This window comes from Camelus dromedarius, chromosome 18 (assembly GCF_036321535.1).
Source record: "Camelus dromedarius isolate mCamDro1 chromosome 18, mCamDro1.pat, whole genome shotgun sequence".
NCBI classification, from domain to species: domain Eukaryota; kingdom Metazoa; phylum Chordata; class Mammalia; order Artiodactyla; family Camelidae; genus Camelus; species Camelus dromedarius.
The window spans coordinates 22,491,823-22,778,608 of record NC_087453.1 but is presented as its reverse complement, the minus strand read 5'-3'; the positions used below and the strand labels follow the sequence as shown (position 1 = coordinate 22,778,608).

Genomic DNA, 286,786 nt, shown 5'->3' with positions numbered 1-286,786 from the left:
TGGCTGTTTCTTTCAACACCAAGACCTGTTCCTGGGGCAAGGCAGGTGAGGCCCCACCCCAGGGCCTTTGCACTTGCTGTCCCCTCCCCCACTCACCCCTGCACTATTCTTTCCCCTGACACGGCTCACTCCCTGGCTTCCTTCAAGTTCCCTCCGACAACCCCGTGTCAATCACAGCCACCCTCCTGGATCACCAGCTTCGCTTCCCTCCACAGCCCTTATCACTGCTGACTTGTTCCGTGTTTCTACTTTGCTGAGTGACTGTTTCTTCTCACACTTAACTGAGAGCAGAAACTGTGTCTAGCACACAGCAAGAACCCAATAAATACTGGGTAAATGAGTGAACAAGAACTGCAAGGTCACAATAGAAAAAAAGAAAACAGAGGCACTTTAAAAAAAAAATCCCTAACACGCTCTGAGCCACTCCTTAGCTCTCTGACAGGTAGTTCCCTCTGCCTAGGACATCTCCCCACTCACTGTCATTAATGGCTATGCACCTAGGTCCAGGAGCACACGGCACTTGGTGTGGCTGGCTGGGAGAAAGCCAAGACACGAGAGCCATAAAGGATGTGGGTCACACTGGGCCATGCCCCCATCGTGACTTTTACAGATGAGGAAGCAGAGACTTGCAGAGCCAAATCACTTCCCTCAAACTAGGCAGCTCTGGTGGCACCTGCATTAGGACCCAGAGAACTCAGCTCTGTCGGGGGTGGGGATTTAGGCTCTCAGTGCATGTGACCCATTGCACATAAATGAAATTCAAAATCCTTACCTCCCCTGTCTGCCTTCTTCTTCCCGTTAAGTCCAGGGCTCCAGCCATACTGGCCTAAGCTCATTCCTGCCCCTAGGACACTTGCACAAGCTGTTCCTTCTGCCTGTATGTTCTTTGTGGTATTTTTATGATTTTTTAAATTAATATTTAAGCATTTGATCCAGCAGAAATTGATTTTTTTCTTTTGGTGAGGTGAGGGACTGGGCAGGAGGGAAGAGGGGGATCCAGCTTTATCTATTTTCCCCAAATAACTACCCAGTAGAAGTCTTACTTTCTAATTCATTCTATGCAGGAAAGTTACATATTTGTAAATGTGTAACTGGCCACCTTGCTGAGCTCACAGTTTAATAGCTTTTCAGGTGATAAAGGTAACCATCTTCTGCAAATTCACCTCCTCCCTTTAATTACTTACTTATTCCTCCTTAATAGGCATATAATTTATTGCCCCCTCTATATCCTTGTTTATTTTATACCTTCTTCTGCTGTCAAGGCCTGGAACAGTGAGTCAACACCCCACCATTTACTGTGCTTCTCTCTGTTTCCCCCCGCAAGTCTGTGGTTTCTGGAGAATGCTATTCAGAACATAGATATTCACCACTGTTTTGACCACATTATGAATTAGTCTTTATCAATATGAAGTGAATCTGGATCTCAGTCCACAGTTTTTACTTTTGCCATAAAATTCCATATTGAGAGCTATCTCTCCCTTTTTTTCTCTCTCTCTGCACTTTTCTGGAAGACCTTTACCGCTAAATTTACTCCTAATTTTTCCTTTTGGTATCTCTTTAAGGAGTGTCTCAACAAATAATTTTGTTTGATTTTGGTCTTTGATCAGATCCTAACTGGGGCAGGACCTAAGTTTCTGAGTCAGGACATTAATAGTAAATGAGATAAATATATTCAGTTTCTGGTTACTATCACTGGTCAGTATACATCCTTGAACATTTATCTCTATACATTTGGCCAGTGTTTTGCTATTTATAAAATGAGATTGAAGATAACTTCAACAAGATAGAAGCTTATTTATAATTTAACAACATTAAATAAATAAACAAAATAGTCTAGTGGCAGGGAGAACAGGGCTGGTGTGGCGACTCTCTGTCACAAAGTCCTGAGGAGTCTGGTCTCCATCTAGTTCCCACGCCATCTGCCATAGTGCAGCATGGCTGCTGGTGTTCCTGCCATCACATCTGAGTTCTAGACAGCAGGATGGAGGAAGAGCAAAGGGGCACACTCCCTTTAAGGAGACTTCTCAAAGTCTCTTACAAACTCAATGGCCTGATCTTGATTGGATGTCCATATCCAGCTGCAACAGAGGTTGGGAAATGTAGTTCTTTAACCGGGTGGCCATTTGCCCAACCAAAAATCTGGTCTCAATAATAACTAAGGAAAAAGGGAAGAGTAGCTAGTGGGAAGCAGCTAGTAGACTTGACCTTGGGATATCATACAATGCTCTGCTTTTTCTTTCCTTCCGTATTGTTTCACCAGTCCGAGGCAGAACTCTACCTGAGTTGATGTGGGTTGGCTTTTTTTCAGTGGGATTCTGCCTGCTTTATACCGGATCCTGGTCTCAGGTGGGAGTGGGCAGCCAGCACCCGTTTCTGTGTCTTTTTGGACAGTACAATGGGCAGTCGAGAAGCTGCATGGAACTATCACCTTTGAAAAAGGTCCTCTCCTTCCTCCATTCCACTGATCCTCTGGAACGAGACTGCCACCGTTTTGCAGCCATTGAGTTACCTGCCTCGGCCAAGGTAAGGTGGGAAACCCTGCCTCTCCGTGCATTTCCAGCCGCTGCCCTCTGCCCTCCACCTGCAACTCCTCCTCTGCCTTAGCTGTGATGCATCTGGGGTCTGCAGCCCACACATCTCTTCCTCACACTGTTCTCTGGGGACAGCCCCTGTGGCTTTTCTGCTTGCATCCCTCACAGCACTGTGCACACAGTAGGTGCCTAATAATCCATGATTGATTGTTTAGGAGGAGGTGATGACAAAATTTTGCCATCAGGAATTATGTGTTGTGGTATCCAGAAGTATGTGCAGGATCATTGTATGTTTTCCAATGCAATTGATGTATCTATTGAAAGTCATCAGGATTGTTAACGTTTATTGAGCACTTACTATGTGTCAGGTGCCAGGCTAGCATTTTGCAAATTTATGGGCATAACAATCCTGATGTTGGTACTGGGAGCCTCTGCATTTTGCAGGAGAGTAATCACTCGCCAGAGGTTGTTATTTGTGCAGGGTTGAAGCCGGGATTTGAACCCAGGATTCTGCCTCCAGATGTTATTGCCAGAGAGAGCAGTAAGGTGGCTGGAGCTGAGAGAGAAGCCCAAGTCTGGATCCCAGCCCCTGCTTTGCCCCCAGCTAGTGAGGGATCCTGGGCACATTACACCCTCTCTCAAAAATAAGGGCTGGTCTTGATCAGTGCGTGCAGAGCCTGAAGGGCCCAGGCAGGTGCCCTAAGTTAAAGAGAGCCAAGGGTGATTGCTGCCTGGTGTGGTCTTCCAGAATACTCCTGAGAAGCCAGAAATCCTGCGTTTTGTATGCGCCTCCTTCCTGACTTGCGTATTTCAATAATTATTTACAACATGCAGCACATCAAAGTAACACATCTGCTGCCTGGCTGTCTGTGGCTAGTGAGTTACCAGTTTACAACTCTGGAGCTTGGTCCTCTGTCCTTGCCCAATTCCCAAGCAGTCCCTGCCCTCCAGGAGCTTCAGTCCCCCTGGGAGTGTACCAGCATTCACCCACACCAGGAAAACCTTAAATGGAGGAGCCAAGGGTCCAGGCTGGGTGACCAGAGAAGGTTTCCTGGGGGATGGGGTCCTGCAGAAAGCTGGGATGTAGCTGGGGAGGGAGGTGGTGCCCCAGGCAAGCAGCGCTGCACAGGCGAGGGCAGGGGCAGCACAGTGGGCGGAAGCTGCCTGGAGCTTGCCCTCTCTCCCGAGTCCCCTGGGCATGCCCAGGGCCAGGTCTGTCCTGGGCTGTTTGTTGGGCCAGTTTCACAGATGAGGAAACAGAGCTTAGGGCTCGCCTGAGGCCCCCCAGACAGGAGGCTGAAAGCAGGTCGGGCTGCATTCTGCTCCCACGCCTCCCGGAGAGGAAGGAGGATTAGGTTCCCTCAGAGGAGGAAGGAGGAAGGGAGTCTGGGATGTGAGAGTCAGTTCTGTGTCAGGGAACCTGGAGAGGAGCCACTGGGGTATGAGGAGTTTCCTGGGTGGGGCGTAGCCACAGGGGAAGCCCCTGTGTGTTCTAGAAGGGAGACAGGGAGATTAAGGCTGATATGTGAATAGAGCAGAACTGAGGGGTCCGCGCTCACAGGGAGGGGTGGGCAGAGCCAAGTGCTGGCGGGGACCGGCCCCAGATCCCATCACCAGCCTCAGGAGAGCTGCTCCACCCCTGCAGACCCCACCCTGTTTCCCAGTTGTAAAGGGAGATGATTGGCCCAATCAGCATTTCTCTCCAAAATAGTGCATGTAGCGTGAGGTCATGGGTTCAATCCCCAGAACCTCCTCTAAGAATAAGTAAACACTAAATAAACCTAATTACCTCTCCCCAACAAAATAAATAAGTTAATTAAATAAATAGACTTAAAAACAAAATAGTGCGTGTATCACCAGTGATTTCCAGTGGTACCAGGTGGGGAGATTTTTTTTCCTTTTTAAATTTGAATAGTCCAGTGTTAATTTTCATGCAAATTGGGAAAAAAATAACTATCACCAAATCTGGCATTGCCCCATAACCATAACAGCTCACCCTTAGCGAGTGCTTACTGTGCGCCAGGCCTTGCTGGCGACAACAGAAACTCATTAACATGTTGCATCTCATTATAAACCATGAGGCCTATGCTTTCATTGTCTTCTATTTGCAGAGCGGGAAATGAGGCACAGAGAGACAAACTCACTTGCCCTAAATCACTCAGTTAAGTGGCAGGGCTAGTTCAAGTCCAGGCAGCTGGCTCCAGAGTCGCACCCAAAGCTGTTAACAAAGAATGTTGCCCACTGGCCATTCCACTCCTACAAGGATCAGGTTGCAACCCCACAGCAGTCGACCCCCTGAGGGGAATTCAGGATGGAAAAACAGCATGAAGCATGCTACGTTTTGGACAGACAGCCCTTATATTGTTAAGATGCCTATCTAAAGAAGAATTTCAATGACCCCAGAATCTTACATCTTCCCAGACATAGAAGAGCACTAAAATCATTAGCCTGAGACAGCTGGGGTTTTTGTTTTTGTTTTTGTGATTAGCAGTAATCTTTTACCAAGATACATGCCCAACTACATGCCCAGCCAAAAAATTTATATACATACTGGCTCCTCCCCTACCTCGTCAAAGCTTCAGAGTTAACTGAGAGGCTGTCTCCCAGGCTATAGTCCTCAGTAATGTCCCAAATAAAACTGAAACTCACTGCTCTTATGTTGTGCCTTTTTTTTTTTTTTTCTGGTTGACAAAGTTTCTCCAATATTTTTGCTTAGACTGTGGGTAACAGCACAGGTGTATGACACAGGTAACCGGGAAGGTGGTCTACAGATCTCAGAATGGCTCCAGTTAGGTGGTTTCTCCAAGAGCCTGTCCAGCTCTCTCATTTCAGGAGAAAAACGCCGGACTGGAATTTTGTATCAGGCAACCAAATTGTAACATGGTTCACGAATCAAAACTGTATAAAAAGATCTACGCTGAGGTGCCTCACACACCCCAGCAGTTTCTATGTGTCCTTCAAGGGTTGCTTTGTGCAAATACAAAGAGAACATATTCCTCCTCCTTCTCCCCTGTGTCCAAAAGGCAGCGCACTGTCCAGCTGGATGTTCTTCGCTTATCAACTTCGCCTTGAGGCCAGGCCCTTTCTTATCAGCCAGTGAGCGAGCCTGCAGCCCTCCTTCCTTTTAGCAAATATATGGTATTCCAACAGGCAGCCATCCTTCTGTGGACAGGCGCTGGGGTCGTCTCCCATATTCTGCTACTGCCAACAAGGAATAATAGCCTCGTACATACGTCGTTTTGTCCAGGGCAGTAACCTTTAGCTTCGGGACAATCTTGCAGTGAGAAATGGCACCTTGCAGTCACTGTTAATTGATATTTCCCGTGGTGATTGAAGGTGGTAATCTTTTCATGTGTCTAAGGCTTCTTTGTGCTTTTTTCTCTGGACTGTTCATATCCTGTTTCTACTCCTCTATTGGGTCTTTTTATTCTTAACGTCTAAAAACTCTTTATATATTAGGAAGATGAACCCTTTGTCTGTGGTTTACATTGCAGTATTTTCCCCCAGGATGACATCTGTCTTTTGATCTTGTTGGTATTTTTTGTTACTTTTTTTTACTCTTAATTCTTATTTTTTATTGACATGTAGTCAATTTACAGTGTTAGTTTCAGGTGTACAACAAAGCAATTCAGTTATACATATACATACATATTTTTTTTTTCAGATTCTTTTTCATTACAATTCATCATGAGAAATTGAATATAGTTCCCCGTGCTATACAATAGGTCTTTTTTTGGGTCATTTTTTTGCAGAAGGTGTTTTGTTTGTTTTTGTGTGTTCTGACATCTATGTGGTTGAATGTATCAAAATTTTCTCTTGCAGTCTCTGGATATACGAGTCACAATTAGGAAAGCCTTCTGAACTGGAAGGCTAATTATAAAGGAATTTGTCCATGTTTTCTGCTAATAAAAAGCCAACTTGTTCACAAGGAGGAAAATGATAAGAGAAAACCCTAGGCCAGAAGCGTAAGCTTTGGCTAGACGGCGAACCTGACATTGCTCACCTGGTATTTTTCTCCATCAACCATACTGCAGGCTGACCTAGGGAGGCGGTAGCCTCAGGCCCAGGACAGGCATCATCACCATGGCCTTCTTGATACACCTGCTGGTCTGCACCTTCGGGATGGGCTCCTGGGTGGCCATCAACGGACTCTGGGTAGAGCTGCCCCTGCTGGTGACGGAACTGCCCGAGGGCTGGTACCTACCTTCCTACCTCACAGTGGTCATCCAGCTGGCCAACATTGGCCCCCTCCTGGTCACCCTCCTCCATCACTTCCAGCCTGGCTGTCTTTCCGAGGTGCCTGTCATCTTCACTGTGCTGAGCGTGGGGACCATCGCCTGCACCCTCTTCGCCTTCCTCTGGAACGTCACCTCCTGGGCCCTAGGTGGTCACCACAGCATTGCCTTCCTGGTCCTCACCTTCTTCCTGGCCCTAGTGGACTGCACCTCCTCTGTCACCTTCCTGCCTTTCATGAGCAGGCTGCCAACCCACTACCTCACCACTTTCTTTGTGGGTGAAGGACTCAGTGGCCTCCTGCCCGCCCTGGTAGCTCTCGCCCAGGGCTCCGGTCTCACCACCTGTGTTAACATCACTGAGACCTCAGACACCACCCCGAGCGCTGAGACCACCAGGAACATGGACATCCCACAGGTACCTGGCATTACCCAGAGCCACTGCACTCTGTCCTAGGTCACAAGCAAGATCACACAGAGGGCTCGTGTTTCCTAGATGTTGAGTAGATCAGGTTTCTTGACCTAGTTGAGCTACAGATCACCTGGGGGAGCTGAGGGCCCCCCACACAACCAGAGTGAAGCTTTTCTGAAATCCTTGGGGTCAGCTGTGTTTTGGAACCTGGACTTTCAGATTTTAGAACACGCTTACCCTAAGTGTGCGACAGAGTCTGTGACACAGCCGCCCCCACAGCCCAGAGGTGTTCATGTCCCATTCAAGTGTTCATGTGTTCCTGCCAACTGAGCCACGAAAACATTCTGACTTCCAGAGCTTGTTGGATTTCAGAACTGCAGATAAGGGATGGTGAACTTGTATTTATTGAAAATTCGCCAGGTGCCGCTACTGTACAGCCAAGGCTGGGAACCATAGTCTAGATGTTGCTTCAATATCTTGTGTTGTTACAACATCAAACGTCTCTCACTGGATACTGAACAATTTATATACATCTGGTAGTATCCAAAGCACGGAGTACAGCAGCGATTGCAAACCAGTGGCCCACATCACCAGCGCCTGCAAGCTCTTTTTTTTTTTTTTGAGAGAGTTTGAATTAGTTGATGGCATTTAATTTTTTTTGAAATTTCACATACATAAATCTAGGTGTATGGTGTCTCTTGGGGAGAGTGGATGGAGCGGCTCTCCCGCTGGGCAGTCTCCAGCCAATCCCTTCTCTGAGTATATTTGTGGTTGCCAGTCCTGGAGGCCCTTTCCCTCTACTAGTGGGAAAGGTGTAGCTTCTGAGTCAGAACCAAGCAGATTAGCTTCGCCACATACTCCCTGTGACCCTCGGGTAAGATACGTGGTTCTGACACTTTGGTTCCCTCTGAAGCCGGGGATAATGGTCCCCACTGCGTGGGGCTGTTAGAAGGAACACTGAGCCGACACAGGCAAAGGGCTGGTGCCCAGCGAGCCATCGCTCAATGGGAGCATTTATTATCATCACCTTAGTAGTTGTGCAGACATGATCCATCACTCATCTGTTAATAATAACGCCTGATATTTATTGTATACAGGCACACCTCAGAGATACTGTGGGTTCCGTTCCAGACGACCACAGTAAAGCAAATATCACGATAAAGAGTCGCAGGAATTTTTTGGTTTCCCAGAGCATATTCAAGTTATCTTTACACTAGACTGTAGTCTATTAGGTGCAAGATAACACTATGTCTAAAAAATTTTTTTTTGCTGGTGGAGGGTTTGAAATATTGGAAGAATTACTAAATTCTTGTGACACAGAGACACGAAGTGAGCAGACGCTGTTGGAAAAATGGTGCTGAGAGACTCGCTCGACGCAGAGTTGCCACTAACCCTCACCTTGTTTAAAAAAAAAAAAGCAGTATTTGTGAAGCAAGATAAAGCAAGATGTGCCTGTATTATCATTATTAATGATAATTATCACATTAAATAATTAATTATTTAATTTATTAATGATTAGTTATTAATAACCTATGTCCTGACATCACCCAGGGATCTGACGGACCCTTGTTTTGTCTTCCGGCAGGGAGCTAACAGTACTGTGATGCCCGACCTCGCTGGGACGGCATCTGCCCTGCTCCATCTGGAAAGCCGCTACCTCCCCGCCAACTTCTCGCCCTTGGTCTTCTTCCTCCTGCTCGCCTTCATGATGGCCTGCTGCCTCGTGGCTTTCTTTTTCCTCCAGCGTCAACCTAGGCACTGGGAAGCCTCCGTAGAAGACCTCCTGACCTCTCAGGTCACCCTCCACTCCATCCAGCCGCGGGAAGGGAAGGGCCTGGGCCTCCCAGGCCCCGAGGACAGCAGCCAGGACCAGGAGCATCTGAAGGAGAAGGCGGCCCCCCGCCACCCGGCCCACCTGACCTTCATCTACATCCTGGTGGCCTTTGTGAACGCGCTCACCAACGGCGTGCTACCCTCCGTGCAGACCTACTCCTGCCTGTCCTACGGGCCTGTGGCTTACCACCTGTCCGCCACCCTCAGCTCCATGGCCAACCCCCTCGCCTGCTTCCTCTCCATGTTTCTGCCAAACAGGTCAACCACCAGCTGGCCCTGGAGAGCACTGTTTGAGGGTGCACACACCTCATGTCAGAACCCCCAAATTCCACACCCGCCTATCAGGCTGGATGTGTAGTGGTTAAGAATGTGATTTCTGGCGCTCAGCTGCCTGGGTTCAAATCCTGGCTCTGCCACTGACTAGCTCTGTGTCACTGGACAAGTCACTCTACCTCTCTGTGCCTCAGGAATCTAATCTGGAAAATGAGGATAATGATAGTTCTTCTTCCTATGTTGTTAGGAGCATGAGACGAGCTAATTTGGGAAGGCATTTAGAGCTGTGAGTGCCTGGCACGTGTCTGCCATGGGCCTGTGAGAAGGAGCAAGCAGGCAGGAAGTGAGGTTCCCACTTACAAATGGAAACCCTGAGGCTCAGAGAAAGGGTTTGCTCTGGTCTAATTCCCAGGATTTCAGCCCTGCTCTTACAGCTGCAATTCTAGAATAATGGCTGTGGGGGTGGATAGAGCTCAGTGGTAGAGCACCTGCTTAGCATGTACAAGGTCCTGGGTTCAATCCCCAGTACCTCCATTTAAAAAAAAAAAATTTTAAAATAAATAGATAAACCTAATTACCTCCCCACCACACAAAAAGCAAAACAAAACAACAACAACAAAGAATGGCTGGGCAAATTGATATTAAGAAGACTGAGCCAGCCTAGATCTATTTCAGTAAGCAGCCTATGTGGTTCTGATGCAGGAGCTTCAGACCCCACAGAAGAACACCCACCTTGGGGTCATAAAACTTTAGGTCCCTCTGCTCCTCTGCCCTGCCTGTCCTCACTGCCTCTCAGCCCTGCCCACCCCCACCCACCAACACTCACCTCCACCTCCCCCAGGCCTGCCCACTCCCTCCCCCAGCCGGGGAAGAGCTGGACAGAAGATGTCAGTTTGCCAGAAAACTGAATGTTTCTCCCTTGGGGTTTAAAAACTGTGGAAGGAAGCTGGAGATTTCTAGGGAAACAAGACCAGAGGCCACAGATCTCTGGACTCTGAGATGCTCAGAATCTGAAATACAGAATCTTAAAGTCTCAGAATCCAAGAGGCTTGAGGAAGAAAGAGTCCTCAGAGGAGGGGCAGCTCCTCTGCTCTCACCCGGGAGGGCAGCCTGCCTTGGTGTTCTGAAGTGTGGACAAGGAGACCCCAGGGGCAATGGCCTCAAATGAAGGATGGTGTCCTCAGTGGTCAGACCTAGGGCCCACACGGAAGGCCACCAGCATAGTGTCTCCAAGCTGGCCACCAGGATCCCCAGATCATGTAAACCTCACATTATAGACAAGGGTAGCTGAGGCCAGAGGGGGAAGGGTCACCGAGGTCACATAGCATAGCCTGCAATGATCCAAGTGCCGTGATCCAAGCCTCCCTCTCATCAGCCCAGTTTCCTGGCTGAGGCTGGAGGTGTGGCAGGAGGAAATGGCAGCAGATGAGAGCAGGTGAGCCCACAGCCAGGGCCAGGCCCTGCACACCGTGCTCCTCCAGATTCTCCCAGCCCCACAGACTCATTTCGCAGGTGAGGAAACAGACTCAGGGACCAGTCTCACAGGTGGAACTGGGATTTGAACCAGGCTTGTGCAGCACCAGAATCTCTTCTGTTTCTCCTGCTGGGATGCTGGGTCCTGCTGTTAACACTCAGGGTGACTTACACCAGCCTTGACCCCCTGGAACCTCAATGGCCCACTTGTGTTGGGTGGCCTGGAAGTTTCCACATGGGTCTAACCTCTAATCCTGGAGATGCTGACTATTCCATGTGGCCCCCGGGGCTGGGGTGGGGTGGGTGAGTTGGGGCAGAAGTCAGGCTTTTCACCTCCTCCATTCACTTCCCCCACTCTGTCCTAGGTCTCTGCCATTCCTGGGGGTCCTTGCAGTGTTCGGGACTGGCTTTGGGGCCTACAACATGGCCATGGCCGTGATGAGCCCCTGCCCCCTCATGCAGGGCCACTGGGGTGGAGAAGTCCTCATCGTAAGTATCTGGCCTATGGAGCTGCTCTCCTTCCCACCCACCCCCCACCTAGCCAAGGCCTGGGAGACCTGGAGCCTAGCCCTTTCTACTGACCTAAGTCTTTGTGGTTACTCCTCAGGGAGCCCAAAGGGAGGCTGAGGAGAGTGGGGGGTGCTTCTCATTTGGGAATAGAGGCTTAAGAAGGTGAGGTGGCTGGTCCAAGGTGATGACAATCTAGCCTGAACGTCACACTCTTCCCACCATGTATATGTCAGCAGCGGCCTTCTCCCAGTTGCTTTTGACTTGATCATGGGGGACAAAAAAGCCATTGGATTCTCCTTGGTTCCTGGGGAGGCCAACTTATGAGGCCCCATTAGTTCAGTAGAGTCACCTTCAAAAGGCTCTCCTTAAACATAGAAGTTATTCCATGGGGTTCCCTTGTCCCTATTAGGTCATCCTCAAAGCGCCCTTAGCCCCCGGGTCTCGCCCTCAAAGTCGCCTTCACGCGGCATCTCTTCCAACCAATCCCCGCAGGTGGTTTCGTGGGTGCTGTTCATTGGCTGTCTGAGCTACGTCAAGGTGATGCTGGGAGTAATCCTGCGCGACCATAGCCGCAGCGCCCTCTTGTGGTGTGGGGCGGTGGTGCAGCTGGGCTCACTCCTCGGAGCGCTTCTCATGTTCCCGCTGGTCAACGTGTTGAGGCTCTTCTCATCCGCTGACTTCTGCAGTCTTCAGTGCTCTGCGTAGGCCAACTGAAGGCGCGCGGTCCATCGTACGCCCGCCCCACCTATTACTAACACCTGAAACCTGGGAACCCCACAAGGCAAGGCGTGTGCCCAAGGTCACAGCGCCAAGGATGAGGAGCTGGGAGGCAGAGCCTGAGTACTTGAACCATCAACACAGATTCTCCTCAGGAATGCTACAGGCCTTCCGCGGGACCTGGAAATGCAAAGCACAGCCCATCCCAACTCTGTGTCACAGTGCCTGCAATTCCAGCGTCTCAGAACTTCTTCCAGCTCTTGCCAGATGGCTGATTTGCGGCATCCAGCCGGCTCAAGGGTGTTAAAAGAGAAACAGCTGCGAGGGTGAGCTGGCCCTTATAAGCTGTGTGACCTGGGGGAAGTTACTTGATTTCTCTGTGCCTCTGTTTCTTCATCCATAAAGCGGGGATTATAAGAAATAGCACCTCCTTCTTAGGTTTGGTACAAGGATAAAAGGGAGAAGCATCCAGCACATAGCAAGTCCTCCTGGACCATTTCCTGATCTGATGTCCAACAGTAATAACAATCAGTGATTGTTTTTGTGACAATGAACACAGTCTAGAAGTGGCCAGATGGATTGAGAGGTGATCCCTTTTCCGTATCTCTTTTTCCCCTGGACCCACAGAGAAGCTTCTAGAAGACAGACGGCTAATGGTGGAATCTTGGGCATCTTGGCTTCCCAATTCCCAGTGTGGAGGGACACGGTACCCCATACACCCTTTCCTGTCACCTCTGCTGACCCAGGAAGGCCTACGCCTTGGAGAGTAAGCGACCTCCTAAGAGGCAGAACAAGAGGACGGAGGGATGGGAGGAGCCACCGCAAGCCTCTCAGAGCGAGTTCCCCCCACCCCACTCACTGGCTGAAACTGAACACGGAGGCCATTGGGAGGCAGATCTCTGAACTGGAGTTGGGGAGGGGAGTGGGGAGGAGTTAGCTACCTGATAGTTTTTTGGTTTTACTTTTTATTTTTCCTTTTTTAAATAAAGACATTTCCTGCTTTTACATGAAGATCAGCCTTCCATGAAAAGGTCCAACACGAACGCCAAAAACTGTATCAATATAATCAGTTTTCAGCTGGTTCCAGGTCAAGGCTGAGCTCAGAAATAAACAGAACCGAGTGCTTAGAGAATATCTGGTCCTGGGACTTCTTTTCCTTCAGGGTTTGTTTGTTTTCTCGCCACCACCCCTCCTTTTAAAATTGATTTTTGAATAGATAATGTAGTCATGAGTTTCAAAAATCAGAAAATATAAAACAATGTTCAGCAAAAAAATTCCATCCTTCTCCACACCTCTCTCTGCCCAGTTCCTCTTTACACACACATGAGCACTTTCATTAGGTCCTTATTTATTCTTCTGGAGATTATGCAGATATAAGCAAATACAAATATAGTCTTTTTACAGAAAAAGTTGTCAACTACTGTGTGCCTTGCACCTTCACTCCATAGTGAAATGCAGAGAGCGTTCTTGTTCTTTGTCATGCCTGCACAGTATTCCGCTGTGGGGAGGAGCCAGATTTGTTCAACCAGCCCTCTGTGCAAAGACATTTGTAGGCGCTGCAGACAAAATCTCTCACTAACCCCAAAAACCTCTCTCACAGTAGGAGAGAAAGAAAACAGTTATTATCAAACACATATTAAACCAGATCACAGTGCACATCACAGACTGTCTGCTAAAGAGGTTGCACAGGCAGAAAGAAACCCCACCCTTTTACATAGTCCAGCAGACACAGCCTGTTACATCCGGGTTCTCAAATGATAGCTTGTCCTCAAATGAGGGAACTAGATAGCGCCATTTGTCACATCCTGAACTCACCTGGTGATGGGGGTGGCTCTCTGTGTAAGCTAATTGTCCTTATCCACAGGAAAAAGGACTTCATATCTTTATGAGAGAGGTTGTTTTGCAACTTGGAGTCAAACCCTGAAGCTAAGCTCCTCCCCTCCCATAGAGATGGGGAGATAGGGATGCTGGCTTCCTGATATTTACATGGCAAACAGAGGGCTCCCCTGTCCTTGGGAAAAACATTCCTGGGTGGTAAACCTGGCAAGAGGCTTATTCAGCTTTTTTTTTAGACTCCCACTCACGTGAAAGAAGCAGAGAAAATTTACAAGCTTTCCAAGTAAATGCTCTAAGAAAAGGGAGTGGGGCTGTCGCTTTCTCTTCTTGGCACCAGGAAGAAATATTTTTATTTGTATTTGCCCTGACAAGGGCATTTGGGTTGTTTCCAATCGTTCTCTCCCAGAAAGGATACTGGAGTGGATAATGAGCAAGAAGACCGTCTCTCTGTACTGATGTGGGAAGATGCTCCAAGATTAATCACACACAGGCGAAGCAGAGGCTGAAGATCGCGTGGAGTGTGGTGCTAGCCGTGCTAATATGTTCTGTCAAGGACTAGATGAGAGGGTGGGTGACTTGGTATTTGGAAAAGGCACCCTCATTTGACAACCCTCTCTATTGCTTTCACTTTTGCCCACTGTCCTTGGACGTCGTTATGACCTTGACAACTTTTAAGTGACTGTGCACACTCTCCTTAGGTGTCGGCTCTCCTCAGTCTCCTCTTCTGTACAGTGAGGACAATAAAAGCCCCTCCCTTTCAGGGTTATTGTAAGGATTCATTAGCATCACACCTGCAAACAGTAGGTGCTTGATAATTGTTATTTAAAAGGTTCCACTTTACGAGGATACCTGCTCTGGACCCTGGACACCCCTTCACCCCACCCCTCCCCTCCCCTCCCCTCCCTGAACTTAAGTCTAGTGTTGAGTCTGACCCAAGTCACGTGATGTCCCTATGGTCGAAGCAAGGAAGTTTCCCTGAAGAATGAGATCAAGACTTTGAACTCTGCTTGGGGTTGGCAGCGGGGTGGCCATCTCTGAGGATGCCCCCTGACAAGCTGGTATCTCAGGATGATTGGCGGGAAGGAGGTAAAGCAGGAAGGAAGGTGCCTTCCAGGCAGCGGAAACTGCACTTGGCAAAAGCGGTGGGGTGGAGGCAGCAGGCTGCATTTGAACACCTGAAAGGAGGACAGGGTAGGGAGGCCAGAGGCAGGTACAGAGGCCAGGGCCTTAGAGGTCAAGGTTATGAAGGGATGGAGGATTGGGCTGGCCTGTGCGGGGTTTTTTAGTGGGGTGATAACATTGCAGGGGGCACAGCAGATACGAACAGTCTTGGCAACTACTGCCGCCATTCTGGGCACAGAGGGCCCTGCACCAGGGAAGCTGCACAGAGGCCCGCAGAAATTTTTCTGGAAGACTGACTGAGCAAAGGGACTTTATACCAAAATGTCAGAGCAACCCTCCTTCCACCCCAGGCCAAGTGGTTGGGGGCTGAAGGGTTCTGAGTATGGGGAGCAAGTCGAGTCTCAGCCTCCGACCTTAAAAAACCAGAGCAAGAGGGTCTGCTCTGGTTTAAAACTGGCCACCCAAACTTCCGAAGTAGTGGTCCCCAGGAGACATTCCCTCCCACCATTCTCCTGGTAGTATACTGAGAAACTCTTAGAACTATCTAGGAACCAGAGCCTGAAAAGTGAGGCCTGGGGCAGGGGTCTCACAGGTCCCAGTGTTCTGGAGAGACTGACCTGGTCAGACCTGCCCTAGGTCTCGTTGAGTCCAGCCAGCCTCTGCCCAAGTGTCCTGAGACCCGACCCAGCTTCGCCTCCACTCCCTATCCTTTTTTTTTTTTCTCATTTTTCAGTTTTATTAGGTAGAATTGTTAGTTTGACTGCACATATACAATACATTGCATGTAAATACATACACACAATACACTGCACATGTTTTGTTTAGTTTACACATATGTACTGATCATGGCTTCTAAGAACAGTTTAGAGCTTTAGCTTTTTTAATTCACCTAGGTATCAAAGGAATAAAGCCAACCACAAAATAAGAATCAAGAACGCAGTAATCCAATCATAAAGGACAGTCAATCATCACATTGCAAATGTGGAAATTGAGGTCCGGAGGGGGAACATCTAGCCAGAGTCCCCCAGAAGATGGGCCACAAAGTCAGGGCACAGACCCTGGCTCTGAATGCAGGGTTTTTTCTAGTGAGCTCTTGGCATCAATGCTGAGGTACCACACTTCATATTTCTTTTGGTGGAAGGTAGTCCCGGGAACTAAGAAGTAAAAATCAGGCCAGGACTGCTCTGAGCAGAGACGCACAAATGCATCTAAAGGGGAACTGGGAGGTATGACACCAACCTGCTTCCTCCTGGTTGCTCAGCACTGGGATCCCCGAAAAGGAAGCATCCACCATGTCCACCTTCACTGATGTCCACCATGGTGACCATTAATTTTATGGCTCTAGAGAGCCTTTGCGCTTCTGCCCTTCCTGGTGGGCTAGATGCCAGGGCATGGGCCCTTCCTGCAGTCATCAGCGGAGGGCCTCCACATGGCCTGGGCTCTTCCGGAGTTTTAAGTACTGAATTCTTACAGAAGCACTACAAAATACTTTCTATTGTTATCAGTCCTATTTTGCAAATGAAGAAACGGAGCCACAGAAAGGTTAAGTCTATTATCTAGGTCACACAGCCAGTGGGTGGCAGAACCAGGACTTGGACCCAGAATGCCTAGGCTCTGTATTACATGGTTTTTCTGTGTCAGAGACATGAATCTTAAAGCACATGAACTGGCCAAGGAAACCTTGGCTTCAAATGGGGAAACTGGGCCACAAAGAGATACAGAGCCGCTGGGGTTCATTGTCATCTGGTCTGAAATAGAAACAGAAAACTCCAGTCCATCCCCCTGGACTCAGTCTCATCACCCACCAACAGACACACACACACACACACACACACACACACACACAAACACACACACACACACACACTCACTTAAACTCCTCTGGAATTGCAAAGAAGGGGTGAGAAATGAGTGATTTGTAGGCAGGATGTGATTTACACATGCACAGACTAGTGGAATCCTTTTAAGGATGACTAGCAGAGGTGCTGGAACTTGCCAGAGTTTTGTCACACATGTGGCCTTGCAATTCTGATTTTGCAATGTCATGGTCTTTCCTGATTCTCTTCACGATGTTTACAGAGGTAAAACCTGGGGGAAGTCCCATGGCCAGTGTTGTTGCCAGGATTCTGCCCTTCATTTGGAAATTGCTGGATGAGCAGCTGGCTTCCTGATATGCCTTAAGAAAGAAAGCCTGCTCTATTACAACTTGCAATTTGGCCCAGACGGTGTCTTCTCTCAGGGCTCCAAGGTTAAAATGTAAGGTATGGAGCTTTCTCTCCTGATAGGAAAGATTATTAAGAGATTGAAGATAAGCAACAAACAGCATTGCTAGCTGCTACAGTGTCCACTCCCCAGTCTCTTTCATAGTCATAGACTCCCTGACTTTTAGCTGGGGAACCCAGAGTAAAGACCACATTTCCCAAGCTTCTTTGTGTCTAGGAATGGCCATATGACTAAGTTCAGACAAATGTTACCAAGAAAAATGCATATAACTTCTAGATGGTGGACTTCAAGAGTAGGGCAGGATTTCTACTTCCCATTCCTGCTGGCAGAAATACAGATGTGATGACTGGATCTCCAGTAGCTGTTTTAGACCATGAGGAGGCAGCCACAGGTTGAGAGTAATACAGCAAGGATATAGGAGGCTGAAACCATGATGATTGTGGAGCTACCATTCTGTCAGATTTAATGTGACAGAGAAATAAACTTCTTTGTTGCTTAAGTTTCTATAATGTGGAGGACATTTTGCTCCACAACAGCGGAATTCTCATATTTGTGTATGTATATTTCTCGATATGTATACATACATGAATATATAACACTCACACACATGCTCACAGTCACACAGAAAAAGGACTTGGAAAGATATATGCCAAAATGTTAGCCTAGTTAATTCTGGAGGAAGGGATTTCTGGTGACTTTTTTCTTCTTGACACTTTGCTATACTCTGAATTTTTCCTTTGAGCATGCATTATTTCAAAACTCAACAAAAATAAAGTCTAAAGAAAGGAAGCATCCTATAAACAGATCCTATTGTTTAAATCACCTTCATATGAGCCTTCATAGGTCACATACTCAAGGATTTAGATTTTATGGAATATTTGGCTTTGTTTCCTATGGATTATGGAACTTTTTTTCAGATGTTCTTTTGCTGAACAAAATGTCTTGGAGATCGTTCCATGTCCCTATGTATAGGGGGGCCTCGTTTCTTGTAACCAGCACAAAGCACTCCCTGGTTGGGTGTGCCAGGGTTTACTGAACAGCTCTGTTGATGGACACCTGCAGTTTCCAATTTTAAGCTACTGAAAACAACAACAGTGATGAAAGCCCTGAGACCTGTCTCTCTGTGCACTTGTGTGGGGCTTTGAAATCTAACAAACATGGGCTCTGATCTAGCTCCCCTGCTTATTTGCTGTGTGACCTCAGGCAACTTACCGTGCAGCTCTGAACCTCTGTCTTCTCACCTGTTAAATAGGGAAAATAATGAAGCTTGTCCCCATAACATAATTGTGAGGATAATAACATCTAAAATGTATCATATGCTTACTGCATGCCAGGCACTTTGCTAAGTGCTTCTCAAGAGTTAACTACTTTAATGCTCACAGCAGGAGGTAATGCTTAGATAGATGTCCTGAAAGTTTTCTAGAAGCTTCCAGCTTTCAGGCAACCAGCATGAAATCCTCTGGTTAAATCTTCACATGGAATCCTTCCACAGACTTCTTAGAATTGGTTGACAGAGAATATACTTGTATGATTTCAATCTTTTAAATTGTATTGGGATTCATTTTGTGCCCTAGCATACGGTCTAGCCTGGAGAATTTCCCACGTGCATTTGAGAAGAATGTATTCTATTGTTGTTGGGTGGCATGTTCGACAGATGTCTTTTAGGTCCAGTTGATTTATAGTGTTGTCCAAGTCTCCTATTTCCTTGTCGAGCTCCTGCCTAGCTGTTCTATCCATTAATGAAAGTAGAATACTAAAGTGTCCACCTATTATTATTGAATTATCTGTTTCTCTTTTTAGTTCTGTCCATTTTTGCTTCGTCTATTTTGGGGTTCTGTTGTTAGGTGCATATATGTTTATAGTTTTTAGATTATCCTGATGGATTGACCCTCTGATATTAATATGGGCAGTCCAGTTTTTTTATTATAGTTGTTTGCATGATATACCTTTTTCCATCCTTTGACTCTCAACCTTTCTGTATCTTTGAATCCAGAATGTGTCTCCCAAAAATAGCATATAGTTAGAGCTTGATATTTTTATCCTGTAAGAAAATCTCTGCCTTCTGATTGGACCTATTCATATTTAATGCCATTACTAATAGAATTAGATTTACATCTGCCATTTTACTTTATGTTTTCTACATGTCTCATGTCTTTTTTTCCTCTGTTGTTCCTAACTGCTTTCTTTTACATTAAATGAGTATTTTTTAGTGTAACATTTTAATTTCTTTAATAGTTTTTTCACTTTTTAAAAAAAACTGCTCTAGGTTTACTATATACATCTTATCGGAATCTATGTCAGATTGACACTAACAATTACAGTGAGATATAGAAATGTTATTCCTCTATTGTGCTATTTCCTTTTTTGCCTTTTTGTACTATTCTTGTTATATATATGTATTTGTTAAAATATATATATGTTAAAAATATATATATAAATGTTAACATATATATATATATGTTTAAAAAAAAAAACCACAACACTCCTCCTAGGAGTGTTCACTAGCAAGAAAGGAGGCAATGGGAGGGCAGAGGGAATCATTAGTTAGATCACCTGCTTTCCCCCAAATCTTTTGCAGACTCCAAAGCTAACGGCAGCCTTCCTTCTAAGCACTAGAGGAGGCTCCTTATCCCCCAGCTGCCATGCACATAATCATAAAGGCTCATAAAGATCTGGCCTGCTGGTGCCTCAAAACACCCTCCGTGAGGGCTGTTGGATGGCAGGAATATTGGGTAATATCCTCCAAACTGAGAAGAAACTTGGAGACCAAAAAACAAAGCAGGCAACTCCATAAAGTGCAACTATGAAGTTTATTGTGGGTAACACACACAAGCAGGACTGGGCAAACAACTGTCCAGAGGCTCTTGCATGGGGCACTCTGTATGCTCAAAGGGACACAGACGGACATAAGCGGCCAAAGCGAAAAATAGAATCTGACCACCAGGGGAGAAGTGCTTCACACTGACGGGAACCGGGGTTTTATCCTCCCCCTGGTGGTCTCACGACCATTATTCCTTGCAGACCGTTAACTATCTGTGTCAGCAAAAGGTATTCTTTCCATGTTCATATCAGATGAAGACAAGCGTAAAGTTGATAGGGAACTTCTCTGGCCTGGGCACACTCCTTGTGAGTAGGTTAAAGCTTAGTCAGACAGAAAGGGGAGGGGGTGGGATTGCAGGTCTAAGATGGAGCCGCCAAATGGAGTCAGTGTGGTTCAGCCACACAAGGGCCTCGACATCCGGAAAGATCCCTCTTTGACACTGCAAGTCCTATTCCCATCACTCCCTTTCCTAGGATGGGGAAACAAGAAAGTCCCTCCACCTCCTAGGCTGATGTATAATATTAATAAGTAACATTTATTGCTCAAAGAGAGCAATAATTATGGAGTAACACAGATGCTCTCATTAAACCCTTAATGAAATAGGTAATTATCTCATGGATGAGATTAATGAGGCTCAGAGAAGTTAAGTAACTGAACCAGATCACACAGCTGATAAGTAATAGAGTTGGAGTTTGAACCCAGGTAGTCAGGCTCCAGAACCAACAGGTGAGATCGTTCTACTGTGCTGCCCCCTGAAGGTGGTCATTAGAGAAGCCATTTCTCCCTGGCCATGGTAAATGTTTAACATCTCTAAAGGGAAACCCCCATTTGTACCATTGCCAATTTCCATGGTGTAAATATTCTCATTGTTGCTGATTTCAAGCTACAAATATAATGTTACTGAATGCAGCATTAGGATAAGATGCATAAAGTCAGCTTTCCCAGGCTGGTGCAGACTAAAAGCCCAAGGAGGGGGTGAACAGGAGGTGGGCAAGGGGGAATGGAGGATCTTTAAAGAGAGCTCTCCCACTGAAGAGCTTGTTGGAGTCCCCAGCAATCTGAAGTGCTGGCTCTTACTCCTGTCTTACAGATGAAGCAGCTCATGCCTTGCGCATTGGTTCAACGATTACTGCGCATACACTCTGTGTGGGCCCCAGATGAAAAGACTGGTACTGGGGATGACCCAGACCAGGTTCTACCCTGCATAACGGAGCTCGTGGGCTGACAACAGCCACATACACATGGCTCCCATGTGGCCTCTCCAAATGGGTAGCATGATGGTTAAGAGAGTGGGTTCTGGTCCCAGACTCCCAGTTTCAAGTCCAGGCTCTACCGTTCACTGGCTATATGATCTTAGGCTAGTTACTTAACCTCTCAGTTCCTCTGCTTACTCATCTGTGATAATGGTACCTACCTCATAGCATTGTTGGGAGGATGATATGAATTAATGCAGATAAAGGACTCAGAACAGTGCCTGCTGCACCATAAATGCTCAGTAAATGTTAGCTGGTTTTATATAACTTCAGCAATGCAAGTCTGTGTGCCCAGAAAGAGAGCGAGAAGAGAGAATGCATACACGGTGTGGGCGATTCTGCCTAGACATGAGCCCAGCTGTGAGCAAGATGCAGGGGGCGTGGACAGCATCCCGCACATCTGAGTGAGAGCTGAATCTAAAATTATAGTGTGCAAACCTTTGCAATGGCTACCACACACTGCCACCCTATGTATTCAGTGTATTTATTACTGCAAAGGACTATATTCAGAAAACTGCCAATACCTTATTTTACGATAGACAGAAAGGATTTGTCAAAGTTTTTAAAAGTGTATTTATTTTGATAATTTTATCCTCACATTAGAACCTACCACTCATGTTAAATGGTCTCCCCACAGTAACTTCTTTTTTTTTCCAAAATGATGAGTGTCAGAATAAACGGTGAGGACTTTCCAAAGGTTGTTCAGCTGGTGGTTGGGGCAGCTACAGCGAGACCTCGGCCTGAGGACTCACAGTGCAGTGCTCCTCCTTTTTTGATCTGGGCGCTGGGGAACAACCAAGACATTCTCCCAAGAACCCCTGACTTCAGCTTCTGGCTCCTTTCTGAGTGGAGGGGAGAGGCGGGTTTGCTTGCAGAACTTGAACTCACCCTAAAAGGGTGTTTGGAGTGAGAGGAAGGAGATATGGATTTGAATCCCAGCTTCACAACTGGCTCTATGTGACCTCCCTGAGGTTCCATCTCTATAGGTAGAGGTTAATATTTACGCTGACATGTGTATATATGTATATGTATATATGCAGATATACGTATATCACATACATCACACATACATGTGTATTCTGCATGTATATACATGCACATATGTTACGTACATGTGTGTGTGTGTTCTGCACATATATATATTGCACACAGCAGGGGCTCAAGTGCTTATTCCTTTCCCTCTGTGCAGGCGGTGGGCTCTGGATGCAATGTAGCTTTACGCCAGTAAGTGGCGCTGCAGCCCAAGAAGCAAGAAAAAGGAAAAGGGGTGCGCCTGTAGGGGTTGTTCAGCTGGGGTCCTGCAGATGAGGGAAGGGGTCATTCAGAGGGAAGGCGGGGGTCCAGACCCCACCAGTGGCTCCCATGCCCACATGAGCAGACACACCCAGCATCCCGCTTATGTGCATAATCAAGGACCAGCCTTACCTGGGAAGGAGGCCGTCCCATACAAGATTTGGAATCCTTACAACAGCCTTATGGGTAGTGCCAATGTGATCCCATTTTACAGATGAGGAAACAGCCCAGAGAGCCAAAGTGAACTGTGCTAGGTCACACTGGAAGTCCGTGGCTGGGTTGGGATTTGATATATGCCCATGAGAATACTAACAGCCAACCTTCCTGCTCCTGCTAATACTGTCCCTTCTGCACATATTAACTCATTAAATCCTCATAACAGCTCTGTGAAGTAGGTATTAGTATTTTTAGCTTCATGTTACAGAGGAGGAAATGGAGGCACTGAGAGTTTAGGTAAATTGTCCAAGGCCACACAGCCAGAGCACGAAACTGGGACTTTAACTCCAGGGTCTCTGCTTTAAATCACTGCGCTCCTGGCTTCCTGGGGCCCTACTGGGAAAAGGAATGCAGGGATGTAGGGACACACACACACACACACACACCCCTCATATTCACTTGCTCAGCCAGGCGGCTCCATACTTTACAGAGTGTGAGGTCCATGGGTGCTATGAAGTGAACCAGGCCACTCTGTGGGGGAGAGAAGAGACCTCCCCCTTGGAAAGACCTTGCTAAATGCTCCCATTTCCCCCAGGGAGCCTCCTCTTTGAAGTCTTCCTGCAGCCCCCCAGTGGACACGATGTCACTTCTCCTGTCACAGCCCCACTTTTGCAGTGAGGGCAGGAACTCTCTGGCTGCTAGGGTGGCACAGGCTGGAGAAGGAAGGGCAGGAGTGAAGCAGGGAGCCCAGCGAGGAGACCGTGGCAGTGACCCAGGTGAGCAAAGACAGTGGTGGCTGTGGCCCCAGGTGGTAGCTTTGGAAGTGGAAGGAATGATTTGGATTCTGGTGATGTTTTGAAGGATGAGCTAACAGAATTTGATTAATTTGATGTGTGGGCATGAGAGAGATTGTTATGATATGTAATAAAATATATTACCTACATTTTGTAATAAGGCATTCATTATCAAGGGCTGCATAACAAACTAACTCAAAACTTAGTGGCTTAAGATGATAATAAACATTTATACCTCAAACCATTTCTGGGAGCCAGGAATTGTGACATCTCTGATGATGGGCCTGTCTGAGGCCTCTTGCACTACCTGACCCTTCTGCCCTCACTCCCTCAAGATCTGAAGAGCACTCCCTGGAAAACCACCTGCATACAAATCTCCATCTCATCGTCTGTTTCCTGTGGACCCTGACCTTCAAGAAGGGCATGTGCTTGCCGGCTCCCCAAGGTCCCTGCCTAGCCCACCTGGCCCACCTGGAGTTTGAGTTCTCTACCCTTGCTTATGACCTGGCCTTCTCACAGTGCTGAGAAAAGAAAGAGCCAACACTTCCAATGCAGGGACCACGTGCTCATATGCTAGGCATTATTCTCAGCAATATATTCATTTAACCCTCACAATGACCTCATGATCCTTTGATCACACTGTACTTACTAAAAGGTGAAATTTAAACAAACAAACAACAAAAACAAATACCTGACAATGATAAGTGCTGATGAGAATGCAAAATGGTACCATCCCACTGGAAAACAGCCTGTCAGTATCTTATAGAATTATAAGTACACATAAAATATGACCCAGTAATTGTACTCCTAGGTATCTGCCTGAAAGAAATGACAGCTTATGTCCACACAAAGACCTGCATGCACATGTTCACAGTAGCTTTATTTATAATCACCCAAAATTGGAGCTGACCCAAATGCCTTTCAACTTGTGAATGGATAAATAAGTTGTGGTATATCCATACCATGAAATACTACTCGGCAATAAAAAGGGACAGAATTCTGACAAATGGAACCACGTGGATGAACCTCAAATGCATTATGCTGAGTGAAAGAAGCCAGACTCAAAGGCTACATCCTGTAGAACGTCATTTATCCCACACTCCTGCAAAGGCAAAACTATACAGAGAACAAGTCATAGTTGTCAGGTGTCTTCTAGTCCTAGGACTGCTGTAACAAAGTACCACAAACTGGGTGGCTTAAAAGAACAGAAATTTGTTCTCTCATAGTTCCAAGGCCAGAAGTCTGAAATGTGTCAGCAGGGCTGCACTCCCTCTGAAGGCTCCTGAGGACCTTGCCCCTTCCAGGTTCTGTGACCCCAGGCATTCCTTGGCTTGTGGCCACATCACTCCAATCTCTGCCTCCATGGTCACATCACCTCCTCCTTTGCATGTTTGCCTTTCTCATATTAGGACACTGGGGATGGCGTTTAGGGTCTGCCTGGATAATCCAGGGTGATCCTCAATTCAAAATCCTGAATTTAATCACTTCTGCCAAGGTCCTTTTTCCAAATAAGGTAACATTTACAAAATTCAGGATTAGAACTTGGTATCTTTGGGGGTACCTTATTCAACCTACTACACCAGGGATGGGGGAAAGAGACTGACTACAGAGGGCGTGAGGGAAATTTGGGGGCGATGGAAATGTTCTATATATCAATTGCGGTGGCAGTTGCATGACTTGGACATTTGTCGTGCCTCCCCCAAGGAGCCCCAGCTGTAAGTGGCAGAACTGGGGATGAATGAAGCAGACTCGACGCTGAGACCATTCTCAATGTAATCAACGCATTATTTATTATTTTGGAAGAAAGTGAGGTGAGTGGGGGTTCTGGGTTCCACTGCTAATAATTAAGCAAATAAGTTGGGAAAATGACAGGAATAGATGAGCTTCCTGAAAGCAGTGACATTTCACGATTCTCCCATTCTCTGGCTCTCAGACTCTGCTTCAGAATTCCGTGAGGCTGAAGATGCTCCCCACTTTGGAGGGTAGTTGTCTGGGAGGCGCTCGGTGGGCGGGGGAGAGGAGAGGATGCTGGGGATGGATGAAAATAATAGCAGGGGGGAGGGTTCTGACCCCTTTCCCTACAGAGCACTCATGCCCTTTCCCTGGGGACAAGGCCTCTGTCCCCTCCATTCACTCAACCCCAGCTGATGCCACACAGCCCCACCAGAGGCCTCCCCACCTCTTCTCATTGTCTGAAGGGCTCAGATGGAGGGGCAGCCCATTAACCCCTTCCTGGCCTCATTGCTTCACTCTGCAGCTGTCACACCCGCAGCCTCAGGCCCGGGCAGAGATGAGGACCCGGTAGTTAATCACAATTACCGTACAGTGTCAGCTGTGAGGCTGGCCTCCTCCATCGACTGCCAGCCGGCCCAGGCCAGGGGCGACCCGCACCAGCAATGCAGCAGATTCTAGGACCTGCAGAGGCAAAGAGAGGACAGTCCCTTCATGGTTCACTTCTGGGGACTTCCCCAAAGACCCCAGCAAGGTGTCCTCCATTGTCAGGGCTGCAGCCAGTAGTCTTCAAAACTGCCAAACCTGCCCCCTTGTCCCCAGCTCCTCTGCCTTATCCTCACAGTGGCAGAGTCCTCATCTTGAAACATCACCTCCTCCAAGAAGCCTTCCCTGACCACCCTGGCTGTCACTCTCTACCACAGGCCCTGGTTACATGTTGTTTTGTTTTATTTTTCCAAAGTCACTACCTAGAACTGTCTTAGACATTGACTGGTTCCTGTAAATATTAATTTTCCAGGGTTGAAGTAAGAAATGACCACAAATAGGATGGTTTAAGGCAACAGAAATTTATTCTCTCACAGTTCTGAAGGCTAGAAGTCTGATATCATGGTGTCAGCAAGGCCATGCTCTCTCCAAAAGCTCTAGGGAAGGACGCTTCCTCGCTTTTTCCCAGCTTTAGGGGGTTGCCCACAATCCCTGGTGTTCCTTGGCTTGTAGGCACATCACTCCAATCTCAGCCTCTGTCATCACATAGTCTTCTCCCTTCTTGTGTCTGTGTCTGTGCCAAATTTCTCTCTTCTTATAAGGACACTAGTCACTGAATGACCTCATACTTAATTACATCTGCACAGACCCTATTCCTAAAAAAGGTCATATTCACAGGTGCCAGGGGTCAGGACTTAAGATCACACAATCCCAAGAAGTATGTTTTCTCCATGTGTCCTAAGAGAGCAGGGCCCTGTTGGCTTTGTCGTGGGATGTGTTCTTTACGCAGCCATCAATTAATTTTAAAACAACACGTTTTATCAAGGCCTCTGCCCCAGGCCAGAGCTGGGCCTGGGGAGAAGGGACCCTGATGGAGTCTCTGGCAGGATAAGCCTGCTGCCTAGAGGGGAATAGACAGGGAAGTGGTTTGGTCCCCAGAGATGGCTCCCATCCATCTCTGGGAGCCCTGGGATCCAGTTCCCAGTGAGCACAGTGCACATGGTAGTCTGGACAGATGAGGAAGAGGGGAAGGCCAAGTATAGCAGGGCCATAGTGGCCAGAGGAACCCACGCAGACTGGAGATTGGTGAGAACTTCACCAAGCAGCTGAGCCTCAAAGGAAAAACTGGATGAGGAAACAGTGTAGGTACACAGGACTGAGCAAGCCAGGGCGCTGAGCTGTCTGCAGGTAGATGGCAAGTACCTGGAGCAGATGCTGCCTGATGCTGCCTGGATGGGGCTGGATAAAGCAGGAAGACCTCAGGGTCTAAACTTTGCCCTAAAATGATGCTGGGGAGCCACTAAAGGATTTAAGGCAGGGGCATGTCGATATCAAATTTGCATGTAACTGATCTCTTCATTTTTCGTTTGTATTTAGGTAGTACATTCACCTATACCATTTTAAAAATTATTTGTTTTTAAATTTTATTCTATTATTTGTTTTTTAATGGCGGTACTGGGGATTGAACCCAGGATCTCATGTAAGCTAGGCACGTGCTCTATAGCAAAAAGTCTCCCTCTTCCCCAGCCCCCAGCCACCCAGGTCCCCTCTTGTAGGCAACCACTGTTACCAGCCTCTCCCAGAGAGAATCTATGCAGATATAAGCAAAGTTCTTTTCCTTTTAAGCATAATTTACACATTGTTATGCACCTTGTTTTTTAAAACGTATTGATGTGAAATGCATACATGTAACCAACACCCAATCATGATCCAGGACATTTCCAGCACCCCAAGAATTCTTTCCTGCCCCTACCCAGTCAAACCCTCCACCCCCAGAGGAAGCCACCGATCTGGTTTCTATCACCATAGATTCATTTATTTCACCTGTTCTGGAATTCCTTACCAATGGCATCATTACAGCAGGTTACTTTTTGTGTCCAGTTTGGTTTTGCTCAGCATGCGTTGAGATTCTTCCAGGTTGTTGCATGTATCATTAGTTCACTCATGTGCACTGCAGTGTAGCATCCCACAATGTGGGTTAGCCAGTTTGCTTACCATTCCCTGGTTGACGGACACCAAGCTGCCCCAGTTATTGTCTGTTACAAATGAAACTGTCATGAACATTTGTGTGCAAGTCCTCGTGGGGACATGTATTTCTTTGTCTTTTGGGCAAAAATCTAAGGGTCATAGGGTGGGGGGAGGATGATAAGGCCTGAGCCCACATGTGACCAATTTAGGTGGAGACAGTCACATTCTCTCCAAACCTAAAGAAGAGAATGCTAAACTGGAAATGAAGGTACAGGTACTTCCACGACACCCTACCCACAGCCTACACTTTCATCTGATCCCAGCACGCGTCTCCACCCCATTGCTGATTCCACTCCCTTGCAGGGTAAGTTCCAGGCTTCTCCCCAACAAGCCGCTTTTCCCAGGTGTATCTTATTGATCTTACCACAACCCTTTGCACCTGCTGAACCCTTTTCCCGCAAAGCCTGCCTCCGCCACGTCCCTCACCTGGCTAATTTCCACTTGCCTCTCAGGTCTTATCTCAGGCTGGGTCTCCTCTGCCGAAAGGCCTCCGCTGGGCCCACGCCCTGATGCTGCCCTTCCTCTAGTATTTGCCAGCATGGGTTATTATTGTCAGTATAGAATTCGGCCTGCAGCACCAGAGAGCATTTCGCTGGTTAGAGGGTTACCCAGAAGGGCCCAGCCCAGGACGCGGCATTTAAAAAATGTGACCCACCAGCCAGGCCTTGTTCTCAGCACTTAAGCGGACTAACTCATGCAATGCTCCGCAAAGCAACACTGTAAATGGGCCAATGAGTGAACGAATGAACGAATGAATGAATGAAGTACCCACCAGGGGGCGGTGGCGCTTTGCCACGCAGCCCCGGCAGAGCCGCTTTCCCACCGCCCCTCCTCTTCGGGTCTCGCCACAGCACCCCCCTCTCCCCACCGCAACCCCAGCCCCACAAGGGAATCATCCGCCCCGCCCGCCCCCTCCCCGCCTCAGATAATTAACTCGAACCAATAAAACGCTGATTGCGGCGCCTTTGTACTCGCCGCCTCGGCATTGTCATGGAAAACGGGGTCCCCTCCCCATCCGGGCTGCCCGCCCCTCCCCGGTTCCCGCAGCTGGCCCGGAGTCGGACGGAGCCACCTGGACGGGACCGGGGGACCCCGAGCCGCCCGGCGCCCCGTCCATCTGCTCCTGGCCCCCACCCGCGCCCGCACCGTCAGCTGCGGACCCGGCCCAGCCCGGAGTCGGCGAGGGCTGCCTGCGAAGCCCGCACCTCTTCCCTCCGCTCCGCCCCGAGAGACCCGGGGGAGCGGGCGCCCGCGATGCCCGCCTGCAAGCCTGGGTCTGTCCTCAGAGGTGGCGGGGATGGAGGTGCGTTCATGGTCAGAAATAATAACAAGGATGAGAAGCCAAAGGGTTCAGAAGGGAACCATCGGTGGGAGAGGCCCCCCTCCCCATTTCTAGTTCCCCAAGAAGACCTTCTAACCTGTATACGTACATGCATGAATATACTTTAAAGAGGATACAAGCAACACGGGAAAACAGGTTGGAGGGAACCAATTTAGAGAACGCAGAGGGTTTCACAGAACTGTTCCCCCTTCATCCTCACCTCCCCAGTGACTGTCAGTTTGGGGGATATTTCTCCAGAGAGATGTCTCTGCATGCATCCTCAGATGTATCTGCATATGCACTCATGTATTACCCTACATGGAATCATGCACTTCCTATTATCTATGGGTGGCTTTATTTTACTTGACAAAAATGGCTAGAGATCTTTCCACGGCGGGGTTGTTTACAGAACAACACAACAGCAGGCCCCCTCGGTTGGCTCCCACCCTGACCCCATTTCAGTCTGGGTGTGGTCTGCTGCCCGGCCTGTGTGCTTTTCCCGAGCTCAAGTAGGGGAGAAGGGTCTGCCCTTGCATGAATGGGGGGTGGGGTGGGGTCTGTGTTTCTGGGCTTCTGGGAACCTAAGAGGTCTTTGAGCTGCCTTTCAGCAGAGAGGAGTGGACTAATAATATTAACAGCAGCAGCAGCAGCTGTAAAGCAAAAGTATCCAAAACATGGAAACAAGACAAAAGACTGAGTATCCTTTCAATGTCATCCTAAGCACTGTCTGATCAGCGGGCCAGGGTCACCTGATTCTCTAGGCAATACACCTTTGTTTGACTTCGCTGTTTATTATTGATCAGAGTCCCTATTCAGTGAAGTTACACCTTATCTTGTAAAAGATGCACAGTTGCAAATGATTTCTGTCCTATAGTAAAAATAATGCAAAAGCTTGTGGTTTTGTTGCCCTGTAAGATATTCATGGGGGAGGGGAGGGTATAGCTCAGCGTTAAGAGTGTGTGCCTGGAATGCAGAAGGTTCTGGGTTCAATCCCCAGTATGTCCATAAATAAACCTATTTACCTTCCCCCAAGAAAGAAAGTGGGTATATTATTTTTAAATGATTTTTTAAATAAAAGTAAATAAATAAACCTAATTACCCCCCCAAAAAAGAAAGAAAAAAAAGAAAGAGAATGTACTATTTAAAAAATGATTAAAGAAAGAAAAGACATTCCCCAGTTTTGTACCTAACATGGCCATCTTGTCCGCCATTGAACCAGTTCTACCATCCTGCTGGTTCCCTCATTAATGAGTTAAATAAGCCTTTGATGTGTGCTTACTATATATATTTGCACAAGATTTGTGTTTTCAGCTTTCTGGGAATAATACTTTGAACTGGTTAACTTTTTTTGAAGGCTTACTCTGTGCCAGGCGCAGTCCTCAGGGCTTCACTAGGAAGAAGGGGCTTACCAGGGCTGACTCTAGGGTGACAAATCTGGGTGCGGATTCCCCTTCAGCCACTCACCAGCTGTGAGATCTCAAGCAAGATTTTACTAGGCACCATCTCTGTGCCAGGCTCATCCACATTCTTATCTCTTATTCAACTCAGATCACATTACATCCCTGCAAGATGAGATTTGCTTTCACATTTTCCAGTTTTTTGTATGTCCTGTGCGTATCCCTTCCCTCAAGACTCAGGGTCTTCAACTGTGAGGCAAAGTTGGTGATAGCTCCCTCCCAGGATGATGTGAAGATACAGTGTGATAATGCCTAGAAAAGTAGCTCCATCAGTGCTGCATCTTGTTACTTGTGGTTCAGTAGCAGGAAGCTCAGAGAGGGGAAGTAACCTACCCAAAGTCACAAGGTCCCAAAGGCCATCACACCTGCTGCCTCAGTCATTTAATGGCTCAGAGCCTCCAATGTCACATCTGTAAAATGGGAATAACCAAACCACCAGGAGCTATTCCCAGATAAAAGCAGACTCTACCTGGCAGAGAGGTCAGCTGTTGTAGCAGCTGCAAACTTAGTTCTGTGGTTGTGTGAGAGCGGAAGTGTTTATGTCATACACCAGATCATCTGTTGCGATGCCTTTTGGCTCTTGCTTTTACAGCCAGCACCTGAGAGAAGAGGTATTTTTCTTTCTTCCACCCCAATAGGATGAGTGTTTGTGCCCTGAGCTCTAGGCTCTTGCTCCGGAGTCCTTGGCATCTTCTTTGTGTGTCTAGGGTTTTCTTTCCTGAAATGGACCCCACTCAGATTTGTGGTCAAAGGTGGCAGCTCCCAAGACCTCAGGCTTAGAAGCTGTATTCATTTTCTGGGGCTGCTATAAGAAAGTACCACGAGCTGAGAGGCTCAAAACAACAGAAATGTATTGTCTCCAGGTCTGGAGGCTAGAAGTCTGAGATCAAGGTATTAGGGCCATGTACCCTCTGGGGGCTCCCTTAAGATCTGTTCCATGCCTCTCTCCTGGCTTCTGGGGCTTGCCCACAGTCTGTGGCATCCCTTGGCTTGTAGACAAATCACTCTAGTGTCTGCCTCCATTATCACCTGGTGTTCTCTCTATATGTCTGTGTCTGTGTCAAAATTTCGCTCTTTCTATAAGGACACTGGGCATTGGATTAGGGTCAGCCCTACTCCACTGAGACCACATCTTAACTTGATTACATCTGCAAAGACCCTATTTCTAAGTAAGGTCACATTCTGAGGTTTTGGGTGGACACGAATTTAGGGGAAGGGGGGATGTTATTCAACCCAGTACAGACAGCAAGCATCTCCTTGGTGATCCTGAAAGGAAACAACCCTCCTCGCATATTTTGGATTACAAAAACCCCAGGATTCGGGCGAGACCCTCGGGATGGGCAGTATCGGGTGTCTGGTCATCCTATTAGCAGGGAGCTAGGAGTTGTATCTCCTCTGATTAGACAAATAAAACATGAGGTGCCAGTGAGGACCAGACAGTGCCCACCACTCATGTCTCTGCTCCAAACTGTGTGCACGAGTGCTGGGCTATGAGCTGCCAGCAGGCCAGCCTTCCTCTCTGGTCTGTACTTTCCTAATCTGTCAAATGGGCACAGTGAATTCAATTGCACTTGTATGAATTTTGAGACCAAGCAAAATTTATGGTGGAAAAATTAGAATAGTGGTTAACATGGGGGTTGGGCAGGAGAGAGCCTGTTGGGTGATGGAAATGTTCTATAACTTGATCTGGATGGTAGTCACACAGGTATTATGTAAGTACATGTGAACATTCATTTAATGGCATGCAATGTGTGCTCTCCGTACTTTAGTGTGTGCATTTTATACCTTACTAACAAGGTAGAAAGGAAGGAAAAAGGAAGGAAGGAAGGGAGGGACGAGAGAGAAGGGGAAGGGAGGGAAGAAAGATGAACACAATGATCCTTAGCCAGGCCTGGCTTCCAAGCCTTTCTGCAAATGGTGGGTGGAGGGGCACTGAGATCCAGCCTTGGCAGCAAAAATAGAATGGAGGGGCTGGTGTCGGGCATGGCCCTCTTTCTTTGTCCTCTCATCCCAGGCCTCCCCCCTCGAAGAGAGAAGGTGAGACTTCAGAGTCACACCTACTGGCTGTGTGACTTTGGGCATGTTGCTTGCCTTCTCTGGGCCTCAGGTGCCTCATCTGGAAAATAGGGACAATACTTTCAAAGAACTGTGGTAAGGGCTGAACTGTCCTGGCCCAGGCCCCAGCATGGAGAGGGAGTTGTGTCTGAGCTCCAGCTACCCTGTCCTGACAGCGGCTACAGGCAGGTGAGAAGCAGTGCTGGATTCCAGGGTTCAAGTCCTGATTTTTCCCACTCACCACCTGTGTGATGGTGGCTCAGTCACTCATCTTGGTCTCCCCCTTGGGAAAATGCCTTCCCTCCCAAGGTTGTCATTTCATTCACTGGTTCAACCTGGCCCAGTTTCCTACACATTTTTGTGGCTCAATCTGCTCATCTCTAAAATGGGGATGAGACAATCCCTATGGCATAGGGTTGCTGTGATGATGCAAGGAATCTGCATTTAGAACAGCAACTGGCCCAAAGCAAGGACTCCAGAAACCTTAGCTGGTGTCACTCTCTGTGCCTGCCCATTGATGGAACTCCTGCTGTGTGGTGGGCACCAGGCTGGACATCCAGAGTCCCAGTGGGGCTGGCAGTCCAGCAGGTGGATGACAAGGTTGCCTCGAAGCACCCAGCCTTCTGAGGCTGCTGCCTCCCAGGCTGAGCATTTCAGCTGTACCCAGGCCAGATGCACGGTTCTGCCAAGCGAGGCGCTTAGAGAGGCTGTCACCCTGCGGCACAAAGGCAGCTCCTCACGTCATGGGCGGGGCCAGGAAAGAGCTCCAACCACCTGGCTCTGCAACTGCTCCCAGGGCAGCCTGGCCCCAAGCCTGCGCTCCCTGCCTCTCTGAGCCGGAAAGGATGGGGCAGCTGCAAAGGCAGGGGCAGGAGGCACGTCCGAGATCCGGGCAGAGAAGGGGCAAGGGCAGAAGCACAGGGCCTGGAGGCCAGGGAAGAAGGGAGCCCGTGAACAGTGAGAAGAGGAGGGGAGGGAAGGAGATTAAGGGGAATCCCTGACCCTCACTGAGCACCCAGCGGACCAGGCTTTGGTCTCAGTTACTCCTCATAACAACCTCAAGAGTGATGCCCATTAATCAGCACCCCATTTAACAGTTCAGGAAACCAAAGCACAGAGAGATTAAGTAAGTTGCTTAAGGTCACACAGCCAGTATGTGGTAGAGCTGGGATCTGAACCTAAGGCAGCCAGAGTCCATGTTCTTCATCACCATGAAGATGAAGAGGAGGGAAGCTGGGAGGGAGGGGGAGGAGAAGAACGACTGGACAAAAGAAAGGCAGAAAGAAGGAGAGGAAAGAGAAAATGAGAAAAGGAAGGAAAGAGAAAGGTGCAAAGAGAGAGAAGGCGGAAGAAGAATAAAGTGGAAAGAGGTGAGGAGGAGGGAGAAGGAAACGTTCAGGAGAGCAGGAGGCCCCTCCTTGGGGGCCTGGGAGAGGGAGGCTGCCCTCTGCCCCGCCCCTCTTCCCCCCTCCCCCGCCCCTCTTCCCCCTGCCCTCCCCCCTCCCCCAACTCCCACCTCGACACCCCCCACTGCCTGGCATGGAGCTGCTTCCTGAATTGCACACCAGGCTCTTGGGATGGCCCTGACCACCACACCAGAAGACATTAGCTTCTTGGAAACAAACCAGAGAAGGGAGGTTGAGGGCAGAAGAACCAGAAGGCCTGCCAGGTGAGAAGCCCCCTGTGTGCCTGGCCTGAAGGGCTTGTTTCTACCCCACAGCCACCCTCAGGCGGACTTGTCCCCTGTCCAAAGGTGGAAAAGCCCAAGTCAGAAGGTGAAGTATGTCCCCCAGTGCACAGGGCTGGTAAAGCCCCGATGCGGGGCTGGAGCCCACAGTCCACCCCAGAGGCTGCTGCCTTCTGAGCCTCCACACTCTCCAGCCTCCATCCTCAGCCCAGTATCAGCATCAGCAGCAGGACCAGCCCCGCGGGAGAAGCCGGCTTGTACACAATCAAATGGGTATGTTCACCCTCTTCCTCTTAAACTGACCTACTTGGCAGCCCCAGGCCCATCAGCCTCTCTGAAGGGCAGCCGACAGAGGGCACAGATAGAGAGGAGGAGAAGCCAGCCCAGGCCACTTGCACTCATCCTGGACCAAGCCGACAGCCCACTGCAGTCAGCATGGGCTGCGTCATCCGCTTAAGCGAACATCAGCTCATTCCACTGGGAACTCTGGAGTCTGAGGGCCTAAGGTGCAGTTTTGGATGGCCTGGGATCCCTTTGAACATGCACCCCAATTTAATTCTGTGTGTAGCTGACCTTTTCTGGCCTTTGGTTTTCATCAGACTCTCAAAAGGGGTTAAATCTCCCAAAAGGTTAAGAGTCACTCAGAGACATTTGCCCAAACAACCTGTGAATTATTGCAGGTGAATTTAGAAAACCATAGTGGAAAAGGAGGCCTGAATCTTGGAACTCTGAGGACAGGGGCCTGGCCTATTGTAATCCTTATCTCCAGTGCTTGGTTCACAGTAGGTGTTCAGTAAGTATGAATGAATGAGTGAACAATTTACAGAAAGCTACCAGGGCAACAGAAGGAGCCAAGAAGGGGTGTGGAGAAGCCCTCATTATTTGATGCTGCATTACAAAACTCAGTAGCCCATAACAAGAACAGTAATTTAATAGGTTTCATGATTTCTCTGGTCAGGAGTTTGGGACAAATATGGCTGGCTGGTTCTGGGGCTGCTCTCATCTGAAGGCTTGACTGGGACTGGAAAATCCACTTCCAAAGTGGCTCATTCATATGACTGGCAAGATGGTGACAACTGAAGGTGGGACTTCAGTTCCTTTGCATGTGGGCCTTTCCACAGGCTGCTTGAGTGACTTCACAGCATGGCTGCTGGCTTCCCCAGAGTGACCAAGCCCAGAGACCAAGGCAGAAGCTGCAGCACATCTCATGACCTAGCCTTAGAAGTCACATTCCACCATTTCCACAGAATTCCTGTGTACTGGTTACACAGGTCAGCTTTTTTATAACTCAGAGTTGATGTGAATCTCAGGAGAAGAGGATCCTTGGGGGCCACCTTAGGGGCTGGAGGCCACAGGGTAGTCAGGGAGGTGAGAGGAAAATCTGGAGAATTCAGGGCCATGGAGAGCAGAGGTCTCCTGCAGAAAGTAGCCCTGCCCTGAACAGAGTTGGGGTTGTGTTTCAAGTCCAGAGCTTGACCACATTTCCCAGGCCAATCTTCCACTCTCCACCTCACTTCTGGCCATACCTTCCCCCAACTATGTCATCAGTCCAGACTTGCTGGGTTTTGATCAATTCTGTAAAAACAACACAATTCTCCTACCTCCAAGCCTTTATTTCTACTCTTTTCTCTGCCTCGAATGCCCTTCTCACTGCTCCCCTCAAGCTACTTCCTCCAGGAAGCCTCCCTAAATGCACCCTACATGCATCAGTCACCTCACTCAGTCCCTTGTACATCATCCATGGCCGCATAGACCCCCGTGTACCATGTCTGCCTCCTTCACCCAAGTGCCCTGGGTTGGAGGGCTGACCCACAGATGCCCAATGCTGTACACTGAATGCATGAATAATGGGTGGGTAGCACCCTACACACAACAGGCACAAAGAGGAACTGAGGCATAGCTGATTACCTCCCTGGGTCTCAGTGTCCCCACTGGTCAAATGTCAGGGAGGCCCCTTCCAACCCCAAGATTCTGCTATTATATCCTCCTGGAAGCACCCAAGGACAACACCTTGCAATGAGAATTGAGAAGTCAGGGCAGAATTCAAATTCCAGAGCCTCCACTTACTTCATCTGCAAGGTCGGGCAAGTCACTGACCTCTCCACACCTCAGATTCCCCAGCTGTAAAAGGTACTAATGTTCCTGTTAAACAGGGATAACTATATGTGAATTGTCAGATTGCTCCAGTTCTGAAACTGCACTCATCCAGGTAAATGCTCCGCCCAGAGCCTGGCGCATGGAGGACACCAGTGACAGCCATGGCAGGAGTGCCCAGTCCCCCTTCAAGAGAGAACTTGTCCTTCAGGTGCCAGGAGAGTGGTGAGCCTCCAGCCTCCAACTGCACCTTCAGGAACCTCCTCAACTTTTGAGCCGAGGCCAAGCTCTTCCAGGGCCAACCCAGCCAATGTCCGAGCCAGCAGGGGAAGCAGGGCCGGGTCACTTCTGCCCAGCGTGGGGCTCCCCTGATGGGCGCGCTCTCCTCTAGAGCTCCCCGTTGGATTGGCAGTGCCAGACCTGCTCTGTGGTCTCCAGCTCTCCCTCCAATTCTGCTCTGCCCGCCTTTGTCTTGCCCAGGCATCAGGCCCCCATAAACCTCTTACTCTCCTGGCTCCATCTCAGCATCTGCACCTGGGGGACCCAAACTGACAGGGCACTCACCAGAGCAGTGGTTCCCAGGACTGGCAGCAACAGCATCACCAGGGAACTTGTAAGACATGCCCATCCTCAGGGCCCGCCACTCCCCGGACCTCCACTATGAGACCTGCCGTCAGAGAGAGCTATTGTTCAGACATCATAGTGGCAGTGCGGTAGGGGCTGGGGGTGAGGGGGCGGTCTGTGGGAAGAGGAGAATGTTTTATCACCAGCTCAGCAATTCCCCACCTGCCAAGTTCCAAAAATCCAAGGGCTGAACCAACTAGCCCCTGTCCCCACCCCGTCTGGGGAAGGGTCCAGTCCAACCTCCAGCTGGAGACTTCGCAGGTCCCTGGGTTTGTGAGGCTGCACACAACACTGCCTTATTCCGTCCTGCTCCTTGCCCCTCCTTCTCCCTTGCCTCCCCAGGGGCACCCCAGCCCTGCCCGCCTGCCTCCTCTTTGTCTGCCAATCTGTCTCCATCCCAAGATGAGCCCCAGGCCTCCGCCAGCCAGTCTGCACTCCACCTGCAAGACCCAGAGAGAGGCCTCTATGCTCCCAACTGCTACTTACTTACCCTGGGGAAAGGTCCAGGGGAATGGTTCATACTCCCGGCCTCCCTGTCAGCCCAGGTTAACAATCACCCCCCTCCACCACCACCCCATCATTGGGAGCATCCTCTCCCATCTAAGGTGCTCAAAGTCTCTCCATGTGACAAGTGAGGAAATGGGGGACAGAGAGGCACAGAGGCTTGCACGAGGTCACAAAGCAAGAAACAGGAGCAGCCAGGATTTAGACTTGCTCTCTCTTCCCACCTCAGCCTCCCACTCCCAGGCTCCAGCAGGTAGCAGGTGACAATTTTGAGATGGTCACATGTGGCAGGGATATTGTTGGCCCTGAAAGATTCAAGGCCTTCATAGGCTCACAAAGCAGCCACAGCCTGTCCCTGGGGCATGCTGGTGCCGCCTTCTTCTTTCTCCATTAGGCATGATCCTCACTGATGCCACCACCCAGGAGATAAGGCTCAGAGACAGGCAGACACTGGCCAGGGGTCACACAGTTGCTTTTGCTTTTCTAAACTACAAGTAGGGTGATATTTTATGGGTGCCAATTCATCCTCTGTCCAGCCCCATCTCAGAGAACCCTGGACTGTCCAGGCCAGAATAACAGTGGCAGTAACGACAGGCACATTTACTGAGCACTCACTGTGTGGCAGGCATGGCTGACATGTGCTCCGAGACACTGTTGCAGGAAAATGGAGTGGGAGAGGATAGCCATGTCCCAGGTCCCAGGCAAGTCCCTGGGATGCACCCCAGCAAGTGAGGGTTCTTGGCTTTGCACAGGAAAAGAATTCAAGAGTGAGCCACAATAGAGTGAAAGTAGATTTATCCAGGGAGATAGATACACACTCCACAGACTGAGTGCAGGCAGTCTCTGAAGGCAACAGAGAGAGAGACCTGCAAGGTACGGGGTTGTTAGTTTTTATGGGCTCGGTACTTTCGTATGCTAACGAGTGGGGGGATTATTCCAACTATTTGGGGGAAGGGGCGGGGATTCCCAGGAATTGGGCCCTGCCCATTTTTGGACCTTTTATGGTCAGCCTAGAAACTGCCATGCCGCCTGTGGAGGTGCAACGGGGCTCAAGATCTACTGGAAGCGAATCTTCCGCCATCTTGGTTCTAACCTGTTAACCTATCCTCAGTTGCTGTGTCATTCTTTTAATGGCTGTGCCCTGTCCCCTTCCATCCTGTCTCAACTGTCTGATGTCATCCTCTTCAGGAGCCTGTGACAGACATGCAGTTAGCAGCCCCGGCCACACATACGGTCACTAGCCTCAGAGGGGCCAATACTTTAGCTCTAACTGCCCTAGACCTACCCTCCATTTTATAGATGGGGGATTTGAGGCCCAGAGAGGGGATTTCTTCAAGGACATGCAACTAGTTAGTGTCAGCACCAGCCTTTCCCAGGCAGTTTACCCAGTAAGAGTAATCCTAGTCTACTCTTACAGCACTTGACAGTTTGCTAACCTCTCATCTCCTCTCAGGAAGAAGGCAAGGGTTTCTTCTGTCTAATGGTTAACATTTGGGGATTTTTATACGATGTGCCACTATAATTCTAAAAACTTTATATTCACTCATTTAATGCTCACAAATACCCTACAAAGTGAGTACATTTATTATCCTGGTTTTGCAAATGAGACTGAGGCCAGAGTTTAAATCATCTGCCCAAGGTCACACAGCCAGGATTAGAAGTCAGGCAGCTGAGGTTTTAACCACTATGATGTCTTTCTTTACTGTGGAAAAATCTGAGGCTCTGCGAAAGGACAGGACTTGCCTGAGGCCACAGAGCTAGAGAGCGTGGGGTTGGGCTGGATGGCAGCTCGGACCTCCTGCCTCCAAGCCCAGGGCTGGTTCTTCTCCCTGGCAGTGCTTTTTCTCACTCAGTGTTTGTTGGTTAAGAGACACTCACTGGGAACCTTCTTTGCCAGAACAACCATCACAGCTTCCCTGCCCAAAAGGTGAGGCAGACAGGAAACAGACACCCACAACTTGAGGCATGAACGGGTTCCTGCAGGTTCCAGGGGCCGCAGGGGGAGTAACTGGTAGGACATTGACCCACCCTGGGAATAAAGGGAGGCTTCCAGAATTCTGGTCCTTGAGTCAAGTGGGAGCTTTTCCAGAAGGACAGGGTGGCATAAGACATCCCAAACTGAGGAAAGAACACATGCAAAGGCCAGCAGTGTGAGACAGTGTGAACTGCTGTGGAGAGTTCTGTTCAGCCCTGAGCAAGGGTGAAGACTGAAAAGGTTGAACAGGGAGGATCATGGAAGGCCCCTGAGGGAGTCAGGATACTGAAGCCCTGACCCAAATCTGTGCATATCTCACAGCATAACCTCAGTATTTCCATCCATAAAATGGGAGTAGGGGTAGAGAGTTGGTGTCTAAAGACCCTGTCAGCTCCAACTTTTGGTTGGTGGAGTCAGGATGGATTTGAACAGGAGGATAGTTTTAGTGTAAAGGCAGGAGGCAAGGGAAAGAAGGTCATGTTGGGAAGGGAAAAAAAGGTCCAGAGGAAAGAGAATGCAGAGTAGGTGTTGAAAGGAAAGTATATGGTTTCTATTCAGGGTCTCTGGGATGGTGTAGACAGAGGAGAGCACGTGAAAAGTTTGTATTAGTCCGGACTCTTCAGTTACAAGTGAAAGAAAGAAAAAAAATCACTGAAATTTATTAAAATTTCATAGAAATTTTTATAGAAAATTTTACAAAAATTTATAGAAATTTATAAAACGAGAAGTCCAGAGCACTGGCTTTAGGCATGGCTGGATCCAGGTGCTGACATGTTATTGTGAGGACCCTGTTTCTCTCTCCCATCTTGGCTTTGATTTCTTCATTGTTTTCACTCTCAGGGAGGTTCTAACCTCATGGAGGCAAAGGTGACCACCCATAGCTCCAGAATCCATCACATAAACTATTCTCCTCACGGAAAAAAGAGATTCTCAAACCCACCCAGGGCATTATCCTGGACCCTTTTCTTTCTCTCACATCTAACATTAGATCTATCCTCAAATCTTGTTGGATTTGCCTATAAAAGAGAGACAGAATTTCCCTACATCTCCCCACCTCCAATGATAACAGCCTGGTCCAAGTCACCCTCACTATTTACTCTACTTTCTAAATTGATGTATTACATTCATGTAGAGAGAACACAACTGGAGATGTACATCCAGCTCAACGAATCTTCACACAGTGAGCGCATGATGTAACGTCCACCCAGATCAAGACATAGAACACTGACAGCATCCCCAGAAGCCTCCCTCCCACCCCCTCCTAGTTAATACCCCTTAACAGTGTGTCCTCTTATGTGTCTGAGTCACCATCATCTCTCGCCTGATTTAGTGCATCAGTTCCTGGATTTCTCAAGCTTTCACTCTTGCCCCTTTCAGTTAATTTGGTCAATTCAGAGACCTTATAAAATGTAAATCAAAAGATGTTCCTCCTCTGTCAAACCCTCCCATAGCTCCCATCTCATTTGGTATAAAAGCCAAAGTTCTTATCGTGGCCTGGATGGTCCTAAACATGGGGCACCTCATCCACTCTCCTACCGCCTACCTCCTCTAGCAACCCCTGCTCCAGACATACTGGCTTCTTTCTGTTCCTCACTGAGGCACACTCTCAGGTACTCATGCACAGACCATTGTACTTGGCTGTTCCTACTACCTGGAATCCTATTCTTCCCCACCATCCCCATAGCCCCATGGTTCACTCCATCACCTCCTTTGAGTCTGTGTTCAAAGGTTCCCTTCTGATGTCTGCTCCCACCCAAGATGAAGTAATAGGAACTGAATTTACTCTCCCACTTGAAACAACTACAAAAAAAACAAAACAAACAAACAAACAAACAAACACCCAGGAAAAATACATGAAATGACAGTTTTCAAGACACTGGGCATCAGGCAATGAAGAGGAGTGATCCCTGAGCGATGAGAAGTAAGCAGTGTGAGCCCTCTCACTGCCCAGGTTTACTGCCTGGGAGGCATTTCCAGACCCTAGTACAGGGAGCGGGTGAAGCCCAGCAGACTCTGAGTTAACAAAATGCAGCTGAAGAATCTGGGAAGACCAAGGAGAGCAGAACTTGCGGGACAGAGTATCAGAGAGGAGAGAGCTAAGCAGAGAGAATTCCAGAGATCTGCAGAAATTACCCCTAGAGTATTAGGCTGAGCACTGGTTGGCAGTTTTGTGTGATAAAACTTCTCTGGGCCTGGTAAAAACATGGGTAAATATGAGAGCAGTGCCTAGCAGTCACACTGGACCAAATATAGTGCCAAATGGGAAAAAAAATTATAAGTCATGGGTCAATAGTTAGAGTATTTAGGAAAGTATACTTCACAGTATTGGTAAAAAATTAGCCCTAAACAGAGCACTGCTCTGCCACATTCAACAAATCATAAAAGCGAGATTTGAAAGGATCAAAGTGTTTCCGTAACCTAACTGAATCTCAGAGCAAAAGTCAAAGAGACTTATAGAAATACAAAAACATACAGCATCCAACAAAGGCAAAATTCACAACATCTGGCATCCAAAGATTACAGGCATGCAAAGAAGCAAGAAAGCATGGCTCAAAATGAGGAGAATAATGAATCAGTTGAAACCCAGAACTGACAAAGAAATAGTGGACAAGAACATAAACAATGATTAAAACTGTATTCTATATGCTCCAAAATTAAAGAGATACATGGAAGATATAAAGAGATCCAACTTAAACTTCTAGAAATGAAAACTACAATGTCTGAAATGAAAAATACGCTGGGATTAATGGCCCACTAAACACAGCAGAAGAAAAGATTAGCAAATTTGAAGACACAACAAAGAGAAACTATTCAAAATGGAACACACAAAGAGGAAAAAAATAATAAAATAAAAACAAAAGTATCAAGAGCTGTGGAACAACTTCAGACAGTCTAATATATGTGAAATTGAGGTCCCCAAAGGAAAGGAAATATTTGAAAAAGAATGGCTAAAGAATGGCTTAAAATGTTCCAAATATGACATAAACTAAAAACTAAAACACAGATACAAGAAGCTTAACAAACCTCAAGCACAAGAAACAGGAAGAAAATTACCCTTTATGATCAAATTGTTCAAAACCAGTGACGAAGAAGAAAATATTTAAAAAACAGTGAGAGAGAAAAGACATGTCTGTACAGAGGAACAAAGGTAAGGATAATGGCAAATTTCTTATTGGACACGACGGGAGTTAGAGATATATACTATAAATTCTAATGCAACCACTGAAATAACAACATGAGGAATTACAGCTAATAAACCAATAAAGGAGGTAAGATGGGAGGATGAAAAATGCTCAGTTAATCACAAATGAGGCAGAAAAAAAAGAAAAAGGAAACAAAGAGATACGGGACAAAAAGAAAACAAATAGCAAGATAATAGACTTAAATCTAACCATATCAATAACCACATTAAATGTAAATGGTCTAAACAGCCCCAATTAAAAAGCAGAGATGGTCAGATTGGATTTTTATAAAGATCCAAATACATGCCACCTACCAAAAAAAAAAAAAGCCTTTAAATATAAAGACACAAGTTAAAAGTACTAGAATGGAAAAAGATATTTCATACTAACACTAATCAAAAGGACATTAGAGTGGCTAGTTTCATATCAAGCAAAGTTTATTTCAGAGCAAAGAATCTTACCAGGGATAAGGTAAGGTCATTTCATAATGAGTAAGAGGCAGATTAATCAAGAACATATAACAGTTTTAAATGGTTTAATTTTAATGGCAGAGATCCAAAATACATAAAGCAAAAACTGATAGACCTGCAAGGAGAAATAAATCCACAATTATAGACTGAGTGAGATTTCAAATCTCGATAAACGAAAGAACAAATAGAAAATCAAATACTACCAGTGCATCTCACCTTGACCATCAATTTTAATTGCACTCCCTCACTCCCTACCCCTCTCTCCTGAACACTTTACCTTCTAACAAAATATTTATTTGTATACTTGTTTTTTTTTTTTAAGTTTATTTGTATAATCAAAGAACAGTGTCTGGCACTTAGAAGGTTCTCAAACCACCAACCAAAAAAACTTGTTGAATAAAAACATGATTGAAAGATTGTTAGTTGCTATTATTATGACTAGTACCTTGTGACTCTGCATATAGTCTTTATTGTTACTTCAATGAGTAGACCCCAACAAAATCAATATTGGAGACCCAGAATTCTCCAAGAGTAGAAATCCAGAACGCTCATGTAAGATGCACAGGATGTTAATATTCTAGAAAGTCAGAGTCTACAATGTTAGAATTCTGGGATGTTTAGAGCCGGAACATCAGAAGCAGGGACCAGAGTTGACAAGGGATCTAAACTTGGTGTGTATAGGTTCAGAGTCAAAACAGTGCTTTCTTTTATTCCACTTGCTGGTTCTAGGTGTCCCCTAACTTTAGTACCCATAAGGAGGTGTATATCCATCTCACTAACTCAGCTCAGCAAGGCAAAGAGACTGAGAAACGATCCACCCATGGCCTCAGGGGCTGTGGGAATGAGGAGAGTGAGAAGGGGGTAGAATGGGGGGGGGGGGGCTGTATTTCTTCATTTTAATTCAGTTCCTGCTCACGGGGCCCCTTCTGGACTATAAACCTGCGAGGCCTCTCAGTCATGCAAGACTGGAGACAGTCATTATCAGAGGGAACCACCACCACCACCTGCACAGAAATAAGGGGGAGGCTGCAGCAGCCTGAGGCCTGCTCATCATGGCAGGGACCCTGCCCCATGGCCACAAAACTGGCTGGGGAGGCTGGGTCCTAGGCAGTGGGGAGATAGACTGCATCAGGTCAGGGCTGTCTAGATCTCTAGGTCCAGAAGTGGAGCCCTCACTGCCCTGGCAATAGAGCACCCCAGCAGTGGTGGGGGTGTCCAGCAAGTGGGCTCCACATCAAATCAGTTGTTCTGCTTTGTTTTTATTTACAGCTCGTATCACCCACTGAACCTCATGACTTATGTGTTTATCTTCTTTCCCATCCAGCTCCCAAACTAGACTGTGAGTCGGTGAGGGCAACCAACAGCTCTGCTCTGCTTTTGCTGTCTTAGCACCTCCGGGTGTTCCTGTGACTCCGCATACACTGAGTGTTCGGTCAGCATTACTGGTGGCTCGCATGGATGAAGCTGCTTTTCCAGCCCTGTACACAGGGACTCTGTGCACACTGGGTTACACCCCTCTCGTGAGAAACAGTGAAGGCTGTGAATCCTCTACCCAAACAAAACTCACACCCCTCACACACTGGTACGGACACTTCCCAAGGAACATACACACCAGTCCCAAGCTCTGCACAGACCGCAAGTTTTGTGCCAGTGGTCAGGCACCACTCTCTATGCCACTGGCCCAGGCACAGAGGGAAACGCAAGGATCTGTTTCCAGCACCATCTTTCATCCATCAGATTCCAGCCCTGCCCCTGTGCCTGCCCAGGGAAAACCACAGAAAATACCAAGAACCAACACTCGTGAGCAGCGCATGCTGGGTGCCCAGCATTCAGCCCATCACCTCCACCACCCCTGGGCACAGAGCTGTTACTTGACACTTACACAACCTCACACAGTGAGTGAAGCGCACTTTCTGAACCCCTTTGAAAACCACCCTGCTATCAGCCTCTACAATATCCCCGCATTTACCCTCCATTTAGGATCCTGGTTCTCAATATTATAGGAATCACACGCTGTCTTTCTGAGGCTGGGTCAACTACTGGCAAAATCCCAGAAAAATGCAGAGGCAGGATTTATCAGGCAAATTCCCAGGGATTCTCCCTCCCCCGCCTACCCTCCACCTCAGCCATTGGAGCCTGTAGACCCTCAAGCCTGGAACCAGGCGTTACACACCTGGGGTACCGCATAGGTGGCCGGGTCCCCTCTTTTTGGACACTGCTGGAAGGCCCCTCCCCAATCCTTAGACTTCTTCTGTGCCTAGCACCCCCCCCCTTAATTACTACCGCGCTGCTTAATTGGGCGCTGTGTGTGTGTGTGTGTGTGTGTGTGTGTGTGTGTGTGTGTGTTTCGGGGGCTGGGGGGATCACTCCTCACACATAGGGCGGCCGGGTGGAGGGGGATGCTGGCTCCCTGCCCGAGAGAGACCCCTCCCCCCTCCCCGGCCGCTGGAGGATTGTGAAGCTCAAACAGATGGACCGAGATGGGGCGGGGGCGCGCTGACGGGGTGCGAGACGGCAGCGGCGGCCGCGCCTCCCTGCGCCCTGACAAAGGCGGGGGCCGGCGGCGCGGGCGCCTTATCAGCGCGAGCAGACCGGGCGGCCGGGCTAGCGCCCGCGGCCGGCGATCAGGCGCACAAAGGCCCGGCCGGGCGGGGGTGCGGGGGGCGCGAAGATTAATTGCCCAATCAAGTTGTCGGCGCGGGGCGGGGGCGGGGCCGCGGCCCCGGGGGACGCGGGGCGGCGCATAATGAAGTGTGCAAAAAGTTAATTTGCTCCGCGAGTCGCTGCTCGCCACAATCAAAGGCGGGTGACGGGAAGGGCGGGAGTAGGGAATGTGTCCCCCGCCCCAGCTTGCGATCCGGGGGACGCGGGGGGAAGGGACACAGGACACCCCAGGCGGGGGAGGGCGGGCAGAGGCTGCCAGACGTGCTTTCCACTGCCACTTCCGCCGCCGAGTGTTCCCTGGTAGGTCCCGTCCAGTCTCAGAGCGCCGCTCGCCTCTCCTGCACGCACAATGGTTGACATTTCTGGAGCGTTCACTCGGTGCCAGGCTTTGCGCCAAGCGTTTCCTGGCGTGATCTCCCATCTCAACCCGAGGAGGTAGGGCCGGTGAGCATTCTCTGCGGCAGAGAAGCCCAGGGCACAGAGATGCTCCAGGAAGTGATCCAAGGTCACACACCGGACCCTTAAAGGGCCTGGAGCCTTAGGTGGAAAGCGTCAAGGACAAAATACACCGGACAATAGGAGAGACGATTTTATTCAAGCTCTGGCAATAGGGGGAGAACCCACAATACCAAGATCACTGTGTCTAGGCATGGCTGGTTAGACTTTTATAGGGTGAAGAGAACAGGTTACAGGTGGGGGATTTAGAGTCAAGATTGCCTCACAATCAAGGGAAGTCACCTTAATCAGCAGAACAGGAAATGTTTATCTCTGTGTCTAAGTTTCAGATGGGACAGTTCTAATCTCAGCTAATCAACCATGAGACAAAGAATGGGAAGGGGAAGGTCTTTGTCTGGCCTTACCAGCAGATTCAGGCTGTAGGGGAAAGGTCACAAACAAGGGAGTCATCTGGAGTCTTATGGGAGCCATGAGAAAGATGGACAGAGTCTGATCTAAGTCTTATTGGGAAGGTCTTGGCTTTCAGTAAGCCATTTCCCGGAACACAAGAGAGTAGAAGGATTGCAGAAAACAAGGCTGGGGGAATTTCTTAACCATCCATGTTTCCTAGGAGCACAAGGTGCAGGTAAAGTTTAACCCTGTTAAAAGGTTGGCTGATGACGCAGGTAGAAGCTCTGGTTCCCTGCAGCTTTGCTGAGTGGCTTAGAGCCACTGCCTGGTAAGGGGCTCATCCCCAGTAAATATAAATGTCTCTTTAGTCATTTCTCTGAAGATGTAACCTTGGGCAAGTCATTTGATCTCTCCTCCATACAGTGGGAGCCATAATACTACTCACCTAAGAGGATACACAAGGGCATAAACAGCAAGCACAAAGCAAAGCACCTGGAACCTGGTAGGTGTGGAAATGCAATTACTGTTAGTTATGAGTACCCCTATTTTCTCAGAAAGCAGAGGTGTCCAGATTTGAATTCAAGCTACGTAGTTTCTGAACCTGCAAGCTGACCCAGGTACCCAGCCAGGTCTCTGTATATTGCTTCAGTCCTCCAACACCAACCACATCTGGAACCTGTGTCCCAGGTACTAGGCATCCTGATGGGAAAAGGACCAGGCCCTGCCCTTTGTGAGTGGCTCACCCTGTGAGGCTCGCTGGCCCAAAATGGACAGTTGCATGGAAGCCACAGTGGCCATGGGACCTCAGGGGACATGCCAAAACTGGGGTTAGGGACAGCTTTGCGGAGATCTGAGGGGCATGTCTCAGATGCCCACAAGCCAGTCGACACAGAGGAGTGGCTGGCCCTGGCCCCAAGCCCCATCCAACTCCCACCAAGACCCCCTCCTCCTCAAGAAGCAGCTTCCAGGACTGGCTCACCCTCTGGAGCTGACTGGTGGCTCTTGAGTCCGAGTTCTCTGACCCACTGCCCAGGCCTGTCCCTGGGCCCAGGCAGGAGCAGGAGACTGGGGAGGAGCCCTTGAGGGTGGACAAGAGCCAGGCTTGCAGGCGAGAAGGAGCAGGATCACAGCCAAACCAAGATTTATGGGCCCGATCATAATAATGAAAGAAAGAAAGAAAAAAAGGACGCGTGTTCGGCAATGCCCAGGGACCAGGACTGCTGCCCTATTACCAAAAATGTCGTCGCTCTCGCCTCTGCAAATTAGCATAAAACATGCTGTTTTGCATCCATTTGCATGCCATTTGCATGCTAATAACTTGACGCCACAATGCACCCAGGCCCCTAAGTGGCTTCTGGTCCTTGCTTTTCTCCCAGCACTTGCTCCTTGTCTTGCATTGAGAAAACTAGGAGATCTGAGTTCTAGGCTAGGCTAAGCCACCCACTCCCTGTGGGACCTGGGCTGATCCCTGCCCCTCTCTGAGTCTCAGTTTCCCTGACTGTAGGCTAAGAGAGACAGACTAAGCAGGAGTTTTCATATTATGTTCCAGTAGCCCCCTTGGGGGCTGCAGACACAGAGACGGGGGAGCAGGTGGGGCAGGCGCCCCCTCCTTCTAGCCCCTTGAACAGCTGGGGCTCTGAGTAAAATTTCTCTTGAGCAATGCAGAGCTTCTTGTTAAAAACAAAGACCAAAAAGTTTGCAAACAAATGACTCAGTTATCTCTCCTGAGTCTTTCCAGTACAAAGTTCTCTAAAGATTTGAATAATAACAACAATCAGAGTTAAACAGAGCACTTACCATGGTACAAGCACTGTTCTAAGCCCCAGGGACACATGACTCACTTAATCTTCCCACAACTCTTGAAATAGGTGCTATTATTATACCCCCATTTTATAGATGGGTAAACTGAGGCACTGAAAGTAATACAGCTAGGTTTGAACAGCCACTACATGGTAGAGTGAAGATTCACACAGCCTGGCTCTAGAGTCCACACCATGAGTTTTGCCAGGTCAACCCTTCCATTATACAGATGAGGATACTAAGGCCCAGAGAGGGAAAGACAGTTTCTAAGCATAACAGCTAAACTGGCTCTTGAAACTTGTTTCTTGCCCAAGCCCCAGGCTCTCTGCCATCCTGGGAAGGATGACCAGAGAAGGGAGGTCTGGGGTTTCAAAGATGCTCAGGACTACTCCTTTCTCGGTCCAATGGGCTTGCCGGGTTGAGGGATGCTTTCTCCCCTGGCCGCTCCCAGAGCCTGCTTCCTCCTCCTCAGCTTGCCTTGTTCCAGCTGGTGGACTTCAGGGAACAGGCCCCAAAAGCAGCCAGGATGAGCCCCTAAATCAGGACAGACAGCAGGCAAGTGAGAGCACCAGGTGTGCCCGTCAGAGCCAGCACACAAGGCCCTGCCTGGCTGTGCAGGTGGAGGAACTGCCCAGGGGGCTCCCCTGCAGGGGGCTGGGAGGCTTTATCTCTGCAGAGGCAGGCAGTGCCAGGCCAGCAGGTGCTTGGCCCCCACCCCTCGGGGGTCTGGCTGGGAAACCCCCAGATGTAGGGATGACCGGCCTCCCTGAACGGTGCCCCATGGGGGTCTAGTCAATCCCCTCTCTATTCAGTGCCCCTTGATGGCACCCTGGCCCTTCTCAAGCCCCCTCCCTCCTGCCAGCCTCCCCCTCTCCCCTGCTCCAGCCACCCTGGCTTTCTCTCAGCTCCTCCCACACCACACGCCCCAGCTCTGTCCTACCTCTGCACATTTGCACTCACCATGCCCTCCACCAGGAACAGCCTGCTTGGTTGCTTCACACCCCTGGGTCTCAGCTCAAGAGTCGCTTCCTCACTGGCTTCCTCAGAGAAGCCTTCACTGCGCACACCGTCTAAAGCGCTCACTACCTCCCCTCCCCCTCCCTCCCTAGCACTTAACCTTGATTTCGTCTCAGCCATTATTACAATCTGAATTTATCTTGTTTATTTATGTGTCTCCTCATTTAGTGCCCGTCTCCACCACTAGACTCTCACTCCAGGAGAGTCAGGACCGTGTCTGTCTTACAGAAATATAGTTCTCAATAAATATTTGTTGAAGGAAAGAAATAAAGAGGGAAGACAGGCTGCTGAAGATTTATTTGGTTGGCTTTGGTCTCCCCTCCCCCACTTTGCCCTAGAATGTCAGCTCCATGAGGAACAGGGATTTATGTCTGTTTCCTTTGTGATTCCCAGAGGCTAGCATGGTGCCTGGCACACAGTAGGTGCTCAATAAATATTTGTGCACGAATGACTAAGTGTGCAAGATCTCTTCACTGGAAATCAGGAGACCTGAGTCCCTTGCCAGCAGTGCCCCTGATGTTGTGTAGGACCTCAGGCAAGTTCCTTCCCTCTGGGGACTTCAGCCTCCTCATCTGAAGGCTGGACTTTGGAATCCCTGTCAGTTTCACCAGGACCATGAAGGGTAGAGCGTGGTCTTTCCTCATTCCTCCCCAGGGGAGGCACACAGGGTTGCTGCCAGGAGGCAAAGGGCAGGCAAACTGGTGTTCCAATCAGGACATGGCTACCACCTGGCTATGTGACTTTGAGGAAGTCACTGTCCCTCTCTGAGCCTCCATTTCCTCATTTGCAAAAGGGGCACAGTAGCTGTGAGGACTGCATGAGATGATGGAAGGGAAAGTGTTGTGCATACTATAAAGCACCACGCCCATTGATGTCATTTCTCTTCAGCAAAGCAGTGCAGCTAGGAGATCACAGAACAGCTCCACCCAGCGCATTTCTGTTTCTTTATTTAAAAGAAGGTCTTAATAGTACTGACCTCACAGGGATGTTGTGAACATGAAGATAAGAAAGTGTGTGTATGTAGCTGGCACATAGTAGGGGCTTCATAACCACAGCCCTTATAGTCACTAACTGCCTCTGTGGTTCATCCTGATTATGGATTTTCCAAATAATCAGAGCACAAAGGGTGCAGGTGGGCGTGGTTTGAGTTCAGTGTTGGAGATGGGTTGGGGAGGATGAGGCAACAGAGGTGGGTCAGGTTGAGATCAGGCAGCCCTGAGGGCTGGATAAGAAGTTAGCCTTTATTGTGGGAGAAGTGGGAGCTACAGGATGGTTTTAAGCTGGGAAATAAAAATGATCCAATCTGAGTTTCAAAACACTCTGGCTGCCAGGTTGCCAGGATGGCTGGCATTGCTAGACCTTCCCCATGTCCATTATCTCCCTTTCCCTTAGTATTAGAAACCCCAAAACATAGCTGGACACATGGACACGAGAATAGAGACCACACTTCCTGGCCTCTTGCAGTTAGGTGTGGCCATGCGTCCCCATCTTGGCCAAGAGGAGGTAAGTACAGTACTACATACAACTTCTCGGGGAGGTCCCTAAAGAGCGGGGAAACATTCTTTGCCTCTTCCTCCTTCCCTCTGGCTGGAATATAAACATGATGGCTGGAGAACAAGCAGCTATTTTGGGCCATGAGGTGTTGAGGAATGTAGCACAATATGATAGAAGGAGCGTGGGTCCCCCAGGATCAGGGAGCCATCTTGCTAGCCTAGGATTGCCTGCCTCCAGACTGATTATAAGAAAGATCACTGTCTCCTTTAAGTCATTCTTCTTTGGGAATCTCTGCCACTCATCGTCAACTCCAAAACAAACAGATGCAGTTGGCACAGGTGATCTTGGAGTGCTGTGGCCCATCTCGAGGCGTACAGGGCAGAGGACTTTCCTGGGTCTTTTTTTCTGCTCACACAGTCCCTGAAGCCCCTGGCCTCTGCTGCCCAGCTCTGCCTATCCCCAGGCACAGCCCAGGTCAGCCCATTTCTGGGCCAAGCTCTGACAGGTGCAGAGCTTGTGAGGGCCTGAGACCAGGGCTCCTACTGTGGTTTTCACAGCTCTGAGAGGCAGGGCAGAGAGAGGACAGTGGACCATGGCAGGATGGCATTGTCCATCCTGGTGGCCACCTCCAACCCCTTCTCACCCCACTCCACATGGCACCCAAGATAGCTTCTTGGTGCCCTCTTCTGATCTCACAAATCCCACCACAGTGCCCTCCTGTAGCCCCCAAGGCCCTCAGATTGATATCCAATATCCTCTTTGGCCCACCGGGTCCTGGAGGATGGGGCACAATTCTTCAGTGCATGGTTTCAAAGCTGACTCATGAGCACAAATCCTCGCTCCTATGGACTCTGTGACTTTGGGCAACTCATTGAAGCATCTTGGGTCTTAATTTCCTCCTCTAAGAAATGGAGATGACTATAATGACCGCTTCCTGAGTTGGTGCCGGGATTCTGGTTATTTACCATAGAGTAACAACCCACCCCAAACACAGTGTTGTTAACCAGGTTCTTATGCTCACAGATTCTTATGGGTCAAGAATTCAGACAGAGCACATTGGAGATGGTTTCCTTCCATTCTACAATATCTGGGGCCTCAGCTGGAAAAAGTTAAAGGCTGGGCACCGGAATCATCTGGATGTGTCTTCCCTTACATGTCTGGCAGCCAAGCCTAGCTCAGCTGAGGCTATTGGCCAGAACACCTATGTGTGGCCTCTTCTTGTGTCCTGGGCTTCCTCGCGGCATGGCGGCTGGGTTCCAAGAATGAGTGTCCTCTGAAACCCAAGCACAAGGGGTACGGCCACATCTAACTTAGCCTCAGAAGTCACACAGTATCATTTATGCCACACTTTATTTCCAGAAACAATCACAGGAGGGAACATAGACCCCCACCTCTTGACAAGAGGATTGTCAGGGAATTTGGAGTTATATTTTTAAATGCTTGAACAATGCATAGCTCATCATAAGCACTCATTAAATGTTAGCTGGGAGAATGGCAGTAGTATAATAGTAGCAGGATTTAATCTTATATGTGTTGAAACAGTCATATCATGTAACACTAGGCATAAAAGGTTAATGGAGGAGGCACAGGGACAGGTCCCTGGAACCCGACATCCCCACTAGGCTGAAAGATCAAGTTTGGATAATAAGAGCTAACAGATATTGGGTGCTTACTAGATGCCAGACACCAAGCCAAGCACTTTCCATGCATGATCTTATATAATCCACACAGCCATCCAAGAGGAAGGTCCTAGCATTATGTTCATTTATTGATGAGGAGCCAGAGGCTCAGAGAAGCAAAGGGTCTTGCCCAAGGCCACACAGCTAGGAAGAGGCACAGCCAGGATTTGAACCGAGACAGTGAGTTGTCAGAGCTGGTCCTCATTTCCCAAGACTAAGCTGGGCAATAGCCAGCCTGGCAGGTGGAACAGGCCATCCTGACTGTTTGGTGACAGACAGGGAGGGCTCGTGCTGCTGGATGGAGAGCCAGGACCAGGAGGTTTGTCAGCTGCGAGCCCACAGTCACAGGCTGGGGGAAGGGGGCCAAGACCTCCGTCTGGAGGGATGGAGGAGGGAGGGAGTGAAGAGAGACCAAAGAGCAAGGCAGAGCCCTCCTCGAGAGGCAGCAAAGCACGAAGGGATAAAGATAAAGCCTGGGTCAAGCAGAGCTGAGCCCCAAGATCACAATGGAGCCCTGACCTCTGCTCCCTGGAGCACCCACCAGGCAGTCACTGCTCCCCAGTCTGAATCAGGGCTCAGCCAGCCACGGGGGGCCTCAGCTGTAGTAGGAGAAGCAGGAGGATGGGGAGGGGAGCACCACTCCCTACAACAGCCAGGTGGGGACTCCCAACCGCTTTGGGTCCATAAGGGCAACCAGCGTACTGCCAGGGCGGGGGCCAGCTCTCCCCAGGCCCTCTGGCCTTGACTTGTCCTCTCTTCTCGCCTCCTCTCTTTCCCTTCCCTCCCTCCTGATTTCCGCCCATCCCTCCTTCCATTCTTCCTTCTTTCCTTCTACTCCTTCCTTCCATGCTTCCCTCTCTTCCTCCCTCCCTTCCTCCTTCCTTCTCTCCTTTCTTTCCTTCCTTCTGCATTATAAAATCTCATGAGGAGAAGGTGCATTCCCCAGAGGCAGCAGTCAGCCTGGTCTGAACATGGTTATGACCATGGACTTCTCCATAAAATGAAACCTGACTCCTGAGCCATCACAAAACTAAGGGTGTCATGAGTCTGTGATGAGCTCCTTTGACTCTCCAGAAATCAAATACAACAGGGGTGTCAACTCCTCTCTGCCCCCAAAGTCACAGAGCACTTTGTGTATCTCCCAGAGCACACGAGCACCCAACGTGTTACTAAGAGGCAGCTTCCTGGGGCACTAGATTACGAGCCAGAGCACCCCGCACTCATTGCTCAGCGCCTTTGAGCCCTGGTTTTTCTTGGCTGAAACCACTTCACAGGTTGAGAAGAGGGTGGGACAATACGATGCACAGTTGCACTCTGTCCCAGGAGTGCTTCTGCCTCACTGGGTCCCTTGCTGGCACAGGCCTCTGACCTTTCTCCCAGGCCCACGGGGCAGAGCCAACTCCCAGCCGATGTTGGCAAGCGGCTGGGAGGGTGGACCGGCAGGCTGTCAGGGCCGGCCTTGTGCCCAGAGAACCTTCTGTGCCACTGTTCCTCAGCCAGGGAGGCCCAGCCCACCGGCCACTTCCTGTGCTCCTGGCAGGACGGGGCTGGAAGCCCCTCCTCTCCTGCCTCCTGCTCAGCTGACCACGGTGGCCACCCTCCCCCACCCACACCCAGGCCCTGGAAACAGAAGTCTCCAATATAAATGCAAATTTGCTGCGGTCCCCAGTCGCAGGCTAGCAGCTCCAGCCCATAGTGCAGGCTGGGAACATGAGCAGACCCTGGCCCAGAGGAGATAAGGCCTTTCTGGGCCACCCCTGCCCCAGGCCCTGCCCACTCCTTAGCCTGTCAGCTCCACAAAAACCCCAGGGAGTCCCAGCCCTTCCTCTTCACTGCCCCTGAAGGCCCATGATAGGCCTGTGAAGGCCCCCCTCCCCCCTCGCCACCATCAAGGAGGGCTGCAGTCTTCAAACAGTGATGGTGCTCCGCCTGCTGCCCTCCCAGCCAGCAGGGACAAAGCCTGGAAGCAGGCGAGAGAGGTGCAGGCGACATGGGAGCTAATCTCTACCGTCATCACCCACCAGGCTGAGGCCCGCCACTGGCCCACAGCATTCCTTTGTGTGAATTAGAAATAGGCACCTATTTCTCTTGCTATGAGCCCCTCAGCAGGGTGCAAGGCAGCTGCTTGGCCCCAAGCTGGGCACCCCTGAGCCCGTCACTGGCACAACTTTAAGCCTCAGCTCTTGGCATGGCCCATCTCCTCTTTAGGACTTGGTTCCCCCTCTGGCCAGAGGGATCACCTAGAGAGACTTCCAGGTGCTGTACAAGCCCTCTGAGGCTGAGAACACAGAGCCCCTGGAACTGGACAGGGAAGCCCCATGGGTATGACCTCTTCTGACTCAGGTATCTTATCATCCTTCCATTCCTAGGTCCTAGACACTCCCATCCATCAGCCACAACTCCAGGACTCTTAACAAGGGAGCTAGGTGTCTCTGGCAGAAGCATTCTGTGATCCACATGAGCCAGAGGAGGCATAGGTTTGGGGTCACAAGAAAGGCTCTAGAATGACCCCGGTTCAAATCCAGTACATTACTGACTCCACTCCTAATGTCACCTCCTCAGAGAAGCCACCCCTGATGGCCTCATATGGAGTAATCCCTTCCCTACCTCCAGAGACCACATCATATTGCCCTGCTGGTTTTCTTCATAGCATTTATCATTATGTGAAATCATCTCATTCATTTATGTCTTTCCATGGTTATTTTCTGTCTCTCTTTCCCTTATTGGAATTCAAGTTTTGACAAGAGCAGGCACCATGAATTGATAACTTCTCCCTCGACACTTTCTGGGAGGTGACAGATCCCACGCCATAAGGTTAGTGTGAAGCCTTCATGGACACAGCCAAGGCTGCTTAGCAGAGAACCAGCACACAGCAGGTGGTCAATAAATGCTAATGGTTGTTGTTATGACTGTTATCATGAAAAGGCTGTGGGTGTCCTGGTCCTCATTCCCTCTGTAAAGAGATGGGGTAACCTCCTTATTGCCTGAAACTTCACAAAGTTGCTACAAGTGTTAAGTGGCATAAAGAGAAAACGCTTTTTAGTCCCTAAATATGGTATCATTTATATGTAGAATCTAAGAAGAAAAAAAGATACAAATGAGCTTATTTACAAAACAGAAACAGATTCATAGACATAGAAAACAAACCTACGGTTACCAGGGGCAAAAGGGAATGGGAAGGGACAAATTTGGAGTTTTAGATTTGCAGATACTAACTACTATATATAAAATAGATAAACAAGTTTCTACTGTATAACACAGGGAACTATATTCAATATCTTGTAGCAACCTATAATGAAAAAGAATATGAAAAGGAATATATATATATAGATGGAAACATTATACTGTGCACCAGAAACTGACACATTGTAAACTGACTATACTTCAACTAAAAAAAAAAAAAAAAACATAAAGAATGGCTCACCCCTCCCAATTGCCCAACTTCTGACTTCTGGAGCCTTCCAGAGCCCTCCTTTGAGTCCAGAGGCTGTTTTTCCCTGACCTAACCCTGCCATGTCTTAGACTTCTTCAGAGGAAAGGTTTTCCAGTAAGTCAGCGTTTCTCAAAGTTTCAACATTCTCATATAACTCCCACCAACTCCCATTTGCACTCTGCCTGTATTTTATAAAATTTGCTTACTATTTTTATTTAAATTGCCCTATTTTAAAAAATAAAGCCAATTCACGCTAATGGAAAACTTTATACCACCGCCATAAATGAAAATTAGTATCAATTACTATTTTTTTAAAAAAGATAGATGTTGATATTTGCTCAATTAAATGCTTAAGTATGAGAAGTTTGATACCCCCAGCTAGATGGGAGTCCAGATCTAAGGTTTTCAAGTTCTCAAGCTGAGAGCTCTCTGGGGGACTTTTTAAACTCAGTTCACTGGACAAACATTTCATGAGAAGTTTGCTTGCCCTGCCCCAGTGGCACGTAAATAACACCCTTTCCAGTCCTCAATGCACAGAGGGTCTTACTGAGGCAGTAACTTACACCATTCAAATGCAATTAGCAGAGAATCATCACCGGAGCTGGTCTCACTGGGCACTTCTTTGCTCTTTTCAGGCAACACCACCTAATAAGTCATCCTCCTTGGGGGATGGGGGTGAGAAGGAAGAGGTGGATAAAATCATCTGCCAGAGTGACGGTCTCCATGCATGCAACTGAACATGCCTGCCCCAAACACAGTCTCCAGGACCCCCTACCCAGTGCCATCCATCTACTTTGCCCATTCAAGACTCTTGGGAAGGGCAATTTAATACAATGTCATACTGTTTCTGGGAAAGGAATCAAAAGTGAGACCTCTGGCAAATTTGGTACAATGGCTCAGAAATCTCTAATTGGATGGGCAATTTCTCTCCTAGGACTTTATCTACAAGAAATCACCATGGATGTGGACCACAGTAGCTCCGGATGTTTTTGGCAACATTGATGGTAATGGCTGATAAAGTTGAAAACAACATAGATGTTCATCCATAGGGGATTCAGTAAATAGTATATTCCATACAATTGAAACTACGCAACCATTTACCAATGATGCTGTAGAATTTTAGACATGGAAAAATGTTCACACTATATTGTTAAGTAGAAAACTCACTGCAAAAAAGAACATACAGTATGTTTCATTTTTAATACATGTACATATGCATGTGGAAAGATTGGGATGGATCTGGGTTGGAGAAGATTTCTTAAACAAGAAGCAAAAAGTCTCAACCATGAAAGACAACTATTAATAAACTAATCTATATTTGAATTAAGACTTTGAACAAAGTTCACCATAAAAAACTGAAAAGATAAGCCACAAACTGGGAAATGTTTATAACAATCTGACAAAGGTTAGTATCCAAAACATACAGAGTTCCTACAAATCAGTAAGACAAACAATCAAAAAGAAAAACAGGCTGAAGATTTGAACATAGAAAACAGAAAACATGAACAGCCAATAAGCATATGAAAAGATGCTCAATCTCTCAGTCATTAGTGAAATCCAAATTAAAAGCTCATTTCACGTCCACTAGATTGGCAAAACTTAAAAAGCTGGACAAATGCATATATGATCACTTACATGGATAAGGAGAACTTCTTGACACTGGTTTTAGGGGGGTCAATTTGTATAATAATTTTGGAGAAAACGTGGTATTATTTTGCACTTCCTCTACAACCCAGCAATCCCATTCCTGGAGACATTGTAGAGAAACTTGGATGTGTGTACAGAAGAGGCGGCAACCGTGTTTAGATTGGCAGGACTGAACCCTCAGCCCCCTGCCCTTGGGCCCCTGTTAAACTTGTCTCCCTCTGCCCTGCCTTCTGACTTTCTTTGGACATTTGCCCCCCGGGGCTGGGGTCTTAACCCTTGTGTGTATGACTCTTACACACTTCTGGGTAGTGTAACTCAATCTTGTTGGGCAGCCACTGGGCAAACAGATCCTGCACTCATCATCTGAGTGGAAGAAGTGGGCTGAACTAGAGCTTCAGTGACCCTTGCAGGGCCCAGGGAGAGGCCAAGAGTGTTCAGGGTGTTGGGAGAATAAGTGGTCAGGTTGCAGGCAGAGGTAGTTCATAAACAGTGTTCATCCAAATGACAGACAGCCCAGCTGCTGTACAAAAGAATGGGTAGCTCCATATGAGCTCATCAGAAGAGTCTCTAAGACACGTTGCCAAGGGGAAGAAAGCAGGTAGATCAGCTCCTCTTGTAAAAAGGGGAGAAGTAAAGTGTTTATATCCATTTTCAAGTGTGTGTGTGTGTGTGCATAAAGTACCTCTGAGCCCAGGAAGTTCAATGGAATACTATTCAGCCATTAAAAAGCATAATACCATTTGCAGCAACATGGATGAATCTGGAGATTGTCATACTAAGTAAAGTAATCCAGAAAGAGAAAGAAAAATACCATATGATATCACTCATATGTGGAATCTGAAAAAAAAAAAAAAGGAAGACACTAATGAACTTACCCACAAAACAGAAACAGATTCACAGACATAGTAACAAACTTATGGTTACCAGGTGGAAGAGGGTGGGAAGGGATAAACTAGGAGTTTGAGATTTGCAAATACTAACTACTATATATAAAGTAGATTTAAAAGACCAAATTTCTTCTGTACAGCACAGGAAACTATATTCAATATCTTATAGTAATCTATAGTGAAAAAGAATATGAAAACATATGTATGTATATGTATGACTGAAATCATCTATTGAATCCTACCCCAGGGTTGCTCTTTGTTTCAAGTGAGTCAATGGGGAACTGACACAAACTCCCCCTTACTCAGGAGCAAAAATGCACAAGGTCACTTTCTGGACCTCAGTCTTCCATTGGGCTTTATGGTTTACATGTATCTCTCCACCTGAGATACTCTGCTCTCTCCTACCCCTGCTCCCCCGCCCCTGGCTTACTCTTTGGCCCCACTGGCTTCCTTGATTCTCAAACCCCTACCACGGTAGGAAGAATTCTAAGATGGTGCCCAAGATTTCCAGGCTCCCAGGTGTGCATGTCCAGCAGAATCCTCTGGACCGTGAGTACGATGGGGTTTACTCCAGTGATTAGGTTATGTTATATGGCACAGCTGACTGTGCCAGACTTCTGACTTACAGAACTGCAAGCTACATGGGTGCTGTTTTAAGCCACTAAGTTTGTGGTCATTTGTTACATGGTAATAGGAACTAATACACACACCAAGATGGCTCCATTCTGTGCTTCTTCTCTGGTGGGTTCTTCAGCTTGGAACGTGGTCCCCCCATATCCACAGGGCTCCCTCTCTCCCTTCACCCATGTCTTTGCTAAAAAGTCCCTTCCCAGAGAGGCCTGCTTGACCACACCATCTAGAATTGCATCAACCCTACGGTGCCATTCCCTGCCTACTTCATTTTTCTGTATATCACTAATCACGACTTGACATTGTATGGTTTCCATCTCATCTGAATGACTTTTTTAAAAAACGTTCTATTTTAAAATAATTTTAAACTTAGGGAAGAGTTGGAAATATTGTACAAAGAATTCCCATACATCCTTTACCCAGAATTTCCAAATGTTGGCAGTTAAACACACTTGCTTTTTTTAGTGTTTTTTTTTTTGTCCCAATAATAATCTGTTACAATAAAACAAAAAGATCCATCTAGAAATACTTATTGTATTTTGTTGTCATATCTCTTTCGTGTCCTTTCATCTGGAAGAGTCCCTCAGTTTTTCCTTGCCTCTTATTATCTTGACACTTACCAAGATTACAGGGCCACCTATTTTGTAGAATGTTCCTCAATTGGAGTTTATCCGATGGCTCCTTGTGATTAGATTTAGGTTTTGCATCTTTCGCAAGAACATCCCAGAAGTGATTTTGCACTCTTTGTGCATCCTACCAATTTGTCCCATAACAAATGATGCTGTAATGGAGCAGCAGGACCCTATGGGACCTTCCCAGAACAGACAGCAACCCCCGCCGCATTTCTCTGCCTGCCTCTTGTCTGTGGAAAAATTTTAGCCTAAGAATTAATTTAATCAGAGAAATGAGAAAGTGAAGAAGCAAAGGAAAATGGTCAAACAAGACAAAATAATAGTAATTCACCCATTAAACAAAGTGAAGGACTTTTAGTTACTTTTAGTTCTTCCTCAAGGGCTATAGATAATATTCTGAGCCATATCCTTTGAGCTGTTTTACAGATATGGAAGCCCTCACCAGATGGAAGAAGTTAACTACATGATGACCAGACTATAGCCATGACGTAAGCTGCTCTGTCTTGCACAACTCCAAGAAATGGCCTCAAGGAAATGGGAACAAACTGACTCTGGAGCTGAAGATTCACTGTACTTAAAACAATCAGGATGATGCTGATCAGACCCTTGCATGACAAATTTCAAGATAATTGTCAGAGCTGAGTGAGCTGTTGTGTACATAACCCCACCACCACCGCCTGTGTACCCCTGAAGCTTCCCTTTAAAGTTCTTTCCCCCAATCAGCAACCAGGAGTTGGTTCTTTGGGACACGAGTCCACCTTCTCCCCCAGGATTGCCAGCTTCCTCAAAAAAGATATCTTTCCTTTTACCCATCACTTTTCTCTCAGTATTGGAGTCTTGAGCCACAAGCAGCTGAACGTGAGTTCAGTAACAATGTTACCTTTGATCACTTGATTAAGGGAGTATTTGCCTTGTTTCTCCACTATAAATTTACTCTTCTTCCCCTTGTAATTAATACATTATCTTGGGGGGAGATACTTAAAGACTATGTAAATATCCTGTCCCCAACAACTTTTAACATAATGGTTTTCTTTTTACATCCAATAAGGATTCTTGCCAGAATCAAATATTACCATAATATTTCCATCCTTCCTTCTACATTTATTATTGGACATTTTACTGTAAGAAAGAGTTTTCTCTTCCTCCACACATGCTATGTATGTATGTATGTATGTGTATGTATATACACACACACATATATATATGTGTATGAATGATATCAGTGTAGATTCATGGAGTCCTGTTTTTATTCAATGCATTGTAATCTGTTACTGTCATCATTTATTTTGATGCTCAGATTGTCCCAGATTTGGCCAGCAGCTCCTAGGCTCTTTTGACATGTCCCCAGCATTACTTGAGCACTTCTACTTATTTTATAGCACAAGTAGAGGCTCCAGGCTCACTGTGTACTTTCTCTGTCCCAGCCTTCAAATGAGTCATTCTCCAAAGAACCCCTGGTTCCTTTCAGTGGAAGATGCTACATTTAGAAACCAAGATCTGGTGCTAGAAGTACTCATTGCTACATGGGTATTAGTGCTTATCTATCTATATATGTCAAAAGCCATGAGTGTACACTGATCCCTCCAACTCCATTCCAACACCACATGGCTCATGCTAGCCTTTCCCATTTCCCTATTTGTAATTCCCTTCTCTGACCTATCCTCACTCAGCTGCCTTCTCTGCTTGGTCCCACACCCCACCCGCCACCTCCAACAAATATTGGGAGACGGAAGGAGGAAAGAAAAAGCTGAATTTGTTTTAAAATTTTGAACTAGTAATACATTCACTTGGTACAAAAATTAAAACTATAGAAAACATGTAGTGAAAAATCTCCCTCCCACCCCTGGCTCTCATTCCAATCCTGCTCCCATCCACAGGTAACAAGTATGATTAGTTTCTTATATACATAAGCTTATACATAGTATTTTTTTATTTCTATCTATTTTACACAAAGTATTTCTCACCTCCCTTTTTTTTATTCATCAATACATCTTAGAGAGCTTTCTGTATCAGTACATAAAAAGTGACCTCACCCTTTTGGTGGCCATATAGTATTCCTTTGGCTATTCTATACTTTATTTAATCAGTTCATCTATAATAGATGTGTAGACTGCATCTGAGATTTTGTTAGGCCAAACAAGACTGCAATAAATAACCCTGAATGTATTCATTTCACATGTATCCAAACACATCCCTAGAATAAATTTTGAGAAGTGGGATCATTGGTGTGACCTTACATGTTTATGTGTTTAATGATTAATGGTCTAGCTCCCCTCTTAGAACATCAGCTCCAAGAGGAAAGGAACTCTGTTCTATTCACTGCTATTTTCCCAGCACCGGGACCTATTAGACTAAGTTAGGCACTCAATACATATGTGTTCAATAAATGAATGAATGACCCATGCCACCTGGTTGTGGACTTGACTGTCTCAAGCACCTATGAAGCACTCACCGTGTGCCAGGTGCTATGCATCATCTTGCCAAGCCTCCAGACTGTGAGGTAGGAACTGGTTGGACAGCCCCACTTTCCAGATGAGAGCCCTGAGGCCCAGAGAGGGAGCTAACTAGGCTGATGTCACACAGCTAGCCAATGACCAAGCCACAGTTCCCACCCAGCGAGGCAGACTCTGGAGCCACCGGCAACCTCCCCCACTGCTCTCAACCCATCTCTTCTCTTCCGAAAAACAGCTCCGGCTTCCAATCCCATGTGGCCCCTTCCTCTTGCCTCATCTACTTCCCTGGACCTAGCCACTTCTTCTCAGCCTCCTCGTCCCCAACCAAAGGTGCCACCTCCCTATTCTCAGCCAACACAGGACAGGACCAAGGTCATTTCCACACAGCTGTCCCCAGGAGCCGGGCCCTGCCCAAGTAACCCCCCTCCAAACTTTCCCTGAAAAAGCTGAATTGTCTTGGCCATTTGGGGGGCACCTCTCACACAGGCCGGGCTGCCTGGGCAGAGCCTGGCGGAGCTATTATCCTACATTATCTCACTCCCCTGCTCCTGAAAAGAACCAGTGACTGCTCGCCCCCCTCAGCCCTCCCCTGCCCGCTCCTGTCTTTTACACTTAATTACCTCACTCATTACCCCGCAGCCTGCAGAGGCCGGACCACAACTGGGGCGTGAGTAATCCCCGCATCACACACCCAGCCAGCCGGCCAGCAAGGAGCAAATTGCTCACACAGCCCATAAATAAAGGAATAGGGCCCACTCAGGCCTTCGGAGCAGAAGGACCTTCATGGTGGCTGCCGTGAGGGGCAGGCATCGGCCCTAGCTTCCCAGTTGGCCTTGGCCAGTGCTGGTGAGATGGTCCCTACCTCCCCCACCCCAGACGGTGACCTTGAACTTCCCCAGACCACTGAAGTCACAGCTCAGTGCCACTGACAGATGGGGCAGCAGGGGCCCCCGCCCTTTCCTCACCACAGCTGGGGAACTGTCCAAGCATGGCTCCAGGCTCCCTGTGTGACCCTTTCAGCCACCTCTCATCACCACCATCCCCCACACTGAATGCCTGGCAAGTCCCCTGGGTCCTCTTTCTTCTCCAGCCCTTTGCACATGCTGCTGCCCCCATTTCTTGAACACTCTCCCCGAGCACCCACAGGCATGGTTCATTTGCGCTCAGGTGAGAGGTCACCTCCTCCAGAGAGTCTTCCCTGATCCCTCTGGGCTGGGTGAGGGACCTTATGGACTTTCTCCCATCAAAACATCCAGCTTTTATGTTGTCTTTGTCTTTGCTTGTGTCTTGTCAAGGGAGGAATGAGTTTCCCACATGTCCCTTTGCCTAGTGCCTGGCACATCACCAGGCCACTGACTAAGTGCTAAGTAAACTCGAGTGAATGAATGAATGAATGAATGAATAAGGGAATGAGTGACGATGATCAGTAAGCTGCCTATGCCGGATGGAGGGGCTTGGGCCTTCTTTCCCCTGTAGCATGAGCCTCCTCCCTCCCAAGCCATAGGCTCCTGCATACGGCAGGATGACCTGGGACCTCTCTGGGGCTAAAACTTCCCTCCGGCCTCTAGAAGGTCAGGTTCAGACTCCTTCCCTCACCTCAGCTTAGGAAATACCCACTTCTCCCCTCTGTCATGAGAGAGCCCAGCCTTGGCCCAGTAGTTGCCTGTACAACCTCTTCACCTCCACTTCCCGCATCACCTCCTGCCACCTCTGCTGGTCCATCACCTCCCACAGCACCTCAGGGTGGCTGACACGGACCTGGCTATGTGGTTGGCTTCTCTCGGTCTGAAGGACTTCACCTCATCCTCCTGCTCCCTCCCAGATCCAGAGTAAGGGAGAGACTTGGGAAGGTGGTGGGCAGGGAGCTCCTAAAACCTGAGAGTCCAGAGTTCACAGAACCCTTTGATATCTGGTAAAAACTGTGGTCCCTTTCTCAGAATAATGTTTTCAAATTAATGAAATAAAATATATAGTATTACAAAGGAAACCAATTATACTGAAACATCAAAATATTAAAAACCAATCTGCATTACAGTAATACATGTGCTTCTTTATTACACAACACCAGATTTAGCAAATAACTGTTGTAATTCCCAAGTCATGATGAGCATAAATGATATTTCAAGATATCTGGAACATCTGTAACATGATAAGAAGGTATCTATGATTTCTATTGGTGACAAAGTTATGGGTCCTGCTAATACCACCATGGACTGTGGCCTACACGCATCACTGAAGGAATGATAAATTTCACACAGATGCTAGTGAAATTAAAGATGTAACACTTTTCCTATCCAAGTTAACGATGGGCCTTCTGAATCCCTTCTAGGGGCCCCAGGTTAGGAGCACCTATGATGGGGAATGACAAGCACATCCTGAATAAACTAGCACTTCCCTTCTCGTATCTTGGGAGACATCGTTAATCAATTTCAGCAGTCTTTCGCATTGAGCCCAAGCTCAGTTCCAGAATCTATCTCAATGCCATGCTCTGGGCAATGGCTACCAACAAATTAAAGTGGGCTCTTGAGCTGTAATCAATTTCTCATTCCTGGGGAGAAGGGGAGGAGGGCAATGCCATCGTGAGAATGAGATTAAGGGAGAAAGGGTAGTAAAATGAGGTTTAGCAACAGTACAGGGAGGGGGCATAAAAACACAACACTTGATCGTAGCTTAATGTAGGTCATCAGCGCAGTCAACCAAAAAGCTTATGAAATGTCTGGTCAAGTTATTAGAAGTCCAGTATCTAGAGTGAGGGAGGTGACAGTCCCTTTCTGCTCAGCTCTGCTCATATATTTCTGGGAGTTCTGTGTCCAGTTTTGGGCCCTACAATTTGAGAAAAACAACGAAAAACTGGAGCATGTTTCAGGGAAGCAACCAGGATGGGCAGATGTGTGGTAAACCACAGCCTGTGCCACGTATGTGTTCACACCACAAACATGGATTGAGACTTCCCCCTGTGCCACGTGGTGCTGGGGGTTGGGAACACCAACGTGAGCAGCCCCAGGCCCCTGCCCTTGAAGTGAGGACAGCGGAAAGAACTGGGTGTTTGCGTATCCCCGAGGGGCCATCCTGGACCAGAAGGATGGAATCTGCAGGATTCCACTCAATCTGAGAAATATACTACTGGAGGTTCCAGACAATGGCATGGGCTGCAGATCATCAAGGATCCACGGCAACAAACATGCTTAAAGAGGGTCAGCAACCAGAATGGAGGCTTCATATGCAAAACAAAACAAATTAGGTCAAAGGCCTGGCCTGAGGGAAACGTCCCTGCTAACAGCACGGGGCCCCAAGGCCAGAGCTCATGCTGCTGAGGCGAATGCTGGATGATGACATCCGGACCTTTGTTCCTGCTGTTTCTGGACACTCAGTGTAGAGGCTGCCACACTCCAGCCAGCATGGCATGGGGCTATCCTGGGCTACGTGACTTCCTCTGGCTGCAAAGGAAGTGGGGGAGGCCAGTATGGGAGGAGGGGATTCAGAAGGCCAGGGTGTTGGAAGGTTCTGGGCAATTAAAAGGAAGGAAACATGTCCACTCCAGCCACCAACAATCAGGTGCTTCTGCTGTGCCTGGCTCTGTGCTGAGCACTTCCCTTGGATTGTCTCTGTTAATCATCTCTGCTCTCCCAAGTGTGTGCTGTGTTTATCAATGCCCATTTTACAGATAAGAAAAGTGAGGCCCAGAGAATCTAAGTCATTTGCCCTGTTCTTTTCACTGCTTCACAGAGGTGGGCCAGCTGGGGCAGGGAGAATCACCATCTACTGTGAAGCTGACACAGGCAAGGGGTTTGTAGGCGCTACCAGTCCTGGGATCTCAAGGATTCCAGACTGCAGCTGCCACAGTAATGCTAGCTAGATTCCCCGTGTCCCTGCCAAGCACCTGCTGCATTCTGGACTCTAGGCAAAAGTCATCCCTGCAGAGAGGTCTTCCTTAACCACCCCATCTAAAACAGCCCCGCCCCATTCTATCTGCCCCACACCCTGTCTTCCTGGCTCTTTGTAGACTGGAAGCTGGCATAGCCACTTACTTGTTATTACCTGTCAGCACAGTGGGATGTGAGGGGCATGAGAGCAGGTCTCTGTCTTGTCCACTGCTGTGTTCCCAGCCCTGAGCACAGTGCCTGGCACACAGCAGGTATTCAGTAAATATCTGCAGACTTACTGGCTGTGAGACCTCAGGCAATTTCTTAACCTCTCTGTGCCCATGTGGTCCTTTATAAAATATGTATCAGTATACTCTCTACCTCCAAAAGTGCTCATGAAGATTCCATGAGTTCACGTATCACAGCCAAGCAGTCCCTACTGTGCACCAGGCCAGTGGGATTTTGCTGCAGGGCCTTGACTGTTGGAGCCACAGGAGTCAGAAAGGAGATGCTCCTTGGGGCTGAAAGGTCCAAGAAGTCAACTGGAAGAGCGTGGACTCTGGGTTTACAACAGCTGACGTCACTGAGCACCAACTGTGTGCACCCTAAACACCTCACTTATCCCCATCTGCTCTGGGAGGTAGAGACAATTAGTATCAACATCCCCATTTGACAGCGGAAGAAACTGAGGTACAAAGAGAAACTAACATGTCAGTAAGTAGCAGAGGAGGGATCTGAACCGAGGCCATCCATGCCTTTAACCCCTCTGCTCCCCTGCTGCTCACCAGCTGGGGTGAGACAGAGGGGAGGTGGATAAGGGGCACTGGGGGCGTGTGGACGTTCAGACTTTTTAGGAGTCTGTCCACTAGTTTGGGGTCAGGCACAGGTCAACATTGACAGCCCCCTGCCTCCACGCACCTGGGCCACCTCCTGGCTTTTTCCAGAAGCTGCTGGGTCCCAGCTGGTATATGAGCAGAGGTAGGGATAGGAGGCAGAGCTGGGGGTACGGAGAGGGGTTGATTCCTCTGTGCCAGGAGCCCTGGGAGCCCGGAAATGCCAACTCTGCAGTTTCAACATCCGCCTCAGCATCTGCCAGTGACAGTTCTCAGCTCGGCTGGTGGGGAAGAGAGGGAGGCAGCAGAGGCCACTGTGGGGTGAGGGAGCCAGCCCTGACCTGGTCAAATGGGGCTCGGGAGGGAATGATGCTGATATCCTGAAGGCCTTTCAAGTAAAGTTTCTGTTTATCAGGGGCTGACTGTGCTCCAGGCCTCACAGAGCCCTATTTAGTAGGTGCTATCATTGGCCTCGGTTTACACAGGTGCAACAGAGGCTCAGAGAGGTAAAGTGACCTGCCTAAAGTTACACAGATTGAAGAGGCAGAGCTGGGATGAAAACTTGGCTCAAGGTGACCCAGGCCCAAACTCTGAACCATCTCACTTGCTCATTGAACATGAGGCTCTTGTGAGGGGCCTTTTAGCCCCTCCATCCCTGACCCATGCTGGGAGCTTGTCCCAGGTCCCCCTGACTGGGCAGGGAGCCCAGTGATCAGGTTCCTGCAACCAGTCCTTTCTAGAGGTTTCAGGGAGCCGCTTAAGGTGTGACCCTTCCAGGGACAGGAGTTAGCATGTTCAGGAACGTCTCCAACTTTGAAAGAGAGACACTTTCATGGGGTAAGGTCAAAGTCTGTGGCAGGCAGGATAGGGTTTCAGGCATCCCCCACAGCAGAGGGAAACCTTGAGGGTTGACGAGTTAACCTGAACTCAGGTCAAAGGGGACCAAGGTGAGTGGGGTGGGGGTCACAAGAAGGTTTTCCACTCATTAATTTATTCATTCATTCAAGATATGTATTTATTGAGGACTAATATTTGCCCAGCACTGTGTAGGTGATGGAGTGTGGCAGTGAATAGAGCAGATGTGGGTGCCCACCCACAACTTAAGGAGGAGAAAGACCCCCTTTGGGCCTCTTAGAGAGAGGGATTCTTTTAAAATCAGGGTTTGAGTCCTGACACCTAGCTGGGTCTCCCTGGGCAATCACCTTGCCTCTCTGAGCCTTGGTTTCCTCATCTGTAAAATAGGGGTGGCAGCAGGCCCCACCTCAAAAGTTGTTGTGATGGTTACATGAGGTGATCGACATAAAGAGTCAGATTTGTCTCCTGGCACATAGTAAGTGCTCAGTAAATGTCAACGAGCATTATTGCCATCTGAGACTTTAAAACATGCTCCTTCCCACCACATACCATCTTGGTTCTGAGCTAGATCTTGGGGTCAAGCAGGGGAGCAATGGAAGGAGGGCTTACCTAGGCAAAGAGGGGAGAGAAGAGTGTTCTGGGCAGCAGGAACAGGATATGCACAGGCCTTGAGGTGAGAGGCTTTGAGGGAACAGGGCAAAATCTCCAGGAGGGTCTGGGACCCTGCCACACCCCTCAACTGCACCAGTCAGGCCCCTTTCTGGAGTCTATTGAGGCTCTGAGCTCCACAGTCAATGAGGAATGAAGATGGAAAGGTTCCCAGAAATCGCTGCCAGGGCCTCTGCAGTTGGAGAGGAGGCCTCATGGCAGAGCGGTGAGAGCACAGCCTCTAGAGCAGATTGTCTGGGCTGGACCTGGGGCTCACCACTCACTGGTTGTAAAACCTTGGACAAGTTACTGAACCTCTCTGGGCTCAGTTTCCTCTCTGGAAAATGGGGAGGAAACACATAATACTGTTTGTCTCAGAAGGCAAGTGTGAGGATTAACTAAGATGATATTTGTAAAGTGTGTAGATGTGTACCTGGCACACAGCCCAGAGCTGAAAGTGTTTATTAAATGAATAAAGAAAATCACGTGGCAGCTGTGAGGAGGTGCTTGCCACTCAGACCGCCGTCACTGAGAGCCTCTATTGGCAGCCCTCTCAATCTGCCAGCGTTTGAGCTGAGGCCACGCCCTTCCAGGATGCCCCGCTGATGACTGGGCACGGTGCGGAAACGGGGCCTGGACATTCTGCCCTGGAATCTCTGAACTGGAGCTCCCCATGGGGTCGGCCAGACCTCCTTCGAGCCACACCACTGCCTGGGGCTCCTCTAACCCAGTCTTGCTTTCCCCCACCTCTCCTTTCACAGGTGTCAGACATGCACCCTGGACTGAAGGCACACCTCTATTTCTTGCAGGTTCGTTATCCTCAAGAAATCTCCTGCAACCCCACCTCTGTTTTCAAATCTGCTTCCCAGAGGACCAAAGTGACCAGAGAGAGAACACAGCAGCTATCAAATTCTGGAGGAGCCCAGCATGGCCTTGGACAAATCATCTCTTAGTTTTGAGGTACAGAGCTGTGAAGAGGTCCAGTTTCAGGCTCCTCCTATCCTTTTTCCTTTGGCTCAGAAGAGGAGGGACTGGAGAAATACACTGGCGAAACAGGCAGAGTAAGTGAAGCTTACCAGAGAAAGAGCCCCATCAGTGTGAGGTGGATGCATTTGTGGCCACTCTCCTCCTTGGAATTCATACAGAATTCCATTATCGGCTCTGGACGGCAGCTCAGGGACCATCTTGTCCCATGCCCATTTGACAGACCAGAAAGCTGGAGCCCAGAAGGGGGAGCAGAGAGAGCAGAGGCGGGGCTAGAATCAGGCTCCTGGCTCCCAGAGCAGTGCTCCCTCCTCACATCATGGGGTGAAGCCTGCAAATGTGATGCCCCATCCCCTCTTTACAGATATGCAGAGTGAGCCTCAGGGCGGCTCTTCCAGCCACCTGGGGTTCCACAGCACTGAGAGTCACATCGAGACACTGGTAGCTACCCTCCTTCCTGACAGGCAGGGCAGGGTTGAAATCTGAAGGATACCAGAGCTGACTAAGCAGGGCAGGGAGGGCCAAGCCTGCAGCCCCCACTAGCTAGATCCGTTACGCCCAGCCTGGGACTCCTGGGGAGGTAGGCAGTGGGCCACATGGATGTGGGATCCTCCGCAGCTCCTCCGCACAGTAACCATATGTCCTTGAGCCAGTCCTTTCACCCTCATCTGTTGAACCGGCCAATAACAGAGCCTTCTCCCATGAGGCCATGGTGAGGCTTAGATGAGTGACGATATGTAAATAAAAACAGTCAACAATTCTCAAGTCAAGTTACTGTGTGCTCTAAGCACTTTACAGGTACAGTATCCTTTAATCATCACTGCAACACTGGAGACAGTCCCTGTTAATATCCTCATTTTACAGATGAGGAAACAGAGGCACAGAGAATCACAGAGCTGGGAAACAGCAGAGCATGGATTTGAACTGATTGCAAATCTCTTTATAGAAAGACCCTGGCAAGGCCAGCTTCTATGGAGGGTAAATGTCTAGAACGGGGCCAGGCATGTGGAGCTGCTAAGAAATGCCACTGTTGATATAATAATTATTGTTGTCGGGGAAATTTGCCATCGGCAATGCTATCTTCCCAATAGTCAGAAGAATGAATATCCTGACATGTTTCACGACACTTTATCATTTCTTCTCTTCAGAAGTAAGGGAGTAGTTAGCAAGTGCTCTAGATAAATGTTTCCTGAACTGAAACATTTTATAATCTTTTTGGAAAACACAAGAAGGTGGAGAAATACCTATAGTTCTACCACCCTTCTTTCACTTTCTTGTGCATGTTTATTTATTTATTTGGTTCATAGTTGCAGACGTGCTTTGATAGATTTTGAGATTCTGCATCCTTCACTTAACATAACTCCGTGAGGTCTTTCCCCCATATGATAATTTTTAATGGCTACAGAATATTCCATCTACTAGATGTCCTCTTCACAGCCCCTCCCCATTTTCTCCTGCTTGGGGGTTTTATTCCAGACTCTGACACAGCAGTAAGCATCCCTGGGAATAGAAGTCTTTCCTTATTTGATGTGACCTGGAGAAATGAATTCCTAACAGTGGACTTTCTGAAACCAGTAAGCTGGTGTTGGGGGAGGTTTGCAGGACTGAAGGCCCTCCGTGGTATCCTAGTGATGAAGCCATGCTAATGGTTGTGTATTGCATCCATGCTTAAGGGCACCCAGCCCCATAGGTATTTTTGAACCTCACCTTCTGGGCTGAAGGTTTCTTATCTGCTGAGGTGCCCACACCACCTTTCAGTCGGAGGTCAGAGACCTAGGATCTTATCGTCAACCTGACACTAGTGAGCCATGGGACCCTGGATATCCTGCCTCTGTGAGCTTCCATCTGTCAATTCAAGAGGAGATTGCCTCTCCACCCTGCCCACTGAGAAGACCTGATGAGGAAAAGTGACACCCCAGTTCTGTCCCTAGGTCACTGTGGACTCTCAGTGTCCTGTGAGGCTCTCTGGGCTCAGTTTTACCATCTCTTATATAAGAGGTGAGAATGGTAGAACCAGTGGGCCCACTGGACTTGGCACCCCTAGGGGACAGAGATCCTAGCACCCACTACAAACTCAAAAACATGACTACACCATGAATAACTATCAACAAATTCCTCTATGTGAACATCAAAAAGTTATTCTCCAACCAACAGGTCCACTTTTTAAGGCTGAATCTCACCCCTTAGTCACTCATTCATGATTTATTGAGCACCTTCTGGGTTCTGGTCCTGCCAACTTCCTGACCTCATCTCCTTTCACACCTTGTCATTCCTGAACTAGCCCAAGCTCATTTTTGCCTCAGAGCCTTTGAACTTGTGAAGCCTCTGCCTGGAGCACTCTTTCCCTGGCTCCTCCCATGGCTGGCTCCATCCCATCACTTAAATCTCTGCTTAGATGTCATCTCTTCCAGGAGACCCTTGCTGGCCACCCTTCTAGGTATCATCATTCTCCATCACTCACCCAGTTTTATGTCCCTTGAATGCCACCTCCAAAGACAGCAGGGACTAGGACTATCTAGGTAGGTCACCACCTATTCCACAGAAGCAAATAAACACATGTTAGGTGAATCCTGGGTGCTCCAGGCACAACTGCACATATAGAACCTACGTGGATTGGACACCTGCTATATGTCAGGCACCATTCCAAGCCCTTTCATATACAGCAGCTCTTGTAATGTTCCCAGCAACCCCTGAACGAGCAACAATTTTTATTCCCAGTTTATAAATGGGGAAACTGAGGCACAGAGCAATTGAATAGCTTGCCCAAGGTCCCCTGGCTAGTAAGTAGGGGAGCTGGAATACTGAGTATGATGAGCCAAACACAGGACAGAGTTCCTGTCCTCACAAAGCTCAGAGGATAACAGGCAAGCTGGCCCAACCTACCAGGTAGGAAGTCAGGGACCCTTCCAAGAGGAAGTGATGCATCAGCTATGCCTGAGGACAAGTAGGGGAATACTAGGGTGAAATGGAGGGACGGACAATCTGAATAGAGGAACCTGTGTGGAGGCCAAGAGAGAGCAGTAAGCCTGCAAAACTAGAAGTTGGCTTGTGTGGCTGGCGTAAGGAACACCTGGTGTGCCATGAGTCAAGGGGTGTGGTCACCTCAACCTTCTGTGACTGAAGTTAAAAAAAAGTCTCCAGGGGGCAAAATATGGGGCAATATGGCTAAGAAGATAGGCAGAGCCCCCCATATCATGCAAGGCTTTGGCAAGATCAGGGGCCCAAACTTAATCCTGAGGTTTCTAAGTGACACCTCAAAGACTGTGAGCCCTTGACTCAGAGGGCCCAAAGGCCAGGGAGAGGGGGGTAGTCTCTAGAAATTTCTGCTGACTCACTGGGGGACATTCTCTTAGTCTCCATGGGTCTGTCTCCCAACTAGTATTGGATGACCCCATCCCAAAAGTACATCCCCACTCCATCAGCTTGGCATTCCATAAACAGCATGCTGTTGACCAATGAGATCTTGGCATTCCTAGTCTGATTCTGGGACTCTTGTGCTTTGGCCATCCCATACTTGCTGAGGCCGGCCCACCACCAGGGCACTTTGCCAAGCAGCCTCTGGGCAGGAGGTTGAGTTCTCCTGCTCTTTGGACCTGCCAGGATATGGGAGCACGCTAGGTTTTGGCCGGATGGTGAGGGGGGTCCGCTCAGATACTCCTGGAGACAAAGGAGCTGACCTGCAAAGAGTTCCAGCGGGAGCCCCGCTCCCCCTCCCTTCCCCCCTCTCCCTTCCCAGTCCACGTGTCTCTATTGTCTGCTCCCCGCTTCAGGGAAAGACACAGCCTCGGATGTGTCAAAACCACCACCCCCCGGCAGCAGGGAAATTAATTACTGGACGATTTTCACTTCCTCTTGCAGCGCCCGCCTGAGCTAGGCACCGAAACAGAACCAGCTGAGTGGGGCTGGGCATTGGCATGGGGGACTGGCTCCCCCCATCAGTTCTGGGAGAAGAAAGTTGAACCTCAAACCCAACAGGGGGCTTCAGGGGGAGGCCAAGCTGGGGTCGGGGGATGACTTTCCCTAGTTAAAGCTGAGTGTCCAAACTGGCCACTTCAAAACTGGGGGATAGGGAGAGGACTGGGGGCGGAAGGATTGCCGCCGGCGAGCTCTTTTCTTTGCATACCCTTCCCTGTGTCCCTATGTGCCTGAACCCTGCCTGCTCAGACCACTCTCCCTTCTCTTCCCTCGGTTTCTCTCTCTGTCTTGCACTTTTCTTTCCCTTTCTTTGCATCCCTGGGGGGCTTTCTTTTTGTGTATCTGGATCTCTCTTTTTCTCCCGCGGGTGTGTGACTGTGTTGCTATTTCTCTCCATCTCTGCCTTTCTTCTCTCTCTGTTTCTCTCGTGTCTTTTTGTCCTTATCTTGGTCTCTCTGCTCCTATTTCTACCTCTTTCGGTGTGTGTCTCTCTCTTTTTCTGTATGTCTCTTTCTTTCTCTGTGTATCTCATCTCTTCTCTCTCCCCCACCCCTTCTCTCCCCCCTCCTTCCTCTTTCTCCGTCTCTCTCTATCTCTGCTCCTTTCTCGCCCTCACTTTCTCCCCTCCTGCCTGCCCGCTGCTCCCTGCGCCTGGCCTGCCCCCACCGCCGCCGGTTCAGGAGAACGTGTGCGGAGCGATTGTCCTGGGGGACATTTGATGGATTAGAGCGCTGAACAGTTCCATTGCTAGGGGACCACCTGATCTCCTCCAGCCTGCGTCCCATATAAAGCCGGCAGCCGGAGTGCTGAGCACAGCTCCAGTGATCGCCAGTCTGCGCGCCGCCGCCGCCAAGCCCGAGCGGTAGCCCGAGCCAGAGCCGGAGCCGCCGCCACCGGTGCCGGCTCCGCGCTGCCGCCCGCCCGCCCGCTGGGAGCTGTCCAGTGCTGAAACCCCGAGCAGACAGCCAATCGCGCCCTGCTGGCCGCCTCCCCTCACCGGGGCCCACGCAAGTGCCCCCGCCGAGTCCCCCGCCAGTCGCACCATGCCCCGTTCCTTCCTGGTAAAGAAGATCAAAGGGGACGGCTTCCAGTGCAGCGGGGTGCCGGCCCCCACCTACCACCCCTTGGAGACTGCCTACGTGCTGCCTGGCGCCCGGGGGCCGCCTGGGGACAACGGTGAGTGGGACCCAGTGGGGGGAGAAGAGGGGAAGGGAGTTCGGGCCCTCCCCAACTCGGGCCACGAGGAGGGGTGCGCGCGGCAGGGAACCCCGGGAGGAGATTTCCCTGTCTGTGTGTGCCTCCCGGGCTTCCCGAAGGCCGAGCGGGCGGGGCAAGGGCCAGGTCCGTACAAAGGGAAAGTCGCAGGGTCGGCCCATCCCGCCGCCACGCGCCAGATCGGACTTTGAAAGTTGTGACCCTAGATCGGGGCTGGAGTGAGGGTGGTGAGAGAATGGAGAGAGAAAGGTGCCCATGAAGGGTTAGTGCTGGGAGGCTAATGCACAAGGCAGACTGAGGGTCCCCTCTCCTTGGTTGAGGGAAGGAGGCTGGTTGCCCGAGTGTGCTCCCCTAATAAGGAAGGTAAACCTGTCTGGACTACCAATCCCTAGAGGAGATAGGGTTGGCTCCCGGTGAGTAGCTGGGGGCACCCTCTTCCCTTCAAGCCTGCTCCCCCTGTTGATGCCAGACAAGTGTTCTTAGGCCCCCTCTCTGAGCAACTCTTTTGTTACCCTCAGCCACATGCCTGCCAAAGGCTGGGCCTGTCCTGAGGACTGAGAGAAAGAGGGGATTTCTAGGAGGGGTTCCCCCAAAGTAGTTCCTGGTCTCCTGGGCTGCTCTCCCTCCCCCCTCCAGCTTTTCACTCCCCTCCAGAGCCAGCCCGGCTGTTCCTTGTCAGTCCCCCACCCCCAACACACTCCATCTCTTTTCAGAGCAAGTTCCTGCAGGGACAAGGGTTTGGGGGACAAGAGAGGTCATTCAGGCCCAGAAAAAGGTGATCTCTGGAGGGAGTGGAGAAGAGTCAGAGACTGCTTCTGTGGACCCCATCCCCCATCAAGGGGATTGCAAAGGGATTTTCCTATGATGGCCCCCACCAGGACAGGTGTCAGGAGAGGAGGCGCCCCTTTGGCAGTAAGAAATCTGACATCACATGTGGCATCAGCTTTGGGGTGTGTGTGTGAGAGAGAGAGAGAAGGGAAGAAGAGATGAAAGGAAAGGGAAGAAGAGGAGAGGAGAGAAAAAGGAGAGAAGAAAGGGTTGAGGATGAAGGGGGAGCTGAGACAGCAAAGGCAGGAGTCAGGCGAATGGGAGCTTCTGCCTCAGGGATTTCCAAGCACTTCACCCGCATTCCATCACTCTGCCAAGCCAGGTAGCAAGAGGGCACTGGGCAAAGGGCTCTGTGACCTCATCAAGGTCAAAGAAATTAGGGAGTAATCAGGGATACAGCTACAGCCCCTGGTCTCCCCCAGATCCTCAAGAGAACCAACCCCCTTTTTCTTTGCCCACATCTCTTATTCTACTGTCCTCTTTTCTTGACCCCAGGGCCTCTTGGGGTTGAGGACTGGAACCCAGGGATATGGCTGGGCTTGTCTGAGTGCTGGCAGGGCGCAGGGTAGACCTGGGGCCATGCCAGGGCTGGGGACCTCTGTAGAAATGGACATGCCTGCAAGCCTGGGATGAGGACCCCTTGGGGGACTGACACAAAGCCCTGGGCTCCCACCTGCTGAGGCCCCCTTGGTCCTATCCTCGGCCAGCTGAGGAAACCCAGAGAAGCCTGGAGAATTTCTCATGCACAGTGAAAACTGACTGTTCCTCAGGAGAGAGGCAGGCATGCCTTGCCCTTAATTCAGTCCAAAAAAGCTTTGAAAGGAGCCCCTGAGTGAATAGTGGGAACCAGGGTCAGGGCAAAGCTATCAGCAGGGATGTTCCTCTGGAGGTTCCACCAGGTTCAACACTCTAGAATCACCCCTGTCCTTGGCCCTTTCCCCAAAGGGCTCCAGACCAGTTCCAGGCCTCTGGGGAATCCTGAGGCTGTCTTGATAGTCTGATAGCTCTGGCCTGGAATTCTGGGAGGTCTGGGCTCTAGATCTCTGACTTGCTCTGTGACCTTGGGCAAGCGCCTTCCATTTTCTGGTCCTCCACTGTATCAGCAGTGAAAGAGTTTGGATGGCAAGAGCTAAGTATCCTTCCAACTTTGATAACCTCAGCTTCTGTGAAGGTCAAGTGTGAGATGGGAGGCACTGGCGATGAGTGGATGAGGGTCTAAAGGAATGCAAGGGGCCATTGTCAGGGTTTCTGTAGGGCTCCATTTAACCTCCGATGTCTGGCTAAGGGCAGCAGAGTTTCTGAGGCCAGGCGTTTTTCTTGGCTTCAGTCTCTGCAGGTTGCCCCATGCTGAGGACAGATACCCTGGCCTGGCTGCCTTGGCAGTGTCTGCAGTAGATGGTTAGTGCCAGAGACCAGGGGGTGACCCTTCAAGCCTGGGTATGGCTGGAAAACACGGTCTGCCTTGTCCTGTTATCAGGGGCCTCTTCCATCACTGGGGTGTGGCCAGACTGGGAAGTGAAAGCTCCCTCACTTCCCAGGTGGGTAGGGGTGCTGGGGGTCCTCAGAGAGCCTGCTGGCTCCTAGTGGTCCGTTGTCTCCACTCTGCCGGAAATAACCTTGCTGAGCGTTTGAGGGAAGTGTGAAAAATTGCTGAGCTGACGTTTTTCTCTCCCAGCGTGTGTAAGTGTGCTGGGTAAACAAGGAGAAAGAGAGGAGGGGGGAGGTGAGGAGAGGGAGGGAGGGAAGGGGGGGAGAAAGGAGGGAGGGAGGGGGGAGGGCCTGGGGCTGGAGATAGTTCCAGTTATTAGAAAGATCCTCTTACAAGCCATTCCTGCAGCAAAGGCTGCAGGGTCAGGATGAGATTGGTGGGAGGGGAATCTGGGGGGCGGGGGCAGAAAGGGAGCCTGCGAATGTGGAGGTCAGGGGAAACACAGGCTCCAAACTGATGAAGGCGCAGGACCCCAAATTAAAGAGTGTACCCCCAGCTCAGGGAATGCCTGGGAGTGCTGGAGAATTCCTGGAGGACTCCTCCTCCTACATGAGCAAGCGCGCGCATACACACGCGCACACACACACACAGAGGAGCAATATTCTTCTCTGCCTCCTTACTTCCTTCCTTTTCGGCCTCCGTGGGCTGGGCAGTGGGTGTGGCAGGTGCATCTGGGCTCCAGGCTCCCCCAGAATCCAGAGAACCGCTAAATAGGGAAGGAGAGGCCCTCAAATAGGGAAAGTTCCAGGTCTCTCTGCAGAGCTCCCCAAAGAAAGGAGACCAGATCTAATTTCACCATCGTCTCCAACATAATGCCTCTCTTCTCTCCCTCCTGCTCCTCTTGTTCCTCCACTGCCTTCTGCCTCTGTAGAGCCTTCCCTTCCCCTCCTCTCCCCTGGGTGATTCTGAGCACAGATCCAGTCTCTTGGTGAGACACCAACTCACATCCTCCTAACCTCAAAACCTCACCCTCCAACTTCATCAAGCCCACCCCTTCACAGGCTAGCGCCCCCATCCTGGAGAATGCTGGGGACTCAGCCCTCCCAGAGAAGGCTGCTACTATCCATCTGCACAGCAGTGGTCTCTGTGGACCCCAGCCGAGGACATCTTCACTGCCCTTGGAGTGTATATCTCCCCTCAAACCCTGACTCTGAACTCCAGCTGGGTGCTGGGTCCTCCTTCCTCTGCACCTCCTGCCCCATCCTGCCCCCATCCTCCTTCAGAGTGCATCTGACCCAGGCAGATGAGGGATCAATGCCAATCCAATAACGCAGTTGTCTGCCCTCCGCAGCTACATTAAGCCTCCCCAGCAGGCTGAGGAAGTGCTCCTACTTCTGCCCATGGGCTTATCTAGTTGACCACATTATACCAGCACCCGCTTCCGCTCACTCCCTCTGACGGCGCCAGGGAGTCGCTCCAGGCCAGGCCTGGGAACCTGGATGAAAGTCCCCAACTGCCACACATCCACCCCACACTTCAGAAAGCCCATCTCAGGAGCAAGGATGCAAAAGAGAGGCCCCAAGACCAGAGATGGCTGAGAGGTGCCCAAGGACACACAGCAGGCCCATATGAGTCATCTTTAACCACCACTGCCTCTGCGTCTTAGTCTTGGTCCAGATCCAAGGTCAAGGTTAGAGACATGTCAGAGGTCCAAGTTCAAAGCCCAGGTCCAACCTTAGGTCCAGGACCAGGTCTGAAGTCTAGGTCCAAGGTCAATGTCAGAGGTTATAGGTCCACTCCAAAATTCAGAACAAATCCATGTACAAGTTCAAGTTTCAGTGTCCAGGACCAGGTCCAGGTCAACTTTCAGGCTCCAGGATCCAAATCCAATTTCAGGTCCAAGGTCATGTCCAGGTCCATTCACAAGGCTGGCCAGTTCAAGTCTTAGAACCACTATTAGCTTTCCTGTCGCTTTGAACTAATATTCCCCTACCCAAGCCTCAGTTTCCTTTTCATGAAATCAAGCAATCGACTCGGAAATCTGATTTTCCTGAGAATTAGTCAGTGGGAGTTTGGAATAACAGGGCCCATGTAGGATATTGAATCTGGGGTCCATGGTCCCCCCTAAAGCCTGGAGTCACAGGGGCACATGAGGAGCCCAGGCTAAGTATCCACTCTTCAAATAGCCTCAGTTTGTGGCCCCTGAGAGAGGACAAGAGAGTCCATCAAAACCCCATGGCAGCACAGCAACTTATACATCCCTGAGACTCCCCCAACACACACACGCACGCACACAGACTGTGGGCAAAGGGCAGCAAGCACAGAGCGCGGGGGAAGGTTAGCTTCAACCTCCAAAGGCAAACCTGAGGCCAGAGAGGTGACTTGCCCGAGATGACAAGGGCATAAATGGCAGACCGCATCACACCTCCCTGGCAGGTGCTTCATCCACATGTTCTAGGGATCCCCACAGCCTGAAGGCCATCTGGGGAGCACGCAAGACACTGCTGAGAGCGATGAGGTCCCTAGAACTCTTGGCCTCATTCCCAGCTGTGGTCTCCCCTGGGGTGGACTGTTGGTTGCCAGCCTTTGGGTAGGAAGGGAGGTTGGAATCAGCCCTCTGCACCTTCTGGGGCCCAGAGAGGGTAGAGCAGAAAGTAGGGAGCCTGGAGAGACAGTGAGCATTATACAGCCCTGCCTCGAGGGAGCAGGAGGCTGTTCCATCAACCAGTGCTGGGCAACTCAAGACCCTCAGTCACCACGCCTTTCTCCACAGCCCCTTGAAAAAGCTTTCCTATTGATTCCCGCAGAGCTGTGGACCTCCCTGTGGGCCACGGGAATTGGGTCACAGTCAGGAAAAATCAGAATATGGGGAATTTCAGGAGGTAGGGATGGGGGGGAGGGGCCCTGGAATCCTCTAGAACTCTCTGGGTCTAAGTCAGTGGGAAACAGCCCCCTCCCTTACAACACTGGTCATGTTGGGCCAGACCTCACTCTGCCCCTCCCGGTTCATCTGGACTCAGGGACAGCACCCTCCCCCCACTCCAGTGGGCAGGTGTACCAGCTGCCAGGCCCTTGGAGGAGGTGGGTGTCATTTCTGGTCCAGTGCCCAGGGAACTGCTAACAAAGATGCTATAATAAGGGGAGGGGGAGGTACCAGCCCCTTTGCCCAGCTCTCTGAGCAGACAGGAGAAACTATTTTTATCCCACTTTGCTGCTGACAGACCTGGCTTTCTGCTCAGCTGGCTGGAGCTGATTCTCGAGGCCTGAGGCCCTGGCACAGCAAGACACAGCTCTAAATATACCCATGCAGCAGCCCCTCCAGCCCCCCCACCCTCACCAAGCAGGGCCCGGCCCTCCTCAGGAAAGTGGGCCACCTGGGAGGCTGGCCCACCACCAGGCCCCTCTCTCTTTCTGCTCATCTTGAGACGGGGAAGAGGGATTGGGGCTGGAAATTCCCTGCAGGAAGTTTGGGACCCTGGAATCTGGTAGAGACGGAGAGAAAGGGCACTGGACTGGGGAGCCTGGAGGCCAGCCTAGCTCTGGTGTGAACTTGCTTTGCAACCTGGTCAAGGCCCCTCTCAGGGCCTCAACTTCTGCAGAACTAGTGCACCAGAGCAAGTGATTACCATGTTCCCTTAGACACAAGCTTATGTGCATGAAGCACTGAGCAGGGACCTTGTACACAGTAAGTGCTCAGTAAGTGTTAGTCATTACTTTTATTAATTATTTACAAAGATTTACAAGGGACTGGTGTATTATCTAGAAGAATAGCTTCTCCCCACCTCCCCCAAGTACTCCATCATCCCATCAGATACAGGCCAGCTTGGTGATGGTATTTGAAGAAACCCACCACCCCTTCTGCCCACCAGTTGAAAACCTTCCCTCCCCCAGCATGCTCAGCAGTTCTAGAAAAAAACACACGCTCTGGAGGGTTTTGAGCCTTACTCCTCCTCCAGTGACCTTGGGCAGATCCTCTCCCCTCTCCGGGCCTCTGGGCTTGAGCAGTTCCCGCGACACAGCGAAGGACACAGGGGTAGTTGGAAGCAGTAGAAGTAGCAGTACATCTCAGAGATCTCCAACCCGCAACGCTCATCCCAAGGGGTCAAACAACTGGAAGAGACAATGTCTATGCAACACCCAGTGCTTGATTTTTCATAAAAATCGGGATTTTTATTCTGGACCTTCAGTCTAAAATCCCAAGACTCTCAAGCAGGGAAAACCACAGTCATTCTCTGGTGACATTTGCATGACATCTCCACTTCTCCTATGTGTTTCTGAGCCTTCCCTTTAGCCACTTGGCAGGAGTGGCTCTGGTCCCTATCCCTCAAATGGGACAGTCACCTGTAGGGCAGGCAGAGGAAGGCACCCCAAATCCATCTGAATTCCATGAACAGAACCAGCAGAGCTCTGCCTATAGCGTCCTAAAGGATTCTCCAGGGTTGAGGCCCCTAGGAGTGAGGTGGTTTGCCCAAGCTCACACAGCAGCCTGATATACCCATGTGTGTCTCCTTCTACCCTCTAGCAGATTAGAAAGATATCACTAGGAAATGTAAGGATAACAATAATGATAATAATAATAACAGCTTGAGAGGCTACTGTGCACTGTACTAAGCATTTTGCACCATTAATTCATTCAATCCTATTATGAGTTCTTTTATACAGATATGTTACAAAGAGATTAAATAACTTGCCCAATGTCACATAGCTAGGGAGAGGTCTGTGGATCTGAGGAGAACGAGGTGGAGTTAATGGGGGTTGGGGGTCAGGCACAGGACAATGGGCATCATTGAGGGATCTATTCAGCCACGATGCAGAAAGGGTCCTTAGAGCATCCCAGTCAACCTTCTTCTGGTAGAGACAGAGTCCAGAAAGGTTAAGCAACCTGGCCAAGGTCACAAAGCAAGTTAGAAGGACCTCTTCCACCAGGACCACATACACACTCTCATACAATCCCTCCACCTTACCCCCTGCCACAACCCATGCCGACCTCCACAGCTGCTAGCCATCAAGTCTAGCCCCACAATTCCTGTATGGAAGGCAATTCCACATCGGTCTCTAGGCAGAGGAGCAGCCTTTGTTTGAGGTGCCCCTATTTCTATATAGAGCCCTCCAGCGACAAGAGTATGGTGCTGCAGTACTGCAGGCAGCCACCAGAGGGCGCCATGGAAAGAGAGCCAGCTGGGGCGAGGATCCACTAAGCTCCTATCACCAGAAGTTTTCTCACCCGAACACGAGTCCCTGGATAGGCACTGAGGCAGAATTCTGGGGTAAGGAAACAGGTGGCCCAGGGAGGCACTACAAGATGTGTCCATGTGCACACCAAGAAAACTGCAGCACAGAGACCCATCTGAGGAGACTGTTATTATTATTCATAAATAACAACCAACACATATAGCGCCAGGTACTGGGCTGAAATCCTGGCTCTAAGTTACTAGCTGTGCAACCTTGGGCATGTTACTTAACTACCTGGTGCCTCAGTTTCCTCATGTGTGAGATGGTACCAACCTCAGAGTCATGAGGGTAGAACGCATTCTTGTGTGTAAAGCCTTAAATCATGTCTGACACCTAAGTGCTCCTGGAGTGTTGGTTATTATTCGTTCACTTTTCACTTATTGTTTGCTGATTCGTGAACTCCTTACTGTAAACTGTGAGTCCGGTACTTTTTATTATTCCCCCATTTTACACCTGGGGAAACAGAGGCATAGAGAGGTTAAAGTTTGTCCAAGATCACACAGCTGGGAGTAGTAAAGCTGGAATTCAATCCAGGCAGTCTGGCACCAAAATTGTGCTCTTAACCAATATGCTATCCTTCCTTAATCATTGAACATGCAAGGAACTGGTCACATGATAAGTGACCCCCTCCAAATGAATTCTTATACTATCCTCATATCCAGAGAAAGCAGCTGAGATGTAGAAAGAGGCACAACTTGCTCAAGGTCACCCAGCTAAAATCAATGTCAGGAATCAAGTCGTCCCAAGACCAGGCAGACAGAATGGTCTGTGGCAGACCCTGCTGGGCTGGGGACTGAGGCTGGCTTGGCAGATCTTTATGACCCATTTCACAAATACTTATTGAGTGACCACTAGCCCAGGCACTGGGGACAGGAGGTGAACAACCCAGCCACAGCCCCTTCCTCAGGGACCTCCCAGCATGTGGAAAACTAGGGGAGCAGTGCAGTGGGGTCCAGCCCTTGTTCCACCCCATGAGCAAGAACTACCAGCACTCTGCACTTCAGTTTCCTTATCTGTTAACACAGGTGTTTTTGTGATGATTCAACAGGGTGATGCTACTGAAGCACTTAGCATGGCGCCTAGCACTTAGTAAGTGCTCAGTAAATATCAGCTATTATTATCATTATCATCAGTAATTACAATGGGAAGAAATACAGGAAAAAGAGGGAGTCTGGGTATGCCCAACAGGTATTCAATTCAGTCTGAAACAATACTCCCCAAGTACCAGGTCTGATTCCTGGGGTGGGAGGTGGGGGAACCTCTAGATCAAAAGCAGACAGGAGTGGAAGAATGGGATGCTGAGAGGCTGAGCTCCCCATTATAAAACTGCCACCACTACTACCCTGTCTGCATCTGACCACAGTGCCCCTCCCTACTGAGTCCTCCATTCCTCCCAATCCCCAGCCATTTCTGTGAGCAGAGTCCCTGTGTGGGCAGCTGAAGGGACAGAGGAAAAAATAAGGGTACACCTTCACTTTCAGTGTTGAGGGACAGGCTGCACAGACTTCACCCTGTGACCATCCCAAATGCCAGATGTGAAGCGAAAGCACGAAGGCTGCATCAGGCAGGCAAACTCTGAATCCAGTTTGCCTCTTCCTCTTACAAAGCCCTCTTCCACCTGCTCACTTGAGTCGGGGAGGCTGGTGGTAGTGAAGGTACAGGTCGCAGGGATCAGAGGGAGAGGATCAAATCTCTGCTTTGCCACTTCCTGTAAAAGGGCCTAACCTCCATTGTTCTTCCAAATCAAAGGACAATGGAAACACTGGGTATCTTAGTGCCAGGTTGATAAGTTTGTGTGATGTCTACCAAAAACTCTCAAGGGAGCCCAGGCCCCAGGCTCCTCAGATAGGATGCTGGGACCACACGAGGCCCTGGGAGGCAGAGACCAATCAGGGTGGCCCCTGCCCTTGGAAAGCCCCCGTGGAATGCCTTTGGAGAGCCCCAGCCCACCCAACCACCAGTCACTCAATCCCAAACGAACAGGATTTCTGGTCCAACTCTAGAGAGGAGAGAGAAGGGAGGAGATGAATCTCACAGGGGGGTTCCAGAAGGCTTCTAGTGGAGCAGGGAGCCAAACAGGCTTGGGAACAAGTACAAGAAAGTTCCCTTCTTGGAGCATCAATTACATGCCACACACTTGACCTCTTTTAATACCCCAGCAATCCTGGAAAGTGAGTCTAACAGGATTGTGATTCGTTTATGCAACATCTATTCTTTGCACACCTCCTTTGAGCCAGGCACATGCTGGGCACACAGATCCTGCCCTGGGAAGCTCATAGTCTGGTGGGGGAGGCCGACAAGATTATTAAGTAATCTTCAGTGAAGTCGCTTTTTCCAACAAGTAAAAAGCATAATTATAATAGCTAACATTTATATAGCAATTACTGTGTGCTCCTCTCTCTCAATTTCCTTATACGTAAAATGGGGATTGTAACAGGAACTACTTCCTAGGGTCTGTGATGAGTAAGTGAGTTAACATGCATAAAGCATGAAGGCAGAGCTTGGCGCACAGCATGAGCTTAATAAATGGTTCTTTTCATCACTTCACTCAGTCCTTCCAAAAACCCTGGGAAGGAGTGTCCAGTCAGAAGCTCCATTTTGCAGACGAGGAAGCTGAGATTCAGAGAAATCACAGGACTGGAATGGTAGAATGTTGCTGGAATAAAGAAAGTCTGGGCTTTGGCTTCAGGCTGCCAAGGTTTGGATCCTGGCTCCATCAATTACTAGCTGTGAGCTTAGACTCTATAGGCCTCAGTTTCTTTATCTGTAAAGTGGGTGCAATAATAATACCTTTCCTGCGAGGCCGTGAGCACTTAAGAAGATAGTCAGCAAAAAGTCTGTAAAACTTGACTTCACCGTGCTTCATGAGGGTCGGGTGGGGTGATTTTTTATTGTGGCCCACGGAGAAAGGATCTGAACCCCGGGCGGCGTGACACTCAGAGCAGAGGTGCAGGACAGTGACTGCTGTTTCACAAACAGCCGTCATTTCCCAGGAGCGGCACGGGGACGCCTCCCGGCCACCTCACCTTCCCGGTCCCCATCTCGCCCCCTCCAGGTTACGCCCCGCACTGCCTGCCCCCCAGCAGCTACGATGCGGACCAGAAGCCGGGCCTGGAGCTGGCGCCGGCCGAGCCCGCGTACCCGCCGGCGGCGCCGGAGGAGTACAGCGACCCCGAGAGCCCGCAGTCCAGCCTGTCGGCGCGCTACTTTCGCGGGGAGGCGGCCGTGACCGACAGCTACTCCATGGACGCCTTCTTCATCTCGGACGGGCGCTCGCGGCGGCGCCGCGGCGGGGGCGGCGGGGACGCGGGCGGCCCGGGGGACGCCGGGAGCGGCGGGGGGCGCGCGGGGCGCGCGGGGGCGCCGGCAGGCGGCGGGCACCGGCACGCGTGCGCCGAGTGCGGCAAGACGTACGCCACGTCGTCGAACCTCAGCCGCCACAAGCAGACGCACCGCAGCCTGGACAGCCAGCTGGCGCGCAAGTGCCCGACGTGCGGCAAGGCGTATGTGTCCATGCCCGCGCTGGCCATGCACGTGCTCACGCACAACCTGCGCCACAAGTGCGGCGTGTGCGGCAAGGCCTTCTCGCGGCCCTGGCTGCTGCAGGGCCACATGCGCTCGCACACCGGCGAGAAGCCGTTCGGCTGCGCGCACTGCGGCAAGGCCTTCGCCGACCGCTCCAACCTGCGCGCGCACATGCAGACGCACTCGGCCTTCAAGCACTACCGCTGCCGCCAGTGCGACAAGAGCTTCGCGCTCAAGTCCTACCTCCACAAGCACTGCGAGGCCGCCTGCGTCAAGGGGGCCGAGCCGCCCCCGCCGCCCCCCGCCGGCCACGCCAGCTGAGCCTACCGCCGCGCCCCGGGCCCCCCACCTGCACCCTCAGCATCCTTCAGCAGCGCTCCCTTACCCGCGCCCCTCGTGGGGACCCGGCTATTAGCCCGGAACTTTTCTCTCCAACTCCCAAGCCCAGGACTCACTTCTGGCACTGTTTTCCCCAGTGCTTCCCGACCTGCATCATCATCCTTTCCGGCTACTAAGATTCAGACCTTGACCCCTGTCCACGCCCTCAAGGCTTCCAACTCAGGCACCAGGTCTGCACCTCTCCCAGGTAGCAGAGCCGGAATTTTCTCCCGCCCAGACCCTGCACCTCTCCCTTTCTAACTTGCAAACCTTTCCTCTAACTTCTCAGCTGAGACTCAAGACAGTTTCACTACTGGAACCCCCAATCTTAAGCCTAAAACTACCCTTGATTCTCATGCCTGCCATGGATTCCCCCATCCACACCAGGACGCAGGCCTTAGGGATCTTATCTTCACCCCTCTTGGAGTCCCCGGTCTGTCCCTTGTCCACTAATTACCCTGGCCTTAGGTCTAGCCACTCAAACACCACCACCCCCTTCGGTCCTCGGGGGCCTTCTCACCCTCTCCCACCACCTACTCTTTCCAGATCCCCTCATCCCACTAGCAGCTCTCACCCCTCTGAGTTCACCTGGCCTGGGGCAGACTTGAGGGGCAGTTCAAGGCCCTGCGCCCTAACGCAGCCCCTCTCTCACCCCAGGACAGCCCCTCCCTGGGCTTCCAGCCTCCCCCTAGATTCTCTGAGCACTTTCCCTACCCCCAAGACTACAGGTAACCTTCCTTGTTTGTTGGGGGAAGGTCTGGGGCACCTCACAAATGCCCTTCTCCCCATCCGGCTGGGCCTCTCCAGTTTATTTATGTGTGTATTTATTTATTTATCTATTTATTATTCTATTTAATCTCTTGGCCTCACCCAGGGATGGTCTGGCTTCCCCAGCTGGACTGGGAGGTCAGGGAGCCAGGCAAGGAGAGGGACAGCAAAGGCCATAGCGGGCTGTCCCCCCCTCCCCACAACATACCCTATTTGGGAGAGTGAGGGAGAAGCCCCACCCTCATCAGAGCCTGAACTTGCTGGGGAAGGGGGCAAGAGAATGGGCAGGATAGCCTGCTGACCCTCACCTGGTGGGTAGGGGGATATCAGGAGGTCCAGTCATGGGGCAGGTCCCCGCCCTCCTGAGCCTTCTATTCCCACTCCAAGGAGACCGAAGAGGAGCCTCCTCTATGCTTCCTGTTCATTCCTCTTCTCAAGAGACCCCAGGTTCCAGGGACCGACTGAGCCCCGGACCCACTGGGGCCTCTGGCCCACTCCGCTCCTTAGGGAGGAGCGCTCCCTCCCGGACACGTCTATGCAACTCTCCCGGGCAGAGGGGCCGGGGCTGCCAGCTGCCCCCACATTGGCCGCCACTACCTCCCCCGCCGCGCTTTTGCATGCCCGGGCGAGGACCGAAGCACACACCTCCACGCTCACGGCCCTGGCCCCCTCTGCTTTAAGCACACGCGTCTGCCCCACCTCTAGGCGCCCAGCTGAGGGCAGGAGTCCTGGACTCTCCGACCCTCCCCTTCTCCTCCCCTTAGCCACAAAGGAGGGTGGAGACTGGAGGGGCCCCTGGAGCAGGAGCACTTCTCTAGGGCTTCTCAGCCTCAGGCTCACCCAGGAAGGGAGGCAGCAGGGACCCGGGGAGGGAGAGGGGTTGCAGAAGCAATTACGGAGGGTGTTGACCCTGTAAATAGGAACTTCCGACAGCAATAATTTTCCATGCATGCTAAGCCTTTTGGCCATATTTTGTATGAGCGCTTGGCGCTCCCCCCTCCTTCCTCCTCCCCCATCTCCCACCCCAGACCCTCTTCCCTTCCTCACCTCCAGCAGTATTACTTGTAACGCAATTCAGGGATATTAAAGGGACTTTGGCCACTCACCATTGTCTCTCTTGTCTAGATCTTGTGATGGGAATGGGGCAGGGTGGGGGCAGAGGAGCATCTGAGAGGCAATCAGATTTTTTGCTACTCAATTTTCCCCCTGTAGCCTGACCAGCCTGTAGCCGCCACCAGTACTCACACAGCTCCAGGGGTCCCTTGACATCCATAAGGTCCCAGGCATCCTCAGTCCTAAATAGTCCTCAGATACTGGGGGTTGCAAGCTGAAAGACCCAGATTAATAGCATAGGTGAATGAAGCAGGTGCCCGAAGACATTAAGGGATGGTGGAGCCTGTGACTGACAGGAAAGAGCGTGTCTTGCCTTAAAGAATTGCCATTAAAATTAACTACACCTGCCAAACAGATACACCTGTGGGCCAGATTTGTCCCTCAACAGCCAGTTTACAGCCCCCATATTTTTTCCTACTTTATCCCCTGCTGCTCTGGCTGGGTCTCTGGCTAGCCCTACTGGTCATACATGCAGCAAGCACGTGCTTGCAAAAAGGCTGACTTTGGCTCAGCAGGCAACGTTGTCCCCAAACAGTGAGCTGCCCCTAGAGTCTGTGAGGCACCTGTTACCAAAAGTGTTCAGGAAGGCAGTGGACAACCAGTCCATCCTCCTTGCCAAGCTGCCTTGGTGATCTTTCAATACAAATCTGTCCCTGCCTGACTGTAAACTTCTCTGGGCACCACCAGCACCATGCCACTTAATTCCATTCCACAGCACAGACTTGCTGAGGTTGTGTGTGTGGGGAGGGGTGCCTTGTGCTTTGAGAGCAAGATGCCAGGCTCGGGGGTGAGGGCTGTAAGCTGGAACCCCATCTCCACTAGGGCGACCTTTCAGGTTTCCTCTGTTTGTAGGCAGTGAACTCAACTTTTAGCCCCTCACCCCATGCCTGTCCACCTTTCCTTTCACACACCTCTGGACAGGGGGGGCTGCACCCTGAGTTACGTGCTAGGTGTCTCTAGCAATGACAGCAGTGTAGAAATCCTCCACGAAATTTCCAAAAGGGGTTTGAGTGCCCCAGACACCTGATACTTTCCCTGGCCATCCACACCCAGTTCTCTGCAGCTGCACGCTGCTCCTGATTGGCTGTTGCATCAGTTAGCTTTGTTTCAGGTCCAGAGAACAGAACCCACTTTAGATCAGCATTTTATAAAATCCTATTCTCTGTATTAGATCCGTTTGAAACAAAGTATTTAACACTGGGGACTGACTGCCGACAAAATTGTTGGAAGGGGTAAGCCTGCAGCTGGACCTCCAGAACGTGGCCACAGAACTGGCCCATGGCGGGAGCCCTGTCTCCCAGGCAGGTGGGTGTCAAGAGGCTGCACTGGAACTACTGAGTTCAGGAACACAGCATTGTAAGTACGACCCAGGGATTAGAAGGCCTCTGCCACTGCCACTATACCTGTCTCCTGTCTTCCATTAGCTGGTCGCTGAACACTGTTACAGAAAAACTGAGTATTTCCATGACCATCTTGCAAGTAGCAAGAGGGAAGGCAATAAGAAAATGGCCCCTGTCCACCTCTGCCATCCAAACCCCATGGAAGTGCTAACTGGCAGAACCTCATTCACTTTCTGTATCTCAGCTGCAAGGAAGTCTAGGAAATAGTTTCTCTCTAATGTGCAATACAGAAGGCACCCTAGAGGGAGATGGGAATGGATGCTGGGTGCCCAGCTATAGTCCTGTCATCCATCCCACCTCTCCCTCCTTGACTGGCAACCATGCAATTTGAGGCCTGAACGTCAGCTTAAGGGGTGGTTCTTGACTAGTCTAAGAGTAATCCCATCCCCCGTGGGCTGAGAAGTGGGCATATGACTGACTTCTGGCCAATGAGACTCAAAGAGAGGTTCACTGGAAGCTTATGAGAAATTTTTCTTCTTTTTCTCTCTTAAGAGAAAGGAAGCCAAATCTCTCCCCTAAACATGAACAAGAAGTGTGTCATCTTAATGACCATCAAGGGGACCAGCCCTAGCGTGAAGCCCACCGCCCGTAGCAGAACAGAGAGAGGGGAAGGCCCATGTCTCTGTTACCTGCAGCCCAGAGCACCTCAGTTAGCAAATACCATCACAGTCCTCTCAAACGAAGACCACCACGATGCAGCTCCGGCTCTCCTCTTACCTCTCTGGCTGCTCCATCGAGCAACTCGGCAGACTCACCTTCCCATACCTGAGGGAGGAACCACTTCCTGTTCCTTCTTCTGTCCCATCACTTACCACCAATTTACCATCAATGTACACTTTTCCATTAATCAGTGCAATTATTTGGCTATTTCTCTGTCTCTCCCAGATTATAAGCTTCATGAGGAAGGGACTGACAGTGGGTTGGGTTTTTTGTTTTTTTTTTTTTTTTTTGCTTATCATTAAATTTCCTAGGTCTAGCGCAGTACCTAGCTAATAGCAGATGACCAGTAATTTTTTTAAATGAACTACATACATTTAATTCATCATCAATAATGGTGGCTTATGCTTAAAAAAAAAAGTCTCTGCCTCTCATGGCCATAGATGATTGGTTCAGATGTGGGCATCTGACTAGAACCCAGGAATTTCCTCCCTCTGAGTCATAAGACCTGTAACTTGAAAGCTGTGGCTCAGATTGCTAGCAACTTACCAAAATCCATCCTGTCCCTCCTTAGTAAGAGAACTCTGTTGTTAGCTGAGCACATTGTCACATTGAGTGAAGACTGCATATCCCAGCTGCCCTAGCAGCCACGTGACCAAGTTCTGGTCAATGGCATGCAAGGGAAAGTGTTACATGGAACTTCTGAGACAGCACCCTAAAAAGGAGGGGATCATATCTTTTTGCCTTTCCATCTCTCCACTGTCTTCCAGACTAGCACTTCAGTGGCAGTCTTGAACCAGGAGGTGACCCTGAGAATAAACACCCTACTCTAAAATGATGGAGTTAACAGACAGAAAGGGCTTGTGCTCCCAGTGACTGTGGAGCAGCCGTCCCAGCCCTGGACTTCCTACTTCCAGATTCTCTTTCATGACAGGAAACACGTTAGGGTGTTTTAAGCCTCTCTTGTTGGGCTTCTCTTACTAAAAGCCAAATATAATTCCTGCTGACAGCCACATTCTTGTCATGTGGAGGTAATTGCTCTGCCAAGTAAAAGAGAAAAAAACCTCTGAGCCCACGTTTCCCTGAGGCCCCAGTTCACCCCACAGCCAAGGGAGCAGCCAAGTGTTCCATTTTCATTAAGCTGATTCACGTTGGCTTTCTTTACTTGCAAACAAGAGTCTTGCTAATACATCGCAACTAGTCTGGAAGTGCAAACATAGAGAGACCTTCGAGATCTATTATTCATTTAAAATGTAATCAAACAGCTCGTGTCTGTTGAGCACTTACAATGTGTTGGGCACTGTTCTAAGGACTTTGCCTACATCATCTCTTTTCACTCTCCCAACAACTCTACAAATTAGGAGCCACTATGATGGCCATTTTGAGGTTAGGAAACCGAGGCACAGACAAGGGTCTGGCCCAAGGTCATACATCTAATAAGATCTGTGTAATTTTAAGCCAGACAAGGTGCAGAACTATTGGGGATGACCCTTGAAATTCCCCCTTTGCCTGAGTTTAGGCTCCCCAGTAGCAAAGTCTTGAGCGCAGGCAGTTTATGTGAGGAGTGATCCCAGGAAGGAGTGAGGGCGCAAGAAGAATGATACAGATGGTGTGTTAGTGAGGTCGTTGCTGTAGCAACAGGGTGGGATACTGCTATTCTTTGAGAAGGTCCAAATGGCCTAGAGTGCCTCTCATAATTGTCTACCTGTGACAGTGGAAGGCTGGCTTTTACTTACCAGCTCCTGTCCCCATCAGCAAACACTCCAACACCTCTGGGATGTGCCTGTGTATGGGTAAAGCTCCCACAGGGGTGGAAAATATGGAAGACTTTGCAAGCTTGGGCTGAGAAGCCAGCAGTGCTAGATGCTAGGTCTAGGTTTGCACAAAACGTCTCACCACAACTTCAACTGAAATCAAAGGTGGACAGAAGGGACGTGCCACTGACACCTAGGTCTTTGATCCACCCTCTCCTCGTCAACAAAGCTCACATCTATTCAGACGTCTACCCATCACTTAACCCATCCAGGGGGCTCAAAGGAGGCTGACCCCCGGGGTGTGGCTGATTGGTCTCCTCCAAGCCAATCACAGGCATCCCAGTAAGTGACAGGTTCCAGCACCCATCCTTGAGCAGCTCAGCACATGGTATATTCCTGGAGAATGTTATTAATACTGGGTAGTCATGTGACTCAAGCTAGCCCAATCAGACCGAAGAGAAAAGCTCTAATTCCATCTCACTGTGGGGGAGGTTCTCTCTCTCTTCTGGATGTGAACTGCTATAGACTGAATGTTTATGCCTCCCTAAAATTCATCTGTTGAAGCCTAATTCCCAAAGTGATGGTCTCTGGAGGTAGGGCTTTGGGGATGATTAGGTTATGAGGGTGGAGCTCTCACAAATAGGAGAGCCCTTATAAGAAGAGATCCCATCCCCCGGTTGAGTCACTTTATTTTGTTGGGCCTTTTTACTTTGGCTTCACTGTTGCCTTCCTGATTCTCCCCAGTTAGGAAAAGAAGAAGACGAAGAGGAAGAAGACCTAGAGAAGGAAACCCACACTCAAAGCACCCAGGACTGCCAAGACAGAAGGACCTTGGACAGAAAAAAAGGTAGCAGAGGCCACATTTGGTTGCCAGTGCTGAGATGGCCACACATAAAATTCTCCAGCTCCTTGGTTGAAAAGTCTGAAATGTAGAATAGATAAACAAGGTTATACTGTATAGCACAGGGAAATATATGCAAGATCTTATGGTAGCTCACAGAGAAAAAAATGTGACAATGAATGTATATATGTTCATGTATAACTGAAAAATTGTGCTCTACACTGGAATTTGACACAACATTGCAAAATGATTATAACTCAATAAAAAATGTTAAAAAAGAAAAAAAGAGAGAGAGAGAGAGATCCCAGAGAGCTCTCTCGCCCCTTCCCTTGCTGTGAGGACACAGTAAGAAGATGGGCATCTATGAACAAAGAAGTGGGCTCCCTCCAGACACCAAATTTGCCAGTACCTTGATCTCAGACTTCCAGCCTGTAGAACTGTGAGAAATAAATGTTTGTTGCTTAAGCACCCAGTCTAAGGTACTTTGTTTTAGCAGCCTGGGCTGAGTGACATGAACAGAGAAGGAGGCTGACCCATTGGCACTGGCAGTCTTCCTGTGACCACGAGGAGAAACAGTTTAAGAGAGAAGGTGCCTCAAAGCCCCAAGGAGATGCTAAGCAGGTACCAAAGCTGCAGAAGAGAAAGGCAAAGTTGCTGCATAAAATAGGAGCAGGAACTTAGTGGCTGGTAGAGGAGACAAAGAGGAGAAATGGGCAAGCCGTAGAAATGGACAAGAGCATTTTAGGGGCAGAGAAGTATAAGATTTAATGTTCCTTTTGTGGCACAGAAATCCTTTCCACTCTCCAAACACTCAGGAAAGTCCTATGCATACCTGAATGAGTGATGTACAAGATTCTTTGTCAAAAGTAAAAGGGAAGGGGAGGTGCAGGGGGCCCAGGAGCAGGATGAGGGGAGCAAGTAACTAGGGCCTTTGGCAGCAAACAACAAACATAGACTCTGGCTGTTTTGGACAGAAAAGAAATTTGTTAATGTCCTGCCCCTTATTCCCCTGGGCCACCTCTGCAGCAGGCAGCTTCATCCGCCGGGTCCTCGGACGTTTGCTCTGTTTGAGTACAGAGCAGCCCAGAAATGGCAGACTTACCATCCTCAAGCCACCTTCAACCAGTGAGGGACAGGAATCAGAGGGTAAATATGCAGTTCCTCCCAAACCCCATTCCTCAGAGGGATGATTTCTGATGCAAAATTCTTTCTCTCAGAGTCCCCAGTCCTTCCTGGGATCACCTCCTACAGCAAAGGAGACCTTCCAAAGATGGTCACAACAATATCTCCCTTGTGGGAACACGCTCTTCTAGAACCTTGCTACTCCTGTCAAGAGATGGAGTCTCTGTCCCTTCCCTTGGTCACTATGGGGGCTTGTGACCACTCCCACAAATAGAACGAACACAACAGAAATGATGCTATATGACTTCCAAAACTAGACTGGAAAAGGCCATGAAGCTTCTACCATGTTCTCTTGGGACACTCATTCTTGGAAGCCAGCCACCATGCTATGCGGAAGCCGAGGCAACGTGGAGGTGTTCTGGCTGACAGGCAGCATGGTCCACTGGATGGACATGAAGGTGAAGTCACCAGATGATTCCAGCCCCAGCCATCAAGTCACCCCCAGCTGTTGAGTTACCTCCCAGCTGATGGCCCAGACCCTACACAGAAGAGACAACCAGTCCGCACTCTGCTCTGTCTGAATTCTTGACCCACAGAATCTGTGAGGATCATAAAATGGTTGTCTCAGATCACTAAATTTTGGAGTGGTTTGTGTTACAGGGATAAATAGCTAGAACATCTCCCAAATAAAGTACCTGCACACAAGTCCTTGTCTCAGGATCCACTTCTGGGAGAATCTAAACTGAAACAAAAGGGGATTGTGTAAACCCCAGAATTTCTCCAGCCTCCAGTTCCAGGCTTAATGGAAGGTACCTCATCTCAGTCCCAACACGAGGCTTAAGTCTGCATCTCATTGGTTTAGGGACAGATGGGCCAATATAATTGCAACTGCTGACTGGGCAGGTCCTCTTCCCCCTCCGTCCTCCCCCTCCATGGGGTCTGCCCACCAACCACACAGGAAAACTAGGCTGCAGCACCAGGCCTTGCCAGCTGTTCCCCGTGCACATGACAACCAGGGTGAGAAGGAGAACCACGACAGCAGACGTGCCTGTCTTCGTCTAGGTCTGGGGCTGTGTCATCTACCTGCTTGTGCTCAAGCTGCTCTGTGGCTGGAATGTGCCTCCCACCTGCTTTGGATTCAGCACTTTCTATGTGCCAGAGACCTTTCTCAACACTTTATGTGTGTGTTTTTCTCATTTGCTCTCCCTGGCAATTGAGAGGAGAAACCAAGGCATAGAGAAGTTGAGTACCCCACCACATACACATACGCACACAAACAGAGGTCACACAGCTAGTAAATGGTGGAACCAGGATTTAAATCCATGCGATCCAAGTGATTTCAGAGCCTACACCCTAAACCAACACCTGTGCCTTCCCTCTTCCCTTCCAGGACCAAGCCATTCTTTCAATATGAATACCTGCCCTCCAGGGAGCCTCTCCTGGTTCTCTCAGTCAAAGACTCTCTCCTTCAGCACTGTGGGTGTTCGTGATGAAACAGTAGTCTTCCTTGGGTATCGCTATTGGAAGCACTGATACCCCCAGCTCCACTTTCCCTCTATCAGCCATTATCTCCGAGTGTCCTCTCAATCTCCCCACAACCATTTTACAGAAGAAAAGGTTAAGACTCAGAGAGGTTAAGCAACTTGCTTGAGACCACACAGCTAGGGAGTAGCCAGGTGGGATCTGAACCCAGGCAAATCTGTGCCAAATCCCTAATGTTGCCATAGATGCTGATAAACACCTGGGATCTAAACCCGAGCCTCTGCCTACCTCCCTCTGGCCCCAGAGGACACTGGGTGCTGAACCTAGGCTCAAGAGGGGATAGAGGGCTTTAAACAGGAGAGTGAGGACAGAGGTCCGCACGTTTGGACCTAAGTCATCACTACCACCTTTTGCAGCTGCAGTGTCCACATCTGTAAACAGGTGTCGGTGGCTAAGTGGCCTGGGACTCTGAGCTCAGATAACCTGAGTTTCATCGTCTGCCTTACCTCGGAGAAGCGCTTCAGCGACCACACCTGCTGTGAGGATGCAACGAGATAGTGACTATAGAACTTTAGGGCAGTGCCTACACATAGTCAGCAGGATCCCAGAAGGCTCCCTGTGACAGTTACTTTTGCTTACCCAAGGAGACCAGCGGTGGGTAGAGAGCGCACTCTGGAACCTGACTACCTAGATTTGAACCCTGGTTAAGGCACCTTACTACCTCAGTGACCTTGGGCAAATCACCTAAACCTGGCTCTGCCTCAGTTTCCTCGTCTGTAAAATGGGAATAATCATCACATCAGCTCATAGGGTTGTTTTGAGGCTCAAATAAGTTGACGTACGTGCAAAATGTTTAGAACAGTGCCTGACACAGCACCAGATTCGTCAGATTCGTAATATTACTGTTGTTGGTACTATCACCTCCACGGCTATTACTTCTAAGGCTCCAAAGTCCGAGCGGCCAAGCGGGGCAGGTTTTGCCGACTCACCCTCACTAAGCAGCTCCGGCCCTTTCCCCCTCGCGTCCCCGCCTCCCGCGGGCCTGAGTCACCCCGGACTGTGCGTCACTCGAGCCCCTCCCGTCCCACAACCTGCAGACTCACCCTGAGTCAGCCCGCCCGGGCTCTTCCACTCCCGGGACACCGCACGGCGGAGGGGAGGCGGCGAGGCGCCCCCCGGCGGAGAACCGGAGCCTCTCGCGTGTCGCTCAGCGCCGGGAGAGCGGAGCCGAAGTCCAGCGGGGGCGCGCGGGAATGGGCCGGACCATGCGGGGCGGGGGGAGAGAGGCGCTCTGCCGGGCCCCCCACCGCTCGCGCGGAATGGTACGGCCCGGCCGAGATTAAAGTCCGCGGGGAGGCGGCCTGTCCCGCGGCTGCAGCGGCGGTGACGGCGCGATGGGGCTGCGCGCGGGAGGAGCGCTGGGCAGGGCCGGGGCCGGGGCCGGGGAGGGCCGGGGGGTGCCCGAGGGATCCGGGCCAAGCGGCGGCGCGCAGGGCGGCAGCATCCACTCTGGCTGCATCGCCGCGGTGCACAACGTGCCGCTGAGTGTGATCATCCGGCCGCTGCCGTCTGTGCTGGACCCGGCCAAGGTGCAGAGCCTCGTGGACACGATCCGGGTGAGGCCCCGGGGAAGCCGGCCGCAGGGGGGGGGGCTTCGGAGGAGGGAGGTCACGCTGGACGCGAGACAGGACTGGTTCCACTCTCTGCCAGAACTCAGCATTTGCTGTGTGACCTTGAGCAAGTAGCTGGGCCTCTCTGGGCCTCTCTTTCCTCATTGAGCAAGGAGATTGGAGGAGATAACTAAAATAACGATCTCTGACTACTATAAAGATAGCACTTGAAGTGAGTGGCCTAAGAGCTGTTTTAAGTGCCTTATCTTCTTCATGCCAACCCAATGAGGTACACACTACCACTGTTCCTCTTCTACAGATGAGGCACTGTGGCAAGAGAGGATTCAAGCAACTTGTCCAAGGTTAGGCATTTTAGAAAGTGGCACCGCCTGGCCCCAGTGCCCAGCTGCATGGCCACCACATTATCCAGAGATAAGCTGTGCAGTCGCTCCTGGCTGTGGCAGCGGGACTGGGAGTGTCATGTCTGCTAGGAGTGCCTTGTTTGACCCGGAACTGGGCGTGGACAGGTCAGCCACATCACAGAGGGGTGCTCAAGAAAGTTTGAGTGATCCTGGCAGGATCTTGAGGGGAGGGAGGGGACATATGTGTCAGGTGGGGCCTGCCCAGCATCATGTCTGCCTCCCCAAGACCCTTGGAAGGTGACCATGTGAGACCTCGAGGCCCCACCAAAGACCTCTCCTGTTTACCCTACCTTCCCCCCAACCCAAGTGTCATTCTGTCCTAGAGTTTGCATTGCTGTTCACACTCCCTGGAACTGCTTCCCAAAGAGCCCCAGGGCCTGCTCCCTCGCTTGGGTCGGGTGTCCACCTCCCTGTCAGTCCTCCCCTCTGTAGCTTGCCCCTTAACCTCAGGTGTTTCTCCTTAAAGCACTTATGTCCACCAGAGTCATAGTATACATTTGTTTGTTTGTGTTTTATCGTCTGTCCTCCCCACCTCATGTGAACTCCACAGAAGCAGGGACTTTATCCTGTCTTGGCTGTTTCCATAACACGAGCAAGGTGCCTGGCTGTTTGTGCTGGACCTGGCTGTGCATGCTCTTTCTCGCCCCTGGGCCTTTGCACAGGCTTTTCCCCCTGCCCAAAAAACTCTTTCGTCTCTTCTTTACTGTTTCTAATGCTTTCTTGATCTTCCTGTCTCAGTGTCAGTGTCTTCCCTGACAGCCCTTACTGGGTTAGGGGCCTCCTGGGGGCCCTCAGCCACCTGCATGCCCACCAGCACAGCTCTGATCCTACTGGGTTGTAATGGCCTCAGACACCTGTCTTCCCCGCCAGAACCATATGCTCTGTGAGGGCACGAACCAAGACTATCTTTGTTTACCATATGTATTCGATTTCTATGGCGACTATAACAAATTACCAGAAACTTGGTGGCTTAAAACAAAGACAGATTTTATTATTTTATAGTTCTATGGTTCAGAAGTCCAAAATGGGTCTCACTGGACTACAATCAAGATATCAGCAGGGCTGCATGGTTTTCTGGAGTCTCTAGGGGAGAATCCTTTCCCAGCTTCTAAAGGCCACCCACGTTTTTTGGCTTCTGGCCTCTTTCCTCCATCTTCAAAGCCAGCAACATCAGACCTCCTCTGATTCCTCTCTCTTCCACGTTTAAGGTCCCTGGTGATTACATTTGGCCCATCTGGATAACCCAGGATAATCTCCCCATCTCAAGAGCCTTAACTGCGTCTACAAAGTCCCTCTTCCATGTAAGGAGAATACTCACAGGCTCCAGGGATTAGGAGTTGGACATCTTTGGGGGCCATTATGCTGCCCACCTGCCAGCAGGCCCCTGGGTGCCCAGCACAAGGCCCACCTGGCAGTTGCCCCTCGTTCCCACTCCACTGCCAGGCAGCCTGTGCTCCGAGCCTCACAGGCATCAGCTCCCTGACTTCAGCAGCAGCCCTATAGGGTGTCCATTCCCACTTTACAGATGAGGAACAATGCTCAGTGCTGAGACCACTTGCCTAGCCTCCCCCTCCCCCCCCACCCCCCACCGCTCTTTGGAGGAGCTGAGACTCAAACTTGGGTTTGCCTGGTTCAAGAGCCCAGCTCATGGGCCATACTGCTTAATAATCATCTCTGGGATAAATAGGTAAATGGATCCATCAAAGCAGCCTAAGAAGAGACCACCCATGGGCCAAGGGCAGGAGGCAGCTCACACTTCATTTGGTCTCCCCAGCAGGCCCTGCCCCCATCCCCATCCCACCCCACGCCAGGCTTTCTACACGTAGAGGATCACCATTCTCCATCTGGTGGCTTAGGCCCCGGGCAGGGAGTCAACTTAGACTCCTCCTCCCTTCTCTCACATTCATCCCTCCCGTCGAATCTGCCCCCTAAAATTGTCCCAAACCTGCCTACCTCTCCCTGTCCCTGCTGCACCCTCACCCAGGCCAGCATCTTTGGCTGAATACCTGCTGAGGCCTCTGTCCTCCCTGATCTCGCCGCTGTCCACTCCACTAAGCCTGCTCTCCCATGACAGCTTTCTAGGCTGTTCCTCAGATCATGTCACCTTCCCCTGTTTAAAACGCTCCAGGACCTAAGAGGTACAAACTTTCAGTTATAAAATAAAGGAGTCCCAGGTCAGAAATGTACAAGGTGGGGACTATAGTCAATAACTATGTAATATCTTTGTATAGTGACAGATGGGATGGTAACTAGACTTATCATAGTGATCATTTTGGAATGTATAGAAATATCGAATCATTATGTTGTATATCAGGAACTAATATAGTATCATAAGTCAATTCTATTTCAAAAACAAATAAACTAGTAGAAAAGAGATCAGATTTGTGGCCACCAGAGGTAGGGTTTGGGGGGAGTGATGAGGAGAGGGAGAGTTGTATGAAAAGTGGTCAAAAGGTACTAACTTCCAGCTATAAGATAAATAAGTGCTAGGGATGTAGTGTGCAACGTGATCAGTATAATTAACACTGCTGTACACTACATGTGAACGTGATTAAGAGAGTGAATCCTGAGTTCTCATCACAAGGAAAAATGATTGTTTCTATTTCTTTAATTTTGTATCTAGATGAGATGATGGATGTTCACTAAACTAATTGTGGTCATCACTGCATGATGGATGTAAGTCAGTACACCTTCACCTTCTCCAGTGCTGTATCTCCCTTCTGTCTCAATAAAACTAGAAGAAAAAATAAATAAAAGAAATAAATAAAATGCTCTAGGGCTGACCCCCTGCTACCTTTCTGACCTCTTCTACTCCTTGAGCCCCCTGAGTCCACTCTGGTCATACTGGGCCCCTTGCTGTGCCTCCAGTATCAGGAACGTGTTCTTTTTTTTTTTTTTTTTTTTTTTTTTTTTTTGCATTTGCTGTTTTCTGTGCCTAGAATACTCTTCCCACAGGTAATACACAGTGTGATTGCTGAGCACTTTCCACACACCCAGTGTCATTTGAACTAATTTATATCTACTAACTCATGACACCCGACAGTTCTAGGAGGTGGGGCTGTCATCTTCATCCCCACTTGATAGATGGGGCAACTGAGGCACAATTGTGAATTGCCCAAGGTCACAGAGCAGTTAAGTAGCAGGGCTGAGATTTGAACCTGGCAGGTGGGCTCTTTCTCTAAACGATTCCACCTCTCCGTCTTCCCCAGGGAACTTCTCTGTGTTCTGGTCTCTGTACTCCATTGTCACCCCAGAGAGGCCTCATGTCATCCCTGTCATGTCAACCTGTGTTATTGTCTTCATAGCATTTCTCACTCTAACATTGACTTTCTCATTCCATCTGCCCCCCTAGACAGAAGCCCCACGAAGGCAGGGGCTGTGTCTGCACCTTATTCCCAGTCTAGAATGGTGCCAGATAATATATGCAAATGGTATGATAAATGGTTAATAACCTAGTCTCTAGGGAGGGGAAAAAAGCCCTGATTTGTAGCATCTGCCCATTTCCCTGATGTAAACACTCTCACCATGGCTGACTTTCAAGCTCCCAAGGTGATGTCAACCAGTTCACAAAACTGACTGTTTCACAGCACGAGCCAGCGCAAGCACCCTGGAGGAGCTCAGCACAGGTGAACAAAATCTTCTTTGCAAACTGTGAGGCACTGTGCCACACTCACTCGCCCTCTTCTCTCCAGGAGGATCCAGACAGAGTGCCCCCCATCGATGTCCTCTGGATCAAAGGGGCCCAGGGTGGTAACTACTTCTACTCCTTTGGGGGCTGCCACCGTTATGCGGCCTACCAGCAGCTGCAGCGAGAGACCATCCCTGCCAAGCTTGTCCAGTCCACCCTCTCGGACCTCAGGGTGTACCTGGGTGCTTCCACGCCGGACTTGCAATAGCAGCCTCCTTGGAACTGGCCACCGCTCGCAAGAGCCCAGAAGACATGCCTGGCTTCCAGTGGGCTGGGCCAGGAAGAAGGTGTAGCAGGTGCATTCTTTTTGTGCCTGGGGAGCGGGTATGACTTGAAGCACCCTCTTTGCTAGCTGCAAGACCTTGGGCTCATGACTGAATCGTGCGGGAGCCCCACTTCCCACCTTGGTGAAAACAGGGTCGTGTGTTTACTCTCAAGGGATTATTGAGAGGGTGAAATGAGAAAGGAGATGGGTTTGGAGAGCCACCTGCTGCTGACTCCAGATTCCCAAGAACGAAGATCTTTCTACATCTCTGTCTTTATGTATCCTGTCATGTGGATACGTTCAGCTGCAAGTAAAGGAAAACCTCGGTTAGCGTGGCTTCAACAAAGAGAAGTTTATTTCTCCGTATGGCATGAATTCTGGAGACAGATGGCTAATAGTATTGGTTTCACAACTCAGCAAAGTTAGGGCACACATCTCTGTGATCCTTGTGGCCTTTCCCTCATTGTTTGTTATTTCATGGTCACAAGATGGCTGCTGTAGCTCCGGCAATCATGGCTGTATTCAAGGAAGAATCGAGTTAGGGAGGAGGAAGGGCCAAGCCAGCTGGATCTGTCAACTTCTATTATAAAGTGAAACCTTTCTCAGAGGTCTGTTTCCTGCTCTCTTCCCCTGTGTATTTCCACTTAGGTCTCGGTGACTCAAATCAGCTACAATTGCCACCCCTAGCTGTAGAGAAAGCTCAGGTGGCAGGAATAGAATTGTCACAACTGAGTAGACAAATCATATCCCATCTCCTGGGACTGGGATGCCACCTGAAATAAAATTGGAATCCCACTAGCAAGAAAGAAATGAGGAATTGGGGATCAGTTGGCCTTTGCTGTGCAACAATTCCAGAACTTAGCAGCTAAAAGCAAGTTGTTGATTTGCCTACAATCCTGGGGGTTGGCAATTTGGGCTGGGCTCGTCGGGCCAGTTCTGCTGATCTTACCCAGGGTTACTCATGGGGCTGCATGCAGTCACTTGTCACCCCAGATGGGGCTGGATGGCCTCGGATAGGCTTACTCACTTGTCTGGCAGTAGGGAGGCTGTTGCCTGGGTGACTTGGTTCTCCTCCATGTAGCCTCTCCAGCAGGTTAGCTCAGGCTTATTCGCCTGATCACCTCAGGGCTCAGAGAGAGAGAGAAGAAGCAGCTGCAAGGCTTTTTTGAGTTCTGGGTCAGAATTGGTGCAGCATCACTTCTGCTGAGTCCTTTTGGTCAGAGCAAATCAAAAGTTTGGCCCAGATTCAAGGGCTGGGAAAAACAGACTACACCTCTTGGAGAAACTACAAAGGATTTGTGGCATTTTTTTCCCATCAATCATGAGTGATTTTGTATAAGCAGATAATACTGCTTCTCTCTCACTCAGTCTCTCTCTCTCTTGCCAGGACCTTGCTCTGTCCAGGCTGAAGTCACTATGACACTGGGCTGGCCCTGCAGAGGGGAGGAGGTGAAGAGGCAGCAGGAGGATCTCTCCCAGGGCTGAGCTCACTCTGGGAGGGGGCATCTCTCACTGTCTGTACTGGTGGGTAGGCCAGGTGGGACACTGCAGAGGGGCTTCTGAAATCCTCAAGTCTTGGGGGAAAGGGAAGAGGTAGAGAAAGGGCTCAGAGTGAGGCAGGCCTTGCTCTCACTGCCCTGCTAAGAGAACTCAGTCCCTTGGAATTTTCAAACCTCAGTTTCCCAGCTCACTAATGAAGACAACAGCTTTCCCACCCATTCTCTGTCCCAGGGAAAGAAGATTGAGGTGACGAATGGAATTTAAAGGGATGTTGTCCTAAACAAGAGTGTGATTTCCTGGATTGGATCTTGGAACAACAACAAAAAAGAATATTCCTGGAAAAACTGGAAATCTGAATAAGGTCTGGATCTTAGTTAATACTAATGTTGACATTGGGGTAGGCTGGGTGCAGAGTATATGGGAACTGTGTATTCTGTTTGCAACTTTTCTGTAAATTGAAAATCATTCCCAAATAAAAGTATATTTAATAGAAAGGGAGGTGTAATTGCTTTAGGCCAGTGGTTCAGGTTTTCACATGGGTTTGCTAAAACACAGATGGCTGGCCCACCCACAGAGGTGCTGATTTGGAAGATCTGGGGTGGAGCCTGAGAATTTGCTTTTCTAACAAGTTCCCAGGTGATGCTGATGCTGCTATCCAGGGACCACAAGCTGAGAACCAATGATCCAGACTGGGTCAGTTATTTTCAAGTATGTTGACAGCCTCTTTACCCCCAGTGGAGAAGAAAGACCCTTGCACTGGGTCCTAGGAGATCCATGTTCTGAACCAGCTTGTGTACCCACTCACCACATGACATTGGACAAACCCTTCCCTGGGGCTTTTTCTAAGCTGGCCAATGGACTGTCTGCCCCTGAAGTCTGTAGTGAAAGGAGGAAGCTGAGGACATGCTTTGTAAACTGCTGTCATGAGGTGCCATTGTCTCATGTGAGTCATCATCTCCTGAGCCCACTGAGCTGGAGTGACAGAGTGGTTGCCCCTTCCTGAAAAGGCTTTATCTTCTTGCAGGCAAGGCCCAAGCGGGCAGCACTAGGGGTTCTGCTAGGCACTGGGAGGGGGCGGCGGAACAGACCTGAAGCGGGAGGGACTGATCATTCTTAAGGAAGAGGATTTGAGTTTTTGCAGGGTGAAACCTGCCGGTTGCTCTCAGTGGAGACTGAGAACTGCATTTCCCTCTTGGGCCGGCAGGTGGCGCTGCTTTCCAGCCTTCCTGAGCTGAGCCTGGCCTCCAGTCCGCGGAGCAACCGCTGTGGGAAGGGGATGGGTGGAGGGGTCTGACTATGAGGGAGCCCATCGGTTGCCCAGGGAAGCCAGGGACTCAGGCAGGAGGAGACTTGGCTGGGAGTTGGAGCTTCATGTTGTACTTATCCTGTCCGACCTTGCTCTGTGGCCTTGCGCACATCATGGCCTCTCTAGGCTGGCCTCTTAGTCCCTGTGCTGGGAGTTCTGGACCAGATAGGCTACAAGCTCAGCAAAGGTGGCACCTTCTCCAAGAAGCTTCCAGATCCTCCGAGCTGAGCCGCATGCCTCTTCTGGGCTCCCTGATCCAAAGATGTGTCCCCTCCCCCAAACAAACCATTGCCCCAGAAAACTTAGGTCCAGTAAAAGGCAGTGTTTAGGGACCCCTTGTTTCCCTCACTGCCCTGGGACCAACCCCTTTAACCATGGTAGATTTTTAAATTTTTTTTTTTATTTCACAAGTTATATGTGAGTATATTCACCTTTTAAACATGAATATAGCCAAATAAAGTAATGAAATACTGACAAAGTAAAATATTAGAGGCAAGCCCAAAGCCCACCATGAGTCCTCATCCTAATGGTCCCTTTGCCCTCCCTACTTTTGGGGTATTCACCTTCATGAATTTGGTGTATACCCTTCCAGACCTTTTTCTAACTTTGTAGTTAGTTGTGTGTGTGTGTGTGTTTGTGTAAGTAAGGAAGGTTTTCTTTTTTACTTTATTTTGCAGATCGCATTTCTTCCCAGCCATCCACCCCATTAGTGCCTTTGCTCTTCTCCAAGAGTCTCCCTCGTTCTGGTCACTTCCTCAGAGGGGCCTTCCTGACCATACTGTCTAAAGCAGCCCCCACCCTCCTTGTATCTCCTTACTCTCTTTTATTTTCTTCATGTCATTTATCACATTCCCTGAAATTATCTTCTATATCTGTTTGTGACCGTCTCCAGTTGGTGCTTCTGAACCTGTTTTGGGTCATGAACACAGTTGAGAATCCAAACAAAAGCCACAAGCTCTTTTTCCAGAAACACCCACACAAATCTTTTGGGCAATTTCTGGGGATCCCTGGATTTGATGAGGACCCTATATTGGATGTTTAGAAACCTAGTTGTCTCATTGTATGGACAGGAGTGCTGAGGCACACACAGATTGGGGTGTGAATGGATGAATAAATGGGATCTAGTTTTATGGGGGTAGAGGAAGGTGTTCAAACCCTGATCTGTCTCCAGTCACAAAAAACACCTATCTGGGGGTGGGGTGGGGGCATCCAGCCCTGCTCCACCCTGGACCAGGAGTCCCTGAGGATGAGCTCTAACGAGTCCGGACTGGGTCTGGGCAGCTCCACCTGTCAGCTCTGCAAAAGGTAAGCCAAGTCTGGCACCCAGGATCAAAAATGAGAACCCTGGGCCAGATGGGGGCTGCAAAGGGTCCCTCCCTGCCTCTATTTGCTTGTGTGTTGCCATGCAGCCTTTGGGGTTCGAATCCCAACTCTAGCTCATCCGTGGAACAGGAACTGAGGGAGTGCTCAGTACAGAACCACCATCATCATCGTCATCACTATCATCACCACCACCACCACCACCTTCATCATCATCACCTCCATATTTGATGCAGTAATCCCGAGAGGTGGACAGGGAGGAAATTATTTTCTCTGTTGGACAGATGGGTAAACTGAGGCCCATAGCAGAGGAGCGACCTGGTCGCAGAGCTCCGTGAGCGCAGCGGGGTTAATAGGCCGCACACACGGACCCCCCGCCGGCCCATCCGCCCCGCCCTCCCTAGCGGCCCCTTCCCCGGGCCTGACCCCCGGCGCTGCCTGACAGATGACCTCAGCTGCCGCCAATCCATTGGTTCCAGCTCCCGGGGGGAGCGCAGAACAAAGCGCGCTTTGTGGTGGGGCCGTCCCCCCACCCGGCGCGGCCGCTGCCGGGACCCCCTCCGGAACTCCGCGCGACGCCCCCCGGCCGACAGCCGTGTAATGTCTTCCAGGCCGCGCGGCTCCTTCCAGAGCCCCGGAGCCTCGCTCGCCTCCCCCGGGGGGCTCCCCAGGTGGCGGGATCGGGGGCGCCCCCAGCGGGAGGTTGTGCCGACCGCCAACTTGTCCCCGCGGAGGGAGCGAGAGGAAGGGAGAGACTGGCGCCAGTGGTCCTGGCCGTGGGCGCAGGGCAGGTGCTGCCACCTGACAACTTTAGAGCCACCGCAGGGGGTGGAAAATGCTATTAGCGTTGGTGATGGTGTCACGGTTATTGCTGTTATTGTTTTGCGGTTGGGGAGGGAAGGGTCATTTTGACAGACTTAGGTTTGAATCTTGGCTTTGCCACCTACGAGCCGTGGGACCTTGGTAAGTACGTTCACCACCAGTAACAGCAATAGTAGCCAACATTTCTTGAGCACCTACTGTGTACCGGACCCTACTAAGTGCTTAAAGGCTTTATTGAAATAATTTAACCCACACAACAACCTTACAAAGGAGAAGTTATTATCCCCCTTTTACAGAGGAGGGAACCAGGACTCCAGATGTCCTGGAGACAAAGTCACCTCTTGCGCCTCAGTTTCTTCATCTGTAAAATAGGCTCCCCAAGGGCTGTTCACTTTCACTGGTCTTACCTCCTTCCAGTTGAGGATACAGGGCTGGGAGCAGGTCCCTGGCTCTCCAAAGGGACCCGGCATGGGTCTGCCCCTTCAAAGATGCCCCGTGGAGGGTGCTGCACTTGTGGCCATGGCTGGCTCCTGCTGGGCTTGTAGGGGAGGGAGGAGTTGGAGGAGGGTCTGCCTGAAGCTGGAAACCTTTCCCCTGAGGGATAAACTTCACTGTCCTGTGTTTCCCTGGATGGTTGAGGGGTGAGGGCAGGAAGAGAGGGAAGCCATGCCCAGAGAGGAGACCAAGGGGCCACATAGGGGTCTGGAGGGGTCTGCCTCCCCACCCTTCACACACTCCCTTGGACATTCATTCTACCAGGTGCCTACTGTGCACCAGGCACTGTTCTAGGTGCTGAGGCCATCAGAGTACAAAACAGATAGAAACTCTTGTCCTCTTAAAGTCCACTCAGGAGAGATGAGCAAGAAACACACACAAAACATGTATAAAATGTGAAATACAGTATCTGATAGTGATAAGTGCTGTAAGGGGAAAGCAGGGGAAGAAGAAAGAATGAGATGGGGAATATCAAGTTTATTAAGGTAGCTGGGCCTCTCTGAGGAGGGGGCACTGACCAGAACAGAGAGGAAAGAAGCCTTGTGGATGTCAGAGGGAAGGGTTTCAGGCAGAAGGAACAGCATATGCAAAAGCCCTAAGGTGGGAGCCTGCAGGGAGTGTCCAAGAACCAGCAAGGCAGCCATTGTGGCAGGGGCAGCCTGGATGGGATAAGACTGGGCTGAGCAGGTGATGAGGTGGGAGAGGTGGGCACCGTCATCTGGGAACTTTGGCGGGGAACCATGTGAGAGCCGGGACCTAGTTGGGCTCCACCTGCTGAGTGGGACAGGGTTGGGGAAGGAGTGAAGGGGGAAGCTGCTGCTGTCACCAGGGCCCCAGGTGATGGTTGGTGATTGGATCAGGGAGGAGAGAAGTGATCCAAATCAGGATGTAATTTGAAGGTGGAGCCCCAGAATATTCAAATGGATAGAACTGGATCTGAGGGATGAGAGAGAGAGGGAGGACACTGGTGACCCCCAGATTTGAGAGTTCATCAGCCCCTTCCAGGATCTTCAGTTCAGGCCAGAATATAGGCAGAGTCCCTGGGGTGAATCCCACTCTGCCACTGGTGCCCCAAGGCGACTCAGCCAAGCACCGGACACACATTAGGGCCTCCTGTTCCCCAAGGGCACAATGAGAAGATGAGGTTAGAAAAATGTTTCTTAAAATCCTGTCAAAAGCCTCCTTCACAATTTGGGCCACTTGGGACAGGAGAGGTTGAGATCACCTTCAGCGATGACTGTTTTAGAATTGCTAAATCTATTTACTTTTCTTATACTTAAATCCAAAAAAAATTTTTTTCTTGGGAAACTTGAGATAGCCAGACTAAATGGAAAATCAATAGCATGTTACATAAATGTGGTTGTCAAAGTAAACAGTGTATGCATAACACTGTTACTGACTTCCTTCAGATCTGACTGAGGCTGCACAATCTCTCTCCCCCCACATCTCTCTCTCTGTAACAAGTGTTTGAGACCCCCACCCCACCCCCACCAATCCAGGACTCTCTTCTTGCAGGACTCAGGACTGAAAGAGACAGAAAAAGGATTAATTGTCTTGCTCCATGTCCTTACCTTTTTTTCATTTTATCTAACAAACAGAAAGCCCTTATGATGTTATGTAAATGCTTCCCAAATATAATGGCATTTGATCGTCACAACAACCCCATGAGGTGGGTACACTGATTATCCCCATTGTGCAGGTGAGGAAGCTGAGGCTCAGAGCCAGGATGAGGTCCATTGTCCATAGTCAAACAGCAGGGATGAGGTGGAGCCAAGATGCAAACCTCATCAGGCCCATTCTAGAGGCCACTCGTTGTCCCTGGAAGGCACATCATTATCACTTTGGAAGTGCCGAACGACTGGAACTAGAAGGGCCTTCCGTTCATTTTAATTCAGTCCATATTTATTGAGTGTGTACTAAAACATAAGTCATATCACCCTTTGCTTCAAAGTCCTCGCGGATTGAATTTAGAAAACAATTCCAGGCTCCTCACCATCAGTGCCCTGAATGACCTGCCCTTTCCCCACACATCCCACTCTAGTCAGGCTGGCTGCCTCACAGTTTCCAATCGCCTTCTGACCTCGGGGCCTTTGCACTTGCTCCTGCCTCTGTGTGGGATGCCATTTCTCTGATCCTTCTGGCTCCTTCACATCCTTCAGGACTCAGCACAAATGACAACTCCTTAGAGAGGCTCCCTTGCTTCATCTCCCCCCTCACCAAGTCGCCCCAATATTCTCACCCTCTTTTTTTCCCTTCATAGCTTGTAATCATTTTGTTTATTTGCCTGTGTACTTGTTGTTTGTCTCCCCTGCTGCCCTGCTATGATGTAAGCTCTGTGTCAGCTGAACCTAGTGGGCAGAGCAGCTAAGCATCTGGGGCCAAGAGCCCAGAGAAGAGCAGGCGGGGGAGGGGGCACTTGGGCTGTCCCCAGATAGGGGGGCAGATGTGTTTGTGGAGCCACAGAGGGCAGGGGGTCACCAGGAAGATCAACTTAATATGAGCAAAGGTCTTTCACACAGTCCTAGTGTTGGGACAATAGAAAGACCTGTGTCATAAGGTAATGAGCTCCCCCATCACAGGAGCTATGCAAGTTGAAATAGGACAACTTCTGATCAAGACCACCTGATATGTTGGGGCTGTGTAGAATGGACTCATTACCATAGGTGAGGTAAATATTCATTCACTTGCTCATTTACCCATTCATTCATTTATTCTGTCTCCTGTCTATCCATTTATTCATTGACTCCGTGTTTCCCAGACTGTGCTGAGTGAAGGACAATCTTTATGACTTGGCCACACCCATAGGGCATCTGTGCTTAACATCTTAAAATATATATATTATATACATAATATCTTCAGTCAGCCCCAAGCCCCAAATTTAAATATATATGTGTTTTTAAATCACCTTTATTGGGAGATAATTTGCACACAATAAAATACATCCACTTAAAGTAAACAGTGCAATGCATTTTGACAAATATACACACCCACGTAACCACCACCTCCATCAGCACAGAGAGTGTTTCCATCACCATCATGAGTTCCTTTCTGACATCAGGCCCCAAGCACCACGCTGGTCCCAGACCATTACTTTATCAGAAAGTGCCAACACTTCTCCAGAGTTTCCCCAGGGCCACTTTGCACTCCCAGCAGCAATATCCAAACATAAATGAAAAATCAGAATCCCTTACCACAAATAAGAAGGAACTGAAATGAGTAAAATGGAAACAAAACAATATTCTCAACTTCCAGCTGGATACCATTGCCTGCAGAAGTTCTGGGCCCAAGACCAGCTTCCCCTAGGTGAGAGAGAGAAAGAGTGAGTGAGAGAGCACACATGCACGCGAGCCCCAGGTGCTAGGAAGGTGTTACCAGCATCCCTGGAGACTTTCTCCTTAGCCTATTGGAAAATCTGGGAAATACTGAAAAAAGAATGACTTTCTCGCTGTGGCTCTGTTGTTATTTAATACCTTATGGCTGTTCACCCACATCATCTTTGGTCCACTCCCACCATCACTCACTGATGCAGGTTCCACATTTGAGAAACTTGGCAGCTCCTCATCTCCCCTTTCATCCGCTCACTCATTCATTTATTTACAAAACCCATGTTTATTACTAGCTATTCTGGGCCAGCTGCTGGGGCTACAGAGAAAAACTCTGAGTCTTGAGGGTAGCATAGGGCTCAGCACATAGTAGACTCTGAGCAAATATCTGTTGATTAGGTTGTTGTGGAATGAAAGACACAAATACTCATATCCTCCTTCATACTCTGAGCTGTTGCTCTAACCAAGTCTGCCTGGGGCAATCAAGGAAGGCTTCCCTGAGGAGGTGGACCTTGAGCAGAAACTTGACCCCTTCCTTCCACTCATTTTCATTCTAATCACTTGATAGAGCAGGAAGTGGAGGCACAGAGAAGTAAAGTGACTTTCTTAAGGTCACACAGGAAGAAGAGAGGAAATGAGAGATGGGCAGGACCTAGGACTCAGGGTGCCAGCCTACCATTTCTCCTAAGGCCAGGTCCCAGATTAACTGACAAGAGAGCAGGGCTGGGGAGGGGGCTCCTAGGCCCTGAGTCTGGAATCCATTTGCTCTTGCCCAGTGATGTTTTCCCAAGGAGAAGTAGGAGGCCCTGGCCCTGCCCCTCCTTGTCCCCCTCCCCGCCACCATCTGCTCCCTGTTTATTTATTTATACTTAAGTCTCACCTCCCAACCCTGCCGGGGGCACCAAACATACCGGCATCCCTGCAGAGAGGGGAATGAGGGGGAGAGAGGCACTGTCAGCCCCCACAGCCAGGGGAAGCCCAGGTCTGAGGGTTCCTCGGCCCCACTACCCCTGCAGGGACCAGCCAGGATGACTGGGTTCAAATCTTAGCTGTGGGGCCTCAGGGCTGTGTGACCTCTTGGTGCCTCTGTCTCCTCATCTGTAGAATGGGGTTAATAGTAATGACTACTATTTTCCCAACCTTTCATGGGGTTTGTAATGAGGATTCAGGAATGTGCTTTGCACAGTGTCTGGCATAGACACACTCACAAGTGTTTCTGTTCTACTGTGTGACCTTGAGCCACACACTACACCTCTCTGGTCCATTCCCTCATTTCTGCAATAGTGGCTAGTCACATAATCTATGCAGCTCCAAGTCTAATAATGTCCTAGGACTTGCGAGGGCCATAACGTGGCCCCCTCCCCAAGACCTACACCTCTGGCTCTGGCCAAGATGGATAATTTAATACCAGCCCCCTGCCTCCAGTGGACATGGCCCTCCAACGATCCCCTAATCTGCAGAGGAGGCAAAATGACACCTTCCCCAGCCCTGCACGAGGCCAGGGAAGCCCTTCCTGCGATCTTACCTCGGCTCCCTGAATTGTCACCCCCGGAAGGTTAGTCCCGGCTGCCATCCACCAAGGGGCTGCCGCACTGATTATCGCTGCAAATGCAAATCCCAGGAAAAGGGGCCCAGCTGCTCATTAAAGATAATTAGCTCAGGGTCTATGAGCTGGGAAGGAGCTGCGGGGGCCCAGGCTGCTCGCCGGGGCTTTGTTCTGGTGCCACCCTCCACAGGCACGGCCTCCTCCTCCCTGAGCTTCAGTGGACGTGAGCACCCACCCCTCCCCAAATCGATTCTCTCCTTTGTACCCCCATTCCCTTACCTGAGACTTCATCCTCTCCGGGCCCTATTCTCCTCTCTGAATCTACAACACCCCATCTGAGCCCCAACTCCCTCTGTTCTGCCAGCTTCCTCTCTGCCCCCAGCCTCTCTCTGAGTCCCTGTCACCCTCACTAAGTCCCCATCTATTTCACTAAATCCTTGTTCTTCTCTGTACTCACATCTCCTCTGAAGCCCTTCTTTTCTCAGTGAGCCCCACTCCTCTACCCCTATCCCTCCCTCTGAGCTCACTTCCTTCCCCAGCCTGCCCCCACCAGCCCTCCCATCCCCTTGCACACCACACTGCTCAGGTACCCACTTGGGATGCACATGCCATCTAAAGGCCTTTCAGGGGAGCGGGGGTGGTCACAGGCCACCTAGACAGAACCCCTCCATTCTGGGGACCACACTGCCCTGTGGTAGCCACAGGGGGGCAGATTTCTTCGAAGGAGCAGGGAGAACTCGCTGACAGGCAGGGCTGAGGGCCACCAAGTCAAGGAGTGAGCACTGACCACCCAAGCCTCAGGGGCAGAGACCGGCTGCATCTGACCTCCTTCCAGTGCGAAGACTCAGCGGCCCCAGGGGACTTGTGCCAGCAGGCCTCTTGGGTCAGCAGGCCCGACCCAGTTCCATGTTCTTTCTGGGGAGGGGAGGATGAGTCAGGGAAGATGGGTGGGGGCTTCCATAACCAGAGAGGGACGAGCCGTGGGAGTTTTAAGAGGCCATAGAGACAGTAACCTCCCCGCCTCACGGCCTGCTGGCCTGAGTGAAGCCCATTCTTTCCTCACTGCCCCAGGGAAACAGGCTCAGGAGGGCCTGAGCTGCGATCAGGGCCCACTCTGTGTCCACTTCTCTCCACTGCACCCAGGCATCCCAGGCCAGAGGGAGAGGATGTGGGTGAGCCCTGCCCCCGTCCGCCTGGAAGCCCTGCCTGGGGAGAGGAGGCTGGGGGAGCAGCAGCCCCAGGAGGGCAGGACGGTGGAGGAGGGAGGGAGGGTGGGAGGAGGCAGGTGTCTGTGGGATCCTCTCTTCTCGCCTCCTTAGTCGTCTCCCCCTCCAACTGGGCCCCTGACCCCCCCCACCCCATTCTCATCTGGCCTCCATGTGCTTGGCCTGCACCTGAATACACACTCCCCGATGATCTGTCTTGGGCTGTCAGAGGATCAATGGGGCTCCCAAGGCCCAGCGCAGCAGGGCGCTGCAGGGAAGTCCCTAACGAGAGGTAAGAAGAGGGACAGAGACTTGATCCTGGGGCTGGCATTTTGTTGGGGCAGCCCCTGGAAGGCCTGGCTCCCCAGTGGTGAGACCTGGCCAATCCCTTGTGCGGCATCCTAGTCTGGTTTCCAGGTCTGCTTCACCTTTTAACTTTGGGGACCTATTTCTACCCCACTCTGGCCCTCAGTTTCCTTATTTGTGAATGTGAAAAGATTGCCTTCTCAGGTGGAAATAAGGTTCTAAAATCAGCAAGTCATTTCTCTTTACATGCAAATATAAAATGGTCTCCAAAATGCTCCAAATGAAATAAAGCAAGATGCAGAGCAGCATGTGGATTCAGCCACCTTCTGTACGCTTATAACTCTAAAAGAGGGTGCGTGTGTCTATTAGCAGTGTGCTTGGAACACGTCTGGAAGGACACAAAAAACCCAGCAGGAATAGGGGTGGCTGGGGGAGAGGACCTGTGGGCTGGGGATGAGATAGGAGAGAGACTTGTCTTATACTTTTTTGTGCTGCTGAATTATTGGTCCACGTTCATGTGTTCCTTGGGCAAATAGTAACTACACTTAATGCAAAATAGATCATCCTGTTAGGATGTGTGTGGGTAGGAAGTATGAAGAGAAGCAGAATATCTACCTAGTCTCCACGTATCTCCCCACAGATATTTGTTAATGATGAAGAGAAAAATAATAACTCTACTGTGGGCAAAACTGGCAGACCCTGCCTTAACCAAGTGATCGAAGTGGACATGGCTAGGAAGGGAGCAAACTGACATCACCTACCCCCTGTTGAGGAAGTACGCAGCGGCACTTCCGTGTCTGCTTGCCTAGAGCACCTGATCCGAATCTAATAAGGAAAGGCAAAAAAAAAAAAAAAAAAATCCAAATGGAGAGACAGTTTACAAGACAAGGAGCCTACACACAGAAAATATCAAGGTCATAAAAGCCACAGAAAAATTGAGGAGTTGTCTCAGATAAAAAGAGACCAAACGGGCATAAAAACTAAATGCAACATATATTCTTAATGGGACATTGGATCAGAAACAAGTTTTTTTGTTTGTTTGCTCTAAAGGACTTTAGCAGAACAATTGGCAACATTTCAATAGGTCTAAATGTAGACAATTGGATTGTATCCATGTTAATGTCCTGATTTTTGCATCTGTACTGTGGTTTTGTATGAGAATGTCCTTATTTTTTAGAAAATATACATAAAATCATTTAGAGGTAAAGAGGCATCATATCTGCAGTTCACACAAAAATGTACGCAGAGAGGAATGATAAAGCAAGGAGAGTAAAATGTTAGCATTTGAGGGTGAAGGGCATACAGGAATTCTTTGTACTAGGTTTGCAAGCTTTCTGTAAGTCTCGAATTGTTTCAAAATAAAAAGTCAAGTACAGACTTGGCATAACCAATATTTAGTGGGCATACGTGGTGTCCAGGTGCTGTTCAGAATTCATCCTCATAACAACCCCATGAGAGAGGCATTCCTCTTTTGTGCAGATGAGGACACTGAGACACAGAGTGGTTAAGCAATTTTCCCAAGGTCACACAGCTGGAGGAAGTGATGCTGGGGACTCTCCTTCAGCAACATTCTATAGGTCTAGGAACAAAGGGTCTAAGATTCAGGATTTTAGGATATGAATTGAGGGCAGTGAATTGTTTTTTCTGCACTGAGATTTTGCTGCTATTGGAAAAGTAACCTTGATGTCCCTACCATCAAGTGTTCATTCATTCATTCATTCATTTATCTGTCCCACAACCTGTATCAAGCACATCCTCTCAGCCAGCCCCTGAAGCTATCAAGGTGAAATGGGATGATCCCTGCCCAAGGTGGGAGGGCGGTAATATGGGGTGGGGGTGGGGGTACAAACTATTGGGTGTTAGACAGGATACAAGGATGTGTTCTATGAAACAGGGAAAACAGTCAATATTTTATAATAATTATAAATGGAGTTAACCTTTAAAAATTGTATAAATTTTTTAAAATAAAGTCATAAAATAAAAAGTAAAAAGAATAAAATAAAGATTTTTACCTTCTCTTTCCTTCTTCTTCTTCTGCTTTCTCCTCTGCCACCACCTCCTCCTCTTCATTCCCCTCTTCTTTTTCCCTTTTTCTTTTCTTTTCTCCTTCTCCTTCCCCTCATCCGCCTCCCTCCCCCAACCCAGCTCCTCCTTCTCTTCCTCCTCCCCCGTCTACTTCTCCTCTCCTCCTTTTTAATATCAGGCACAGAGAGCTGAGTTAATTCCATTTCTCAAGTCACGGCTCATTGTCATCACATGCTTCACTGAATTTTTTTCCCCATTTTTATCCTCAATCCCCACTTCTCTTCCCCCTACCCTAAACCATGGTGAGCACCCACCCATATGGGGCTGGCACGTGATGATGAAGACAGCATGCCATGATGGTGTGGCACAAGGACTCTGGAGTTTGATTGCTGGATTCAAAGCCTGGGTCCACCTCTTACCAGCTCTGTAACCATAGGCAAGTCACTTAACCTCTCTGTGCCTCAGTTTTTTAATCTCTGTAAAATGGTCATAATAAAAATCTTACCTACCTCACAGGACAGTCATGAAGATTAAATGAGTTATTAATGGAGAAACACTTAGAATAGCATAGTATCAATCTAAGAAATAATCTCAAGCAGCCGGTGTACTTGGATGTACTTCTATCCTCGTAGAAAGTGCTCAGGTTGTAGCCTCTTCTTTTCTGTCTATTCCCTCCTGCTGTGTCCAGACCAGGTCTCACCTCTGAAGCGCTGCCTCCACATTTCCACAAGGATGTCTATCAGCATCCTAACCTGTCCCAAATCTGCTCATGCCAGCCTCCCCCAGCTCAGCCTCCTTCCCTTCCATCAGACCAAAAGCCTGAAGGTCATTCTGGACTTGTCTTCTGGAGTAGACCTATTAGCAAATTATGTTGGATCTACCCACAAAATCGATCCAGGATCCAGCCACTTTTCCCCACCATCACTCTCCACGTCTCCCTCATCTCCCCCGGGGATTGGTGCAGCGTCTGCTCTACTGGTCTCTTCTTCCACCCCTCCTCTTCTTCACTCAGTAGCCAGAAGGATTGTTTCAAAATCAAAATCTGATTGTGTTTCTGCTCAAAACCCTCAGTGAGTAAGTGCCATGGGGGGAAAATGCTAGAATAAATACCAGCTCCTGTTCAGTGACCACCAGGCCATCCAGGATCTGCTCCTCCACTCTCTCTCCCTTGGTCCCCCATCCACTCCACTGCAGCAATGCCTGCCTCTTTGCTGTGCCTCCATCACACCAGGCACCCTGCCACCTCAGGGCCTTTGCATGTGCCACTGCTCTTGCCTGGAGTTCTCTTCCTTCAAGTCTGTTCTCAATTGTCAACTTCCCAGTGATGCGTCTTCTGGCCACCCTACCCAAAAGTTGGTACCTTCTTCTCATCTTCATTTTCCTCCTGATTTATTTATTTTTCTTATTTGTCTGCTACAAAGAGAGTGCCCAAAGGTGGCAGGATATTTGTCAGTTTTGCTCATAGCTGTGTCCCCAGTGCCTAGAACAGTGCCCAGCAGACAGTAGGCCCTCAATAAAGATTTGTTGGATGAAAATCAGCACCTTGTACTTAACTCAGGAACATCAGAGGAAGGGAATATAGTGAATTTAAAAGGGCATCTCTCTGGTCAATAGGCACATGAAAAGATGCTGAATATCGCTAATTATCAGAGAAATGCAAATCAAAACTACAAGAGGTACCACCTCACACCAGTCAGAACAGCTATGTTACTAAAAAGTTTACAAACTATAAACCCTGGAGAGGATGTGGAGCAAAGGGAACCCTGCTACACTGTTACAGGGAATGTAATTTGGTACAGCCACTATGGTATACAGTATGGAGATTCCTTAAAGAACTAAAAAGAGACTTAGCATATGATCCAGCAATCCCACTCCTGGCCATCTGTCTGGAGGGAACTCTAACTCAAAACCATACATGCACCCCAGTGTTCATACAGAGAACAGACTCCAGACCTTAGCTTCTGGGGTTTAGTGTCCAAACACTACTCCTCAGTTCAGGGAAAGGACCAGAGAATTGGATGCTGACCAAGCACACGAGGTACTGGAAGGAAAAACAGAGACCAGCACTGGGGGACCCTATGGGGACAGAAAGCCTGACAGCTAGGAGGGAAGGTCGGCGAGTGACATTACAGTAGAGACTCTGAAGAACAAGAAGTTGACACGTGAAGAGGAGTGGAGGGTGACTGGATGTTACCAACACTGTTGTTTGTAATAGCAAAATCCAGAAAAGACCCAAATGTCCACCAACAATGGAGTTCTGGATGAAACAGTGTGGTATATTAATATAACAGAAATATTATATTAGTATTTATTAATATTGATTAATTATAAATATTAGCGGTTGCCACAAGGACCTGCAGCTGCCTGCCTCAACACAGACGGATCTCCAAAGCACACCGTGGAAGAAAAAGTCAAGTAGGGCAGGATACGTATTATAAGCACCAATGTGTGTATTAGGTCATGGGCATTTCTATACACTTTTGAGAATGAAATACAGTCCTATTTATCATATAAGGACTTATATAGAGGTAGTAAAAGTTAAAGCATTCCTGGGAATGATAAGTACAACAGAGTGGTTTCTTGGGGGTGGAGAGCCAGACTGTTTATTGGGAAGGAGTATCAGGGGCCGTCTGTATTAGCGATCTAGTCTGCATGACAAATAACCCCCCAACATGCTGTTTTAAAACAGCAGGAGTCATTTCTTATACCTCACAGCTTTTGCAGGTCAGGAATTCCGGAGTGACTTAGCTGCTGGTTCTGGTCATCAGGAGGTTGCATTCAGGTGTCAACAGGGGCCGCAGGCATCTGAAGGCCTGACTAGGGCAGGAGAACCTGCTGCCGAAGGGGTTCATTTGCTTGGCTGGCAAGGTGGTGCAAGTCTTTGGCTAGGGGCAGCGGGGCGAGGAGGAGAGAGGGACTCAGTTCCTTTCCATATGACTTGAGTGCCATCACAGCATGGTGACTGGACTCCAAAAGTGACCACAGACAGACAGACAGATATCTGAGCCGAAACTGTACCCTTTTTATGACCTAGCCTCAAACATTCCTTTCACAGAATTCTCTTCATCTGAAGCAAGTCACGAAGCCCAGCCCCCACTTAAAGGTGGGGGTGGGGGTTAGATGCTCTTTTTGAAGGAAGTCATTTCAAAGTCTCTGTGGACATATTTTAAAACCACTACACTCTCAGTTGTGTTTGACATTGTCTTCCTTAAACGGGGTGATGAGAAGGTGGGGTTTATTATATTATTCTCTGTATTTTTTTTTAAGTATAGTCAACTTACAATGTTGTGTTAATTTCTGGTGTACAGCATAGTGATTCATTTATACATATATATTCCTTTTCATATTCTTTTTCATCATATGCAAAATATTGAATATAGCTCCCTATGCTATACATCTATATTATCTTGCTCTTTATCTACTTCATATATAGTTAATATCTGCAAATCCTGAACTCCCAATTTATCCCTCCCCACACCCATTTCTCCCTGGGAATCATAAATTTGTTTTCTGTCTGTGAATCTCTCTGTTTCATATCTGTATTTCTTTGTGTGCTTAAAAACACAGTGGCATGTGGGGAGTGGGAAAGGGGAGCAGTGATGGGTGAGTGGTGTGTGAAGGCCAGGGAGGCAGCTGGTGAGGGCAGAGGGGTGGGCAGTGCCCCAACCACGTAGGGTTTCATCAGCTGAGGTCACGTCATAGGTGGGACAGAGTCAGGACCCCAAGCAGGTCAGGGTGGGCTCTGCTTCCCCTCTGAGCCCCAGCACCTGCTCGAATCTGCCTGGAGAAGATGGTTCCCGTGTGGGTAGTGATTCCTTCTCTGAACCCACCTCCTGGGTGCCTGTTCTTCTGAAGTCGCCCATCCACTTCTGTCCCCTGACACCTGGCTCTTTTCTCCAAAAGTATCCTCTTGTATTCATTTCTACGAGATTCTTCCACGGAGATACCACTTGTGTATAAACATATATGCAAATACATCTCCTTTTATTTCCTCCCAGATGGAGGCATGTCATACACACCCTCCTATAGCACATTGCCCCTTGTCAATACACTTTGGCGATTCTTACACATCAGCATATAGCGTCTCCATTCTTTCTCATGATTTTGTCATCATGTGAATGTGCTGTAATTTATTCAACCAACTCCTATTTATTTTGTTTTACCTTTATTATTATGTTTTAAGCTTCAAATATAGATAGTTGAGTTTTAAAAAAAAAAACACTCCTCAGTTCATGGCCAATTATTGATGTTGACCCCTGTGTGCCCCTCCTTTGTTTTATTTCTCTCTCTAGATCCCCTTTTATCCCATTTCCTCTTCCCATTTTCTGCACCTCCATAGACCCAGTCTGATGGGTTCCAAGTGTATTCTCTTGGGGTGTAAGTCTTCCTGTAGCACATAATGAGCACAATGTGCTGGTATGTGTATTGTTGCTTTCTGTGTGTATGTGTGTGTGTGTGTGTGTGCATTTTTAATTGATTTTTGCTCTTGTGTTCATTCCCTGTTTAATATCCAGCCAGCTTGTGCTTGATCAATGGCTTCTAATTGCTGACTAGGACTCCTTGGTTTGCATCCACCATGTTTTCCTCTCTGCTACCCCAGTGACGGGCACCTGGGTGGCCTCTAAGTCTCTACCATCACAGCAGCACTACCATGTCCTCAGATGGGCTGGTATGAGAATTCTGTCTGGACAACTAGTCAGGAAGGCAATTGCGGGGTCATAGGCTATATGTATTCTGGTTATCTTTTGCACCACAATAAACCACCCTCAACTTGGAGACCTGAAACAGCACTTTGTCTGTTTGTGATTTTGTGGGTCAGGAGTTCAGGAAGGGCTTGGCTAGGCAGCTCATCTCTGAACCGTGTGATATCAGCTGAGACAGCTGGGGCTGGAGGTTCCCTTCCAAGATGGCATCTTCACTCATCTGCAGCCTTGATGTGCCTGGCTGGTCTTTCTCTCTCTCTCCCCTGCTCTCTCTCCCCCTTGGCCTCTCATCCTAGAGGACACCTCTCCATCACTAGCTGGACTTCCTCACAGCATGGCAGTCTCCCAGTGGTTGGACTTCTTTCATGGCGGCTGACTTCTCCCCAGGCGATCACTCCAAGAAAGAGGAAACGGAAGCTGCTCGTCTTTTAAGATCTGGGCCTAGAAACTGACACAACATCACTTCTGCCACAGTCACTGGTCAGGCAGTCATGGGCCAACCCAGATTCAGAGAATGGGTGCAGAGACGTCACCTCTCTATGGTAGCAATGTCAAAGAATAGTGGTCAACTTTTACACCCTCTGATATATATATATTTAACATGACAGATTGCTCTCCAGATGACAGCTCCACCCTCCCTACCCCAGCACTATCGCCACATCCCTACCCACACTTGGCTCTAACCAGCCTGTTCAGTTCTCCCTTTATACATAGCTAACATTCTTGTATATGGGTCATTTCATGCATATGCAAGTATGAATGGAGGATAAAAGCCCCAGAAGCAGATATTCTAGTCAAAGGATGTGTGTGCTTGCAACCTTGATAGATATTGCCAACCCTTCTGTAAACCCTGAGTTCCATCTCTTCATAACAGATCTGCAATCTGAGCACTACTCACCACCTCTGTCCTCACCCATCTGGCACAAGTCACCCTCCTCCCTGGGCTCCCAGCTTTTGTCCCAGCCCTCACAGTCCATTCTCCACATGCAGCCAGGGGCATCCCCCTAGGACCTAAGTCAGATCCTGTCCCTCCTCTGCTCAGAAGCCTCTGATAATCTCCCATATTATTCGGAGCAAAACATTCTGGCACTGGCTCTAAAGCCCTGTGTGTCTGACCCCGTGACCTCTTTCACCTGGTTCCCTCCGCCGACTCCTTCTCTGCCCCACAGAGTTTTGAGCACGTTAGACAGGCTCCCATCCTGGGCTCCTGGCAGGAGCGTGAACCCCCCAGGCACGGGGCAAGGGAGTTACACTTAATGTTCCCTCTACCTGAAATGCTCTCTACCTGTCTCCATGGCTCATCCTTACTCCATCCGTGCCTCAGATCAAACACGTGCCCTCCGACTCCAGCTCTTCTCCTTACCCTACTTTTGTTTCTTCATAACATTCCCCCCGCCCCAGAACATGCGGCATAACAAGTTGTATGTTCGGTTATTGTCTGTTTCCTCTCCAGATCACAAGCGCAGGGCAGAGGCAAATCCTCGGCACCTGCTCAGCACCTGGCATTTAGTAAGAGCTCTACAAATATATCTTGGATATTCAAACACCCGCTAAAGAGATTTGTGTCAATTTGCACCCCCTGCTCCCAGCAATGTGTGGACCTCAGTAACTTGAATTAATCCAAATGCACTCCCAGATATATATTCTTTAAATTCATTCTTTCCCCACTCAAGAACCTTCAGGGACTCTCTATTACCCTACCTGGTACATCTCAAACTGGAACCCAAGACCTTTTAATACCAGGACTCAGTGTTTCCCCAGCTCTTTGAAAAGAAGTTCATGGATGGGATTTTCTCAAGGTGGACTTTTCCTCTTATTTATTTTTCTAATGTTGTTGGCATGGACTCCCCCTTAACTGAAAAAAATCCCTAGGGGATTAAAGGGGATATGTCATAAATAATGAGTTCACTGGTTGGAGCTTCTAATGTAATGAAGCTAATCCCAACTCGGCCCCAATAAACAGCACAACTGATAACTTGGATCAGTGCATTCTTCTGGCTGAGCCTCAGTTTACCCATTGGTAGGATGAACACAGTAACACTGTCCTGTATGGTCCGCTGGCTAAGTGTCAGCCACAGGGCCTGGTACTGGGCACATTTTAACTCACTCAATTCTCATGGCAACTGTAAGAGGCACTATGATTATTATTTCTCAGATGAGGAAACTGAGCCCTAGAGCAATTAAATAACATGTCTATGTTTCCATAGCTGGGGAGTGGTGGGGCCTGGATTTGAACTCTCCACACTCCACTCCCAGGTTGGACACAAAGTCACATGGCTAAAGCAGTGCTGTGTCAAGTCCACGGTCCTCTCTGGGCTGTGCACCAAGGCTTCTCTGTTCTCAAATGGCTTCTCGATGACATTCTATTCTCTATCATTATTAGACTAATTACCATTAATAACAGCTAATAACTATTGCATGTTTACCAAACGGCTTACAACTATAATATGTTTACTGGGTGCTAAGAATTTCCTCCACATTTTGAATCTCTCAACAACCCTAGAAGTTAGTGGCTCATTTAACCCCATTTTACAGGTGAGGAGACTGAGTTCAGTGGCGGAGCTGGGATTTGGTCCCTGAGCGTCTACCCACTAAATGGTCGGGGGAGCACCTCTGCTGACGTGGGACTTTCATACCATCATCTCATTCGACTTCACAGTCACACCTTGAATTCTATCCTCCTATCGTTTCCATTTTGCCGACAAGAAAATTGAGGGGCAGTGCCCTACTCAAGGCCACACACAGCTCCTGGCAACAGTTGGCCCCGCCTCACCTCCCCCAGCAGTGTCCAGGACATCACAGCTGGAAGGGACCCGATTTACAGCGCAGGAAGGAGCAAGTCAAGGTCTCTGGGGCGCTGGGCAGGCAGTTGCCCAGAGATCCTGTTTACCAGCAGGGCCGGAGGTACACCAGACCAGGAAGGAGGGAGGCCCGGGAGACGCCCCATGTTTGCATCTTCAAAGCCTTGACCAGGGCTCTCCCATCCTCAGGGCTCCCCAGACGGGCGGCGAGACAGGTGGCGAGCTGTCACTCCCGTGGATTGTCTTCCTGCCCTGACCACACTAGCTCAACCTGGCCTCTCGACTCCTGCTCTTTCCTGAGCTCCGTCTGTTTCCCCACCTGGAGAGCCCCATGTCGGGGGTCCTGCACCTCATTCATTCACTCAACAAATCACTATCACGTGGCAGCTACAATTTTAGTCACTGGGGATACATTCATGAATAAACAGATCCCTGCCCTAGAGTGTTGATAGTTTGGGGTGGCGAAAAGACAATAAATAAAAAACACACAAAGTAAAATGGATAGTATGTTTGCCAGTTAGAAGGACCATGGCCAAATAAAAAAGACAGCAAGGCCAGTGGTTTGGGAGTGGGGAAGGAAGGTTATGATATTAAATAGGGCAGGCCTCATGGAGAAGGTCACATCTAAGCAGAGATGTTGCACCAGGCAACACCTGGAGGAAGTGTTCCAGGTGGTGCAACCCTGTCCACAGCAAGTGCAGAGGTCCTGAGGTGGAGTGTCTGGTGTATGAAGAGTAGCAAGAGGACAGTGTGGCTGGAGAGGTGTCAGGGAGAGGAGAGGGTAGGAGGGAGGACAGACAGGTCAGAGAGTGAGGGAAGGGACAGATCACCTAGGGCCTGGGGCCATCGTATGGATTCTGAGTGAGCTGGGAGCCAAGGGAGGAGCCAAGCAGAGGAGGGACCATCTGATTTGTGCATTATAGGATTTCTCTGGCTGCTGTGTCAAGGGCGCACTGCAGAGGGGAGGGAGGAACCAGGGAGCCCTTGAGGAGAGCATTGCAATGATCCTGGCAAGAAACAAAGCTGACTTGCCCAACATGGTAGCACTGTTTCAGTGACCACTGCTGCAGAACTAACCGTCCCAGAACTCAGAGGCTTCAGGCAGCTACTATTTTATGATGCTCATGAATTCAGACCTGGCGTGGTGAGGACAGCTTGTCTCTGCTGCATGGTATCTTGAGCCTCAGCTGGGAAAACTCAAAGGCCAGAGAGGAATGAACAACTGAGGATTATGGAGATTCCTTTAAAAACTCACAATAGACTTACTCTATGATCCAGCAACTCCACTCTTGGGTATGTATCCTAAGGGAACTCTAATTCAAAAAGATACATGCACCCCAGTGTTCATAGCAGCACTATTTACAATAGCCAAGACATGGAAACAACCTAAACGTCCACTGACAGATGACTGGATAAAGAAGTTGTGGTATATATATATTCCAGTATATATATGGAATACCACTCGGCTATAAAAAAGAATGAAATAATGCCATTTGTAGCAATATAGATGGACCTAGAGATTATCACACTAAGTGAAGTAAACCAAACAGAGAAAGACAAATACCACATGATATCACTTCATGTGGAAGCTGAAAAAAAAAAGACACAAATGAACTCATTTACAAAACAGAAAGAGACTCACAGACATAGAAAACAAACTTATGGTTACCAAGAGGAAATGGGGGTGGGGAGGGATAAGTTGGAAGTTTGGAATTTGCAGATACAAACTACTATATATAGAATAGATAAACAACAAGGTCCTACTGTACAGCATAGGGAACTATATTCAGTATCTTGTAGTAACCTATAATATGAAAAAGAATGTATATATGTATAACTGAATCACTATGCTGTACACCAGAAAATAACATAACATTGTAAATTAACTATACTTCAACTAAAAATTTAAAAATTAAAACAATAATAAAACAAATGAGGGCTATTATCGTCTGGAGGTCCCTGGACTAGGATGACTTGAAGACTAGGACTGCCAGCAGGAACACCTGCCTGTGACCTCTCCATGTGGCCAGGGCTTCCTCATAGTGTGGTGGCCTCAGAGTATCTGACTTCTTACACAACAGCTCAGGGCCCCAAGAATGGGTGTTCCGGTGAACAAGCTGAAGCTACATCATCTTTTGTAACCCAGCCTTGAAAGTCACACAGAGTCACTTCTGCCATCCCTATTGGTTAAAGCAGTCACAAACCCACCTAGGCTCAGGTGGAAAAGATGTGGACTCCCACCTCTCAGTGGGGCCATATTCTAAAACCTCTACCAGCACTTAGCATCTCCAAGGCAAAATGGAAGTTCCTTGTGTTGGCTAATGCAGGAGGCACAGGGAGGAGCCACAGTAGAAATGGTTTTGCTCACCCAGGGCTCACAGCCCAGAGACCAAAACAGTTACCTCTCAGGGGTGTAGGCAGCCACAGAAGAGCCCAGCTTGGCTAATCAGGGTGGGCTTCCTGGAGGAGGTAATACATGAGCTGACTCTTAAAGAGTAAGGGGGTCAACCAAGAGAAATGGGAGAGTGCACACCAGGAGGAGAATTAGGAATGCTCATTTTGGGAGACAGGAGAGAGAGATGAGGTCTGGGTTTGAGTCTTGCTCTGCCACTCCTAGTGGGCGACACTGGGCAGGCCACCTTGCCTCTCTAAGCCTCAGTTTATTGTAAAATAGGAGTGATAATAAATGCACCACCTTCAGGGGAGGAAATGCATACAGGGCACCTACTAGATAGAAAGAACCTGAAACTGTCAGCTCTGACTGGGAAGTCACAGGTGATGGTCAGCTCGCTTAGACTCCCTGGGTGCTCAGACGAGGAACCGAGCAGAGATCCACCCAATGCCACCCGGCATCACAGGCGAGGACTGGGGTCACAACCTCTTGACCTGCCACAGCCTGACCTCTCCCAGTCTGCTCTTACTCCTCACACCACAAGTTAAACTTGGGGGAGGGGGTGTCACTCCTTGGATGGGGGATGGGCCCCATCCAAGTAATCTTGTGAGGCCTCCAGAGGGGGTCACCTGATCCAGAGAGAGGCTTGAAGATAAGGGTGGTCACTGCCCTGATAAGGGCTCCTCACAGCCTGCACTCTCCACATCCCCATTCAGCAGGAATTCCTCCGTCCAGCATGGAGTTCCGGTAGATTTTACGGGCCAGCCACAGCAGACAAATGGAGAAGAAAAACATCCCTCTGGAGCCCTGCTCAGCTCTCAAAATCTGATTTCCGCTCAGCCGGAAGGAGACCGGCTGCTTTAACCCTCTGTGGGAGGGGACCGCGGGGTCTGATTCAAGATCCTCCCAGCTGCCCGCCCTGCCTGCCCACCCCACAGACTCCCTTCCTTCCTCAACGGCTCCTAAGCTGACCCCTCCAGCCCCACCCCTGCCCCAGGGCTCAGCTTCCCCCCTCCATCTGCAGAACTGCGTCCAAAGCCCCAGACCCCATCAGCAGCAGAATGCCTACTTACTGAGAGCATACTACATGCCAGGCATCTTATAAACTTGCTCATAAGCAGTCTGCAGTAAGGTGGGAGAGAATGTGGACATGGGGCAGGGACAGAAACGGGTCTGACAACCAGCTATGCCTGTTCTAGTTTGCAAGATCTTGGGCAAAGTCCCTAAACCTTGCTGGGTCTGAGTCTCCTCATCTGTAAAATGGACTTCATAAAAGGATCCATCTCAGAGGATGGTTGTAAGGAGTCAGTGTGATCAGACACATCAAGGGTTCAGCATGTAGCCCTCAATAAACAGTAGTTGTTGTGGTTATTACTACCCGCCTTCCCTCCGCAAACCCAACAGGGTTTCATCATCACCCACATCTGACAAATGAGAAAAGCGAGGCTCTTGGGACTCGCCTTTCCCTGTTCCAGCCTCACTTTCTACAATTATTCATCAGGACTGCAAGCCCGGAACTTGTAAAATAATTGTTTGAAGATTCCATCTTTGTGAGTTCGCCTGCTCTGTACAATGTAATTGTAACCCCAAAACGAATACTCTCTGGAGGTCTCACGGTCACTCACGGATGTGTGCAGAGTGAAGAAGAATTCGGAGTCACACACACATTCCCAGCTGAGGTGGATCAAGATGACATGCTGCCTTTTCATTTCCACTCTCGTGCTGTAAAGAAGTGACCTGTTTGTGGTCTATTTAGTGCCATGCTTTGCACCTGTTTGGGCTTTTTGTTGGTGGCTTCACGGTTTAAAATGGCCCCGAGCATGGTGCTGAAGTGCTGTCCAGTGTTCCTGAGCTCAAGAAGGCTGTGATGGGTCTTATGGAGAAAACACATGTTTTAGATAAGCTTTGTTCAGGTGCGAGTTATAATGCTGTTGTCCATAATTTTCATGTGAAAGAATCAACAGTATATATTGAATAAGGTGTCCTTAAACAGAAACACATATAAAACGAGGTTATGTATTGATCAGCTGATGACAATATTGACTAGAGGCTGGCAGGAAACTAAGTATTCTTCCCTAGGAGCGATGTGTTCAGTATTTGCTAATTCAGTGTTGGTGGTAACTTTCCAGAATATAACAGCAAATAATAAAGAATCAATTTGATTTTCAGGGTTTTGGTACTTTCAGGTGTGAAGATAATATTTGGGGGACATTGCAGTGAGCTACAGTGACAATTAGCATTGCTGTGAGACAAATTACCCAACAAGTTGGTGTCTTAAAACAACCATTTTCTTATGCTCGAAGATTCTGGAGCTCAGGAGTAACAATGATGGGCCCAGCAGGGAACACTTGTCGCTGCTCCAGAATGTCTGAGGCTTCACCTGGGAAGACTCAAAAGTGGGGATGGAACCCTATGAAGACATCTTCACCCACACATATGTCTCCTGGGCTGGGAGCCTGAGAACAAAACTATCACCGATCAGAAGCACCTTCACGTGGCCTGGGACTCCTCACAGCATGGCGGTCTCAAGGCATCCGAACTTGGTACGTGGCAACTCTGAGCTCTCAGTGAGAAGGTTCCAGTGAGCAAGGCAGAGGCTACGTCACCTTTTCTGACCCTGCTTCAGAAGTCACAGAGGGTCACTTCCGTCAAATTTAACTGGTCAAAGCAGCCACAAACCTGTCTAGGCTCAAGGGGTGGGGACATAGACCCCAGTTCTTGATGAGAAGACTGGAGGGTCAGGTTTTCAAACCACCACAGCTACTAACACAGACTTAAGAAAATTAGAGACCCATGTCCAAATCTTGACTCTGCCCCTCTCCTAGCTGGGCAAGTGTGAACAAGTTTCTTAACTCCTCAGAGCCCTCATTTCTCTTTCTGTAACATGGTAGTAATTACAGGCCCCGCCTCCGAGGATAGTGAGGATGAAATGAGACGGTGGGTGTGAAGCTGCTGTTCAGTGCCTGGTACACAGAGCTGCACAGATGGTAATGGTATGAGCATCATTCATTATGAGATCCAGGTGTATTGATAACAGCTTGCATTTGGCTGCATGTAAAAGAAATCCAATATAGTTGCTTTACCAAACAGGATGTTTTTTTCAAGAGATTAAGGATTAGTGTGACTGCTCAAGGAAATTATCAAGGACCCAGCTACTTTGGCTTTTCACTTTGCCATCCTTAGCATGTGACCTTTGTCCTCATGGCACCAAGCTGGCTGCCATACCTCCAGGAATTGCATCTTTGTTCCAGGCAGGAAGTAAAGGGTAAAGGATAAAACCTTCTAGGAACACTCCCTCATTTCGAGGAAGCAGGCCCTCCCTAGGAACATTTCCCATCTTCATCTCATTGGCAAGAATGAGCCATATGGCCACCCATAACTACAATAAGGCCTGAGAAGGGGAGTATGAATCGGAGGGCCCATTGCTGCCCTAGACAAATAGAGGTTGCTAGGGAGGGAGTTGCTATTGCGTAAGCAGATAGGAGTCTGCATGCTAACCCAGGAGACAATCCACAAATGCACCTGTTGTGCCAGCATCACCATTGACAATTGAGGTTAGACTAAAACACAGTTTCATCATGGAACTCCCTTATTTAAAGTAGCTGAGACCCCCTAAACTTGATCCAGGCTACTTCCCTCAGGAAGCCTTTCCGGACTGCACTGGGTCTCTAATTTCACTCTTCTCTAATATCCTATTATTTGGGCCAGGCTACCAAACTCAGAACTGGGGGACCACGATCTGCCAATGTTAAATTTCTCTTGCCTACCCCAACAACTTGCACACCCACCCCCTCCACACACACACAAACAGCGTATAGCCAGCAGAGGGGAAGAGCATTGCCCACAGGCACAGTCAGCAGCTGAGCTGGGGATGGGTCCCCTGCCCCTGACACTCCACCTTAAGGATTTTCAACAGGACTCCTTGAATTTTCAAAGGACTCATTAAATGGTGGTTTCATTTAGCAAGTCTTGAACTTCCACAACATCCTGATGACTCTTTCTCACCTGATACTGGTATTAGGGCCAACTTGAGCCAGATGGGTACCTGGGCAAACTAAATTATTTAGGACTTCCTTCAACTTAATAGTCTTTAAACATCAGACCCATATTTCTTTAGAGGAATGAGGCTGAGGAGGCATAGCAGCAGCTGCCTCCACTCTATCAGTGAGCAATTCCACCCTGCCCCAAATTTGCATCCCTTGCTCCACAAAATCAGAACACTGAAATTAACAAGCCTACTCTCCCTGGGGTGGAGTTTTGTGAGCATCTGAGTTTAAACTACCTTGGAGACGGGCTCTTCCCTCCTCATCCCCATCATAAGCAACTTACCAAAGAATTCCTATCTACTCCCTAGCTGTGTGGCCATAGGCAAGCTACTTAACTTCTCTATTCCTTAGTCTACTCATCTGTTAAATGGGAATGTGAATAGTGCTTAGCTGATAGGGCTGCTCTGAGGATTAGATAAGAAAATACATGCAAGTGCTTAGAAGAGTGCCTGACATATAATAATCCCTCAATAATATTATTCTTTCTGTTTTCATTGTTCTTCCCCTGACGGAAGTGCCAAGGAAACACTGTATGTAACATGTTACATTTCTAATGATGTTTTCATGTCCTGTAGAGAGTGGGGCTCTGGAAAAATGCCTGGAAGCCCCCCTCTCAACCCACCTCTGCCTGGTAAGCAGTGCCCACCTGTTCACTTCCCCTCTCACTCCTCTCCAACGTGCTCTCAGGACAGAATGGGCTGCCCACTCCCACACCAAGGAGGATGTCACTGATAACAGCTGGAGAAATGTCTGCTAAACTGTATTCTCTACTGGGTGTCTGTGTGGGGTAGGGTGGTGTTGAGAGACTGTGCTCAAAGAAGCCTAGAAAATGCAGATTGAAATAAAGCCTAAGGAGTTTATTTGTGCAGGATTTCTCATAGCCTTTAATATGCTCATGTCTGCAACTCTAGAAGGCAGATGCAAAATGTAGCTTCCCAGACTCTTTCTTATCATGGAACTCTGGGCATCTTCCAGAAACAGAGTTTCCAGGAATTCACTCTTAAAAATGATGGTCTGGAGGGACCTTAGAGGGACTGAGCTCTCATGGTGGAATCGATGGCATGAGTTCCACACTGGATGAACCACATGGGGTCAATGGAGCTTTTTCATTAACCTGAACAGAACAGAACTAAACAAAACCTGGCATCTCTATGGAAGGATAGTTTAAATGTTTATTTAACACACTCATTCAACAGATGTTTCTGGATGCCGACTACATGCCAGGTACTGACCTGGGTCTTGATCTCACCCTCTAAGAATTTCAATGAGATGAGGCAAGTGGGCAAAATTGCTATCAGGCCAAATTCTGCTTCTATCACTTCCTGGTGGTGGGACCTTGAGACTCTTATAAGATTAAACGATGAAAACAGCTAACACTTAACACAGCACATACCAAGTGCCAAGACTATTAGAAACGCCACATATTTTGAGCCATTTAATGCTCACAATAACTCTCTACAGGGAGGCTCTATTATAACCCCAGTATTACAGATGAGGAAATCGAGGCACAGAGAAGTAAATTTTTCCAGATTACACGAATAGTAAGTGGCAGAGCTGAACACAGGCAGGCTCCTGAATCTCAAACTTAACCATGTGACACTGTATTATCTCCAGAGATAATACCCAGGGCAGGCATAACTGGTTGTTTTGGTATCTCTTCTTCCCTTCTTTACTAATAGAAACTCAGTATTCAGCAGGGTGTGAGGCCACCTGCAAGCAAAGACCACATTTCTTAGCCTCCTTTTAGGTAAAATGTGGTCAAGTGACAAAGTCAGGCTAACAGGATGTGAGTAGGAGGGAGGCTGTAACTCCCAGAAAAGTGTCTTCAACAAATGAAGCATGTCCATGCTTCTTCTGCCTTTTTCTCTCTTCACCAGTTGGAATTCAGAGAGAATGGTTCCAGTAGCCATACTGGTCCATGAAACAACCTAGGGAGTGGAAGCCACCTATGGTGGAGCAAAAAGACAGACAGAGCCTGGGTCCCTGACACCATCTGCTTTAGTTACTTAATGTTACATAACAAAATGCCCTAGACTTAGGGGCTTACTACACCAATGATTATTTCTTTTCTTTATCTTTCTTTCTCTGTTATTTTTCACAATTCCAGTGGGTCAGGAATCCAGGATCCACATCCAAGGAAGCTCACTCACATGGTTCCACGTTGGTACTGGCTATAGGCTGGGGGCTTCAGTTCCTCTCTGTGTGGGCCTTTCCACAGGACAACTTGAATGTCCCCAGTGTGGTGTTGGTGAAAGAATAGACAAATAGATCAATGGGAGAGAACTGACAGCCCAGAAACAGACCCACATAAATACAGTCAACTGACCTTTGACAAAAGAGCAAAGGCAATACAATGGAGCCAAAATCGTCTCGTCAACCAGTGGTGCTAGAACAAGTGGACATCCACATGCAAGAACATCAACCTCAACACAGAACTTACACCCTTCACAAAAACTAACTCAAAATAGATCCTAGGCCTAAATGTAAAACACAAAACAAAACAAAACAAAATCCTGGAAAACAACATAGAAGAAAACCTCGATGACATTGGGTATGGTAATGACTTTCTAGAAACACCACCAAAGACATGATCCATGAGAGAAATAATTGAGAAATTAGACTTTATTAAAATTATAAACTTCTGCTCTGCAAAAGACAATGTCAAGGAAATGAGAAGACAAGCCACAGACTGGGAGAGAACATTTGCAGAAGACACATCTGATGAAGGACTGTTACCCAAAATACATGAAGAACTCTTAAAGCTTAACAATGAGAAAACAACCCTATTAAAAAATGGGCCAAAGACCTTAAAAGACACCTCACTGAAGAAAGTACACACAGATGGCAAATGAGCATATGAATAGATGTTCCGCATCACAAGTCACCAGGGAAATGCAAATTAAAACAACGAGACCACTACACACCTATGAGAATGCCCAAAATCTGGAACACTGACAACACATCAAATGCTGATGAGAACGTGGAACCATAGGAACTCTCATCCATTGCTGGTGGGAATGTGAAATGGTACAACCACTGTGGAAGACAGTTTGGTGATTTCTTATAAAACTAAACATGCTCTTACCATACAATCCAGCAACTGCACTCTTTGCTATTTATCCAAAAGATTTGAAGACTTGGGTTCACACAAAAACCTGCACATTTTTTATGTTTATAGCAGCCTTATTCAGAATTGCAAAACCTGGAAGCAACCAAGATATCCTTCAGTAGGTAAATGGATAAATAAATTTTGGTACATATAGACAATGGAATATTATTCAGCACTAAAAAGAAATGAGCTTTCAAGCCATAAAAAGATAAGGAGGAAACTTAAATATATATTGCTAAGTGAAAGACGTCAGTCTGAAAAGGCTACATACTGTTTTATTCCAACAATATGGTATTCTGGAAAAGGCAAAAACTATGGAGACAAGAAAAAGATCAGTGGTTGCAGGGATGAGGGTGGAGGGTGTTCGATGAACAGGTAGAACACAGAGGAATTTTAGAGCAGTGAAAATATCCTGTATGATACTATATTGATGGATATACGTCAATACACATTTGTCTAAACCCATAGAATGTACAACTCACCAACAGTGAGCCTAAGGTAAACTACAGACGCTGGGGATAATGGTGTGTCAGCGTAGGTCATCAGCTGTAACACATGTACCACTCCGGTGGGAGGTGTTCATAACAGGGAGGCTATTCATATGTGGGGACAAGGGGTATAGGAGAAATCTCTATACTTCTTGATTTTGTTGTAAACCTAAAATTGCTCTTAAAAATTGTCTTTAAAAAATATGTTAGAGTGGGTGCCCTGTGCGAGGAGGGACATGGGAGTGGAGAATCAGGGAGAGAAGTCAGAACATTGTGTATCAACACAAGTCTTGCACCAAGGAGGGGGAGGAGAGACAAAGCAGCTCCACTGAGTGGGATGGGTATAGCTCAGTGGTAGAGTGCATGCTTAGTATGCACGAGGTCCTGGATTGAATCCCCAGTACCTCCATTAAAAAAAAAAATTTTTTTTTAACGGGCAGCTTTGCCGAGAAGCTACACTGAACTCTGGTGGAGGAGTGGGGTTGTCTGGTCAGATCTGAAGGGATGGGCACCCCAGGAGGGGTGGAAAGAGTGGACAAAGCTGGTGCCTCGGGGGAACTAAGTGTTTCAGTGGGACTGAAGGCCAGGATGTGCTGGTCAGGAAGGCAGGGGCCAGCTGCTGCTCTCTCAGCCTGTAAGACCCTCCTCCTCTTACCTGGGACTCCTACTCAGCCCTTATACCCCTCTGGGCTGCCTGAGAGGCTGCATGCCTGGGGAAAATGAGCTGAGCTGTGCATCTTTAGGCAAGTCACTTTCCCCTCTTGGAATCTCAGTTTCTTCATCTGTGAAATGGGAATAACAATGCCTACCTCATAAGGTTGTGATGAAGTGGAAGTGCAATGAACAAAATACAAAGTCCTTGCCCCGTGAAGCTTATATTCTAGTAGAGACAGACAGTCAGCAGACAAATAAATATGTACTATGTTCACTGCTTTATTCCCAGTACCCAGAACCATGCCTCGCACATAGTAGGTACTCAATTAACATTTGTAGGTAAATGAATAAATGAAAGAGTGAACACAATGATAAATACTGTGGAAAGAAGTAAAGCAGGGGACGGGGGAGAGGGAGAGACAGAAGGGTGCTGGGGTAGAAGGGGCCATTGCTATTTCAGTCCCAGTGGTCAGGGAAGACCTCCCTGAGGAGATGAGATTTTAGGGAAGATGGGAAGGAAGTGAGGGAATTCGCTATGTGGATATCTGGGGACAGTGGGTTCTAGGCAGAGAGGGGCTCCAGGGAGAGCAAGGATGAGGAACAGAGGATGGGAGGAGCTGAGGCTCTTGTGTGGGTAGGCTGAGCATGAGGCAGGAGCCCCCTCCCCACTCCCAGGGACAAGACCTAGGAGAGTCCAAGCGGCTGAGCCCCTTCCTAGGCAGGGTGCCCCTCAGCTGGGGCCAGCCCCTGACACCACAAACCCCAATGCCTCTCAGGTATTGAGCGCTCTGTGCACCAGGCCCTGGCTATATTGGCATAAACTCACGGAATCAACATCAATTCTAGAAATAAGTACTATTATCACCGGCCTATATTCAGAGCCGGAAGCTGAGACTCCAATAGACAGGAGACAGCTAACCTGGGGCCGGAACCACGTCTCTCTGATGCCAGGCCCTGGCTTGCTCCTACCACATTGTCCAGGATTTCTTTGTTTACAGCTCGCCTTCCCCTCTGGGCTGCAGAAGGCCCTGAGTCTCATTCATGGTTTTATTTTACTCCCAGGGTCCCCTGTGTCAAGACCTGCCCTAAGAGCTCGAGCGAATGAATGAACGCGCCTTGGGAGGGAGCCCCCTCCCCACCTTCCGGGCCCAGTTCACGCCCTATTTGGCTCCTCCAGGTCGGGCTGGAATGGGAGGGGGCTGGACAGAGGAATTTCAAGCTGCCTGAGGGTCGAGAGCAGAAGAGAGGGGGAGAAAGGGGGGTGGGTGGGGAAGCGAAAGTGAAGGGAGCGGGAGCCCCTGTGAGGAGGCGCAGACAGGGAAGGAAATCTCCCGGTAATAATTCATCGGCTCAGGAAGCAGCAGCCTGGCCTGGGGCTGTGTGTGGGGCTAGCTCTGCAGGGAGGGGGCCCGCGCAGACTCCTTCTCCTCCTCCCCAAAGCTCAGCCTGGCTGAGGTCACGGTCAAATAAGAGGGAGAGAGCCAGGTGTGGGAACAGACCCTCGAGCCAGCCCTAGGGCCTGAAGACTTCAGGGACCACTCTCCCCAAAGCCAAGGGAAACCCTCCAGCTCCCGGCCTTGCCCCTATTCTGGCCTTGGTCAGGGAAGCCAGGAAAGCACAGCCTGGCAGAGCTGGAAGGCATCGTCAAGGAAACTGACACCAGGAAGGAAGATGGAGCTGAAACGTACCTAGAAACCTTCCGACTTCGCTCCCTGTGCTCTCTCTGCCACACGGGCTGCCATTTGGGCTCAAGAGAAAGTTCTTTTCAAGACCAAGCGAATACAGGCTTGGCCAGTCCCCAGGATGAATCTGGGAAGGGAGCATGAGCAACACAGGGACCCCAGCAGCTATAATCAGCTCAGGACTTCTTCCCAGGGGCCTCTGAGGAAGAGGGTATGTCGGATGTCAGGCTGAACCAATCTAAGGTTTCCAGAAGGAAGGAGGGCAATGAGGGAGGATAGTCTCCCCACCCCTCTCAGTGTGTGTGTGTGTGTGTGTGTGTGTGTGTGTGTGTGTGTGTGTGTGTGTGTTTGGGGGCGGGGTTGGCATTTCAAGCTGAGGAAAGGGGAGGGCGTGGATTTGGAGCCAGGGAGGCTGCAGCGCTCCAGGATGGAATTGTGGGGAGTAAGGGAGAGAAACTTGCATTTTACTGCAGTGGAGACAGGACGGGGTGACAGTGAAGCCAAACAGGCTGGAGCCAGGGCTCTCACTCTAAGGCCAGAGCTCTCTTATCCCTAATCAGGGGTACTCCCCCACAATAGCAGTACTGAACAGGAAAGCACTCAGCAGTGTCTGGAACGACCATTTCGGTGGTAGGGCCTCAACCAAAATGTCAACTCTGTGAAGGCAGAGTTTGTTTTGTTTACGTCTCTATCCTCACCTAAAACCATGCCTTACATAGCAGGGACCCAGTAAATATTTGTTGAATGAATAAATGAATGAGTGGCACTACTAGTGTTTGTGGGGTTTGTTTTGGTTTTGCCTTTTTTTTTTTTAAGTTTGTCGTCAGAGATGTGACACCGTCAAGTCCATATTTGGAAAGATTATAGTGTTTCTCCAACTGGTCTCCATGGACACCGCCGCCTTGTACAAATGCAGGTTCCTGGGCCCCATTCCAGACCTGCTGAATCAGGATGGGGAGAATCGGGAATTTATCATGTCAGAAGGCCTCCTCTCCTAATTCTTCCACACACGAAAGGTACAAAACCACAGTATTAGAATTTGAGGGCCGAAAAACCCGAGCTAGTTTCTCCGTAACCCGAAGCCAAGAGAGGAGAAAGGACCTGTGGTACGGCTGAGGAAAAGGAGTCCGGATCTGGGCACAGCCCACCCCACCCACCGCGACTCCCGGTGTTTGCCCCGCTGACCCGCGGGAACCCGGAGCCTTCGGGGAGGGCCACCAGCTCGCGGGCCGCTTTCAACCTAAGGAACGGGGGCGGCGGGCGAGTCGCCATTGGCCGAGGCGCGGCGGGCGCCTCCCCATTGGCCAGGGCGGAGCCCCCCGCCCCGACCGGGGCGGCTTCGGGACTGGCCCCTCCCTCGGCTATAAGGCGGCGGCCGGCGGGGCCGTGGGAGCGCGCGGGAGCGCACGGCGGGGCGCGGCCAACGCTGGGACGCAGCGCACGGAGGGACGCGGCCCGGCGCCCATGGCGTTCGCGCTGCTGCGCCCCGTCGGCGCGCACGTGCTGTACCCGGACGTGCGGCTGCTGAGCGAGGACGAAGAGAACCGCAGCGAGAGCGACGCCTCTGACCAGTCGTTCGGCTGCTGCGAGGGCCTGGAGGCGGCGCGGCGCGGTCCCGGCCCCGGGGGCGGGCGACGGGCGAGCGGCAGTGCGGGCCCGGTGGTGGTGGTGCGACAACGACAGGCGGCCAACGCGCGGGAGCGGGACCGCACACAGAGCGTGAACACGGCCTTCACGGCGCTGCGCACGCTCATCCCCACCGAGCCGGTGGACCGCAAGCTGTCCAAGATCGAGACGCTGCGCCTGGCGTCCAGCTACATCGCGCACCTGGCCAACGTGCTACTTCTGGGCGACGCGGCCGACGACGGGCAGCCGTGCTTCCGTGCAGCTGGCAGTGCCAAGAGCGCGGTCCCCGCCACCCCCGACGGCGGTCGTCAGCCGCGCTCCATCTGCACCTTCTGCCTCAGCAATCAGCGCAAGGGGGTGAGTGCGTAGCTCTCCAGTACCGAGTCCTCTAGGTCAAGGGACGGGGCCTATTAGAGAGCAAAAGAGGGTCCGAGACCCCAGTGAAGAGAGGAGGAAGCGACGTGGAGTCGTTGGAGGAGTGGCCTTCCAAGCCCAGGGTTCTGTGCGGAACAGAACTGCTACTTAACGTCCCCCAGACAAGGGAGGTAGGGAAGCCCAGAGCTCAGGCGTGATTTAAAGGATGGAGATTGCTCGGGGGGACTAAAGGTGTGCGAGGAACAGCGCGTGAGGAAATCATAACAAAGGTTTTTATAGAGCTCTTCCTATGTGCCGGCGCGTTCCTCGCCCTCTTTCTTTGCACGTTTACAAGAACCCTGTCAGGCAGGTAATTCTGCCTATTTGCTCACTGGTGAGGATCTGGGGCCAGAGGAGTGCCCACACTTACTCAGCTGGGAGGCCAGAGAATGCATGCTCTGGCTTCGTTGGGCGTGTGTTGCCCTGAGCTGCCCTTTCCATAGTATAATTGCCCCACATCCTGAGACTGACCTAAAGGCAGGAGACTGAGAAGAAAAGGGGATGCCCACCGCAACCAAGAGCCTGGGGTACCCAGCTGATGAGCAGTAGGAGTGAGGGAGGGGGTCCCCTGAGGACACCCAGAACACCCAGTCCCAAAAGGGATGCACTGTCTGGAAAGGGCACCGTTGAGTCAGAGGGCAGAGCTGGAGGTAAGCTCCTGTGGTCTGTCCTGAGTAAGGAGGAGACCCAGGCTTGTAGAGGGTAGATGGGACTGGGTTGCTGGTGGGGGGAGGCGCCTCTGGCTGAAAACTGGTTTTCTCCTGCTTGGGCCCTAAGGAGCCTGCTTCACCTCCAGCCTTTCCCTCTTCTGGCCTGAGCTTTTCTTAGAGTAAGGAGGCTTGCCTGCATGAAAGCTTTGGATTACAGCAGCTACCATTTACAGCTGGTGAAACTGAGGCTGAGAGTCCCTGACTGGCCCATGGCCTTCTTGAAAATGAAGGGGCATGGGGGATTGGAGTCAGGCCTCTGGGGCTCCAGGTCTTTGATTCTCACAGCTGCCCTAGCTCCCCCAGTTCACTCTGTTCTGGGAAGTCTCTGTGTCCTGTCCTCAGACCACCCGCTTCTGGCTCATCAGACTTATGTTCTGGTCTCTCACCCCCACGGCCACCTCAGTTTCTCTGAGTCTGTCTTTTTAATTCAGATTTGAACTCTCTTGAGGGTCCCTGATGCTCCCAGGTGTGGGCCCTGGTCTATGCTCCAGGTTGGGCTGGGAAACCAGGGTGGGCCTTCAGGCACCCAGCCTGGGGTATGAGGGCTGACTGGGCCTCAGTAACAGTCCTTGACTGCCTTTCACCCATTCATTCAGCTTAGCACACCTCAACTACCCAACAGCCCCTTTTTGTAGACTCTGAGAATGTCCCCAGAGAAGCAGGTCGTGGTTGCCCATCCACCACAGTCAGGAACTCCCAGTGCAGGGCCAGGGTCTGGACCAGGAGGTGAAGACCGGGATAGTGCCGTCTGATGGAAAGGGAGGGGGCACAAAGGGACTGTCAGGGTCAGAAGAAGCCCCTGACTCAGGGGCTAAATTCTGACAGATGCTCGGGGATGCAAGCAGACAGATGAGGGGGTAGGGCACAGAGAGCCCTGGGGTCAGAAAACATGACCTAGAAAAGGAAAAGGGAAGACCCTGAAGGTGGCAGCACACAGAGGGGAGGCGAAGACTGGCCAGTCACAGCAGCGTCTGCACTGTGCTAAGTGCTCTCCACATGTTACCATTAAAACCCACCTAACTGGGGAAGGAGGTGCTCTGGTTATCCCCACCTGCTCAGAGATGCTGTCACTGGTTCAGAGACACTGTCCATGATGGAGGCAGGATTCAAACTCAGGCCTGCCTGATTGGGAAGTGAGAAAAGTTAGGGAGGGCCCTGTAAGGGCAGGCCTGGGGGAAGGGATGTGTCGATCACGTGCCCGCCCCCACAGCAGATAGGCTGCGGGACTTAGCTGGTCTTGAGATCTTAGGGCCTTGCCTGGGTTTGGCTGCTTCCCTGGAATCTGTCTGTGAGACCTAGAACTCAGCCAAATTTGGCCACAGAAGCCACACTTTCACCCCACAGGCTCCTGTGGGACTAGGCAAAAGGGGCGATCCTGGCCGGCTCTGGCCCCTCAAAGACTCGACTGGAAGAAAACTGGCGGTCTTGGGGAGCCTGTGGGGGGCTTTCTTCTGAGCTTTGGGGGTCGGAGAGCTCCAAGGCCCCAGACCCTACCCTTTCACTCTAAGCCACCACCTCCTTCCCAGCCAGCTGGTCTGGGGTTAGGGTCACCATGGAAACAGCTGCCTGTGGCATCTTCCTATTCAAGGACGGGTTAGGTGTGGCCCTCTGGTAGACATAGCACGGGGGTTGGGAATGGGGTTCTTGTCTCTGCCCTGTTTTCCCTTTTGTCGCTTTTGAGTTGGGGTGGGCGTTGAATAGGCTCATCTTGTAAGGCCCTCCCCACTTGGTATACCCAGCTGTGGGGCAGAAGTGGCACAGAGTGCGGTAGGGTAAGGAGGCGCCATCAGCAGACGATGCTGATGCTAATACTTGTGAACATTTATTGAATGCTTACTGTGTTCCTGACACTGTGCTAAGGGCTTTACCTGTGTTAACATGTGTAATCCTGACAGTAACTCCAGTTTACACACAAGGAAACCGAGGCTCAGCGAGCTGAAGTCACTTGCCCTCGCCCAAGGTCCAACAGGTAGTCCAAGGCAGAACAGGGACTGAAGCCCAGATCTCTCTCACTCTAGCCACCTAACCACAGTGCTTCCCAGAGCCCTTGGTGCAGAGTTTCGAAGGGACAAAGAAACCAAGGCCTAATCTGGGCCTCTTCTAAGCACTTTTGGCAGTTTACAGGCCTCTTTCACAGCTGCATTTGCATTCGACTGCACCCTGGGGTAGCGAGTAGAATCATTTCATCCCCATTTCACAGATGAAGAAAGTGAGGTTCAGGGAGGTGAACAGTCCCAGTGTTCTCAGGGGATCCAGGTCTTGCGATGACTGCCAGACTTGAGGTGGAGGTGGCTCTCCCTGACCCCTGACCCCGAAGACTTTGAATGAGAAGGTGGGAGGCCAGTTTTCTATCCTCTAACCTCGATGCTGCACCCCCCCACCCCCATCCGCCCTTCTCAGCCACTGTTGCCAGAGTTTGTTTGAGAAGCCCAGGCTCCAGGCTCTGCTGGGACTGTGGCCTCAGCCCTCAAAATAGCCCTGCCTGTGAATGAACACACTGTCCCTGGGCCCAGAGAGCCTCAAGGGAGGCTGGGCTCGCATCTGGATGGATCTGCCCCAACCTGGGCCCAGGAGTGGAGGGGGGCAGGGACCAGAGCTCCCAGATGGTCAGCTATTTCTCTAGATGGCTGAGAAAGATGCCTGTTCCGTCATCTCCTAGCCAGACTCGGGGGGTGAGCATTTACAGTGAGATTTCAGACACCATTGTGTCCTGGGGAAACAGGACAGACTGTTGGACACCTTGGATGTCTAGCCCAGCCTTTTCCCCACTCTGTGGGTACCTCTGAGCCAGCCGCGCAGTGCTGGAAGACCTCAAAAGAGAGGTTACTCTAATGTCTGTGACCTTGCTGGCTTCAGTGAGGATGAAACCCATGTGTCCGACCTCAGAACAGTGAGTAGAGATGGTCCCTGCAGCATGAGGGACAGGTGGCTTCAGTGGCTTCCACCATTAGCTTGTCTTCCAGTGGACACCCCGGATCCAAGCAGCATTGGTTGGCACCTGCCCCATGCCAGTCCCGGGACTGGAACTGGGGCCACAGAGTGAGATACTTTCGCGACCACTCCCTGAGGTCCCAGCCTGATGCAGGAACATGAGAGAGACCCCCATCTGGGTTTTATCCTTGTGGAACGTCCCCAGAAAGGCAAGAAATGCTAGGCAATTGTAGGAATAGAGAAGTCATCCCAGGACACGGCCAGAGAGCAGATTAGATTTCTGGCTGAGTGGACACCCTGAATGAAGGCAGGGAGGCCAGAATTCCAGAATGTATGCACTCTACCACTGAGCTATACCCACCCCCCTAAAATAGTATGATTTAAACTGTATTGGATTTTTTTTAAAGCAGCCAATTACATGGGGAAGAAATGAAAAAGGTAAAAAAGTATACAGAGTAAAAAAAAGCCCCCCTCATATCCTGTCTCCTCATCACATTCCTCTCCCACAAGGAAACCCATTAGCAGTTTCCCATGTGCCCTTCTCTCTGGACTTCTCAGCACACAGGAAGGTGCACTCAGTCCTTGCTTTTGTCCTTAAATGATGTTATCTCAACATCATCCCCTATCAGTCCATAAAGTTTCTTCTGCCTTCTGTTGCAAGAACTTGATTGTGTGACTAAATGTGACTTGTTTATCAAGTTCCCTATTGCTGGACACAGAGGTTAGTAGTTCCGGTGTTCATAGTGACCTGATCGAACCCCCTAATACCTCTCTCTCCCTTCCTGCAGGGTAGCCGTCGTGACCTAGGGGGCAGCTGCTTGAAGGTGAGGGGGGTGGCCCCACTTCGAGTGCCACGGAGATGAGCCTGGAACCCTGTGTCATTTGCTCCAAGCAGGACCCTGAGAAGGAGGCCAGAGGCCAGCCACTGGGTGAACAGGCGAGAAGACCCCAGGAGCCGAACCCAGGTCCCTTCTTTGTGCAGGGATCAGAGGACAATGGCCTGGGCCCATGACCCTCTGAGCAGGCCCCCTGGGACATCTCCACCCCACCCTGGAGAGCTGTGAGGACACGTCCAGCCAGCCCCAGCCCTGGCTGGTCAGAGACAAGGCAGAACTTTTGGAAAAACAAAGACAGTTGATGACAGAGGATGTGTGCTTGTCTGTGCATGAGTGTTGGGGTGTGTGTGTGAGAGAGAATTGATGGGTTTAAAATAAAAGGTATTTTTAAGTAAAAGATGTTCCCAACTGAAGACGGGAGGGGCCTGGGAACATCAGAGGTCAGAGGTCGCCCCTCTCCTGGACCTTGGAAGAGACGGATGTCACAGGTGCTGCCCTGTGTTCTGGAGGGAGTGAGGCGGCAGGGAGGTCGGGGACCCCTGCTCCAGAAGTCAGGATAACCAAACTTTCCTCACCATCTTCTTGAACAACTGTTGGGTGTCTGGTGTAGTTGATTTTAAAAACAAAATCTTAATTTTATTTATTTTTGAATAAGGAATATATTCATCCACATGGTCCAGAATTCAAAAGGTACAAGCAGATATGTGGTAAAAAGTCACCGTCCCCCCTGTTCTCTTGGCACAGTTCTCCCACTACAGGCAGGCTTAGCATTAGTTTTTTTTGTTTTGTTTTGACATCCCCGTTCCCTGTGAATAATCAAGCAAATACAGAAATATATGTATCTGTTTTCTTACACTCTTTACACAAACAGTAGCACATCATACCCGTTTTCTGCTTCTTGTATTTTTTTTTTCCTTAATCTAGCTTGGCTGTCATCCAAGTCATAACGGGAAAGGGTACCTTCATTCCTTTAGTAGCTGTTTATTCCATTTGGGAATGTACCGTACTTTAACCCACCCATTATCCATGTCTTTACAAACAGGGCTGGGCAGGCACATGGTTTTCCACATGTGCAAATGAGTGTGTGCTAATGGGATGCTCTTACCCCTGTTGTAGCTGAGATGATTTGAAGAAACAACGATACCCAAAGCCTCCTGGCTGGCACGTGGCAGGGTGACAACGTGAAGTCTGTCCAAATTTAAAGCCCAAAGTGAGCTCCTTCCTCTGCCCTGGAGATGCCCCAGATGGGGTGCCAGTTTTGTGACCCCAATCATTCTCCCAGTGGCCCTGGGAGTTGGGGGGAGGTGTCTCCCCATCTCACAGATCCAGCCTAGAGTGTAACAGGGACAGCTGGTCAGTGCAGCCAGGAGTTCTTGGCTCTCTCTGTGGGGCCAGGATCAGAGACGCTCAGGAGGCTGGAGGCAGGGAGAGGAGCCAGGAGAGGCAGCAGAGCCAGGCAGCCACCCTTTCCTCCAGGGACATTCATGTGCCTGTTTTTTAATTTATTTTTTTAACACTTTTATTTAGCGTTTGCCAACTGAAGCCTGGCTCCAGAGTCCGCGCTTCTATCCACTCTGCTCTGTCACCCCCTGCGTTTGATACCCAGACTCAGCTATGTGGGGCTGCCCATTTTGCAGATCAACAGACAGTTGCCTTTCAGGAACTAATTAGGAAAGCACATTGCACTCCCTGCATCTACCCAGGGCCAGGTCTAGGCAGCCCCTGGCAAAGCCACAGGAAAAGGACTGTGACATTGTCAATGGCAGGAAACCTGGGAATGGGGACAGAGCAGACACTTGGGTGCTCTGGGCTGGAGGCCCACTTCTGCCACCAGATTTCCTGGGTGACCCCCAAGAAGTTGTGTGACCCCTCTGGGCTTCCCTGACCCAATCCCTAACCAGCAGGAACAGCTGGAGCAGAATAATAATTAATTTGTTTTGCATTGGTATGTAGTCGTTCATAGATCATTTGCTCTTGGTAGATAATATAAGTTGTATCCAATAGTATGCAGGGAAAAGTCGTACCTCCCTCAGGCTCCGCCTCAAAGCCGACTGCTGTTAGCAGTTACCCGTGTGTCCTTCCAGAAATGCTCTATACTGATTACTGGTTCTAAAAAAGTATTTCTAGGTTTCTCTGCTTATGTTTTCATAGTAAAAAAAAAAAATTGAAACACTACAAGACCCTAGAAATATCACCCATCCCAAAGACAACCACAGTTAACACTGTTATCCTGCAGAGATTTTTAGAAAACATACACATGCACTTAATCTTTTACAGCATAGCAATTCACATAGGTCTTGTTTTTCTGCATAAGAGGTAGCATTTTACCCACTGTTATATACTTGGATTTTTTTTTTCCTTAACAATGCATCTTGGAGACCCTTCAGTGTTCAAAGAGCTGCTTCGTGCTTTTTCACAGCTGCATGGTGCTCCATTCTGCACATTTTGCTGCTTGCTGTCTTCCCTGAGCCTGGTTCCTGAGTAGGGGATAGTTAATGTCTCAGACCCCTTGTGAGCTACAAGGCCAGCCCAATACACATGACCTGGCACAGCTGTGGACCAGGACCTCTGGGGCCATTTGCCTAACATCCCTGCCCCCAACACACACAACTTCCACCTTCAGGATGGGCCAGCCCAGCCAGGCTTCTGCAGGCTGCCTGAGCAGGAGCCGACTTAGGGCCAGAGGAGTAAAATTGCTCAGGCAGAAGAAACCCAGGGCTGAGGAGGGTAGAATGAGCAGCTTCAGCCAAGCCACCTGGGACCCTGAAGGGGGGAGGCTTAAATACCAGGTCACACCTTCCACCCAAACCCTTAGACACAAGGAGCATCAGCACAAGAAGGATCTCAGGCTCAGTCATTTCACAGTGAGAAGCTGAGCCAATACAGATGAAGCAAACTGCCCAAGGTTCCCCAGCAAGGCTCTCCTGGGCCACTGGGAGCCCAGGTCTCCCTGATCGCCACTCAGGGCTCTCTTCCCTAATTCCACAATTGCAAGTGGGAAGGCGTTAGAGGTCGTCCATGGCAATGGGGAAACCAAAGCCCAGATAGGGACAGCAATGGGCCAGAATTGCACAGCATTTGGAGCTGAGCAGGGCTGAGAATGCAGGGCCCCTGCCTCCAGCCTCGGGCTCCTCTACCACATGAAGTTCCCCTCAGTGGCCCAGGCCTCTTCCATTTTATGAAGCTCCTATTAGATTAAAAACAATAAAAACATCAGAATAGAATTCCAAAAACTGACACATTTAGCAAGTTAACTCTTAAGCGTCCATATACAATCACTAGTATGATGCAGTATCATGAGAACATTAGAGGATTTACAAAAACATCAGCCCATACCTATAAAGTTAAACACCTTTGTTCAACCCCATCTGAATTTCCTGCTACTGTGTGTTTTACCTCTTGTAGACGTGATATCAAAAGTCTTGACCTGGACAGCAAAATGTAGCACACCTCTGGGCTGGATCCTGTCCGGCAGGGGCGTAATGGTATAGAGGACATTACTGTGCAGTTGACAAAGTTGGAATAAGAACAACGAAGTATCAACGTTACACTTACTGAATTTGCTAACAGTATGGTTATGTTAGAGGATATCCTTGTGCTTCAGAATACCCCCTGAAGTATTAAGGGGCAGAGGAATGTGATGGAGGGGACATCCCTTCAAATGGTTCAGAAAAAAATAATTTGTGTGTGCGAGAGAAGGAGAAAGCAAATGTGGCAAATTGTTAAAACTTGTGAATCCAAGTCAAGGGTATATGGGAGTTCTCTGCACTACTTTCATCACTTCTCTGTATGTTTGTAAATGATTGCAGAGTGAAAGTTAAAACAAAGTTGAGCTCTTGGCCCGCTAGGATGTGAGGCCTGCCAAATGGTCTACTGGCCCCCTGTGACCTGCCCTACTTCAGCTGCCCTCACTGGGGATGGAAAACATCCCTGGTGGACCCAGGCATCCCTGCCCATGACTCTCAGGCCCCTGCGCCCTTTAGGAGGTTAAGGTGGTCCCAGCCCCGGAGCCTCCTGCCACCATGATTTATGTCCCTGTGAGCCTCAGCAGCTGTGAACACGGGTCCCGCCAGGCGACCTGCTTGGGGTTGGGGGGAGCAGCGTTTGCTTCTCAGCGTGTCTAATCCAGACCAGACTTGTAGACCCCACCGGCCTGGGATCAGCTCCCAGGGGGCCAGGGTCAGAGGGCAGGCCAGCAGGGCCTGGAAACTGAGGGTGAACTGGCTGGAAGGCAGAAGCCTGGCCTGGTCTAGCTTGGCCACTGCTCCTGTGTGACCTGGGGTGGGTGTCTGCCTTTCTCTGGGCCTCAGTTTTCCTCATCTCAGCACAACCTGCACATAGTAGACCAGAAGGCAATCTGGCCTTGTGGGAGGGAGGGCTGGTAAGATTTAGGAGTTGGTGTTTTCTGGATGCCCAGATTCTCTAAGCTTGGAAAAGTGCCTGACTTTTTTGAGGGCCCTCTATAGTCAGGCCTTGGCCTATCCACTTTACTTAAGTTACTTAATATAGCCTGCTCCATTTTATAGATAAGGACACTGAGGCACAGGGAGGTTAGAGAACTTGCCCGCATTCATATGGCTCCTGGTAAGTGAGTGGATTGAACTAAGTGTTTTGGCTGCAAGACCCACTGGACTCTCAAGGTACGGCCTCACGAGGTATGTGCCCAGTCCTGTAAGGGCCCAACTGAACCTTGGCTTCCATCATAAGACAGAAAAGGTCATTCCCCGAGCCTGAGTCTTCACCCCTGCCCAGAGCCCAGCCTGCACCGAGGGAATTGGTATGGGTTTGGGTCCAGGAAGCTGCATCTCCCACAGGCTTCCCCAGCATTGCCAGAATTCCCAGAATTGGAGGGGCCCAAATACAGGCTGTTGGAGGATTTTAAATGGACAATCCTGGAGTTCATCTCCTCAGAACCCCTCAGATCAACAGTGGGGACACTGAGGCCCAGAGCAGACAAGATACATCCTCAACATCACATAGCAAGTCAGAGATGAGCCAGAATCAGTTTTCATGTGTCCTAGTCCTTGTTTTCATTGCTTAGTGATCCTGCCCAGAGCAGCAACAAGCATGAGAGTTGGAGGCACCGTTCTAGGTCACTTACAAGAAAGGCCTCACTTGACATAACATTGTAAACTGACTATACGTCAATTTAAAAAATAAATAAATAAAATTACAGTAAGAAAAAAAATGGCCTCACTATCTTGCAACAACCTGCGTAGGTAGGTACTGTTGTCATCACCATTTCACAAACTAGAAAACCAAGCCTAAGGTCACTCAGCTTGGCAACAGCATAGCCTTGATTCCAACCCAGGGCAGGTCTGGCTCCAGGTCCCATGGCCTGTGCCACAGCAAGGAGGTAAAATTCATCAGGAGGCATAACATAGAGTTTAATATCATAGACCAACTTAAGGCAGGCGGCTCAGTCAGTCAGTCAGTCAGTCAACAAACATGTATTGAACTGCTCCGTGGACCATGCAAGGTTCTAGGGATGGACAGAGAATAAGACAGATGTGGTGCCTGCTCTCACAGAGGCTGCTATCTATCAGATCAGCAGGCTCTGAGCAAATTATAAATTGTGAGGAGGGGATGTGTGAGTGGGAGAGACTAGAACAAACGTAAGGATGATGATTCTGAGGCAAGAAAAGGCTTTGCCAAGTGTGAAAGGTTCTGCAAAGTTGTCTGGGCCACCCCTGCATGAGATAAATAATGGAGCACCTGCAGGTCCCTGGATCTCCCCTGAACCTAACCTGATAATCCCTGATACATCTCTTCTGAGAGCCCAGATCTGTGCTGCGAAGTAGTCAAAGTCAGGTGAACCTCTGCAGGCAGAAGAGAAAGTGATGGCGAAGGCTCACGGAGCACCGCCTCTGGGCAGGGCACGGGGTGAGCCCTGTAGCTCACCTACACCTCCCCAGCTCCGTGAGGCAGGAGCTCTTAGCATCCTCATGGCTCCCCAGGGTCATGCAGTCACTGAATGACAGGCCAGGATTTGGACCCAGGTGCACAGGGTCCAGAGCCCACCCCCTTAACCTCCCTCCTCTGCTGCCCACATGCTCAACGCCAAGGTTCTGAGGCAGGAGGCAACTCCCCCCAGGTCACAGAGCCAGGCCACAGTCCCTGCTCACAACACCTCCGGCTGCCACCACATGGCAGCATCCCAGGGCCTCCCACAGTGCCAGCACATAGTGGGTGCTTAGCAGACACCTGCTGAAGGACTGAGAGGCTGGGGTCATCCCCACAACCTGCCCAGAGACAAGTCTGCCCTGCAGGAATGTGAACCTGCATCACATCGTGCTGTCTCATAATCACCCTACAAGGTGGATTTTACCCATTTCACAGATGGAGCTCAAAAAAGAGCAGTGGCTGGCCTGAGATCACACAGCCAGGAGTGCAGTTAGACCTCAAACCCAGCTCTGCGGTTCAGCCCATCTGTAGAAACCCACGTCCGGAAGCTCAGAAGATACTGACAGACGGCCTTTAGCCATAGAGGAGAGAGGGATGGGTCCAGAACTTAGGGAAGAGAAAAGGCGCTGACCAGCTGGGAACTCCGTGGGAACATCTTTTGCCCCCAACCCTACCCCACCCCAGTGTGTCCCCCCCGGCAGCAGCCGGGGCAGGGCGAGGAAGGGGTCAAGGAAGCGGGCCTCGGATTCCCAAGGAGCACCGTCCTCCTGTCCCCTGTGGCATGGTTAAGAAGTCATCCCGGAGCTGAGCCTGTCTGCAGCTCCCCGACCCTCTTCTCCCTGACACAGCCGCCCCCTCCTGCCCACCCCTCACCCACCTTCCCCTGCCTCCTGTCTCCTCAGCCCAGGCCCACCACCTCCCCCGCCCCTGGCTCTCAGAAAGCCCTGGAAAGGCTGCTTTCTTTGAGACAGGAAGGTGTCCTCAAGTCTCAGGAAGGAAAAACAGTCAAGCTGAACCCACCAAGACCGTCTCCAAGGGGCCGGGGCTGGCACTGGGCCAGGACTGACATCACCTGGGAACTGCCACGGCCGCAGCTGCAACACGCCTCCTGGGGGGACGAGCTTTTGCTATTTAAAAAAAAAATAATAATAATAAAAAAAACGTTTCCAGTCTGGTGTTTTCAAATGTGCTTTTTATAGTGGGCCCTGGGGCGTGGGTGTTTTGGTGTCCCCCCTCCCCTTTTTCCACACGTCCTGATTTTCACACCACACAATGTAGCCTTTGACCAATTCCAGCTAATTCCCGGGGATTCAGGGTGGGACCTCCTTCCAGTCTCTGATCCCCTCAGATTATGTTTTATCTATCTAGATATATTTAATTTTAACTTTAAAAATATCAAAGGGGGAGTATATAGCTCAGTGGTAAAGCATGTGTTTAGCATGCACAAGGTCCTGGGTTCAATCCCCAGTACCTCCTCTAAAAATAAATAAACCTAATTATCTCCCCACCCCACCAAAATAAAATAATATAATAATAAATCTAAAAATTTTAATAACAAGGGGGAAGTATATAGCTTAGTGGTAGAGCATGTGCTTAGCATGCACAAGGTTATGGGTTCAATCCCCAGTACCTCCATTAAAAGAAAAAAAACTAATAATAAAATAAATAGACCTAATTATCAACCCCCCAAAAAACAAAAAAGACTAAAAAAATTAAAATATCCAAAAAAAAATATCAGGTGAGAATAAGCCTTTCACCAATCCCCCGTCACTTCCTTCCTGTCTCCTGAGGCAACCCCTCTTTTATTTTATTCAACAAAATCTCCTCTAGTGCGTACTATGTTCCAGGCACTATTCTAAGCTATTATCTAATATTAACATGTTTCATCTTCATAAAAACTGTCTGAGGTAAAGTTTCCATTGGCCATTTTCTTGTGAATATTGTCAAAGATATTCTATGCATATAGAAGCAAATCTAGATTTATAATCTTAACCCCTCCCTTTTAAAAAAAATGAAAGCTTTTTTTTTTTAATGGAGGTACTGGAGATTGAACCCAGGACTTCGTGCATGCTAAGTATGTGCTCTACCATTGAGCTATACCCCCACCCTCCCCTCAAAAGTGGAAGCTTCTTATACACCCTGGTCAGAACTTCACATCATTGACTTAAAAAAATATATCTTGGAATCATTCCATATTGGTGCCTAAAGAGATTCCTCATTCATCTTTACAGCTGCATGGTATTCCCTTCAATGGAAGGATGTACCACAATATAATTAATGTGTCCACTCTTGGTGGACATTAAGGATATTTCTAATTTTTTTCCTTTATGAATAATACTGCTGTGAATTGCCAAAATGATCTTTCCAAAGTATAGCTTGGACCTCATCTGTCCAATACTCAAAAGCTTTCCACCTTTCTCTTCTATGCAGAAGGGCATCTTAAATGTAGGGACTATCAAGAACCCATCTGACACTGATGAAAGCAATGAAGCTGCTCTTGAAAAACAGCTCATGGACAACTGAGCTTCATATGAAGTTCAGAGACTCCTGGAAACCCTACCAATGCACACAATAACACAAAGACACCTCCCCTGTCTGTATGATGTGCCTGTGGCTTTGAACTGGGCACTCTGCCCTGCCAGCTCTGCTGCTTTTGAGTTCCAGGGCCGTGGGGAAATTGATGAATCTCACCAAGCCTTGGTTTTCTCATCTCTAAAATGGAGCTAATTACAGTGGCTTCCTCCTAGGATTGTGAAAAATAGATCAGATCCAGACTCTGAAATGTTTAGCATGGTACATAGCAAATCCTTCACCCAGGTTAGCTGTTGCTATTTCTGCAAGATATACTCCAAATTCATGCATTTAGTCAACAAATAGTATTGAGAACATACTATGGGCAGGGAACTGGGGGTTTCATGGAGATGAGGAGAGGTTTTTAAAAAAAAAATCAAACTAAATCAAGCAGCCATGCATGACTGTGCTGTGGGCTCTGAAGGTGGAAGAGGCAGGGAAGGGAACACAGGAAAGGAGGAAGCTAAGGCAGCCTGGGGCAGGGAGAGGAGGGTTATCTGGGAAGTCTTTGCCAAGAGTGGTGCTGGGGTGACTCTTGAAGGGGAGATTCTCTAGGTAAAAAGGACCCTGTGTAGAAGAGAGTACATATAACAGCCTTGAGGAGAGAGAGGGCCTGAGGCAGCAGGGGGACTTCATGGGAGGCTCAGAGTGGCTGAAGTGTTGAGGGGTTAGGAGAGAGGAGACTGGAGAGCTGGACAGGGTGGGACTGGGAAGTGGGGAGCCATGGTTCTCACCAAAGGAAGGACTAGTCATTGGCACAGGTAGAAAAAGCCCCTGGTGACCACGGTGGAGACTCAGTCAGCAGGAGGCATGAAGGCCAACTGGAGGCCACTTGGGTCATCCATGTAAAAATGATAATCTCAACTAGGGGGTGGTCATGGAGGTAGGCAGAAGAGGGCAGCAGCCCAGAAAGCAGAGTCAGGAAGCAAAGAGATAACCGCCCAATTAAGAGACTGATGGAGTGTTGGAGAGAGGGAAAAGTTGAGTAGAAAGGGCCAACTCCTGACCCTCCCCTGCCCAAACCTGCAAGAGTTCCTATCACTCTTAAAACCAAATCCAAAATTCTCTTCCAGCACACTAGTTCCTGCTCCCCAACCCCACCCCACCCACTCTGGCCTCATCTCCCTCCCTCCTGCCCCTTTGATCTCTGGGCCCCAGGCACATCAGCCTCCTGACAGTTCTTAGAACACACCAGGCACACCCCAGCCTCACGGCCTTGGCCTTTGCAGTTCCCTCTGCGTGGACTGCTCTTCCCTGTGTATCTTCAAGTCTCACTAATTCCCTTCGTTCAGATCTTTGCTTAAATGTCACCTCCTCAAGGACGCCTGCCCTGACAACACTCGCTAAAATAACACCCCTCCACTCATCTATTTTTCCTTATGGTAAAATGAACATAACGTAAAATTCACCATTTTAACCATTTTAAGCGTACAATTCAGGGGCATTAAGTCATTGACAATGTTGCAGACCATCACCACCATCAGTTGTCAGAACGCTGCATCATCCCAAACAGCTCTCCACCAATCTTTATCCACACTTGTCTTAGTTTTCCTTCACAAGTTCTTACTACCTGAGACTATGAGACTTAATTATTTATCATGTTTGGTACCCATCTCCTTTGACTCGAATGGAAGCTACAAGAGGGCATGCACTTGGCCTGTGGTGTCCACTGTGACCTCTCCAGCCCTTCGAGAGTGCCTAGCATATAGTAGGTGCTTACTAAATGATTGTGGCTAAATTAACTGAGGAAGGGCGTTCTTTCAGAGAAGGAGGACACGGGCAGAGGAAAAGATGAAATTTCTGCACAATCCCTCCTTGCCAGCCCCTCCCCCACCACTTCTCCGGCTCCCTCCTCTCTCCAGCCACTCTGACTGTGCTGTTTCCAGCACTCTTCCACTGCCCAAGCAGCTCGCCTCACTGGAAAGATCACTTCTTCTTTATGCATCAATATACGTATGTATATGTATGACTGAACTATTACGCTATACACCAGAAATTGATACAATGTTGTAAACTGACTATACTTCAATAAAAAAAACTCATCAAAAGGTACACTTAACAGCTATATATTCCACTTTATGTAAATTACACCTCAGTTTAAATAAGGAGCAAAACTTCTAAATGTATAACATGATCTCGACTTCATAATGAAAACAATGATTGTATATGTACCTGCAGAAAAGGATTTGGAGAGGATTTTTGGGTGATGGGATTTGGGTGGTTTTTTTTAACTTTCTTTTTTTTCAACTTGTCAACCAGCATTATAATAGTTAAAATAAACACAAATGTACAACTGTAAAACAAAAAACAAAAAAAAACTCCTGTGACTATTAAAAAAAATCATCTTCATTTTTCAAAACTCTGCTCAATCTCACCTCCACAAGAAAGGATTCCCAGAAGAAACGTCATCACCCCAACCACTCTCCCTTTCCTACCTTCCCATGACACTGTACTTCTGCCTGGAATTGGTCAGGTCTCTTTTAGTTGTAAGTGACAGAAATCCAATTCAAAGTAGCTAATGAAGGGTGAGAGGAGTGGGAAGGTAAGTTATGGTTTCCAGAACTGAGTTCAGGGCACTGATTTCATAGCTGAATCCAGGTGATGTTATGATATCATTAGAAATGTCTCTCCACCTCTCATCCCTGCTTTCCTGGATGTCAGCTTCATTCTCAGAGAGCCTCTCGTCTTTTGGTGGCAAAGATGACTGCCAGCAGCTCTGGATCATGACTCATCCTTTTAGAAACCCCTTTGGAGTGGGCCCTTTTACTAGTAATTGCAGCAAAAGTTCAAGGGAAGGCTCCTATGGGCCCGCCTTGGATGACATGACCAACCTTGTGCCAATCCCTATGGCGAGAGGGACAAAGTGTTCTGATTGGCCAGGCCTGGTCCTGTGCCCATCTCTGAAGTCGGTGTGGGTTTGCCTGAGCTACAAGCACCGAGAATGGGGAAGGGAGTAAATTTCCAAAAGAAAATGGGAAAATGGGGAAATGGCCTCTCAGCAGGCAAAAGCCTCAGATGTCACTAGCTGTAGATGTGAGAGCTATGCCTCTGTTGGAGCACTCGCCATGCTGCCATCAGAAACTTGAGTTATTTTTGTAGGCTGTGTCTTCCCCCTGAATCTCTGAGTTCCCTTGAGGCAAAGTCTCAGCACGGGGTCTAGCACATGGACTGCTTGATGAACACCAGCATGTCTTCTCTCCTCTTCTTCAGGACCCGGGCATTCTTTGCACTCAGCCTGTGACTTGGTCAGCTCTGGAAAGACCCTGACCCCCGCCAGGGCAGTGGCCAGGCCCATGGGAGTGCACACGATCCCTGACCTCTGCTCTACCCCACTGGCACAGAATGTCCCCACCACAGGGGGATCAGGAGGTCCAGTTCTCAGTCCATGTCATCCACGTGACCTTGAGAAAGTCCCTTCCCCTCACTAAGCCTCAGTGGTCCTTTCTGTTCAACAGGGGCTGGGAGAGGCCTTTGACCTGAGAGGCATTTCCTCCTTTTCAGCCCATCATGGCCTCCTTTACAATTTTTTCCATGTCTGGGTACCACCTGTGCTCCCAGTTACATAATATTTTTTTCTTTAAATGAACTGTCTTTTAAAAACATAAATATATTCATTTCAAAAGGGAACTTTAAATCCCTCCATAAATGGAAAACCAGTATCTCGTGCCATAAATAGAAGGTAACCATAAAAATAAGTACAATGAAAACAAAACAATGTCATTAAATTCCCGCCAGATCCGGCTGCCTGCTGAAGGCTCGGAGGCCGGCTCTCTGTTAAAAAGGGAAGTAAGTGTTAAGAGAGGTGTTAAAAACACACCAGCATTCAACAGAGACTTTCTCCTTTGTAACAAGTTGAAGGAAAATGGGAAAGGGAGGAAAATTCCACTCTGGGCTCTGTTGTTCTTAACTTAAGGTGGGCGTGGCTCCCCCTGGTAGCAGCTCAGGTGGGACCTGTCCCACTCAGCCCACGCTTAGGAAGCTGTGGACCCGGCTATCCCGTCCATGGAGGGGCTGCGCCTCCCCTGCACACAGGCCAGGTTGGGGTGTGGGGGTCAGAGCCCCAGTCAGGATGGAGCCCGAGCTTGGGGCTCTGGTTCATATTTCAGGGTCAGTGAGGGATGGTCAGAAGAATCTCTGCCTGCTCAGTCCCAACTACCCTCACCAAACATGGCCCCGGGGGATAACAACACAGCTCTCATTTGCGTATGTTTGCATGAAGAAACTCTGGAAAGATCAGAAACTAACAAAAGTGGTAAGAACCAGACAGTTGAGAAACAAAGTGGAAATGAGCCTCTTCACAGTATCCCTTTTTATATTTTTGAACTGTATGAAAATATTACTGACTCAAATTTTAAACAATAAAGACAAATATTTATCAGCACCTGTTCTGTAAGCAGACTTCAAGTTAGGCACTGAGTTCATTCATTCACTCATTTACTCTCTTATAAATTAATCAATTCAAGGAACATTAGCACAAACCTTGGATGGAGCCCTCTGCTATAGGAGTCTGTTCATTTATTCAGTCAGCTAATGTTTACCAGGACTCCGTGGCTTTGTTCACTCCCATGGGGAGGGATCATCAGTAAGTCCTGCCCTCAAAGAGCTTGTGGTCTAGAGGGGAAAACAGTGGCCAGAGAGAAAAGTGAGATGCCAGGAGCCAGACAGTAAACACACCTTATGTAAGGGCAGGAGAGGTGGGGGCTCTGCGGTAGAACCTTGCATGTTCTCCTGGGGAGGAAGGGGAGTGAGGCAAAAGGCAGGAGTAGAAAGGATGAGGCCAGAAGGTCATGGGGGCCACATCATGAGGCCTGGTCCCCAGGGAGAGGAGTTCAGGCACATGCAGCAGGAAATGGGAGGAGGGGATGGTCTTGCTGAGATGAATCCCACATCGCCCCTGCCCACTCCACAAGTCCAAAAATTCCCTTCATTTCCAAAGCCATTCTGCCATGTCTCTTGTCACCTTTTGCCCAAGTGACTACTATTATCCTCCTGGCTGGTCTCACCCACCTATTTTGTCCCCCTCCAATTCACAGCAGCCACAGTTATCTTTTCAAACTTAAAATCTGATAAAGTCACTCCACAACTTACAGCCCTACAATAGCTTCCTGATGCTCTTAGAATAAAATCCAAATTCCTTACTGCGGCCCACAAGTCACATGAATGACACAGCCCTGGCCAACGTGGCTGACCTCATCTCCTACCACACTCCCCTCAGTCACTGCACTTTCAACACTGGCCCCTCTACTGTTCCTCAAATACACTGAACTTTTTTCTACCACAGGGCCTTTGTACATCCTGTCCACGCTGCTTGGAATGCCAGCTTTTTCTCATTCTTCAGGCTTCATCTTACATAGCATCTTCTCAGGAAGGTCTTGCAAGATCTCATTATTTAAAGTAGGGATTAGCAAACAATGGCCCATATTCCAAATCTTGCCCACTGCCTGTTTTTGCAAATAAAGATTTATTGGAACACAGCCATGCACATTGATTTACATATTACATATTGTCTATGGTTGCTGAGAGCTGTGACAGAGACCGCATGCCCTCAAAGCCTAAAATATTTACTATCTGGTCCCTGAGAGAAAAAGTTTGCTGACCCTTGATCTAAAGCAATCCTTCTCTCTTCCCAAGTTCATCTTGATTGTATCACTACACTTCTTTATTTCATGGCACTTACAACAATCTATATCCTGGTTATTTGGTGTGTGTGTGTAACAGCTTGTCTCAAAGAAAATTTAGAGACAAAAGCAGTTAGAATCCAAAAAAAAAAAAAAAAGTACCTGAAAAGAAGTTTTACAAGAGGGTCCAGGTTTTAGAATGTTAAATCACCAAATAAAAAATACAACAGCTATTTCAAGGGAAAAAATTACCAAGGATTAGTCTGTCCATGGCAGAAAAAGCAACACTTTTCTCATTTGATTATTATATCTGCAAAGGTAATCACGTATTTTCAGATAGAGTTTTGCAGAAGTAAGAAATAAAGTTGTTTTTGTTAGAGAGTCAGTAATTCACAGGGAAGGCTCAAGGCTTTGTTTATTTGGGGATTTCAAACTAGACAGAGGAGCCCTGGTCCTTCTCAAGGTACAAAGTGCTTTTGTAATCTCTTAGACAAAAATGGGAAAGGCTTAGTTTGGCTTCCAGAAATTATCTTTCCCCAGCCCTCTGCCCCACTATTAGAACACAAGGGAACTTAAAACATTCTCCCTGAGGGAGATACTGTGTCTGTGTGGTTTACCTCTCTATTACCAGTACCTCGTACAGGTCTGACACATCAGGGAAAATTGTGAAAGGCTTTGAAATGGCAAAAAACAACAACAAAAAAACCCGACAAAGATTACTGACTGTCCAATGCCATGCACTGTCTTCACCTCTTTTCAGGTTAACTGATTCTACGGTGGTCGATGCCTTTCCTTACCTCTGAGTGATTGTACATCTCCGTAAGTCATAACGAGATGGAGAATGACACAAATAATTCTTGTTCATAGAGATGCAGATAAGTTTTATCTGCTCTGGGTACAACTGATCCTCCCGCCCCAGCTCTCTTAGAAGAAAATAGTTTTGCATCTTTAGCAAATTAATTTAATTAATTCAGCATTCATATAGATATAAATATAAATATCTTCTCTTTGGATTCTCTTTCCAACTAGTTTTTAACACCTTATTGGTTCCCTCACAAATTAATAACTTAAATACAAACTTTCACACATGTTCACTTTATATTTGAACAAAAGGCATGATTTTATTCTTTTGTAAAAATTTTAACATACATAATCTCTCTTGTTAAATCTTTGGATAATGAATGCTGGAATGAATAGTGAGTATGCTCTCAGAGCTATCTGTACTTCCTGTAGCACTGACTTAATAATGTAATAATGATAGTTATTTGTGCCTTTATTTGTCTATTGTCTGTCTCTCCTGACCATAAGCTCCGTGAGGGCAAGGATCTTGTCTGACTTGCTCATCACTGTGTTCCCCAGAGACTAGCAGGGTGGCTAGCACTGCCACATAGTAGGTGATTTTATATAGCTATATATGTATGCCTGTGTGCATATATATGTACATATACATGTATATATGTCTTGAATATGTATATATACATATATAGAGAGAGAGAAAAAAAATGGGTTATGTGCTGCCCAGTTTAGAACAGAACTGAATACCTCTTTAAAGTTCCCAGTAAAAGATAGTATTCTTTTTGGAAGAAGGATTCAAATTTCTGGGACAAATTGAATAAACAGAGAGGGAAAGAAAGCAAGCAAGAAAGAAAGCAAGAGAAAGAAAGAAAGGAAGGCAGGAGGGAGGAAGGAAACTAGGGTTGATTTTCTCTGGCAGGAACAGGACGGGCTGGTGGCATTCAAGACGCACCCCACATCCCCTGCTCAACTTCAGGCGCCATCTGTCCTCACTGATGAGGTGACAGAGGCCAAGATGCTGCGTGGGCTGCTGAGCATTCTACTGAGTAAGAGCTGTGATTACTACACTGTCCCTTCCTCCCCCCAGGCTGCCTCCTCCTCCGCAGACTCTTCTCTGCCCCTTCACCCGATCCAGCCCTCTCACAGATCACCTTCCTGCGTCCCTCCACTGTTGCTGGCGCCTCCCGGACGCCCAGCCTGACCTTGAGTCCTCTCCATTGTGACCATCACCAGGCAAAAACCCTCTAACTCACTTGTTCTGATTCCACCAAAGCATCAGATCGCTATCCGAGGTCTGAGAGGTCCTCCTTCTTCAGTCTGAGCTAGAAGCCTCCAGGGATATCAGGGCGGTTATGTGTAGCCCCCTGCCCAGGGAGCTTGCAGTCTACTGGGAGAGAGGACATCTGTCCCTTTGGAGTCTTCATACCATGAAGACTACCGGTGCCCACACATCTGCTCCTCATCTGTGGCAGAGACCACCAATTGCCCCTCATACATGCTCTTCCCTTCTCGTATAGAAATAAAACTTCAGACTTTTAGCGGGACACTTAGCAACACAAAATAAAACTCGATTTCCCAGCTTCCTCCCCACAGTTAGTTCTAGCCACGTGACTAAATTCTAACCAGTGAGAGTGCCATGTACATCTCCTAAGTCATGGCTGCCCCTTGCCTTTCCCCCAGCCCACTGGCTATGGTATTGATGTGAGGGAGCCATCTGAGACCACTGGGACCAGGCAATGCCCCAGGGATGGCAGAGCTACAAGACAGAACCCTGGGACCTCAACTCCACCGAGCTAGTCCTGGATTCTTTACACCCAGACCTGAGAGAAGTAAAATTCGGCTTTGTTTATGCTACTGTTACTGAAGATTTGTGTTAGAACAAATGAGCCTATATGGTTTATATTCTAGTTGGTCATCTATTTTCTTTGCAATAGAATTCAAACAAGAACAAACATTTATTGTCTACTATGTGCCAGGCACTGTTAAAAAGTCTCAGGATACAGATTCTCCAATATGATAGAGCATACATTTTAGTATGTGAGTAATTTTGTCTAAATCATGTATGATTCTCCTCTTCCTATGGCCCCTCCTCCTTCCCTACTCATCCCTCATGCTGAGTGGCTAATGTAAACATATACCACAGCCAAAGAACCATGAGAGAGGGGCAGCAAAGAGAAATGGGAAAGACATGGAATTTGGAGCCACATGAACTAGATTTAAATCCTAGTTTTACCTCTCAGAGACTGTTTCTTCATCTATAAAATGGAAATAAAAGTAATAACTACCTCTCAGAGTTTCAGGGGGTAGGGGACAAAATGAAATAATGCATGGAAAGCTCAGAGCACAGTGTTTAACACATAGTCTGTGCTCAATAAAACCTGGCTGCGAGAGTATAACAATATTATTATTGATTACCTGAGTAAAGGCAACAAGGAAATACTAGGGGTCTCTTTTCTGATCCAACTTCACCTAAGAAGCTAACACCTAAGTGTTTCTCACCTCACCCTTCCTCCCAAGCCACTCTTTTCTTCCCTTTGTGAAATCCGTGCCAGTTCCTGGAGCTTCTGCTGTTGCCTCTCCCTGAATGGAGAGGTGCTGAGGCTGAGGTCTAAGGAAATCTTCTTCACCACCCCAACTACAGCCAGCTCCTGAAACAGCAGCCTCTTCCCTGCTTTGAGGTGGGTTTTCCTCACTCACATGTCTTCCCAGATTTGGGAAGTGGAAACGACTCAACTAGGAGGCTGCAGACCTGGTTACAAGTGTCTGCCCTGTTGCTCTCAATACAGTTGTACACTCACTTCCCTGCTTTAAGTGTTCCCCTCCTCAAAAACAGCAGTTGTACTTCTACTCATCCCTCAAGACCCAGTTCAACCACCACCCCCTTTGTAACCCTTCTTTTGTTTCCTCAAACAGAGTTTGTGTTTCTCTCCTCTGTGTTCCCCCCAACCCCCCACAGTGCTTGGTACAATCATTCCAATATTATAGCAGCCATCACCTTATGTCTAACTACATCCTGACTTGTCTGTCTTTCTCTACTAGACTCTGAACTACTTGAAGACAAATTGTAGTTTACTTAGTCTGTATCCCTAATGCAGATTACCTGGCAGATGACATGGAAAATGAAACATAAATGGATAGACAACGCGATAGATGGATACAAATGGATGATGAATTGTTTAGATTAATTGTATGTAGTTTTATAGATGTCAGTTGTATAGATGATGACAGATATGGCTAATAAATGATATTTAGTAAAAGAGTGAATGAAAGCTGGCTAGCAGATGGATGAGGAATGGATAAAGAATGGTTTGGTGAGTTGATGACTGGCTTCTGAATGAAAGATATGAAGAAATGAATGAGGAATATATGTTGGATGGATACTTAATGCATGAGAAATAGTGAAAGATAAATGACAAGTGGAATAATGGATGGATGGATGAGGAATAAATAGATGCATAAAGAATGGATGGATGAGGAACTAATGAATGCATGAAAGATGGTGGGTGGCTATTAACGGCTGGTGAATGATGGCCAGATGAATGATGGATGGAGAATAAATGGGCAGATGGAATTATGATGGCTGGGTGGCTGGCTGGATGGATTTATGGATGATAAATAGATTGATGAAGGATGGATAATGGATGATAGGTAGATGGATAGTGGGCTGGTGGTGAATGCATGATGATGGATAAGGAATAGATGGTGGGTGAAGGATGAATAGACATTTGGCTAGATGGATGGTGAAGGGGTGATAAATGAATTGTTGGTGTTTGAATGGATGTATAAAGATGGATAAATGATAGCTGGATAGATTGATGGATGATGTGTGAACAGTTCACGAATACGCATATGTGTCACCATGAATATTTTTGAGGGTCCTTCCAGCGCCGCTATTTTGTGACTCCCTCTCTCCTGAGAGAGGAATGAAACTGATATCTGATAAGCTTCCATGAGCCAGGCCTCTTCATGGGCACTTGACTTATGTCATCTCTAGTAATCATTCCAACAACGCTGCAAGGCAGATACTGTTATGCTCACTTTACAAATGAGGAAAATAAGGCCCAGGAGGAGGAGATTTTCTCAAGCCTGGCTCCGCCTTGCTTGTGTCTCTTTTTCTCCTTCTCCCTCCTGTGGTACCTCACCCCTCTGCTAACCATTTTACACCTGCACCATCCTTGCACCATTCGTGGCTTGATCCTTCAAGAGCCTGCCCACACCCTGGCCCTCCAGGATCTCTCCATTCCATATTTAAGACTTCCTTGCTCCGCCCTTTCCTACATTTCACTTGGTTCCTACCATGATTCACAATTCTCAACAACACAACCATGTGTTGACTGCCCACCATGTGCTTGGCATTGAGCTCAGTGCTCTATATCTATTACCTCATCTTATTTCCTTGAGTGCCCTAAAGGTAGGTATCATTATCCCCATCTTAAACGTGAGGAAGTCAAGGCTCAGAGAAGTACAGTGACTTGCCCAGGGTTACCAGCTAGCTAGTGACAAAGATGGGGGTAAGTAAAACTCTGGTCTGTTCAGTTCCAAAGCTTGCATCTTAAATCTTGATGTTACATTTCCTCTTGGATATTGTGATGTTTGATTATGCATATTTGTTTAAGTGTGTATGCCCATGTGTTTGTGTCTTGTCTCTTGGAACAGAGTGCCTTGGAACAGAGACACTTTATCATGCTTCTCCTGAATCCCGTTCAGTATCAGACACAGAGAAGAACCACAGAACTTTGGTGCAGAAAGAGCCACCTTGGACATCCTGGAGTTCAATGCCTTTATGTTCTCAGGGAGATCACCCCGGGTCAGAGAAGTTATACAACATTCTCAAGGCCACACAGCAAGGTGATGGCTAGGTTTGGACCTGAACTTGAGCCTTGGTGCTCAGCAAGAATGCAGTGATGAAACTCAGCCTCCTGGATCTGCTGGGCCAAGTTAGAAGAAGGAGGAGAAGGAGGAGAAGTGAAGCAGATGTAACTCTCAGCCCACCCTCCAAATAAATAGCCTCCATTCCACTGAGTGGCAGAAACTGAATCTCAGTCAACTCTGGGTGTCTTCTTTCACTTTCCCCTTTTAGGTCACCCATGACCCCACCTCCATGTATCTGCAGAAACCAAGTCCAGGGGGCCTGCACACTTACTCAGGCATCTAGGTTCATGGCTTCCTTAGGTTTAACCCAGGAGTGAAACCATAAGTGCTGTTCTATGAGCCCTTAAGATGACCTGAGGTTTCTGTATTCATCTTTCAGGGTCACACATCAGTATTTACACACTCCACCATTTCCTATATCTGACCCTCTGCATCACTTGGGATGCTTATTCAGCTATTGTAGCATAAACTATGTCCTAAATAAGACAGAAGTTTATTTCTCTCTCGCTAACCAATAGAGGGTAAGAAGTGCAGCTGATCTGGTGTCCCATGGTGTCAGAGACCCTGGCTCCTCCCATTCTGTTGCTCTTGGTTGAGTCCCTATTTGGGGGGGGGGGGGTGCATTAGATTTATTTATTTATTTAACCAGAGGTACTAGGGATTGAACCCAGGATCCTGTGCATGCTAAGCATGCACTCTACCATCGACCTATACCCTCCCCCTCAATTTTGTTGCTCTGAGATCCTTCACATGCAGCTTCCATCTTGTGGTTTAAGATGGCCTCTCCAGCTTCTCCTGTCATGTCTAACTCCACCTGGCAGGAATAGAAGAGGAGTGGTGACAGAATGGCCCTTTTTTCTTTAAATACACAACCTAAAAGTTCCACACATCATTGGTTTCACATATCCTTTGTCAGAACCTGATCATGGGCCACATCTAAGGGCCCACTGCAAAGGACACTGGGAAATGTAGTCTTCAGCCACGTGGCCATCTGCAGCCGCATAACAAGGGGAAGTCAGATAATTGCATGACGACTAAATATCTCTGCTACGCTTCCTTTCTGCCCACCTCCCGGATAATCTTTATCTCATTTCCTAAAGAGGAAAACCAATTTTGACTCATCTATTCTTCTCACTCTATTAGTTACGGCATGAATTGTGTGCCCTCAAATTCCTCAGGGCTTTGACTCAATTTCCATGACTCTTCCAAACCAAAAGCTTTGGCCTTTGAGACAAAGAAAAGAATTTCTTCCATTTCTGCCTCACCTTCTCTAAGGTGATAGAGGCCACTAACCAGCAGGGGAAAGGTAAAGTGCAAAAGAAATAGAGGAGATGCCTTCAACACTACAAAATATTTACAGCTACAGCTACAATTCAGACTTCTCCTTTTCCTGATAAGTCTTTTGGTGGCTTCTCCTGACCTAAGACTCTTAGCCTTGGCTTAAATGATAACTCCTCAAAGAGACGTTCTCTGCCCACCCTGTTTGTTTCCTTCATGACAGACATCACAATATATAAGGTATAAATATATACACTTTATTTGGCTTGTGAATGACATGAGGGAAGAGACCATGTCTGTCTTTTCATTTGCCTAAGGCCTGGCAAAATGCCCAATACACACTGGATGCTCAGCAAATACATTAGACTGAATGGTAACTTTGCATACCAGGTCCCTGTAAGGTACAAAAAAAAGTTCAAATCTTTTCCCCAGGTGACTGAAAGTGGAGTGTATGTGACTCTATTTACAGTTATTGGCCCAAGAGGAACCATGATTCTTTGATTCTAGAGGTCAAAGCATCAACATGGCTGGGACTTTTCCCAATGGATGCCAAGGGTGGAGGCATGCTGGAGGGTCAGATGGGCTTCTCCATCTTGAGAAAGACCAGTCACAGACCCCAGCTTGACCCCCAACCAATATCAAGATGCTTCCACCCATCCAGGACTTAAATAAACCCAGGAAAAAAAGGAGGAAGGGGAAAGCTTGACTCACTCAATTTCATTCAAATCTCAAATGACAATTTTTTGGTCTAGATTTGATTGAAGTTTGCATTTTTTGGCACCAGAGAAAACAGGAGCAGCAAAATCCGCATAGAAAATGGAATGTTATATTTCTTGCATGTCTGAGTACATGGCTGAGAGGTGTGTTTTGGCCACATAAAATGATGCCATTCTGGGTTAACTTATGAAAACTTGTAATCATGGAGTTAAAGTCATTCAGTCTCAGAATCACATAAGGTTAGAATCATCAACTGTATTCAGAAAGAACGTTAGAGATTGTCTTCGTTTGTATTCCCCTGAAAGCAGAACCTAAGACAAGGATATGGGTGCCAAGGAGCCCAGGAAGCAAGAAGGATCTGGGAGAGTGAGACAAGAAAGAGAAGAAAAGAGGAGTGAGACTGACTGAGCCAGTTTCCAACATGGGCGGCAGATGCCCTATCCCACTGCTGGCCTTCTGAACGGCCACGGGGAATCATCTCCAGTGGATAAGAGGCTGACACATTTATACACCAACACCCATCCCCTGTGACGGATGGCTGCCCCTGGGCAGGTCAACTCCTCCCAAGTCCTGGCTGAGAGTTCCCAAGGCTTCAAAGAAACCAAATGACTGACAGGCACTTGAAATCGGATGCCACCCAGTATGCTGGGAAGCGCCCACCACAGCTCCAGCTAAACTCGGTGGTAGGCTGAGGGGACGAGGTGTGAGACACCAATAATAACTAACAACCCAAATTCACCCCTGAACAAGAATTCCTCTCTAAAGGTCTAGACTGGAAGTCTGCAGACTACAAGCAGTCTGGGGGATCCATTTTGTTTCATTAGCACCTTGTTAAAATGAAATTAGGATCCAAAGGCCATTAGGAGAAGCCCGCAGTCTTCATTTTGCTATATACCCCATCACTCCCCATTGCACATCTGCCTTCAGCTTTCTGTTACCTGTCTGGCCCGCAGGGGCATCTGAGCCTGAGGCACAGCACCTCTCATCAGCACAGGGTCCTTAAGAAGATCTTTGTCTCCCATCTGTATCTCCAGTTCCCTGACACATAGCCTGGCCCATGACAGGACCCAATAAATGTCTACCAGGGAATGGAGCCTCTGCTTACATTTTTCCTCTGCCTGGGAGCTCACTCCTTTCAAGGCTGCCTGTTGTTATTGTCTACATACCTGCCCCCACCCCTCCTGCCTGGCCCCCAGGCATTCCCAGTGGGGACTGGGGGTGAAACTCCCTGCTAGGGGTGAGCAGCAGGTTAATTTCCTCCTGGAGCTTCCCTCGGCAAACAATGAGACAATGGCGAGCCGGAGGTGGCCTGCGTAAGACAGCCGTGAAGGGGAAGTTGTAATCTGTGCGTGAAGCCAGCGGGGCGGGCAAAGGGGCGAGAAAAGCAACCCGGGCCAGACTGAGCTCTCCACCCAGCCGACCCCTGGGACCAACCTGAAGGTCACCTGAGTCGCCCTTGAGGAAAACAGCCACGAAACACCATAGCCAGGAGAAAACACGGATGGGCAGGGCTCGCCACCACACCCCTTCCCTGTCCAGATGGTCCTAGTTCCTCTCTGCATAACCCCATCTGCCTACCTTCTGAGCCCTGCTGGCAGGAACACATCCCCAGACAGACACCATCTGATTCTGGCTGTGTTTTGGCGGTCTGACCTTTGGGAGTGTTACTTAACCTCTCTGTGCCACGGGTTCCTTATCTGTAAAAAGGGAATGATACCACCTCCTTCCTCTGGGTGTCGAGAGGATTCCATTCCTCCATCATCCAGCAGGCATTTATTGAGCGTCTGCTGTATGCAGGCACTGTGTTGAAGGTTGGGGATACAGTTGTGAATGAGTCAGCTTCCCTGCCCTCATGGAATACACAGTCCTCACATGGAGACAGTCAATAACCAGGTAATCACACCATGAAATTACAACAGTCATGGGTGTCATCAGGAGGGGAAGTGGCACCATTAGGTCCTTGCAACATAAGACCCAATCTAGTCTGCAGGTCAGGGTGGGCTTCCCCTAGGAAGAGGCGGTTAAAGTGAGCTGAACAGGACATGCAAGTTTACTAGGCCAAGGGGGAAGGGTGCAGGGACCAATACCAAGGGCCAGATGCTGGAACACAGTTGGCATTAATGAGGAAGAGCCAGGAGGTCTGTGCACCTGCGACAGGAGTTCATTCTTCATCTGGAGAGCAAAGGGAGGTCACTGAAGGTTCCGGTGGAATGACACAATCCCACTGGCTTAGGACAGTACCCAGGCAGGTGAGTTCCCTCCTCCTTCATGAGGGGTCCTGTCCAAGCACCTCATGCACGACAAACCACTGCTTCCCAACCTTCTCATCACCGCCAGGGCTGGGATTTGCTGTGCTAACCTCACAGATGAGAAAACTGAGGCTGAGAGCAGGCAGGAGAGGGAGGTGGACCCAGCATACCAGATGAGTCCCAGTCCTCTCTGCAGAGAGGAAGAGTCAGAAGGTGTCCTGAGACAGCAGAGACACTCAGGAGGACCCCTAGCTTCCTTCCCCCATGCATCTCAAGGTGGCTCCTTGACCCTCTTCCTTCACCCCAGAGGCTCCCCTAAATCCAGCTCTGTACCCAGAAGGGGAAAAGGGCCACAGACAATTTAGCAGGATCCCATCCCAGGTGACGACCCCACATGTCCCCAGGAGCTGAGTAGCCTTGTTCAAAGCCACACTTGAGACATGAGGTATCCTGAGATGGGCACCATCATTAAAAGAATGACACATCAGTTGAGGATAAGACATAAATTGGTTAAAAACCGACTAGGTCCAAGATGGCAGAAAATTCAACTTCCACCTTGAGGCCCAAGATGGCAGTACAGTTGACTTCCAGTAGACCTTGAGCTTCATTATACACTCATTGTAATACATTAGCATGCTAAGTGGCACTCCCACAGGTGCCATAAGAGTTCTGAGGCTGGCCATAAAAGGCCAAAAAGTGGGTGGTGGCCCAAATCCTGGGACTCCCCACCCCTTCTCCAACATAGTCGGAATAATCTTTCCACTTGTTAGCATATGGAATTACCCAGCCTATAAAAACTAACTACCTCTACACCTGTGGCTGCTCTCCCTTCTGAGTGAGACCAACTGCATTCTGCCCAAGGAATGTGTATCTACTAGGGCCTCTCGCCTCTCTCTCTCTCTCTCTCTGTCTCTCTCAATCTCTCTCGCCCTCAGAGACTGCCTGCACTCTGTCAATGGAGTGTGTATCTCTCTGAATAAATCTACTTTCACTCTACTATGACTCACTTTTTAATTCTTTCCCGCACAAAGCCAAGGATCCTTACTTGGCAGGGCACGTCCCAGGGACTTGCCTGGGACCCGGGACATGGCCATCCTCTCCCACCCAGTTTTCCTGCAACACACCCACACCTGGGTTCAAAGCCAGTCTTCAGCTCTGCCCAAGCAAGTGGCTTCGGATTCATAGAAAGAACAGCTCCCACCATTGAAAGCTATAGCTTCGCCTTTCACATTCCTTTCTCTTAGCCATCCGAGTGCTATGAGCCCCACTTTACTGAGGAGGAAACTGAGGCTTGAGGGAGAGAGTGTCCCCCTGGCCACGCTTGCAGAGCCAGGAAGGAGCTGTGCTGGGTCTCAAAGCTCAAGCTCCAGGGATGCAGCTCCTGCACCTCCCAACCCCCACCCCTGTGGGCCATTTTTTTTGGTGTGTCACTGCACATGTCAGAGCCCTTGGTGGCATCCTATGAATGGAGCCGAAACCCTTGCTGGGCTACAAGCCCCCAGCCTCCCTCTGCCCATCTCCCCACCCCACATAGGCCTCTCTCGCCCTCCCTCCCTGCTCCCACCTCGGGGCCTCTGCTTCATTGGTGCCTCCACTCGCTTGTCCCCCAGCAGAGGCCTTCTCCTGACCCTTGCACCCAACCCAAAGCACTCATCTCCTGACCCTGTGGGGGCATTTGTCTGTTTATTTTCTGTGAGCCCTGGTCTCCTGTGTTCACTGCTGAGCCCCAATGCTTGGCACAACGGTAAGTGATCAACAAGTAATTGTCTCATGAGCGAATGAAGGACAGAGGGTATCCAGTCCCACCCCTCTCCCAGTGTACCCCCACACCTGCACCCCCAACTTCCCTCAAACACCTCGTGTACTGGAGCAGGGCTTTCGGGTTTGGGAAGGGCTCATGCATAGCTGTCGCCTAACTGGACCGTCCACCAGCCTTGGCAGGTCCTGATCACAGGCCCTGCACTGAAGAGCCAGAAGACCAGAGCTCAGCCAGATCATGTGGCTTGTCCAAGGTCACAGAGTCACGAAGGTCCCAGAGCTGTGATTCCCTGGGGAGGTTGTCTCACCACCCCGACTGCAGCGGCCCATTCCTGCAGCAGTAGGCGCCTCTGCTCAGAGGGCCCAGTGGAATGGGAATACGAGGCTCCAGTTCACCCATCTCTCCAGAGAACCCACTTATGTTTGGGGGAGGGGTGTGGCTCTGCTGCCAGCAGCTTCCCTCCTCCCTGTGCTGGGACTCCAGCTCCGCATGTTCCAGGAAATCCAGGCCACATTTCCCTCCAGGAGCCGCCGCCCAAAGGGACCCTCTGGGGAGAGACAGAGCATTTTTGAGGAAAAGGGGGGTGAAGGTTGGGGGTGTGGGAGAAAGAGTCACAAAAAAAAAAAAATAGTGGCTGGGCCAGGAATGTGCCTGGGTGAATCGGAGCCAAGCCTCCTGTCACATCCACAGCTGTGCCGGCCAGGGCGGCGAGCAGGGCGCAGGCGGGGCCGGGTCACTCTCAGGACAGGACACCAGCTGCCAACCTGCTCCTGGCTGACTCCCTGCCATCAGCCTGGTGGGGGAGGAACTGGGCATGTGCCTGGGCCTGGAGTCGCGACCTGGTGTCCTGCCACCCCAGTCCATTCGCCAGCCCGGGGCCTTGGTTTCCCCAGCTGCGCAACAACAGGATTTGGAGAAATACTGAGACAGGGTGACTCTTCAAGAAGAGACGGGTTGAATAAAGTGAGGGATGGCTACACTTTTTAGCAAGGGTTCTGAACCTGGGGTTCAGAACTCAGGGGCTCCATGAACTTGGATGGGAACAAAATAACAACTATATATTCACTAACTTCTAACTGAAATGCAACATTTCCTTCAAGTACAAATATGGACCATGAGCCACGGCAGGGTCCGCAGTGCCTTTGTCACAGTAGAAGTCAGAGACCCTTAGGTCTGACATCACAGTGCTTACAGACCCCTCCACATATTATTTAAGCTCATCGAGACCCCAAACCTGCATGCACATCTTTTATTTGATGTACAGATAAAGAAGCCCACCTATTACTGCATCACAAACTCTTGCTGCTGCTGCAGTAGTAGCATTTCCGAATGATTGGCTTCCTTTGCAATCCTATGCACTTTACTTTATGTGCTTAAAAAATATGATTACGAGAAGGGGTCCATCTCATCACCGGATGCTAAAGGGGTCGAAGGTACAACAAGCTAAAAATCCCTGCTTTATATGCAGCCATTTTTATTTTCAAATGGGGAAGTACTCTGTATGCTGACTTAGAACAATGTCAAAACATAGTGCTAAGTGCAGTACAAAAAGCAGAATACACCAGTGTCTGTGCAAGAACCAGCCTGGGTACCTACGTTTGCTTGATGTGCATAAAATACCTGGAAGAAGCCCCAAACTGGGAACAGTGGTCATCTTCAGGGTCCAAGAAAGACCTATCACTCAACACCTTGTGTACTGATTCTTTTTCCATATACATAAATTATTCAGAAAGAGTCAGGATTCTTGGAAGATGGCTGTGACAGGGGTAAAAACATGTTTGAATCTTCCCAAATCCCTACTTTAAAATAGGTACAGCAACTAGCAAACCAAAACCCCACAGACAAGGTTTACAACAAAACCAGATGACAAAAGCATCCCCACAAATCCCCAAATACAAGTGGGTGGAAACAAATCTGCACAGGATCAGGGTCTGAATGGGAGATACACTGTACTTGTCTTGGGGAGGATACATGAACTAACAGTAACGGTTAGTGGAGGACACAGATAATCACAAAAACACATAGAAAATTCCAACTCTGACAACAGTAATTCTAAGAGTTCCAGACTTTTAAGTATATAACAGAATCCATGTCTAAAATATTTCATTGTGAAAAAAAAAAGAGAACAAAGGAAGGAAGGAAGGATGAATGAATGAACAAATGAACGAAAGGGCCCAGAAGACAGACAGATATGCTGATAATTCCTCCTTTGCTGGCCCAGCTCAGTGGCCATGGATGGCATCTGAGGGCAGCTGTTCACCCATGTGGGCTCCGGGGGAGGTACCCAGCCCCCAGCTCAGGCCACAACGCCCACTGCCCAATGTCTTCCTTCACGATGAATCATGTGTTTGTGGACTCAAAGACAAGGTGATCCCAGCCAGGAAGTCTGTAGAGTCATCAGCATGAAGGCAGCCCCTCAAAGCGGAAAAAACATAGCCCTCAGAGGCTGGAGACATGGGTATGAGTCCTATCCTGGCTACATAATTCACAATGTGAGCTCACACAGGTCTCAGAGGCACCTGCCAGGTCTCACACGACACACCTGAGGATGCCTCTGGATTCCCAGGCAGACTCTTCAGCCTCTCAGCATCTCTGTTTGGGGGAAATCAGGCCACTTGGCGGCCACTGAAGACGGGGATGAGGATGAAGGCATGTTATGTGCTCTCTCCTCAGGCTCTGCAGATTCTCAAGCAGCACCAACCCCAGAGCTGGCCAAGAACAGAGCCCTGGGGACCCAGCCACACTTCCATCCACTCTCAAGAGCAACCTCAGCAGGCAAGTGTCCTGATCCTCATTTGACAGATGAGAAAACCCAGGCTCAGAGAGGGGAAGAAGGTGACCTGAGGTCACACAGCTCTATTGTGCTTTGACCTAGGTCACTTGATGGGAGCACCTCACTGCCCCCTCCCACCAGGGACAGCTCTGTCTTGGCAACCCCGACCCCACGCCCAGCCTGGAAGCCTGCTTGGGGTGGGGCCGTCTCCCTGTGAGCAAGACTATTTTTAGTGTCAGCAGCAGGGGCTGGGGGCTGAAGCCAGGAGTGACAATGGGGGGAAGGGGGTGGGGCCGCTGGCGGCCACCCCCGCACCCAGCAGCCGCCCCATTTCCTCGAGGAACCAGCCTGTGCACAATACAAGGAAAGCCGAGTGGGGAGCGGCTGGGGGCTCCCGGGGCGGGAGGGTGACCTGGCCCATCAGGGCAGCTGGGGGCCTGGAGGAGGCCTCCAGACCAGGGGGAAATGGACCGTTAGTCCAGCTGCCTGGACTGAGCAGCAGGGATCATTCATGCTCTATACTCAGCACATGCGGGGACATACACACACACACACACACACACACACACACACACACACACACACACACACACACACTCCTAGGCCAAACTCAGAGGCAGAGAACTAGGCGCTCGGGTCTCAATGAGGTGAGATTCCCACAGAAGCCAACCAGGAGTCGACTTGGGAAACCAGGTGGGAAATGGCATCACAAGCATCCCAGACACTCTGCCGGGTCCTGGCCTCTTGGGGAGAGGTGTCTCTGCTGGGAAGGGTCCTAGCCTGGGGCTCCCAGTCAAGGGGGCTCATGAGACAGGAGCACGAAGGTGGCTCCTCACAGCCTGGCAGCGAGGGTTCCTTGCCTGACCACTACAAAGGGGTTCCAGTTTTGCTGGGTAAGGGCTCTGAACTGAATTTGATGTCTGAGGTTTCCATGGGTTCTCCTATGGCTCAGGGCGGGAGACTGCTTCTCCCTCTCCCCATCCCTGCTCCGCCAGCTACCTCAGACTGGACCATGGGTGATGCCTGCTATCCCACCTCCACACCCTGGCTTACACCATGCCCCTGCCAGGGACACCCTCCTCTGCCTCCCCATTCTCCTACCACCATTACAGCTCTGAGAGCAAAGACAGCGACATACTTGTCTGCCATCACATCCCCAGAACCAAAAACAGTACCTGACACATAGCAGGTGCACAACAAATACCTGTGGACTAAAATCCTTGTCTCCTGCTGGAGGCCTCTCCTCACCTCACCATGGACAATGTTAGCTCACTGGATCCCCACTTAAGGGAGGAGGCCCGGCCATCAGCTCTCAAGTCTGAAATTATGTTGTCTACGTGGCTGGGTGGCATTCCTGCCACAGCAGTCCAGCTGACAGATGAAGGTGACAGTGGGGTTGGGAAATGGGATGGGATTCCAGATATAGGTTAGAGATGGGACCAACAGGACCAGCTGATGGATAAGAAGCAGGGGATGAGATGACAAGGAGAAAGCAAGGAGGTCCCTCCTTGGTGTTAGGCCTGAGCAGTGGCTGAGCAGTGACTCAGCCCTCCACTGAGTCAGAGAGAATTGTAGGAGGAGGAGATGTAGGCATGACAGACAGCTGGATGTCAGCATCTGGAGCTCAGGGGAGAGGCTGGAGCTACATCTTAGGTCTACGTTTAAGAGTCATCAGGACTTAAGTCACAGGGCTGGGTGACATCACCTGGGAGTGAGTCTGCAGAGGAGAGAAGACAGTAGAGTTTTACTAAGAGAGTAATCAATGCTGGCAAGAGTGAGGTTTGTTTGCCCCAAGAATGAGATCTTCTTCTGCCCTCTCAGGACCTACCCAGAGCTTAGGTCTCTTTCACATGGGATGGAATTTCACCCAAAGATCAGGAAGGGAAAGCAGAGGATTTCTGGATATGCTTTGGAGGCAGGCTCTACACAAAATGAAAAATGACCCACTGGAAACGTTTAAGTAATATTTGATGGAATACTACTCAGCAATAAAAAGAAACAGGTTGCTGAACATGCAACAACATGGATGAATCTCAAGACATGAAGATGAGGAAAGAAGCCAGGCACAAAAGAGTCCATGCTGTCTGATTTCACGTACATGAATTCTAGAAGAGGCAAAACCAAGCAACAGTGACAGATCGGATCAGTGGTGGCCTGGGGCCAGGAGGTGGGAGTGAAAGGTGAGGGGCACAAGGGGGCTTTTGGGGGCTGTGGAAGTGTTCTGCATCTTGATTAGGTAGGTGGTTATACAGGGTTTCCATGTTTGTCCAAACTCATGGAAAGACACACTTTAAAATGGACACCATGGGTGCCTGTGATTTTACATTAATTACATCTTGATACAGTTAATGTGAAAAAATGGCACCATCCTTTCATCCTTGAGAATTTATGATTGCTTATGAGACAGACTGCATTCTTTCTGGTAACGGAGGGTCCCTCCTCCCAGATGGTTCACAGGGCCCAACGCTAAGGTTGCATTTAGGTACCTGCTTAACTTATTTCCAGGACAGGAAAGTGCTGAGAAGAGAAGGCCCGTTGCTGTTTCCTGAGCATATCTTATGGACAGTACTGAGCTCTAGTCCTAGGTAACTCAATTCTACCAACATCAGGTCCTTCAGCTGAGCTCAGAGTGTGTGACCCTGGGTTCACCTCGGTGGCCCCAGCACTGCCTAGCACAGGAGTGAAGGTGGCATCTATTAAGGGAAAACCTCTGCCCGGTCCGGGATCCTGCCGCCTGTGGAGTCAGGAATGGCAGTGGTCCGGAACCCTGGGCCCAGTGCCTGTCCTGTCCCCATTCCACCCCCAGCCCCCTCCCCTGGGACTCCAGACTCTGCTTCCTCCACTTGCAGCTGTTCCTTCCGCTTCCCAGCCTCTTCCTTTCCTCCTCATCTGGGCCCTGGCTACGTCTCCTTGTCTCCTTGGGCCTTTATCTTCCCTTCAGCTGCTCTGGAGGGACCAAGGCCCTCCCTCCATCCTCTCCTTCCCTGCTTCCCTGGCTGGGCTCTAAAGCTTCCCCCTTGGGCTCAGGACCCCACCCTGGCCTCTCCCCTCACTGCCAGCCACTTCCAGGGGGCACATAGGGAACACAGGCCAGGCAGGAGTGGCCAGAGGAGTCTCAGGTCCCTCCAAAAGCCTCTGAGACTCCGATTTGCTGTGTGAGGCTGTCTGTGCTCCAGTTCCCACTCTGTCACTTGCCAGCTGTGTAGTTTTAATCAAGTCACTGTGCCTCAGTTTCCTCAGCTGAAAAATGGGGGTCAAGACACCAACAACTTCAAATGTTCTGGAAGAATAAAGCATGTCAAGCACTTAACAGAGTGCTCTACACAGAGAATTTGTCTTAACACAAGGATGCAATGCAACAAAATGGAAGGGTTCTCTAAATTGCAGAGCCCTAAATGACCCTTGGTTGTATATTTGTGCTATGTTTCTGACCCAGTGAGCCTAGAACTCCAAGGAAAAACCTCCCAGTGGCCCCTAATCTATCCCAGATGTCACCTACCATCTTCTCCTTATCATTACATGATCGATAACCCCCTCAGGTTTCAGAAAGGCTAAGTCAAGGGTCTGTCTCCTTTATACAGAACAGCACACCTCCAGCAAGCTCACTGTCCCCAGGGGCCTCCCAATAATCCAAAACAGGGAAGAGTCATTATTGTTCCCTTTTGCAGATCCAGAAGCTGCAGCCCAGAGAGTTTCAGGCTGCCTGACCCCACAGCCCAGGCTCCATCACAGCCTGGCAGACTGAACGGAGTCCCTGTCCAGCCTTCCACCCGTGCCCAGCTGAGCTCCTCGGGGACTCTTTGAGCTTCCCCCACACTCCTGCTCAGCAGCTTCTCCCTCCAGTTCTCCCAGGCACCTGCCTACCCTTCCAGGATCCTCTGATGCCTGTCAGCCTGGGAGCAGCCAATGCCAGATTAACTGCTCTTTCCCTCCTGATTCCAGAACAAAAGATGCTGGTGTCACTGAGAGCCTGGGGGCCCCGGGTCTAGTTTTATTTGCAAATATTCCCAACAGCCACCACGTGAAATGGGCTTATTCCCACCTTAAACTGTGGTTCAGAGAAATTCGGTGAGAAACGCTTGAGGTCTCCTACCTAGAAAGCGTGTGAGCCAGAGCTGAAACTCACATCTGTCTGACTCTGAAACTCTTGATGCCGACCTTCAAAGAGTTCAGTGCCACTAGCGGCTTCTTTCTCAGCTCCAGCCGTCAGTTTCCTCATCTCTCAAATGATAGTAACACTTCATTTGTTGAGTTGTGAGAATTAAATCTGAAGAAGTTTACAAAGCACCCAGAACAGCACTGGGCACATGGGGGTGGCATCACTGAAGGATGAGGGGCGCTGAGGTCAGGCCGGCCTAAGGTCAAGTCCTAGCTTCATCACTTTTGCTCATGGAGACAAATATTCTAACTCTCTGAGCCTCACTAGATCCATCCAGAAAGCAAGGACGATCAGCCCCTCTAACAAAGATGGTGCTGGTCCCCAAAGCTTAATTTTTTTTAAGTTAAACACACAGCTCTCATACAAATAAAAAGTAAGCATGTGCCAAAATTATATGTAATTCATTAGCATTGAAATGATCAGCAGGACTGTGAAACTGGTTCAAAGAGTGTAAGAGAGTCTGAAATGTTTATAATCAACAAAAGACAAATGCTGACGTATGATTGCAAAGTGAAACTGGCTAATGTTCTACAGGGCAAAACAATTGTAACCTTTGGGGTGATCTTTTCTGCTGGACAAAAATCATTTGCAACTTAAATCTAGACGTGAATACATAACTTCCTGAGTCTGGACCCTAACAAATAAGTAAATGACAAGTCAAAGATCTCTTCCATAGAGCATTAGATAACCCTTGGGTGGGCCTGTTGACAGTGTTCCAGCATGTTCCCGAAAGGACATGCAGTCCTCCTTCTGCATTACTACCAAGTCTGGGATACTTTTTTTAAAACCTGAGGATGCCGTGCAGTCATGGAGGTAGAATGGATTAATAAACGCATTATTAGTGCAATGTCTCTGCCCACCAAGCCCAGAACTCCAGGGAGTCCCTCCCAGCAGCCCCTCTGCTAATCAAATGAGGTAGACAGCAAGCTACACTACTCAAAAGACTGTAAACTATTTATAAACATTATGATTCATCTTTATTTCCTTTCAGAATATTCTGAATGTCAGTGCTGGGACTAGGACAAAGTGATTCTGAACATTACACAATCACACAACCCACGTGTAACCTAAAGGATACTTACATGGAGTCCCCGCTCACCCACTGGCTCTCTGGTAAAGCCTGGGAAAGTCTTTAGTTTTATTTACTCAACAACTACTTCCTGGGGGCCTACTTGCTGCCAAGCACAGTCCTGGGAACTTAAGGCAAAACAGAAAGCAAGACAGACCCAGTCCCTGCCTTCAAGGGCCTAGAATCTAGTCAGGAGACAATTAACCAAGACAGAGGCTAAATAATTACACACCACCACAAACACACAAAAGGAAGAGAACAGGGATGAACACCAGCAGGGCTGTCAGCTTCCTAGCCAGCAGAGGGAAGCCTCCCTGAATGATGACATTCACATAGAGGTATGAGGAATGAGAGGATGCCAGCCAATGAGGAGGTTGCAGGAAAGCCATCCCAGGTGAGAGGCTCAGCCTGTGCAAAGGCCCTGATGTGGGAACTAGCTTTAAGGAATGGAGAGAAAGAGAGTGGTCACTGTTTAGAAAGTGCGGGAGATGAGGTGAGGGAAGAAACCAGGACCTTAATCATGGAGGTGGTGGAGGGAGGATGTGGTAAGAGACCGAGATTTAATTCTAAATATGATGGGAAGATACTGGAGTGTTTTGGTCAGAACCTCCGTCACTCCACCCGTGAGATGAAGAAATTGGTCCTGGTTTCTATCTCAGGGCTCCATCTAGGGGTTTTCACAGGGAGGTCCCTGAACCAGCAGCATCAGCATCACCTGGAACTTGTTAGAAATGTAGATTCCTGGGACCCACCCCAAACCTACAGATCAAACCCTCTGAGAGTGGGACTCAGCAATCTGGGGTTTAACAAGCCCCCCAGGCGATTCTGATGAGGCACAAGATTGGGAACCAGCGCTCTGTAATCAATAATCCGCAAGTTATAAACACGACCCAGAGTCGCCACCTGGTGTTATTTTTGGGAACTACAGCCTGCCTTCACTACCCCTTTTTGATGCCAGCAGGAAGGACTCTTTCCACGGTAACGACACAGACCACAGTCATAGACAGGAGGGTGGCTTTAGAGTGTGCTTACCCACTTTTCCCACGTGCAAGGACACACAACAAAGGAGAGCTTCCCCAGTGAAAAACTTCAAATTTTCTCCCTGCTACATTTGGGATTAAAGCCAGACTTCTTACAGTCTTCTCTCTCCTTTCACTCACGCACTCCCTGCTAGTTTGATCTCTGTTTCTCGAACTCACCAAGCATATTCTTACTTCAGGGCTTTGGTATTTGCTATTCCCTTTGCCTGGAATGCTCCTCCCCCCAGATCTGGCTCTCTCCTTCACTTCAGTCAGACATCTGTCCAAATGCCTCCTCCTCTGGGGAGTCTTCCATGACTATAGTCACCAGGGAGCTCTGGCCCTACTTTCTGTCTATGTCTGGCCCTACTTTCTGTCTATGTCTTCTTTTTCTTCATCCCCTACGTAATCGCATATATTTATTTGATTTTAGTCTCTCCTCTTTATGAGACCATGAGTTCCAGTAAGGCAGAATGTTTGTTCTGTTCACTGTTATAGCTCAGTACAAACAGTAGATATTTACTGAAAGAATGAATATACTCTGTGAGGCTGGTCTCATCACCCTCTTTCCCACAAATGAGGAGATTGAGGCTTAGGAAATTGATGCAACTCACTCAGGCTCACACAATGAGTAAGTGGCTGGGATCCAGATTCAAAGTAGGAGTTCTGGAAGCTGAGTGTGAGCTGTGTCCATGGTGGCACCTTGGTGTTCCTCAGGCTGGGGAGACTTTTCAATCTGGCCACCATGCCTCCATCTCCCAAGATCAGCAAGCAAGCGATTGTGAGTTCTAAAGGGTGTTTTTCAAAATAAAGGGACTGAGGGCAATGGTCCAGTACTGAGATCTGAAGTGGGGCAGCACCACCAGAAGCACTAGGCAACCCCCAGTGATTGAGGGGTGCCCAGAGCACAGAGCAGGAGGGGAGCAGGAGTGCAGACATCTGGCAAAAGACCCCGAGTCCTACGTGGTATTCAAATGTTTCTTTGGTAATCAGCATAGGGGAAAACCCTGTTTTTAATTATCTGAGTCTGGGACCAAATTCTATTTCACAGCAAATGCAATATGTGAGGGGCTTGTTTTGTTTTGTTAATTTTTAATAGGCTTTACTTTTTAGAGAAGTTTTAAGGTTTACAGAAAAATTGTGCAGAAATTACACCAAGTACCCTTATTACTTCCTCTCCCCAACACGCTCAGTTTTTCCTAATATTAACACTTTGTATTAGTGTGATACATTTGTTACAATTGATAAATCAATACTGATATGTTATTTTTTTATTGAAGTATAGTCAGTTTACAATGTGTTAATTTCTGGTGTACAGCATAGTGATTCAGTTACACATATATATTCCTTTTCATATTCTTTTTCATTGTAGACTATTAGAAGATACTGAATATCATTCCCTGTGCTATACAGTAGTACCTTGTTGTTTATCTATTTTATATATAGTTGTTAGTATCTGCAAATCCCAAACTCCCAATTTATCTCTTTCCCCCATTCCCTCTATAAGTTTTTTTTCTATGTCTGTGAGTCTGTTTCCATTTTGTAAATAAGTTTATATGTGTCCTTTTTTTTAGATTGCACATATAAGTGATATCATACGGTATTTTTCTTTCTCTTTCTGGCTTACTTAGCTTGGTATAACAATCTCCAGGTCCATCCATGTTGCTGCAAATGGTATTATTCTTTTTTATGGCTGAGTAGTACTCCATTGTATATACATACCACCACTTCTTTATCCAGTCATCTGTCGATGGACATTTAGGTTGCTTCCATGTCTTGGCTATTGTAAATAGTTCTGCTATGAACATTGGGGTGTATGTGTCTTTTCGAATTAGAGTTTCCTCCAGACATACTCCCAGGAGTGGGATTGATGGATGGTACGGTAACTCTATTTTTAATTTTTAAAGGAATCTCCAAACTTTTTTTCTTAATGGCTGCACCAGACTACATCCTTACCAACAGTGTAGGAGGGTTCCCTTTTCTCCACACCCTCTCCAGCATTTATTGTTTATTTATGGACTTTTTAATGATGGCCATCCTGACTGGCGTGAGGTGATACCTCACTGTAGTTTTGATTTGCATTTCTCTAATAATTAGCAATACTGAGCATTTTTTCTCTTGTGCCTATTGGCCATTTTGTATGTCTTCACTGGAGAAATGTTTATTTAGGTCTTTTGCCCATTTTTTTGCTGATACATTATTGTTAACTGAAGTCCACAGTTTCCTTTAAAGTTCACTCTCTATGCTGTAAGGTTTTGTGGGTTTTGACAAATGCACAATGTCCTGTATCCACCACAACAGTATCATACAGAAGTATGTCACTGCCCTAAAAATACCCTGTGCGCCATCTATTCATCACTCCCTCTCCCCAAATCCTTGGCAAGACAGATCTTTTCATTGTCTATAATTTTGCCTTTTCCAGCATACTATTTGCTTGGTTTTCATATATAGTGGATCTACCAGGAAAGCAACCTCCATATAAGTTGGGAACAAACCAAGTTGTGTTTGGTTCAGAACTTTACCTAGGACCACTCACATTTTGGACTATCACAGCCGTGAGTTGCCAGAGCTCCTGATTCAGTCCACAGATTCACAGCAATTCCATCCATAGCCATGCCCTCCCAACTACAGTTGTCCTCTAGTATCCTCAGGGGACTGGTTCCAGGACTCCCCTCAGATACCAAAATCCTCAGATACACAAGCCTCTTATGTAAAATGGTATAATATTTGCATATAACCTACGCACATCCTCCCATATACTTTAAGTCATCTCTAGATTACTAATAATATCTAATAGAATGTAAATGCTATGTAAATAGTTGCCAGTGTTTGGCAAATTCAAGTTTTGCTTTTTGGAACTTTCTGAAAAAAGTTTTTTTCAAGTATTTTCAGTCTAGGGTCGGTTGAATCCTCAGGTATGGAACACACAGAGATGGGGTGGGGGTGGGGGCTTCAACTGTACTTTGTGATGTTTTCTATGAATTGTGCCCAAATATTTGTGTATCGATTTATTCTTAATTACTTTCATTTTATTTTCTTTTATATTACAATTAAGGTATTATTTACGTTATAAATTATGTGTGTCAGTAGGTTATGTTATTTATCAACTTCATTTTAGAAAAGAAAAGAAGCATTAATTACAACTGTGTCAAAAGGAACACTGGGTCCCATAGTTTCCATGTACTGTTACACTGCATGACAATCACAGCAGCAGCAAGCACTGCGGAGTGCCCACCTCTCAAAGGGCACCATGCTAGGAAGCGACTTGTACCAATGTATCATTATGTCTACACAGTTCCCCTACCAGGTGCTACACAGTGTGCATTGCCCCATTTTACAGAGGGGAAAATTGAGGCTCCAGTCCCTCCGCCTAGGCGGGACTGGAAATTGAATCCAAACCCACGCTCCTAACCCCCCATCATTCAGCCTTGAATTTCCTGGGCCTCCTGGAAAGACTATGCTGGGTAAGCTGAGCATCCTCAGGCCTGAAGGCCCCAGAAGAAGATGGAGGTATATGGGGAAGCAGAGAGGTCATGAGCACAGGTTCTGGCCTGAGTTCCATTCTCGGCTGTATCACTTACTCATATGTGACCCTGGGACAGTCACTCCCACTCTCTGAGGCTCAGTGGTCTCACCTATAAAAATAGGGGAATATCACCAAAGTGTGATAGGTGCTGTCCCTTTCCATGTCTGTGGAAACTATGGCTCATGGAGGGGAAGTGACCCACTCAAGGGGTGATGGGATGGCCCTCTAATGACATACTCCATTGTCCCATAAGGTCCCCATGGTTCCTTCAAAGTCCAATCCAGGACTCACAGGTCACCAGGCAAAGGTCAGAGGTCACCTGCCCTAGCCATCTATTCTCCAATTCAACCACCTACACATGACTTCCACAGGGCAGAAGTATCTGAAAGCCCCTAACAGGCTGGGAGAGTTGAGGGGCTGTCCCTGGAAGCACTGAGCCTCAGTTTCTCTGTGCTGGACTTCACTTCCAAAAAGGATCCCAAATCACTCCATTCCTCTCCATCCCCCCTTACTGCTTCTGCCCCAGTCTATGCCACCATCACTTCTCACATGGTCTACCTCCTGCTCCCTTGCTCCCTGCTCCCCATACAGCAGCGAAGGAGACCTTTTATACATGTAAAATCAAATAAAGTCACTCCCTTGCTTAAACCTTCCATGGCTCCCTATTATTCTTAAGCCAAAGGCCTCTGCATGTTGTGAAGGACCCTGCCCACCTCCCTCATCTCATTTCCCCCAATGTTCCCTCCACTCTCCCACCCTCCCCATATATGTTCAGGCCCCTTTGGCCTCCTCCACATGCTTTTAATACACCAGCATGCCCCTATCTTAGGACCTATGGTCAAGCTCTTCCTCCTCCTTGGTCAGCACATTCACAGCCCCCTCCTTGCCTTCACTGGGCAAACTCTTCTTCCCTCCCTCCCTCCACTAGGACAGCTTTTCCTGCTATGCACTCTCATACCCAACTCGCTCACCTCCTAGCAATAATCCCAGTTGGTGATGATAGATTTGTCGGATTATCTTCCCCTCCACTTGACTGAGGTCTACCCAGTCAGGGACACTGAGTTGCTTCCCCCGTGTGCTGAGGACCTAGAAGTGTCTGCCCAGAGTTGATGCTCAGGAAAATCTGCTGAATGGCAGGCTACAGGTATGAATGCCCACCCAAAGGATAGGGTTGTTCATCTCCTCTGCTATGTGGACTAAGACATTCAAAACAACCAGAGGACGAAAGTGGAGGCGGGGAGGAGGGAATGGAAGGCAGAGGAAATCCCAGGCTAGTTCAGTTCACTGTTCAGCAGAAGCCTACAGGTGCCAGATGCCATGCTGTGCACTGGGGACAGTGTGTGCACTGGGGACAGTGTTTACACTGGGCTAGAGGGAGAACTAGCTCTGAGCTGCACTGCCTGGGCTCAGAGCCCTACTCAATACTCACTAGCTATGCAAGTTTGGGCAAATTGCTAAACCTCTCTGAAACTTAATGTCTCTAAGTACCAAATGGGAGATGTGGGGAAGTTACTTGATTACAGAAACCCCATGTCATAATTAGGGCCTTAGGACTTAACATGCCCTTGAAACCCCAGTGGGCACAGCAGTTCTGTTTGGTTACTATTGCTGCATCACTATCCACTCCAATATTTAGTGGCTTAAAACAGCCATTTTTCCCCTCACTATTGTGTGACTCAGGAATTTGAAAGGATCAGCTGGACAATTCCTGCTTGGTTGCAGTCAGATGCTGGCAGGGGCTGTGCTGATCCGAGGGCTCAACGGCAGGCTGTCAGCTGGGCACACCAACATGTGGCCTTCCTACTACAGTAGCCCAGGGCAGTCGACTTGTCATGTTTGTTACCTGCACCCCCCAACTCAATTTCAGGCAGCCAGCTTGATGACAGTCACCTCCTATCTCTCCAGCTCACTCTCTCCAGTACCGCAGTGCCAACAGCCCTTCAGCCCACTGGGACCTCTGATGCGTGGAGCCTACCTCCTTTTCCCTTGTGTCTTCACTTCTCCCTTCGCTGATTAAAGCCCACTGGGCATCATTATCCCCACATACTGCACACTCCTGAGATGGCCCTGCCCTTCCCTGACTAAACACCCACTGGTTGACAGTGCCTCTGTCCCTCGGTGCCTGTCTCCCTGCAGTGGACTATGGCAGGGGAACAACACACCACCATGCGGACTGGTCTGACATCACTCACTCGATGGCTAGTCTCAGTGAGGTCTTCAGCCCTGCCTGACAATTACACTATAGTTCCCCATAGGCCATTCATTCTCCCCAGGCAATTCCTTCCTGTCTTTGTCTCAAACCTCCATCACCTTCTCCCCTGTTCTCACTCTTAGCTGAGAACCTTCCTTCCTATCCCACAGGAAAAACTGTAGTAATCAGAGAACTCTTCAACAAGTTTCCACTTCACAGCTATCCATCTACCTTCACTGGTACCCATTTATACTCTGCGTTCTCCTCTGTGACCACACGAGGACCAACTACCTGAGGTCCAAACCACAGTCAGCCCTCCACTGGGTATAGATCCCCTCCTTCTCTTTCTTCAGGGATGTCATTCTAGCCACTCTCTTCTTCCTCTTGCATCATCATTATTTGCAATCTACTGAATCATCCTCATCCACATAAAAACAGGCTAGTGAGTACTAGCTGCATTAAGTAACTTCTCTTGACCCCACTTTGCTTTCCACCTACCACCCCATCCTCAGTCCTACAGCAAAACTCCTAAGAAACTTGTCCATACCCACTGCCTCCATGTCTCTCCTTCCAGAAAAGGTACAAAAATAGTACAAAGAATAACCAAATATCACCCAGATTTTACCACCTTTGCTTTATCATTCTCTCTTCCCTTCTCCTCCTGAACTCTTTTACAGTAAGTTGCAGACATGCTTCCCTTTATCCCTAAAAACAAGTGTGTGTTTTCTAAAAGCAAGGACATTCTCTCACAATAACCAAAATCAGAAATTTTTACATCGATACAGTACTATTATCTAGGCTACAGACCTTATTTTCCACCAGTTGTTCCACTAATATCTTTTACAGTAAGTGAAAACATTTATTTTCCTGGTCCAGGATCTCACCTCACATTTAGTTCCTTTGTCTCTTCTGCCTCCTTAATCTGGAACCATTCCTTAGTCTGTCTTTGCCTTTTATCACCTCAGCAGTTTCTAGCGAAGAATACAGCCAGTCATTCTGCAGAAACAGCCTTCAGTCTGGGTTTGTCTAATGTTTCCTTGTGAGTCAGTTATGCATTTTTGGCAGAAACACCACTGAACAGCTGCTGTGTCCCCCTCAGTGTGTCGTATCAGGAGGGACACAATGTCAGTTTGCCCCATTATTGGCAATGCTCACTTTGATCATTCAGTTAATGTGGTGTCTGCTGGGTTTCTCCACTGTAAAGTGACTATTTTACCCTTTGTAATTAATAAGGATCTTGTGAGGAGATACTCAAAGACTATGCAAATATCCTGTTTCTTGTCAAACTTTAATCCACTGTTACAGCATCTGTTAATGATTCTCTTCTGAAACAATTATTACTAGGGTGGTTGCCAAATGGTAAATTTCTAATTCCTCTTTCTCCACATTTTACAGGCTACAGGCTTTCTGCTGTTAAGAGCTGTCATTTCTCTTTATGCATGTACATATGTGTGTATGTTTATCTTCTCCTACTCTCTCTTACTACCACTCTAGTCAGGCTTTTGCCCCCACCATTCTACCTAAACTCTTTGTGTCACAGTGACAATGCCCTCCACTGGGCTGAATCACTTCTAGGTTCCCATCTTCCTGAGCTCTCAGAAGCCTCTAACACAGATCATCCATTCTCTCCCCATTGAAATGTTGGCCTAACTTGGTTCCCAGAACACTTACCTCACTGGCTGTTCCTTCTCAGGCTCCTTTGTTGGTTCCTTGTCTGTAAATGTTGGATCCGGGGTCTCTGTCCTTGCCCTGCCCTCTTCTTTGTCAGTTCTCACTCTGTTGGAGATCTCACTCAGCCTCAGGGCTTAGCATTTCTACAATGACTCCCATATTAATCTACTTGGGCTGCCGTAACAAGATACCACAGACTTGATGGCATAAAACAGAAATTTCTTTCTTATTTCTTACAATTCCAGAGGTTGAAAGTCCAAGATCAAGGTGCCAGCAGGGTTGGTTGCTGGTGAGAACTGTCTTCCTGGTTTGCCACCTTGTTCCTATATTCTCACAGGGCCTTTCTTCTGTACACCCACAAACACACACATACAGAAAGAGAAGGGAAGAGAGGGAAAGAGAATTCAGATTTCTCTTCTTAGGATTCTCAGATTATAGCCCCACCCTTATGACCTCACTTGATCTTTCTTTCTTTCTTTCAAGGAGGTACTAGGGATAGAACCCAGGACCTCATGCATGCTAAGCACACACTCTACGACTGAGCTATACCTTCCTCACCTTGACCCCATTTAATCTTAATTACCTCCTTAAAGGCCCTATCTCCAAATACAGTCACATTCAGGGGTTAGAGTTTCAACATTCAAATTTTGGGGAGACATAATTCAGTCCGTAACAACTCCCAAAATTGTATCTCCAGCCTGGGCTGGGATTTATACATGCAAGTTCTAACTAGGCATCTCCACTTGGAAGTCTGACAGGTGCCTGAAATTTAGCAAGTTCCAAATGGAACTGTTCGTTCTCCCCTCTTTTTCCCTGTAAAAAGGCTCTCCTCCTGAAGCCTTCCTCATCTCAGTTAATAGCAAATTCCTTCTTTCAGCTCTTCTGGGCAAAAACCTTGGAGTCATCCTCAATTCCTTTCTTTTTCAAACACCCCATACCCAATCTGTCCTTTTGGCTTTGCTTTCAAAATAATCCCAGAGTCTAACTTTGGTTCAAACCATCACCATCTTTTGTCTGGATTGTGGCCTCTTAGCTGGTCTCCCTGCTTCAGCCCTCATTTACATTCCATTTACTCTACACCCTGAAGTTACAGAGATCCTGTAAAAATGCAAAGCAGGTCCTGTCCTCTCTGGTCAAAACCCTCCAATATGGCCCACCTCCCTCCCTAATAGCAGAGGCCAAGTCCTCACAATGATCCACAAAGGTGTGCATGCACTGGCCCCTTCATATCATGTTTCCTCGCTGACTCAGCTCAGCCACCCCTATATACTGGCTGTTCCTTAAACTCACAAAGCATGAGTCTACTTCACGGTCTTTGCCCATCATCCACTTGGAACAATCTCCTATATACACTCATCGCTCCCTACCTCATCTCTTCCAAGAGTTTCCTCAAGAATCACATTCCCAGTGAGGCTTCCATTGATTACCACAGCACTCCCTTCTCCATTCCCTGCTTTATTTTCCTCCATAGCACTTATCACCATCTGACACACCATACACCTCTCCACCAAACATGAGTTCCATGAGAACAAGGACCCCAATAATCATTGCTCACATTGACTGTACCCTTGCTATATGCCAGAATATTTTTAAGAGCTTTACTGTATTACTCATTTAATCCTAACAAGAGCACTATGAGGTGGGTCTGTCAGTTAACTATTACTTTAATAATGTTATGTAACAAACCACCCCAGAAGTCTGTGGCTTATGAGCAGCAAATATTGATTTCTCCTTTTCCCATCTGTAGCCATTTGGGGTTTGGCTCACCCCGACTGAGCTCTGCTGGGCTTGGCTACTACATGTGTCTTTTCATTCTTCTGGACCAGCTTGTTTGATGCTGAGGATTTGGATAGAAGCTACTGCTTCCCTAAATTGGCACAGAGAAAATTTCTCCCTGTCTGTTTAGCTTTCTGACATTCAAAAGAGATGGAGTTCAAGAAAAAAAAACACAATCTAAAATTTAATACAAGCTAAACACTAAACTACAAAACTATTCTTATTCCAGACTTTCCTACAGCAATTTTGACTGGAACTCTGTTTCAAAAGATGGGGTGCACTAATGATAGCCCCATCCTTATGGCAGAGGTGGAAATTCCAAGGGGGCAATTGAAAACAGGAGAGGTCCCTTAAGGCCTTGGCTGAACTGCCACACTGTCACTTTCATCTACATTCCACTGGCCAAAGCAAATTGCATGGCCACATCTAGTATTGAAGGAGTTGGGAGTATCAACCAGCCCTGATAGGGGAGAGAGGAACAGTCACTGAACAGTAATCTACTTTGCTGCAAGGTATGTCACACTATATCCTCTCCCCTTTCTTTCTTCCTTTTCTTATTCTTCCTTTCTTCCTTCCTTCCTCCCTCCCCCCTCCCTCTCTACCCTCCTTTTCTTTCTTTCTTTGTTTCCTTTTCTCTTTCTTTTTTATTAACAGATAAGGAAACTAAGGCTCAGAGAGATCAAATAACTTGTCCAAGATTATACTGCTAGTAAATGACAGAGCTGGAATCCAACCAACTTGGAGTCAAGTTTACACATGCCACGTACACAGGGCCAAGAGGTTTGGACTTTCCCTGAAGGTGATACAGTGCCACTGAAAACTCTTGAGCAAGAAAGGTACATGGTGGTTAATAAACTTTCCTCCAGTAGCAGTGAGCAGAGCACATGGGAGTGGTAGAGAGGAGCCCCTTAAGGTAGTCACAAAACTTTAGGCCAGAATTGATAAGGGGCTGCGCTGAGATAGTGTCAAAAAAAGAATAAAAGAAAACACAAAGCAAAATGGTAAATGTAAAACCCAAACAGAAAAAGACAGAAGTGAGAGACAAGTTGAAGAACATTTTAAAAACTCTTTTTCCTTTGTTGAGTGTTGAAATAAAACACTCATGTTTGCTGTTAAAAAAAAAAACAAACAAAAAATTCACACAATGCAGACAGAAGTGTTCAAAGTTCCCTCCTCTTCTCTCTTCTGACATAAGCTCCACTAATAGTTTGTGGTAAATCCTTCCTGAACTTTATCTAAAACTATATAATACATATACATATATCCATTTTATGTGTGTTTTTAAAATGTGTTCTCATCAAACTTTTGTTTGGTCTCATGCTTTTTATCATATAATAGTATGACAAGGCCAGCTTTCCATATCTGGAAATTAAATGGTCCTCATCCTTTTTAACAGCTTTGCCACTTACTAGTCATATGACGTCGCACACACGGTTTAACCTCTCTGAGACTTGGTGTGCTTAATCTCTAAATGGGAATAAACATGTACCTGCCACACAGGGCTGATGTGAGGATGAAATGAGTTACTACATGTAAGCCATCTTACATAGTGTCTGACACATACTAAGGGCTCAAAAAATATTAGCTCTCCTTGTTAATAGCTCTATGTTTAGCTGTACCATAATTTACTTAACCAATTCTGTACCTTAGTCAGTTAGTGCGTTATGTTGTTTGCAAAGATGACCACAATGATCCCACTCATCCCTACACACGTGACTCTTTCCAATATGACTTTGATGTTTTTTCCAACAAGAGATGGTGTCTATTTCTACTCTCCTTGAATCTGAGCTGGCCATGTGACAGGCTTGGATCAATCAAATGCAGTGAAAGTGATGCTACAGCACTCCCAAGCCTAGGCCTTAAGAGGTCTTGCTGCTTTGGTTCTTTTCCTTTTGGAGGCTACCACGAGGAAGCCTGAGCTAGGCTGCCAAAGAAGCCACATGGAGAAGAACCTAGACACTCAAGCCAACTTCTAGACATATGAATGAGGCCATACAGGACCAGTGAGTATGCCAACTTCCTAACGGACTGTAAATACAGGAGGAAGCCCAGGAAAGACCACGTACAGCAGAAGAGTGGTCCCAGCTGAGACATGTCCAAACTGCCAATCCACACAAATATAAGCAAATAATTTATTGTTGTTTTAAGTCACTTCATTTTTGGGTCATTTGTTAAGCAACAATAGAAAGCTGATATGCTTAGGTGCTTAGTGCAGTGTCTATGGCCCAGGTTGGAATACAAACTCCATCTCTTGTATGTGAACTTGGGCATGTTCTGTATTCTCCCTGAATCTGTTTCCTCATCTGTACAGTGGGATACTTTTAGTTTCTACCCCATCAGGCTGATGTGAGGATTAAATGAGATGATAAATATTCAGTGTGTGACACAGGGCAAGTACTATGAACATTTCAACTGTGGTTGTGTTATTGTTCTTTGAAGGAAGTCTAGCCTGAGAGTCGTGCTATGGGAAGGGGACAGGAAGAGTAAGTATTAAAGATAACTGAGCTGGTATCTGGAGGCTCCATAACTAGTGAAGAGCTTTTTGGAACCAGAGACCTATACCAGGCTGGCCTGTGAGATGTCAGGGGTTGGGTCTCAACTGTGTCCTGCAGAGTAGAAAAGGTTGTATACGAAAAAAAAAGAAAAGAAAAAAAGAAAAGATTGTATATGTGTGCCTAGGGGAGCCTTCTGAATGATGTCATGCATGGAGGCTGGAATTGGGTGGCAGAATGAAGAACTGAGGCTGTAGGAGGGGCTGCGATCATTAGGAAAGGTGTGAGGACTGAGTCTTGGGACTTATCCCCACTCTTTTTAGATAAAATCCCAGACTCCTTACCATGGCCTGAATGCCTTGCCCACCTTACCATATTTCCTACCCTTCTTCTCCTCACTCAAAGTGCTTTAGCCACCCTGGCCTCTTTCCTCAAACTTATCAAGCTCTTTCCTGCCTCAGGACCTTTGCACTTACTGTTTTTTTCCTCAGAGGGACCTTCCTTCTGAACCACTCAAGCTAAAGTTCTCCCCTCTTTTATTCCTTTTCACAGCTCCTTATCTTTTTCCTTTATAGCACTCATTGCTACCTGAAGTTACTTTGTTATCCACTTGTTTACCTGTGCATTATTTATCAGTTTAGAAGGTGTTTTGAGGGAGGGTATAACTCAGTAATAGAGTGCCTGCTTAGCGTGTACAAGGTCCTGGGTTCAACCCCAGAACCTCCATAATAAATAAATAAACTAACTAAATAAATAAACCTAATTATCCCCACCACGCAAAAAATTAAAAAAAAAATTTTTTAAAGGTGAGTTTCATTAGGAACTAACTGGTATCTGTCTTGCTCATGCCACTTTCCCAGCACCTAGCACACTGTGTGGCTCATGGCAAGTGATTAACAGGTATAAACTGAATAAATGTGAATAAAGATAGTGTGAAAGGAGCCACGAGAGCTAAAAAGACATGGTCCAAAAGCTAAGGGAAGGCATCGTTTCCTGGAAGAGGGCTTCACAGAAACCTTGGAATCACCTTGTCTAACCTCCTCAGTCCACAAGTAGGGAAGCCAAGACCCAAAAAGGAGGAATGACCAGCCTGAGGGCAGCCAGAAAGCCATTTCTGTGGACCTCCAGCCCGCTGGGGCCAATACTACAGACCTGTCTGACAGATGAGGCCCAGGGAAGGTCATGGTCACCTTCCTGAGGCCATCACTATATGTTTGCAGCTGCCACCACCCCCATCTCACAGGGGAGAAGATTGTCTCTTTGGGAGCAGAGGTGCCAGTCAGCCGACAACTGTGAAAGGAGGGCTAGAGAGGGTGGGCAGGCCCATCCCTGGGCCAGGCAGCTATTCTGAGGCAGCTCAAGGATAATAGCTGGTACCAAAATAACCCAGCCTCCTCAACCTTGTTCAAGACCTCACACCTCTGCCCCACCAGAGGTGAGGCTAACACTTGAATTCCTCTCAGTAACACACACAGCAGCTCTTAGTAGGGCCTGCAGGGAATAGGGTGATCATCAGACTCAGCTCTGCCCACTGGGGGCTCACAGTCTGATGGAGGAGGCAGGCTAGGGACCAGTCACGTTGCTGAGTGACGGTGCCAAGATCTGGGAGAACTAAAGGGAGGGAAGATCCCCAGTGGAAAGGATCCCTGAATTAGTTCGATGGACGTACAGAAGTTAGCCACTCCAGGAGGTGCAGTCCCATAAGTAACTGCCAAGGCAAAGGGAGGGAGGCGACACAGATAAGCTCCAGGAACAGTCTGCAGCTTTAGCGAGTGGGAGCATCAGGAAATTGAAATGAGAGGGGCCGAAGAGGCCAGAAAAGGAGCGGCGAGGGATATCCAAATTATGCAGGAACTTAGATGTCAAGAGAAGAGCTTGGGATACCTTGGGTGCACAAAGGAAAAGTCTTGGGAGATCTTTGACCAAGAGGACGTCATAGTAAGTTTTGCAAGGTATAAAGTGCCCTTTAGCTGCCCTGGGGTTGTTGCCGGGGCAAGCGGGTGTGGGGATGGGGGCAGATCGAAGGGAGAAAAAACACTTTATTCTGGATGGGCAGCTCTAGATAGAACTCCTGCAGGAGGCAGGAATTAGGTCTCAGTCTCTAGAAGGCTAGTACTATCACGTTCTCGACTCCTGCGCCACACCACTCCCGGGTCCAAGTTTCGGTCACTTGTTCTGGAACTCGAAGTTTGAGCCAAAAAAAAAAAAAAAAAAAAAATGTGCTGCTGGCACCCTAACCCTAGACGAGGGGCGCAAGCAGGAGACTTCAACTCCCAAAATGCTTCGCTCTGCAGCCCTGCAGGTCGCGCATGCTACTTTTCAAGAAAGGCGGGCCCCCGGCTCGCAGACTGGTAGGACTCACCAGCTGGGTGAAGTGCGGGAAACCTAGGGACCGCCATCTTACCTTGGGTCGAACCAATTGTACACTTAGTGGGATGTTCGTGTTCTCGCTCTCGTCAGTTCGTACAGGTACTGAAATAAAATGCGCTTAATTACTACAAGTCTCCTTATTATGCTTTACGTTGAGACCTCCTTCCATTTTGTGCCCCAGTCCAGAACTAACCCCCTAGGGATACAATAGGACGTCCCAGCATGGCCGCACTCACTTAGATTCCGCTAGGGGCGGAGTCGGAAGCGGTCCCGCCCCGCCTCCCGGTCGGAGGGGGGTTTCCGCTTCCGGCAGCGGCGGCTGCAGCCTCGCTCTGGTCCCTGCGGCTGGCGGCCGAGCCGTGTGTCTCCTCCTCCGCCGCCGCCATATTGTCTGTGTGAGGAGAGGGGAGAGCGGCTGCCGCCGCTGCCGCTTCCACCACAGGTACCGTGGGAGCTGCCAGGCGAGGTCGTTGTGGGGTGGAGGTGGACCCAGGAGGGGGCAGCGGGGCGCGGCCGCCTCTCAAGCGTCCAGCAGACTCCCTAGAGGCCCTTCACCTTCCCCTTCCCCCCGTCTACACACACACCAGCCGAGGCCCCTGCAGCCCGTCGGGGAGGCCCAGGGCCACCCTCCCAGGGCGGGGAGCGAGGCTTGAGGCAGAGGCTGATGCGAGGATGGAAACTGGCTCTCGGGAGTCCAGCTTATTGCGGGGGAGAGGGCTGGGCTGGGGCGGGGACTAGGGGGCAAGTTGGAGGAGGGGGTCGCCAGAAGGGGAAGGGGACTTGAGGGGTGGGGCCGCTGTGGAGGATGCTGGGGGAGGGTGCCTAGGGGAGTGATGCCTGCTATGTAGACTGGAGTGGACCCTCGCGCGTAGCAGAGCAGCTGGAGTAGGGGCCTTCTAAGGTCCCTCTGGGCGAGGCTGGACTTCCCACCTGCACACTGGGGTGCAAGGTGGAGGGAACCCGGGGCGAGGTCGCTGGGGTAAAGCGGAAGGGGACCACGAAGTGGGGCAGAATGGGTGGAGTTGGAGTCAAGGGTTAGTTGGGAGCCTGGGTGGAAGAGAAGTATGCAGAATGAAAGATTGGCTACGAGTATACATGTTAGTTTGTGACCTTTTGAAGAGTAGGACTTTTATTTTGTTTTTGTTCTTCTGTTGTTGTTTGGTTTTTTGCAGCGTTGGAACATTTCTAGCCTAGGCAGGTGATGGGTGGAGTTTATGTAGATTGTTTTTGGGAAGCAAAGTCAGTATCGGGAGAAGTTGTTTCTTGGCCTTGCTATTGTGGGAAGGAAAGAGTTCTGGAAAGGAGGTGGCACGTTAATTGGGGAAGAGTTGATTACCTTTCAACTGCGAAATTCTATGAGAAAAGGGCTTGAGGAGAGGCAGTGAAAAGAAAACTAGAAAGGGAAGATTTTTCTAAGAGTTGGAAGACCTCGTTCAGTCTAAGGATTGACAGTAAATATCTGGATTCTCAAAAATAAGTGTCATTGTTACTTAGCTTCGTAACCTAACTTCTGTAAACCTCAGTTTTCCTATCTGTAAAATGAGGGTGATAATATTTCCTAGATGATAAGTTTATGATGAGTAAGTAAGATAATGTGTCGAGTGCTCACCTCAGTGCCTGGCAAGTAGTAAGTGCTCGATAGACCTTATCTGCCACTTTTATTAAAGGGGCTAGCTTGTGTCTTTGAGGTTCCTCCATTATAGGTAAAATTTATGGTCAATAATCTGACAGTAGGCAGAGCTTAAGAATATTATATTTATAGTTGTTGCAGTGTTTTTCTTTTGTTGTAAGTCACTTGGTTTAACTGGCTTGGTGGACCTTGGGCTGAAAAACCAGGACCAATACTAATTCTCCCTCATGTCACTTAAAAAGTTCACCTGCAGTTTTACCTGGGCAGGTTTGTCCTTCTGTGACTTTGAAATTCTTGATTTTCATTTGCTATTAGGGAAGGATGTATGACTTGAAGAGAGAATGAATGTATTTGAAGTTTGTTTAGATTGTTTTGTCAACTGATTACAAAATTAGGTCACCCTGGGGCAACTTTTGTTTAAAAAAAAAAAAAAAGAACCAGATATGCCTAGTTATACCCTCTTGTGTGAAATACAGTAGAGAAAAGAAGCACACATTTAAGGGGGAGCAGTTGGTTAGTTTCTGCCTAATGGGTTAGTTGTCTAGCTGGGGAAGAAACAAGTATCAGCTTCTTTTTTTACAATGTATTTTTAGTTCTCCTGTTGCCTAGCCACTCTCTTCCAGGTTGAGTCTTTGATTTTACCATTGTCTCTTATCTCTGAACATACACCTTTACTTCACATACTCTTTTGGAGAAAGGAAAAATTTTCTTTGGGAACTGAGTTTAAAGTCTTACATAGGGTTTGGGTTCATAGTAGGCAGAATGACACCCCGCCCCCAAGATGTCCATACTCTAATCCCCTGTAAATATGTTACATGGTAAAAAAGACATTGCGGTAATTAGGGTTAAGCATCTTGAAATAGGAAGATTATCCTGGATTTTGTGGGTAGGCCCAATCTAATCACATGAGCCCTTAAAAGCAGAGAACTTTCTCCACCTGGGAGTCTAGAGAGATGGGACAGAAGGGGAAATCGGAGAGAATCGAATCATGAAAGGGACTCCATTTGCTGTTGCTAGAGGGGGCCACATGGAAAGCATGAGAAGGAATGCGGGGAGCCTCTAGTAACAAAGACCAGCCCCGACTGACAACCAGCAAGGAAATGGAGACCTCAGTCCTACAACCACCGGAAACTGAATTTGGCCAGCAACCTGAGTGAGCTTGAAAGTGGATTCTTCCCCAGTTTCCAGCAATGAAAACACCTTGATTCTGACCTTGTGAGATCCTAAGCAGAAGACCTAGCCAAGCCCACCCAACTACTGACCTACAGAAACTGTGAGATAATAAATTTCTATTGTTTTAAGCCACTGTGTTTGTGGTTTTATTATGGCAGCAATAGAATGCTAGTATAGATTTTGGTACCAGGAATGGGGAACTAGTACCTAATAATGTGTTAAGTGGCAGTTAAAGAGGCCAGCAAATTTTTGAGGAGCATGATAGAAAAGGCCTAGAACAGATTGTTAATAGAAATAGTGAGTGCTCAGATGGAAGTGAGGTATGCATTGGAAACTGGAGGAAAGAGGATCTTGGTTACATATTGGCAAATAAGCTTAGAATTATGTCCTGTGGTCATGTGGAAAACAGAACTTATAAATGATGAACTTGGGTATTTAGCTGAGGAGATTTCCAAGTAGAATGTTGAAAGTACAACTTGGTTTATTTGTGAGCATGAGTCTGCAGTGAGCTGTGAAATTCATGTAAAGCCTGCTAAGTTCTTGAGGATTTTATACTAGCAGAAACATTGCCAGCTTGGATTGAAAAAGACAGAGTAGGAAGTTAAAGAGGGCTATTGAAGCCTCCCAAATTCTACTGGTAGGATGCAGGCTAATAAAACTACTCATATGTGGATGTGCTGCATTTTCGTTAAAAAAGAAGAGTGACTCAGAGGGTGGAACCAAGAGCCCAGAGAGATGGAGCTGAAGGCCACAGAAGAGTTTTCCCTGGCTTTGAAATGGAATGGAGTTTGCCTAGATTTTGAAACTGCTTTGGACCGATGGATCTGCTTTCTCTTAAATTTTCCCCATTTGAACTGGAATGTCTATAAGTATTGCCCTATGCCTATCCCACCATTGTATGTTGGGAGCAGATAACTTGTTTTTTTAGGAATTGTGCCCCAGGATTCTGAATGTATTCTTCCCAGAACCTCACCCACACCTGATGTAGGTGGTGAAATTTGAGACTTTTGAATTGATGAGTTATAGGTGAGATTTTGGACTTGGGAGTTGATGCTGTAATGGAATGAGACCTTAGGATGGAATGGATGTATTTTGCATTTGGGAGAGAGAGCAGTCTTTGGAACCCATAGGGTGGGCTATGTTAGGTGGAATGAACACCCCTAAAGGTGTCTGTACCCTAATCTCTGGAACCTGAATTTGTTACTGTTATGTGGCAAAAGGGACTTTGAAGATGTAACTGTGGTATCCTAAGATAGGAAGATTATCTTGGATTTCCTAGTAGATCCAGTCTATTCACCTGAAAGCAGAGAACTTTATCCAGCTGGAGCTAGAGAAATCTGAAGCACAAGAAGGACTCAACCTGCCATTACTGGAGGGGGCCACATGGAAAGCACAAGAAGGAATGTGGACAGCCCCAGCTGACTGTCAGCAAGGAAATGGGGACCTCAGTCCTGCATCCACAAGGATCTACATTTAGCCAACAATCTGAGCTTGAAGTCAGATACCCCACCCTGCCACTGAATTCCCATCAGTGAACATAGCCCTATGGACACCTTGATTTTTGGCCTTGCGACCCTAAGCAGAGGATCCAGCCAAGTCTACCTCACTTCTGGCCTATAGAAACTGTGAGATAATATATTGTTTTATGTTTGTGATAGTTTGTTACAGCAACAATAGAAAACTAATTAGAAGGGTTTTGCTCATTTTATTTAAGAATCTTTGGGGGTTTCTTTTCTGGAGAACAAAGGGAGCCAAGATTATTCTGTAAAGTAATTTGGTCCTGGAAGACTTCACAGAATAATAGTGTTGAGTGGAACCTACACTTCTTCTTAGATGTATAAACATCCTGTTAGTGTCATTAGATGCAATTTGAAGGGGCTAGATGGCCAGCTTGGTAAAATGTAGATTCTAGAGTGCTAGGCCATTTTGGTAGAACTTCTATAAATTGGTGATTCTTCCATGCCTATAATAAACATCTTGGATAATTTCTTTATTTATTTTTATTGGCTGAATAAAACATTGAATTTGTGACAACTCTTAAAACTCTTTAAAGACTTTTTTTTCCTGTTTTTTAGAAGAGATGGAAGTGATTATTTTATAAATTTATAGCCACCTATATTTAGTAGCCTGTCTTTTTACACCTCCCACCCCAACCCAAAGTTGTTCTAAGGTCTTTTCCCTATGTCTTTGTCATTTGAGGTTAATAATAAGATTTGGGAATCATAACTGCAGAGTGGAGCTTTTTGTTGTTCAACAACATGCTGTTGATTAGAATTCGTAAAATATGGACTCTTAACTTTAGTGAAGGGGGCTAAAGAGGATGGAGGAAATAAAGACAGTTTCTTTTTGAGTTAGTTACCTGAATACAAAATTAGAGCATTTCAGGATGTGAAGGACTTTTGTGATTATCTGTTTGACTTCTAGGTTTAGAGTAAAGGAAATTGGGCCACATGAAGTTTAAGTGGCTAAACCAAGTATCTCAGCCCTACAGCTGGCCTAGAATCCTGGCTCAGGCAATGGAGATTCATGGCTTTTGAAATGTATTCCCTATGTACCCGTGCCTTGTCCTTTTCCTAGGTTGTACCTTGGATAGGTCATCTCTCTGTGCCTCAGTTTCCTCATGGGGTCATTGTGAGGATTAATCGAGATAATGCATGAAACACATTTAGCATAGTACCTAACACAGTAAGTACCCAAAAGTTGTTAACTATTATGATAATTGTTTTGACAACTGTATGACAACTTTTGCATTAATATTGTAGTACAATTTGCACAAGTTCAGAAACTGAGAATGGTATGATTTGACATTGGATTAGGTAAGGAATTGACATTTTAAGGTAATAATAATGCTTGGGATACTTGATTTAAAATGAGAAACTGAATTTGATCCTTGGTCTGTCACAATTCATTGGGTGACCTGGGCCAAATTTGTTTCTCAAGAGTGTTAGTGTGTTCATATACCTAAATTTCTTTGAACTCATAAGACGGATAATTTCAAAAGTAGTACTGTTATCATTTAGTTGTTTCTTAATAGAAATCTAGGCCAGCTAGCTTTTCAAATGAAGAAAGTCCTCTAGGATTATTAAGAGAAGGAACTGCTGTCATTTTAATGAAAGATATATTTACATTGGGTTATAGACAACTGATAGTTTTTCTTAAATATTTGGTATGCTCCAGAGTAGATTTCAGGTGATATAGTTGTTGACCAAACACACTTTTTTCCTTCACATTACAGAAATCAAGGATTGAGTCTTTTTTAAGTTTAAGGTAAAAGAATTTACAGTATCATGCTAGGAGTGATGTTTCACTGGTTTCTACAAAGTGTGTATCTTTCAGCCTTAGACATAAGAAACCTGCTAAGCAACAGTTACTATGGTGGGTATAAGCTTTTTTTACATTAGTAATAATAGTGTTTTCTTATATAGAAAATACTTTGTTATCTAAAGTGAAGGTTTTAGTATTAAATACAAGGTACACTTCAAATAATTTTTTATAATTTTATATGTGTCACATCGTAAATGCCCTTATATTGGGCACTTTGTTCTTTTTACACTTTCTGGTCTTGTGGATTTTTCTGACAAGTTTTTATTAGCTGAAACATTTTAATCTGCTTGGAAAAGTGAACACTTGAAATTTTTCTAAAGTTATGACTAATGCACTAACGGGCATTTCTCAGTTTAGCTACCTTACTAATGTTCTGTAAATTTTAAGAAAGCAACCTTGTTAAAAATAAATGGGTAGATTATTTTCCTAAAAATTTAATTATGTCATATCAGAGAGTACAAAATAGCCATTTTGGGCTATTGAATTTATAAACAGTGTTACTCATTCAATAAGCCCTTTGAGTGCCTGCTACGTTTCAGGTAGATGCTGTGCTAAAGATCTCTAGATTGTCCCTGACCTCAAGCTTACAGTTGAGTGATACTTTGTAATAATGCATATATCATTCCACAACTTAGTAGCTTTCTGAGGTGTTTCTTACAAAAACTCCCATTGGCTTTGTACCTTACGTATAGTTTCTGAAACAGCTACAGAAATGTAATAGGGGATGAATTGAGAATTTCTCATTCCTAATGGAATTCTTGAACTGAGATTGCTGGTGGCGGGGATGGTTGGGGAAAGAAGGCAGCAGGAGAGTTGGAAAGAGCTCTCTACCTTTGGAATGAGAGACCAAGTTTGAGGAAGTTTACTTAACTTCTCCCAAGCCTGGATTTTGTCATCTCTCCAATTGGGATAACTACCTTGGGCAACTTACTTATTAGCCTTTTGTGTGTTCGTTCATCTGTAAAATGGGAATCAGTACTTACCTTAGAACGTTCTTGTAAGGATTAATGACTAAAGCATCACATAATGTTATCTAAGGGTTACTGTGAGGATTAAAGGAGATAATTTATAAAATGCCAAGTGCTTTTCCCTTCCCTTTTAGTGAAGACTGTGTTCATTGCCAATGCTGTTAGTCTTTACTCTATTTTCTTTTTTTCTGCTACCAGGAGTTCTTATTTTTTAATGAGGCCTTCTGACCTGTACTTCCTGTTTCTGGTGTGGCCTGCTGAGTTGGTAAGGTACTGAATTGCTGCCACTTAGGGTTGGGTCAGTATGTAACTTGTGCCCAGTGTAGATTGCCTCAGTTATTCATCTATGGTGTACATTGCCAGAGTGATTATCTAGCCTTAGTGAATCTAGGGTTCTCTTGCTTCTGAATAGAGAAGTGAATCTTCCCATCTCTGACTCTGGGAAAGTTCAAGGTTTGTTCACCTATAGACTTGTGACCTGGGATCAGAGTTCTTATTCCCAGTGGTTCTTTGATCACAGCTTGGGGATTAACTTGTGTATTGTGTGTTAGGAATAAGTTTGGAGGAGAACTTCCTGTATTAACATCTTCTCTGTGTCCTGTTGTCTCAAGTAATCCACTAACTTTCTTAGCTTTCTTTCCCCTGTATTCTTAAATCATACACTCCTTAAGCAGAACAGGAACCTGTCTTTATCAGTATTTCACAGTGCTCTGTGTATTTATGACTCTCTGTAGAATGACTTCATATAGCCATCTGCCTTGGACTCTTCCATCTTTTCAAACCTGATTTTGTATACCATTTTGGCCTCGTGGCCACCCCATTCAGATAAGAGAATAATGACAACTCCAGATTGTTGAAACTTGCAACACTCACCCCTTACCTAGCCTCTAGATTTAAAGCAACCCATTTCATTGTAGTATTTATGGTAGGCTATTGTTGAATCAGTGTGCAGAATTGGAGAAACAGTGTTGAATTAGTGAAAATAATCTACTTAGGCTTTGAAACCCAAACAGACTTAGGTTCAAACCTGGACTGTGCCACTTAGTAATCCTATGACTTTTGGCAGGTCATTTAACCTCTGAACCTATGTTTATTTCTAAAATGAATATAAATCTCATACTATGGTTTATAAGAAGCATTCAAATAATAGTTATTACATACATAGATGCTGGATTGTACTTTAGATTACTCTAGGTCTCAAATGAAATTTCCTGTCTTATGGTTCCAGAGAGTTGTGGCTAATGGAATGAAGTTTCAGATTGTGACTTCATTTTGTTTGTGTTGCCTGATAAAAAGATACACAGATGATAATTTCTTTGCCCATAATTTATTTTATTTTGTATTACTGGAGGCAATACTGTACTTCAAACTTCTGTCAAGTATTTGAGATAAAACTGTGTTAATCCAAATCAAACTGCTTGGGTTTTCTTATAATACTTACCTTCATTGAAACACTTCCCACTGTTGCTATGTTATTTGTGTAACACTGACACTTTGATTCCTTTTCTGGCTTAAAGGTGGAGAAATGAAATTCACACAGAGGGCCCAAATGCTAATGTTTTTTGTTATTCCATACTTGCTAGTTTGTTTTATCGAAATGCTTGAGTGTACCGCCTGTTAAACAAGAATCTTGTAAATTTTGTACATGGAAATAAAAATAGAAGGCCCAGTGATACATTAGAATTATAATGTCTTAAAAATCCTGTGGGTTTGTGCAGGCAGTAACTTGATAACTTCATGAGTTATCAGGTATTATTATGAATATTTATATTCTGAATTTAGACCCTTAACAGGACCAGAAAAAACTTATATTATTGGTTTTGAACAGATAGTTTTCTTGCTTCTTCAGTGTGTACTTGGAATGTTGGGTTTTGAAGGTTGGATTGGGTATGGGGGACTATCAAGGAGCTAATTGTTAACCTTTTTGACCTGTATATTTTTCCCCAATTAAAAAAACAAAAACAAAAACAAAAACACCATTACTATATGGCATTAATTTGATAGATGAGAGAGAGTATTGCTGGCCGTGATTACCACCTGAAGTTGAGACCAGAAGGGAGAATCATTGTAAAGTGGACGAAAAAAGATAACTTCATTTAATCTTACATTCATTTACACCATTAACTTGTTTTCTCTTAGCTTATTCTTTTAAGCTAGGGTTAGGAGGTTTAGTTTGTGTTTGTTTGTTTGTTTGTTTGTTTTTGTGCCAGTGACCTCCAAATAGATGATCTCCCAGGAGAAATGGTTGCTTATTAATGGTGTATCTGTACTATACTTGAAAGCTGTAAAAGGTGATTGCCTGTCTAATGCGAGTTATGAAATAGTTTTCTCAGCCTACTGCATGGATTTTGACTGTTCAACTCAAGTTTTCTTTAGGTTATTTAAATCAGAATTTTCCAGCCATTGTATTATATCAGGGGGAGTTACAGAGCAACTGAGAAACTGGTCCTCTAAGCCAATGACCTTAGTTCCAAAAGTCTTGATCATTTACTTCCGTGTGCCATACAAATACTGTTTTCTCTTTGGTTTTGACTTTTTAAAAGGCTGTAAGCACTAATTTAGAAAGTTCAGTAATTGAGTATCTTTTAACAGTTTTAAGATTCAAGAGACTGCCAATTTTAAAATAATCTTGACTTTAGAAAAGACCATTTTTAAATTTATCTCTTTTGACTGTCAAGTAATTCTCTTTCCACATATAATTCAAGGGATATACTTTAAAATGTTTAGATTCTAAATGATTAAAGTTTGGACACTTGTAAAGAAATTTGAGTTGTTATATTTTTAAGCAGTATTGTGAAGCAAAAATAAAGTTCCCTTGTATAAAACTGCTGTCGTTACCCAACTGATTCTGAATGCCACTGTATCTTTTCTGAAGCTGACATTTTGTTAATCATTCATCAAGCGTGGGTCTCATGCTGGAACATAAATGGAAGCCTAGGATACATTTTCTTCCTCTCTTCCTTCAGGAAAGAATGGGATATACTTAACTTGAGAAATTTTAATTGTTTAATATTTACGTAAATTATCAAGTTAACCTTTTAAAATTGATATTTTGCAATGTTGAAAGTGTACCTTTCCTTTTGTCTCACTTGGAGATTCTTAATTCTTCAGGGGTTTACAGATTACCCCAAGCCTGTAATGAAAGCTACAGACCTGTTCTTCAAAAAATGTACCTGCACATGTTACTTTGTATATACTTTAGGGGGTTCATGGATCTCTAATCTTATTGATGAACTCCATTTTGAAATAATTTGTATAATCCAAATAATAGTTTTCCCTTTTTATTATTTTTAATACAGTAATATTTGCATGATTTATCATTTGTCACAGTATTCTTTCAACAAGTATTTCTGAACCACCTTCTATATACTAGCTTCTGTGATAGACTCCTGAGGATGCAAAGCCACTATTCTCTGCCCTTGGAGCTTTGTTTAGTTAGGGCAACAAATACGTAAACAACACAGTGACAGTACTTGAAGGAGGAGGTAAGCAAAGTGTGCTGTTGAAGTACAGGGGAGAGGTCTTGACCATTAGAAATTTTTGGTAAATCTGTCGTAGGTTCTGTATTTCTTAATTGGCAAAAATTACCTTGTGAAACTCTAAGGTTTGTTTTTTTTTTTAAGTTCTGATTGGGCTAGTAATGGAAACTAAATCAAGGAGCAAATGGTCTTAAATTGATAGCTTTAATGTACTTGCTGTTGTATCTGATAATGCTGAACATTTTCTTTGCCCATATTTTTCCCTAGTTACCTTTTTAAAATACGTAGTTTTTAAGTTGTATATTTATACATTTATATATTTAGTATAGAACAGGAATTGCTAACTGAAATTACTGCAGGAGTTGGGCCGGTAAAATAAATGCATAGAGCTGTCTGGGTTTACCTGTGTCATCTCCACTGGGTTGATCAGCAGATCCAAGTGAATTTGTCAGTGCAGGAATGCAGAATCATTGTTACCAGAAAGGCAGACCTGTTTACCTTTTCTCTTTCTTATGAGACACTGACAGTTAAATTTTTTTTAAACACTATGTGGAAAAGTTGTATAAGAATGTTCATAGCATCATTATTCATAATGGCCATAAAGTGGAAACTACCCAAATGTCCATCAGTTGATGAATGGATGAACAAAATGTGGTATATCCCTATAGTGGATTCAGCCATAAAAAGGAATGAACTACTGTAAAGCTGCATCATGGATGCACCTTGAAAATTTAAACGAAAGAAGCCAGACATTGCAAAATTACATACTGTGTGATTCCGTTTTTATCAAACGTAGGATAGGCAAATCCATAGATACAGAAAGCAGATTGCTGGTTCCTGGGAGGTAGAGGGATATTAGGAATGACTGCTATGGGGTATTCGGTTTCTTTTGGGGCTGAAGATAATGATCTGGAATCAGATGGTGCTGATGGTCACACATTATAAACATGCTAAAAAACCACTGACTTACACACTTTAAAATGATGAGTGTGATGTTATGTGGATTTTACCTCAATTTTAAAAATTGAAAAAAAAATTACTCTTTCAGACAATTAGGACATGTATGTCTGCTGTACAGCAGGATAGACAGGCTGTAAATCTAGACAGGGTTTTTTTTTTAATCACTACCTCTCTGTGACATTATAGAAATTACTCAGGTTCACCTGTAAAATGGGAAAAAGGATTACCTAGGTCTTGGACTTGTTAGATTTAGGTGTTAAATATAAATCCCAAGGAGCAGTATAGGCATAGGCATTCACATTTCTTTAGAATCCAGGCATTAGGCAGATAATGTTTGCTGCCCTCAGTTCCAGCCTATTTTCTATTGTTGGCAAGTCTTGGGCAACCTACCATATTAATTGTTGCTCACCTGCCGGGAGTATGGTTGTCTCCTGGGTAACTTACCTCCATGACAGTGAAGGAGAGAGTGGGAGAGGGTATTAATCCTTATATTCTGCAGTTTCCTCAGTGTAATCAGATAGGTTAAATGACAGATCCAAGGTCATATTTGGTCTTAGTGGCTTCATTGGTCTTTCTACAACCTCATGATGCATTATAAAGCCAAGTTCATGTTTTTCAGTAATGGACTACTGAGCTGTTTCTGTAGCTCTGTCAAGGATTGTCTGGCACTGTGCTCATCACATGGGTAGATCACGTGGCCTCGTAAAAGCTTATGGCTCCAAAGAAACGTCTCTCACACATATTGACTAGCTTCTCATTTCATTGGGAAGTGATAGTATGACTGTTTTACCTCTGTTGTTAGTGATGGGAGTGATAACATTTACATGCAAGACCAAAGAGCATCTTTGAGATCAGCTACAGATCAAATATCCGTAATACAGCCAGGCTGCTCTTCTCAATTTTGAAGAGGAATGGGTCCATATGTAAGCAAGTTTGATTTTTGCCAAAATACTGTCTATTACTGTCTTGATATTCAATTCATCAAATATTTATGGAACATACCAACAAGCCTAGGCACTGTGTTAAATACAGGGCAATACCAAGAGAAACAAATCATGGTCTAAGTCCTTGAATTAATAATCTAATTTTAAAAAATCTAATGAGTGAGAAGTGTATAAACAAAATATGAGATAACATAATCAGTATATTTGAATGCTTTGGCCCCAGAGAGGAAGTACTTTGGTTCATTTTGGACAGGTGTGGAAAGGCTTCATAAAGAAACAAGACATGAAACTTGCTGCTTCTTGAAGGGTGAGTAGGATTTCCCCTAGAAAGCAGTACTGGAGGGTGTAAAGTATAAAGGCACAGAAAAGAGGGGAAACAACGTGTTCAGTAATCATTTGCTTAACATTTTTAGTTTTTAACTTTTAAAAAAATGTTCTAGAAATCTTAAGCTATGCAGTGGGAAGACATTAGGATAGAATGGAGGTTGTAAACTGATAGCCAGTTACAATACTGACTGAAATGGAAATGGTTATGGGATTATTCAGGATTTTCATTTCTTGTATCTGTTTGGGTAAGACTTTTTCCTCTAGGAATTTCAAATTTCCTGCCAAAAAGTTGTTCTCTCATGTTATTCTGTGTTTTAGGATACAGCATGTGATAGAATTTTTTTCCCTTTTTAATTTTATTTTTTAGATTAATATATTCCTTTTTGTATGTACAGTTCTATGAATTATAAGACACAGATTCAAGTAACCACTATCACAACCAGGATACAGAACAATTATATCATCTCCCTTATGTTACCTTTGGTAGTCATACCCAGCCTCCCACCCCTATACTCTGGCAACCAGTATTCTCAGTTACTGTAGTTTTATATTTTTCATGAATGTTATGTAAATAGAATCAATATGTAATGTTTTGAAACTGACTTCTTTCACTTAGCATATTGCTTTTGAGATTCATTGAAATTGTATCAATGGTTAGTTCCTTTTTATTGTTGAATAGAATTCCATTGTATGGATGGATCACAGTATGCTTATGTAGTTAAGACTCTTTGGTGATTATGGATAGAGCTCCTTTAAATGTACGTGTATAGGTTTTTATGGACATAGTGAGTGGGATTGCTGGGTTATAAGAAAAATTTTAACTTTATAAGAAATTGCCAGACTTTTCCAGAAGGGCTTAGCTGTACCATTTTGCATTCCTACCAGCAGTGTAAGAGTATTCAGTTGTTCCACATCTTCTCTATCACCTAGTTTTGTCAGTATTTAACATTTAATTTTGAAATAACTTTAGACTTACAGAAGAGTTGCAAAGATAGACTCTTCATATACTTTTACCCAGCTTCTCCTAATGTTAACATATCACATAACCATGATACTTAATTAAAACTAAGAAATTAACATTGGTACAATGCTCTAAACTATGGACTCTATTTGGATTTTACCAGTTATATCCTTTGTCTGTTCCAGAGTACCACATTACATTTAGTCATATGTCTCCTTAGTCTCCTCCAGTCTATGATAGCTTCTCAGTCTTTCCTTGATTTTTTGAACATTGACACTTTTACAGAAGACTGGTGAGATTTGTAGGATGTCCTTCAATTTAGGTTTGACTCTTATCATAATTAGATTATGATTATGGATTTTTGAGAATGCCATGGCGATGGCATGCTCTTCTCATTACATAGTTAGGGTATATGATATTAGCATAACCCATCTTTAGTGGTGTTTAGATAGTGTCTGCCAGGTTTCTGGCTTCTCCACTACAGAGTTACTATTTCTGTTTCCATACTTATTCATTAGAAGGGCTTTCCTTAGTCCAAACCACCTTCAGGAGAAGGAACATTGAGCTCCACCTCCTTGTGAAAAATCATATCAAATAATTTGTGGATGGATGTTAAAACCATCATAGTAATTAATGAATATCCTGGAGGAGATACTTAGAGGTTATGCAAATATCCTGTTCTCCTAAAAGTTTTAATAACCAATTTTAGCATTTGTCAGTGAATCTTGCCTGCGGCAATTACTGTACTGATCTAATGGTAAATTCTATTTCCTTTTTTCATTCTATATATGTAAGTTAAATTCTTGTGTAAGGAAAATTCTTTAAATTTATTTAATCATTTATTTACTATTTAATCATCATTTATATATTCTGGACTCATGGATGTTTATTTTATTTGGGGGGGCTACAATCTAGTATTATCATTACATTTTATTGTTCAGATTCTCCAAGCTTTTGCAATTGGAGCTCTTTCAGGTTGGCTCCCATGTCCCTTTGACTACAAGATTTGCCAAGCTATAATGTATTTTTTCTGCCCTGATCCTAGACTCAGCCATTTCTCCCAAGAGCCCTTGTTCCTTTTGTTGGAGAAAGGTATTAAGAAATCAAGATTTGGGCACTAGTTATTTTTGTTGCTACTTACTGGCACTGATTCTAGGTGCTCGCAGTGCTCAGAGCTAGAAATTTGCTTCCAGTGATGTCTTTGTGTTGTATGGTTTTATGGGTTTTGACAATACTTAGAGTAATAAATCCACCTCTACAGTATTAGAACAGTTGCGTTACCATGGGTCAACGACTCATGTTCTCTGTCTTTATAGTTCCGCCTTTTTCAGTCTGTCATATAAATGGAAGCATATAGCAGCTAGCTTTTTGGATTTGGCTTCTTAACAAATAGGTTTAAGATTCATTCATGTTGTGCAATAGTTTGTTTTCTGTTGTGTGATTATATTGTGTATCCATTCACCTATTCAATATCTTGGTTGTTTCCAGCTTTTTTGCAATTATGAATAAAACTGCTATTAACATTTCCATACAGGTTTTTGTGTAAACATAGATTTTCAGTGCACTTGAGTAAATAACTAGGAATGGGAATGCTGAGTTATATAAGTGTTTAACTTTATAGTCAGCGGCCAAACTTTTCCAAGATTGTTATACTGTGTTGCATTCCTATCAGAAATGAATTAGTTTATGTTACTCTGCATCCTCACCAGCTTTTGGTTTCTTAATTTTAGCCATTTTAACAGTTGATTGCCACATCACCCAAATCTGGGTGACAGTTGTATTCCTCAGGGTCACCTGATCCACAGTGGATGATCAATGTGTTAATAGCTGCGTAGTATATCTCATTTCAATTTGACTTTCCCTAAGGGGAAGAATATAGCTCAAGTGGTAGAGTGCATGCTCTAGGTTCAATCCCCAGCACTTTTCTAAAAATAAAGTAAACCTAATTACCTCCCCCACCAAAAAAATTAATCATTCATTCATCCATTCATTCATTTGACTTTCCCTAATGACTAATAATATTTGTTCTTTATATGCTTATCCACGTATCTTTTGTGAAGTGTCCAGATCTTTTGCCTGTTTTAATTGGGTTGTTTTCTTATTGTTGAGTTCTTTATATATGATACATGCAAGTCCTTTATCAGATACATGATTTACAAATATATTCTATCTGTGGCATTTCTTTTTATTCTGTTTACAGAGTCTTTCACAGAGCAGAAATGTTTTAATGTTGAAATCCAGTTTTTCAATTTTTGCTTTTATGGATTGTGCTTTTGGAGTTATGTAAAATACTCTGCCTAATACCATGTCACAAGATTTTCTTATGAAGGTTTGATAATCTTAGGTTTAGATCCACAATCCATTATGAGTTATTAGGTGTGAGGTTTAGATTGAAGCTCAGATTTTGCATATGGATGTCCGAGTGTCCCAAAACCATTTACAGAAAAGATGATCCTTTCTTCATTGAAATGCTTTTTAACTTTGTCAAAAATCAATTGGCCATATTTGTGTGGGTCTATTTCTGTACTCCATTCTGTTCTGTTGATTTATGTTTTATCCCTTTGCTAATAATACAGTTTTAATAACTGTAAGCTATGAATAAATAACTTAAAATTAGATAGTATGATTCCTCCAGCTTTATTTTTCTTTTTCAAAACTGGTTTGATTATTCTAGTTCATTTGGATTTTTAAATCCAGTCTGACAGTCTTTTGTCTTTTACCTGAATGATTTATTTCATTTATATTTAATATAATTAGTCATTTTTCCTCTCTGTTTCTAATATTCTGGGGTTTTTTCCTTTTGTTTTCTTACCATTTTTTGGATTCTTCCTATCATTCCATTTTCCCCCTATGGTATTTTTGTTCCATAAGTAGATACCACCATAAATGTTATAACTTGGAGCCCTAACTTGTCAAATTCTAATGTTAATCATTATTCAATATTTGAACTTTTCCATAAATTTTGCTCTTTATTTTCCCTTTCAACTCATGCCTTCCAAGTAGAATTATTGTTCTTTATTTTCTTTCTTTAGAGATATTTACTGGATATAGAGTTTTAATTTGGCAGGTTTTTTTTTTTTTCCTTAGCACACTGTTGGTATTAAACTGTCTTGGCCTCATTGTTGCCTTTGGAGAAGAAACAACTTCTAATATTGCTTTGAATGCAATTCATCTTCTCTGCTTGCTTTTCAGATTTCTCTCTCTTTGGCTTTACTTCTGTTTTATTGTATGTTTAGTTGTGAATTTCTTTTTTATTGATCTTGTTTGGAATTTGTTGGCTTCTGGAATGTGAGTGTGTAGTTACTTCTGGGAAATTCTCAGCTGTTAACCATTTCAGCTATTGCCTCTGCCATGTCCCATTTTCTCCTTTTCTTCCAATACCAATTAAAAGTATATCAAACCACTTCACAGTATTATTATTCTCTTATTTTTTCATAGTTTTGACTTTTCTGCTACACTGTGGATAATTTCTAGCCTATTTGCCAGTTCCTTAGTTCCTTTTCTCTTCATCTTTGTTGAATCTACTCTTAAATCGATCCATTTCAATTATTTTTTATTTCTGAAACTTCATTCTTCTATGTTTTGGAATCTGCTCTTTTTTTTTAATTTTTTTTATTGAGTAATAGTCATTTTACAATGTTGTGTCAAATTCCAGTATAGAGCACAATTTTTCAGTTATACATGAACATACATATATTCATTGTCACATTTTCTTTTTTCACTGTGAGCTACCACAAGATCTTGTATATATTTCCCTGTGCTATACAGTATAATCTTGTTTATCTATTCTACATTTTGAAATCCCAGTCTGTCCCTTCCCACCCCCCACCCCCTTGGCAACCACAAGTTTCTATTCTATGTCTATGAGTCTGTTTCTGTTTTGTATGTATGTATGTATGTATGTATGTATGTATGTATGTATGTATTTATTTATTTATTTATTTATTTATTTATTTATTTATTTATTTTTAGATTCCACGTATGAGTGATCTCATATGGTATTTTTCTTTCTCTTTCTGGCCTACTTCACTTAGAATGACATTCTCCAGGAACATCCATGTTGCTGCAAATGGTGTTACGTTGTCGGCTTTTATGGCTGAATAGTATTCCATTGTATAAATATACCACATCTTTATCCAGTCATCTGCTGATGGACATTTAGGCTGTTTCCATGTCTTGGCTATTGTAAATAGTGCTGCTATGAACATTGAGGTGCAGGTGTCATTTTGAAGTAGGGTTCCTTCTGGATATATGCCCAGGAGCGGGATTCCTGGGTCATATGGTAAGTCTATTCCTAGTCTTTTGAGGAATCTCCATACTGTTTTCCACAGTGGCTGCACCAAACTGCATTCCCACCAGCAGTGTAGGAGAGTTCCCTTTTCTCCACAGCCTTTCCAGTATTTGTCATTTGTGGACTTTTGAATGATGGCCATTCTGACTGGTGTGAGATGATACCTCATTGTAGTTTTGATTTGCATTCCTCTGATAATTAGTGATATTGAGCATTTTTTCATGTGTCTATTGATCATTTGTATGTCTTCCTTGGAGAATTGCTTGTTTAGGTCTTTTGCCCATTTTTGGATTGGGTTGTTTGTTTTTTTCTTATTAAGTTGTATGAGCTGCTTATATATTGTGGATATCAAGCCTTTGTTGGTTTCATTTGCAAAAATTTTTTCCCATTCTGTAGGTTGTTTTGTTTTATTTATGGTTTCCTTTGCTGTGCAGAAGCTTGTAAGTTTAATTAGGTCCCATTTGCTTATTCTTGCTTTTATTTCTATTGCTTGGGTAGACTGTCTTAGGAGAACATTTTTGAGATGTATGTCAGGTAATGTTTTGCCTATATTTTCTTCTAGGAGGTTTATTGTATCTTGTCTAATATTTAAGTCTTTGATCCATTTTGAGTTGATTTTTGTATATGGGGTAAGGGAGTGTTCTAGCTTCATTGATTTACATGCTGCTGTCCAGTTTTCCCAACACCATTGGCTGAAGAGACTGTCTTTATTCCATTGTATATTCTTGCCTCCTTTGTCGAAGATTAGTTGCCCAAAAGTTTGTGGGTTCATTTCTGGGCTCTCTAGTCTGTTCCATTGGTCTATATGTCTGTTTTTGTACCAATACCATGCTGTCTTGATGACTGTAGCTCTATAGTATTGTCTGAAGTCTGGGAGAGTTATTCCTCCAGCCTCTTTCTTTTTCTTCAGTAATGCTTTGGCAATTCTAGGTCTTTTGTGGTTCCATATAAATTTTATTATGATTTGTTCTAGTTCTGTGAAATATGTCCTGGGCAATTTGATAGGGAGTGCATTAAACCTGTAGATTGCCTTGGGCAGTGTGACCATTTTAACAACATTGACTCTTCCAATCCAGGAGCATGGGATATCTTTCCATTTTTTAAAAATCTTCTTTAATTTCCTTCATCAATGGTTTATAGTTTTCTGTGTATAATTCTTTCACCTCCTTGCTTAGATTTACTCCTAAGTATTTTATTACTTTGGGTGCTATTTTAAAGGGGATTGTTTCTTTACTTTCTTTTTCTGTTGATTCATCATTAGTGTAAAGAAATGCAACTGATTTTTGAACGTTAATCATGTAACCTGCTACCTTGCTGAATTCTTCCATCAGCTTTAGTAGTTTTTGTGTGGACCTTTTAGGGTTTTCTATATATAGTAACATGTCATCAGCATATAGTGACACTCTTACCTCTTTTTTTCCAATTTGAATCCCTTTGATTTCTCTCTCTTGCCTGATTGCTGTGGCTAGGACTTCCAAGACTATGTTGAATAGGAGTGGTGATAGTGGGCAGCATTGTCCCAGATTTTAGTGGGAAGCTTTTGAGTTTTTCACCGTTGAGTACTATGCTGGCTGTAGATTTGTCATATATAGCTTTTATTATGTTGAGATACGTTCCCTCTACACCCACTTCGGTGAGAGTTTTTATCATAAATGGGTGTAGAATTTTATCAAATGCTTTTTCTGCATCTGTTGAGATGATCATGTGATTTTTGTCCTTTCTCTTGTTGATGTGATGTATTACATTGATTTGCGTATGTTGAACCACCCTTGTGTCCCTGGGATGGACCCACTTGATCAGGATTTTTATGTGCTGTTGGATTCTATTTGCTAATATTTTGGTAAGGATTTTTGCATCTGTGTTCATCAGTGATAGTGGTCTCTTTTTTGGTAGTGTCTTTGCCTGGTTTTGGTATCAGGGTGATGGTGGCTTCATAGAATGAGTTTGGGAGTATTCCCTCCTTTTCAGTCTTCTGGAATAGTTTGAGAAGGACTGGTATGAGTTCTTCTTTGTATGTTTGGTAGAATTCCCTGGTGAAGCCGTCCAGTCCTGGACTTTTATTTGTAGGGAGGTTTTTTGTTGCTAATTCTATTTCATTTCTAGTGATCGGTTTGTTCAAGTGTGCTATTACTTTTTAAAGTACCCTGTTCCCTGCAGATATTTTGAAGCTTCTCTCATTTCTATAAGTATAGTCAACATAGTTGTTTCATAGTTCGAGTCTAAGATCAGAAGTCTCTGGATTTTTTCTGTTGTCTGTTCTTTTTCTTCCAGTTCTTATTCTTGGAGTCATTTCCTTCAACACCTAGTTGTCTTTTATTACAAGCTGGATGTTGTATTAATACAACAAAATTATTTGTAGGAATCATTTGAGGCCCATAGCAAGGTATTTTTCTCTGCAGAGCGCTTGCTCATGTCAGGTGTCTATGGACATCACTGATCCAGGGACCACCTTAAAACAAGCTTCAGATCAAATATTCCCTCTGTAGGGCTATAATTCTTCCGTGAATCTTCCACTCTCCCATTCACTCCTTCCATAAGGTTTTAGCTCTCTGAAGTCTCAGCTTATTATGGAGAAGGTCTCTTTGTCCTTCCGTCCTCCCTCCCTCCCCCCTCTCTCCTCACCTTGTGAGAACCCCAGACTTTAGTTTCTGTCAGAAACAAAATTCTAATTTTCAGTAATCAACAAAGACTGTTTGGGCTTCCTTGCTTGCTTATCTTCTCTGGGTTCTCATTTTCTTTTCACTTTTGACTGTGTACTTGTCTGTCTTGTTTAAGAATATGAGAGAGAGATGGGGGAGAGGGGAGTGTGTGTGTGTCTGTGTTTAATTTTCTCTTTGATTCTCAGTGGGAGAGTTGACCTGAATATAAATAACCTAGCCTGCCATTACTGAAAACAGGAAAATTACCTGGAAAGTCCTGATTTCTTACTTTGAAATCTGAAAAGCACTCACACTTTCAGGAATTGTCTACACTCAATAGCTGCTTATCCTTTCTAGGTATTTTGCTTTGCACCTCAGCAGTAGAAACTAATTTGTTTGAGGAGTGGAGAAAGGAAGAGAATGAGATCTAAATTGCAATGATTGTGAATTAATAATTGTTTGGGGGAAGGGCACACACACTAACAGTCAAGTAGAGTACACTAGTGTTTTCCAAATCAGATATAGAGGTTGCTGCTCTGATTTGCTTCTTACAGAGGATAACAAGGTGTGCTAGCCTTTGGTCATTTTGGGGTACAAAATTATAGGTCTTTAAAATTCCTAACTGCTTTAAGTATTGTGCTCTATAGTTTCTTGTTTTAGTGTTTTTCATCTGAATAATTCCTATGCATCCTTTAAAACTGAGCTTAGATGTTATTTCTTCACTGACTGCCTTTCCCCAAACATTGAGGTACTCCATAAGTATTTGTTGAATGAATAATAGGTTGGTTGGTGACTTAAATTCCCTTCAATGCCTGCAGAGCACCCTGACTCAATTCTTTCAAGCACTGATCACTTGAGATTTTAATGGTCTGATTTTTTGGTTGTTATTGTTGGAGGGCAGAGTTACTTTCTTTATTCTCCAGGGTCTAGAGAAAGGATCCTTTCCTGGCAATCAAGCACAGATTTCCTGGTACATAATAAGTATTCAATAAATGCTTAATGAATGAACATTGTGCTCTTGATTTGAAAGGAGGAGATAATTGGAAATTAAGGGCAACTGTGGACAGTTAAAACAAGTAATTCAGATAGTATTAACTACTTATGCTTTTTTTGTGTTCATTTGGCCTTTTAAGCAGTGCCACTTTAAAAAGAGAAAGGGCAAGTTTGTATGACTGAATGTTTGTCTTTGCTTCTACGACTAGGCAAAAACATACATAGTTATACTCTCCTTGAGTTTGTTCCACAAATTCTGCATCTCTCTTACCAGTTTATGCTGCCTGATTGCTAAGAAGAGTTAATTCTCTGCAGCAGTACTTCAGAGGTTTTTTTTCCTCATACAACTGCTTTTCCTCTAAACAAGTGGTCCTAAATCATGTACTCAATGCAGTATAAGCACATTCCTCATTTTTTACTGTAGAACTCTTTGTCCTTTCTGGATGAATATGAGATCTTGTTTATTTACTGTGGTTGATCTAGGGATGGTAGGGGGATTTCTTTTCTTTTCTTTCTTTTTTTTTTTTTTTTAAAGATCAAGGCCTTAATAAACTTTACGGTTGAAAGACCTAATAAACATTAGGGTTAAAAAACTATCACAGCTTGAAAATAAACTTAACTTTTTTAAGTTCCAGAATAATCTTTTCCAGTTCTAATACTGGAGAGTTGATCTATAAAAATTCATTAGTACAAATGATGGTTAGACTTGTGCAGTTTCTGATATTGGACCATTTACTAAGCCTCTGATTTTCTTTTTAGTTGCCAGATTGAAAAACAGAAATCATACGGAGTAGAAGAGATTAGAGGGAGAAACCGGCTGAAGAGGGCAAGAGGAGTTTTTATTGAAATTAATTAGTTCTGTTACATTCATGTCAAAAAATTTGATTTTGACAGCACGTATTTTAGCCTGATGATTTAATGAAGTTTTTGTTTCCTTGCATTTTATTAAAGGATGGGTCACACAGAGCCATGTAATTGGCTTTGGTTGTGTGATCTGACTTTAGTAGGAAAAATTTTGTTGAGAAGATAATTTTTCATAGTTGATTAGTTGGCTTCTGTTATGCTAAGCATTGAACAAGCCCTAGCCATGTCTTTATTCATAGTCAGTCTGAGGGCTTTTCAGATAGACTTAGTGATCTGAAATTGCTAGCCACTGAAGTTACATCTCCTTTTATGCGCTACATGGGGACAGTAAGGACTAATTAGTTCATTTAAAATGAAAATTATTAGGAAAGGTAATCCTTTTTCTGTAAGTCATTTTCTGTAAGTTTTCTTAAGATATACTTGTATTATGAATGATGGATAGGAGAATTGACCTTCAGGATATCCAGGACTCAAGCACTTTTCCCAAGTTTCAGATAAGCTGTTGTAAAAATTGCTTAGCTAAAGTTTCTCCAGTATTCTCTTAATTTTAATTGTTTTGGGGGGAAAGGACAAATCTTAACTGTGGCCCTGTTATTTAATAGAAGAAGCTATATAATATTGTGGGGGCGAGTTGAAAGAGAGTGAAGGGGAAACTACTCAGGAACCCTTCAGTTGGTCTTTCAATTTTCCTAGCTATGTACCAGATGACCTGAAGTGTTTTGCTTGTATTGTATGTTTTATGACGGGGAGATAATTAGATTTATTCATTGATTTCTGCTTGGAGGAGGTACTGGGGATTGAACCCAGGACCTCTTGCATGCTGAGCATGTGCTCTACCACTTGAGCTATACCCTTCCCCCAACCTGAAGTGTTTGGGGGCACCCTGCCTTTTGGAGGCAACTTCGTTTTCATAACATTGATTTGATCGATGAATAATATTTACTGAACATCTTGCAAAACACAAAACCTTGAGCTGGGTACTGTAAAGTGAAAAGATAAATCGGATAATGGATCTTGACTTCAAAAGCTAAGGGTCTAATAAGGAAATTTAAGGTTTGAAGTCCACTGTATATGAGGTAGAAAGTGATAAGTTTTATAGAAATGAGAAGACTTGTACCTTGAAAGCCAGCCAGCTTGGCTTTGAATCGTAGCTCCATCTTTACCAGATATTCTTGATAAAGCTTCTGAATTTACTGTTTTCTTATGTGTAGATTAGGGAATGAAATACCTGCCACATAGAATTTGGGGAGAGGTGGGTAGATTATTTAAAACTGAAAAGCTCTTTTGGCTCATGCTTCTCATATCCAATTGCCTATTCAGTGTCCAGTACGTCAAAGAGCCGTTTTAACCTTATATTCAACACCTGACTTGTGAGTTCTCTTCCAGAATGTTTTCTGTCTCCATGAACGGCATTGACAGTCTCCCTAGCCAGAAATCTGAAAGTCACTTCCACTTTTTACCCCATTATCCATTCCATCCAGAGCTATTGATTTTATACCATAAATTTTGCCTGTCAGATTAGTTCACTCATTAGTTCTCCATTGCTACCGCCATAGGCCAGATCTTCACAATTTCTCACATACACTACTGTTGATAGCTTTCTGTTTCCCTGAATCTGTTCTTTCTGCCTGTCCCGCACCTACCAGAATAAATTTATTTAAAATAAATTTTATTTATTTAAAATGTATATATGGGTCATTTTCCTGTTTAAAACTCTTCAGTGAGTTTTCATTATCCTTAATCTGCAGATAAAATCTTAAAAGCATATTCGTCTCATCCGTGTTCTGCCTTGCTCGTTTTTATATCCCCAAGGCCTATCATAGTACTTTTTCATAGTAGATGCTCATATATTTAAGGGGTGACCGAAGGAAGGAATTTCTGAAAGAACCAAATCTATAACTGGGAAAATTAGGCTGTCCTTTTGTTTCCTTCCTGTTTGGTTTCATGTGAATATGCATACACATTTACAGCGGTACAGGTAAAATACTATTTCTGAATAAAATAAATGTTTATCTTTTTTTTCACATCTTCTTTTTACCCTGTCCTGTCACCCTCCTTCATCTGTCCTTGCACCATTTAATTTATCTGAAATTGCTTAGCTGTAGTTCAAGAACCCCCTATTTTCTTCTCTCCACATAATTAATGAAGGTCAACCATTTGGAATTCGTGTGAATTACTCTCTTACTGTAAGCAGACTATTTGGTGTGCATGACAGTAAAGTAAAGCACCTCTTTGGGGTACTGCAAAACAGCTAGTTGTCCTCCCAGTGGAGACTCAAGTTCACCAGTTCATAAATTAGGTCCCAGCTGATGAGGCACAAAGCTGCAAAGGTCAATCAAACAAGTACTTGAGAATCTCAAGAGTTTCATTAGTGAATAGTCTTGCTCTGCTCTTAGAGAATGCCAAGGCCTTAAGAGAGCAGAGGAAGGCTGGGTGATAAGAGTATGATAGATACATGAGCTAGTAAATGGGAGTTGGGGAATATTTTCCATATGAGTCAGATGATTTCCAGGGAGAAATGAGGTCTCATTTTGTAATGACATGTCCACCCATGAGTTGGCCCTTAAAGGCTGGGCACTTTCTTATTTCATATTCATAGCTTGTTGCATTTAATCCCAGTTGTTAAATTTGTGCTGATTTTACAAACTTATTGAGCTCTAGGGGAAGGGCTTTGAGATCCACAGTTAAATGGTATCTTATAGAATATCAACAAAGAATAAAATACATATAAAGGAATATAGAGACTGAAGAGAAAGATACTGTTTCAGAGAAGAAGGGAAGAATTTAAAAGTTTATTGTCATTAAAAGTCATAAATTTCTGGGGACAGTATTTCTACTGGTTTAATGCTGTCGTATATACTCTTTTGGCTGTTTGTGCACATGTGCCTTTATGCATCTCCTTAATGTCTTTTGCTGTTGTCAGTGCAGGGATAATAGTCACCAAAAAAGTCCTACAATACAAATGACCTTACATCTTTGGAAAGAAGAAAAGTTACAGTAAAAGTGTCTGTTTTTTTTGCTTGTTTGGGGTGTGTGTATTTTTAAATAATTAATCGATATTAGGTAAAGATAAATTAGGTTTTTATCACCTATGTTGTTTTTATAAAACCAAAGATAAATATTTGGAAATAATTTGAAAGAGTCTTGATTCACTTTTTATTAAGTATTTGAATAATTTTGTTGTTTTCTGGCCATCTAAATTGTATATGTATGAGACCCCAGAGTTGAACAGAGGCAGGTTGCAGGGGTTTTATGAAAGGGAGAATTCTAAGTAGACACATGGATCTTTTGATCTCATGTATTGTGTGAGGATTGAGTGTCACTGTCTGTCACAATTCTGGAGTATAGCATTAACCCTCATCCCAGTCTCTTACTCTTTCTCTGAAAGCTTTAAGCCACTGGAACCATGGACATAAGGAGACATCACTTCTGGCTTATCTTTCGGTATGGTAGCTAAGCTCCAACTTAAATGCAGCATTGGAAAGAACATGCAGATTCTTGTAAATGGGTCTCTCAGAGCTCTCAAATAGGCACAGTTCTAAACACTTTATACTTACTAACTCATTGAATCTTCACCACAAACCTTAAGGTAAATATAGTTGTCTCTATTTTTATAGTCTGGTTGAATGTCAGCTCCTTCTAGCTATGTCCTTTGGCAAGTTACTTAACCTTTCTTGAGTTTCCTCATCTGTAAAATGGGGATAATGGTAACTTCCTTACCATTTCCTTGTGTGGTAAGGATTAAACGCTTGTAGATGTTAACTATTGTTATCTAACTAGTTTATGATTACATGGAAAAGAAAGATTACTGTCAGAAGAATCAGAAATTTGGTTTCTGGTCATTATTCTGCTCTTAGTAGCTATGTGATTGTAGGTAAATTTTCCTCGTCTTGAGCCTCACTTTCTTATACCCATTTTTTAACTTTTTATTTGGAAGTAACTTCATATTTATATGAGACAAAAATAGTACAGATATGACACCAAAAGCAAGATAAGACAAAATAGAAAAATTGGGCTTCATCAAGATTAAATAATTTTGTGCATCAAAGGACACCATCAACAGAATAAAAAGGCAACCCACAGAAGGGGAGAAAAATATTTGCAAATAATATATCTGGTAAAATACTAATATCCGGAATATATAAGGAACTTCTACAACTGAATAACCAAAAAAACCCACAATTAAAAAATAGACAAAGGACTGAAATAGTCATCTCTCCAAAGAAGACATATAAATGACTGAAAAACACAAAAAAATGCTCAGCATCACTAATCATTAGGGAAATACAAATCAAAACCACAGTGAGATACCACTTTATAACCATTAAGAAGGCTGCTATTTAAAAAAACATATAAATGCTGGGGAGGACGTGGAGAAGTTGGAACCTTGCTGCATAGCTGATGGAAATAGAAAATGATGCAGTCACTGTGGAAAAGTGTGTGTTGGTTTCTCAAAAACTTAAACACAGAATTAACATACAATCCACAATTTCACTCCTGGATGTATACCCAAAAGAATTGAAAGCAGAAACTCCAAAGATATTTGTACACTAATGTTCATAGCAGCATTATTCACAAAAGCCTGAAGGTGGAAACAACTCAAGTGTGTATTGATAGGTAGACAAAATGTGGTATATACACGCAGTGGAAATATTTAGCCTTTAGGAAGAAGGAAATTCTGGCACATGAAGACATGCTAAATGAAATGAACCAAATGTAATATGACAGATAGTCTTCAGTTCCACTTATGTGCAGTACCTAGAGTAGACAAACTCAGACAAAAAATAGCACAGTGGTTATAAGGAGCTGGGAGGAAGGAATTGGTATTTAATGACTCAAGAGTTCCAGTTTGAGATGATGAAAAACCTCTAGAGATAGAGGGTGTGATGGTTGTACAACCATGTCAGTGTACTTTCAGTACCACTGAACTGTACACTTAAACATGGTTAAATTGGTAAGTTTTACGTATATTTTATAATTTTTAAAAATACATGTTTCATCACAAATAAAAATAGTACAAAGAACAACTGTATCCCCCTTTACCCAGATTTACCTGTTGTAATATTTTACCCCATTTGCTTTATCATGTGTGAGTGTACTCTTGCATACACCTAATCTACTATCTGAATTCCAGTTTTGTCATTTGATCTGATAGTATTGTTCTTTATAGTGTTTTCCCCCCTTCTAGTACAGAATACAGTCTAGGGTGGGACATTGTACTTAGTTGTCATGTCTCATAAGCCTTCCCTTAGCTTTTATAATATTGACATTTTTGAAGAGCAGTGTATTACTCCCCATCCCCACCCTTTTTTTAATAGAAGCATCCTTATTTTCTGTTTGTCTTTTCCTTGTCATTAGATTGAGGTTCCACAGTCTTGGCCAGAAAATGTGTAAGTGATGTGTCTTCCTCAGGTTATGACATCTGGAGACTTAATACATTTTTAAAAATCTAATTGACTTTATTCAATGTTTATGCTTTGGGCAGCATGGATGCCTAACAAACAGAAGGGTGTTCCCTCAATGCATTTTTAATTAAAAGGAGAGTAAAGAGAACCAACAAATGCTATAGGAACCTCAGAGAACAGATGAATAGGTTGGAATGGTTGGGGAAGACATAATAAGGGAAACTTAGTTTACTGATTTGGTAGAAAGCATATTTCTAAAATTTTACCAGCCTTTCCTTGGTATCAAATTTTGCTTTATTTCAGTCAATTTATATTGCTGTCTTCTACCAGCCTCTATTAAATGTCAGGAAGAAATTACTGGCTTTTTTTTTTTTTTAGCGAAATCAAGTGTATCTTTCAAATGGTGCTCATGAGTCTACCGATTATTATGTAAGGTTCCCCAAATAATAAAATGACATTGGACCTTTGTTTTTTTAATGGAAGTAATGGGGATTAAACTCAGGACCTCGTGCATGCTAAACATGCACTCTACTGCTAGGCTATACCCAGCCCCCCAACATTGAACTTTAATGAATGAGAACATTATTCCTTTCCTGCTTTCATCAAATATTAGAGTCAGACTGAGGGTTTGTACTCTTGGCTTTGCCACCATTCTAGAGCCTTTTAGCACCGATACCTGAGTTGCTGAAAGGAAAGTGCTGTTCTTGCCAATACTTTTTGTAAAATGTATATAAATAGTAGTAATGCTGATAGGTTTAGCCTTTCTTCTCTTTCAGGCTGTCTTATAAAGAGCATCCAAACTTTAGATAAGGAGGTAACAGGCTACTTCATAGAATAAGATTAGGGTCAATATAGGTTTAAGTATGTTTCTTGGGTGTTTTGTTTTTTCCCCATGTTATAGGAAACAATGTGATTGGCACAGTTGGGATATATTCATTGATAAACAGGGAGAAGAGACAGAGGTATATTTGAGGCCAGTATTGTAAGATGATTTTTTTTCTTCCCATGTACTTTTTAAAAACAACTCCTTGGCCTTTGTGCATTTTGTTTCTGCAGTTTGAAGAAAACAGGTCTGAAACAAGGTCTTAACCCCAGCTGCCTCTCAACACGGTGACTGCCAGGTCTCCAAACATCAAGTCCAGCTTTGTCCGCCAACCTGTCTGACATGTCGGGACCCGTGCCAAGCAGGGCCAGAGTTTACACAGATGTTAATACGCACAGACCCCGAGAGTACTGGGATTATGAGTCACATGTGGTGGAATGGGGGTAATTATTTCCATTTACTTCACTGTACTCACCCAAAGGGCTGACTCTTACGGATTTGTTGAGTAATTTATGTCAGGAAACCTACCTGACTGTGCACTTATAAACCTCAAGATTGAACCCGATCTGTGTTTTCTTCTGCAGTAAAACAGGGTATTGCTTTGGCAAATTAATAGTTTTGGTGGGTTTATCAGTTAAAAAATCATTTCAGTCTCTTCTTAATTCTTTTCTCCAATGTATGTATTCTGTGTATAAAGCTTGTAACAAAGAGTTACCTGTTAGGTTGCTCAGCTAAGGGCTTTGTAGTTAGATCAGAATTAATACTTGGGAGGCTTTGAACTTTGAAAACACCAGACTCTTACATAAAATATTTTTGAGGTCTGAGAATGTTGTCCCATGATGATACTGAAGGATGAAACAGTTCTCCAGAAAGGTGTCCTCTTTCTGATAAGAAGCAAAATTAAACCTGTAAAATATTAGCCCTTATCATAGGCTAGCCATGTGTAACATGGAATTCAGCCCAAATTCCATCCTGAACAGTTGCAGTCTGCCTGAACAGCTGTGTTTGCCCTCCTAATTCTCTGTGCAGTCTCATTTGGATGTCCCAGCATGGTATGTATTTAATTGATCAGATCATACCTTTTGTGATAAAATTATTTTGACATTCAAATGCAAAAGAAAGCAATTTGAAAACTCAAAGCTGCAGCTCCCATATGCTACATTTTATATCTGTCCACATGTGATGTTCATATCCTGTAAGTGGTTAAAAATAAGTCTCCTAAAATTGTCATGGGGTGTTTTTTAATCCTGATCAGACCATGGTTCTTAACAGTAAGTACATTGCCTCTGCACAAGAAGGCATAGTGTGCTTCAAAGATACCATCAAGAACCATGGTACAGTGCCAATAGATGTTATCATTATTGATACCCTAACAGTTTTCCTCTTATGTCACATGCTTTGGACTCTAGGAATACTCGGAGTTTTACTACAGAAATTTCAACCAGTCTCTTCAAATTAAGTGTTTTGCACATAATTCTGCTTAAATGGCACTAAACAGCCCTTTTGAGTTTTTGCCATGGTGCTATTTGCTTGCTTGAATTTGTTTTCTATGCCCTCCCACAAGAGAACTGGACCAGATCTAAGAGCTTCCTTCCCTAGACCTGCCATGGTTATTGTATTGTCCATTGTCTTGAGTATCTTTCTCCTTCTCTGTTCATTCACTTTCTTTTTAGCTGCTTGAGGAAAATGAACGGCTGATTTGTTACATATTGGATTCTCAGTGTCTCCAGCAGGAATAAATAACTTGTAGGTCTTATTAAAAAGATTGTATTTGTCATTCTTTAGAGCAGACCCCTCTAAGTTGTAAGCAGAGGCAGGGAGCAAATGTTGACATTTTCCTTATTCATTTCACCTCTAATGTTGCTTACTGGCCTTGGAATATGGGTAAAAGTAGGGAAAGAGACACCTAACTATGGTTAATGAGCTATAGTGTGGTTTCCAAACTCCATTACATGAACTGTCCTCAGATCCTTGGAGGGCAAGTAGGAGGTCAAACCTATATATTTGAAAATCACTTAAATGCAAAGAGGCCCATTAAAAATCAGCTGCTCCCAAAGTGTGGCTGAATTGAAATATTCTTACAGCATATATTGACTTCTTGCTAAATGCTAGCTCTGGACCAGGCACTGGGGGACAGGAATATGTAAAAATTATTCTCCAAGGGAAAGCTGTCTGTTATTGGAGACAAATGTACATAACAAACCCTAATACAAGCTAGTGATGTATGGTATGCCAGTAGAGATGTAAACCATTTGGGATTTGAAAGAATAATTTAAAGGCTTAAATTTTTTAATTGTAGGATAGGGAACACAACATTTTTAACTGGCCAAATTAAAAAAAAAAATCAATTTGGGAATTATTTGAAATACCTCTTACTTATTTTTCTCCTACTGGTTTTAGTTTTATAAATTGAATTAGTGCTTGATAATACGAACTTTTTAAATCATTGTGACTTTGTTCACAGAAATCAAGATGACTACCAGCTGGTTCGAAAATTAGGCCGGGGTAAATACAGTGAAGTATTTGAAGCCATCAACATCACAAATAATGAAAAAGTTGTTGTTAAAATTCTCAAAGTAAGTATAAGAAGAAAAAGATTATAATTTCAAAGGTTTGGGGGGGTTCGTTTTTTATTTTATTTTATTTTGTTTTTTTAAGTAATAGTGATACCTTTTTTAAAGTAGCATTTGAAAGCGTTCTTGGAGTGCTTTAACACCTTTATTGTTTCTCTGAAGTCAATAGAAGAGGTTATCTTCATTTGACAAATCAGGAAACTGAAGCAACAAGTGATTAGACTCAAGTGGTATAGCTAGTTATGGCAGAGGAAGGGAGTAAAGATTCAGTCTTCTCTCTCCTTGGTCTTGCCTAACACTGATTTCCTGTATTTTTAGTTATGTTACGCTTTTGTTTTCAATAAATTATTACCTCTACTGTGTAAGGATGAGGAGTCACAAATGTAAGCTTTTAGAGGGCAGGCAGATGACATTAATGCAGCTAGTTGGATTTAAGTGCACATGATTAGAGTATGTGAGTGATGGGTACTTTGGAATGTACTCCAGCTCCAGCTGATTATTGCCTTACATTAATGCAAGTCCAGTGTTGCTTGATACTGTTTTATAAAGAGAAACTAGACACTTATATTTGCATACTAACTCTTTCGGTTTTTAAGTGTTGGCTCGAAAATTTTTTAAAACACTCCAGATTTGACCAGTGGGCTACCAGTATGTAAATTGTGATTTAGTTATAACTGTGCTGTGTACTGTCATATACCAGAAACTTAGCATATGGTTCCTTGCCACAGGAACTTCTCCATATTTGATATGAGAAGCAGAGGGTCCCAGACTTTCTCAGTTTATAGCAGCCATATCGCCTCAGTAACTTTCACGGTACCCCTAAGCCAAAAGAAATACAGTTTTGTATATTAAGTAGTTAAGTCCAATTAACTTTAAAAAAAAGTTTTTATGTTTCAACTTGGTTAACCATTTTAAAAGTTATACACATGAAAGAGAAAAGTAATTTTATTTTATTCTTATATAACCATAATTAATTATTATTGGGATACATATACCTGTTAGTCTTTGCACAGCTTCTCAAATGTTGGCATCAGATTGAACACCAGCAGTCTCATTTCCTGTTCCACATTAATTTTTGCACAATACCTTTTGTCACAGCAACTGCTGAAAACCCAGCTTCACAAAAATATGCCATCAGAGAGAATGTAGTGCAATCTAATATTGAAACTATGAACTACCTCAAGCTCGTAGTGCACTCAGTGTCTAGCAGATAGCAAGTATTAATTGGTGTTTACCTCAAAAATTAGAAATTCACAGAGCGCCTGTGAATTTTCTGAGGTGCTTTGGCATACTTTTTGAGAACCAGGGAGTTCAAGTATTTGTATCTAATAGTGTAGAAAGAGAACTAGGCTGGAAATCAGGATTTGGATTATAATCCAAACTCTAAAAGTAATTAGCTATGATAGTCCTTTTAATTTATCTAAGACAAGTGTTCATCTGTGAAAATGAGATAATCTTGTTCTACCTATCTTTCTCAGAATTACTAGGATGAAATACAAAATTGTATATAGAAATATACTTTGGAGACTGAAGTTCTGTGCAATTGTAGGATGATATTCCTGTGGAAAAGTATATTATAGAATGAAGTTGTATATCACTTAAGAGTCATATGAAAGGCACAAATAGTGAGTCTTACAGTTTAGAAGAGAATGGTGGTTAGACAAAGCTCCCTGGAGCTGTTTTCAGGCCCTGAGTGAGAGGAGGATTTGGATTGGTGGGCATGGGAGCATGGAAGGGAAGCATAATCTAGAATGCACAAGATAAGAGAAGAGGAAGAAATAAGTGAGAGAAGTATTTTGTATGGAAGCTGTCATGTGACCATATGGGAGGTAAACTTAGAAAGGGAGATTTAATTGATGATGGCCTGGAAAAGATAATCTCTGCGTTTCCTTCCAGTCTTAAAAAATATTTTTTTATCTCTTCTAGGTCATTGGGAGCCATTGATGGTCTTGAGTGAAGGGTGGTTTGGAAAGTTTTTTTTAGTTCAGTCTTTTCCTAACTGTACTGTATATGTTACCGTAACTGTGTAGCTAGATGGTATAATTATAGATGAAGTTCATTTATAAACTATATTTAAATTTTTAAATCTCTCCCCCCTATTTAAAAAGACAAAATTTGCATTGATCACATTAAAATAGGGTTTAAGTCACCTTTCTGGTCTATCACAAACTAGCTTTTGTAAGTTTATGGATTTCAAGGATTTTGTAAAGTTTTGTAAACCGGTAGTTTTTTGTCATTGGCCAGCAGTTGGGAAATAGTGACTTAGTAGAAAACAGGAGAGAGATTGATGGGTTAGTCCCAGGAGAGTAGAGACATCTCCTAGATACTCTTAATAGATCAGAAACATTCAACAGTTGAAGCAAAAAGAAGCTTGGGAATCAGCTTGTTTCCCAGCCAATATACTGAGTTCCAATAGAAGCAAAGCTACGAGGCCATAAATTGAACTAAATGTGTGATTCACTGTTAGTAGTAAAACAGTTCCCATTTATTGAATATCTACTTTGCTTTGGGCTTTTCTAACTGCAGTATTTACATCACAATCCTGCAAGGCAAGTGGAAGCTTCAGAAACACTTAAGTGCTTTTCCCAACGCTGCACAGCTACAAAGCCAGGTTTTGAGGACAGTCTGTTTCCAAAACCTGCTAGCTTTCTGCTGTACCATATGCTTAGGACTTAAGATGAAGTTAAAAGAGTCTACGGTATTGTTTGGTAGTCCTCGATCTGGGTCATCAACCTGGGAGATACCTAAAAATAGATCTCCAGCTCCATTCTCAAGATTCTGATTCAGCAGGTCTATACAATCTGTATATTGAAAAATACAGGCTGATAATCAAAGTTTAGTAGCCTCCAATCTTGTTAATGAAGAGATAATACATACTTACAGCAATTTCTAAGAAGTATATGCAGTGTGTCAGTAGTCTGAGGTGACCAGCACCATAGGAAAAGACTTGCATGGTCCAGTGCAGTATACATGGGTCACATATGGCTATTGGGTGTTTGAAATGTGTCTGGCCCAAATTGAGATATGCTAGAAGAATAAAATACACCAGATTTCAAAGACTTAGTACCAAAAAAGAATATAAAATTGCTCATTAGTAATTTTTTAATATTGATTCACATGTTGAAATGATAGGATTTTGAATAATTTTTATTGACTAAAATATATTATTAAAATTTGTTTATACTTTTTAAATGTGTGTACTATAACATTTAAAACACACGTGTGACTTGCATTATATTTCTTTTGGACCAACACTGCTTTAGACTATTTAGAAAGAGGATTTTGTAGAGGAGGTACATTCAGACCAAAGCTCTTCTCAGAAAAATGAAAGGTATTTCTATACCAGAACAGATGTGGAAATGATGGGTGAAGACAAAGGAATATGGACGCTCTATTGGTATAAGGCTAGACAGACATTATGTGTTATGTCTCAGCCATATTATAATTAATTATAATTATTGATTAAGGTAACTCTTATTGATTATTTTACCCATAGTGAAAGGTTTACAGAGGTTATATAACTTGCTCATAGGCACACAGCTAGCAGGATGAAAATGGAATTCACATTAGTCAGTCTGACTCCCAGGCCCACATTTAACCCAGAAGGTTATACTGCACAAAGACAGTTTGGCCATCTTTGCTGTTGATCCTGACTTTACTTGTAGAGACTGTTAAGACTTAGAGGAAGAAATGGAAAGAGCGCCATATTTCATCCTAAGTAATAAATAGATTTTTCAAGATATATCTTAGTATTACCATTTACATTCCTAGTTTGTGCAGTTTTAAAAAATTAACATATTAAGACTGATGATTGGAATTAAATGCTAATTCTGCAGAGTTCTGAGTTTTGGAGTAGAAATCTTTTTCTTTCAATTCAACATTTGCTAAGTACCTGCAGAGTACCTGGCACAGGGCTAGGAGAAGGGGATTCAGAAATGTCTGACACATTTCCTTCCTTCAAGGAGCTCATAAGTAAGCCATTTATGTATTTACATTACCTGTTGAAATATCCTGAAATAATTTGTTTTAATGATGCATTTTTACTCTTTCAGCCAGTAAAGAAGAAGAAAATCAAGCGTGAAATAAAGATTTTGGAGAATTTGCGAGGTGGTCCCAACATCATCACACTGGCAGACATTGTAAAAGACCCTGTGGTGAGTATAGAAGGCACTAGTAAGGCCCATTAGGGCTGAGGTGGTTGACACTGAGCACAACTGGCCTCTTTCTGTTCCTCCCTCTACCATTAAGTCCTTTAAAAGTGCTTAATCAGTTATACCATTTAACTAGCTTGGGTCTTTCTTTCAAAGAGACCTCCACCCACAGACTATTTCTTATTCTTCTAGGCTAAGAGACTGATAGCACTGGAAACTGAAATGTGTTAATCCATTTTGCAAACTCAGGTCCGATGCCGATGGGCGATGGGCGCATTGTCGGGCTGCCTAGAGCCTGGTGAGACTTCAGCTCCATGTCTTCTGTTTGAAATCCATCCCCAAAATGACCTAAGTGTGGTGATGATCAGAGTGGGGAGGGCTTGTAGCAATAGAGGGTTTCCTACTTCTGAGGCGAGGACTGCCAAATTCACCACGTAGCATCCACAAACATTGTGCCCACTAAAGCTGCCAGGGCTTTTGCTAATGTGTTTTCTTTTTCTTTCCCCTAGTCACGAACTCCTGCCTTGGTTTTTGAACACGTAAACAACACAGACTTCAAGGTATAATGTATAACCAACCATTTCAAGCTTTTGGATTTTTAGACCACGTGGAAAGTCTTTAAGGATGTTACTGTTAGAAGAGCTTCCTTCTAACTTGTTTAAAAAGAGCTTTTTATCCTTACAGTGCTAGGTTTAAAAATAGACATACCCCTGTACAAGCAGTGCCCACTTTCCACATCTTGGTATTTTGCCCTTTTGTTTAGTGCTCTTTTTAATGACCAATATGTTTACTACTTATTACCTTTATCATTCATTTGACAGTTTTCACTAATGTCAGACTTAGTGAAAACAACAACTCGTGTTCAGTCAGGATCTGGCTTTAGGGTATTTTGCTGTAAAATGACAAATTTCAGTAACGAATGTATTCTGTATGTAAAAACTTATACCTTAGGATTCCTCAGAAACTGGGCTCTAGATCTTAAAAAGAGATGGGTGGGGAAGGGTGGTGTAAATTCTGCTTTGACACAATTCTCAACTCCAGTACAACAGAAGAATGTGGACACTCCTTTGGGTTTTAACTTGTAAAGGTATTTGTCTTGCCTTTGCACCAGTCCAGTATCAAGAATATTAGGTATCAGTAAGTGGGTGAATTCTTTTGCTGAGAGGAAGGGGAAAAAGAATATTTTTAGAATGATAACTTCAAGGAAAATGTTGTCAGAGGACATCACTAACCATTTAATGATATGTACTTTTTTAAGTCTGAACTCTTCAGAAACTGGAAAGGATACATAAAAGATGTTCAGAGTTACTTTCAAATTGGGACAAGAATAGTTCTGTTAAATTGGCTCAACAGATTTGGCAGCAAGCCATCTGCATACCATCACTGGTGATCTGCAGGGCCTGTAACTGTGTAGGCCAATGATGGGTTAATTCCCTACTAAGGAGGCTATGTATTTGCCCAAATGCCTTTTATGAGAAAATCTGGAGGTAAATGAAAAGCAAACTAAATTGCAAATGTATATAATTGCATGTTACATGTATAAACTGATATGTTCCCAACAGTGGATTATAGCTTCAGCAATGTGAGTTTAAGTAATTCTTCACTTATGCACATAGAATTAAAGACTCAAAGTATCTCTTTAAAGTGAATGTTATGTTGGAAAAGTAGAGACTGGTGAACAGCAGATCTTGGAACAATGGTAAATGAGCCAAGTCTTGATTTAAATTACTACAAATGAGAGATGAGAAATTGCCTTCCTGTCAGTACTGTTTCATGGCTCAGATGTTGCATTTGTCTTTAACAGCAATTGTACCAGACGTTAACAGACTATGATATTCGATTTTACATGTATGAGATTCTGAAGGTAAGGAAACCTTGAATACTGTGTATCTTTAAATTGATCTCCCAATTGTTAAACCAAACGACTATAGAAAAGCCAGTGAATTAACTTTGTGAAATATGTTGAAGGAGAGGGTTGTCTCTTTATATAAAATTTTAATAAGTTAATAGCATCAGAACTCTTACGCTGATGTAAGGGTTATAGAGTAGGGCCTCGTACAAATATAATTTAGAATGCTTTGGAAAGGATATTTAGAAGATAGCTGGGACTCCTTAACAAATATTTGTAATCTCTGTTTTGCCCATGTGAAAGTTACAGTTAGATTGTAAAAACTTGTAAAAATAACTCGTGGTGTACTGTATACTCAATTTCACTTAAAATTGAACAAGTAAAACAGTAAACTTTAACTCAGCCCTCAAAGGGCCGTTGTCCTAAGGATAATGTATAACTCTGCATAGAGACTGCTGATTTAAAGTGGACTTTGATTTCTAAAGTGGGGAATCACCAAATATATTGCTCCCAGTGGTCACAAGGTCAGCATTATAGATGAGAAAATTGCTAAGAGTTGGCTGAAGTATCTTACTAAATGAGGGTTGTTGTAAAGCCTTCATTTGAACCTTAGAAGTGCCCTAAAGAGACTATGCCAGCAGAGATATTTGGTCTTTCCATTGGCTTGTGCAGTCTGGTGGCAAGTAGGACTCCAGAAAGTTAAGGATATGCTTGCCTAAGCCTGGGAACCCTAGGAACCCAAGTTGCCCTTCAGGAAGGGCAAAAACTTGGCTAGTGCCATCTGCTGGCTTAATGGCCTGGATTAGCAAACCCCAGAGGTTATGCCACTCACTAGTTTGAGAATGGACATGGTTTTGAAATTTGATTTGATGTCATAAATTAGGAGTTGGCAAACTTCTTTACAAGGACAAACAGTAAAATTTTTGGCTTTACGGGCTATAGGGTCTTTCTCACACTACTCAGCTCTGATGTTGTAGCACAAAAGCAGACACCAGCAACATGCAAACAAATAGATGTGGCTTTGTTCCAATAAAACATTCACAGAAGCAAGCAGCAAGCTACATTTGACCCATGGTTGTGGTTTGCCAACTTCTGTTGTAGACTCTTAGCTGCTGAAGAATTATTGTTCTTTGAATAAGAGATTTGTAGGGCAGATCAATTTTCTTCTTTTGAGGGGACGCATATTTGTGAAAGTAATCCAGGTTTTGGATGAGGAGAAATTGGAGATAATGCAATTGGTGTACACTTTTAGTCTTTTTTAACAAAAAGGATGTTGAAACCACTGTGCAAGATCAGAACTTGAAGTTCAGAGGCCATTGGTTTATTTGACCATGGGACCTTGAATAAGTCTGAAAAGTAGCTGTGGAAGTGATTACCCTAATCTTGACTCTTGGGGGTATTATGAGGCTAGAAGAAAAACTGTAGGAAGAAGTAAAGGACTTTAACTAAAGATTAGTTACTATGCAAACTAACTCTTTCCTTTCTTTCCTATTCCTCCCGTAGGCCCTGGATTATTGTCACAGTATGGGAATTATGCACAGAGATGTGAAGCCCCATAATGTCATGATTGATCATGAGCACAGAAAGGTAAAGTTATTGACAAGCCTTATTTATCAGCATAATAGAGTTAACAACCCATCTTCAACATTTTATCCTAGCATCTGTCACAGGCCCTGGTATCTGTTAAGCACTTGATAAATATTTGGTGAATGAATGAATTAACAAATCAGAATGTTTAAACCATTCATTCGTTCGTATCCCTAAGAATACTATCAAAAAGAAAACAGATTAGTGTAGTAGGTAAAACATTAGTTTGGGGCAGGGAACCTGGCTCTAGTCTTATTTATTGGAAAACTACTCTCTTGGAAAATGTCTTTCTCCTCATCTGCCTCTTTTTTTCTTACCTATACAGTGAGTATACAAGTAATGATATTTGCTTTGCATGCTACTAGGTTATTGAGAGAGTTAAATGTATACAGTTGTGAAATGAATAAAATGTTCAGAAAATGCTGCTGCTCGTTAGTATGTCATAAGGCCTCTGAGCTCTGCAAGTGCTTTTATGAAAGCTGCACTGACCACATACTTTATAACATTTCTATTTTTTAAGATGACCCAAACCCACCTTTTGTATGCAGCGATGACTTTCTGTTTTAAGCTTCAGGGATATAGGTGATTTGTTCATTTAATTAATATTTTTTGTAGATATACACTATGTAATAGGTATTGTTCCAGAGGCTGGGGATATATGCATGAGACAAAAATAGACAAAAAAAATATTCTTGTCCATAGGAGTTTGCATTTGGGGGAGGCTGGTAGGATAGAAAATTTAAGTGATGTGAAAGAAAAATAAAACAGGAATAGGAAGTGGCAGAGAGTGTTGCAGTTTTAAACAAAGTGGTAAAAAGAAGGTTTCATTAGGAAGGTGACGTTTTAAAGAACACTTGAAGGGAATCAGCCATGCAGTCTCAGGAAGAGGTTTTTCCCAGCTGGAGGATATAGCAGATGCAAAAGCCTGAGACAAGAATGTGCTTGGCATGTTGGAACAGCACAAGAATAGAGCTGGGATAGAATGAACGTGGGAGAGAGGGGAAGGAAATGATCAGAGAGATAAAGAGAACTAGATCACGTAAAAACCTGGAAGATAATTGTCAGGCCGTTTCTCTGAAGAGGTTTCACAGGGTTCAAGCAGAGGGTAAGTTCTCGCTTGCGTATTTAAAAGTTCATTACACATCTATTAGAACAGCAGAAATAAAAAATAGTGACAATTCTAAACACTGGCAAGGATAGAAGGTAACTCAGTCTGTCATACATTGCTGATGGGCATGTAAAGTGGCACACTTGTTTTGGGAAATGCCAGACTATTGTTTTTATAGTTTATCAGTTTCTTTGAAAACTAAACGTATGCTTACCAAACAATCTCTGGCATTTATCACAGAGAAACAAAAGCTTAGGTCCACATAAGAATATACGTGAATGCAGCTTTATTTGTAACAGCTCCAAATTGGAAAAAACCCGAAATGTCCTTCAGTGGGTAAATGGTTCATCAAACTCTGGTGTATCTATATCATGTAGTATTATTACTGATAGTAAGAACTATTGATAATGCAACAACTTGGATGGGTCTCATGCTGAGTGAAAAAAAGCAGTCTCAAAATACTGATGGTTCCATTTATGTAATATTCTCAAAATGACAGAAAACAGAGGGGTTACCAGAGGTTAAAAGGTGAGAGGAAGGAACAAGGGACATCTGTGGTAGTCTCCTGTATCTTGTGGTAGAAGCTATATGAATCCATACACACAATAAAATTGTATAGAACCACACACGCATACACACAAAGTTGGATATAAAACTGAAAACCAAAGTCTGTGTTAATTGTGCCATCATCAGTTTTCCTGATTTCAGTATTGTACTGTAGTTATGTAAGATGTTGCCATCAGGGGAAACTGGGTGAAGGGTACACAGAACGTCTTCAAGTTCCTATGAATTTATAATCATTTTTAAATAAAAATCTTTTTTTAAAGGATTATTCTAGTTCCTGTATAGAGAATTGGGCCAAGAGTGTGAAAGGTAGACAAATAAAGAGAAGCAGCTATTACAGGAAATCAGAGATCGGTGATAGCATAGGCCAGGGCAGTGGCAGTGGACATGATGATATAGTCAGATTGTGGGAGAGCCAGCAGGATTTGTTGACAGATGTGGAGTAGAAGAGAAACAAGAGTCCAGACTGAAAATTTTTTGACCTAAATGATTGGATAAATGGCATTAACTTTAATGAAGGAGGAGGAGTCTGGGAAAAACAGGTGTTTAAGGGAATAATCAGAAGTTTAGTTTTGATGTGTCTGTTAGGTGATCGTAGAATGATGGTTGGTAAGAGGCTGGGCTAAGTAGAGTATATAGGTGGGAAAAGCTGAGATGCTGTGTGTGAAGCCACCAGACCATAAATAATCAGCTGGGAATACTTACTGATATGACAAGATGTGCGGGAACAGCTCTGGAGCTCTGATAATTAAGGAGTTGAAAAGAAAGGCTGTAAAAAAAGTTATACTTTCTTTCATACCTTTTGTTAAATTTTCCCCTTTGTTTACTAAAACAAGACACTATACCGAATTAACAGTGAACTTTTATAGAGACAATGCTGAAGCAGTCAGGAATTCCTCAAGCCCTTCTGCTTACACTTCACATCATGATCATACTTTGCAAGATGGGCAAATTAGGTTGCCTCTTGTCCTTACTACCACTGTTTCTACTCTCAAGATGCATTTTGGTGAGAGCTGTTTTGTATGACTTTTCTTTCACTCAACAAATATTTTTAATTTTTCCTCCTGTGTACTGGACATTGCATTGAATTCTGAAAATTAACAAAAATGAGTAAAACAGTCCCTATCCTCAAGGATCTTACAGTCCATATTGAAAAAGAAAGGTAGAATCAACTGTACAGTAAAGAGTTGTAGGTTCTATTATAGAAATTTATCTGAAGTTTGATGGTGAGGGCTAAAGACAGTGGTTGGTTCTATTTGCATAAACAGAAAAGACTTCAGTAAAGGAGCTAACTTAAAAATAACTCAAAAGATGAGGTGTTTGCCACAGTAGGAGGCTAGGTTGTATAGTGGAGACATTCTGTAGTCAGATGAGCAGTTTAAGAAATATGCAGATGCACAAAATGAGATTGTATCTTCGAGGAACTGTAAGTCTCCCTGGAGCAAAGGACCTAAGATTATGGAGAGAAACCTGTATGTCAAGCTAGGAAGTGTGATTTTCATCCTAAATGGAATACGTGGTCACTGAAGGGATTTTGGTAGAGTGACATGGCTGGTATTTTTAAAGGAGTACTCTAATGGCAGTGTGGAGGGGTAACTTGAAAGATAAACTCACTCATGATTTGTTATCTTTTTTTTCTTTCAGCTACGGCTAATAGACTGGGGTTTGGCTGAGTTTTACCATCCTGGTCAAGAATATAACGTCCGAGTTGCTTCCCGATATTTCAAAGGTCCTGAGCTTCTTGTAGACTATCAGGTGAGAAGAGAAGGCCAGATAAAATTTTGTTCCTATGTTTATTTATGATTTTCCTAAATTGTATTCTAGATATAAAGACTTTTCCTCTACCAAAAAAGAAAAAAAGTGCTCTTCTTATAGAAACAAAGTCCTTGGGAGTACTTTTCATGCCCAATCCTCCTAAGTGTTGTTTATCAGATACCTTAAAAAATTCAGACTCTGTCCTAGAAATTCCTCTTCTGGGTTCTTGAGGTTACAACCCTGAGTTCAAAAAACATTTTATATTTTTCATATATAAGAATATAAAAATATTCTTTACAGCATTATTTATAATGGTGAAAAGCAAAACACTGTCCTATTACAGGGGAAATTAAAGGTCAAATTCTGAAACATTTATGCAATAAAATAATGGCACACATTAAAAAGTTTTCCTTGGCTAACAATTGAGGTGTTCTTTATGTAAATGAAAGAAGTAACTCAAAATAATATGTACGAGAGGGCAGGGTATATCTCAAGTGGTAGAGTGGAGGTCCTGGGTTCAATCCCCAGCACCTCCATTTAAAAAAAATAATAATCAATCAATAAACCTAATTACCTCCCCCTGTCAGAAGTTAAAATAAGAAATAAAATAGTATGTATGGATTATTTTAAAATTGGGGGGAAAATACATAGAAGAAAAGGCTGAAAAGTACATGAAGATGTTACTGGTGTTTGGGCTTCAAGTCAATGGAGTAATTTTTTTCTTTTTTAATGAAGAGCAATTTTTTTTATTTTAAAATGTTCATGTGTGATAACAGTGTTTTCTTTAATGCAGATGTATGATTATAGTTTGGATATGTGGAGTTTGGGTTGTATGCTGGCAAGCATGATCTTTCGGAAGGAGCCATTTTTCCATGGACATGACAATTATGATCAGGTGTGATATATGTTGTTCCTGTTAGGAAATTTACTGATTTAACCTAGTGATGGCCAGATCTGCCTCCCCATTAGAAACTGCAGTGGATCTTGCTAAAATACAGATGCCCAGCCCCAGCCTGAGAGCTATTAATTTAGAATCTCTGTGGGATCCTAGAGTAATTTTCAGTGCATGGCTTGTTCAACCAACCTGACATCGATCCTCAGATTGGTGTTTTGGGAGCTGTCAGTTTAGCTTTTGAAATTAGAGTTTTTCCCTGGCCTTTAATTTGCATTGCTTGTTTAATTGTGAAATATACGTGTAAAATATTTTATAAAACATGTATGTACAATTCAAAGAATAATAGTTTAAAAAATGGGATATTACCTTAGAATCTACTAATGTGAGCTTTCTTTAGGGTTGGGAGTGTTTTCTCCAACATGTTGGTTTCTATGTGGTATTTCTATGATCATATGTATCTCATTATATGGATTGAGCTGATGTATGTCAGTAGAAATATAGATGGTATTTTTTATTAGCTGCACTTCCTCTTGAAGATCAAGGGGCCATTTCATTCAAGAGAACCTGGAATGATTTTAGGGTCTTATGGAAGGTATTATTGTCTTGTTTGAGCACGGTGACGATTTTTCATGTGAGTCAAAGAATGCCACCTGAATTCAGTTAAAATCATCAACTCTATATCAAGTGCCATGCAGGATTGAAATAAAGTTCTTCATTGTCTGTCTACTAAGGGAACCAAACATATAAGAAAATAAGTTACAGTTGTAAATGTCAGAATAGAAGTGCAGACAAAGTACAAAAGGCAGTTGTAGTGGGAGTGAGTAGTCTATGTAAATAAGGGGAACTTCCCAAAAGAAATACCATCTTCAGCTGATTTTTGGGGTAGGGAGAGACTTCACCGGGAGGAAGGAACAAGGTTATAAAGTGGTTTGCTTTTTCTTTTGGATTCCTTCACGTTAGTAATAATTTAGGGAATGTTATGTGGAAATCTGTGCTGGGCAAAAAAAATTTGAAGTAAATTGAGGTGTAACATTCATACCTAATTTAATCATGTGGTATGCTTTTGGTGTGGGTTTTTGTCTGTCTTCTATCCTAGTTGGTGAGGATAGCCAAGGTTCTGGGGACAGAAGATTTATATGACTATATTGACAAATACAACATTGAATTAGATCCACGTTTCAATGATATCTTGGGCAGGTAAGTCATAAAATCTATGCATCTATGCCTTAAGCACTTTGGGTATAAACTGTTACTTTGGGTCTTTAAAATAGTTACTTTCTCTTTGCCAACACTGCTGAGGTGTTAGTGGGCTGCTGCTGGAGGATGCTGCATAGGCAGGTCTGTGATAAAAGCATTGGTTGAATGGTTGTTTTTCCCAGATTCACTTAACAGGAGTCTGAATGTGGAGATTATATTCAGAGGATTCCTGACTATCTCGATTCTAATAGAAGGGTTACAGTTGGGTCAGAAATCAAAATCTCTTGATTTAGCTTGCTTCTCCAAATGACAAAACCCTCTCTGAGAGAAAAAAAATAGTAATAGAAAGTGTATTTTTCAAGACTGGTGTGCAGACAACAGACTCTTAAAAATAGTGACTAGGCACAATACTAATTCATTCACCACCTAACAGGACGAGGTGGACTTTCTTGATGCAAAGACTTCTGCTGGCCAAGTCGCAGGCCTGCCAGCAATGTGAAGGCGGGTAGGAGACCTGGTTAGCCCAGCCACCTTCTTGTGCAGGAGCATTCAGTCCTGTAAAGTAACCTGAATTATGTTTCATAAAATTGTGGGGACCTAGATTTCTCTTTTCAGCAACACTGCTATTTCCAGTCTCTCCAATTAGCTTTGTTGTCTCTCCAGTGGCAGAGTGGTATAAGACTAGTCTCTTGAGTTTTTCTCTCTCTTTGTGATTGGCTGGGCTCCTAGCCACTAAGGAAAATGTAGCAGGGAAATGTTGGGCTTTTGTGCCCGTTGGTCCATTTCTCATTCCCCTTTTGGCTCTGCAGACACTCCCGTAAGCGATGGGAACGCTTTGTCCACAGTGAAAACCAGCACCTTGTCAGCCCTGAGGCCTTGGATTTCCTGGACAAGCTGCTGCGATACGACCACCAGTCACGGCTCACTGCAAGAGAGGCCATGGAGCACCCCTATTTTTGTGAGTCCAACTGCCCAGTCCACAGAGCCTGTGCAGGCCTGCCCAGCAAACTCTACCAGGCAGGGGGAAATAGATGCTGTGAAGAAAGCTCTGAGCCCAGATCCCTACCGAACAGAATTGAAATCCCAACCTCCCTTACTTAGCTTTTTGCAGAGTTACTTCACCCCTGATGAGCCTGTTTCTTCAATGAGGATAGTAATGGCAACTGTCTTAACAGAATTGTTGGCAGGATTCTTGTCTAACAGAGTACCTGGCACATGATCACCCCTAAATAAACTTCTTTTCTTACCATGTGGGTGACACTTCTCAGTAGCTAATCTAGAGTTGTTGGATTAGAGCATACAGCTCTATATCTGTCTTGTCTCTGTTAATTCACAGAGAGAGCCATGGAGGCTTAAAAATCTTTATGTGTGAACACCTTGACCTAGGTTTGTGGGTATAGCTAATTGTGCTGTCCTGAGTGAAAATGCCACTTAGACCCACCCCATCCTCATTGTGATGGTAGCTTCAGTGCTGGATTGTTCTTGGGGAGTGGTGGGATAGTTTTTTAGTGAATCGGTTATACTCTTGCCCAATCTCTCGTACCTGAAACACAGACAGGCTGATTGGGATGGAGAGTGAAGTCTGTGATCTTAGCACTAACTTGCACAAACCTATGGTTTGGGCCCATTTGGCAAGATGTTTGACCAAGTGAGCTGTGAAGTGTAGTATAAATCAGTTCAACTCTGATAATATATTTCTGTCTAGGTCAGGGTAGACTGTGTTATTAAACCCTGACAGGATCGGTTTTGTTTTAAATTAGCTCTACTATGGATAATAACCTCGTCTTGTACCATTTAGTTTAATAGTTGGCCTTTACCATAGTTTGACGGGAGAACAGTTCTATTGTATATTACTCGTTCAGTTCACAGTGAAGGCAGTTGGCATCTTAAGGGAATAATATGGACTATAAATAAAATACAAAGAGTGAGGATAACTACTTTAAAGCCCCAGACCATTATATAACAGAACCTAACATTTTCATCTCTTTTCTAGACACTGTTGTGAAGGACCAGGCTCGAATGGGCTCATCTAGCATGCCAGGGGGCAGTACGCCTGTCAGCAGCGCCAATATGATGTCAGGTCAGTTAGTTGGTAAATTTCTTCAAAAAAAAAAATCAAAGACATCAATTATTGTTCTTAATTTTGTTCCCTCTTTGTGGCCTGATTTCTGTGGCCTTCCTTTTCTCTATAATAATTACCTTATTGACATACTAACCTGTGTGGCTCTCCCCACCAAGTTTCAGGATGCTTTTGACACCTGGTATATCTTAGTGACTCTGCCTTGAGTAGGATATTAACAGTCTCTTCTAGGCCAGAATTGTTTGGGACTTGAAAGTCTCGCTAAGCCATGAAGAGTAAGAAGATCCTTTCAGCTCACAGGCTAGAGTGACATTAGTCGACTTGGTCCTCAGAAACAAGATTAACAAAATGAGGGAGAGAAGAGCTGGTGTTTGTACATGGTTATATATGTGTATAAGAGTGTTTCTCTGCATTTTTTAAGGCAACTACAGTGTGCCTAGTAAATTATAATGATTCTATGAAATAACTTTTATTGTTTTGGGTCATTGTGATTTAGAGTGAGTTTTTATAGAGTACTCAGTTACCATATGCCTATCCCATAAAAATTATATATGTGGGTAGCATCCACGTGGGTTCTTGTGGTAGAGAGGACTCAGACACCCTCAAAGAATTGTTATTGTCTCCATTCTCCTTTAAAGAACTTAGCTGCTTTCTAGAATTTCCTCTGGGTATCATGCCAATGTGCAAAATGATATATATCCAAGATTATTCATTGTAGTCCTACTTGTGATCACAGAACATTAAAAACAGCTCTCAGAGTAGGGAACTGATACTGTGGATTATGGAACATTCATTTGGTGGAATGCTTATGCCTGGAAAAAAATGAATAAGTGTTTTGTATTGTTTTCTAGTATCAACTCCAAGATAGTAATGTGAAATGAAAAAAAACAAGATGCAGAACCATGTCCACAACCAGGAATGGGCAAGAATATATAATCATGTTCCAATATGTGATTCTTACATGTATATTCTAATAAAATTATATTTAGGTATATGCATAAAATATTTCTGGAAGGATACACCCCAAAAATGGTGCCAAACGTTGGCCAGCTGACAGGGCAAGGGAGAATTTTTCACTGTATACTCTTTTCAGCTGTTTTTGAGTCATGTAAATATATTACCTGTTCAAATATATATATATATAAAACATTTTGAAAATTAAAGAACTAGCTGATTGAGGACTATCTAACAGGTAATCTGGTCATTAGATGGGTGGGAGAAACCAAATGGAAATAATTCTAAAACACTATTTTAGCTTAGAGATTTCCACACTGAAAATGCCAAATAACGCTAAGCAGTTTGGTCATTAAGACCAAACTTTGACTTCAGCCCTCAGCTGTTCAGTTTGTAGTGACTAGCCACATCTTAGCTATTTAAATTAACTAAAATCAAATAAAAATTTAAAATCAGTTGCGTAGTAACACTAGCCACATTGCAGGTGCTCAGTAGTCACGTGTGGCCGCCATGTTACTACAGATAACAGAGCAGAAGTTTTGGCTGGACAGTGGCTTGGGTTAGAATCCAAGCATAGCTACCACTTACTAGCCTTGTACCTTGGACAGACTGCTTAAACTCTGCAAACTTAGATTTGTTTGCATGTCTACTAAATTTATTAGAATTTGCCATTTTAATTCGTGAGGATTTAATTTGAAATTAGATTTAATTTGTCAAAATCTAAGGAGAGGCCTTCAATAAAATGAGAATTATTGTGTCACTTTTGAGATAAAAGTGCTCTGAAAAACTGGTGACAGTATTTCTATGGTTGGTGTCTCTGGCTCACTGTCACCTGTTTTCTTTCAGGGATTTCTTCAGTGCCAACCCCTTCACCCCTTGGACCTCTGGCAGGCTCACCAGTGATTGCTGCTGCCAACCCCCTTGGGATGCCTGTTCCAGCTGCTGCTGGCGCTCAGCAGTAATGGCCTCTTCTGTCTCCTGATGCCTGAGCAGAGGTTGGGGAGTCCACTCTCTCCCTTGATGCAGCTTGCGCCCGGCGGGAGGGGTGAAATACTTCAGAAGCACCGTGTCTGAACCGTTGCTTGTGGATTTATAGTAGTTCAGTCATAAAAAAAAAATTATAATAGGCTGATTTTCTTTTTTTTCTTTTTTTCTTTCTTTTTTTTTAACTCGAACTTTTCATAACTCAGGGGGTTCCCTGAAAAATTATCTGCAGGTGGAATATTTCACGGACAAATTTTTTTCTCCCCTTCCAAATTCAGTTCCTCATCACTAAAGAACAAAGATAAGCCAGCCTCAATCCCGGCTGCTGCATTTGGGTGGAGATTTCTTCCCATGCCCACCATCGCTCCCCTACCATCCCACACTTTGAGGGGTTTGTCTCTCATGCTCTTCTCCAGAGATTACATAAATGTAGCTTCTTCAAGGGAGGCGAGAAGGAAGGAGGAAGGGAGGTCCCAGCCTGTAAGAGCAATGTACTGCTAGTCACTTATATCACTTTACTCCAAAAGTGCTTCAGTGGGGATATCCTGGTGAATCTAGTGGAAATGTGTCTTGTTACATTGAGATGCTGAAAATCTACCCAAAGTGCAAACAGGTCCTGAAAACTTCTGTTTGGTATGAATCATGTCTTATTGACCTAACTTTAAGTCCAGCTCACTTATATAATTTAGTTTCAGTTTAGTTTACAACTTTAATACCATCCCTCCCAGGCTTCTTACCTTTGGCCTCTCCCCTTTCATCTCCCAACATGCTCTATAGCAGGTAGGAGGAGGAAGGCAAAATCTTTCTCAGTTTTCTTTGACTTGGCCCTTTTGAATTCAGTTAGTTACTGGGCATAACTTAATTGCTTTCTACAAAAGAAAAAAAATTGTCTATGTAGGTTTCATGCTAGCAACTCTTTAAGACCTAATGAGAGATGTGGCCACACTGAGTTTTATTTTAAGCTTTCTGTCCTCTTTTCCTCCTACCTTCCCCTTCCCTCACATGCCATCCAGTGAGAAGACCTGCCCCTCAGTCTTGTAAATGTATCTGAGAGGCAGGATCAGAGCCACTATCTCCAGTGAAACTGAAATGGTAGACCTGTAATTGTGGGAAAACGAAAACTCTCTTGTTACAGCCCTGCCACCCCTTGCTGTGTGTATATATATAATACTTTGTCCTTCATATGTGAAAGATCCAGTGTTGGAATTCTTTGGTGTAAATAAACGTTTGGTTTTATTTATCAAGGTTAGATTTAAGTTCCCTGTGTAAAGGTCTCGCTGGGTGGGTGTCTCACGTTCACATCTGAGGGGCCTGCAGCCCTGTACCGTGGAGGCCTTCCAAGGCTCCCATTTTTATACACCCTTCGTTTGACCCATGGTACTGGGCAGGGCAGAGAGGCCTTAAAAAAGCACCACAAGCCAAAGCGTCTCTGGGGATTAAGGATCCTTTGCCATAAAATTCATTTTGTGTCTCAGCAGTGCAGGGATTGGGGATGGAAAAAGTCGCCAGTTTTCGTGTGTTTGTGTGTGTGTGTAAAGTGGATTTTCCACTGTAATCCAACCACCTAAGTTTATCAGGTGCTTCACTGAAGAAGCCTAGTTTTTTAAGCACAATAGCAAAACCATCAGCTCTGTATTTTCTCCTGTTACTTCATTACAGTAGCTGCTTGTGGGGACTAGGAAAAATTCTTCCAACGTATTTTAAGGCCTGAAGTCTTAGTTCCCCATTCTCCTACCTTTATAGATTCACAAGCCTTTCTCACCTGGGCGTCATAGATAAACATAATTGAGGAGTTGAATTTAATGAACTTAATCTAACTTTGTAACCCATCTTGGCTCTAGTAACTTTATCAAGGTGGTGGCTTTAGTGAATATAATGATAAACTTTAAAGGAAGCTAAAGCCTCCTTTTATAACGCTTCTCAACCATAGGGAAAACATTCTGACTGTGTGGCAGGGTGATTTTCTTCTCTGTGGCCACTTACAGTGGATATTTATTGTTCTTGACCCTTTTATGCCCTAGAATGCTGTGGGGGGTTACCATGTTGAATTCGTGCAGAAGCTCAAAGCACCGGATGTGCCAGAGATGCAGTTTGTGATTATGTTTGCACTGGATTGTGATTTGAACAGGACACTTACGACTAATGAATTCTTTCCTTTGAGGTGGAGGAGGGTTGTAAATCAAGACTTCACATCCCACCCATGTAGCTCAGAGAATCTAGGTGTAGCTGAGGCTGATGTGAGGAGCTGCAAACAGCTGGACCTCCTAACATGCATCAGACCTTACAAGAAACTGAAGGTGAAAGCAGAGGACTCTGAAATGCTACCCAAGAGCCTTTTAAAATAAATAGAAGTTTTAAAATTGCTACTTAAGGAGTCACTGCAGAAGCATGAAAAAAAAAAAAAGAAAAACCAATTGGGTAGGGGGGTGGGGGCAAGGGTTTACAGAATAACAACTTCTGTGTTGTTGTAAATTACCTCATCTGTATACCTTGTATTGGGACACTTCATTTCTCAGCACTACCTGTGTCTGCATTGATTAGATGGCAGGAAACGGAATGCCAGTCTAAGAGAGTTGTGTTGGCCATTACTCTGAAAGGTTTTTTAAGTATTTTTTAACTTTGTTTGAAGTGCCCCCCTCCTCCTTTTTTTAAGTTTGAAGTCATAAATTCCCCCTCCCCACCTTGATTTATTGGTTGTAATTGTATTGTAATTGGTATAACTAAAACATAACTGTGCTGGGAAGAAGTTGTGCCATGAAGGTCTTTAATTTTTTTTTAATAAAAACATTTAAACAAATGAAATGTCCCTGCAGCCTGAGCAATATGCTTCTCCAACCGACACCGAGTGTGATAGATGGCTTAGTTCTCATGTTCTTTCAATTTAATACTGGGTTGATGGAGATGTGAAGTGGGGTGGATTAAGATTGCTTGAGGAGCACTAAAGTCTAGGAGTTTTTGACATTGAGATACAGTGCAGAGAGCATGGTGTTGTTGCTAAACACGACTGGTTTTCATTCCTGCCCTTGTCACATACTTGGCTACTTGACTACTTAGCTTCTGAGTCTGTTTCATCATCTATAAAATGGAGACACTGCTTCTTTGGGATTGAATGAAAGTAAATGTCAAGGGTCTGGTACCTATTATGCCTTTGATAAATCTAATTCCCCTGGCCTCCGGTATGGAGGATTATTAGTTGTTGGCCCTGACTTTGCAAATAATTCACAGTATGATCTCTCCTCTGGATCTCTCGGGACCTCTGTGTGTGTTTGGTCAGGGGGAGACTGGATGAAGTATCTCCTGAGTTCCTTTTCAGCTTTGACAACTGATATTAGAAAGTTTGAGTGGTGTGTAAATAGAAGGGTCCATAGAGACAGCTTGTTTCTTAGCAGAAAAGCAGTGTTCAGTGCATGGCAGTAAGCCCTGTGGAAGGTCAGCCTTGGAGATATCTCCAGGGCAGGAGGCAACTTTCAGTCTTGGGGCCTGGAATGAAGGTATGCTGGTGAGCTTATGGAAACATATTTGGAGCCTAAATAAAAACTATCAAGAGGGCTGCTAAAAGATGAAACCGTTTACTTGCTTATTAATGCCAAATGAGTAAATTCTACAACAATATATAATCAAATTGCCATTTATTTCTCATTTAACCACAGATGAAAAGTTGAAACCAGGAAATGCTGTTATCCTAAATTTCTAGTTTTTTTTAAATGTTCAGTGCATACTATTTTATGGCATCCATGTGTTGTTGATATTCGGAGTTTATTAATACTGGAAGTTGAGAAGTGTGGTTTAGATAAAAGGAACCATCGTGTAATACCTTGTATCTGAAATGCCAAACTTACATGAACTTTAATTTCTTATGTTTACTTTTATTTTATACATGAGACAGGAAGATTAAATTGTTATAGTGAGCCTATTAGAGACAAAGGAATATATTTTGTAAAATTAGATCTTCAGGATATGGATAATAAAGTACTAGAGAAAATTGGAGATTGGTTGACAGATTTGAAAATTTTTATATCTCACTCTTTAAATTTCATCTTGGTTCACTTGTTGTCAAGTGTGGTTACAATTAGAACCGATCATTTGAGTATCTCTTGAAAAAAATCTAGTTTTGTCACCACTCCCACCAGCAGACTTCTCTCCTGAGATTAGAATTGGGTTTGAGTAGTTGTTTAATGTCACCAGTCCTTGCCACCTCCCTGCCGGTAACTTCGTCCTCCCTTGTGCCTCAGCTTTAGGGACTGTGGCTGACAGTGGTGTGCTTGCTAGAGAGGCTGTCTTCCCAGGGCCTTTTCCTGCTTGAAAAAGTTAACCAGAGGCTTTGAAGGAAAGTTGTCCCCGGTTCCCTTCTCAAAAAATGGGTCTAAAAACTTTGATCTACTGATGCTCCACCCTATCTCAAGTCATCTCTCCTTACTTCCCTCACAACCATCACTACCCCCATGCCCTTTTTCCTTATAACACCTGAACTTACATTATTTGTTTGTCTCTTCCCCTCACCTGCACGTAAACTCCCTGATGACCTTGTTTGTGTGTCTTACTACATATATCCTCATAAAAACCTCGTGTGTGTGTGTCACTATCCCTCAGATTGAAGAGGATGGAATGGAGTAGCACAAGGAAAAAGGCTTACCACCATGCCAGGCTCATCATAGGTGTTCAGTAATGGTAATTCCATCCTCCACTCCCAGTTCCACCTCCCCTCCACACAATAAGTTAATGGAAGTGGTGTGGAATAAAGAGCATCTCAAGATCTGAAGAGCCTTGTTCATAGGTTTGCAACTGTAATTATAAGCCACAGGTCAGACTTGATTAACATGACAAAATGTTTATTTCATGAGCCCTTGGTGAAATCTTAAGTGGCCGAAGGCTGAGCAATGATCCTGACCAATTTAGTAGATTTAGATGCTACAGTATCCCTGCTCCCCACTGTTTGTATGTAATAATACAAAGTTCAGGCTGTTCTCTAAGTAGAATAGACATTGAGGGTGTCACAAGGCAGTCTGGTTCTGGAGTCAATCTTAATGTAGACAAGTGCTGTCTAGATTTTATAACCCTACTATGATTCTGTGCTAAATTTAACTACTTTAGAGACGCAACCTAGTAGAACTACAAATGCCCCAGTTCTGACAAGAGTTCGTCTGGCTAGGTAGTTTTGGATCAGTTATTTAACCTCTCTGAATCTTCACAAGTGATGTAAAATTAGTATTGTAAAACATCTTAGACATGAGCCAAGTTGTAAAGAAGCCCTAACACACCTATGAACCGAACGCCCAAGTTAAGTCCACATTACCAATACAGATGAAGCCCCTTTTTGCCCCTCTTCTCTACCTTCTTGCTCCAGAGGTCCTAATATCTTCTTTATCTGTAAAATTAGAGTGTAAATACCTGTTCAGATTAGATGATAAATATTTAGAAAGTGCCTGGCACAGTGTCTGGCGTATAGTAGAGTTGGGCTAAATATTCATTTCCACTCTGAATAGTACAGTTTTGCAGGTTATGTGCAGAAAAAGATGCCACATCTATAGGAATGCCATTCATTTGTGCATTTATTTCTACAATTTTACAGTAGATGGCAGTAAATTATCTTGTTCTAAAAGGAAAAAACCCATTCATAAAATAAAAGTTTTCAACAGATGCAAGTTAAGTTTCTAATTTGCGTGAAGAACAGCATTGCTGTGTTCCCACCCCCTTTAACTCTTCCCCTGTAAGATTCTATCACTCTATCTCTGAATTTTTAACTTCTCTACTGAAAGCCGAATATTTTTACACGGTAGCAAATTACAGTCTGGATTTGCCTCCCTGTGGCCATAATCACCAGGGATTCTCAGTGGCCTCAGTGTAAGCAGCTCTTCCCCAGGTACCTCCAGATGGGAGTTTATTGGATGGCCAGTCCCTTTCTTGGAGTTCTTGAGAGCATTGGGTATTTCTGAGTCGGCTTCATTCTTGCATCACCTGCTTTGACAGAATTTTCTTGGCTCCTGTAATGAGGAAAAGAAAAAGCAGCAGCAGCAGCTGGCAAGTGGTTTCCTCACTCCACCCTGTGAGTCAGAGTCTCAGCTATAGATAAATGTTCATAGACTTATCTAGAAAGGAAGGACTTCTCTGTGTTGAACAGTTCTGGAAACTCCATGGTGAACCGCCTATGAAGAAGTCTAAATACTCACAGCTCTCCACGCTCTGAAATACATCTCGTTGTGTTCTCTGCTCACCCACTTAGCTCCATCCCCTCAGCCCAGAGACAGAGTTCCCTGTGCACTCATCTTGACTGGTCTTTCCAGAATTCATTTGTTTGCAAAATATGCCCCTCAACAAAGATTTGTTGGTGTCTGTGAACCTGGCCCTAATGCCAAACACTGGAGATTGAGAGAGATGAGACGCAAGCCCATGGGGAAATGTGTTATTGTCAAATAGAAAAGCAAGAAACAAAATTGTTCCCCAGGAAAAAATCACTGCTAGTCAACGTGGTAGACTGAGCTAACTCAGGTAGGTACCTACCTCCTGCTCTAAATACGTGAGGATGCTAACGTAATTTACTTTCAAATAAACAACCAGTATCAAAGAAAGAAATGGAAATTCCCAGGTGGTAGAAAAGAAGACAGAATTCATCCTTAAGGTAAGTGGGTATTGAAGTCATAGTGCCCTCCTAGGACACCAGGCTTGGATATGAATTGGACTCAGAGGCTAGGGGCGAAGGTTTGAATCCCCCAGGGAGATAGGAGACAGCCTTTGAAGTAACTTTGGAGGTAAAAAACAATCACCTGGCACTTGAAAAGGCTGCCTCCAGAATAAAAGAAAACAAAACAGTAGCTGTAGTATTAGGGTTATGGTAAGATGCCAAAGAAAAACTTCTTGGGGAGAAAGGGGTCCTGAACTCTTGGGGAAGGAGGGATGGTCAGGGAAACCTTCCCAGAGGAGGGGCTGCTGAAGCTGGCTTGGTAAAGTCCCAGCCTTAGCAAATTAGAGCTGCCAGGACCCACACCTGCCATCAGAACCCATGTCTCCCAGGAGGGTATAGCTCAAGTGGTAGAGCATATGCTTAGCATGCATGAGATCCTGGGTTCAATCCCTAGTACCGCCTCTATAAGTAAATAAATAAAGCTAATTACCTCACCCTACTAAATAAATTTCTTTTAATTAAAAAAAAAAAAAAACATGTCTCTTGCTTAGTTCTGCTTCCTGGACTACCTTTGCGTAGCTGTGCTGCCAGGTCTCCAGTTTCTAAACCAGTCGTTATAGACAAACTCTCTTGCTTTTTGCTCTCTGATCCTTTCGACAAAAACCTTTATCCTCACAGATCTCTAGGTCAGCTATAGTCAGCTGATCTAAACTGGGTTCAGCCAAGCAAAATTGCTTCAAGTTGAGGATTGGCTGGGCTGGACTGGGCTCCTGTGTTGACTGGACTTGGGTTTGCTACAGATAGTTCCTTCTGGGTCCCAAGTTGAAGCTGCAGCAGCTACCCAGGGCATGTTCTTGTGGAGTACTGGGGCATGAGAGGCCGAAGGACAGACACCAAGCCACAGAGACGTCCAAGAGATCATATGATTTTTATGTGCCACAAATTATTCTACTTTGATTTTTTTCCCAGTAATTTAAAATTATAAAAGCCATTCTTAGCTCATGGGCCATACAAAACCAGGCAGTGAGCTGGTTTTAGCTTGCAAATGGTCATCCTTTGTTAACCCCAGGTCTAAAGCAAAAATATTAGCAGTGAATTATGTATTTATAGCATATATATAGTCATGTAATAAAATACTAAGCAATAAAAAGTAAGTTGAATTAATTTTAAAATAATTATGCTGAGTGAGTACCAGACAAAAAAAATACATACTATATGATTCCATCCATATACTATTTTAGAAAACATAATCTAGTGACAAAATGTAGTTAAGTGGTTGTCTGCAAATGTGGGGTGGAGCAGGGTTGGGGTAGAAGGTGAAGAGAAGGAAGGGATTTAAGAAGCAAAGCAGTGTGTGACAACAGCATGAAGAACAGAAGGGGGCAAAGGGAATCTACTTAATTAACCAAGTTTATTAATGGTACCAAAGAAGTGATTGTTAAAATTTACTAGATGTATGAATGAAATTGTAAAATTTGTCAGTTGATATTAAGGAAGAACTAGGTTTGGTGATTTCTAATTTAAATAAATAGAGTATTAGTTTTAAAAATCAAATTAACTTCAGCGTAATCTTTTCTGTTCATGAAAGCTAACCAGACGACCTTTTTAAAAAGGACTTACCATGTGATGGTAGATCATGAATCCTGGATTGAACAGGATGAGCATGAAACCAAAAGGGACCAGTAGTAATGGGTTCCACGGGCTGGACGTCTCAGAAGAATAAATAATTGTTATGGTAGGGGTCATCCAGCAACCAGAATCATGAGAATTTCAGTGACAGTGGCCTAGCACTGGAGATTGAAGAGGTGGATCAGTTTCTGGCCACAATGATACGGGGGTATGATAGAAGGAATGCGTCGCCTATTGGAAGAGAAAGGACTGTCACTGGAGACGATGGGGAGGAGGAGAAGGCAGTCAAATCCCTGATAAGACAGATGCTCATTTTGGATGAATGGCCAGTTTTGTACAACTCAAAGAGGGTACTGCCATATAATCATCTATGTGAACTGCACTTTCTGGCGTTGTGCAGAGCACAAACTGCAGAACCATATGAGAAGATTATGCTAAACCCTGAAGTCGCCAAGCATAATACAGGAATACCTGTGGGGAAGTGAGACAGGAGGTAAAATCTTTGATAAGCAAAAATAACAGCCCCAACTGTGGAGTACTTACTACCACGACATGGTAGTGTTCTAGGCACTTTCCCAAGAACTCTTGTGAGTTCAGGAACTTTATTATCATCAGTATCATTTTACATACAGATAAGGAAAACAAAAGAAATGATAAAATCTGGTCTTAAACACATTTGTTCAACCGCGCCACGCTCTGCAAATTCAGTTGGAACTAACTGGGGCGCGCTTCCCGTACTCTTCCTCTCGCCGCTTAGAGCGCCTGCGCGCGGGCCCCGGCGACCCGGCCCGGCGTAGCGGATGGTCACGTGCCGCACGGGGCGGGACCCGCGCAGGGACGCCTGCGCGCCGCGGGCTGACCAAGCCGAGCTTGCCCGGCGGAGCCGGCGCTTGGTCCCGCGGCCGTAGCCGCGTCTTCTCTTGGCTCCGCTACCAGCCGGGGCTCGGGCCCGGGCCCGGGCCCCCGGGACATGGCCCTCCGGAGTGCGCAGGGTGACGGCCCCACCTCCAGCTGCTGGGACGGCGGCGCGGAGAAGGCAGGTACGGAAGCCGGCCGGGGCGCGGAGGAGCGGCCTGAGAGGACGGCCTGAGGGGTAGGGGCGGCCCCACTGGCAGGGCACAGCTGCCGGAGGAGCTGGCCGGCGCCCGGGGGGCCGCGGGCTGGGGGCCCGAGGAGACTGCGCGGGGTGCTTCCAGGGCAGCGGTCGGGACAGCGAGAGAGGAAAAGGCGGAAGGCCCTAGTCGGTCTGAAGGGGAGGAGAGCCTGGATTGGGGGGTCAGTGATGCTGAAGAGACCGGAGGAACCCTGGTGGCAGACTCGCGTCCCCATTGGGAAGGGCGGGACGGTACTCCCGGGGTCTGGAGAGGAGAACTGGGTCTCTGAGAACTGAAGCCAAGCCTCACCCCTGACCGAGACTGTCCGGCCACGTCCGCAGGCTCCGGGCCCGCCTCCCTAGTGGTCAGGCCGGTTTCCCAAACTTCATTCATCGGTCGTCCTCTGGATGGACGCGGTGTACGGGGACCACGTATCTCTTTTAATTGCCACGAAATTCACCCTTTAAAGTGTATACAGTTGAGTGGTTCCTAGTGCATTCACAAGGTTGTGCAGGCATCGCAGTGTCTTAATTCCAGAGCATTTCTAATTCCAAATAGAAAGGCCATCACTCCCCATTTCCCATTCTCCGCAGCTCCTGGCACCCTCCAGTCTACTTTGTGCCTCAATCCTGTGGCACCCACTTATTTTAATGTTATTTCATTATGTAAAAAGCAATTCTATTGTAAAAACTGCTTTATACTAAGCAATAACTTCCATGAAATCATGGTTTACTTGTGCACTATGTTTTCATATATGTGTTACATACAGTTAATACGTGACAGTTAAAATTATCGTTTACTCTGTACCAAGTAAAATAAATTTGCGCCCCCCCCCCCGGCGAAGACTAAGGTAACTTTCCCACTTTTCCATCCTCTTGTGGGTGGTGCCCGTAATAGAACCAGCCACATACTCAACCCACATTTTGGTGAAGCACCTGGTATTCACATTTTGTTTCTCTGGATTCATTTTCTGTTACTCCCTTTCCTCCTATTCTAACCCTGCCTGGAAACAGAGCTCATTCCTCATATTACTTCCCTGGGCCCTTTGGCCTTGTAACCCTTTGCTGGTGTTTGTATGCAATCTGTCCCCATGGCATAATAGTCATTAACCCAAGTTGGTATGGGTCTTGTGACCTGTTGCAGTGCAGCTGTGCCCAAGTTGCAAGACTTAATCCCCTAGTTTCCTTGATTTTGCTTCTCTGGATGAATGGGAGGAATTTAGAGATGTGAGGGTTTGGGGTTTTTTTCTTGTCTGTTTCTGTTTTGTTTTTAATCATCTGAGAATTGGCAAAGTTACTAATACTATAAACCCTCCTTTATGATCCAATTGATTTACTCTCTAGAATGTTTTTCTCCATTTAGGGGGTAAAGCAGCCTTTCTTCTACATGCTTATCTTTATGTTTCAGGTAGTTAATGAATCTGCTCATTTGGGTACTGTTTGTTGAAACTAATTAGGACCTCCAAAAAAAGAGTTTGTTTTATTTTGTTTTTAATAAGAATCTTACTCAGAATAAGGTAAGATTTTCCCTTCCCACTGTCTTTCTCTGGTACAGATATGAAGTTCAAGCATAAACTTTTTTTCCAAGCATAATTTTTTTAATTGAAGTATAGTTTATTTACAATATTGTGTTAGTTTCTGGTGTACAGCATAGTGATTCAGTTATACATATATGTATTCTTTATCATTATAGGTTATTACAAGCTGTTGAATATAGTTCCCTGTGCTATGTAGTAGGACCTTGTTGTTTACCTATTCTATATATAGTAGTTTGTATCTGCTAATCCCAAATTCCTAATTTATCCCTTCCCCCCACTTTCCCCTTGGGTAACCAGAAGTTTGTTTTCTATGTCTGTCAGTCTGTTTTGTAAAAAGTTCATTTCTGTTGTTTTTTTGGATTGCACATATAAGTGACATCATGTGATATTTGTCTTTGATTTCATTTGGTATAATAATCTCTAGGTCCATCCATGTTGCTGCAAATGGCATTGTTTCATTCTTTTTTATGACTGAGTAGTATTCCAGTGTGTGTGTGTGTGTGTGTGTGTGTGTGTGTGTGTACCACAACTTCTTTACCCAATCATCTGTCGATAGACATTTAGATTGCTTCCATGTCTTGGCTATTATAAATAGTGCTGCTATGAACATTGGGGTACATGTGTCTTTTCAAATTGGAGTTTTCTCTGGATATATGCCCAGGAGTGGGATTGCTAGATCGTATGGTAACTCTGATTTTAGTTTTTTAAGGATCTCCATACTGTTTTCCATAGTGGCTGTACCAAATTACATTCCCACCAACAGTATAAGAGGGTTCCCTTTACTCCACACCCTCTCCAGCCTTTATTGTTTGTGGACTTTTTCTTTAATCGTTGGTTTTTAAAAATATTTTATTTACTTATTATTGTATTCTTTTAATTATTTTCTTATTTTGAAGGGAGGAGGTAATTAGGTGTATTTATTTTTAGAGGAGGTACTGGGGACTGAACCCAGGACCTCGTGCATGTTAAGCATGTGCTCTCACTTGAGCTATACCCTCCTTGCCCTGTTTGTGGACTTCTTAATGATGGCCGTTCTGACCAGTGTGGGGAGATACCTCATTGTAGTTTTGTTCAAGCATAAATTTTCAAGTTAATTCCCAATGTCAGTGTCAGGAGTTCAGCAGGTGGAACAGGGGGTGTCTGTCTGGGAGGATCTCCCTCTGACTGGCTCTTCCATTGTTTTAAGGCTAGCATTGCTTATTTAAGCTTAACTCCTGTTTAAAAATTGTAAAGCTTCCTTGATATGCATGCTTAAACCAAATAATAATTACTGAATTTTGTACTGTCTCGTAAGATTCACTTACTAAGTGTGTAGGTCGTTTACGTGATCTAAGTCATTAGTATATATTTTGCTGACATAGAAAAACTTTTAGAGGAGCATAGCTAGTGCTCATTTTTAGTCATTGTCCTTTCCTGTATATTAAGTTCACCAAGCCAGATGCTCTTGAAGATACCTGTTGCTCTGAGGAAGCAGAAATCTTTACCTGGGTCTGTAGCCAGAATTGGGAGAGGTTTGAGACAGCAAGAGACTCAGCCATCTTTATCTGAACTGTTAAGAACTGCTGTTCCATTTAAGTGATCATTCTAATGGAGGGCAAGCCAAGTTAGTGCCTGTGTCATTCCTTTTTCCTTTGTTGAGTGAATTACTTTTCAGGCAGCAGGGATTTATTTATAGCAGTGTCTTATATTTTACAGTGAGCTGTAAGATAGTCATTTCATTCTGTCATGGTTATAAAAGCCAAGACCTTTTACTATAAAGGAATTTGGAAGATACCAGCTTTGGAATATATAATACATCTCTCTTGTAAGTGGAGCAGTTAAAAAATTGGAGAAGAAAAAAGACAAATGAAGTTATTTACAAAACAGAAACAGAGTCACAGACACATAAAATAAACTTATGGTTACCAGGGGAGGAAGTGGGTGGGAAGGGACAAATTGGGAGTGTGATATTTGCAGATACTAACTATTATATATAAAATAGATAAACAACAAGTTTAATACTATATAGCACAGAGAACTATTTCAATATCTTGTAGTAACCTATAATGAAAAAGAATATGAAAATGAATATATGTATGTATATGTGTGACTGAACTATTATGCTGTATACCAGAAATTGACACAACATTGTAAACTGACTATACTTCAATTTAAAAAATAATTGGAGAAGAAAAGATTCAGGGGGATTTGAATTACATAGATGCTATCTCCAGATGAAATGTGGACTTTTATCCCAAGCCCCAAAATAGCATTTTCAAGTCTAGAAATGTGTTCTACCCCAAAATCCATACATAAAATTTATCTTAAAATAGAATTAATAGTTAAACATTGATTTTAATCTTTTTTCCAAGCATTTCTTCTTTCTGAGGTAGAGAGAATAAGTGGAAATTAGTTGTTCAGTTGAGACTCTGCTGACCTTTTCTCCTTCATTGTGCAGTCTAATATTTGCCCTTATCACCATGTAATTTATCCATCTGTGGTTTGCTTGAGTTTTGTTTCTCCTCCCTTTTTATGTCACAATGAAAGCCAGTATATTAGGTGCAATAAAGTATTTGTGTGGGGGGGGCACACGTAGGAGTGCCTTCATCTGCCACTAACATTTAATCACTTAACTATGGGATTGAGGAAGGTGATATTGGGGTCTGAACATACGGCAGCTAAAATCCACAACTGAGCAGCATTCTCCTCTGGGAATCAACAGTAGCTTTAGAAAAAGGCCAAAGAGCCTACAAATCTATTTAGAGTTGTACAGTGAGGATATTCTTAACAATAGTACGGGGAAGATAACGTCATGTACTAGAGGCCAATTTTTCCAGAGGAACAATAGCTAAGCTAAATTATTTATTCTATTCTGCATTTATGTATTGAGTTACCACAGAGCATCAGAATCAAGGTGATAGTAAATTTTGAAATGCAGGACTTAAATAGAATCCAAACAGAATATTTAGAGAAATAAGTGTTGGAGCTGTGGTTTTGGATTCAGAATTAGTTAAAATTCTAGCATGTTTACCGAAACCTACTGGAAATCCAGCAGATTGCAAATAGTGTTATTTCCCCTAAGATACAACCAATGGTTTCCCTTTCCCTAGATTATTGAATAGCTTAAATGGAAAGAGGGGCAGGGTGAGTATATGTCTAAACAAATTGAGGAAAATTTTCCATACTCTTGGCAAATAGGTTAACAAGGTTTCTAAATGTCCCCTTACTGCAAATATTTTGTACTACCACCAAAGTGTTCTTAATTTATGATGTGTAGAAAGTATAAGAACACTCTAAGATAAAAAAAAAATTTAATATCGGATTTTCTTCTTTGTTGGAAATCAATTCAATTCCTACTCATATTTTGCCTCAGCCTGTGTTATTATATAAAGTCTTTTGTGTCTCCTGTGTGTCTACAATCCTTCCTTGTTGGACACATACAGCCTTCTCTTCCGCAGGATGTCCCTTTGACCCAAAGTAAGATCCCTCCCTGTCATCCTCTTGAGTGCCGGATAAAAATCCAGACTCCTTAACAGGTAAATCCAGCCCAGGCTCTCCTACCAGCTGCATTCACTGCAGTCCTTCTGGCCTCTGTTCTCTTCCTTTACCTAGCACTTCAGCCTCACAGAATTGTTCTGCGTTTTCACAACATGATATTTCTTTCATGTGACAAGGTCTTTGCACATACTCCTTCCTCTGGAAGGCTCTCCTTTCAACACACTCTTCCATGTGCAAACTTTTCCTTCAGGAGGTACCAGAATATATTCTTGGTGAAGCCTTTCCTGATTGCCTCAGAAGTAGTTGTTTTTTCCTCTGGATTTTCATAATTATTCATGATTCTATTATATCATTTATAATACTTGTGTTCCTCCCTACTGTGAGCCTCTCAAGGGCTGGGAGGGAGTCACCTTCATGTCTTTATCCCCAGTACAGTGCTTACCACAAGGAGATGCTTACTAATGATGGACTGATAAATGAATGGATAGATTAATGGCAGGTAGATGAATGGCAAGACACGCCCAAGCCAAGAGCTTGAAGCACCTTGTGAATAAACATTTAACTAGTTATGTGCTTTGCTGATGGAGGGAATTGGGACTTGATTTTTCATGATTTCTGGGTAGAGTAACCATTTAATTTAGCATCTAACCTGGGATGTTCTTGAGAGTACAGATAGTAGGAGGGATTTGCTATGAAGCTACGCCAGGACTATGGGTGTAAACCAGAAATCTCTCAGACATACTGGGACACATTGTCACCTACCACGTCACCAGGAAAAATAACAGTCTAGCCAGGACAACAGGTTTACCTGGGTGAAAAAGCACCTGTGTTATTTTCCTGCCTACACCTCCAATTACTTGTAACTCCAAACCAGTTGGTACCTTTGTTTTTATGGTTTTTATGTCACAGCTCTCATAGATCAGTAACCAGGGCCATTAGTACCAACTTTCATTTGTATTAATAATGTGCAGCTTTGTCATGGAAGCAGTCTGTAGACTGTTGCCTCAGAACAACATTACTGAGGAAAGTTGCTTAGTGTCTGTTCTAAAACCTAATCTACCTCCCAATGTTAGTCCCTTCTGAAGTCTAACCTACTTCCAAAGTTAGTCCTCTCTAAAGCCTAACCTGCCTTCCAATGTTACCTACCTTACATTAACTCTAGCGCTCTGCATCTAGTATGTGCTTCATAAATATTTTTAATGAGTCCATTTACTGTTAAATGAAAGGGCCTGTATTTCCCATCTCCAAGCCTTTCTTTTGCTCTCCTCCCAGCCTCTTGCACTCTTCAGTAATGCCTTCTCAGATTAGCCTGACCCACAGCAGTCTCTTTGAGCTCCTGATATCTGCACATACCTTTTTTAGGCAGTTACAGTGCACTTCTTTGTGACATCTCTTTGGTGTTGTCTTGTTTAACTTTTCTTGTGTTTGTTCTTCCTAAAATTAGACATTCTGCATGAAAACTCTGAGAGCCTATTACCCCATTATTTTAAATAGAAGATTTATAATATGACGCACGGTAATCACAGACTCTCAACCAATCTCCTAAAAAAGTAAACACAGTATAAGCCTGTGTATAAATAACAAACTGCCACATAAGGATGTAAGATGCCTAAAATGTTATTTCCTGATCATCAGTAATTAATATGGTTGTTAAGAAATACTTGCTTTGTGTGCAGTATCTTGCGTCTCTACCACCAGCCACACTGGAGACCTAAGTATACACCCTTTGACATTCTGCTTTTGAAAATATCTCCATGTGATTCTGATGTTTACTAGTTATATTACCCTGTAACTGGAGACTTCTTCCACATGTGGTTTTGTTTAAAAAATGTAGTATTGAATCTTGGTGACATGCATATACATTTTTCCTCTATAAAGAACAGGAAAAAACTATTATATTAAGAGATATGTATGCTCTGTAAAGTTTACTATTAAGAAAGCACAAGCATTCTATAGGAAAATATGAGCAGTAACTGTTAGATATGCCTGAATATACTGAGCACTTTTATAACTGTAATTCCTTACAGTTACTGTATTAATTAATTGTAATTCCCTAGTGTTTTGCACATTATGTGCTAATTAAATATCGATAGATTGACTTTAAATATACCTACTTATACCTCGAACCAAATAAGGAGATTGAGCCCTGAGCAGAAAATGCACACATGCTGAGTATGTGTCTAATGCCCTTTTCTCTTCTGTTTTGCAGACTTTAATGCCAAAAGGAAAAAGAAAGTGGCAGAGATATACCAGGCTCTGAACAGTGATCCAGCTGATGTGGCTGCCCTTAGACGCATGGCTATCAGTGAAGGGGGGCTCCTGACTGACGAGATCAGGCGGAAAGTGTGGCCCAAGCTTCTCAATGTCAATACCAATGATCCACCTCCTATATCAGGTAATTGGCGGGGAAGGGGGGGTTGTTGAAAGGGGATCGTGTCTAGGAGACAAGGAAAAAGAATTCTAGGGCCTTTGATTTTTATGCTCCGTTTAAACCAAGAGTATGTGAGTAAATCTAAAGCATTTTAGGAAATGCTTGGGCCTACTCTGAAAATAAGACCAAACTAATAAGTAGAATTTTATTTAGAAATGGAATGGGCTTTTATTAGGTTAATAGGTAGGAGCTTTTACTGGCTAGGTAGGGGAGTTTATTAAAAATGCATATTACAGTTTACATTCACTAAGAAGTGGGTTGTAGGAATTTGTATTTTAACAAGCACCCTAATTCTGTTGCAGAAAGACTACATTTTGAGAAACGTGGGCAATGGAGAGAGATAATACCTCTACAGCCCTTAAAAAAGCAAAAAAGCCTTTTTAATGGGGAAATACTAAGACCATTTTGAATTCTAAAATTATGTAATTCTATGGAAAGCTGTTACAGTTGGTCCTCCTAGTCCGAGGATTTAACCAACCATGGATCAAAAATATTCTAGGGAAAAAAAACTCCAGATAGTCCCAAAAAACAAAACTTTTTTTTTTAAAGGAGGTACTGGGGATTGAACCCAGGACCTTGTACATGCTAATAAGCACATGCTCTACCACTGAGCTATTACCCACCCCACCCCCCAAAAAAAAGCAAAACTTGAATTTGCTGCCATCTGGCACCTATTTACAAAGCATTTACATTGTACTAAGTTTTACAAGTGATCTAGAGGTGATTTAAAGCATACAAGAGGATGTGCATGGGTTATGTGTGAATGCTACACCATTTAATACAAGGGACCTGAGCATCTGGATTTTGGTATCCTTAGGTCCTGGAACCAATCTCCCTTGGATATCAAAGGAAATCTGTACTTAACTTATTTGCAAGACCTGCATAGTAAAAAAGAGTTCCTTAGAATATAGTGCAAAATACAAAAAGAAAGTACTGCAAAACAATGAATCCACTTTGTCATTCATTCACTCTACAAACATTTATTGCTTTCCTACTGTGTATGGCAAAAGTCCAGGTGCTGGGAATTGTTTCATTCATTTGGCAAGTACCAATTGTGCTCCTAATGTGTGCCAGGCACTAGAAATGATTAAAACAGCCTCTGCCGATAGAAAGGTCACAGTGTCATGGTGCAGCCGAGTAGATGTTTTAAGCTGCCACTTGCTATTATCTTTGGAACCAGGCTGCCTGAGAGCAGTCAGCTTCTTGTTGGAAGGAAAAGGGATTGCCATATTCACACTGAATCCTGAGATGATGCTCTGTAGATTCCAAATTGCCTGTAACTTTATAAGATGAAGTCTGTGTGGGGAAGTACTGTACAGGCTTCTCTGGTAAGTTTTTATTTCGGTTATGGAGGACATGTCCACTTGTTCTGTATATAACAGCTAGAGACTGCCTCCTTCCGTTCCCACTATATTGGGCTTATCAACTGAACACAAGTACTATATCCTGTTTGCAGTGTCTTAGTTTTAGAATTTCAGGGTCAAGAGAGGTTAGATTCTTCTGTATATGAATTTACCGTAGTAATCCTTTCTGAACAGCTCAATGCTCCCTAGACTTTACAGATGTTTGAGTTTTTCCAGTGGTCCTGTGGTTTCCACTTTCATGCTCTTATTTGATCCTATGGAAGAGAATAATTCCCATTTTACAGTTGTGGACTTTGAAATTTAGAGCAGTTCCCGTGAGCACAGTGGCAGCCTGCCCTGGGCTCCTGGCCTCGTGACTTCTCCTCTGCTCCTCTTTCCACCTCATCTGTCGCCTCTTGGATAATCTGTGTTCCCTCCTCACAAGTCACCATGACTTGCATGAAACAGTATGTTTGGAAGTAACTAGGGATTCCTCTCCCAGTGTTGTATCTTGAGTCATGTTGCATCTTCAAGAAAAAGCTGAAGTATGTCTTCCTGGCCTTTTGTGTCATACCAGAGTGTTCTGCTCCTGTTCTGGCTTTGCAGATATTCCTGCAGTAACATGTTCCTTTTCCTCCAATAGGGAAGGACCTACGACAGATAAGCAAGGACTACCAACAAGTGCTGCTGGATGTCAGGCGGTCTTTACGGCGGTTCCCTCCTGGTAAGACGTGCTTTCAGTCTTCCATGGGGGTCTTCTGTCCCAGTTGCACTTACTTTCCTGTGTTGGTGCTTGCTAGTATCAGGAAGTTTCCATCCCAGCACACAGTGTGACTACATGCGGGACCCTGCCCCCTCAGGGACCCATTGTGCTCCCAGTCTGCTGAGTCATTCTTTCATTGACTCAGTCCACTCAGACCCCAACTGTGAAAGCCGGAGCCAAAAATAATTTGGCCCAGAGGTGGTAAATGAGAGAACAGGGTCTTCCCACCTTCACAGCCACAGAAGAGATTTTGTAGGGATTGCTAGAGCCATCAATCTGGCTTTGAAGAATAGATTGGCTTGGAACTGGTCAATAACAAGATCTATTAATATTTTCATTTGTTTAGAATTATAAATAGTAGTATCTTGCATGTGCATATATTGGAGCCCTTGCACTATAAGGAGTGGCAGTCACTACATGTTTAAAGGGTCTGTTCCTAAAATCACCTCCCCATTCCCAGGAATAATGAGTAGAATGACCACTGTCTCCACTTTCACAGCGAAGGAAACTGGGCAGCAAACCTCATGCTGAGGATCTACTTTTCTTTCTTGGGCAACTCCACCTTTAGGTCCATGAGGAGAGGAGAATTACTAGAGCCTCTAAATCCGTTGCTTGACTCTTCTGAACCCATGCCCTGGTAGTGGATTTTGTCTGTTAAAGGGCCTTCTTTCCTGCTTGCACCCTTGGTCCCTGGAAAGGCTCTTGTGATTGGCAGAAGCCTGCCATTTTGGTTTTGATAAAAACATATGCCTGTGCTCCAATGCCCTTTTCCTATCCTGCTGGTCTTGATGAGACCACATAGGACAGATGTGTCCCATATTTTTCCCTCGGTAACCTGTTTTCCTTCTGAAACCTTTATCCCTCTTCCATATATGTGACATCTGTCTCATTCTTTCTGTAGGCTGAACATCCTGTGTGGTTTCATATTTTTTCTACATCAATGTTCTTCTGAGCTTAGCTGATCACTTTTATACTGATCACTATACTTTTATATAGAATTCAAAGTTTAACTTTTTTTCTCATTACTCTCATTACTTTATCTATCCATAGTGCTTGGTTTACTTCATTTTCTCTTTTATCTTTCAGAGTATGCCTTTATGAGAAGGGGTGGGGTAAATATGGGCAAGAGATGGGCTTTGCTCTCACATAAAAACCTTTGTTCAATTTGGTCTGGCCCCTTACAGTAGCTGTTTTCTCTCACAAGATCTGTTTTTGACTGGAAAACCTAAGGTGTAGGAAGGCTGTGCTGTGTACTGTTCTTCTAAAACAGGTCATGAGGCCAAGCGCTGGCATTTTTATACTAAAAGCCGATGAGGAGCCACACTTGACCACCGCCAGAACCAGCTGCATCCTCTGACAGAGCTTCCAGGACAGGCTTCCTGTTTCCAGCTGCGCCTTTGGATCAAGGAGATCAGTACTTCCTGTGATACTTAGTCTGGTTCTGAGGGGAACATGCATCTCTTAAACTTTTTGTTTTTACATAATTTTATACCTACAGAAAAGTTGCAAAAATAGAACATAGAATTCGCCAGGTACCTTTTACCCAGATTTCCTTATGTGTTAGCATTTTACCATATTTGCTTTCTCTCTCTCCTTCTCTTTCTACACACACATAAATTTTTCTCTGAAATGTTTAAGAATAAATTACACACACAGTACTCATTTACCTCTAAATATTTCAGGGTGTATTTTTTAAAAACCAGGTTTATCACACTTATCAAAATCAGTAACAACACTGAAAAATACTGCTGTCTAAGCTACAGATTTTAGATTTCACCATTTATCCCAATAATATCCTTTATAGGAAAAAGAAATACAAATTCATGCTTTTCCCATTCAGTCTTCGTATCTCTTTAGCCTCCTTTATTTCTAGAATAGTTCCTTTGTATTTTATGACAGGTGAGTTGTTTTATAAAATTTCCCTCAGTTTGGGTTTCTCTGGTATTTCTTCATTATAAGATTCAGTTTATGCACTCTTGATAGGAATTCCACTGAAGTGATGCTGAGTTCTTTCCACTGTGTCATATCAGGAGGTATATGCTGTTGAATAGTCACCCTACTGGTGTGAACTGTGGTGACTTGGTTAAGATGGTGTTGGCTGGGTTCCCCCACTGTAAGGTTGCCAGTCTGTGGCTCTTTCCTATATTCCAGGTGGTGTCAGCAGTGTATAGATCTTGAGTGTGTTGCCAAATCGTTTGTAATTAATTTTTATTAAACACTTTCTCTGCAAATCCACTGCTGACCATCTTCCTAACCTCCATGTTACTAGGTTGCTTGTCATGTTCAAGTGCATTTCCCTTGCCCTCCCCTCCCAGGCATGCCAGAAGAACAGAGAGAAGGGCTCCAGGAAGAACTGATTGACATCATCCTCCTCATCTTGGAGCGCAACCCTCAGCTGCACTATTACCAGGGCTACCATGACATCGTGGTCACATTTCTGCTGGTGGTAGGCGAGAGGCTGGCGACATCCCTGGTAGAAAAATTATCTACCCACCACCTCAGGTACCAGTGCAAAGGATGGGTATCATTCCTCAAGCCCCGCCTGGGGATAACTCCTCAGCCCATTTTCTCGTCAGTGTTTTTAGTGGTTTGAGCCCCACTCCACCCTACTGCCCCTCAACCCTGGTCTGAGTGTTTGGTCTGACCAAGCTCATTGAATTGTCTCCCTTTAGGGATTTCATGGATCCAACAATGGACAACACCAAGCATATATTAAACTATCTGATGCCCATCATTGACCAGGTGAATCCAGAACTCCATGACTTCATGCAGAGGTATATATGTGTCTACATTTATGTGTGTTTACACACCCCTCTTCAGCTTTCTCCTAGCCTTTGTTTATTCCTCACAAGTCTAGCTCAATTGCATCATCATCTTATGTTGATTAGTGTTAAGTTCTTTTGAGTTGTCCTTTCCAGTTACCAGCAATTTGGATAATTCAGTTCTGTACACAGTCTTTCATATTATCTGTGTGCTGTGCTCTTTTGGGGATACAAGAGATGTTACAGCCCATGCCCTTGAGGAGCGTACATCTAATGGGGAGAGGTGGACAAGGTAAGTATGTCAGCGTAGACTCTGAGGTTATTGCTGCAAGAGAAGTACAGAGTCTTATAGGATCCAGAGGCGAGAAAGACAGGGCCATCTGTGGGTTGTTTTATTCATCACATACCAAGGAGAAGAAATACTTCTTTGCAATTCTCTTATGACTTTTCTCTTCTCTTTAGATGGAAGTGTGTTCTTGGCCAATGCCTGCCCCTCTCTCTCTCTTTTTTTTTTTTAATAATGGCTGTGTCTTAAGGTGTTTCAGTCATCTCATGTTAACTATAAAATTAATACCGTTGTGTTTTCAAACCTGAGAATATGTGCCTGAGCCCCTCAAAAGGCTGTGGCTTTCTCAAAAGGAAAAGCACGGTATAGTTCTCTGAAGACAGTTGATTCTTGTCCCTGTAATTGACATTTGTTGGCCATCAGGAGAGCATCCAGGGAGATAAGGCAACCAGGGCCCTATTGTGATATTAGCATCATGGTGGTGGGTACAAAGATGCTGAATTTGTAGGTGACTGACTTTTCTAGAAATCGTGTTTCCCAAATGCTTTCTTCTCACAGCACAGAGGACAGAGAAGGCCCAGGAAGCAGGAAGGGATGGCTCAGTAGGGAACCTAACACCTAGCTTTCCTTGCCCCTAGTGCCGAGGTGGGGACCATCTTTGCCCTCAGCTGGCTCATCACCTGGTTTGGACACGTCCTGTCTGACTTCAGGCATGTTGTGCGGTTATATGACTTCTTCCTGGCCTGCCACCCGCTGATGCCCATTTACTTTGCAGCTGTGGTAAGTACAGACCATGAGCCAGCAGCTAGGTGCACATCATCCAGTCCAGCTTGATCATTTTCCCTAAAAGGAAACCTAATGATTGAAGATGCAAAAGACAGTACTTCCCAGGCTGGCATCCCAGGACACTATTCTGCAGAATGTTAATGGGAGCGCCATGGGAGAAAAAATTGTTCCATGTAAAAACAAGTTTTGAGAAATGCTGGTTAAAGTTAAACAGATTTGATTTGTTTACTGCTTAATTCTTCTGAACCTTTAAAATGCTCACATACATTGTGAATTATCAGGGTTTCTATTGACACTTCCTGGAGCTAGTATAGATGGCCAACTCTGGGTTTAAGACAAGAAGAGGCGTGGCATTATGATAGAAAAATTGACCTGGCTTTCAGTTGGGGTTGGGGGCTCCAGTTATTAGAAGGGCATGAGGGTGGAGGTGGGGACTCGTGGCACTCTTTGTTGTTCTTTAAAGAACATTCTTTCTACTGTCCTGAAGCATTTCTTCTATGCTGGAGCTCCAGGAATGTCTAGTAATTCCCCTCCTTTCCTTCCTCCTAAAAGAATCTCCTTCATGTAATTGGTCAGCCTTCCACATCGCGAGGTGAAAGTTTGCCTCCAGCAGGAAGGGCTAGCCCAGGGGTAAAAGCACTCAGATATGTACATCATTGCTTCCTAGATGGATACAAGAATGTGATGAACGTTGGGGGTGAGCCCGTTTGTTACCAATTTAAATTCATCTCTAAGGAGAATGAAATGAAGTGGCCAAGGTCCTGGATGTTCTGGTCTCTGATGCAAGGCCTTGCTCCCCACAGATCGTGTTGTATCGAGAGCAGGAAGTCCTGGATTGTGACTGTGACATGGCCTCGGTCCACCACCTGCTGTCCCAGATCCCTCAGGACCTGCCCTATGAGACGCTGATCAGCAGAGCAGGGGACCTCTTTGTTCAGTTTCCCCCGTCCGAACTTGCTCGGGAGGCAGCTGCCCAGCAGCGAGCAGAGAAGTGAGTGAAGCCAAGGCCCTGGTTGAACAAGGGTGTTTGTTAGTGAGCAGAAATGCTGGAAGGTTGTGTCTGGTGGGGACAGGGCTGGGGAGGTATTTCCAGAAACCTGTGCTTATGCCAGTGGAATCCTCACTTGAGACTTCCTGGGTCTTTATGAAGAAGAGTTTTCTGAATGGATGGCTCTGCCCTCAGCCTGTTTAGCCTAGTTTTTTCCCCTTCTTTCATCCCATTTCCTCCTTCTGTCTCCTTCCCCTCTACAGAACGGCAGCCTCTACCTTCAAAGACTTTGAGCTGGCATCAGCCCAGCAGAGGCCTGACATGGTGCTGCGGCAGCGGTTTCGGGGACTTCTGCGGACTGAGGATCGAACAAAAGATGTCCTGACCAAACCAAGGACCAACCGCTTTGTGAAGCTGGCAGTGATGGGGCTGACAGTGGCACTTGGAGCGGCCGCTCTGGCTGTAGTGAAAAGTGCCCTGGAGTGGGCCCCGAAGTTTCAACTGCAGCTGTTTCCATAAAAGCCAGAGAAGACACTTCCTCTTACGTGAAATCAAGGTCTCACCCTTCCATGGATGGATTGGGAGGGGGTGGAATTTCCTTTATTAAAAGGGTTTCTGTCAAGGGTTTTCTATTCCTGCCACCCTTCCCTCCCGTCCATGGTTGCCTTTGCTTCAGAGGCCAGTAGCAGAGCCTGCCTGACACCGGGCACATGGGGGCCTGAGCATGGAACTCTTTCTCCCTCACAGTGGGCTTCTGAGTGGGCTCTCCACTGCCTCCTCTCGTGTTGGAGGAAGTGGGTTTCTGGAGCTCCCAGCTGCTTTTGGACTGGAACTGGTCACTGGGGGATGTCTTGGCTGCTCAATAGTAAATAAGCTGGACCTCTGAATGCCTCCTGGTGGCTCCTCCCATTCTGTCTGCTTTACCCGGACAAAGAAGGATGGAGCTGCTGCTAAAGAAGTCAGAGGTTGGAATGAAGGTGAAGGGGCAGAGGAGGCTAGCCCGGAGGCAAGGTTGGCCCCTTTTAAGAATAGCTCCAGTAGTTGGTCAGAAATCTGAGAGACACATGTGAACTAGGTTACCAGGTAAATCCTACCTATTTTCAGCCTAGAAGTCACTTGGGCATTTCCAGACAAATAGGAAGGAATGTTAAGTTTTAGGGTTCAGACAGACTGGGTTTTGCCTGCTTTTTTTTTCCCTCCCTATTCTCTCCCACAAGCCACATGAGATGCTTATTAAAAAGACACTTTTACTACTATTTTTAGAATTACATACATCCAACATGTAAAGTACCCTCATTTTAAAATAAGAGTTCCTTCATGGGAAAAAAAAATAGTTCTCATCAGAAGGATGAGTTTCTAAAACGCTGACGTTTCCTTTTTACTCAATTATTTAACATTTTACTTTAGCCAGAGTTGCTATTTGTACACGTCCAAAGTGCCCACTTCTTGTCCAGCTTCCCTTCCTTCCTTCCTTCCTATTTTCTTCACATCACCCTTCTCCTCCCAAATTGGCCCCCACTCACCACCTTGGCTTTGTTTTTTGGGTTGGATTTCTCTCCTCAACTGCTGGTCTCTCCTTCCTGGTTGGAAATGTCACTGGGAACTTGTCAGCACCCAGAAAGGGACAAACTGAGGAGTGGTAGGAGCGTGGGACGGTAAGCTCCCTGTCCCAGGCTTCCTGAGGACTCTCTAGGCCTTAGGGAACAAGATGGATCATTCAGTTCTTCTGGTACAGCTTTCCTGTAAGTGAAGCCAGGTTTGTTTTAGATTAACTGTGGCTTGAGAAAAAAGTGCCTTTTGCTGCTTTGAAGAATTGGAGTGTATAATATGAAGCAGCCATGTACTTTTATTTTCCTGGTCTGTCGCGGGCACTGTTCTCTCTTGGCAGGTCTTTTCTTAAAGTAAACATGCCAGAAGCACTCCACCACACCCAGAACCCACATCCTTTCCAAATGCCCACGGTGTGCCCAGTGCAGGGCATTTGACGTGCCAAGTGCCCGCAAGCCCAGAGCAGTTAGGAGAGGCGTCTGTCTACGCTGAGTTACACGAAGCACTTTACAGCCAAGAAAAGCTCAAAGTGGTGGGTCAGACTCCATAGCAGGAGTCTCACCCGGGGTGAGTGTGATGTGGTTGGATTAATCTAGAAAGTGGTAGATTCATCAAGACAAAGGAAATTCTTCCAGGATCCCGATGATGTGACAGATCTTCCCAGTCTTCCCCCACAACAAGTTTGTCCTCTTGTCATCTTCACAAATGGACAGCAAAGGCCCCTCCTGCCACAGGCTATCAGGCCTTTCTGTAAATAGTGAAGGAATTGATGGGGAAGAGGAAAGGAGGTGCATGTGATCAGGGTCCCCAGGCCATGGCTTTTTGGATCCCAGGAAGCAGGTGGCACTTGCTTCTGTTGTGGCCTAGGAAGGAGAAAGTTCATTTCTTTTACCGCTTTGCTGACGTCAGGATTCTCGCCAGTGAGAAGAAAGCATTATCTTTTTACCTTCAGGTGGTTTACTATTCTGTAAAGAATATGTGTAAATATTTTGTACAGAGCCCTGTATGAAATAAACAGCCATATGTGGTTACTGGTCTCCTCATCAGTCATTCTTTCCTTGTTGGGAGTGGCTCTGGTCTTAGACATCTGGCTGTGACGTTCCCTGGCCTCCACCCCGGACCCGGAGCTGCGCTGTAGTCTGTGGACTCCTGGTTGGCCTCAACCTGCCTGGAGATCTTGCTTAGACAACACCTGCAGTTCTGTTTCTGTTTCACCTGAGACAAGAATCCATGTTGTCTGGGACATTTACCATTTCCTTGGCCTTGAGTGGAGATGTCAGGCGGCCCAGGGCTGAGCAGGCATCACTCAGCTGCTTGACTGTGTCCCACCACTGCAGGCCGGCTACCCATGCTCTCCTTTGACCTGACTTGTGGAGGACACGGCTGGCCAGGACACTGCCCTGCTTCTGGGAGCTCACACCGGAGAGTTGTGTGGAAGGAGCAGTTTGTTTTCAGTGGCAGTTTCATAGGAGTCGGTCATTGAATGTTAACGAGAATTTTGATAAATGGAAAATTGAAGGAAGGGGAAGTCCAGTGTAGTAAACATTTGCATTTTGTCCCTAGTTCCCCTAAAATCCTTAGAATTTCCTGAGTGATAATAGGAGTGTCTTTTGTTCATAATGATTTCCTTTTGATCCCACCTGAAGAAGAGACCAGAGGCTTTTGCCAAATCCAGGTAAGAGATGTTGAGACCCGAGGCTCAGCCTGGCTTTTTCTTCTTTCCTTCGCCTTACTGTCCCCTCCAAGTTTGCTGCTGGTGCCTCCTGCTGCCTTTTTTCCTATCCTCACAAAGGCCCTTGACTTGCTAGTATTCTTTTCTCCGGACTTCCATATGGTTGGAATTTGCCCAGCAGCCTTTGTGAGCCAGCAAGGCCGTGGGCTCGCCTCCAGCTTCCTGCTCTTGAAATGAGTGATTCGTGGCAGCCCCAGACTCTAGAAGCCACGTGGAGCTCTGGCACAGGCCATGGGGCCCATATGCCACTTCCTGCCCCCGCCAGCAGCTCTTTATCTGAGCAATGTGCTTCCCCTCGCCTTTCCCTGCTCCCGGAGAGAAAGATTGTGTCACACAAGTACACTTGGTGCTTCCTCAGGTAGGTGGATGGAGCCCAAAGCCTCTGGGGTTTGGTTTCAGGTCTTCCCTGGAGAGTTGGCGCTGGGGCCTGGCATGGGGTGACACCTTGGGTTGGGGAGGCACCTCCACTTGACCCTGTGGTTGGAGCATTCGTGAGCCTGCCCATTTTAGATCCTTCGCCCACTGGCATGTGAAGTCTGGTGCCAGAGGCTTGAACCCTGGGACAGCCCTGCACCGCTCCATTTGCCCTCCTGACCCCCCGCCAACTTGGCTGCAGCAAAAATAAACTCGCTGCCCAAATTGGTATAGATGGAGTGGGCCAACTGAAAGACATGGCCCGTGCAGCCCTGCCCCCAACCCTGCCACCTGTCTTGTCCTCACTTTTCACACAGCCAGGGGTGAAGAAATGCTTCATTAATACCTCTTAATACTCGTTGGAAATAGAATGGTGCCAGGGCACTGGAAAGCCTTGGTGTGAGGAGCGCTGGGAGTGACAAGGACTGTGGTGAAGGAGCCATCACACAACTCTGGACCCATGATTACCAAGCTTCGACTTTTTCAAGAAAAGCTGGGCATCTGGACTTTAATGCAGTACCTCCAATTTAAAAATACTGGCAACCAATTCAAATTTCTAAAATACTGGGTAGACTGGTTACAGCCTAGGGTGTACCAGTTTGCACCTGTACACCAAGAGAATGGTCTCCGTTTTCCTCTTGTGCACAGGCCCCTGAGGTGATGCCAAGATAGGCCCCGACAGGAAAGAGAGGAGGGAGGAGCTGGTAAAGGCAAGCAGTTGGCCCCATGCTCTCCCAGTGCAGGGGGTGCCCTTCACCAGACCCACAGGGGCAGAGCAGGAAGGCACTCATGTCCTTTGATCTCTCTGCGTACAGTGCCTGGGGTCTCTTTTGAGCCCTGATTCCCGAGGACAAGATGGCAATGCCTTTCCAGGGTCTAGAATAAGCCCTTCCCTACACACCCAATCCACATGCCCCAACTCCTGGAGCCTAGAGTCCAGACTTTGGACAGCAGAGATGCCCTCCACCTGCTGTAATGATGATCCACATCCCGGCTCAGTGTGCTGGCCTCAAACATCAGATCTCAGAGGGGGAGGGGTAGCGTGGAGGAGGAGGGGTCAGAGAATGAGGTAAAAACTTACAAAATGGACACCCAGAACCATGTTTTATTAATCTCTGATCAGCACAGAGTGGGTATTAATGAACAGTACTGGACCAATACTGTGCCATCTTGCCTGAGATGTAAAAACTAGGATGGACAGCTTCACCCCACAACTGCTGCAGCTTCGCCTTTTCCTGAAATATCTCTTCCCCAACCCTGGACGCCCACTGAGAGGCCAGAAGTTTGCAGCCAACCTTTCCTGCCAGCCTGAAGCCCCTGACCCAGCCCTTCCCTCCCCCTCAAGCCCATGCTGACCTGCAGACCCTGCCTTGAGGACTCTAAACACACTGCAAGCCGATGTTGACCCAAAGCATCCGGCCCCTCAAGTGGGCATGAGATGCCAAGTCCGGCGCAAGGATCCCAGTGTTCAGCTGCACCCTCAGTCTACACTGACAGGGCCAACATAGCAACCTCTGGCTACCATTCCTGGAGAGCCTGGTGGCCTGCCTGTGCGCAGAGTCTCAGCCCATGACCCTTTCACTCCCTCTCACAACATGACACTCATCCCTTCCTGGAAAACCATTTTAATTAGTTTACACAGGTGGCAAAGAGGGAGACACCGAAGCTGGACCAGCTGGGCTGTACTTTAGAAACTGCCAGGTCTCCCTCCTGGCTCTGAACAGGATTAGCAGCAATTCTAGGAGGCCCCAGGCCCCCAACAGCAAAGCCAGAGAAAATCACTCCCAGAAAGCTGACAGGGGAGGTGGTGGGTTGTGAGTGCTCAGCGTTCAGCAGATGAGGGTGGTGGATGAGGGAGTGTGGACTCTCACAGGGCTCTCAGAGGCTCCATCCAGCAAGGCCTCTGGCCAGGGCTGTGTTTAAGGCTGGGTTTGGCAGAGATGGGAGCCACAGAGAAGAGATGAGAGGTCTGGCTGGCAAGTCCCAGGGGAAGGGCAAAGGCACTGGGGCAGATGCAGCCGTGGACAACAGCCAGCTCGGGAGAGGCCCCTGCAATGCCCATAGATAATGCAGAGGCCATCCATGCAGCTCAGGGGCCTTAGCCTTTTCAGGGCCCCTTATCTCAGCCAAGCGCAAAGGCATCTCCCAGGTCAGAAATCACCGAAGTACCTGCCCTGTCCCACAGCAGCTTGCTGATGTGGGGCGGGGCCAGCATGGGGACCAGGCCACCCTTGGCTCAGTGGCAATTCTGACAGCTGGGGTGGCAGGGAATCCCATTCACCCGGCAGCGGCAGCCCCCACTGGTGTCTCCTGGCCCCTAGAGGATGGCGGGGAAGAGAAGAGAAGGTCAGGACAGTGAACCCAGGGCCCCAGCTCCGTATACCCCATCACACCCTCGAAGCGCACACTCCCACCCCCAGCCCTTGCTCAGGCATGTCCCCTGCTGAGAATGGCCTTCTCAGCCTCAGCCACTGGATGGAGGCAGCCCTCAAGGCCTTTCTGGGCTCCCATAGCTCCACGGACGTGGTCTCCGTCTACCCACCCCTCGACCCAAAGCCGGAAAGGACCTGATGGGTCTCTGCATATTCGGGTGGGGCAGCACACGTGGCATGAGAGAAGGTGGCTCCTTCTGCCTTTACCTGTCTCACTGTCCGCCTGTATCTAACAATGACAAGACCCAGTTCTGGGAACTCCCCTCGATGACAGTGACCGTGCTTTGAGCTCACCAGGCACCAGAGGCACTGCGCTAAGATTGCTCTTGCATTCTTTTCATTTCATTCTGATGATAAGACTGAGACAGGCCCTGCTATCCCTTCCATTTTACAGATGAAGAAACTGAAGCTCAGAGAAGGCAGTAACCACACAACATGTGCCAGAGCAGGGAGCCACCACCACCTCTGTGGCCTTAGCCACTGTCCTCTGGGGCAGGGGTGGGCAAATATTTCTGTAAAGGGCCGGATGGTTCTTGCTTTTGTAGCACAAAAGCAGCCACAGACAGCACGTAAACAAATGAGCGGGGCTCCCATAAAAATTTACTTCTGGACACTAAAATTTGGGCTTCGTAAATTTTTTACATGTCACAAAATATTCTTCTTTGGATATTTGCAACCATTTTTAAAAATGTAAAGATGTTCTTACTTCATGAGCTGTCCAACTGCAGGCAATGGGGTGGACGTGGCCCAGGGGCTGACTTGTCCAATCCCTGCTCTCAGGCCCCCTCCCCACCACACTCCCCTTCACCCTCTGCTCCCCAGGAGACTCACCCCGGGGCCCCAGCGGGGGCCCTTGGTGACCCAGCAGATCTCGGTGTGGCAGACAGTGCAGCGGATCCAGTCACAGCCATCCTTCTTCTGCACCACGATCTGGCACTGCGGGCAGTGCATGGCCTCGCCCTGCTGCAGCATGGTCTGGAGCGGAGCAGGTGCTGACCTCGGGCCCAGCCCCATACCCAGCCCAGTGCCCTGGCCCCACCCCACCGCAGAGAGAAACCCACCACCATCAGAGTTGCTGTGAATCACTCTCCTATGCTGCTCCGCCCAGGCCCTGCTGCATCCAGCCTCCTCCCATGACCCAGACACTTTCTGCTGCTCACTACTTGACCACTCGTCCTGAGTCCCATCTCTGGATAGGAGTGATACCAGCCAGAGCTCAGAGCCCCCTGGGCTGTAGGGACCACAGACCTTCCTGAGAAGCCTCCATCCCTCCCAGTAGCTCCTAGAACTCAGATTCCCAACCTTCAGCCCTGCCTCAGCCTCACCTTCAGCATCTCCGTTGTCTGCCGGGCGGCCACATCATTCTGAGCCCGCAGGGCCAGGTCGTCCTGGTACTCCTTGCAGTTCATCTGCTCGTGGATGGCCTGCCGCGGAGCGAGGGGCTTGAGGTGAGAAAGTTACCCGGGGGTTAAGAAACCAAGGAGGCGAAGGGCAGAGCAGGCATCCACACAAGCACTTAATGCCTTTAGATGCTGTCAGTGACAGAGCCCTCCTTTGTAGACCACATACCCATTTTACAGAAAAGGACACTGAGGCCAGGGAAATAAAGCCAAGGTCATCACATACAGTGATAATCATATGTGCCTGTTAGTCCTGATGAGCACAGAAATCCCTAAACCACCTCTCCCCGAGACTGAAGCCCCTGTTCCTGGCTAGGTTCTGCCCGAGTTGCAAGTCTATTGCTCTGAGACTGAGCTCACTTAGGCTGTGACCAGGCTCAGCCCATCTACTTGCTCAGGACCAGTCTCTGCAGCAATCACCTGTCGAGAGGATGAGGGTAGGGATGGCCTGAGCTAAGGGTCAGGCGGGGTTCAATTCGGGTCTGGGGTTGGGGCTCAGTTCAGGACAGGGACTGACACTTAATCTGGGACCACCATTGGGGCTGTCCTGTGACTGGGATCAGGGTTCAGTCAGAGGCCAGGATTGGGGCTCAGTCCAGGGTCAGGGTTCTTCAGAGGCTCAGTCTGGGCTCATGGCTCAGTTTAGTTTGAGGTTCTTCAGAGGCCAGGTCTGGGCCGGGGTCAGGGTTCAGTCTAAGGCTTTGATTCAGGTCAGGGCCTAAGGCAGGCCTGACCACAGGGCATGAAGCTCTAAGTCATGACAACCAGGTGAGTATCCCAGCTCCCTTCCCAGGAGAGTAAGCAGGACCAGAGTGACCAGGCAGCGTGGGTCCCCGTCCCCACCTTGCAAAGCAGGCAGTTGACGTGGAAACACACCGGGCAGATGAACTCGTTGACATCATCCTCAAAGAAGCACCATCCCTTGCAGTCTGGGGTCTTGCAGTGGTAGCTGAAGGCACTGCGGTTTTCCGCGATGGAGACACCGAGGTCCAGAAATCGCTGGTAATCCTCGGGGCTCAGGAGCTGCAAGTGGACCACAATCTTGGTGCTCAGGGTCCAGAACACCTGGTATGTGTCCTCCTTGCCACCAAATATTCCCTAGGAAGCCCTCAACCCATAGAGTTCAACACAGCAATGTTTAAAAACTCCACTCAAAAAGTGGATGAACAGTTCTGAAGATGGATGGTGGGGATGACTGCACAGTAATGACTATACTTAATGCCACAGAACTGTGCACTTAAAAAATGGTTAAAATGATAAATTTTTTATCTGTATTTTACCACAATTTTTTAGAAAGGGAAAAAACAGACCAAAAAAACAAACAAAAACAAGCAAGGCTAGGAAGATGTGGTTAAACTAGTATCCTGGTACCTCACACTCTGAGAAAGCCATGTGGCAAAAATATTTTAACCCTTCCACACTTTTCTGACCCTTTGAGATTTATTCCACTTCTACAAGTCTATCCTAAGAAAATAATATATAAGAGGGAAAAGATACCATGTAAAATGTTCCTTGAAACATTACTTACAAACCAAGAAACTGGAATTATTAAGAGATGAGGTCTAAACAGGATGCATGACAGTGAGACTTATAATGATCTTTAGAAAGATTTTAAGGCAAAATAGCAAAAGCTATTGTATGTGTACCGGTTACAGTGAGGTAAAAGTCCTATCTAGACCCTATCTTGATTGGGTGGTAGTCACAAGAGGTGTAGCTGTCAAAACTCATCTAACCGCATGATTAAAACGGATGAATTTTCTTGTGTGCAAAATATGCCTTAATAATTTAAAAAGGAAATATAAAACCATGTCTGCCCAGAGATACCAAAGGAAACAGGAGAAAATGCAATCAAGGATTTCCTGGGATGGCAGGGCTGTGGGTGATTTTTCTCTTTGATTTTTTGTTCTGGTTCTTCGTGGTTTAGGCATGTTTTTGCAGAAAAAAAAAAAAGCACAAAAACAAAAAAAACCTCCACTGCGTTCCTTTGCTGAGCCCTGCCCCTTTCTCCCTCTGCCACACTGGATCATGCTTCTCCGAGGCATAGGTCAGCTCCCAGGGTCTCCAGGGAAGCACTGGCCCTGCAGCCCCTTGGCATGGACGCTGTCCCCATCACAATGCCCCTTGGCAGGGGTGGACTTTACAGGGAAGACTTCTGGGCAGCGACTATGGGCGCCAGGACGTATGGAATGATCTACGTCTTCGGGCCTCTCCAGGCCAGAGTGAGGAAGCTTCCAGAAAACAAGTTAAAAATGGGGCTGCTCTTTGTGTAAGAGCTGGGAGCTCCTAAAGGTCTGACCTTCCGTTTGCTCCTTTCCCTCTGAGGCAGAACCCTTTGGGCTCCAGGAAATACCTGGTAAAGTTTGGAGGGTTCTGAGAAGAAGCAACGTCGTAGGAGAGAGCTGGGGTGACATGTATGTGGCCATGGTGTGTCTCCCATTTGGACTTCAGCCACCTTTGGCCCTACCACCACGTTTTGGCCTGGGAATCCCAAAATGCCCAATTCTGGGAAAGCAATTCCCCAGAAGTTTAAAAACCACTGATCAAGCCCAACAGCCCACTTTCCAGATGGGAAACGGAGGCCCAGAGAAGGGAGAGCTCTTGCTCAAGATTAGCAGCAGGCAGGGCAAAACTTAACACCAACATTATAAATAGTAAACAGCAAACACACACGTGCAGACACAGCACTATAAAAGGCTGCTGGAGGGGTAGCCCCAATTCGTTCATCTCCCAAATTTATTCGGTCTCCCCATTTCCACACTCTTGGGAGGTCCCCTACCACACAGACTCTGGGCTTAAGCACGTGACTTGCTTTGGCCAATGGGACAGCAGCAAGTGAGCAGCCTTGGAAATGCTCCTGCACTGGCTGTTCTTAGCATCTTGAGAGCACGTAAGCAGGCCCTGGCCAGCCTGAGGTGGATGAGACCAAAGTGGAATGAGGCCCTGACATCCCAGCTATCGCACATAAGACTGTCGTGAACCAGCCAGGACAGCTGACCCACCAGCTAAGCCCAGATGATCTCAGCCAGCCCCAACCTGGACCAGATGAATCACCCAGTTCAGCCCAACCCAAACTGCTAACTTGCAGAGTCATAATCTAAATAAATGATGGTTGTTTTAAGTCTGGAGTGATTTGTTACACAGCAAAAGCTAACTGATACTAGGGCTTACCACGTATCAAGTACTACTCTGAATCCTTTACACAAGTCTTCTGCTATAATCTTCACAACCCTTGAAATAGAAACAAATTCTCTGACCCCGACCAAGATGAGAAAACCAAGGCACGGAGAGGCTGAGTTTCTGACCTCAAGTTACCCAGGCCATCCGGTCCCAGAATTCCCCTCTCTTAACTGCTCTGCTGTTTGTTTATAAGGGTGGTATCTTTACTAGTTGTTTCTCCCAATTCCTGTCCTGCCCACAGCTTGGGCCTCCAGCATCCCACAGAGGAGGCCCTTGATAAGCATCTGGTGCCTGAGACCGGGACTCCCAAACCAGTTTCCACCTGCCAGCTCAGCACAGGGAACATTCTCCCCACAACACTCCCGCCACCCCCAGGACTTACCGCCCGGATCTCCCTCTCCAGCAGCTTGCCCGAGCACGAGTAGGTGTTGTCAATGAACGGGCAGGCAACCTCAGCCTCCTGGCTGTTGCGGATGGTGCCCTGTAGACACTCCCTGGGAGAGGGTTGGGGAAGAGGGTGGAGGTTAGGGTCATCTGAACTGCATCCCCCATGATTCTACCCCTCACATGGTGAGGCCTGACCCCAGGTGGGCATCTCCTCAATACCTCCCTTGCTTCCTGTCCCTCCCACCAACCAGTCACCAAATCCTCCACTTCTAGCCCCCCACTGCCACCCTTATCACTCTGGTCCAGTCCCATCATCCTTCACCTGGAGGAGCCACCTCACTGGGCTCCTTGGGTCTACGGTGTCCCTCCCTGCAGCCTCCTACCCTATCCCACCCAGAGCAAACCGTGGTGACACACCCTAATACCTCTCTGTCCCCATCCCCTTACCCCCTCCATCCCTCGGCTCCAGCCACACTGACGGGAGCGGCTGCAGGCAGGCCAGGCACACATCCCGCCTCAGACTCCCTGATCTGTTCAAATGCGGCCTCCCCAGGGCCTTCCCTGAACCCTCCTGGGTCAGGGCCTCTGTTGTTTTTATCATAATCCACTGGTACTTAGCATTTGACAAAATTTACAATTGTATCAGTGATGCTTTGATCAACATCAGCCTGCCCATAGGAATGTAAGCTTCGGAAGGTATGAACTGAGCTTTTTTGTTCACTCCTGGATCCCCAGTCCAGCCTAGCCCCTGGCACCCAGGGTAGCTCATCAAATGTGTTCTGTGGTGAAGGGGAACACGTTCTCCACTGCCCAGGCCAGAAGTGGAGCCTCAAAGGGCAGACTGCCCACCAGGGGGCACAGGCTGCCAGCTAAGGCCTCACTGCCCATGGGTGGGCCTGGGCAGTTATGCGGGTGGGCACAGGCTCTGGCGCCAGAACACATGAGTTGTGTGGCCTTGAGCATCTCTGTACCTCATTCCTCCTCTGCAAAATAGGGAGAGCACGCAGACCTTGACCTCGTGGGCTTTTGGCGGCTTCCAAAGAGAAGTAAGAGCACAGGGCCCCACACCCTTCCAGCCCTGGGTGATGGGCGCTGTGAGGAACTACATCAGCAGGGTTGGGGCTGGGGGCGCACCTGCAGAAGGTGTGCAGACACTCACGCAACACCACGGCCTCGCCGGGAGCCAGCACCGAGTAGCACACGGGGCACTCGGCGGGCTCGGTGTTCAGCACCAGGCTCCGCTGATCCAGCTGCACGTGCTGCAGGTAATTCCCCTCCTGCTGCTGCTGCTTCCGCTGGGCACACGGGGGTGGGGCCGCGGGGCGGGTCAGGGTCCCAGGGGTGGGCCAGACCAGGAAGGGGGCAGGACCAGGGGATGGGTCAGACCAGCAGGAAGGAGGACGGGGGAGGGGGCAAAACTGGGGGAGAGGCGGGACCCTGGGGTCGGGGTGGGGGTTGGGAGGTAGCGGGCAGGCAAGGGAGATTCTGGGAAGCATGGGGCCGGCAGCAGGGAGGCGAGGAAACCGGGAACAGGAGGTGGTCAGGCAGGGCAGGTTAGGGCTCAATATGGGGTCAAACCAGGCGAGGGAGTGATGGCGGTTGGGAAAGGAAGGGACCAGGGTCTCAGCGGAGTCAGGGATAGCAGGGCTCCCGTCTCTGCCAAGAAGCAAGACAGGGCTGGGTCCAGGGGGTGGAGATGGAGCCGAGTCAAGGTCACGAATAGGTCACAGGCATGAAGGTGGTGATAAAGCTAGGGAGCAGGGCTAGGCGGGAGAGAGGACAGAGTCTGGGCCAAGATTGTAGATGAGACCAGGAGTGAGGTCACAGCCAGAGTCCAAGAGGAATACAAGTTGGGGGTGGGGGCAACCGATCAGAATTGGGGAACGATCTCGGTTAGGTATCTGGGTCATCAGTGCCTGCCTATGTCACGATGGGGACCGGACTAATGGGAGAGGCAGGACAGAGGGTGGGGCCAATCTCCCAGGGAGCATTGAAGGGGTAGGCCCAGGGCCCTAGAAGTCTGGGACACAGCCAGGCAGGAAGGGGAGGCCAGGAGAAGCAGGATTCAGGGTCAAAGGCGGTTGAAGGAGCTGCGAATGGGGGCGTGGTCAGGGTCTCAGCTAGGATGTTGCGGTCAGAGCCAAGTACTCTTGTGTGCACAATGGGAGTGTAAATCAAAGCCAGAGGCGGGACCACAGCCCACGTGGGGGTGGCGGGACATACAAGCCTGGACGTGCGGCACAGCCAGGAGCAGGGTCTCAGCGACAGAATGACCCCAGGGAAAGGGCCGGTCACAGTAAAATGCAGGGTCACCACCGGCAGTGTGGTGTGATTAGGAGGGGGCAGCAACCGGGGAGGAGCGGCAGTGCGGCAATGCGGGGGTGCCTCCCTTCCCGGCCTACGCCTCCCCCGTCCAGTCTGCAGGTGTCTGTCCGGGGACTTCCGCGCCCACCTGCTGGTACTGGCGCAGAGCCTCCTCCTCGCCAGCCAGCCGCGCTCGCTCCTCCTCGTCAGGCTGGTACGAGGCGGGGACCTGGTAGGCCTCGGGCCGCGCCCGGCAGCACATTTCGCAGCCAGGCCTCGTGGGCTTATTGATGAAGGTGCAACCCGGGCACTGCCAGCCCACCTGGGGGCAGAGGGGCAGTGAGCGCCCAGAGACCAGAGATGGAGACGGGCGAGACAGGGGCGCGCGCGCGCGCACGCACGCACGCACAGGGCGGCTTACCGGTGGAGGCTCGGGTGGGGCATCGGGCTGCCCCGGCCCCGGCTCTTGGGGGGCCCCGGGCTTCAAGGGGGCTGGCTCCAGGGGACCCCGTGGCTGCAGCGTGAGGTCCTTGAAGCCCAGATCTGGAGAGGAGGGTTCAGGGGATGGCGGATCCTTGCAGCCCACTTCATCCACACCCTGAGCCAGCCAGAAACCCCACGCCCTGCACTGACCCCAGTTCTATCCTCCCCTTCCTCCCCCAGGAGTCTCCAAGTCGGTCCTGCCAGGTAGGCCCAGACCTGGCTAAGCGGCCTGGCTCCCACGGGGTCAGAGTCCCTCCTCCACCCACTGATGTGCCCAGGTCCTCCAAGTTTAAAAACCAACCTCCTGTGCTCCTAAGCATTGCATCTATAGGGACAAACACTTCCAAGGTGGTCCTGCCAGAATACTGAATCTGAATCCATTCAAGAGGACACATCAGACAGAAAAACAAAATAAAACTGGCCTGGACTCTTCAAATATCAGGAGAGTCGAGGGAGGGAAGACAGAAAGACTGAGAGACACCAAGGCCTGCGGCCAGGTCTTTTGCTATGAAGGACATTAGTGAGACAACTGGTAAAGTTTGAGCAAGACCTGTATGTCAGATAGTAATACTGCATCCATGTTCATTTCCAAAACTGGATAGTTGTATGTGGCTATGTAAGAAAAGGATCCTTTTTAAAAGGAAATCCACACTGAAGTATTTAGGGGAAAGAGACAGCGTGTCTGCAACTCATTCTCAAGACAGTTCAAAAAAACTGTTTATGCATATATAAATAATTTTATACAGAGAGAATGATAAAGCAAAACAAATGCGGTCAAATGAAAAAAATTAGAATAAAAACTAGCTATTATCATCATATCCAATTTACAGATTTTAGAAAACTGAGTAGCAGAGACAGGAAGGGACTTGCCCAGGGTCACACAGCTGATAAACGCCAGGGCCAGGTCTGAACTCTGGGCCCCTCTCCCCCAAGGCAGGCTGTTCTCCAAATGGCTCCCTCCTGGGGTGTCCTTTGTCCTCTCTTCCTCATGAAGAATAAGGTGCTCCAGGCAAGTTCCTGTTGGGCTCTGCTCCCTGTTCCCCCTCACCTTGTGACCTCAGGTGAGTCACCTGGACCCGAGTCCGCGCCACTTACCTTCCAGCATCCGCAACTGCCGCTCCCGCTGCAGCTCCTGCGGGTTGAGCGAGGTGTTGCAGGCTGACAGCAGGTAGAGGTAGGCACTGTCCCCGTTTCGCCGCACACCGTGGGAGTGCAGCGTCTCCTGGTCCCGGGCCAACCGCTGCCCAATCACCCACTGCTGCAGGGTTGGCGGGAAGCCATAGTCCAGGAACACCTGGCAGGGGGACGGAGAGGGAGTGTGGATGGGAGGACCAGAGCAGGGCAAAGTGAAGCAAAAGTGGACCCTCTGCCCTGATGCCTCCTGTTAGCCCCCCTCACTCACCATGTCCTTGAGGGAGGCCACCGTCATGTCCGGGCGCACCGTGAGCCAGATGGTGACAGTGTGCATCTGAGCATCCTCCACGCTCACCCACAGCCTGCGGAGAGCGAGGCCGAGGGCTGCAAGTCCAGCCTCAGCTACCGGCCACCTCCTGGACTCCCCCAGCCCTGTGCTCACTCCTTGTGTCAGAACCCTGCCAGGGCTCCACACTGCTCTTAGAATAAAATCCAACTCGCTGTGGCATACAAGGGTCTCCATGATCTGGCCTCTCTGGACTTTTCCAGCCTCTTATTCTCTCCCTTGCCCCTTAGTCAAACCACAACAGTTATTATTAATAACTCTATGCCAGGACTCTTCAAAGCACCTAACATGTACCAACTCATTTAATCCCCTCAGTGAACGCATGAAGCAGGTACTACTGTTACCCCTATTCTACAGATAAAAACAGGAGGCACAGATGAGTTAGGGTGACTCTGCCAAGTGCACAATTAATAACTGTTAGAGGCAGGACGTCAACCCAAACAATGTTATTCCAGAGACAATGGTTTTAAACACCAACCTTCTTAAAGATGTGCAAACATTTTTGAAAGATCAAAAGCATGAAGAGGGAGGGCGAGGATGAAAAAACAGAACTGATTCCAGGAAAGAGAAAAATTAGGGAGTAGAATAATAAAAGGAAAATCCACTTAGAACCTCCAGAGAGATTTGGGAAAACGGTGCATCCATAAAACAAGAATAACCAGAAGCAATCAGAAAATGAGGAAGAGTTCCTGGAAATTTAACAGTGACTCCTGACTAACCTAACCTTTAGATCCAACTACAAGTTCACAAGGAAAACAAGAGCAAATGACAGGAGGCAATTAATAAACTCAGAATGTGGGAAAATTCTGGAGGCCAAAGACCAGGTTTCTTTGAAAAATTAATGGCATGAAAACAGAGAAGAATAAAAGACTCAGGCAATATTAAGAAATGCTATGTGGAGATCTCATCTGGCTCCTGACTGGAACAAACCAAGGATAAAAAACATTAATGAGATAATCAGGGAAAGCGGGCTATCAACAGAGTATTCAGAGATTTTAAGGAATTATTGTTAATTTTGTAGGTGTAATAATGGTACTGAGGTTATTTTTAAGTCCTTATTTTTTAAAGACATCAAATTACTTATGAATGGACTCAAATCTGAGATTTGCTTTAAAATACTCCAGGAAATACCCTCGGAATTCTTCAGGATAGTGATTATCAGTACCATGGTGATGAGTTAGTCAGAACTTTTGTTAGAGCAGAGAACTGCAGAAACACCTGCCAGTAAACCTTTAACACTTCATTTTACCTTACAAGTCATACAAATGCATATTCAATGGCCAAGGGCTTTTTTTTTTTTTTTTAAGTACAAATTTGCTACTGGAGTTTCCATGGTTTTTTTTTTTAATTTGTATGAACTACATTCATTATATATGGTCTATGATTTCTAGTATGTTTCTTTTGTTTTTTAATTCTTATTTTTTATTGGCATGTAGTCAATTTACAAAGCTAGTTTCAGATGTACAGCAAAGCGATCCAATTATACACTTTTTTTTTCAGATTCTTTTCCATTACAGCTCACTACAAGAAACTGAATAAAGTTCCCTGTGCTACAGTACCAGCTTCTTTAAAGTGAAGCAAGAACTTACAGATGCTCTCAAAGCATCTGAGTACAGAGCCCTTGTGGATTTTTACCATATGTTTTTAACTGTCCCCCCGCTAAAGTCATAACAGGTTTTTTTGGTCCTTTGTCTCTGTCTTGTCTTTCTAAAGCAATCAATTTAGTTCTCATAGAAACAATTCTGTTTTAGCACTCATGTTTTATTGATTGATGTGACAGCTAATTAAAGTGTGCTATTGTCAATAACAAGTACAACGGATACAAACGAGCCAGTGCAGGGGTATGTTTTACAGCAGAAACTACAGTGCCACTTAACTGGAGGAATCAAATGGAGGTCACCTGGGAGGGCTCCCACTACAATACTAATAAAAACCAGGAAGTCAGGAAAAGAAAAGGTGAGATGAGCATATCAAATTCCTCATTTTTCGTAACAAGGAGTGCACAGGTACTGTCCTGAGTGGCTATATCAAGAAGTGCATATATATAAGTATTTTATTTAAAATCAAAAGGCAATTGATCTACAGATTCAATGCAATCTCTGTCAAAATCCCAGCTGAGGTTTTTCTGGGTTTTTTTGCAGAAAATGACACACTGATCCTAAAATTCATATGGAGATTCAAGCGACCCAGAATAGCCAAAAAAAAAAAATCTTGAAAGAGAACAGAAGGAGGACTCACACTTCCTGTTTTAAAAACTTACTGTGAAGCTATGATAATCAAAACTGTGTGGTACCACGTAAGGACAGACATATAGGTCAATGGAACCGAAATTAGAACCTAGAAATAAATCTCATATTTATTGTCAACTAATTTTCAACAAAGGTACCAGGACATTAAATGAAGACAAAATAGTCTTTTAACAAATGATGCTGTGACAACCAGATATCTGCATGCAAAAGAATGAAGTTGGACCTCTACCTCATACCATACACCAAAATTAACTCAAAATGGGTCAAAGATCAAAAGGTAAGAGCTAAAATTATAAAACTCTTAGAAAAACACATGGATAAACCTTTATGACCTTGGATGACACCAAAAGCAAAAACAACAAAAGAAAACACAGACATACTGGACTTGATCAAAATTAAAACTTGGGCTTCAAAGGGCACTATCAATAAAGTGAAAGGACAACCTACAGAATAAGAAATGAAAATTTCTGTCCATTGTATACATCTACACCACATTTTCTTTATCCTTTCATGGACACTTAAATTGTTTTCATGTACAATATAGATACACAATGAAATATTATTCAGCCACAAAAAAGGAAATTCTGCCATTTGCAACAAAATGGACCTTGAGGGCATCATGCTAAGTGAAATAAGTCAGACAGAGAAAGCAAACAGTGTATGATCTCACTTATATGTGGAATCTGAAAAAAAATTGAAGTCAGAGAAACAGAACAGACTGATGGGGGGATGGGGGTGAAAAGGTACAAACTTCCAGTTATAAGATAAATAAGTTCTGGGGGAAGTGATGAACAGCATGGTGACTACAGTTAACAATACTGTATCATATATTTGAAAATTGCTAAGAGAGTAAATCTTAAAAGTTCTCATCACAAGAAAAAATAATTTGTCACTATGTGAGGCAATGGAATTTAACTAAACTTACTGTGGTAATCATTTCCCAATATACATATATTTGATCATTGTGTTATACATTGTACACCTAAAATGGTTCTGAGGCTCAATTTCCAACATGTGGGGAGAGGGGAGGGAATGGGAGGTCTTCCCACACAACACCAAGCACCAGCAGGGCATCCTACACTTCAGCTGAATTCCGGCACTACCTACTCAGGGATAGCATCAGCTTCCACAGGTGGAGGGCTCCATCCCACAGGAATGCCCCCCACCGCTGCAGACACCAATCGAAAGCCCAAGCTGTCACCAGTGCTCTGACTGACTAGATATACGTTAGGGATTCCAACAACCCTCTCCTTCGACTTTAGACGTCAGTTGCAAGTCCAGGTTGTCACCTGTGCTTCTGACCTACTGGCTATAAATCAGAGGTTCCCCCAGTCCCCTCCTTGGGTTTGATTACTGTGCTAGAGCAGCTCACAGAGCTCAGAGAAATATTTTACTCACTACATCACCAGTTGATTATAAAAGGATGTAACAGCCAGATGGAAGATGCGGAGGGTAAGGCATGTGAGAAGGGGCGCCATTCTCTCCAAACCTCCACGTGTTCACCAACCTGGAAGTTCTCCAAATGAACCCTGTCTTTTTGAGTGTTTATGGAGGCCTCATTACACGGGCATGATTGCTTAAACTATCAGCCACTGGTGATTGATTCGACCTCCAGCCCTTTTCCCCTCCCCTGAGGTCAGCGTGATGGGACTGAAACTTCTAACCCTCTTTCTTTCTTTCTTTTAATTTTTTTTTTAATTGAAGTACCATCAGTTACAACCATCTAATTACAGGTTTCGTTCCTCTGGTAACCAGCTCCTATACTTAGGTGATTTAGGGCAGTCCAAGAGCCGCCTCATTAGCATAACAAAAGGCACCTTTATCATTCTCATCACTTAAGAAATTCCAAGGGTTTGACAAGCTCTGTGCCAAGAATAGGAAAAAGACCAATACATACTTTTTACTATAAGTCACAATACCTTAAACTAACTCAGTGTTATATGTCAATTCTATTTCAATAAAACTAGGAGGAAAAAATATGTCCATATAAAAACTTGAACACAAATGTTCAGAGCAGCATTACATGTTGCAGCCAAAAAGTGGAAACAACCCAAATGACCATCAACTGATTAATAAAGAAAATACAGTATATCCATACAATGGGTTACTATTCAGTCATAGAAAGGAATGAAGTTCTGATACACGCTACAACATGGATGAATCTAGAAAACATGATGCTAAGTGGAAGAAACCAAACCCAAAAACCCATATAATGTATGATTCTATTTATATGAAATTTCCAGAATAGGCAAATCCCTAGAGAAAGTAAATTAGTGGTTACCTAAGGTTGGGGGGGGTGGGTATGGAAAGAAAGGTAGGGAGATGAGGAGTGGCTTCTAATATATATAGGGTTTCTTAATGGGATGCTGGAAATGTTCTGTAATTGGTTGTGGTGATGGTTGCACAACTGTGAATATATTAAAAGCCTTGAACTATACACTTTAAGTTGGTGAATTGAATTCTTTAAATTGTTGAATATGGTCTGCCAATAATATCTCAATAAAACTGAGATGGGATCTTTTTTAAATCTAATGGGATCCACCACTGAAAATCACTGAAACTGTAGAACTATTGTCTTACTACACAGCAAAAAAGAACACACCAATGTTCACCGAGTGATTAACAGGTGCCAGGCACTGTGCTAAACTTTTCAGCATCAAGTTTACATGACCTGGGGAAAAGACTAACAGTACCCATTTTGCCTTGCTGCTCTTCACAAGGGAATCCCTGAATTCTAGTTGAATACCTGGCTGTATTTCACTGCCTCCCTTCAAGCTGAGCGTGGCTGTGAGAATAAGTTCTGGCCCTGGGAATTGAGTGGAAGAAGTGCATGCAACTTTCTAAGCTGTGTTCTTAACAGGAATGTGTTCTTAAGAGGAGGTGCCCCTCTTCCCTACTTCCTTCCTGCTGACAAGAATGCTGATGTGATGGCTGGAACTGGAACAGCAATTTTGGACCATGGAGGCTATGAATGACAGAATAATGAGACAAAAGATGCATGAGTCTCTGAGGACTGTAGGGAGCAGAGCCTCCACATCTGGACTGCTTGCCATCAAACTTATATATACCACTGTTAATATGTTTTCTTCTGTTATATGAAGCCTGACATCATAATACACCTCCTAACAAGCCTATGAACCACTACTACCATCACCCCGTTTTTTAAATGAAAAAAAACAGAGAGGTGAAGTGACCTGCCCAAATCTCACAGTTGATTTGTGACAGAGATGGGGTTTGAAGCTAGGTTTCCTGACACCAGAACTTGCCATTAATAACTGTTCTATATGCAAGACTGTACTGCAGCCCACTGGGTTCCAGGAAGACCTTAGTCCCTGGTCGGCCATGCACTCCTCACCTGATGTCCTGTGTCAGGGAGACTGCAGGCTTCACTTGCACATTCAGAGGTACCCGTTGCTCTGCCAGCCAGATGGCACACTGCATAGCCACCTGCTCATCCCCACCAGCCACTGCTCGGGTGAGTCTCTGGGCCATCTCCTCGGCTGAAATCCACAGTGGAAGCAGATTAGCACAGGGTTTATTATTCAGAAGCTGGGGATAAGGGGGTGAAGAAGGTGGTGATCCTTTATACATGCTGCTTCCTCTCTGTCTGTTTGGTGAACTCCTACATATCCTTCAGCACCCAACTTAAAAGTCCCTTTTCTCTGGGAGAACTTCTCTGACACTCCCCACTCCTCCTCCCTGCTCATTTGGTTCTATTTTTCTTTCATATTCCCAGGTCCCCCATACTTCCACTCATTTATCCAACAAAACATTTATTGAGCTCTTACTGTATACCAATCACTGTGTCAGAAACTGAGATTCAGCAGTGAATAAGTTAATGAGTGTCCCTCTCCTCATGGACCTCACAGCCCAGGAAGAAGACAGACAATTAATGAGTTTAAGAAGAGAAAAAGAGTCAGACTGTGATCCATTCTGGTGAAAAAAAAAAAAAATGAACAGGGCAAGGAGATCAGGGAAGGCCTCTAGGAGGGGTGACACTGAAGCTGAGATCTAAAGGAGAAGCTGGAGATGTCAAGACCCAGTTGGGGTAAAGCGTTCCAGGTGGAGAGAAAGGGAAAGGGAAAGGCCTTGGGTAAGAAATGGTTGGATCAGAACAGAAGCTGGTGGAACTCCAGCAGAATGAGCAAGGGGACAAAGCGGGGAAGACTGACGTCAGCGATGCCAGCAGGCCCGTGGGCTATCCAGACGCTCTGGGCTTTGTTCTAAGAACACAGGAGCACAGGAGGGTGTGAGCAGGTTGGTGACATGACCTAACTTAAGTTCTGCAATGCTGGGTGGAGGGGGCCAGAAGGGAGGCAAGGACCCCAGGTTGATTAAAGTCTGTTCCCCCACCAGCCTAGGAGGTCTCCTGTGTCCTCTGTAAGCTCCCCACTCGCTTCTCAGCAGAGCTGACCCATGGAGGCCTCAGGGGCATCAAATAAATGAATGACAAAGTATCTCTGGAAAGAATCAGGCCCCAAAGGAGGAAACTTGAGGGGCAGGTGGGCAGAGGGAAGGCAGGGTTAATGCGGCTCTCCCAGGCCCTTCTGGGCAGGGGAAGCCTCATCTGGCAGCGTCCACCTCCCACTCGAAGTTTCTCAGTCGCCTCCAGTCGGTGCCCACCTTTCTTGATTTTCTCGTCCATCTCGCGTTGTTGTGCCCATCCCCCCAGGCGGGGGCTACCGCTCCGGGGAAATGCTACCTTCGGTTCACCTGATGGAGGACGAACGCCCACGAGCAACTCAGCCCCAGCCTGTGGCTTCTGGCGCGGCCCGAGCCTCCTTGGTGCTTGGTTGTCCCCGCTGGCAGTCGGGCAGCATCACACTACCCGAGGACCGGGGATGGGGCCTGTAAGAGGGAAAAGGCCGGCCCCGGCGTGGGAGGTGAAAGGGCAGGGGACACCAAGCCAAGCTCGCACAGGGCGACAAAGCAAACGGGGCAGGCCTGGCGCAGGAGTGGGGGCGGTGCGCACAGCCGGGACGCTAGGAGTCCCCGGGGACCGCCCCCACTTCTCCCTGCTGGGACCAGGAGCGCCCACCCGGCGGCCAGGATTTCCACCCAACTCCCTCCCCTCCCGGGCGGCCCCTGTCAGTCAGGAAAGGGAGCGGAGCAGCCTCGGCGGAAAAGAAAGTGAAAGTGGCGGCCCCGGAAGTGCGGCGGAAGATTGTCGCGGGATCCGGGCCACCCCCTCCCGCCCGGTTCACCCGGCGGCGGCCCCCTCCCGGGTCACGGCGGTCCAGGGGGCTCAGCGCCACTGTCCAGGGCGTCCCCACCCCACCTCCCCGCGCACCGGGACTCGGTGACCCTCACTCACCCTCGCGGCCGCGCCGGCAGCGCTGAGGGAGGGGGAGGGGCGGGGTCAGGGGGACGGGGGCGGGGATTGGGCCGCGGGCGGGCGGGGCTCAGCGCGGAGACCGCCCCTGCTCAGCCCCGCAGCCCGCCCCGTCGAGGGCCGGCAGGTCGTTGCTCATTTTGCAGAAGAAGAAAGAGAGGTTCTGCTGTTAATGAGCTGCCGGAGGCCACGCAGCTGGATGTGAATCCCGGCCGGAAGGCCTCAGGAACCCACCCTTAAGCCAGCGGGACGCTGCCTCTCGGCAGTCACTCTCCACCTTTTGACTGGGCTGCTAATGAAGTTGGCATTCGCCTGGCATAGGCTGGAAGTTCTTTGCAAAGAACTTCTCCCATTCCTCATCCCAGAGGTCAGCAGATTCTGTAGGCTTCAGAATAGATCCAGAGTCTGTCACCTCGTCCTTCCTCTACGCCCCATTCTACTCCACCGCCAACCTTTCTGGTCTAGCGTCCTGCACCAGCCTCCTCACTGGGCTCCTTGCTTCCCGTTTTGGCCACTATAGCCCACTTTCCATCTAGCTGCCAGAGGGTCCCGTTAGAATGTAAATCAAACCATACCGCTCAAAGCACTCCCAGTAGCTCCCAACTCACTTAAGGTAAAAGCCGATGTCCTTCCCAGCGCTTGCAAACTGCTTCCACTCCTTTTCTGATTACCCTCCCCTTGGCTTGCCCTACTGGCCTCTGGGTCCTGGAACAAGGCAGGCACACTCCCACCTCAGGGCCTTTGCCCTTGCGGTAACCAAATATCTTCACGGCTTGCTTTCACTTTTTATTTTGGTCTTTACCCAAAAGTCTTCCCTGTGCACTCTTACCTGAAATTTCAGACACATACACATACATGCAATATTTTCTATTCTCCTTCCTGACTTCATTTTTTTCCCCAAAGCGTATATTACTATCTAACAGTGTATTTTACTTATTTATCTTGGTTTTGTTTTTTTGCCTGTTTCCCTCTTCTAGAAGGTGGGGACTTTTGTCTGTTTTGCTCGTTGTTATGTTCTATGGTGTCTAGAACAGTTCCTAACACATAATAGGTGTTCAAGGAGTCTATGTTATGTGACGGAAGGAATCTCAGACTTTCATCTGGGAACACCTTCCTTTTGCCTGAAATATCTCCAATAAGACAGATATGTAGGTTTCTCAGCCTGGGCTGTACATTTGAATCGCCTGAGGAACTTTTAAAACTCCTGCCCAGGCCACATCTCAGATCACTTGATTCAGAGTATCTGTAGTGGGCCTAGGCATCAGGGGTTTCTAATGCTTTCTGG

At 46.4% G+C, this 286,786-nt stretch overlaps 7 protein-coding genes, 2 long non-coding RNA genes and 1 other non-coding gene across 27 annotated transcripts in view; 6 read left to right on the top strand and 4 right to left on the bottom strand.

The window, feature by feature from the left end:
* SLC52A3 (solute carrier family 52 member 3) overlaps nt 1–13,157 on the top strand; it is a 15,598-nt gene extending 2,441 nt beyond the window's left edge. For 3 of the 5 annotated variants that reach the window (XM_064475805.1, XM_064475807.1, XM_010997969.3), the window contains 5 exons: nt 2,309–2,523; nt 6,566–7,181; nt 8,761–9,266; nt 11,120–11,243; nt 11,757–13,157. In XM_064475805.1, coding sequence (XP_064331875.1) covers nt 6,615–7,181; nt 8,761–9,266; nt 11,120–11,243; nt 11,757–11,969 — 1,410 coding nt within the window. In that variant the 5' untranslated portion in view covers nt 2,309–2,523; nt 6,566–6,614 and the 3' untranslated portion in view covers nt 11,970–13,157. Of the gene's footprint in view, nt 1–2,308; nt 2,524–6,353; nt 7,182–8,760; nt 9,267–11,119; nt 11,244–11,756 lie in introns of all 5 variants that reach the window. The other 2 variants (XM_064475808.1, XM_064475806.1) reach the window with 2 other exon arrangements.
* Nucleotides 13,158–25,243: 12,086 nt separating this feature from the next.
* Nucleotides 25,244–96,594, bottom strand: LOC105104299 (uncharacterized). 9 transcript variants are annotated; one of them, XR_004130961.2, is made up of 6 exons: nt 96,440–96,594; nt 72,139–72,208; nt 37,122–37,224; nt 27,759–27,951; nt 25,799–25,894; nt 25,244–25,507 (listed from the first exon to the last, which is right to left on the bottom strand). It is a non-coding gene; the product is annotated as an uncharacterized LOC105104299 (long non-coding RNA). The 9 variants fall into 9 exon arrangements; XR_004130958.2 differs by lacking the exon at nt 72,139–72,208; XR_004130960.2 differs by lacking the exons at nt 72,139–72,208; nt 96,440–96,594 and adding an exon at nt 86,207–88,009.
* On the top strand, nt 74,636–86,142 carry SCRT2 (scratch family transcriptional repressor 2). Its single transcript, XM_064475804.1, has 2 exons — nt 74,636–74,768; nt 85,352–86,142. Exons 1-2 carry the CDS (start codon nt 74,636–74,638, stop codon nt 86,140–86,142), a joined length of 924 nt encoding a protein of 307 aa, XP_064331874.1.
* Nucleotides 96,595–96,729: 135 nt separating the features above from the next.
* Nucleotides 96,730–103,315, top strand: SRXN1 (sulfiredoxin 1). 2 transcript variants are annotated; one of them, XM_010993867.3, is made up of 2 exons: nt 96,730–96,952; nt 101,061–103,315. In XM_010993867.3, the coding sequence occupies exons 1-2, from the start codon at nt 96,731–96,733 to the stop codon at nt 101,262–101,264; spliced, it is 426 nt and encodes a 141-aa protein (XP_010992169.2). In that variant the 5' UTR covers nt 96,730; the 3' UTR covers nt 101,265–103,315. The 2 variants fall into 2 exon arrangements, with proteins under 2 accessions (XP_010992169.2, XP_031289899.1); XM_031434039.2 differs by having other exon boundaries at nt 100,956–103,315.
* Nucleotides 103,316–136,444: 33,129 nt separating this feature from the next.
* Nucleotides 136,445–141,958, top strand: TCF15 (transcription factor 15). Its single transcript, XM_010993868.3, has 2 exons — nt 136,445–137,027; nt 141,514–141,958. The coding sequence occupies exons 1-2, from the start codon at nt 136,509–136,511 to the stop codon at nt 141,586–141,588; spliced, it is 594 nt and encodes a 197-aa protein (XP_010992170.1). The 5' UTR covers nt 136,445–136,508; the 3' UTR covers nt 141,589–141,958.
* A 470-nt stretch (nt 141,959–142,428) lies between these two features.
* LOC116147397 (uncharacterized) lies at nt 142,429–190,655 on the bottom strand. Of its 3 annotated transcripts, XR_004130956.2 has the most exons (6): nt 190,607–190,655; nt 190,405–190,472; nt 183,733–184,079; nt 148,486–148,592; nt 144,958–145,061; nt 142,429–144,748 (listed from the first exon to the last, which is right to left on the bottom strand). It is a non-coding gene; the product is annotated as an uncharacterized LOC116147397 (long non-coding RNA). The 3 variants fall into 3 exon arrangements; XR_010376641.1 differs by lacking the exon at nt 190,607–190,655 and having other exon boundaries at nt 190,405–190,591; XR_010376642.1 differs by lacking the exons at nt 144,958–145,061; nt 190,607–190,655 and having other exon boundaries at nt 190,405–190,591.
* Nucleotides 190,656–190,682: 27 nt separating this feature from the next.
* Nucleotides 190,683–241,269, top strand: CSNK2A1 (casein kinase 2 alpha 1). The gene is given in 15 exon segments (XM_064475802.1): nt 190,683–190,812; nt 197,664–197,735; nt 219,385–219,594; nt 221,616–221,727; nt 225,777–225,878; nt 226,385–226,435; nt 227,680–227,739; nt 229,228–229,311; nt 232,628–232,738; nt 233,532–233,633; nt 234,730–234,830; nt 235,640–235,788; nt 236,824–236,910; nt 238,711–238,781; nt 238,783–241,269. Coding segments are annotated over 13 exon segments (1,287 nt in total). The 5' UTR covers nt 190,683–190,812; nt 197,664–197,735; nt 219,385–219,493; the 3' UTR covers nt 238,939–241,269.
* A 6,666-nt stretch (nt 241,270–247,935) lies between these two features.
* TBC1D20 (TBC1 domain family member 20) lies at nt 247,936–265,142 on the top strand. Of its 2 annotated transcripts, none has more exons than XM_031434036.2 (8): nt 247,936–248,136; nt 255,414–255,599; nt 257,622–257,702; nt 260,057–260,243; nt 260,414–260,515; nt 261,428–261,569; nt 262,379–262,566; nt 262,827–265,142. In XM_031434036.2, exons 1-8 carry the CDS (start codon nt 248,067–248,069, stop codon nt 263,080–263,082), a joined length of 1,212 nt encoding a protein of 403 aa, XP_031289896.1. In that variant the 5' UTR covers nt 247,936–248,066; the 3' UTR covers nt 263,083–265,142. The 2 variants fall into 2 exon arrangements, with proteins under 2 accessions (XP_031289896.1, XP_064331871.1); XM_064475801.1 differs by lacking the exon at nt 247,936–248,136 and adding an exon at nt 253,193–253,242.
* Nucleotides 256,183–256,267, bottom strand: TRNAN-AUU (transfer RNA asparagine (anticodon AUU)). The gene is given in 2 exon segments: nt 256,183–256,218; nt 256,222–256,267. It is a non-coding gene; the product is annotated as a tRNA-Asn (tRNA).
* Nucleotides 265,143–267,344: 2,202 nt separating the features above from the next.
* RBCK1 (RANBP2-type and C3HC4-type zinc finger containing 1) lies at nt 267,345–285,533 on the bottom strand. Of its 2 annotated transcripts, XM_031434032.2 has the most exons (13): nt 285,484–285,533; nt 284,793–285,017; nt 283,525–283,669; nt 277,843–277,936; nt 277,536–277,734; nt 276,379–276,500; nt 276,106–276,279; nt 274,788–274,948; nt 273,649–273,760; nt 270,933–271,112; nt 270,015–270,131; nt 269,521–269,664; nt 267,345–268,574 (listed from the first exon to the last, which is right to left on the bottom strand). In XM_031434032.2, exons 2-13 carry the CDS (start codon nt 284,812–284,814, stop codon nt 268,494–268,496), a joined length of 1,551 nt encoding a protein of 516 aa, XP_031289892.1. In that variant the 5' UTR covers nt 284,815–285,017; nt 285,484–285,533; the 3' UTR covers nt 267,345–268,493. The 2 variants fall into 2 exon arrangements, with proteins under 2 accessions (XP_031289892.1, XP_010992175.1); XM_010993873.3 differs by lacking the exon at nt 285,484–285,533 and having other exon boundaries at nt 270,015–270,113; nt 284,793–285,306.
* Between the last annotated feature and the right edge of the window lie 1,253 nt (nt 285,534–286,786).

Excerpts from the sequence above, each read along its gene's own strand:
- TBC1D20 (XM_031434036.2), top strand. The coding sequence starts at position 248,067 with ATGGCCCTCCGGAGTGCGCAGGGTGACGGCCCCACCTCCAGCTGCTGG. Across the intron at positions 261,570-262,378 it reads CCATTTACTTTGCAGCTGTG|ATCGTGTTGTATCGAGAGCA; the intron begins GTAAGTACAGAC and ends TGCTCCCCACAG. Across the intron at positions 262,567-262,826 it reads GCCCAGCAGCGAGCAGAGAA|AACGGCAGCCTCTACCTTCA; the intron begins GTGAGTGAAGCC and ends TCCCCTCTACAG.
- SRXN1 (XM_031434039.2), top strand. The coding sequence starts at position 96,731 with ATGGGGCTGCGCGCGGGAGGAGCGCTGGGCAGGGCCGGGGCCGGGGCC. Across the intron at positions 96,953-100,955 it reads GCCTCGTGGACACGATCCGG|CACGAGCCAGCGCAAGCACC; the intron begins GTGAGGCCCCGG and ends ACTGTTTCACAG.
- SCRT2 (XM_064475804.1), top strand. The coding sequence starts at position 74,636 with ATGCCCCGTTCCTTCCTGGTAAAGAAGATCAAAGGGGACGGCTTCCAG. Across the intron at positions 74,769-85,351 it reads GGGGCCGCCTGGGGACAACG|GTTACGCCCCGCACTGCCTG; the intron begins GTGAGTGGGACC and ends CGCCCCCTCCAG.
- TCF15 (XM_010993868.3), top strand. The coding sequence starts at position 136,509 with ATGGCGTTCGCGCTGCTGCGCCCCGTCGGCGCGCACGTGCTGTACCCG. Across the intron at positions 137,028-141,513 it reads TCAGCAATCAGCGCAAGGGG|GGTAGCCGTCGTGACCTAGG; the intron begins GTGAGTGCGTAG and ends CCCTTCCTGCAG.
- RBCK1 (XM_031434032.2), bottom strand. The coding sequence starts at position 284,814 with ATGGACGAGAAAATCAAGAAAG. Across the intron at positions 277,735-277,842 it reads TGGCCTCCCTCAAGGACATG|GTGTTCCTGGACTATGGCTT; the intron begins GTGAGTGAGGGG and ends TCCCCCTGCCAG. Across the intron at positions 274,949-276,105 it reads CTCTGCGCCAGTACCAGCAG|CGGAAGCAGCAGCAGCAGGA; the intron begins GTGGGCGCGGAA and ends CCGTGTGCCCAG.